The sequence below is a fragment of the Myiozetetes cayanensis genome, unplaced genomic scaffold (genome assembly GCF_022539395.1).
Source record: "Myiozetetes cayanensis isolate MyiCay16 unplaced genomic scaffold, myiCay2020 scf13, whole genome shotgun sequence".
Classification (NCBI taxonomy): Eukaryota; Metazoa; Chordata; class Aves; order Passeriformes; family Tyrannidae; genus Myiozetetes; species Myiozetetes cayanensis.
Window position 1 is genome coordinate 9101946 of NW_026086937.1, and position 222969 is coordinate 9324914.

At 43.5% G+C, this 222969-nt stretch overlaps 1 protein-coding gene across 1 annotated transcript; it reads left to right on the forward strand.

Moving 5' to 3' along the window:
- The first annotated feature begins 20885 nt into the window (after positions 1 to 20885).
- Positions 20886 to 206327, forward strand: HS6ST1 (heparan sulfate 6-O-sulfotransferase 1). The gene is made up of 2 exons (XM_050307880.1): positions 20886 to 21699; positions 199718 to 206327. Exons 1-2 carry the CDS (start codon positions 21182 to 21184, stop codon positions 200424 to 200426), a joined length of 1227 nt encoding a protein of 408 aa, XP_050163837.1. The 5' UTR covers positions 20886 to 21181; the 3' UTR covers positions 200427 to 206327.
- The last annotated feature ends 16642 nt before the right edge of the window (positions 206328 to 222969 follow it).

A 222969-nucleotide genomic window follows, 5' to 3' on the forward strand; every position in this document is an offset into this window, starting at 1 on the left:
ACTGAACTTTTTTTCTGCAAGTGACTCTCAGTACTGATCAAGACTGTTTTGGAGATGCTTGTCTTAGAAAATAAATATTAAAAGGGAAAAAAAAAAAAGCAGTGGCATACACAGGGAGATGATCTAGAATGACTGTGTTGGGAGCTTTAAGAATACATTACATGGAGGCAGAACAATAAATGGTAGTCCAAAGTGGTAAAGGGAATAAGGACCCTTGTCTATATCCCAAAAAAATAGTCTGTCTTGAAAATTGTTCAAGGTTGCAAGTGACAGTTCTGTACTTATATCACTCACAAAGTTTAGGAACGTGACAGTAAAGAAACAACCAAGGACATCACCAATCTAAGCTTCCCATGCAACAAATGCCTCTTCAGTCAGATAGGAAGACATCTTTCATCACAACATAGACATTAGTGGTACATAAAGCTCTAACAAAATAATAATTACCAAGTATTTTAAATCTATAACTACATTCATTGCCAAATGTGGAACTTGAGACCCCTCTTCCTTTATGGTGTAGGAGAATGTGTGACGTGGAGGCCACAGCCTGGCTTACTGTGCAGCTTTCTGAGGGAACCAGCTAAAGTGTCAGCTATGCAAAAACTACCACCTTCTCATAACATCTGGAAGTTATTCTTAACTTATGGAGAAAATACAGGGAATTTTTTTTCTGAAGAAAAATTCTCCTAGCATGACAAATAATTACTTTTTAAAATTCTTCTGGACAAGAAAGACAGAATTACCCACCTTATTGGGTCTCTGAAGTTGTATTTTGGACCTTGATGTCATAAGAACAATCAAGCCCTCCTTGCAAGACATCTCTAATGAAATAACATCCAAATTCTGGCTAACAAAGGAAGGGAAAGGATTGCAGGCTAGCTGCTGGTAGCTCCTTGGTGTAGCAACCTAAGGATTTCAGTTGCTTCACCTTATCCCAGTTGCAGCAGTGTAACTTGGATGTTCTTGAAGTAAAGGAAATATCAGTGCCAAACGTCCAGGCAATGGCACAGAGCATTTATGGCCTAGTGAAAAGTAGAGCTGGAGTATCATCTTGTCACAGACTAGTTGGTCTGGGTTTGCGTCTGCTTTGAGCTGTGCAGCAGAATAACCCAGCTCTGTTACGTGTGTTTCTCTAGCAGGTTTTTTAACATGAATCTGTTTCTTTTTGCTTCCATTGCTGGCCTTGCAATTTCAATTAACTTTTAGAGATGAGCAATATTTCCAAAGATATGGAGTTTCCACCTGTTTGGTGAAAAATCTTTAGGTGTATGACAAGCTCCCAGTTTCTGTGAGTTGCTGGTTGGGTTGAACTTTACCTTTTTGGTGCATGTGGATTCTTAAATAGGGTGTTAAATATTCTGATATATACAGTTATATATAGATATACACACACATATTCTTATCTATTCTGAATTATTTAGTATTAGAGATGATGAGTCATCCCTGGAATAGCTCAAATGTTGTATAACTGCAGATACAGGATGTGGGGGAGGCAGCACTGGGAGCATGGTGAAAACATGGGAGTTCTGTGGAGCAGGGGGTAAATTAAGGAACACGGTGTGCAAATCTGTCCAGACCCAGGCTTTGTTAGCTTTGCTGCTCACCAAACAAAAAAAAGTGTTATTTTTCCAGGAAAATTGTTCATGTAGCATAGGAGTACCTGCAAACTGTAAATGGAATAGCACTAAGCATTAGTTCCCAGTGATAAATTTAAAAGCAAAAGTTTTTCCAGTCTTCATCATTATTAGACTCTTTTTGAGGTCAGACAGTTACTGTGAATCCATGGCAACTTTTCCTTTAGACTGTTACATCAGCATTTAAGTGAGTGACTAAAGGGACAAACAAGAGCCTGTATCATCAGTACAGCTTCAGCAAGGCTGCACAAAGGTCACAGGTAATGGGAGTATTTTCTCAGGAAGGCATACCTAGGTTTTGTTATTCCTTTTTAAGGCCACTGGAGATGGCAGAGGTTTTCATTCTTGAGAAATAGAATGAATAAATACTTACTTTCACAGTTCATAGTGGAATCAGCAATGATAATTTATGGTCTTGTTGCCTGCTTTTCACACGTCAGTGGCACAGTTAGAGTCAAATTCACTCATGTCACATCAAGCAAACTGGCCAAGAAGAGAGAAGAGAAAAAAAATCCATTCATATAGATTTACTCCTAATTGTTTTCTAATCAGTTTAGGTTCTGTTTGTAATCAGAGAGGCCAAATCAATATGCAACCAGGCAAATGTGCTATGGAGGCAATCTCCTCTAGTGCCAAATACGGAACAGTGCCGGCTTGCAGTGCTGTGCCCTTTCTAATCTCACTCTATTAACAATGCTGAGTCTCCAATTTCAGGATTGCCAGGTTGTCACAGCGCCCCTCACTGTGAGGGTGGCTTACTCTGTGCTGACAGGACCTCACCTACCTCAGTAATTGTGACAGCATTTCTTCGTGATAACACTTGTGACGGGTTTTTGAAGCAAGCAATTCCTGTTTTCCCAATAGGAAAACTAAAAAGAAAGAGAGGTTAAGTTAGTTACTTAAAGCAAAAATGTAACCAAGGTGCAGAATTCCAATGCCTTTGCTGTACTCAGAATTACAGTATGTTCCTCCTTCTTATTACATTGATTTATTGATTGTTTCAGGGACAGTGAAAATATTTCCCAGACACTTTGTTTTTTTAATAAATCTCCTCATCTGAAGAAAAGCACTTAGAAATCTTTGTCAATAGTATGTTTTTAATCATATTTACATCTTTAATAATATGTTTTAAACCAAGATACTAATACTCACAGTACTGATATATGTGATTTGTGTTTCTTTAAAATTTATAATGTAGTAAAATATCCAAATTGTCTAAAGTTTTCCTAGTAATCCAAATAATACATAAGTGTGTCTGATGTCCCAGAATTGATGAGCTCCAGGTGCAAAAACGTGTGTTCTTCATTTGCATTTTTGATTTAACAGATTTCTGGGATGTTTTTGGGCCCAGAGTCTGTATTATTTCAGGCATTTTTGATCAGCAGCTCAATAATTGCAATTTCTAAACTTTCAAATGTACACCAGAGGCAAGTAAAACTTATGTGACACACATTTACAACTAATGCCATGGGGTATTTTGTTTGTGGTCTGAACAAACTTTCATCTTATGATTAGATACTAATTCTCTTACCCAAAGCATTCAAGGAAAAGAAATAAGACTCCGAATTCATAGCCTTAGAGGGATTTGGCGTGTTAGTGTCATCTTGTATTCTTGTAGTGTTTGAAACCCGCTGGAAACATTTTTCTGTAGAGATCAAAGTGTGAGGGAGCCAGATTTAGTGACATCACTGACCTCTGGCTGTCCTGAGGGCAGAACGTTACCTCTGGGTTCCCAGATTGGATTCACTCTTGGATGACAGCTGGGCAGCTGATTCACCCTCGCTGGTAACACTAAGGAGGATATTTTCCTGTGGCAGTTGCCACATTAATGTGGCACATTTATGCAGTACTTGCTCAGGCACATTTATTTCCACCTTCTGAGGTGGCTTTGAGCTGGACTCTCATTCAGAAGGAAGTCAAGGGCAATGCTTTTAAGGAGCAGATTTCATCATTTGCATACTGACATAATCAACAAGCGCCATTAGAACATGTATCACTCGAGCTAACACTTCATGGCATCTTTCCCTGTACAGCCAGGCACTATGGGAGGGGAAAGGCTTTTGTCTTACCTTTAGGAATTTCTGCTTTCACAAAAGAAATTACACATTTCTGCTTTTGTGAGCACAGACACCTCCTAAGCTGCAGCAGCTTCTCCATCTGCTCAGACTTGTTGTCCAGTGTCCAGGCTCTCCCATCATCAGGCTCCAGACTGGGCTGTTCTGCTGCCTTGCTCTTCCTCAGGCTCAGTCCATTTCCTGCCAGGATGGCCCTCAAGTCAAATCATTACAGGGAGTTGAGAGTGGTTTGAACATGATCAGGGAGGGAGGAATCAACAACTGCATCTGCAAACAACACACTGTGTTGTGACCTTCACACATTTCTGTGTTTTCTTTCCTTTTCCGACAAGAACATGGTAATTTTAGGAGACAGACAAGTGTTTTATTCTTCATAAACCAGTAAGCACAAGTATGTAATCATCACAATTAAGACATGAACTTTGATAAATTGAAGTGCCTTTGAATAAGGGCAGTACAGGGGCAGAGACTCTTTTCTTGAGAGAATTACAATATACACAATCCAGTGTAAACTCTGACAAATTGAGATAACCTGGCTGTCTGCTTGCTGTAAAGGTCCAGTTACAAGTCAGAAGTATTTCCTTTTTAACTGAAGGCTTTTCCATGCATTGGGAAAGACACTTCCTAAAACTGCATTCAAGATTCTCTTATTCAAGATTCATCAAATGATCATGATGAAAACTGTATTTTCCCCTCCATCATAGCAAACTATTCACATGAAAAAATCCTGTACTGGCCTTCTTTCTTGTCTTCCACCAAACTTGCAGTTCTATTTTTTAAATGGTCTTCCACTACTCATGGGGGTGACTCCCATTCCCAGGTGCTGAAGTGCAGCGTAACAAAGCACCGTGCTGTGAGCTGGTCCCAGGGATTCAAACACGAGGGCTGTTGCTGAATAGTTAGCTTGGCACTGGAGCCCAATTAAGTATTTATGCCCATGTAAAACACTTCCCAGAGCTCTGGCTTATATGTACAAAAAAGCCTTTGATTTAAACCAAAACCAAGCCCGTGAGGCAGGGCTGGGGGTTAGGAAGAAACGGTGCGTGCGAACCATGGCTTAAACATGAGGAAATTCTGTGTTTTTAAACTGCCATCGAATCAACAAAACTCCCACGAATGAAGAATTTTACCACCTCCTTTGTGGCAGAAATAGTAATATTAGAGGTTGTACCATGTGTGGAGGAGAGGTTTCTGCCTCAAAAGAAAAGGTTCTGTGTTGTGATTTTCATTTTTCATCAGGAGTGTCTTTGGGGACTTGGAAACAGGAAAAAAGCACTGGAGAAACTAGGAGGGAACCAAAAATGGGCTGATAACAGCAAGGAGCATATCTCTGTGCCTTGGTTTCTCCCTTAGAGAGTACAGGTAGCGCTTGCTTTGGGCTTTTTTTAACGTCAAGCCCACAAGGCCAGTGTGCCAGTACCTGTCCCAGGTGCCATCTGCACTGCAGCACTGCTCCGAGGCAGTACCTCGGGATGGGGCTGCTATGGCCAACACCAAGGGGGGAAAGAGTGATGCCAAACATATTCCAGAGCAACCTGAGGAACAGGGTGAGTTAGAGGAGAAGAATAGAAGAAGGGAACCACAACAAATGAAGTGAGTGTAGATTTGCTAACAAAGAAGTGTCTCGGTGTTATGTGCACTGCTCGTTAGGGGCAGAGGCAGCCCATATTGGTGGGGCTCCACAGCCAAAGAGCATCTTGTTCCGCACTACTCCTTTACCAGCTGAGATGTAATAAAATTGAAAAATAAGGATTTTCATTTTGCTTACTACTTAGTAACATCATGGACATGCCTTCAGGCCATCCCCTGAAGGGCCTTTTCCATATACCATGTCAGAGAGCTTGGCTATATCTGTACCTCAGGCAGTTACAGCAGCAGGTACAATTTTAAACTGCTGGTGTTATGATGTAGTCTAAAATTTGACTGTTTACTGTGGGACAAAGGTAGAGTCATTTCTTTATCTGCTTTAGGCTGTTGATGTATCTCAGGAGCAGCTGGCAGCTGTTCAGACACCTAAGTTTATGCTATAGTCAAAATAGAAACTGCAGAAGTTGCTGCAGCATGCCTACACTGAATGTCCAGTTAGAGAGACTAAACCTCTCCTGCTCCAGTGTATTTTAGTTGAAAACATTTTTAAAAGACAGGCAAATAAGAAAATAAATATATATATATATATCTGTCTTCATGATGGGTTTGTACTATTTTGACAATAGAATCATATAATTTAGGCTGGAAGGGACTCTAGAGGTCATCCAGTTCAGCCTTCTGTCCAAAGCAGGGCCAACCTCACAGTCACAGCTGTTTATTCAAGATCAGTCCAGTCAAGTTTTGTGTACCTCAAGGGTTGGAGATTCCACAATCACCAGCCTGTTCTAGTATTTCACTATACTTGTTTCAGTTTTTTTGCAATATACAGTTGGAATTTCCCTTGTTGCAACTTTATCATCAAGAGCCTCAGTTTCATTCACAGCTGTTGTGCTACAATGTGCCTACAGTGTGGATATATCAGAGCTTGCTTTGAATGAGCTGGTTTTGGTATCACAGCTGCTGGTCACAGCACTGTGAAGCTAAGAGGAGCCTGTAAAATCCACGTGAAAAACATGGAGTGAACAGGGAAGCAAAGGACTGCATAATCTCTTTATCAAGAAGGCATAATAGGACTAAATGGATACAATTCAATAATAAGGAATAGTGGGAGAACATTGGGTATTTCAAACACTGTGTTAATACACTGTGTTAAGTCACAGCTAATTGGCATTTTATTGCCAAGTTTTCTAGTATCTCAAACTGCTGCCTTCTAAATTTCATTAAGTGTGAAATGCAAGTCATATTCCATTCATCAAAGCACTGCTAAAAGGCCAGCCTTGAACTGATTGCCTTTCCCAGCGAGCAAGGGATGGCTGAGGCTGAACTACAGCAGTCAGATGTAAGAGTGGAGGGAATGCAACTTGGAGGATGGAGTTTGGTGAATCGACAATATCCCACCAAGGCTGAAGTGTTATCTGGGTACTGTAACCACAGAGAACAGGAATAGAAAGGATCACGTACAGATACAGCAAGTCTGCCCAGGGCAGGGATATGAGACTCACATGTTCATGGTGAAGAAGTATGATTTGATTAGCAAAAGCTCAAAAAAAGTGGGGTACAGGGAGAAGAAGGGTTTCCGGTACTGAAAGAACATTCAATGCTCATTTCCAACAGTACCCTGACTCTTCAAAGCCGGGGCACTGAGGAGCAGGAAGGAGCTGGGTGGAAATGAATTCAAGCAGTGAGTGACAAGTGGGTACACAGATTTAAATAAGTGAATGGGGTGGTATTTTGGAGCCCTCTGAAATCTTGTGTGCTCTCTTGCTTTGGTGACCATATGTTCCCAAAGAAGTCGACAGAAAACCCCAAGTGTCACAGGGTTACAGCCCCAGCAAGTGGAGTTCTGAAGCCACTTCAGGGCACTGTCTTGGCAGCAGGGTCCTGCTTCTGTGAGGGTAAGAGAAAAACTTGTGCCCAGGATGCTCAACAGAGTTTATGGAAAAGGCTTGTCACACAACATCTAGGAAATGAGGTTATCTGAGATCTGTGACAGGAAGACTTAAAACTTTTAATGAAACACAAACCACATTAAAAAATAAGCAACACGTAAAAACTTGCTATCGGTGACTTAAACTAATGTCCAAAATGAGCTTCTAAGAAAATGCTAAGAGCATTCAGATAGAAAATTAACTGATTCGTGAGATCAGCTTAATTATCAGCAGGATGCACTGTTAAAAATGAGTGCTACAAAATTTCAGATAACAAAAGAGAACTCTTCTTTTAAGATGTAGAATTGAAAAGAATTTAGAACAAGATCAAAAGATGATGAGGTTTTAAGGAGTGAAGCATCACTACTTATACAGAAAGAATAATAAAAAATAAATCCTCTGAAACTGTATGATTGACAAGCAGCTTAATATAAATATTTTTGGGGGCTGTATTCACATGATCTGTTAATTTGGGATAGCTTATTTTTCCTTTTTTAGGAAAAAAAAAAAGATGGTGGTTATGATAATCTTAGGAGCTGGAATGGGAAACAAGCTTGCTGCATCTCTATTTAGACACAGGAAAAATAAATTTATCTTCAAGAATGCCAGATCAGAGAGCATTTGCTTCTAATGATTTAGTTCACCATACTGTAAAGATCAAGGCAATTATAGAGCTCTGATCTGTCTTGCTCTAGCTTAAATTTCATGTGTGTTTGTTTAGGCTCTGGCACAGATATGACTATTTTGATCAGTTAGTTCTCTTCAAATGACTCCTGAGAACTCCTCCACTGTCTCTATCTTCAGTGAATTACATCAGTTGCCAACTCAAAAGATTGGATGAACTCAAATTAGAGTGCACTGGATTGTCTTACACTTTTTTACTACAGTAAAGAGTTGTCTGTTTGGAGGAAGCTGTTGGCAGGGAAACAATAAATACTATTTAACCTTGCCTTTATTCACTCCCATTATAGCCTCTGTAAGAAGACAAAAGTAAATTCGAGTCAAGACTGAACATTCAAGTGTCTAAAGCTAAGCCACATCTGTATATGTGTGCCTGCATTTTCCCTCCACACAGCTGCTCCAGTGCAGGGAGCAAGAGTTTATGCTTTATGCAGAACTAGGGCAAGATGGCATAAATTCTGGGACTTGGGCAGTTGTTTGGACTAAACATCATAGGTAAAGTCCATAGTGTGGAGTTTATAAAATTTACCCCTAGTTAGTAAACATGAGCAAAAGGTCCAGTGATGATCAAACATACCACAGTATGAAAAAGGCAGTCACACAGGATGTGGCAGTTCCCTCTGGTATGGATTTGGTTCAAGTATTTTTCTGGCTATGATACTTCCTCAGACCTCCCTGTCTGTTACTGTGATTATCATTCTTTAGCCAAGGTCTTAAGCCACTGATAATAGATCTCAGCTCTCTGGAACCCAGGCTTTCTGATCACTTATTAGTGGTTGCACAATCCCCTATCAACACTTTTAAAGCATTCCTATATGCACATGACTCCAGCTGTAATTTTTTAAAAAGCACATGATGAAGTTTACTGAGAACTGTTAGTGTGTGGATCTACAGCAAGATCTTTTTATGGTTTAATGTGTCGTTATCTGCCTCAGAACTACTGTGAGAAGGAAAACGTGTTGCAGAACATCAATACCCTCATCTTGGTCTGGGGTCAGAGGGAGTGCCACAGAATAGGCACGAGTTGTTCTTCTCATGCAGTCTAATCTCCAGAAACAGGACCCTGCTTCTTCTTCTCCCCAGATTATCTGAAGCGGGACGATGCTGCTCCTTTTCCTTTCCACCTCTTTTCTCCAGCATGTCGTTGTGTCTGAATTCTTTTTCCCTAGAGACAAATGACTGCCCTTTTTAGGCTTGTTTTGGGGGCTATAATTCTTAGGGGTGGCCTGCCTAGGGAGAGGTCTGATAATTTCTACTCTCAGCTTGCCCACATTATCTTTTCTACAGAGGTGCCTACTCCACCTGGTGCAGGAGGGCTCAATTATTTGAAGAGCTCCCAAATCATTGCAAATTATAGCTGACATAATAGGGAAAGCTAAAATCAATGCCAGTTTACAGTTCTGTAAGTTATTACAGTTCAATTTATGCCCCTTAAAATCTCAGAGAGCAGTGAGACAACCAGCTGAGCATGGAACCCTTAACAACTATTCCTCCTGCTAAGCTATGTGTGTTCCTTGCCCCAGACCCTTTCCCAGAATGACAGTCATTTGTAGAAAATAATCTTGAGGGACCTAAGCGGGGAGATAGCAAGAGAGAATTCTTTTTCCCATTTTGACCTTTCCTTCCACAGCATTTTGTAGTTCAGCAGTGCAAGGGCACCAGCAAACAGCACATCTTCCTGCTGTGGCTACTGCCAGCAGGTGTTGCTGGTCATTGTGCCCACGGGCTGCCCTCTGACTGCTGCTGGACCAGTCTGCAGCTCAGAACTGCCCTTCCACGGCTCTCTGCAGTGCAACTGCTGTAAATTCTGCTCTGAGCATTGATGTCAAGCCAGGCACACTCATGTTGTCAGGCTCCTCTGTGCCTCCGTGAATGCTGGTAAAGGTGGCATTTTTGTGGCATGACCAGTATAGTTAGCAAAGAGATCACATCCATTTTGCTGGTTTCCAGTTGCTGGTGTTGCTCTGCCACTGGAATATGTGCACTTTTAGCTACTTTTCTGGAGCTGAGAATCTTTGTCAGAGGTTTCATTGGCAAAAGCCATCAGGCACTGGCAGTCCAGGGCTTACAGGTGCTGTGGTAACAGAAACCATAAGAAACTATGGGAACAAAACACACTTTTGCTTCTGCACTGATCAGAATATCCAAACCAACACAGTCTGGCGACCAGCTTGATACAAATCTATTTCACATATTGTTTCTAGATTTTTGCATGTGGAATTGTTGACTCTTGAAGTTATTTAAAGGAATTCTTGCCATGCAATGGCAACAAACACTATACAGAGACTTTGCCTTATCAGCAGGCAATTGAAAAGCTCCTTGAAGCTGTGAAAAGCAAAGAGCTAACCACATTTTACTTGAGTTTCTGCAAAACCAACACAAAAACTTCTCCAGGATTTATCTCCAGGAATGATGTGGAATCCTTTCTAGTAGGTTTTGCTGGATGATCTGAAGAACAATAATGAAGTGCTCATAACCTCTTTTGGTTTCTGCTTTACTGGGGACATTATCCATTTATTCCTGCAAGGACTTGTACTACCTCCTTATAGATTTCACTTCACTACAACAGACATTTTTCCAATACCCATTTTTGTGTTATGGACAACTTTAAATACCTTCCTTCTTATTCCCTCTTAGCCTTAAGAAAATTCCCACTCTTACCCTGGCAAGCCAGAAGCAGGAGCAGAGGAAGCTCTGAACTAAAATGCTCAAATGAGTTACAATTACCCAACTTGGCTTTGCTTTTCCATAGCCCTACTCTTGTTGTTTTGCATTTCAGTGTTTAATAATGCAAGTATCTAGCTGACTGTCACATCTCTCTTCTGAACTGATGCAATAGTTTCACATTGATACAAACCCCCAAACTCTGGGCTATACTTTTTAAAACAGAAGACGTGTCACTCATAAAGAGCTTCTCCCTCCAAAGGGAGCATTTCTAGAATCTCCCACCAGCTCACAGCATGTCTTTATTAGGTAGTAAATGACCACAGTAAGAATTCCAAAACAGTTCTCTGTATGGACCCTGCTCTAGAAAAATAGCTGAGGGGGGTGGGTGTGGGTGTGGGTGTGTTATACCAAAAAAACCTACACTGCATTTGGAGCAAACTTACTCCAAAATAAATAATTTTTATTATAGAAGAGTGTCCCACCCTGGGAACTATTATAATACAATTCACTGTATTGCAAAGCACAAACTAGAAAGAATAATAGTTTTATTTTAAACAACATCCAGCCCATGTGGACTCATTTTATTTCAGGCCACTTCCATTGTAAGAACAGTATTAGACAGTTTGTTTCTGTTCAGAGATTCTTATCTTGGTGTTCTCAAAAGCTGTTTTCCAAGAGGTTACCAAAATGACAGATATGTGGATGGCTTTAATATTCTGGCTGGAAGGAGAGATTTTTCTTCTTCCACTTCCTAGACAATAGAGCTTCCCCTTGAGTTTGTTTGGTCCACAACAAAACCTAAGGCACCGCTAGGAAGTGCCTGTCCAGTTCCTATGGAAAATACAGGCACTTGTGCCCAACTCAACAAGCGTTAGGGAAAATGATCTCTCACCTCTGGCTTATTAAGTAGCCTCATCACAAACTTCTCATCAAATCTAGAAAACTAAGTTTGAAATAGTCATTTTTCTTGAAAAGAATGTTCCATATGTCCATAAATTCAGCTCTTTCCATTTTTAGCTAAGAGTATTCCTCTAACAGTTTTCTAAACAGGAAGAAAGTGCTTTATTTCATTACAAATCAATACTTTTTCAAGTAGGGGTAGCAACCTTAGAGCCAGGTTTTCATCAGAGCACGGTATAGGCACATCAGCTCCACCTGAGAAAAGGGCAGAGACAAAGATCTTGTATTCCAGCAGCGTGCAGAATCCTGTATCATCAGTACAGACCCACTGCCTGACTCTGACAAAGCCTCAGCAAGGTGCCCTCTGTTGTATTTTAATCCTCTCTGCAGTGTATGTGAGGTAGTAATCTGGTGATAAGCAAAACTTTACCAATTTGGAGAAAAAAAAGAGACATAAAACATCTAATTAAAAGAAAAGTGATATTAAACCTCTGACTGTTTTAACTGTACAATAAATGTATCAAAGAGAGAGATTAAAACTTGTGCAATTAAGGAAAAGTTGCTGTCAGTACATTCGGTTTCCCCCTTTTTCTGTGATACAAGTTTTACAGGAAATAGGTAGTTGGGCTTCCTGCAGCAGAATGCACATTCTGTGTTTTTCTGTAGAACATGCAAAAATTGGCAGGACTGACTGGTCTTGCTTAGGTCCTGTTTAACTGTCAGTGATGAAGAATTCTTGGAATTCCTCCTGTTTCCATTCAGCATAATCCAGGGGTTAGAAAACAGTACAGTGAAGAAAGTAACATTGCATCCTCTCAGGGGAAGATGTGGAATTCTCTCCAGTAATTCTGGTTGTGAAAAGTTGATGACCATAACCTCACTTCCTCCTGACGGATGAGAACGAGGCAGGATTTTTTTATGGCAGCAGGACATAAATGGAAGTAGGAGCTGGGTGAATTGTAGTGACAGAGGGAGGAATCAGTTAACTGAAATTGTCAGTGTCTAGGAATCAAATCTAGGAAAAAAATCTCCACAAGTTCAGTGTAACTCTGTTGCTTTTTTAACTGTACAGAGTTTTATGCTTATCTGGCATGTGAGACTCGGTGAAAGGGTTGTTGGGACCTCTGTGTTTAAACTAAAATTGAATAATACATTTTTATGGTGTTTAGAGTTTAATTCTCTATTTCTGCTATGTGTGGACTAGTAGGGTCAAACTGGTTTTGTTTTTTTTCTCTTACTGTTCTTACAAGTCCACCCCAGCTGTCTGTAGTACCAATGTACTGCATCTGGTACATATTAAGCTTATTGCTGGGAATTTATATGAGAATTGAAGGGGCAGACAAGTCTGTGCCACCAGCTATCACTGCTGCTCAGTGTACAAATCAAGAAAAGGAATTAAGAGATTCATACACTATGGATAATGCCTTAAGTAGATCAAGCTTGGAATACATAAGCCCTCCCAGCAGAAACTGCTGGGTCTACAGTTATTTCCCCTACGCGCCTGTATCAGCTTAACTGATGATCCCCTCTGAAGGTGGTCACTCCGTCATCTGGTGCAATTTTAAGTCACCACTATCAGGTACAATTTGGGTAGATCATTGGTCTTATCTTTCTGCTAAGCCATCCTGTGGCAAAGTTCAAAAAGGGACTGAAGTGGCACCTAGAACTGAACAGCCCAGAAAAGAACTTGAAATTCAGTCTGGGCAAGCAGCCTCTCACTGCAGCCCTGGTGCTCTACATGGGCCCCACTGTTTTCATTGTAACCAAGAACTTGTTTGCCTGGTGGCATTTCAGCCTTTTCTCCCAATTTTCATGTTTCTGTGGCCTAAAAATGCTTAACACTCAAGAGTTCCTTTTGTAGTAATTTTCCTTTAATTATAAATGTTGTGGACTTCATTTTGATCTTGCAATCTCCATGAAATTCCTTTTCCTCGTGCTCTCAAGTGTTGATTTGGTACCACTTATGAGGGCTGTTTTGATAAGATGCTGCCAATCACAATCGCTGTGATAAAACCAACTGTGGAAAATCCCTTTGGTTTGCAGCATCAACAGGTCTGTGAGTGCCTGGATCCAAAGCTGAGCACAGTGCCCGTGTGCAGGCAGCAGAGCAGGGAAATGCTTCATCTCTTGGTTCTGGGACAGGCAGCTCCTACTGCACAGAGGCAGCTGCAGCAGGAACATAGTCCACTGAGCTAATTTTACAGTGCTCCAAATACTGAAAAATGAAGTGGGGGGTTGTATTTCTGCAATTTTTTTTTCTTCACATTAAGGGATTTCTAAACCAGTGGCTTTTGTCTGGTAAGAAAGTATTCAAATTTTTATTGGTCAGCTCTAGAGCTCCTCTGCTACATTGCTTGTAGCAGCAACACCACTGAAAGAGTTGATACTGTGAACAAAAGGCAGAGGCTGTGATTATCCATGGCATGGCTTTGCCAGTCAACTTCTTTTTTAAAGAAATCCATTAGGCAGTACACTTCGAATTCCTTGCACTTTTCAGGTGGTTGACTTCTGTCTGAAGGCCCTCTAAGAACTGAGCTCTGCACATTTCTAGTTTAATTGCACATCTCTAAGCATCATTACTATATAGGTAGTTTATTTTACAGCTTTCAGCTTATTCATTTCATTACATAACTTCTGAATTTGAGGCTTAAATAGCAAAGTGATTAGTCACTTTTGTGCATGTTTCTCAGTTCTCGTGAACTTTAGCATCCCTGCTTTGTCTGTTCACCATTTATGTTACAACATCAGCAAGGAAGGATGAATGCCTGTTCTAATTAGTTGTTTTTTTTTTCTGGAGTATCCCACAGAGATCTCAAGTCAAAATCCTGTAAGCACATTTGCTTTAGAATGCAATTTCCAAACTGAGTTGTCAAGTTTTTTTACAAAGATCAAGGAAAGGATGGTATAAAACATTAAGAAACAGCACACGTGTTAACAAGACATTTGTATGTTTATATGCCACAGTCCCAGTGGCAAAGAGACAAGGATCTTCCCCATGCATTTTGGCATTTACTGAAGAGCACAAAGATAAAACAATTATATTTCCAATAATATTTATATTAATATGTATGATACAGAAAATCCAGGACAGCAAGCTTGGCTATAAGCTCATCTTAAGCTTCAAATCTCTGCAGAAAGTTACTAAGCTGTTCGTACAGAAATTATTCCAGCACCATTTGGTGACTGTCGAGATGACACGTTAGAGGTGTGGAGAGAGCCGACAACTTTGCTGGCTGCACTGCCTGCCTCCCGCTGGGACCATCGTGGGGTTTCTACACATATCACACTCATGTCCCTACCAGAGGCCAAGTATTTGTTCTGGGGGTTGAGCAAGGCTGAAAGGGTTACACTTGTTCCCTGCTAACAGGCATGTCACAGTGGACAGCTGCTGCATGAGACAGAGCCGGGGGGAAGTGAAATCTTGTAGAACCCAAGTTCCCCTTACATTTATTTAATACCCATGAACTAATGGGTAATAATGCTAATAATATGCTACCACCACATAGGCCTGTCCTTTCCATCAAGCCTAGACAGCATCATCTTGCAGCTGTTGCAGTGCAAGTAGGAAAAAAAAGGGTTGAATGGGGAACAGCTGGTCACAGCACCAAACCTGACAGAGTTCAAGAAGTGTTTGGACAATACTCGCAGACACAGGGTGTGACTCTTGGGAATGGGTGCAGGACCAGGAGTTGGACTCGGTGGTCTTTGTTGGTCCCTTCCAACTCAGCATATTCTGTGATTCTCTGTGGACCCACAACTTCTGCCTTAGAAGGATTAATACCTTAGAAACTATACGTGTTTCAGCTGCAGTCCCAGCTCTCTGCTTGAACTTGTAGGCATTTGTACGTTTGAGAGATCAGTTAAGGTGTTTCCACTGTCACACGTTCCAGTCTGGCATCTGCAGTCACTATATGGAGCATCTATTTGTGGCTGTGAGAAGTTCAACTGTGGCTTATCACAGGAGGTCTCAGAACACTGAGCACATGGAGGCTCTTGAGGTGGGTCTGCATCAACCATACGGACCAGACACAGGTGTTTGGATCCACAGCATCCACATGAGAAGAGGGACCAGGATTATAACGTAAATACATGGGGTGTGATGGTAGTTTGAAAACTCAGATTTGGTCTTTGTGGCTGTTGAAGTTAGACTTCCCTTTGTTTAGAGCAGCTGTTACTGCCTTTCACTGCTTTGGTTTCTGTCAGGGTTTCTTTGGTACCTTTCAAACAGCAGACCTTTCCAGTGGCCCCAAAAAGTAGTGCAAGAGCCTGAGATCAGAACTTGTTTTGCCAAGTCTGACAGATTTTGGCACGATTGGCACCTGCTTTCCTGACTTAAATGGAACCACACTGCACTCGGGGCAGTGATCACCTCTCTGGCCATGAGAGCTCTGTGGTGGCGTGGCAAACCTACAGCATTAGTGCTGGAGCTATAGAGCCCTTACACCAGGGCTTACAAACTGCTACAGGTCTCCAGCTAGGAGTACCAGTATCATAGGAAAATGGAGTGTGAGCGCTGCCACTCCTTGCAAATGTGCATGGCTGGCAACTGCCACGGGTGCTGCAACAGCAGCGGCTGAGCAAAACCAGTTTAGATTAGCAAAGCAAGCGTTCTACACTTCACTGTAGGTCTGAGCATTGATATTACAGGCCAAGGGCTACAGTCGGTGATTCCTGACTCCTCACTTGGTATACTGTGCACACACACACATCAGCAAAGCAAATGGATATCGTGTGCCCAGTACTCCTAAAGGAGCCGGGGGGAAAAAAACCAAAACCAACTAGATTGGGATAACGAGCAGTTTGTTTCAACCTGTGTGAGGAAACAGGGAGTTTATCCTTTGGAAACAAAGTAAATACACTCTTTTTTCCTTAATGGAGCAGTACAACTTTTAAATAAAGGTGTCTTTCTTGAGGCATTTCTTAGGTTTTCCAAGTGTTTAAAGAGGATTTTTTGTAACGCTCTGGTTAACTAAATTATACTAATTCACAGCAAAGTAGTGTAACTTCTGAGTCGAAGCCTTTAGGCTTCCCATGCCTAATAAAGCTGCTATTTATTTATTAGGCTGTAAGATAAGTATTTCATTGAGGTTTTGGTGGCACAAGTTGTACATGATTTATGTGTTTCCTACTGTTGCTTTCTCATGGGAGCTTTTCTGTGATAAGCTGCGCTCTCACCTCAGTATTAACTCAGATGTTACTCTTCATCTGACTTCTAACTGCAAATACAGAAACTTTTACCTTGGGCATGTGTTAGCAATTTACACCCAAGCTGTAGGACCCATCCCATCATACAGGTCCAAGCTCAGCCTAAGTGCTGCTTGCTTTCACTGTTGGTAACTGTGGATGCAGGCTGAGCTGTCTGAAGGCTCAGTCCTAGTGCCTGCACTCTGCCATTGCTTGGGAAGAGTAGGAAGGGGACAGACTGCCATGGTGGGGACCAAAGCAATGCCCTCAGAAGTCGCAGGTGAACACAGTCCTATGTGCTATGTGCACCACCAGGCCAAAGCCACTACTCTCAGCTTCTCTGCAAGGAAGGCATAGAGCCTCTGTGGGATAAAAAGCAGAATATTTTAGTAAACTTTAAGGTAAATATTTAGGCATCCTGTGGCCAGCAGCAAGCAATGATAAAGTCCTTTTCAACTGCATTTGCAAAATTTGTGTCTGTTCCTTGTTATTTGTAAGAAGATCTCTAATCCTTGTATCTCATTCCTAGTAATGCCTTACCGTGAATAAATCATGAGTGCTGGCTTACCTGTCTAGGTGTTTGCTGACCAGGAAAGTGGCTGATTGTAGATCAAGCTTAGGTAACTCAGCTGGCCTGACCTCAGTCTGATTTATTTTGTAGTGAGAATTCAAAGTTAATGCCTTCACAAACACGGGGAATATATTACAGACAACAGACCTTTCAAACGCACCTGAAGGGACTTAGTCATGTGAAAATCACTGAAAATCAATGGAACTTATTCTCTTAAATAACTGTATTCCTATGAAAGTGCCAAACATAATCTTTCAGTTTGCTTGTATGAGAGGAGGGTTCTCCTCAGTCTGACATAGATCAGGAGTGGAAGGTTGCAAAGGATAGACACCAAAGTGTCAGAGAACTTTTCCAGTGGGCTGGGTGGGGGGGGATCTTCTGTTTGCATTTGCCTAGAAGAATGCAGAGAGAAAATGTAAAATGCGCCTCCTCTAGGGCACAGGTTAGAGATAAATATACACACTTTTTCTTTTTTTCTTCCCTAAAATGCTTTCTACGTAAGCATTTAGATTTTTAGGCATCTTGATGATTACAGATTGTCAGTCTCACTGCTTCACAGGAAACAGAGCTTTGCTCCTGGAGCTAGGCAGACTTACTGTGATGAATCCCAGATGAGATGTAGGAAAGCCTAGGGAGGTCTGGCCTGACAGTGGAAAACTCAGCTTGGAAAGGTGGATAATGGCTAAAGGCATGGTGTAAGGGAACCCAGAGAATAAGCAGGCAGTTACAGCAGGTAACAGAAGGTAGCAGTAACAACTAGTATTTTTCAGATTTCTCACCTCTTTCCACTGTTGTTTGCAATGGAAGGGCCAGGGGAAGTGTAGATCTTGCTATTTTCACTCTACTATTTTCTTCTCTTGTGTAAGAAACACGCTGGCCTAAACTAGCACTGCTGTGGTACTTGATATTTAACTCCCCATGCAACAGAGAACTGCTCTATCATTGACTTCAGTGGAATTTTACCTTGAATATAAGTAGGGATTGATTTAAATATTTGCTTAAGTGATCATCATAGGGGAGTCACACCTGTAAGCACCTTTGAAATACCAGCATTTCAGAGCAGCATAGAGAATCATCAGGGAAGGATTCCAAAGCATTTCAGTAAAAATGAAATCATTGACCCCAAAGCTTTGGTTTTGCAGTTTTCCTAGGCAGGATGTCTGCTACTTGTGTGGGTGGGAGTAAATCAGAAGGGCATAGACCTTCCCTGTGCTTCCAGCAAGTTCCCCGTTCCCCGCTTGTAGATGGAAGGTGCTGCACTAAAGAAAACAGCACATTTTCCAGCATAACTCTGTATTTGCCTTTGTGTTCTGTTTATCTGACATATTTTAGTATGGTCCTTTACAAACTAACAGGCACTATACTTACCACAAATATAAATCAGTTACTAGGTATGTCCATCTACACAACTAATGAAAAGGGCCAAAATATTTTGTATCTTAGAGTTTAAAACAATTTATTAACAATAGCCCATGTAACTGGAAATATCTTAATGGCTGATTTCTTCATAGTTCTGGCATTTCTAAATATTTATATGTTTGTAACTGCAGGCAAACACATTGCAATCCTCAAATCTGCTCTGTGTTTTTTATGCTGCAGTGTATAGTGCAACCATGTACATATACCTCACGTATATGCCCATGTTTCCCAAATCAAAATATAAATTCCAAACCTGTAAATTAGGTTTATACTATGCTTCTGAATGTAGCTGAACTTTGTGCATAAGAATGACATCATTGTTTCTGGAGTAACTAGCCTACATGAGAAGATGAGAATCAGAAGCAGACTTTTAAGAGGAAAATAGCAAACAAAATAAATGGTTTGAACACAATATATGATGCTTTTGGGTGCTATAAACATTTTATTGTTACTTGTTTGGGAAGAGCTGCATAACTCACTGGGGCTCCATAACTTGTGAGTAATGCAGCCATCTCAAAATCTAGCAGATTTATCAGTCATGGTGTTCAAATGAAAACCTGGGATCTCATTTCCTCCTCAGCCCTTATAAATTTGACCCAGTGTTTAACAATGACCCATCTGCATGTGTTTCCATACCTTTACATAAGGCACAACTTGGATTAAAAAATGTAACTTCTATTTTAAGGAGCCCCAGAAACTTATGAAAACTTTCTCCAATAGCAGTAATTACAGGAGAATAGGGCATTTCAGTTAGAGATTTTTGGCTAGAAATCAACAATTGTTCATATTATTTATTCTGCCTAGACAGTAACTCGTGTCTCGATGAAGTGGCAGCGTGACTGCCAGTACACTGAGCCTCACTCAGTGACATGGGGCCAATATTTTATCCTCTATTTACAGGCAGCAGAGAGAGGCACCAGATGACCGTTTTCGGGGCTCGCTCGGACACCTGGTGGCACAGCCCCCACCTGCCTTTCAGCGCCGGGCTGACAGACCCGCTGCGGGACCCTTCTTGCCCCTTCCGCAGAAGGCTCCCCAGGGCAGTGGTCACAGCACCAAGGCTGACAGAGCTCAAGAAGCAGTTGGACAATCAGGTACACGGTGTGATTCTTGGGAATGGTCCTGTGAAGGGCCAGGAGCTGGACTCGACGACCCCTGTGTGTCCCTACAAACTCGGCATGTTCTGTGACTCCGCTCCCGTAAGGTGATGCCTGGCACTAAGCACGCCCGGCGTGCTCTGCGGGTCCGTATTGCACTCATCCTTGCAGCAGCATCTCCCCTGCTAAGCGCTGCCCTGCAGAGGAGATCGCTGTAAGCCGGCTGCGCGCCTGGCACTTCCTGGCACTCCCAACGCTTTGCTTCATTTGGGAGACTTGTACTGCAAGCGATCCCTGCAGCAGCCGCGCTGCTGGATGGAGCCTGCCTGGCCGAGAGCACAAAGCGTTCGCTGAGAAAGTTTGCTCTCGAATAACACCTCTGTTGTTTTTTCGCCTCAGCTTCACCCATTATTATTATTTACACATTCTGTGGCTGACGGTGTGCCCAGGCTTCTTCCTGCTTCCAGCCATCATCACCCTCATTGTGGCCAGAGCATTTTCCTGTTGCATCCAGTTGCGACATTGTAACTATAGGCTTGCGGTGGCCCATGTGGCGGCGGCAGCGGGAGCAGACACATGTGGGGAGACCCACTCCCATTCCCAGGCACGTTTGCTCGTTACTAACACTGTTGTTACAAAAGCGGAGTAGAAATCTAGCCCCCGAGGAGTGCCGAGTCCCGCTTTTCGGGATTCGTTTTACGGCGGCACATAAAAGACTGTCTGGAAGCGCTAAGAGCCGAGTGCTCCAGCGAGCCGCGGCCGCCTCGCAGCCCACCCGGGTCTGCATTGCCGGGGCTTTCGGCGAGGGCCCGAGGAGCGCCGGCAGCGGAGCGTTGGCGGCGGCCGAGCCGGGGAGCGGCGGGCGGGCTGTGCCGCGGGCGGTGTGAGCGGCCCCGCGGGCGCGGGGCGGTGCGGGGCGGTGCGGGGCGCGGCGCTGTGCATGCCGGGCGCGGGCGGCGCGGGCAGGAAGCGCTTTGCCGGCCGAGCCGAGCCGAGCCGAGCCCGGGCGCAGCCGGCGGCGGGGGCGGGCAGAGCCGCGCCGGTGCCGCGGGGGCTGGGGCACGGCGGAGGCAGCGCCGGGATGGGGGCGGCTTCCTGAAGCGCGGGGAGGGAGGGCGGGAGGGGGCTGGTTCTGCGTTTCGGTCCCTCTCCGCCCCCCTCCTGCCCCTCTCTCCCAAGTTCGCCGCTGTGCCGCGGCGCCTCCAGAGCGGCTGGCTGCGGGCTGCCCCTGCCCCGCTCCCGGCGCTGCCCGCGGCGGGGCGGGCGGGGACAGCGGCGAGCCGAGGCGACCCAGGGAGCGGCCCGCCGCCCCCGGGGAAGGCTCTGCTCCGGGGAGCAGCGGGGGGAGGCGGCTGGCACAGACGCCGGAGCTCCGCCGCCCGCCCCCCGGCACCGCCGCCGTCTGCCCAGCGCTGGCAGCCCCGGGAGATGGTGACACATGAAGCGTGCGGGAAGGACGATGGTTGAGAGGACCAGCAAGTTCTTGCTGATCGTGGCCGTCTCGGTGTGCTTCATGCTTATCCTGTACCAGTACGTGGGGCCGGGGCTGAGCCTGGGTTCCCCCAGCGGCCGCTCCTACTCGGAGGAGCTGGACCTCTTTCCCACGCCGGACCCGCACTACGTGAAGAAGTACTACTTCCCCGTGCGGGAGCTGGAGCGGGAGCTCGCCTTCGACATGAAGGGCGAGGACGTGATCGTCTTCCTGCACATCCAGAAGACCGGCGGCACCACCTTCGGCCGCCACCTGGTGCAAAACGTGCGGCTGGAGGTGCCCTGCGACTGCCGGCCCGGGCAGAAGAAGTGCACCTGCTACCGCCCCAACCGCCGGGAGACCTGGCTCTTCTCCCGCTTCTCCACGGGCTGGAGCTGCGGGCTGCACGCCGACTGGACCGAGCTCACCAACTGCGTGCCCGGAGTGCTGGACCGCCGGGAGAGCGCCGCCGCCAAGACGCCCAGGTACCGGCCGCCGTCCTCCCTTCCCCGCTGCCCTCGGGCCGCTCGCCCCAGCCCTTCCACTGCTGAGCCCTCTCCCGAGCGTTGCAGCTTCCTGCTAACGCGATGTGCCTCAACCTGCCCTGAACCTTTCCTCACCCGGTTCACCTGTCCTCCCCTCCCGGCCTCCAGGCTGTGCCCTGCACCTTCTCTCTGCATACCCAGTCAAATTTCCTGCTCCTTCCCTCCCGTGTACCTAGGACACTGCACCCTCAAGCCCATGGTCTTCTGCTCTGGCAGCCGCTGAAGACCCGTTAGCAAGACGATGTATTTGTACCATTTGCTCTCTCTTGTAAACATTTAGTCTTCACCTCAGACATCACTTGCCCCCTTTTTAAGTGCCCTTTACGCCATATCCTAGCCTCAAGCTTGTTTTTGCAATCAGCTTTGCCCTAACCTACACCCTGATCTTTCTCCTCCAGCTGAAATTGTTCTCCGGTGCAACCGAGGAGAGGCAGACCGGTCCTCCGTGGTTTAGCCCCCTAGCCTCCCTGATAGTTTTTTGCACGTTGCAGAAAACATTCCTTAAACACCCTTTCTCATGTTCCTTGCTCTTTATCTTGATGGGAGACCTGAGGCAAAGTCTTTTGGAGAAAGGAGGTACCTCCTGCATGTTCCCCGAGTCTCCTTCCTATGTGCACCAGGAGAGAGGGAGCCATCCTAAAGCACCTCTCGGTGCATTTATGTGGAGCGCCCAGTGTGTTTCTGCCCTCTTAGCCCATCATTTCTCTGCCTTGATCCCTTCATGAATCACAAGGTTCAGAGGACTTTTCTGTTTGAAGTACTCTAGTAAAGACAGTGGCTTATATTAAGATCTCCAAAAGATTGGGGTTTTGGCTCAATACTCTGTTGTATCTTTATTTCCCAAGACCTTTTTTTTTTTTTTTTTTAATTATCAGTACTCTTTAACACTATGCACACTTTCTTTGACATATTAGTGATTTAATTACAGCACTTTGTAATCTGTTTGTCTTAAAGTGTCATTCTTAAAGATGCCCAAGATATTATGCTAATATTTGCTTATGTCATATGCTTTATTTATATGCATATCGTTAATATCATATATAATCCCTTTGATGAAAAGTAGCCTTTAAAGAAGTATGTTTTGGCATCATAACCGTGTTTTCTCTGTGTTTTTTAAAAAGCACTTTTTAATGATTTTTCTTTCCTTGGAGCTGTGTGCCATTGCTGTGGTTCTTTATTGTCTCTGTCATGATTGCTGCTGTTTTCAGCCCGTTTCAGTGTTAGTCATCCAAGTATGCCTAGTCTGCTGTCATGCTGCCTGACCCAGTAGCAGCAAACCGAAGTATAAAACCAAAGAACTGACTATTCAGGCTTTCCTGTGCTCTTTTATTTTATAATAGGTTGCTTGAAAACACCTCTAAGTTAAAATATCCTCTGCCCATCTAGTTGCTGTTGTGATTTTAGCAAGGCATTGTAAGGAAAAATGCACAAAGTTCAAATCTGACTTCAAAAAGGAACAAAAATTACCCATTTTCTGAACCTTGACACTTGGCTAGCAAACCATTAACCTTATATAAAGACCTGTGTGGCTTTATGAATTGTTTCAGAGCCTTATGTGCTTCCATTGGCAGTTTTGTATTAAAATGCATTGTGTGTTCAGAATTCAACTTTCTCATCCTATTCAGAAGTTGCTTTTTTTGCATAGGTACCTGGGAATGGGGCACTTTAGGTTGTGAGGTAGCGATTAAATTCCTTACTGCAACTCGTAGGAAGTTGAGAACCAGAAGCCTATTGCCTCATCTCACATGCTTGTAAATAACATTTTCCTTGTCGTTGGTTTTGGAGCATCAGGAACTGTGTGTTTCTACATACTTCTTTGTTGCGTTGATTTTTGGATGTGCAGGAAGAATAATTAATCCTGCCCCAGTCCCTCATGTCTCACCATATCCAGAAATAGTTCTGCTTAACATGATTTCTTGACTTCCTTTAAATTTAAGTTAGAACTTCATTTCCAGGAGTGCAGGAACTGTGATGTGGAAGCTTTAGATAATCTAAGGTTTGTCACCCTGGTCTGTTGAACAAAAACCAGAATTTACTGTTCATTGTATCTTGGGGATGGGTTTGGTGCAATGAGCAGCTGCTGGTTATTTTAATAATACTGTCCTAGGATCCCACTCTTTTGTGCTGCAATCCGGTTCTCCAAACTGTGATTTATTTCATGCCTAAGAAAATGGGGAATAAGAGGCAGGCAATGCTTATTTAAAATAAAAATTTGATGGATTTTCTTTGTTAGAATACGGATAGTCTTGTACTATGTCTGTTGCAGTAAGAGCAATATCACTTTACTTGTCCACTGTGAGTGTTGGATCTCTTATGTTGATACAGGATATGTTTTTACATAAGGTATATGCTAGAAAGGCTACTGTTTTATAATGGAACTGGACTATGAAAATCTCTCTCTTTCAAAGGAAAAAAAGAAAAAGGAGTAGCAAACAACTGTTTCAGCAGAGTTCTCCCAGATTCTAATGTTATTCAGTCTGGGTTTTGGAGTACAGTCTTTAAATTCCATTTTTAAAGCCAACATACTGCCTTTTGTGTTTGCTACTTAATACAAAGTTTAAACCTTTGTTCTTCCAAATATATGTTTATTCCCAAAACAAAACAGCTGACTTGTGATTACAAATAAATCTGCCTTCTAGTGAATGTTGGAAAGCATGAAGGTCATTCAGCGTTGCCCACATGCACAAATCATGAGGCTCAAGCTGTTCCCTTTGTAAGGAATGCAGTTAGTGCCCTATTGCACTACATTCCATAACCTGGGCATGGAACATAAATTTACAATGCAATTGCTCTCTTTATTGTTCTGCTGGTCTGTGTTAGGCTTAATGATTAGGAGCACTACATTGCCAAAGACTGCATTTTTTTCTTCTTCTTTCTGTTTTTCTCCTGCATTGGTACAGTAAGAGATGGGTGCTTTAGTTCTAATGGGTCAGCACTCTTTGAAAAAACTCAAACTACTCATACTTACTCCCCTCCCACCCCCTCATGGTGACTTTCCTGTTTTGTATTCAAAACACTTCTGGACAAGCACTTCTTGAAGCAAATGTTATGTTTTATACACAGCCAGTAAAAGGAAAAGATTAATTTGTTTGGGGGTTATAAAACTTGGACTCCGAGGAACTCTGAAGCTGGTTGCATTTATCAGTTAAGTTACTCAGCTACAGTTCTCTTCATGGCTTTAGTAGAGGACAAATTCCAAGATTTTGGGAATGGAAGCCTATTTTTTCCTTATGCTGTTAGGCGTAAATATCTGCTGGAAAAGCCTTTTTTTTAAAGAGCAGCAATACAAGGATGTGTGCTTGAGTCATCATGCTGGTATTTCAGAAAGCGGAGGCTAAGCAGCTTCTCTGAACTGCTCCCTCCAATTTGTTTCACCTAAAACTTGAGAGATCAGATCTCTTCAGTTGATTCTGGAAAAAAGTCCAACTCATTTCTTTAATTTGAATTCCAGAATTAGAAAAAAATCTATGAAGTGATCCTCGAGTGACTTGTCTATGTCCTCTGTCAGAGGACTGAATGAAGGCCGTGGGAGGTGGTGGAAAGGTTCCCTTGTTGGCCCCCAGAGGAAATGGGCTCCAGGGCCCTGCTGGCTGCCTTTGCTGCCGTGCTCCCAGCACAAGAGCAGAGCTGGGAGTTCTGAAGTTGTCCTTGTAGGACACTTCACACGTGAGCCTGACTCTAATAAATTACGCTGAAGGAATTGGATGTGTTTCCTCTCCTACCTCTTCTCAAAGAGCCACAAACAAACCCCCACAACCTAGGCTTTGTTGCTGTCCTGCTGCTTTCTGCCGCCTCTTGAAAACAAGAGCATCGAAGCTGGCGCTTTGCTGGAGACGCATTATTCACGTGGAAAGGATTTGAAGGCACACAGCTCCTTTAAAACTGCCTTTCTGCCTGTTGCTGGGGAGAACCCATGACACTGGGAGAGTGTGGCTGGCTCTGTGCTCCCCCAGCTCACACACAAAGCTCTGCCTTCCGTTAGGCTGTTTCAAGTACAGGTAGATTTACTTTTTCTTATAAGCTGACCCAAGAGACCAGCTTAGCCTTGGCTTTGTGTGTGTTTCTGTGCTAGTCTGTCATAGGAGTTTGGTTTCTGAGTTCATCTGTGGACAAAAATGACAAAAGTTATGTGCATGCTTCCAATTTCAGTATTTTTTCTCAAGATTTCATATGCTTTAGAAAGAAAAAAATTGTAATCCGCCTACTTTTATGTAAGAAGTCTGTGGCAGGTTAGTAAAACCTGCTGTTAAACAGATCAGTCCAAGTTCTAGATCTCTCTGATTAGCTATTTACAGCTTATGTTTTGGTTGGGTTTTTTTAAAAGAAACAATTAACAGGGCTCAGCAGTTTGTTAATTTGATTTTTCTGAAGTGTGAACTTTCACAGCTTCCAACCACATATCTGTCCCTTTGCAGGGATCTGTTCTTGATGAGGTTTTTATTATATGTGTGCTTAGGAGCTGCAGAGACACGTTGTCAAGAGACCAACTGTTTGAGAATGAAAAGCTTTACCAAATCGTTTTTATAATATTAGCTCTTTTTAAAAGCTTGGGCTTATCACTCTTTGTGGATCTGTGTGTGTTGGGGCTTGAAAAATACCTGTCTGCAGGGAGCAGGGGCATTTTTTCCACTCACCACTTCAACTCGGACTAGTTTCTCTAAAAGATTGGTGGGGAAATATCAATATAAAGCTATTTTCAGTTGCCTGCTTCATCTCTCAAACTTTTAGCACGTGGAGTATTTTAAAGCCTAATAGTTTTGATAGGAAACTTTTTGCACCTGGTTGTGCTCACCCATAAAGCCAGGCTGATCTCTCACAGCCAAACGATTCCGAAGGGCCAGATAGTTTTGTAGTCCAAGTCTTTAAATTTGACATAGTTACTAAAAGCAACTGAAAGTTGGAACTCTTCAAGGAGCTGCCTTAGGTTTAAGGTACTGTGTTTATCTGAGCTTTTGGGTGGTGTGCCAGGTTTAATTACTCTTACTCTTTTTTTGTTGCGGTGGTTGACAAAGCGAGAGGACGTGTTCCCAGGTATGTCTCTGCTTGAGTGTGTACTTACACTGACCTGATTTTTCAAAACTATGCATTTGGCTAGTTTTCATTAATCTTTAAACACAGGTTGCATCATAACATAGTAATTTTGTTTTCCTTGCTTAGAAGTTTGCAAACACTCCTAACCTCAGATTTTGCCTTTTTGTCCTTATCATTTCCCTCTCTGCAAATAAAAATGTACTGTATTCCGAGCAAAACCTCGGGTAATCACCCTTTTTTTTTTTTTCTTTTAAACCCAACAATTCAGAAATAATTCCTTTACAAGAGCTGGTTTGAATTTTATGAATAACTGAACTGGATGCTTTGCTGTGTGCTCCCAGTGTAAGGAGAGTCATTGAGAAATGGTTCACTGTAAATGCACAGCTGATGGATTCCACCACACTAGTGCAGCTAAATTTTTTGAGGTTCACTACTTAGAGATTACACTTTGTAATATTTTGTGTGAAACATCTTGGCCAAAGCAATGCTGTGCCCAGGTTTCAAGGCTCTGCTGAAGGGTCCTGTTTTGTCACTGAAATGCCAAACAGGGCCTGTTCTCCAGTGCTCAGTGATGCATCTTCAGCAAAGCCACCTTGTCAGCTTTGTGTTACATCTTGAAAGAAATCTGTGATGGAAGGAATTTGGAGTTCGTTGGGGCTGTAGGTGACAGATAACATGACTTTGATGCTGCCCAGTAGAACAGCTGCTTTCCTACCTGGTGTGACTGAGGGGACACAGGTGGGAGTGTGTGGTGAGGCTCTTCCCTGCAGGAGACCAGTGAAAGTCTTTAGTTGGATATTAGAATATGAACTGGATGAGGTCATATTACCTCTTGAGAAAGCACTGCTAGAGAAGATTATGTTATAACTGGAGATCATTACGATACTGCCCTCCCCCTGGGCCATCTGTTCCTTCTAGGAAGGAGGAGGAGATTAGCCTCCTCTTGTGGCCTCTTCCCTCATTGACTCGAGGGGTTAGGCTTAATGGGTTTGTTCAGCAGTCGAGCAGAAGCTTTTGGCTGCCTTTGGAATTGGAGCAGCATAACCTGGGACCTGTTTTCTAGAAAGTAATTCAGGATACACAGGCCTGGAGTTACTTAAGGAAACCTCCTCTGAGAGTTCATTTCATGGTCGAAGTTGATGTGCTTCATCTGAGTCACATTTGCACACAAGGCCCACGCTTCGGGCTGTCATCAGAGCCCTTGGTCACTCCTGACAGTGTGTACCAATCCCAGATGTTGGTGACAGCAGTGACAAGCAGAGCCACAGAAGAATCACGATAGAGATTAGTTAAAACAGGTTGTGACTGTGGTGTTTTAGTTACTTTGACCTGGAAGCAAAGAGTGACCATGATGATGGAACACACCTGATTTTAAATGTGCTTAGAAATACCTGTGTTACCAGATCTGTCACACACGTTCAGTCTCTCTGCTGTACATCCTGCTGCCTTTTACAGGTTATGGCTTTTATGCATCTTGGGAAGTGGGAAAGCAGCAATTGCCTTCAGCTCAGTCATAAAACCAAAATCACTGCTTTATGTCTCTTTATTTTAAACTTCCAGTTATTTGGCAGCACATTTGTGGTAGTAATGCTCTATATAGGTAATATTTTGACAGTTAACACTTGGGCTCGTGCTTGCTTTAGAAAGCCAGAGTGGCATAGTCTAACTCCATAAAGCTTTGTTTATGCTGCTATTTCCACAAAGTATTAGAGCAGAGAGGAGTTTTCAATTATTGACTGAAATGGTGCTTTGTCAAGCAAAGATGAAGCCTGGTCTTTAATTCCTAATAATCACAACTGTGATTGCTGCCAAGTCACGATTTTTTGATGGAATCTTGCTTGATGTGGATGGAAGGGAATGATACTACACATCAGAAGCAAATATCTTTGTAAACTAAGATGTTCATGTGTTTTGAGTGTAAATGAACTCCAGGAGGAACACAGAGCTGAAGTAGTCCATTCCAGATTTGCTTGTTTCTCAAATAGTAGTTGGCCTTAAAAACAAACAAAAAAAAAACCCTTCTACTTTTTCCAAAGGAGTTGAAGTAGAATGATAAGGAAAATATACCCACTAGCACAGATGCAGGGCGACACAGTTTCTATAATCGCTGTTTGATGTAGTTTTGTTCCTCTTTCTATTTCTGTAACAGAGAACTCTGCTGGAAATCCAGACTTGAGAACCTCTTTGAAGAGTCCTTTGGAGATTATTGTCACAAAGACAGGAAGAGCCTTAAACACCTCTGTACTGTAGCATGTCAAGTTTCAGATCTGAAAAGGATGCTTCAGCTCTTCTTATGTGTTACTGCCAAAGGAGGAGCTATTTCCCAGTGCATGTCTATTGGAGCATGAAATGTCTCGTGAGTGGAAAAAGTGTTTTCAGGAAAGGTCCATGCAGACAGAGGTCATCAGACAAAAACCACATTGTGTACTTAAGCGGGTTTAGTTTATTCTGTTTTTATTAGGTGGTATATATATCCATGTCATTTCTGTGCTTAGCCTCAGAAGTACAAAACTGGCTGGGTTTCATCCCTACGAACTGATGAGTGGGATATCACTTATTCTGGGATGTCTCTGTTCCAGCGATGCGTCCAGTAAGGATTAAGGAACTCCTGTTGTCCACCTGTAATTGTAACCTGAATTTTTTAGCAGTACTAATTATATTGCTCTTTCACCGGTGTATCTCAAAGCCTCTTACAAGTTTGTAGCAAATAGCACCTGGTGATAGATTAATTTCAGACTTCAGGTCCATGACTTCATTCCAATCTCTGACTCCTAAGGGGTCTGTCTTAAAGCTGGCTTGAACCATAAATCTCTGACTTTCATGTTAGTGTACAGACCGTTCCTGCCCAGTCACTTTGTCTCTTTCAGAAGTAACTGGTTTCTTAGCATGTTATTACTGCTTTGCTCTGTTCTTCCCTTCCTTCTACCCTATTAATGTTAAATTCTACATTATAGCTCACCTATGCTTTTATAGAGGAAATATTTCACCATTTCCTGCCAATTTAAACAAGAAAACAGTTATTTGCAATTACCTTTTTATGGTCTGACTCTGTGTTTTACTTCATAACTAATCTCCAGCCTATTAAGCAGAGATTCTTTGACTACACCTCACAGCAGATTGAAATACTATCGTCACTTTTATGGAGCTCTTCTGCATGAGGGGGGGAAACCTCAGCTTCCTGAGCAGCCTCTGCATATTTGTCTTTAAAATAGACCTAATTTCCTTTTGCTTAATGTCAATCTGAAAGTACTGTAAGAAAAGATTCGAGATCTTCTATCCAAATAGCATTGCTTAGAGTTTCAAAATGCCTGGTGACTTTGCACTGTCTAACTTCAGATGTATTGAAAGGGACCTTGTTTCTGAAAAAGTGCTAAAGATATAAAAGTGCTGCTGCTTCCACGTATTGGAGTTACTCTACATGTTAGCCTTAGTTCTTGTGTTAATTAGACACGCAGATGTATAAGGTACCTGATTACAGGTACACTCAGTGACTCTTGAAAGATTTAATGAAGAGCATTGCACTGGCTATTCATTTTTTAGCTTAGCTTAAATGAAAGTCTGTCTTGTATTTTTTACTACAACTCTCTGAGAAAATTTAAACATCCAAACAAATACTGTAAAAATAGAATGGACTTTTTAATTTAAACTAACAGCTCTTGATGCCGTGACCCCCTTGCTCTCAGTAAAGATTTTAGTTGGGATACCTGTGACCCTGTATCAAAGCGTCAGGGGAAAAAATCAATGCCTCATAGCTAAGACAAACAGCAGCTGCATGCTGACTCACCAGTTCCTGACAGGTTTTGCTTTCCTGGTGGAGATAGAGAAAGTACAAGGAGCACAAGAATCGCTGAGTATGATCATAATCAGTCAACCATCCCTTCTGTTAACATACCTTAAATCACAAAAGACAGGATTACCTTCTTCTGTTCTTTGCCTCTTGCTCTTCTCTTGCTGCCTGTACCTTCCAAAGAGAAAAGACAGATGTGATGTGGGTAGTTGTGCAAGGAGGAAGATTGAACAGATTTATCCTGGCTGCTGAAGCAAGTACAGCAGGGGTCATTTAGATTAAACCTCCCATTAAGGGGAATGCTTCATCCGTGGTATGCTGCACAAGAAAGAGGTACCTGAGCATAGGAGCCCTTTCAGGTGAGGAAGTGCCTTGGCATCTTTTCTAGGGGGGCAAAACTGGAACTTCTTGTTCTGAGCATGTGAACGAAGCTTCTGTCACTGATGATACTGCTGTGGTTGGTGGCATTGTTTGTAACACTTATTGCTTGTAACTTACCATGAGCCTTTTTTTGGCCCTGAAGTTTTCCTTGGATTTATTTGGCTAGATTTCCATATATGTGTCAGAATGACAGCATCTTTCTATGTGCACATAGCCTGACCCCAGCAGAGCCTTGGACCTGGCCAGAGGCTTCACTGGTATGTAGCGAGGCCCTGTATTTTTAACAACCATATTGTGTTACACGTAACAGGACTCCAACTGTCCTTACCGGTGGCTTTGATTTTGAAATGTAATATTGCACTAAAGACTAACGAGTTAATACTGCCCTTCATTATTCAAATGATTGTTTGGGCACAGGCATTTAATTCTGCTCTTTTTCTTCTACCTTGCAAATAGGCTTTTTCTGAGTAGTGTGTTATTTCTTCACAATGTCTGAACAACCTGTTTTTCCATTTCCTGAACTAACACTTTCCTCCAGGTAGGCGTCATCTTGTACCTCAATCACATTAATACTGTCTGCCTGAACTTGATAGATTGTCTTCCTCTTTCCCTTTAGAGATCTCTTACTGCCTAACCCTTCTCACTTTCATAAGTTGGAATTTTTACTTAGGGGCTCTTTTTATTCTGATTCTTGAAGAGCCCCTTTTTTAATAAGTCAGAAAATTTTAGGCTTACGAATTGTAACTTTCCCAACATCAGAAATAACTGTTAATCTCAACAGTTAAATTCTATGCAGTCAGATATTTTAGGTGAGGTATTATTGTCTCAGGGTGAGCCTCTTAACACTACTCAGAAAGAGTTGTTTTCACGACTTTGACTAAAGTGGATGAAGCTGACACCTGTTTATTCAGCCATTCATAGCAAACACACGTTATAGAAACTCAAAACTGGTGAATTGCTATTTTCAGTGCTTACCTTTTACAGTACCCAGCTTTCAACCCTGAGTGTTCAGAAGTCAGTCAAGCTCTCAGCATACAGCGCCCAGCAGTTTATATGAGCTTCCTTTTCTGTTTTTAAGAAAATGGCAGCTCCAAATATTGAAATGATAACACAAAAACCACTGAATGATACGTGAGTTTGAATTTTTAAAAAATAACCCTGTCCTTGACTGTTCCTAGTAAGACAGGGCTGTTTATAGGTGATCTCCTATTTGTGACTTGGGTATGTCAAGAAGGGACTGAAAAACAGCTGCCACAATTGTATCAGTGTGAACTCTGGTTCAATCATATGTCATGAGGACTGATGGGACTCCCACCAAAAAGGGAGTTTCAGGAAGTTGTTTGATGACAGGAGGAACTGTATTTAACTTCTGGTTATAAAAGGAGCATCTGAGGTTGGGGATAGAAGAAAAACAAGATAATCAGTCCACAGCTGAGGATGAGGGAATAAGAAGAAGCCATAGAAGAAACCAATTTGTGTTGACTAGGATTTTCAGGTTTGTTAGTTACCAATAAAGCTTTTTGTTAAATAACCATAAAGTCTTCCACCTTAGTGAAGGCACAGCTTGAATTTCTTGCCCTTCTTTCCACCCTTCTTTCTTTACCTTGGGAGTTCTGTAGGATTTGACACCAAAACTGTGTGTAATTATTTAAAGGAATAATATTGGACTATGATATGCAAGAAAAATATGTGAAAAGTCTAGTGTGAATCAATACACTTTGGAAGACAACTAGCTTAGTCAATTTTAAAGGCATTTGTCCCTGACTTCTGAAACGTATTTAGATTTTTTAACTGCTAATTGCAAAGAATGGGTTTTTTAGTATGACTTAGGCAGCTCCCTGGAAGAATAATTTGGCAAGTTCTGTGTAACTTTTCAACTTCTTTGTCAGTGTTAGCTGCATTGAGACAACTGAAGGGGTCATGGATTTGCCTTCAGCTGGTCTGAGGGTTTTCCATGCTGTGACATGCTGCTTGTAGCAACTTCTGTGCATAGTGATGCATTAAAGAATAAAGGTGTCTTTCCCTGAAAGCCTATTTAAAGCTCAGGGGAGATCTCAAAAATCGCTATTAGTGCTTTGAAATGGATGAACTTGCAGCAGCTGTGACACAGAAGTTTTCCACAGTCCTTTCGGTTCCCTCAGTTTGGGAAACAGTTTTCTGTGTGGTGTGGTAAACAAGTGGATCAGTGTGGCCAAACATGGTGTTGCAGGTGGGGACACAATCACATATCCATGCTGCTGGTGTGTTCTGGAGCAGCAGGTTGAGGCTCTATCCCTTCCATGGGCCTGCAGGTCAGGTGTGTGTAGCTGTCAGGTCTGCCTTGAACACCCTTGTCTCAGAAACATTACTGAAGATTCCTCTGGGTTACGTTTATGCCAGTGGTTCTTATCTAGGTGTTAACCTGCCTTTGACAGCAGTTCCTGGGAAGAAATATTCTCATAGCTGGCTGCAGTGTTTCCACAGTGCTTGTAACAGTAGCTGTCAGCAGGGGTAATACACTTGTTTTGTCTGGACCTTTGAAATGGGTTGATGAAAACAGTTGTGTTTAATAGGATTTCACCAGCTGGGAAGCAAGTAGGAAATTATCCATCCCTTTCCTACCCCAGCAGAAGGCCCAGCCAGGGGTGTGGAAGTCGGGCATTACAGAAGCTGGATTGCTGCCCATATTATTGTGTGCTTCAGGGGAGCAAGCAGAGACTGTTCTGAACCCGGCTGTCTGTCCCAGCTTGCTCAGGCAAGTTTCATGTTTGTTTGACGATGCTAAGACTGGGTTATGCACACTATTTGCACAGCCAGCTTTTATGGTGCTAAACTGTAAGATGATCCCTGCGTGTGAGAGGCTGCTGGGCCTGTAACTGTTCAGCACAGGTTTTGTATTTCTCCAAGACAGCTGAGCACACGAGTGCAGGGGTTGCTCCTCTCATGACACCTGCAGGAACCAAGTGTTGCTCCCACCCTCTGACACCAGAGCTGTTCAGAGAGCTTCTCCTTTGTGACTGAGTCAGCACGGCAGCACCAGCAGACTCTTTTGGTGCATAAAAAAGGAAAGATAATTTCTATACCTGTGAGTCTGTATTTGTGGATAGCCCAGGCATCTAAAAGGCAGCAGAGAACTTTGCCTACTTTTCGTATCCAGGGAAAGTGCTCCTTGCCATCTGACCTAAAGGGTTTTAACAATAGTTACTTTTTATGTCCAGCTGTTACATGGTGTCACCTTGGAACTCTTTTGAAATAGGTTGCACAAGAAATGGGGAAATGTTTGCATCCCGTTGGTTTCCCAGCGTTGAAACCACAGGTGACAAAACCATTACCTAGCCAAGGTGTGTAAGGGCTGTTGTTCTTGAGGAGCATATCCATGGATGTGCATGTGTGCACGTTGTTTCTTCAAATTCCTCTGCAGTGTAACTGTTAACCCCCGTGCCGTGCTGACCTGAGTTATTACATATTTTCTCTATAAATGCAGAAACAGAGGCAAAGGTTCATCTGGTGACCTGTGGGATGTGCCTGGACACCAAATCTAGGGTGACAGTATGTGCCTGTTGAGTGCTCATCATGTGCTCACACCAGCAGGTTTTGCTTCGCCACAGCAGTGTTCTACAGCACAGCCTTTCCTGTCTTGGGATCTGCCCGAGGAGTGAGCTTGGATTGGACTCTGTAAACAAGGCAACTGTGAGAAGATTTCCTGTCATTCACACATCAGAAGTAAAGATCTCCTGAACTGGTTTTCTAAATATCCCAAAACAAATGCAGAAGTAAATCTTCCTGAAGACTGTCCACAGCACAACTCCTTCCCTTTGGAAATAACTTCCCCCTGAGGCTTTCTGTCAGAAGGCCTCTGATGAGAGCATTTTCTTTCTTGTGTTCTAGCTGGTGTTGGAAGGGGAAGACTTAACACATTTGAGGTGTAGTTGTGATGTAATGACAACATAAATCACAATATGAGGGGTGCAGCTGCAATTTATAAAGCGTGCTGGATGATCAATAGTTGGTCCTGATGCTGCATGGATCGTGGTTAGCCGTGATAAAGCACTGCTTGTCAGGTTGCACCCAGCTGGAAATCCTGCAGAAAGAGTGAAGGATGGATTCCTTGAACATTTGGGAGATGTGGGATGCTTGGTCTGCCAAGTCCTTCAGACAGGATGGATCCACCCCTTTCCTAATTAGGATATTTCCTGACTTCTGAAGTTATTTGGGGATGTCGTGAAAAGTCTGGTTTTTGGATTGAAGCCCAGCCAATCCTGAATCTGGAAATAACTGCTCATGAGAACAGAAAGAACAGTTATATTTGTCAACTCTACTATTGTGGGTAAGCGAGATTTTTAGAGGCTCATGCCTAGTGCAGAACAGATCTGAGAACAGCTTTCTCTTGGGGAAGTTAGCAGTATTACTTACACACCAAGGCATTTAATGGCTCTTTACTCCTCCTTTTCATGGCAATATGTGATTGTGTTGGGATGTTTGTGGACGTTTAAGCTAAATTAAAATAGATGCATGAAGCTCAAGCAGGATGTAAAGCATGATATCTTGTAATCTGTGCTAAAAAAAAAAAAAAAACAAAAAAACCCCCAACAAAACTATTATAGATTGGAACCAGAATTCCAAAGGTGTCAATCCTGAAGCTCCTGGATGCTTCAAGGCTTTAGTCTGTAGTGCACACTGCTATAATTTCCCCTTCTCCAGAAAAACTCTTTTTCATGTGAAGTGGTCTCTCTGGGGTCAGCGAGGAGAGACTACGAGGGGGAAATGAGTGGGCGTTAACAACTTCCCACAGGATAAAGCACAAACAGTCCTCCCTTCAAACAAATCCAGTTACTGGGTGTGAGCAGGAACTCTGAATCTTAGTGTATTTCTGCAATTAAGAATACAGGCCTCGTGCTCCAGAAAATAATTAAGTAAGTGTTTATAGTGGTGAGAGAGCTCAGAGTAGGAGCTGGTTACACCAATTCATCCTGGTTATTGGCCTTTCTTCCCTCTTCCTAGTTAGAACTAATTTGACTGTGACTAACACCTAAAGCTGGGACTATACTACATGGCACGTAATCTTTTTTATTTTCCACCCTGCTTGATGGTGCAAGTTGAAACAAAGGCCGAGTTGTTTAAGCTCCCTCTAAGCTCTATAAAAAAGTTCACATGCTTCCAAGCCATGCTTTTAAATCACACCTCTGAGCCTGTATGGCCAAGCTTTGAGAAATTCATTCTTCCTTCTGTTCAGCACACAGCTGATGGCATCCCAAGAGAGGGAGGAGGTGTTTGAGCATGAGAATTGTACTTCTTTAAGTGCTCTGCTTGGCTGTTAGAGTTAGAGGGGGGACCTTGAGGTCAGGTAAGGAGATATCTGGAGCTTTTTGCCCCCAGGTCACTGGATCAATGCAGAACATGCTTAATGTGCTAAAAGCTCGTATCCATCTGGTCAGTACTTTCAATGCTGCTCCTGGGTGACAGATGTCCTCTCTAAAATGCAACTGTTGGTATGGCACTAAACAGACCCCTATTTGTTTTGCAGCCTCAGCTGAGCATGTAAGATTGAATTAAATGGAGGAACTGAGCTATGGGAGTGGCAGCAGTCATTCATGATGTTATAATGCTTGCTCTGATGGATTCTGATTTCTCCAGGTAGCCTCTCTGGTGTGCCAGTGTTCCTCTGCTCTCTGTAAATAGAATAGTGATGGTAGAATGGGACAGAGGTACAGAGAATGTCACTGCTGTTGGAGGTTCACCCCTGTTTCCCTATGGAGGTCCCTCCCCATGGGAGAACAGTCCTTGATTGACTTCTCGGCATGGGTCCAGTCTGGATCCCTTACTCGGATCCCAATATCCCACCTGAGCCATTTTCTGCTCCAGCGTAGGTTCTCTCTAGCACCAGCAGCACGGATCCCACACATGGATCCCAACATCCCTACCTGAACCGCTTTGTGTTCCAGCGTAGGTTCTAATACCCGTCAGGGTCATAAATCTTCAACAGCAGCAGCATGGATCTCTCACTGAGATCCCAAGCTTATCTGAGCCGTCTCGCTCCAGCATAAGCATCGATCCCTTCGAGGGTCACAAAGTCTTTAACAGGACTCTGCCTCATCCGAGCCGCTTTTACTCCAGCATAAGGCTTTCTCTCTGTTAAAGTCACAAATCTCTGGTGCATCCACAAGCTCCTCTGTGAGCCGCATGGGGGGCTCTTCACCCCAACAAACTTCTACAGGTGGCAGGGTTTTATTTTCATATCCAGAGCAAAACTGCAGTTCTGACATCCATGAATCATCTCACTTTGGTCTGTGATTCAAGGACTATCCATGTGGTCCTTGGACACAAGGATTGAAAATGTTTAACTTCTACTTACTCAGGTTAGAAAAGTTGCCTCAAAGGCACACGAAATGGGGAGCAGGAGAAACCTGGCCTTTGAAATGAGACTTCTGGACACAGATATAGTGGGCATCACTTCAGTAGCTTGGGCAGGCACTGGGTGCTCCTGTTCTTTCTTTCCTTTGTAATGACACTATACAGCTCTGAAGGAGTTTATACAAAAACAGTGAATTATAAGCTAGCCCAGGAGACAGGAGCAGTTTTCCTGTACCTATTGGCAGGATGACAGAGAGACACTGGCTTAGTCCCAAAAGTAAACATGGATCTGGGATTTAAATATGGAGTTCAGCTTTCTCAGCACTTTGTGTAGTTTTGATTCCTCTTACAGCTCACTACAGGTCCCCTTGCTTGGGAGAACGGGGGCACCTCAAGGACGAGCTGTTCAGGCTATGACTCCATCAGCAAGTCAGTGCAAGGTGAGGGTGTGGGTTGCTGGCAGGTTGTTGCTTACCCTGCCTCTCCTGTGGTAAGGTGCAGTGTTTCAACCTCAGTGGACATGGGGAAGCCACGTCACACCTGCACTATGACAAATCTATACCCACAGGTTTCAGGATATAAGTGACATGCTATAAACTTACAAGATAACATACTTTCAAATATTACAGTGTCAAACCTGTTGTGTTTGGGTTGAGAGGTATTACAGTAGCACAGCCACTTGCCTGCCTCAGAGTGGGAGAGTGGTGAAATCTCTGCCACATTCTTGAGTCAAAAGTATTGGCTGTTTCTTTTGCTTGCTACAGCAGTCTTTACCAGAGGTGGGAACTGTGTCATCACAGTATCAGGAGGTCAGGTCCAAATGTTGTGCAGAGCCTCCATGCATTAACTCTGTTTCTCACACACTGGAGCAAATATTGTTTGACAATTTTGTTTTGGTTTGGTTTGTTTTCTTTTTACCAGTTGATGCCACCTTCCCTTCCCTTTTGTCTCTGTTCTTCTACATGAGGAAAAAAAAAATTGTGAATGCTGGCCCTCACTAACTCTCAACCGGAGAAAGAGGGAATTCGTTTATTTGGCTAAAAGCCACAGAACTAAGTGAACCTGTCATAGGATTCTTAGCCACTTCTGAGAAAAGTCTGGATTTAGTTTCAACAATTTAGCAAGGAAGTTCAAGCACGGATAACAGCTGTGGTTCAGTCTCAGGAGACGTACACTAACTAAAGGTCTTCGTTTGTATCGCTCTCCTGAGAGAGCTCTCGTGGCAGTGGGAGAGCTCAGAGCTGGAATGGGGCTCATCCAGCTGCCAGGGATAAGGTGTCTCACTGAAGAGCTGCTGCAGTATTGATCTAATCTGGAGTGCACAAAGAGGACTCGTGTCTGACAGAAATAAGGGTTGTGCTGTCCGTGCAGACCTGTCGCTCAGCACAGTTGGTTTCACTGGCAATGAGACAGAGCTCTGGTGCCATTAACCTTTGTCGTGGCCTTGGGTTTATGTGCTGCATCCAATTGCACCCTCGTAGAAAAGGAAGGCAGAAAGAACACACTGGAAGATACCTTGGTTTGAAGGCAGATGGAGATTCTTAGCCAACAGGCTTTTTTTCTGGTTTAATTTTGCATGGCTTCAATGAGGGTACACAGTTATTCAGTTAATTTGTAGGGTGCAGTCTCAGACAGGTCGTTTCCCAGGTTGGACTAGTCCACAACCAACTTCCTGTTTCCATGGACAGAGAGAAGTGGGAGGTTTAGATTGTGGGAAGCTTTGTCAGGCACCACACACGTGCCAGAGGTACTGAAAAAGGTTTGGCTCAGTGGCTCTGAGGAAAAACTTTCTTGTCAGTGGTTGATCTTTTTGTGACATGAGCAGACTGCTGCCCAATTTCTAAGCTTTTCAACTCTGTGGTTTTATGGTACACAGGCATAAGGTTTAGCTTGATCAGGTTCAGCAGCTCTTACACCTATTTACCTGTACAATCAATCCTCAGCAAGAAGCAACAAAGGTGTCGTTCAGACTTTAGGAGTTCGGTTTTCTGTTTGCTGGATTTCTGAGTAAATGTTGTAGCTGTCCACTGTATGAGTCTGTTTACCTGTGTGGACACACGTGGAATGACTCATATTGTTCTGTAGCTTTGCCATCTGCTCTCCTCTATGACCAGTTCAAACCATGTACAGAAGGTGTCACCAGCCCTGTGGTAACACTCTCGTGCTTCTGCTGAACTCTGCTGGTTGTCCTTTCAGAACCCAAGGGCACAAACTGCTTCCAAGGCACCCCAAATTAAACTGGCAGGGATCTCGTAACTGCGAGTGTGATCCTGACTACTCTCAGTTATGAGCATTTCTCTCTGTTGTTGCTGGGCCATTGACAAGAAATGCAGACCTGGGACTGAATTTGAGTAAGGGCCATTTGAACCTTACATATAAACACTACAGGTACACTTACCAGGCTAAATCACACATGGAATTCCTCCCAAGGTGCCTTGGGATCTTTTCTGCAGGTAACCTGGCAGTTGAGGATTGAAGATTGCTCCCTGTCTTTTCTTCAAGGCTGTTTCTCTCCTTACCTGTGTTACACAATTTCATTTTTCAGTGCTGCCCTCCTTTCAAACATTTCTCTTGCTACTGGTTGTAGCTTCTCTCAAAAAATGTCATTCTACAAGGCTCTTGAGGGACATTGCTCCAGCACCACGAGGGCTGATGTTACTCCTGCTTTTTCATACTATCTCAATACCTGTATTTTGATACTTGCTTTGGAGGTACTTTCTAATTAGTGCAGGCTGCCCAAGCAGCATTGATAGCTGGAGAGCTGCTTCCCTCACAAGTATTTTAACAAGATGTAGTAGAGCATGTTTGAGAGGTTTGCAAAACCATTTGACGTGGGTCCTGTGTCTGCTTAGACTCCTGAGATGTGAGTGTTTACAGTGGGTTTGACTCAGCTGCACCTCTAGCTGACCCAAACTGGGTGTGTTTTAGCTGAAGACAAAGGTGTAACCTGTCAGGAGAGAATAGAAGTTGGTATAGAAGGAGTTAACTGTTCTAGGACACCTGCTAACGCTAAGTCCCCTTGTCCCAGTGCACATTCCATGGAGTTGCCATCCTTTTCTGCCCCTCTTGTGTAGGAGGCACCAAGGAGCTGCACAGCTGGCACCTGCTCGGTTACTGATTGTTTCCAAAGCTGTGCCTAACAAAATATTTTATGGCATCCAATGATCACTGCAAGTGCACCGTAAAAATCTACTACATTTATTTTTATTTCTAAGTCATAAAGAGAAAAATAGGCACATTATATGCTATGCATAGATATAACATATAAAATTGTGTTTAAATGTGAAACAAGCAGCTTCCTCATCTTTCATGGTGTGCTGTGGTTGTTCATTCTTCACTTGCAAAAGACCAAAGGTCCTGAAACAAGCAGAGAAGGGCCAGGAGGAAAACCTTTGCTGATGGAGCCAGCAGCACTTGGTGCCTGCAGCTGTGTCTTGTTTTAAAGGTAATCTGTTCATTTGTTGTCAGTGGAACAGAATTATCATATCACCCTTGGCTAATAGTTGATAACCAAATGAGTGATTATATGCAGAGTAGGAAATGGGCTAAAACACTGACACATTCCCTCCTGGAGATAATGGAAGCAGGAAGCCTAATTCAGAGTTTTGAGCAGACTGTAGAGGAGCTGCTCTAAACCATGAGTGCTTTGGTGGGAGTCAATTGACAGTGGTAAAGCTTCTCTGTAAGACAGAATAAGTTTTCTCCTGTGGATGTTGTCACCTGTATGGTCAAGTGGGGCGTTTTTCCAACTGTTTGTAGGTAGAAGCTGCTGTTTGTCTGTCTGGAGCAAGTTTTCTCCAAGCCTATGGCAGTGACTTTTAAACAGTGCCTTTGCCTCTGACAGTTCCTTAAAAATTCTTCCTTTATCCAGCTATCAAAACAAGGCGGTGGTGACCAAAATGAAAGTAACTTTATTTCCTACCCGGTGGCTCAAAGAGTTTGTGACAAGTTATGTAGTGTTCAGTGAGTTTAAAATAAACTTTTTGTTGTGTCATACAACAAAAAAGGTATCACAGGGAACAGTCATGACAGAGGCTTAGACAGATCTTTAATCTTACAGAGATTAGGTTTGGACCTATCTCTTTTTTAAGCTTTGCAGGTAATATTTAAAATTAAAGTGTTTCATCTTGCTTTCCTAAAAAGTACACAAATCTAATATGGAAAAAGAAATTGGTAGAGCTAAAACGTACTCTTTTGTAATGGCAATAAAGTGACAATTTCTTGAAAAGAGGCATAAGAGGGACTATTGCTTGCTGGGTACTTTTTACAAGTTAATAATTGGAAACTGGGTAAAAATTCTCTGAAACTTGTCATGTTCTCACTTTTCTGTGGCATTCTGGATTAGTTACAATTTGGAAGCAGATGCATTAGTAGTGAGTTGCAAGGAACAATTTGATTTGTCTTTTTTCCCTACATTTTCCTTGCTATTCATAGAATATCATAAAATATTCTCTTTAACTTGGTGATATGTTTTTAGGCAGCAATACTACTGAGAGTAGGCTTGGACTTATGCCACCAAAATCACAGTAAGCTTGTGTTTTTTCCTGCCTTGAAAGAGCTGCCTGAATATCTCAGAGGGCCAAGCCCTTAATAATTGAAAATTCCGGATACATCGGTGGTTTCTTTTTTTTCTCTTTTCCTTGCTTTAATTTCCTTTTCCTTTTTGCTATCTGAAGTTGCCATTTCTTATTGTCTGGTATCTTTTGTCAATCAATTTTACATATGAAAGTGCAAAATACCACTTATTTTTATGTAAAATACTCAGAAGGGAACAGGACCGGTGTCTTCCCTATTCCAATCAAGCCCTGGTTAACCCCTGAGGTTTTTGACAGGTGCAGTGAGTAATGCTAATAGCAAAGATTGGGAGCTCATCTGTGAAATGACAGGATAAATAACTCACAGGTGATTCTTCCTTGCCTGCTGCATCTTCCCTACAGGCCTTTGTTCTTAAGTCATTTGATTTTCTATAGCAAGTACATCAAGGAGAAAAGTGCTTTCTAGCTTTTTCGTTTGAGTTCCCAGACTGCTGTGGGGAGGATGGGGAGAAGAGGTAGGCATTATTTCTGCTTTTTAATTAGGTCACTGATTTCACTCTTACAGAAAGTGTTTGAGCTGGAACTGAGTCACTGGCAGATCCGCAAAAGCAACTCTGTTTTAGTTTGCTTAATTTTATTGTCTGCACAGATACATGAGCTGCTAGGAGAGGGAAAAGTCCTTTAAAATGAAACTCTGCATTTTAGTGATCTTGGCCTTATATGTCCTAGGAAAGTCTTCTGTGCTTGACACTATGGAATGGGTTTTTAAAGATCTGTGTTCTGGGTGGATTGTTACAGTTCAGCAACAGTCAGTGAGAGGCAGAGAGTGCAGACTTGAACTATGAGTGTCCTCATTTTGGAATAAGAGTTTCAGGAATACAGTCTAAAAGAGTTGGGATAAGAAGTGGGAAGATGTCAAGAGCAAAGGGCTGGCAGAGCAAATGGAATCATGGGAAGGGGTGCCTTGCAGCCCATCATCAAAAGTTGGCACATCTTCATCTTTCATGGCAGCTGCTTTGGCCTGATTACCCCTCTGTGCCAGTGGGCACTGGGAACTCCTTGGGCTGAAGAGGAGTCACCCAGTAACTCCAGTACAAAACCTTGTAAAGAAATGAAGTGTGTGTGTGTACAGGTATGGTGAGAACACTGTTATCTGTGGTTATTACTATGGGAGGTGAGGAGGAACTCTGAAGTGAGAGAAGAAAAGCAAGGGAGACATTCTTTATTCCCCACTGATTCACTACCTAAAAAACCTTCAAAATGTGAGTGTGCCATACAGATGCATTGGGAAGGAAAGGCTCAGGGATTCAACGTGTGAGTTTTAGTTGAACAGTGAAAGGAAAAACAACTTATTATCTTAATACGCCAGTTCAATGTTGTATAGTAAACCCTTTACAACTGCCATCATGTTTCCTCATCCCAGAGGTACAAAACCTGTTTTTCACATCTGTGAAACATTGGCAAGGACTGTTGGATGGAATTTCAGGTTGGTATATGAAAAACCAGAAGTATTTAACAATTCTTGCAAGTATGTTTGTGGTAATATGTTGCAAATGGGATGTCTGCAGGTTTATTTGGGTTGCATTAGCAATTGTGTGTCCAAGGACTATACTCAGACATGACTGGTGTCACCTCAGATGAGTAGGGAGAAGGCAGAGAAGCAGGATGAGATGAGGTCTTTGGAGGTCTGTTTTATTTCATCAGAGCCTGGCTCACAAGCAGAAGGTAGCCAGAGCTTGTTATTTTGGTGGCTGTGTCCTTTTCTGTGTTGAATCCATGTGTAGAGGAAGTGGAAATTTCATGTTTGGTTTTTCTGACTCCTCAGTCCTCTGTTGTGTCAGCTTCCTTTCAAAGCTGCTGTTGGCATGGAAAGCTGTGGGATACAATCACTGCTGTTGGGGTGGGTGTTTTAAAGGGGTTCTACTGAAGGTTATTGCTCCACTCTTATCTGGTTCATACAGTTAAATTTTCACATTTTTCAAGTGATTTTTTTTTTAGTGGACTTTTAGATCACTCCATGTCTATGAGCAGAAATAAGTGGTAAGATATTTGGGGATAGAGCCTTGTTTTTCTCTCTGTTAGGTGTGGATTCTTTAATGGAAAAGGAGGTCTAAAATTAAACCACCTAATAAAAAGCACATAGTTGAAATAACATACAGACAACTGAAAAACACAGCATGATCTTTTCTTTCTGGCAGTTCCTTTGAAATGAAATGTAAGAGATAATATGATTTAGTGGCAAGTCAATATGGAAAATAATGTTAGTGCAATTGTCAGTACATTTCCAAAGGTGTTGGTGTTTGTCCAAAACCCTGCCTGTGAAGGCTGGATTTTTGGTAATGGTATTAAACTGCCATGAGGGCTGTTACTATTGCACAGTCACAGTAACTTGCAGTTGCTCTTGCAGCAACAGCTGTTCTATATAAAAGTTTCAGATTAAAAGTAGTGGGGGGGAAATAGAGATACAGTTCTAGAAACATACTCTGCTTCTGTTCCTACAGGACAAAGTAGCTCTAGTGCAGACTCATAAATCAAAAGAAAAGGGAGCACGCCTTGTGTACGTTAAGTCAGTTTTGTGGCCTGAGCTTGTCAGTCAAACATAATGAAATTTGTATTTCTGCTGAAATTACTGTTTTCTGCTTTGGAAAGAAACACAGAAGATTTCACAAGTTCGTGAAATGCCATGAGTTATAAATACATGGGAATTCTGTGGCTGTAGAAAAAAACCTATTGAGGCAATACAAGCTAATGATATTCTTTTAATGCAAGGGAAATAACATCATGGAACTTGGCAGATACTAACCATGTGTATGTATATGTTTTTCTAACATGTGATGTACCACCAAGTAATAATCCAGTTGTTGGAGAAAAGAAACCAGTGGTCGTGGGGGGAGATGTATCATTGTTTTGTCACGTCATGGTGTTGAAAAATGATCGTTGTCAATTTTGGTTTTAAACAAAAACCAAGTGAAAAGAAGGGGAAATTCTCTGTAGTGTCTCTGTTGTCTGGGGGGGAGGGAAATGAAAAGTAAAACTGGGTAGGATGAGAGGTTGATGAAGCACAGTTAAAATGGCTGAGACTTGTTACTCAAACACTACTTTGCAGAGTTATTAATACTGACAACTACTTTTCAAAAGAAAGGAAGACTTGTGTGATTCCAGAGATGATGAAACAGAGGATACCTTAGTTGTTTTAGCTGAACTATTAACAAAACCCTGCTGGTGTGTTGTTTTTCTTGTTACCTTCAGCAGATTAGGCTGAAGGTATTAAGCCAGTTTGTAGACATGTCTGAACAAGAAAATACAAATTTTTACCATGTTACTCAGCATTATAGAAGTTTGCCAAGACTTAGTCAGACTTACATTAGTTTTTCATTGATGGTAATTTCTTTTTGGCTGTCCAAAAACGGGTGCACTTTGTACACACACGTCTTTATAGGCTTGCAAATATTTGTAACAGTTGTTGGCACCAATCATACATGAGCTAACTTAGTCATTGTGGACCTACAAGCTACCCGTCTGGAGAGCACCCTCTGCCCCGGGGCAGTGCCTTATTCATTTGTGTATCCATGAGTTCCTGTGTGGAAACAATGGTATTTTCCATCTGTGCAGTAACAGTTGCACACCCATGGAGCTGCAGAGATCATGACAAAATGCAACCAGCCAGGAACCACTTTTCCATGTTCTTTCAGCCTCCCAGAGCTGTGCTTCGTCCTCGATAGCTGTGCCGTAGTGATTTGTGATGCTGATCTTGGTCGTACCATCTGGCTCCCTGTTTTGTGTTTTCAGAGAGCAGTGAATTCATTGTGTTGCTTACTTGTTGGGATGCCTCTGAATTTCTGCACTAGTCATGTCTCTGACATAACATGGATATTATATTTCTGATTGGACCTATCTGTTGTTGCTGTGGCTCTTCTCTTTGCAAGTATCATGGGATCTCATTACCATTAACCTGTAGTTTCTCTTCATCTACCACTGTGATATTCAGTACCTGTCTGACCAGTGAGGAGTTGCCAGCGTGACTGGGAGGCAGTGTTTGCAAAAATACCCAGCAGCTGCTTTGTCAGTCAGGCAAAACCCCTGGCGCTTTTCAGGTTGGGGTTTATAAGGACCTGAATTGAAAAATGTCTCCTCAGTTTAATCAGTATTCCTAGAAACTTCAGATTTTCAAGTGTAAACAGAGAAGAAGTTGAAACTAGCTCATTGGTAGCTACAGTAAAACCCAGTGGCTGGTGCTGAAACTGTCAGCAGGTACAGTGTGTTCTCTGGGGGATGGACGTGAGGGGAGCAGTGCTGCAGGGCACATCCTGTTCCTGGGATTGGACCCTTGGACCTGTCATCTGCAGCGTCTTGTCTGAAGGTGGAGGAAGGGCAAAAAATAATCAGCCTAAGTAGAAATGCAAACAAACCGTCATGCTTTTAATCACAGGGGCAGTGTGGGAATCATAAATCAGGCAGAGGGCTGACGGAGTGCTTACAGGAAGCACACATGATTAGGAGGGGTTACACTTTGCTTTCAAGATACTTCAGCTGCTCACTGACCCTGAATGCACTAAATTTTTGCATAGCAAATATGATGAATAGAAAACAAGATTATACAGAAAGAAATCAGCATTATGTAGATTTTCTCATGCACCCCTCTGACTGCATTTTCTGTGCTCTGAAATATGTATGTCCCTCTTAACCACACAGGGTAACAAAACACTGCACCCTTCTGATGGTGTGTACAACATACACAAACACAGAGCACTCCTCTATTCCTACTTTTTTACTCATGTGGGTTTTTTTTTTTCCCCCTAGCTGCCGCTCAGGATTGTAAAAGGTTTATAATATGATGGAGTTTTTTTTCCAGAAAAGAAACCAATGAGGTTTGAGGAGACAGAAGAACGTTGTGAAGTAGCTTTTGTGTTCATGTAGATACTGTGGAGGTACCTCTTGATTTCTTGCTGGGGCCAGCAAGGGCAAAACAGGAATGCTCATCGTTGTATTTCTAGATCTATGTTCTTAGGAACAACTGTGAGCCTGGAACCACAGCCATGAGAATTTAGTAGTCATTCCTTATCACAAAAAGTATTTAAGTTTCAGTGAACTTATGTGCTCACAAACGTATATTTTTCTAGGCTCTATTAGTTATTTTAATCAGATATTTAATCTCCTTAAAAAATTTTTTTTCTTTTCTTTGATGACCCTTTCTTAAGGCTTACAGTGATCTTTGCCTTTCCTTCTTGTACAGTAATCCAAAATTGACCTACTGCTGTAATAGCACCTGGGGATTAAAGATTTCTGGGACCTATTTTCTGTTCTATTTTAGTTTTGCAAAGCCTTAGGCTTCTGAAACAAACTTTATATCTTCAAAAATGTCCTTATTTTTAATATGTCTATCATAGGGCCCAACTTCAGACACCTTTGGCCTGATTTTGAGAAGTTCCCAAACTTCCAGCAGATGCATTCCAAGTAATACATGTCCAGAGACTTCTGTTTCTCAGTTCCATTATACTGAACTTCTTGAATGTTTTTGTTATTTTTTTCTCTCCCTTTCAGTTTTGCAAATGGTATCAGTAATGTCTCTGCTGTCCTGCACTTCAAGGTTCCCAAGCATAAGCTTTGAGAGCTTTTTTATAACTCTACACAGTGGTAGCACTTTATTTGTTATGTTCCTGATGTGTAAAAATATTGTAGCCAACTATATTTTGTTTCATTTTTTTGTAGGTAATTTGGTTATGTCACTTGTAAAACAGAACCAGAAGACTGCAGGGCTCTGCCTCCAAGTTTACATTTACCAGTTTAGGAACTGGTTTGAGATCAGTCAGTGCCACTTGATTGATTGCACATTGAGTGTCTCTCCTTTCCACAAAGAAATTCCTTCTCCACCTGTGTCTTATCCCACAGGCATTTCCATAAAATTCACTTGGAAACTTCTCCAGATCAGGCAATATCATTTGGCAGCTTCTAGCTTTGTAACACCCCGAAGTTCAAAGGGGTTTCCAGACTCAGAGAGAGAATGCCAAGCTCCTTCAGCTCCCTACAATGAGCCTTGAGCAACAGGAGATTGCAGACAGTCCGAGCTGCAGGCCCTCACCTCTCACACCCAGTTTGTGTCTCCCCTCCTTGGTCCAGCACAGCTGCAAAGCTGAGGGTGGGCAGCGTGCAGGGGAGATGTGTTTCACTCATCTATGCAGAAACAGAGTAGGAGAAGCCTGAGACAGATGTAGGTAAAAGTTATGGGCTGAATCAGCCCTGTAGGGCAAGAGTGGGGAACAGGATCTGTACAGATCCACTGGGAGCTAAAGAGTAAATTCTCCAGGTAACAGCAGTACTGGAGGATGAGATTCCAGTCCTGAAAGCCTCCCTGCATCTCCTTTAGCAGTCTGAGTTGTTCTGTGATGCAGTCACTTGGCTGCAGACTCGGGATTTGACTTCTGGGGAGCTCACTAATACTATGGCAACTTATTGGTTTAGCAGTTGCAGCACCAGGATTATACTTTGATAAAAACAGAGTTGCCATTACCAAGTTTCTTCCGGCCTCTCTTCTCCCTGTGCTTGCTGGGTTAGCAGTCTGCAACTGATACTTGGATGAAGGTGGGTTTTTTTCTTATTTTCTTTACAGCTCTTTGATTTGCTGTCTTTTTAGTTTGAGGGCTCTGCCTTATGGCTGGTAGGTGACCTGTTAATGTCCTGGAAACTGGAGTTTTTTGAAAAGGATTGATGCCTTCAACATTAAGAAAAAATTCCTTTGCATTAGTCCATTCTAACAGCCAAGGCAATTTTCCACATGGTGGCTTTATGGAAATGGGTTGCAGCTCTTGCCGACCATGACCAGAACATTACAGGAAATGTATTTTCATGGAAGATTTGCTGCAATTGCCAACTGGAGAGAGGGAGGGGGACAGGGGTTTGTTCTGTTAATGGACAACTGCGTGCCATGGTGTGAATCCCTTCTGTTAAATTAAATTGGTTTGCACTTTCCACTCTTGCTTGTTCCACACTGAAAGAAGTAGTCAGTGATGAGCCGTGTGCCTGCGTAAGGCCGGACGTGTTGGCGTAGCGTGACACCTTCTGCTGAAACGCGCTGAACAACAAACACATTTAGGTGTCTGACTGAGATCATTTAGGCGGTACAAACAGTTGGAATATTTCCATGGAGTGGCTTGGTCAGAACCAGAACTAATGGAAATTGGCTTTGCAGCCTCAGTGCTTATAGGGGGTAATATCTTACATGAGTCACTGGAGTGCCGAGTGAGAGTGAAATGTGCAGATAGCGCTGCACATGCGTGTCTTTAAACCTGGGAATAGTCTCTTTTAATTCAAACTTCAGCGTGAAAGTCTGAAGGTTTGGGTGGGTTTGGTGCAATGTGAGTGTGTTTTTTTCCATAGCTGCTACAGCTGGAAGTTTGATACTTTCCAAGCGGAAATGGGAACGATATGTGGCTGTATGTAGATGTGAAAATGTTATCTGTGCTGGGAATATATGATTGCTTGCAGGAAAAAGCACTGCATGACCGATTCCCCTGTGGTAAATATTTGAATTCCAGTAGGTCCATTATCAATTCCATATGAGAGATTTTCCAGCTCTTCCTGCACACGCAGGAGATGAGAACAAAAGAAAAACAGAAAAGAGCAGAGCATGTAGGTACATCCCCTCAGCTAAACTTGTTCCTGGCAAAGTAGTTTGGAGCTGTGGGGCAGAAATACCTCTTAAATACTCGTGTAGGGTCTTACTGGCTTATGTTCTCATTTAATATTTCTACCACTTGATTTCGGTTCTCTCTTGTAAGGAGTTTAAAGCTGAGCTCTGTGAGTTTGTGTTGACCTGAGACTGAATAGGTAAGTCTGTTGAAACAGAGTTTAGCGGAGATTTTACTTGAAATCAGCAAATGTCTTTATAAAGAAGTGTATGCCATAGGTTTTACTCTCTAAGAGTAGAGTTACATCAAACTATGGTGGGGGTGGGATGCCCATCACGTGGTAAATACAGCGTTTGTAAAATAGTTTTGGAGGGATTGAGGCTTTTATAGTGATCTGTGGAATTTTCAGTGGTTGTGTTGGTTTTCCTTTGAATTGACTCTAGAAAGTTTTAGTGCCTACTGTGTGATGTTTGTAATTATAGGAGGAGGGAAAGAGGAAATGGTGAAGTAAGACTAATTTGATAAAATTACCCTCAACATACAATAGAAGTATTTCTTGACAAACTGCCAATCTGTGTGTTAGAAAGTTTTCATTATTAGTCCTTTAATTTCCCATTCCCAGCAAGGAGGGATTTGTTCAGCTATGTTTGCCTGAAAAAAACACTGGAATGACCAATTAAAGTTCACCCTTTTGAGGAGGTACTGTTTTATGCTAAGAGCATCTACTGGATGAATATGCTAGATATGTAGTTCATGTGGCATATGCTATATTGAAAATCTGCTTTAAATTTTGATCTTCCCAGCAGCATTATAATAATGTTGCACAGCTAATTCTGCTATATTTGTCATGTTTTAACATGTCTTCCATGGCTGGAAGAAATTGGGAAGAGGGAGGTGGAAGGGCTGGGGCTTTAGAGATGACACTATCTTGCTCCCTCTTTGTGACTAAACTCAGAAAGTGGGAGGTTAGTGCTTATTGCTGTGTAAAGCTGGGTGATTGTAGCGAGAGAATGATATGGGTGGATGATCTCCAAACATTTCTTTAGTCTCTTGAACTTGAGATTTGGAAAATATGCATAAAGCTCTTGAAGCTGCAAAAGCAATTGAATTCAGAGCTGAGGTGGGGAGTCAGTCGTGCAGTGCCTTATCCTGCAAGGGAACGAGGCACCCTTTCTGTGCTGGCCCCGATTGCTGCTCATCTTCTGGACGGAGAAACGTGCAATGAAACACCTCCATCAAGAGTGGTACTTGGGTACAACAAGAAAGGGAAATGAAGGGGAGGAGGAGAGTAAAAATAAAACCTTAAGTCCTGTCTATACAGTCAATAAAAACAGGGGGTGAAGCTCTTTCTTTGCCTTTTTTAATTGTGTTGATGGGTTTCCATTCTTAGCCTGGACTTCACCTGTCATCTGTACCACTTGGTGCAAGGCCTGGAGTTCAGAAAAGCAGTCGGATGAGACGCAGTGCAAAAGTGCAATCATTACACAAATCAGCACTCCCCTCAACGACTGTTTCCACCTGACTGGAGTGGCTTCTGTGGTAGATTGAGTATGACATGCCATCTCATATCCCAAAGAGTTATTAAACCAATGTACCATGCATGACTTCTTCACACGGTATCACCAGGGGATGGTTAAATATTCACTGGGACAGGAAGAAGTGCAGGCTTTTGAAGAAAATCAAGCTCTCCCATGACAACTGACCATTAAAAACTTAATGAAAAATTATGGTTTCTCACAATCATGCCCCACTGTACACTTGGAGAGCTCTGTGTAGCCTCTTCCCTCTCTGAGTCCTGTTAGCAAAGAAGCCCCTGGAAGAGGAAGGGACTGTGCTGTGTACAGGGATGAAACAACAGAGTTCTTTGCTGATTAGCAGATGGATATGGTGCTTAGAAAAAAAGTTGCTTAATATGGTTCTGCTCAGCCTTTAGTAAGGGAGATAAATGAGTCACATGCACAGCAGAAGAAATAACATGCTCTCATCAGTCAACAGGTGATTGACTTGTGTGTTAGTAGATACTTGGTGGCATGGATGAAAATACTGCTGCTTTTTGGGGAAGGATCAATATGTTTACAATGTCTGCTTCAGGAATAAGCATTAGGTTCTTGCACTTGATGTCAATTTGTAAAACTTGAGAAATGCAGAGTTAAAGCTCAGGAGTCCTTAAGGTTTTGTTTGCTTTGGACATTCATCATCTAAAAATACAATGTTTTAACTCTGTTACTTACCTGTAAGAGTGAATGCACATAACAGAAGCTGTGCAAGTGGGAGGAAATGACAGGGTCCATCTCTGATGTCTTTGTTCATTGCAATATTTCAAATGATGGAGCAATCTGGCATTTTGCTTATATAGGAAGTTTTCTCTTTGCCAGCCGATTATCCCCACTGACCATGTTGTTTGGATTAATTTTTTTTTTAGTATGTGTGTGTAATAGTAAAGAATGGTACTGGACTCTGTGTCTTGAACTTTTCTGTGTTTTGTTATCTTGACTTTGTTGTTGCCAGTTTTCCCCCCGAGTTGGGTACCTAGCTGTGAGCACTGCATTAACACGTCTCGGTAGTTCACTGACTGCTGTAGTTCTGTGATGAATCTTCCTGGCTGGACTGGGAATGGATTTCCTTGGAAGTGAAAAATAATGGGCTGAAGTCAAAGTTTTAGAAGTTGCTTCCTGTTTTTTATCAGTGCTTTACAGAGAGACTCAAGTTTATAAGAGAGACCCTCACTGATTCAGAAAAGTCCCAACTGGCTCCCTGCCTTTTAAATAATAAGAAATAGATCCACAAGCAGATGTTTTAGTTACGAAACAACCAGCCCTTATAATCAGTGGCTATCTGTTCTGAAAGGAACTGTGACCTCAGACACACCTAAAGTGGCTGCAGGAAGGAGCAATGGCACTGGTGCCTTGAACACAGAGGCTGCCTGGCATTAATACCACGTGGGGCTGGTTTATTTGGAAAGTATCCTTTTGGTTGTGTTATGCAATTGCATTTGTTGAGTAGGTGTCTTGCTAAGTGAAGGGTGTCTCAGAAGATAAGAAAAGCTGTGATGCTGATTTTTGAGCTCAAGAGCCATAAAAGTCTATTGTCTGCATTACTGCTGTTGGTTCTTTTTACAGGTTACAGAATACCTGGAAGGAAGCAAAGTTCGTATCTTCTTGCAGTCTTAACTAAATCCTTCCCTTATCTTGGATATAGGGAAAGTCTTGTGCTGCTAGAGGTTACAGTTGGGTGGCACTGGGAAAATGCGGAGTCAGCCTCACCAGACACTGAATAGAACTGAGGGTACAAAAGAATTTATACCCTTCATTCCAGTCTGATTCATTGCTTGATCACAGATTGTCCTGTCTTTCATTAATTTAAAGAGAAGTCTGCTTTTCTGAAACAGCTGAGTGTCTTTGGAAGTTGGCTTTACACAGGTCTGTTTTACAGATGGGTTGCTTTTCTGCTTTCTCTTAAACACTTTGCTTACTGGATGTTTGTATTTGCATCTGAAGAGCTGATGCTTCAAAAGAGAAAATGGATCAGAAAAAAGAGAACACCAGCTTATTTTCTCAGCTGCTATAAATTGGTGTAGATATCCCCTTATTAACCAAAGTTCCTGTGTCTCAGTGCTGAGCTGAGGATCTACAGCTGGAGACTCGGAGTCAGTCACAGACTCAAGTGCCCCCGTGCCCAGTGCTGGCACGTTCGGTGAGGGCAGGTTTGGCACAGAGCAGCTGGCAGTGGTGATGAGCTGTTTGTGCAGCAGCAGCAGCAGTGAGAGGGTGAGCAGTGAGGCTCACTGAGTATGGGATCCTCTGGAATAACAGGGAGTAGTGACACTGCAGTGCATGGGCTGTCACCTGTCTTTTTTATTTTCCTAAACAAAGAAGAAATAAGCTTTTATGCTTATCTAACAAAATATTGTGTAACTTTACTGCTTTAGACTGTTGTGTGCTAATTGTAGAGGCCAGATGAAGCTATTTCTTTTGCCCTTAACATCAACGTTAACCTATTCAAAGGTTTTATCAGTGCAAATCCAAGACCCTTACAATCAAAATTTGACAGTAAAATTTGATGTTTAGGGTTATAAAATAACTCCACTGAAAAATGCTATCAATGTTAATGGAACAGGGCAGTTTGCAACCTGGAAAGAGTGAACTTGTGTGTTTCATGGGTAAAATCTGGGGCAGTAATGTCTACAGTAAATAGAGGAGTTTGATGGGTGTTCTACCAGAGCTTGGGCACCTCTCCTAAATGGAGTAGGAAGGCACAAATAGATCCCTCATCCTTTCTGCAAGCAGCAAGTGCAATAAAAAGCTTCATTGAGTTTTGTTTTCCTTCCTTCAGGCAGCAGCTGAATTGCAATTATACTTAGATTTTTTCCATTTATTAGAATAAGAAAAATACCTATTATTCCAGCATTACCAGTTCAGACATGAAAATGAAAATGTTTGTTTACTTATGTTACAGAAGGCTGAGTGCATGATCTCACTTGCACTGCCATCAGTGGCAAAGCTCCTACTGATTTCAATGAGAACTGGGTTGTCCTCTTGTTGGGAACAGGAGATGCTGTGACCAGCTTAATTTGTGACAGCTAAAAGAGTGTTCAGAGCCAAGGAATTGAAAAACAACCCACAAATATGTGGAAAAACATATAAGGAAAACATCCAGCTATCATATCTGTGGGCCTGGTAATAATTTTAAGGAAAATAAACAATGGCAGTGGACTGAAAACATGCAGTGATCAGTAAAAAACACCAGCTAGTTGGAAAATTCTTCCCTGAAGGAAGAGATGTCTATTTTAAAAGTAATAATTTCAAAACAAATATAGCAAATAGATACAAAATTAACATTTCTGAAGCATGAACTGAGAGGTGTGTGGATTTGGTACAGCACAGTTTAATTTGTCTCGAGATGAGCTCTGTGGGTGTCCCAGCTTGCAAGTCCAGTTGTCTGTACATGTTCCCAGGCTTGCGGCAGGATGGGGGAAGAAGGATGTTGGTGCTGTTTTCTCCAGGTCTGGAGGAGGCTCCAGTCAGAGCAAACACCCCTGTGCTGCTTTGTGCCCAGAGCTCCCTGCTTTCACTGGGTTAGCCAGATGAAGGTGTGCCTGCACAGTAGGAAACTGAGAGTAAGCAGAGCATTTTAAATTTTTCCTTGCTTCTCATGCTGGCAAGCACAAAGTGGAGCTCATTCTGTTTGAGTTTTACAGTATCTTAGCCAAAGTTTATGTAGTCCATCTCTCTTCTGTTCAGTGAATAATCACCAAAACAGAAGTAATCAGTCTGTGTCTTTTTTTTTCATATAAATCAACAAAAAATCATTATGAGCACCCTTGAAACAGAAGACATGGGAATAAGTGTTGAGAAAGGAACACAATTTTTTTTTTTTTTTGTAATTGTTAATACCTTACTGTAAATAGTAACCTTTTATATTTAAACAACATTTCTCAAGTGATGCCAAACAAGTTGAATGTGTCCTTCACTCGAAAGCTTTTGATGCATTTGCTTTCTCTTGGGGATGAACTTGAGCAGAGCAGTGATAACTCTGCAATGGACTTGCACTTATATTTACGAACCACAACCTTCAGTACTTATTCAAGGTTGGGTTAATGCATTTTGTTACTGCACTGGCACACCAGGGCAGGGAATGGGTCATGGCAAGGCTTTGAACAGGCTGCTGTGGTTGGTTGGGGAGCTCACTGCACCCAGGAGCAGCTTAATGGTCTCACAGATTGATTCCCTTTTCCGTGGGCTGGAGCCACCCTGGGACTTGCTTTTGCCTTAGATCTGAAAACTTTCTGCTCTTCTGAGAAGAATAGAGAGGGAAACAACTCTGTTAGCCACACACAGGTACTGGACTGTGAAATGGGAGTTCAGAGGAAACGAATTGATTTCAGTCGCAGTTCCACACCCTTCTTTTACTGCAGGAGTTGATATCCCCAGGCTTCAGCAGCTGCCCTTCCTTTTCCTTAGAGGCAGCCAAGGATTCGTGTTACTTGTTCCTGAAAGCAGCTTGATACTTACGTATTTGGTTTGTCTTCTTCCTGCTCATCCCATGCAGATGGAATGCAGTTACTGCCTGCTTGTTGCGTGTTTGAGGTGGTGGAAAAGAGCACGAAGATGATGTTGGCAAGAATGGGCAGAACTGGTTTGGGTTGATTTGGGGGGGGGGGGGGGTTGGTGTGTTTTGATGAGGTTTGTGTTGAGGTCCCCCCCCAACACTGTGTGCATGTTCTGAAGAAAGAGCATTTCATAAAGGGAAAAAGGCATTATTGCTGATTTCAGACTGGGTGGCTTATTTGATTGCTAACCAGATGGCACATCCCGGTCTTAAATAAATAAAGTATCCAGCTAGGTTAAACACCGTGTAATTTCAACTGTTTGGGGAGGGGAAGGGAGAAAGGGGGGATTGTTTAGCAAACACTAAAATGACTCTGTTCCTGATCTTCCTTATCTCTAGTTGCTGTGGGAATCCTAGTGCTGCAATTTCAGATTCCTGTTCAGCTTTTTGGTCTTGGCAGTTTAAGTAGATTTGTACAGCTGCAGACAACTTACAGGATTGGGCATTTGGGGTCTTAAAGACGAAGATTTGCTTCTGATACTGTGTTTCATGTTTTCAAATTAACTATTGAGCTTCTGGTCACTGAACTTCCCTTTCAGTGTTTGTGAGAGTGATCCCAGGCTCAAGAGCTCTCTCCCTGTATTTTATCAACTGTTCTTTTTATTTGGTTTTGGTTGTGGCCCTGTCTATCTCACTATGAAGTGCTGCTGTCTGCAAGGTTTGATTCTTTCCATGACCACAGATCCCTGCACACCTTTCCCCAGAGAAGGGGTGGCTATGACTACGCAGAATACAGAGTTCTCAGACTGAGAACTGGTTCAGAATGAAACACACCACAATAGGGTGGACCAAACATAGGCTGATACTGGTTTTTTCACCATCAGTTCGTGAATTTGTGGCATGGTTCTAGAAAATCTGTTTCTCTTCTCAAGTAAATCTAGGTTGAGGAATTTGGCAGCAAACTCTTTTGACAGGGAGTTTTGTTTGGAAGGCTTTTGTCTTATGGAGTTCTAAAAACGTGCGTTGCCCACTTTGCTCCACTGAAACTATTGCACTACCTGTAACCAATATTAGATTCTTTCCTTCATTCACTTTTTCTGTCTAATTATATGGTTTCACATTGCTTTCAGGTGGGATGAGTTAGGATCATGGTGTGTTAGCCTTTAGCTTGCTAACGATAAACAATATCCTCTGTGATAAAGGTGAGGTAGTAAAAGTTGCAAAATACACAAGTTCTGGGCTGGCATGTAGTATTCTTCCTCCTTTTCTATACTCCAACAGCCCTTCAGGTGAGTGGGGTGAAGTGAAATGCAGCCACAGGCTGTGGGTACATTGCACTGCAGCTGCTCTATCCAAAGCTGAGCTGCCTTTATGTAGCACCTTATTTTTGGTATCAGTAGTACCTCCTGTGGTCTGGCACAAAGTACCTGCATCTCATCTGTTTTTACATCATTACACATTTACATCTCATCTAAATTTTACAGCTCACACTGAGGTCTCTGCAGTCAGAATTATGCTGTTACCAGTAACTTTGCAATTTACAGTTCACTTTAACGGCAGACCAAGCAACACAACGTATGTTCTTCAGTTGACTTTTGTTCCTTCTTGTACTTTGTTTTTATCCCATGCCACACCACCACTGTCTTGGTTGTACTTATGCAACTGTTTGGGGACTAGACTTTAAAACAATATCCCTGAAAGAGGTGGATTTAAATGGATTTTCTCTAATCCACATCACTTTTTATTTCTGTGCAAGATCCCACAAGTGTCTGCCTCAACACAGCCAGGAGAAAGACCCAAGTATGCTGTTGAAGCAGAGATGAAATACTGATTTGGGTTTTTTCTTATCCTGTACCAAGTGTTTTCAGATGCTGTAGAGTTGATGTGTCCCGAGACCACTGACACAGCTGTTCGGTCCAAAGCAGTGTAAAGGAGTTAGGACAAGGCAGCAGGAACACTTGGCACTGCAGGAGTAGAGCCCACACAAGCCAAACATGAACTGTGCATCTCCCTGGGTCTGCTCTGTTCTGCTCTTTCCACTGCTGTCAGTCTTCACAGACCATCAGCAGCACTGCCTTTTCCACCTGCCCCCAGTCCTTTACCTTGGCAGAACTGAACCGCAGAGCCCGGTGATGTCTGTAAGGCTCTTGGCTTTGTCACTGTGGGTTATTTTGTTACCTTCCCAGCCCCTGTTCAATTTACCTGCGTGCTGGCAGGCAGTGCTAGGAGGTGAAATTCTGCAATTTTAAGATAATAAGTTGTCTTAAAATAAACCTTTTTTGGAAGAAGGCAATTTTTGTGCCGACTTCATAATCTTTTTGGTCTTCCACAGAGGTTCTGTAGCATGGCAGCCATTTGTTTGTAGTTTAGTATTTCAAGTTCTGTGAGTTTTGGCATGCAGAATTTTTCTTTCGGTGTTTTTATTTGTTTATGTTACTTCCCAGATTATCTTTGTTGGTAATGTATATATAAATAGTCTATTATAATGCCTAATCCCTTATTAAGAGAGACCTGGAAGGATCAACTGTGCTGTAAAAGAATAATTAGCTCTTTTTTTTCCTTTACCCTGAAAGTGAAAATTGAATTTTCACTCTGTGTTGTATTGACTTTGAACAGTTTATTGAGAACTAGGTTTGAGAAAGTCTGACTCCCACCCCACAGGCTAATCAGTCAATGGCTAATAGACCTCTGATGCTCCACAGCCACCAGCTAATAGATTTTCCATTGTTGTTCCTTCCTTCTTGGCTGGATAATCTGTTTCGGCAGTTGAGCTATGGAATGCACAAATGGCACTTTGCAGAGTGTGAAGACCCTAAAATTTCCTTACAGAAAGTTTCCATTCATTCTGATTTGGTAACTTGCCAGCTTCTCCCTGCTTTTTTCCCCTTTCCTCTTCCAGTTCCGTTAAAAACTGCTGCTTTTTGAATCTGGAGCTCCTGAAAGGTCGGGGCCTGGCGGTTCTGCTGTCCCATGGAAAGCAGAAGCACTGCCCTGCCATGTGTTTGCAGGGTCACAGCTGCTCCTTGCTCTTGGGACACACAGACACAGAACATGCCACTGCTTCACCTGTCAGGGTGCAGGTAATGGCAGAGCACGAGCACAACTCTTCTCTGGGAGGGAAGCTGATGTTTCGAGAGCTCCCTAAAAGCCTGTAATCTGCCGTGAAATTTACGACTATGAAAATGGACCGTCACAGATGGGCATTATTAACAAATGAGTTAATGCCAGCCAAGCGTGAAAGGAAAGTAAAAATGTAGTAGATTATATTGTTCCTCTGGAAGAATGAGACTCTAAAAATAAGCTTTTGAGTTAGTCTTGCATGCTGCTGCACCCTGTGGGTCCAAACAGGAGACCAGGCCTCTTTGCCTCTGCTAGAACTGCTCTTAAAATTGTCAGTGGGAAGGATAGAGCCAAAATATTGCATAGACAAGGAAGTCTAACTGTGAGAAGCATCTCTGGGGTCTGTAGGTCTAATACAAGCAAATGAAGGTGTTTGGAGTTCCACTGGTAATTCTGCAGTGAGCACCCAGCTCTGTTTCTGCACAGAACTCTAGAAACAGCTCTCCAAGAGCCATTTTTAACCAGCATCAGAAGTCAGCAGCTCCTCCTCTTTTATATAGGAGCTTAATAGGTCACTGGATTAAATTATTCATCTTGAGGGGAGGAGAAGAAGAGTAATTAGGAAAAAAAAAATCCATTTGTCCCTGTCCACTGTTTTGTGTCTGCACATCCCCACCCACCTCCTGTCTTGACAATTGTAATTTTCAGAAATTTTAGCTTAGTTAAGGCTAAGCTGTGGGGATGGGGATGTGGATGGACTTATGCAGCCGCTCCTACCCCCACCCACCCACCCACCCACCCACAGTCAACATGGGTTTTCATAGTAATTGGGTGATGCATCGACAAGTTACTTGCTCATACAAATAGCAAATATTTTTAAGGATAATCCCCAAGAAAGGTATTTTAAAGAGGAAAACCACCACCTTTACAGTCAATTTTCACTTCTCTGCTGCAGCTGTAGAAGTCACTTTTAAGGAAGTGTTCCGTGTTGTAGACATGGAAGTTTGGGTGCAGCGATACACGCAGCTTTGAATGCAGAAGTTAATTACTGAAAGGTGGTTGTGCTGCAAACTTGACAACTTCTAGAAACTCAGACTCCAAATATAGTTTCATGTTGCTGCCATATTTATGTGACTTTGGGCCCTGAAAGTCAGGGCCTGGTAGACCTCTTAGGCTTTGATCTGGTTTTATGGTCTCCACTGCTTAGCCTTCATTGCAGTAACATGAACTTTTTTCCCCTGACCTTGAGGGGTGAACTTTTAAAATTAAAGTAAAATGAAAATGGGGCTGATTTGGTTAAACTTTCTATTAAACATCAGCACATGAAGTGCAATAGCTCAGTTCCAAGCTCTGAGCTTCAACCACGTGGTGATATCAGGTGTGAGGGGAGAGCCACTCCATAGCCAGTGTCCAACAGGGAGAGAGAAAATAACCTGATTCCAGGAGAAAGATGGCAGATAAATGGAAAATAAATAGCAAAAGCTTCTAGGGATATTTGGGGTGAAATAAGAGTTTTCTGGTTAAGTGATACCTGAAATAAGCTCACAAATGCTTTTTTTTCCACAAGTTTTGTTTCTGCTGGCTTAAGCTCTAAGAGCATAACAAGACACACGCAGATCTTTAGCTGATAGTGTTCATCAGAGTCTGTTACACAGCCAGCCAGTTTAAATTGTTTTGAAAGATGAAGGACTGGGCAACAGAAACCAGAAACTGCCCTGAAGGAATGAGCCCGATTTCATAATTTCTTTTGTAATTTATTATCCTTTTTTAGTCAGAGTTTTCATGATATGCACTTTTAGAAGAACTCTTGGACCTAAGCTTTTCTTGACTTTTGATCATTGTTTTTGTACTTTGCTGGGAGGTTTAACTCCTCGAGCTCCTGCCCAGATAGACCACAGGTGGGAGGTGTGGTCCTTCACTTCCTTAGCCAGCAGTGTTCTCTGTGTAGTGCTTAAAGCTCTAACAGACCTTTTGGGAAAACAGGGTTTGTTCTTTTGTCCAAACATTGTCAGCATCCTTCCTGAGAAGGAACTTAGACTTATTGGACCTGGTATTAAGTGCCATTTCAAGCTGTAGTAGAGCCCAGACAACAACAAAGATATCTTTCTAAGAATTCAGGCAGGAATCAGTTTGGATCCTTGATCCTGTGGTGTTTGCTGCTAAAGGTGGGAGGTTTTCATTATTCCTAACCGCAACTAAAAATTTTTTTTTTTTTTTTAGTGTCTAATATTCCATTCAAAGCAAAAGAGGAAAAAGAAAGGCAGAGTTAAATTAGGAGTTAGTGTGTGCATCTAAGCCTGTACTTGAAGATTTTGTCCAGAGATGCAGTTGGCCACTAGGGCTGTTCAGAGCACTCCTCTTGGTGGCCACCATGAGCTGAGCCCTTCCTCTGCCTCTGAGGGGCTGAACTCCAGCACTTCCACTTGGTAGTCATTTAAAGGAAAATCAAAACCCTGATTGGATTGCAATTATCTGCACTGTGTCCTGCTGGGAAACTGGATGTATGTGTGGAATAAAAAGTGTTAGTGTCAGAGTCTGCAGAAAGAGGTCATGGAGCTAAACCCACCCAAGCTGTATGTGAGTCACTCCAAAGCTCCCCTTCCCTTTGAGGGGGGCAGGTGCAATCTGCCCTTCTGTGCTTTGAGTGGGAAACAACTGGCAGTTTGTTCTTTCTGAGAGGGTAATCCCAGGTTAAAAACAAAAGAAAAGCTGGAACAACTCCTGTATTTTCTGATAGTTTTTCCAGCAGAGCTTATACTATACCCTTGTATTTTAACCATCTTTTCCTTAGGCACTTGTCTCACCTGATTTGGTGATTTCTGAGCACCTTGGAACACTGGAATGGTGTAATTCTTAGTTCACTTTGAAAACTAAATCAAAGCATGTTATGTAGAACAGTGGTATGGATTCTGACAACACTGAATACTCTCTCTAATTAAAGAGTATTGAAGCCTGCTAAGTGACTCCCACAGTCCAGTAGTTGCCCCGATGATGAGCCGTGTTGTATGATTACTGCTCAAAATGCCAAGCTACATGTTTTTGTTTCGTTTTTCCAAGCCAGTGCCTTAGCACTCACCTGATTGTTCCTCTATACAAAAACCTAGACACTGCAAGCTGGTTGAAATTTCTGGCTTACTCTTTCGGAGCTTGATGTTTCTGAAACCACAGTGGATTTCTAAGGAATTCTCGCTGTCAAAATCTATCCATGGGAAGCTTCCGAAAGAAACAGTTGAGGTAAACTGTAGAGGGAATCTGGATCTCTTTGGAGGTCTCCAGATATAACAGTGAAATGGGAAATATTTATGTTCTCCAGACCACATACAAGCAGCTTCTGCTGAAATCATCTCTCTGCCTATCAGGCTCTTAAGAGCTTGGCCAGGCTGCTGTGAGGGCTTGGAAGGTTGGGCAGGGAGGGGCTGGGTGTTCTCGTAGTGCAGCTGAGAAGGGAGCCCTGGGTTTAGGTTTCATCTTTCAGGCTGGGAGACCAGGAAACTATTATTTCATTAATGATCTATCCAAACATGCCTGCTTATTATATGGGCTCCTTGTTTATAAAAGGAAATTATGTGTTTAATGAGTAATAGCAAAGGAAGGGGAGAGGGGAGAGAAACCCACTCTGTCATCCATTAAGACAAAGCTCCTTGCAGAGAAAAGCCTTCCCTTTCCCATAATGAATTCTGCTGCAAGTGGAAACATATGCTAAGTGCTCCTGCTGTGTTAGTGTGTATACTTTGTGTATATTACCATAATTGTGCAGTAGGTGTAGAATCTGAGGAGATGCCACTTGGACACAAATGGAAAGGCGTTGTAAAAACGTGGGGCAAGTTTGGCATGAAGTATGTTAGCTAGAATTTCCTTGTTGATTTGGTGAAAGATCCCACAATGCCTATGGAGTCCCTTAATCCCTGTGACATTGTTCCTTATGTTCCTGCTACCTGTTTCTTTAATGTAATTATTTCTGAAATGCGTTAATACAAATCTAGTTATGAAGGTGTAAGGTAGCAAAATGAGAAAAACCAAATCATTTAAAGGGTTCTGTGTTACCTTCCAAGGGAGAGAGGATGTCAGGCTGTTCATGAAAGCAGCAGTTGCTTGTAACAGTAGATTTGCTGATTATTGTAATAGGAAAGGGCAGGAGTGCTAAATGGATAGGCAGAAAGAAATCTGAGACCAGAATACAGCACTTGAGCTCTCACAGACAAATGAAGTGTAGGAAAGGGAGACCACCTTTCTTAGACACAAGGTCACTAATTCAAACAGTTGAGTGGGACCATTGCAGTGACTCCCACACATGCTTTGAAAATGTAAAGCCACAGCACCCAATTAACACACCTGACAGTTGTTGATCAAGAAAATACCCCATTTGCTTGCTGTCTGCACCCATTACAGTTCCCCTGAAAAGTCACTGGCAGCAGGATCCAAAATCCTTCTTGAAGAAGGACGGGGCAGAGGGATAAAAGATGTGAGAAAAACAAGAAAGGTAGAATTGGTGTGAGCAGCTCCTTTTATATCTGCGTGATTTGTCATCTTTCTAAAATCGTTCTGTTGCGTTTGCCTGGGCAGGTACAAACTGTTTCCTTACCAAGCCTCAGTGGGCAGAAACCAAATGTTGCCATAAACTGGCTTGAGATCTGGAAGAGCCTTCTGAGGCTTAAACTTTCTGCATGTTCACCTGGGGAGAAAAAAAGAAACCCTGAATTGGCACCTGCTGAGGAAGGGGGTGGCATTATTTGTTTTATCACCCTGAGGTACCATTTGGTGTCCCTGTGAGCTCCACAGCTGTAATAGTGTGGAAATAAGAGACTTTGACATGGTTGTGGAATACATTTTTGAGGGATTTAATCTATTTTCTGACTTTTGTACTTAGTTCCTTCAGTCCTAGATTACTGTTTCATTTCAATGACTTGGGGAAATATGATTTTCAGATGGAGTATCATTCAGTTTCTGTCCTAAAATTTGTAGGAGGGGCAGAGTAAACAGTAATTCCAAGTGCCTTCTTTGAATTTGTGTTAAAATCCAGCGTTGTGCTTGTTCCACATTAATTTGTAGGTGTTGTTGCCCTCGGCTGTAGCAATAGAGGGTAGAAAGAACAGCTCAGGGGGAGGAGGTGACCCATGTGCCTTCACAGGCACTTAGTCACTTGTGGGCCACCAGTCTTGGTTAAGATGAAACAGGTCTCAAATAAAACACTGTTACCTTTCCAACGTTTCTTTCCATTTCTACAGAAATATTTTAAATGTATTTACGGGAGTTACAAAAAGTATTGATAACATTCTTACATTGAAACTGCAAGAGTTTAACTTTTTTAACTTATGGTATAGCAAGGGAGAAATGACATTTTGAATACAAACATCACAGTGGAAATTATGTAACAAGCATTTTTCTGCCTACTTTAGCCTTTTTCTAAGCATTTATTGCACTTGCTTTCATTGCACTTAAGTCACTGTTTGCTGTCCTTACTACATATATGTTGTAACTTAACCTTGCACTTCATTACTGACCAAAAGCAATCATTGCAAGCACAACCCAAACATTCTAACTTCTAAAGGAAAATAAACACATGATGAGTTTTATAACTAATGCATGCATTTTCTGAGTAGTAGAATAACATCTGTAAATCAGCATTTGTTCCCCTTAGGACAAGGAATTGAGTCTAAATTGCCTGCATTTTTCGAAATACTTTTTAAACCCCAAATTCAGTAACACCAAAATGATTAGATGCTGCAGAAATCTGCTACAGTTGATCTGTGGTTTATTGGAAGTGTTAAAATTTTCCTTTATTGCATTTTAAACTTGTCCAGGGGAACTTTTTCTACTGTATCACCAAGGTTGTAATTAGGACTTCAATTAAGGTTGTCTGAAGTCACAGCACAAGTTTTCTGTGTTGCACATGACATCTTATTCCATCTGTCTTCTCCTGACCTGTCTCATGGTGCTGGGCAAGAAACTTCACCCTCTTCCAGTGTGTTTCTTGCAAGCATGCGTGTTCTCTCTCATTGCCTCTTTCTTTCAGGTTTTTTAGAAGTATTGTAGATGCCTTGGGCCAGGATCAACCCTTCTGCTTTGTGTGTGTCCTAGCATGGTAGAATGGCAATCTTGCTTAAAAACCTCTGGGTTCTATGCTAGTAGTAATGACAATCATAAATAGTAAATAACCCCATAAGCACTTTCTAGTCTACCACAAACAGTTTTGTTCATAATATATACCTTGCTGGGTTTTTTTTTATTATTTTTTTAATGAATTAGAACATGTGCAGTCAAGATAAAAATCCCAGAATACTCAGAAACAATTAAAAAATAAATTGGCTCTCAGGAAGAAATACTGTGCACTTGAGTCACTTAGAAGAAAAAGGAAAGTGGGTAGAAATGCTGTATTGCTGCCTAGATGGAAAACATGTCAAATATGCATGAAACTCTCGGCCCAGGGGGTGGGGAGGTTGAGAAATGGAATGCATTTTTTTTTATCAGCTAAAGGAGACCATTTGCTTTCAGCTTCACCTCTAATCCTGATAAAAGAGTTTATTGAACTCCGATGCTTTTCAAAGAGAATTGAAGGGCATGCTCCAATTTTATTTCTCCGAGAAAGTTGAAATGATAATGTCTTCATATCCTCAGTGCTGCTTCAAAGTTGAGGAAAAAGCAAGAACAAAGCAGTAAAAACCCACCCTGTCTGCCCCCTCTTCCCAGGCCTGGTGACAGGGTGTTTTATTAGCAGTGTTTGTACTTCCATGCCCTCTGGTAAAGCCACGTGGAGTTCAGCACATGGCACGAACCAGGGGGCACAGCCCGTCCTGCTCGCTCTGTGGCTTCCATGGACTCCAGAGCCCCTGAAGGAGGGAACCACACTGGGGGCTCTGCAGTGTCCCATTGCATCTACATGATAAATCTCTTAAAAACATCACCACAGCTGCTGTTTCAGCCTTTGCTTTGTCAGCTCCTGGTGACATGACCCGCTTCTGAGGTGTCTGTGAAATACCCAGGCCAGTGAGGTTGAATGTGCTGTGGAGAAGCTGCCGTATAGTTAAAAAATATAAAAAGTCCTTATGTCCATTAGCAGCTGCTTAAGGAAATAGCAGTTGTGCAAACTGGAAAAGGTGAAATACCACACCTGTTTCTTTGTGGTTTTCTAGAAACCTTCCCCATAAAACACTGGAAAATTTGAGAACACTGGATGTGCTCAGTGAAAGACATGTGGTGTGTTGGTGGTGGCTTTAAAGCAATGAGGGACACTGGATTGCATTCACACAGCAAAGACACTTCTGCACAGATTGTGATCATGTGGGGATTTTTGTCATTGTAAGTCTTTATTCATTTTACACCTCTGCAGACCATCTGTAGACAAAAGGAGTTTGGGATCTGAAGGAGGCTGTCCTTTTTTTGTAGAGAAGGAGTAGGTTTTTCTTCCCTGTTTCTCAGCTTGTGGCTGATAAAGGAAGTCATCACACCTTCACATCTGTTCTTTTTTTATATAGTTTGTAATACAGCTTCAGAGTTAGGCTGTAACGCACACTTCTACTTCTGTCATCTGCAATACCCCGTTCTGTTTGAAGTTTATAATTTTCTTATTTGCTGGGGTTAAATACAAAGGTATTGCTTGTGTACCTTCTCATTGTAAAAGGGGAATTATGCTGATAAAGACCACAGGAATGAGCAAATGGCCACTGAAAGCTGAGGAAGAGGAAAGGATGGTATGAAGACCCTCCTTTAGGCTTTTTGGCAGTCAGTGGGTCAGGTCCTGTGTCGTGCATTACTCAGGGGCAGAGAGCAATGCCTGCTTATTGATCTGTTGTGTGTAGAATGTAACACTGAAGAGCTGAGGGTTTTTCCATTGTATAAATTACTTCTGGTTACTTTTTAGTTTCTCCTAAGATCCTTGTAATTAAGAGAGAAGGGAACTTTTCAATCACCTACTGGTGGGAAAAAGTTAATTCAATAAGCTTGATCACTTATCAGCTAATAAATTGTAATATGAGGTGTCATTACTCTGTACAGTGTATGTTGGTTACTTGTTCTGGCATTTGATTCTTGTTCAGGATCCACAACTTGTGAGCCATATTTTTTGTTTGTAATGGGTTTTCTGCCTCTTAGTTCAGTTTGCCAGTGTGGTAAATTTGTCCCTTCACATGCCAAGTCCTGTCCCTGTATTATGCATGAATCTTTCTTCTTTTCAAGGCTCCCAGGTCTCCAAGTCCATAAATATTCCATGAACAGAAAGCCCCTTATGTTTCCCCTCTGGATTGGAAGTGGTTTAGAAAGAGGAGAGGTTGTAGAAGGGGAGGGGGCAAATGTTAAGCAATGATTCAGTTAATTATTTTTTAAAAAAATCAAAGCATTTTCATGACATTCTGCTTCCTTTCCCTTCTACTTACAGCATATTTGGGCTGGTTTTTACACTAGAGTGGGGCAAGAAACTATTTTCTTATTTAGTTCCTAATGTCCTTGGAATAATTTTAGTGTCAAATATCAGAGAATGGGAGGAGGAGGTATAACAATGGTTTGAAGTCAACATGTTGTTAATAGGATGTTATTTGTGTAATGAGCCGGTGAAGATGTAATGATATAGTACAGAATGTGGCTGTGGCATGCAGCATCAATAATAATAGGGCTGAAATATTTATGGTCTTCTTCTCCATGTAACAGTTGTAGTTCTAATTGTTAATTTTTATGCATCCATATGATGTTACTTTGTCTTCATGTGGTGCAGTTGTTTTTGTAACTCTTAACTTCCCTTTCCATCGCCAGAGCAGCACCTGCTGGCTAGAACTGATAGAATTATCATCTGAAATTATTTGCTAATCTCCCTTATTTTCTGGGTTTTTTCAGGTTATTTCCATAACTGTTGTTTCCATAGGTTTCTAGAGTTGTGCCAATTGACAATAGAGAGAAATCACCATCAGTACCTTAAAAAACACCTAATTTTCCCACAGGAAGTATGAAACTGGGTGTAGGGTTAACAGTACTTTTATATTCTCTTTTCCCTGGTACATCATCTTTTGCTCCTGGACATACTATTTCCATTCCTGTCACAGTTCTCGGGCCAGAATAGAGTATCTTTGAGCTCCATCTCTGTTTCTTAACATTTGTGAGCCAAGTTTCAAAATGACCCCATGATTTGAGGTTTGGACCTGTTTAGCAGATGCCATTAGCTGGAAGAACAGTGATGGAGATACTGGAATGGAAAGCCATGGCTAAGTGTGTGTAGGTAGTTTCTGGCCTTGTTGAAACACAGTCAGTGTTGTGTTACCAGGGAAATTCGAATGTGGATCCCTTAACACGTGCTAAGAGAGGGAACATGATGATGATGCACCTCCCCTGCAATCACCCCATTGCCTTTGAACAAAAAAAAGAAAGTGAAGTTCCCTTGTGCTTTTTCAGTCATACTGTGGGTTTCTGAGAAAATTGCCTTTTAACTATCAAAGTTACAGAGAAATGTGCAGAATGAAATGTGTAGTGCCAGCCAACATCCATCTGGGATTTACCTGAGGCACGAAGTGGACATCTGGTGGCAGCTGCATTTGGCATGTCTGAGGACACTTGAAATGCTGGTAAAAGATACCCTTGGAAATTGGTGCAACCTGGTACATGGCAAAGAGAGCAAATGTATCTTAGAAACATTTTTGTGAGACAATCAGGTTTATCTTTAGCAAGTGTGGTTTCACAGTACCACTGAAAGGGAGAAGGAGAGAAGGGGCCTGGGAACCCTCTCAGGCAGCCTTGGGCCCAAGAGAAAAATCCTAATGAGAGAAAAACATTCTCTCATGTTGCCCAGCAGTCCTGCAGTGCTTCCCTCCCTCAGCACTCACCGAGCTGGCTCAGGAGTTGTGTGTTTTAAGATCTTTACTGTAAGGCAGTGATTCATAAGCTGCTTTTTTGAGGAGGTTGTTCCTTGGGTTGGTGGGGAGTTGCATGTGGCAGTGGGGTCTTGGTGGGTACTGTGTAAATGGTGAGCTGCGACCCAAGCCCTACAGACTTCCCAAATGACGTGGAGACAAAGTCGTGTGGCCTGTACAGCACTGTGGAAGAAGCTGAGGGCAATCAAAGCCATGGCTTAGATCTTCATTTTCTCCACTTGCCCGTGCTGTCTGCTTAGATCATGTGAGGACAAGGTAATGCCTTAAACAGTGATGGCCACAAATGAATGATAACCAGCCATCTGAAAGCTAAATGCTGACAAGTGTAAGTGCTGTTCATAGTCTTCATTGCGGTGCCTCTTGCACTACCATGGTCTGAGAGAGAATCTTCACATTTAGAAACTCAAACTTTTCACCTTGCAGTTGGTCGCTGCTCTTCCCTGGGCTTCGGCTCTAGGTAACCACTTCCTGTTTTCTTCCTTACTCCGAAACCTCAGATTTGAAAAGTAAACTTTTCATCTCTCTACAGTGTGCATATCTCAACACAGCCACCTGCTACTCTGTTGTAGAAATGGCTTTGCCATTTCATAACAGTTGGGTGAATGCTATGTTGAACTATTTAGATATCTGAAATAAAAGGAAGCAGAGTGAACATATAATTTATTATGCTGTTTCGCACTGAGAGTAAAAAAAAAAAAAGACTCTTCACTAAAAAAGTAAAAACTTCTTCTTCTATGCACTTAAATATTTCTGTTGCTTTGTTTGCATGTGGGATGACTTAACTGTGCAGTCTGGGAACTTTACTGCAGTGTTTATGCTTATTGTGTTTTGTCACCTTATGTTCCACTTCCCAAAATAAGTAGAAAGGGCCAGAGTAGATTTTCACAGAGCAGTTCTCATCACTGTCCAACTTCTAATTATTCTGTTACCTCTACTTGTCAAATACAGAGATTTTTCAGGGTGAGTGCTGGGGGCTGGAAGGAGGAAGGGAAAGAGTATTCTTAGCCAGGAATGTGGGGTTAAACCTTTTTCTTCCCTGCATTGCCTGGTGCTGCCCTGACCTCTGATAAACTCGAGGGGAATTCAGGACTGCTCTGGAATTCACTCACATTTGAAAGCTCAGTCTTTTGAGCTGAGAATAATTTACTGAGCCACTTTTGGCCTGCTGATGAATGACTATGATGGTGAAATTTAAAGGGGAAAAAGGAGTTGGAGAGACGATTAATGAGAGAGGAGGGGGAAATTTTAAAACAGTTCTGGCAGCCCCATCTACTTGGGAAATCCTGTGTCCAGCAGCCATATACACAGCTCAGTCCTAATGTAGTTCTTGTAAAGAGAATGGGACAACCTGGCCTGAGTAACTAAACTGTTAATTAACTTGTCATAGTGGGAATGTGAGCAAAAGCCCTGGCATTACATGAGTGGTTTTAGTATAATCCTCAGTTGTTCTTTGAGCAGTTGCCCAAATAGATTTCAATTTATGGAAACACTGGAGCATGCCTGTGAGATTTCATTTATTTATTTGTATAAATATCAGTTTCCCAGCCTGCAGACCCTTTGTGTCGAAGCTGGGCAATCAGAGCAGAGAGAGCACTGGCCCCACAACACTCACACACCCAGGCAGCTCTGGCTGCCTGAGCTGCAGGAGAGTAGCTTGAATGTCCTGGTGTCTGCACAACAGCAAGGACAAAACAAAGATGTGTTCTGAGATCCCGATCCCTGGCCATTCCAGGGCAGGGAGCTGCTCCTCATACCGTGGTCTGCTTTGGGGAGAGTGGGCAGAAGCTCAGTTCAGTGTTTATTCTCCAGAGCACTGGGGAACTCCAAGATGGGCCTGAATGTTGCATGGCTGGAGGAATCCCTCAGCATTCACCCATTGGTTCCAGGTTTGGCAAAGAGTTTTTTTACTTAGATCCTGGAAAGGTGCAGCTCTGCCAGCAACAGCGTGTTCTTCTGGCTTTGGAAAGGGAGAAGTAGGAAGTGTTGGTAAGGATTTCACGGTGTCTTAAAATGTTTGGTAGGACAAGAGGACAAAGAAAAAGGAGTCTAAAGACAATACAACTTGAAGGAGATCCAGAGAGGTTACATTTTTGTTTGGGAAGGAGCAGGTTACTTTACACTGCACCATGACTGAGGTACAAACACTTCTAAGCAAAAGCTTGAACAACAAAACCCAAGCCCATGTGAACCAAAAGGCTTTTTCTTGACATACCTGCTTTTAAATGCCTTATAGCACAGTCTTCTCCTTAATTCTTTACTTAAGGTTTTATTGTGTGTTTATTCCAAAATGAACACTTGATTTTTCTGCCTAGTGTTGAATTTTGTGAGTTTATAGGTGTTGGCTTCCCTCTACTTTGGAAAAAGGTCATTTGGTTTCATGAGCTACTGTGATTCCTCATCTCACTTTTTAGGTGAGACCAAACACAGAAACTTCAAAGACAACTCAAGAATTTTTCAGGCAAACATAAATGAACAGAAACTGGATTTCAAAGTTTTACCTGTAGTATTTTCTCTACGAGTCCAAGGTTGTGCTGCAGGTGTTGTTGAAGTAAACAACAAATCTGTCAGCTAATGGTTAAATTTTAGTGTGGTTTTATGGAGAACTGATTTGAGCCAAGCTAGGTAACTGCAGGGTAACAAGCTCTTTCTGTGCCCTGTTGTATTCTTCCTGGTTGAGCTCTGCTCAGATGCTGCCAGTTGTGCCAAAAGGTGGTGTGATTCTGCAGCAACCAAGGAGCAGGATGGGACTTGCCAAATACTTGTGTGCTCGCAGCTGATGCCAGAACTAAAACCCACCAGTGGCTCTGGCTGCCTTATTGAAAATTTTGCTTTGTATTTTTCCTCCCTTTTTGTCCTGCTTTCTAACAGCATTGCACAGTTGCAATGGCAGCCTCTAGCTGTCTAAATGTCCACAGGCTTTTTTTGGATTGTGACTTATAGCAGAAGGGGAAAAAAAAACCAAACCAACTGTGCAGAAATTCTCTCCCTCTTTCAGGAAAGGCAAGCCAGGTAGAAGATTTGACAGTCTCAGTAGCTGTAATTCTTAAACTGGGAGTGGAAGGAACCTGACTATGTGGTCTCCTCTTTGTTTGCCCCCTTTCTGTGCCTGGTTTTGGTACATCCTTTCCCCTTGGATTCCTGTCATCGAGTTTCTGTCCAGTTTCATTGCCTGCAGCCAGCGCTGTGGCTCCCAACCCAGGTCAAGCGCAGTCATAAATCACACCCACTGCCCTAGCTGGGAAGAAGGATGCTTTCAGCCAGCCTGGGGCTTGTAATGCAGATGAACGGTCTCAGCCTCTCCAGGGAATGCTGGGGAGAGCAGGAGAGGGAGGGAGGCAGAGCTGCGGCTCCATTCAGGAGCCGTGAGCTGTTTGTAACTTGCCTTTGTCGAGTCCCAGTCAGGTCTCCCTTAGGTCACACATTTGCACTTGTTTTGAATAAGGCAGAAGAACCCTTGAGAGGCTGAATTGCCAAAGAGGGCTGGGGAAGAGCAGGGAATGTGCTGGGGGCTTGGGAAAACGAAGAGAGGGAGAGTTAAAGCTCCTTGAGTGCAGCAAATGAAGGTCAGAGGTCTCCTATGACCTTGCACTGCCTTCGTGACCTTTTCAAGGCTGTTGACTGTGATGATTTCCCTGCCTGAGGGATCAGTGGCGTCTGCAGGCATTCCAGCAGCAGTTAAACACCTGTGCATTTGCTGCTGACATTTCATTAGGACGAGTAATGAGCCTGGATATTAAATGTCTACCTTTCTGGCTGGGCAGGAGAAGAAAAAGGGGAGGGAGGCTCTAGCATGTCTTGGGGCTTGTGAAATCCTCCCAGGAACAGCCAAGCACTCTCCCCTCAGCTCTGCTGCTGAGCAGAGCACGGAGAGCAGACCCAGCATCTTCCTGCACCGTGGCCAGCAGCTGGAAATTGTTTTCCTGGTTTTACAGCTGTGGCATAGCCCCCTTGTGTCCATCTCAGTCCTTCCTAGAAGGATAAAGAAATTCCATCAAGATGCCTTGGGAAAAACACCCACATCTGGGGAAATGTTTATTCTGTAGCCTCCAGGTGCAGATTATTCTCTTTCATACTGGGATCCAAAGCTCTGTGTTGAGGGATTGTGTCCCACAGTGGCCTAAGGAGAGGGTGAGCAGGAATGCCTGCAACAGCCTGGGCTAGGGAGAGGGTTGCTCTCTCTGACAGCAGGCCAGGGCTGCTCTCCACCAGCAACCTGAAGGGCTGGGAAGCAAGGTCAAAACATGGGAGCTTCAATTAAATTCAGCAAGTGAAATCCCAGGGGATGCAATCCCTCTCTGCTCATTTCCGTTGTCAAAGAATTATATGTGTTTTGAAGTTTCTTATGCCACTGGTATACCTACACCACAAACACATACTTTCTCAAACCTAATAAATGTCAGGCTTAAACAAACAAAACAAAACCCCAAGAGTGGGTTAATGAAAATTTATTCTTTGCAGAAAGGTGTCTCTGCCTACAGTCTGATCTTGCAGCAAACTGCACCTCCAGATCTAATTCCTTTTATGCTTGTACAGGGGCGAGTGCTTAGACTTATCCTAACAGAACCTGAAAGGGCTGGATTCCTGGGAAGGAAGCAGGTGTTGTGTGCGCCTCCAATGCCTCAAACCATGGCAAAATCTTTCTCTTGGAGTGCTTTTTCACAACAGAGACAGCAGCTGTCATTTTGCTGTTGCTTTGAGCTCTGCTGAAATAAGATCTACTGACTTGCACCGATGTTCAGAAAAGTCGATGTCTCTTTGTTTGTGCAGTAACGTAAAGATGTGCTGCTCTTTACAGAGGGTTGGCAGGTTTCTGTACTGAGCAGCTGGGCTTGGGATGGTTTACATGTGCTGGTGGAGGTGCCTTCCTAAATTTTAGGAGGTGCTAAAAGTATACCCCAACAGACAAAGATGGGCTTCCATAACCACTCCTATCTTCTGATAAAAGCTTACTGAAATAAGTGGGCTGAGCTAGAGGTGTGGACCTTTAAATATCCTATTTGTCACTGTTGGCTGAAGGACGAGAGGTGTCCCTCAAGTTTGTACTGAGTTTAATTGGAGGCATATTATCCTTCACTCTATCAACATGAAGTGTTCAAAATGAGTTTACCACGGTACAGAGAACAGTTAGCTGAGCTTTTTTCCAGCCCTAGGGAAATTATTGTAAAATTGTTTTATTCTCTTTGTTGCTGATGCACAGGACAATACTTTCATGAGCAGCATTTTCATTTCTGACGGTAGCTGGCCTATATATCACTTTAGCATAGAAGTATTGTTTGGAATCTGCAAACTGCATGCACCTTATGTAACTGTGCTCCTGCCACCTGGGCAGGAGTGAATGCACAGAACGTCTGAGGGCTGCTTAGACTCCTTTAAATACACATGAAAGAAACAGTGGGGTTTTGTCTTGTTCCCATGTGTTGGTTTGGTTATTTGTCTGTTTTCTTGCCTTCATGCTACTGCAGGCATTGGTGTCCTTGTGGATTATTTATGAAGGGCTGTGTGTGTGTTTCCCATTTCTCCATAGCTGTGCCTCACCCTCTGAGGGCCCTGTTGTGGTTTAGCTCTAGCTGGCAGCTGAGCACTGCTCAGCCACTCCCTCACTCCCCACTGATGGGGGAGACAATCAGAAGAGTAAAAGTGAGAAACTCGTGGGTTGAGATAAAGACAGTTCAATAGGTGAAGAAAAAGCCACGTGCACAAACAAAGCAAAACAAGGGGTACATTCACCACTTATCAGCAGGCAGGTGTTCAGCCATCTCCAGGCAAGCAGGGCTTCATCACATGTAATGGTGACTTGGGAAGACAAACACCTTGACAGTGAACAAGCCTTGCATTTCTCCTGCTTCCCCATGCTTTTTATTGCTGAACATAATGCCATAGGGTATGGAAAAGCCCTTGGGTCAGCTGTCCTGGCTATGTCCCCTCCTAACTCCTTGTGCAACCCCAGCCTTCTTGCTGGTGGGGTGAGGAACAGGAAAGGCCTTGACTCTGTGCAAGCACTGCTCAGCAATAACAAACACATCCCTGTATTATCAACACTGTTTCCAGCACAAATCCAAAACACAGCCTCATACAAGCTACTACAGAAACATTATCCCAGTCAAACCCAGCAAAGACCCTCAGTGTCTTCAGCTTTGCTTGAACCCTCCTGTCCCTTCTGGCTGTCCTCCTCCCTTGGCAGAGCTGATATACACACCTAATTGGTTCAGAGCTATGCTCAGTCTGAACAAAAACTTCCTTGAGGCTGCAGTTCAGTCATTTTTACAGACAGCTCCTATGGACCATTAGATACTGACTTTGACTGAGCTGTCCTCCATGTCCTTCAGCGTGCTGTGAACATCACTTGTGCCCAGAGCTTCCCCTTGATCCTGGTTCCGCCAGCAGCCACGTCTCCTGTGGTGCCTGCAGGTCAAATGACTCCCAAGAGGAGTTTGATTTTTAACTCCTTTCTTGGTTTTTAACTCCTTTCTTGGTTTTTAACTCCTTTCCTGACATCAGAAGTGTCTCCAGTGATACAACCATGCTCATAACAGTGCACGGGATTTTAGGGCAGTGAGCTGCTTTGGCAAACTGTGTCTTGGGATGGTGGAATTGGCCACTAGACCCTTCTCTGCTGCATGATCAAGTGAACAGGATAATCATGTCACAGCAATCCCATGGATTTTTTTTTTTTTCTACTGGGAAAGTGTGTGCTGAGCAAAGGCTTCTCATATGTCAGGGTTGGAGTAATTTATTGAGGAAATGATGGAAAGAGAAGGGGGCAGAATATTTCTATTTGGTTTTAGAATGCAAGTGATGAAATTCATGGTTCTCACTCTGATGAGATGTTGTACACAGGAAGTTGTACACTGAAAATGTTAAGTCTCCTCCCCCTCTCTCTTGAAGTTTTAGACCTGTGTGCAAGTGTCATGACATGGAAGTTTACAGTTTCTTCAGATTTTCATACCTACTGATCTCTAAACCTTTAATGCTACTTTATCTCTGATTGTCTGTGTCTGAATACAGGTTTCACCACCTAAAGGCTTTGTACTGTGAAGACTGAGCCCAGGGGATGAGAACCCAGGCAGACTTTTTGAAAGTCTCTAGAAATATTTTTGTAACCGCAGAGAAAATACTCTTCAGGAGCTGACACCCCTTTGTTAATTAAGACTTTTCTTTCTGTTGGAGTTGTCAAACAGGAAAAAAAAAAAAAGGCTCTATTTTAATGGAATTCATAGGGCTGGGGGAGAAACCAAACTGGGGTTCAAGATGCCTTGCCAACCACAAGGCAAGTGAGAGCCTTGAGGAACTGTCAAGAAGCCAAGAGTGTGGGAGATGTGCTCAGCCCTGATTGCCTTGTCCTGACAGCTGTGCTAAGGTGTTATGCACGTGTACTCTGTCTGTAAGTAACTGCAAAGCCATTAGTACTGTGCAAGAGGGAAGGTCAAGTGGACTCAGATCATCTTTTCTTTAGCTGGCTCGTTGGGTTTTTTTGTTCCCCATTGGGTTTTGTTTCTGTTGTTCATTGTCAAGAACAACTCAGAGGGAAGGGCATTTGGCTGGCATTGAGCACTGGTGGTGCTGACCTTTTAAACTGGTAACGTCAGGCGGTGTGGTGGGAGCAGACAGCCCAGAGAGGGCTACTGAGCCTTTGTGGAGAGCTCAGCTTCACCCGTTCCACTGACCAGCAACAGCATCTGGGAGATAGAGAAGAGTGCATGAGACACAATTTACTTGCCCTTGAGGTAAAATTATGTTTTCATGGACAGTGACAAATTCTCTGAAAGGAGGCAGCACTTTGGCTACTGAAGTGCCTGTTCACTGCAGCTGTGCCGGAGCAGGTCTGCTGCGGTAGTCAGAGAGATTCTGAGAAGAAACGTTGAGGGAAATCTGCAAGTCACTGTAATTTGGTGGAACAAAGTGGCATAAATGAGGGTGTTTTTTCTGCTGAGCATCATATAAGCTCACGGTAACAGACAGTTCCTGCTTTCAGATGCCTGCAATCAAAGACCAGGGGCAGAACAGGCCCGGGAGTGGAATGGTGCTGCTATAGCTGTACAGCAGGACAGGGCTCTGGGAACCCTTGTGCTTCAGGACCCAGTACACTCTCAACTGCACAGGGCTGCATTTGTTTCTCTGTTACACTTCCTTTTCAGTCAAAGCAAACCTCTAGGTCCCCTTTTCTCATAACAAAACTATTTCCTTTATGCAAACATAAACCTGAAAGGAAGAAAAACACTTTACCAGAAAAGTTGGTAAAATAGTGCTCAGTATTTTTGGGGTTTGTAAATTAAACGTCTCTGTAATGAAGGAACACTTTCAGACCCATTCTCTGTCCTGCTCCTCGAGAACAGGCTGCACTGAATGCAGGTGGGATCTGAAAAAGTGAAGGATTTTGGTCTAATTCTACTGTCACCGAAGTCACAGCTACTGATTTCAGTAACAGCAGGTTTATATCTGTACCAGTTTTGTTTGAGGAAAACAAATTAAATTCCAGTGCCCCAAAACTGACTCGTGGTTTTCAGAGACCACGATGTGTCACAGAGTTGTGATGAATCTTTAAGATTTTCTTCTCAGCTCCGAAAAATCCTGTTCAGTGTTTAGTAAAACAGATATTCCAGTGCAGAGGTATCACTTTTATTGCCAGAAAAGTGAAATTTTTTTGAGACATCTGATCACTGTTTTTCAGTTCACTAAATATGGGAACTGCCAAAATGGAACACTGAATGCCATTTAAATGTGTGTAGGGGAAAAAACTGTAATTCCATCCATGTCCAACATAAAATCAGCCCGGTTCATACAGAAACAGAAAATGAAAACTCTTCAGTGGCAATTAAAAGGAATCAGTGCAGTTTCATTCCACACAAACCTTTTTATGAGTAATCTGAAAAAAAAACCCCATAGCATTTACCATATGGTTTTATTCCAGTGAAATGTCAGCTTATTCTAGAGGCGGTGAAAGTCATCAAGGCTTTTGAAATACATGTTTTGAGTGGAACTGGTCTTCGTCTTCTTTTCAGCTTGCACAAGGATTGTTGGGATAAGGTCTCAGTAGGTCCCTCTGCCAGCTGGCCTTGCACCGAGTTCTGCATCTGCATCCGATGCTGTGTGAGATCTTGCCCAGATCAGACCCTCTTCTGCTCCATTCACCCCTGCCCACAGAGGGGAGGCAATAGTGCTGTATAAGAGGGGCACTTGGCATAAGTGCTAAGGGATGATCTCATTTGAGTCAGAGCTACAAAATTATTGAGCAGTATTGCTCTGTCACTCCATACCCAAGGCTTTCAGCTAAACAAACTGCCTGCTTAAAAGCTGAAACAAGAATTCTGCTGTCTTGCCATGGCCAGCCAAGGCCCAGGTATGCAGAAAACATTGACTTTTTTTTTCTTTATTTTATTTTCCGTAGGGAATTCCTTGTAGTGGAGGACACTAACTGGGCTTTGTGCCCTCATAGTGTAGTTGGCTGATTCTGATCTGTGTGCGAGGTCTTATTTGTCCTCAGGCTGTGGGAATTCGGATTTTAAAAAGCAAGAAGAAAGGGATTTAAATGGAGTATCATATTGTGTTAGTTTTGTGCCATGCTGTAATTATTAAAGTCTGAATCTAAGCTGGGGAGAAGTTCACGCTGTAGGTATTTAATTTTGTCATCTCTCCATCTTACCAATAGCTTTGTCTCCTTTTTGCTCCCTTGCTGCTCCCACTGCATCTGTGAGCCTTGGAGAGGTTGCATGATTTCTCTGGCAGTGCCACCCACCTCTAGTCTTAATGCCTATTACTGTCTGGCTCTGGGTTCATATCTAGGTGCCTCTAATACACTGCAGAAGGTGGCCAGCAACCATCTTTCTTCTTTATACCTCTGCAGCTCTAATGCTGCAGAAGTCCTTGCTTGTAAAGATAAAGGTACATTTATCCTCCTTAATGATGCAGCAAGTCTGGAGCTGTGAATTGGTGCTGAGTTATGTCAGCAGAACTGTCCAGTGACTAAAATGTTATTGCTAATAAAGACCAAATGGTACTGAAGGAACATCTGCACCTTACCTAGCCTAGCCTGCTCTGAAGAGTTGCTTGTGTCATTTGTAAATTATGTTAAAATCCAGAAAAAAGCAAAGAGAATGCTGATTTAGCCAGCATGGAGTGTCACAGAAGGATGTGAGCTGGTAGTGAGGGGAGGAAGCCCCTCAAACCAGAGAGGAGAGGGTCATAGTTTGCTTGGTTGGTTTTGAAGCTCTGGCCCCAGAGGACCTAGTCCTTGTTATGCAAGATGGCCTGTTGGGAAGGCAATGCTCTTCCCTCGGGTTGGTTGGGGTTTTTTTAACTTTTTCTAATTAATCTCATGGAGTAAGAGGAGCTGTTCTTCTTTCCTCCTTAGTTGTTGGCTTTTTTTTCTTTTTCTCTTCCTCAGTATTTTGTCCTTATGAGCTCCTTTCCTGATTTCTTGCCATTCAGAGCCTTCCTGGAGAACAGCCAGGATGCAACCTTTGCTGTGATATGGCTATGCTGGGTCAGATGAAAAGTGCATCTTAACACAGTGTCTCCAGTGCTGGTCATAAAGCAATCTCTACAGATAACTGAAACAAGGCAGAGGTGTCTGCAGCTTTCCCTTGAGGAAACTGTCCTGGTCTCTAGCTATTTCAGAGCAAGGGATTTCCTGAATTAGATGCAGTTCCTACTGTATTTTATAATTCTCAGTGGATTTTTCTTTGAATTTGCCCAGTCTGCCATCAGTGTGGCTGTCCCTTGGCAGAGCCTGCTGTAGGTGGCTGTGCTTCTATATTGCCCACAGTACAAAGGATTTACTTGCCATTGTTTGGGATTTGGCTCACAATCCCTTCATCTGCTGCCCCTGCTCTGAGAGTGGACAAGATGGAGACCAGATGATCCTCCTCTGTCCACAGGAGGGCTGGATGAACACAATGAGAGTTGGTGGCTGTTTTTTTTCACGAGAATGATTTAGTTTGGGCTGACAGAGAGGTTATGAGGAGGTTTTGTTTAAAAGCAATGGCAAAAAATCGTAGTAAGTTCTGGCAGGAATCCAGAGGCGAAAATGAAAGACTCTGGAAAAGAAGACGTTGGGGAGCAATAGTGTGATCGTCTGGTTGTTGGAAATGTCCATCCCTGATTTAGGGATAGAAAGCAGAAAGGTAGATTTAGCTGAAGTGAAGATGTGTGTAGTTGAGGTTAATAAAAGGCATGCTTTTTACCTGTTTATGTTGTTTGCAACAGAAATGTAGGTTATTGTGATTTACTGAACTAGTGGAAGTGAGTGCTGGCTGCTCCCCTACAAACTCTTTGTTAAGAATTAAGATTTCCATCATACAATGGGATGAAAGAATAAATTTATATTGTATTAAATAAATGTCATTGTAACAGGAGCCTCAATAAGAAAAAAAAAAGCCACAGTGCAAAATAAAGATTTCTGAAGATTACTCATATTCCTGTCTTTTTTCTTTTCCTCCTAAAGCAGTTTTTTTTCCCTGATGCTTATCTGCTCTTGCAGTTTGCTCCAGGCTTAGCACAGCTAAGAATTAATGGGCTCAACAGGACTCAAGTTCCTAAAACTGCTTAACCAAAGTCAATGAGATCTGAAGGCAAAGTCAGGCCTTTGTGTGCCCCAGCCACCTGTGTGAGTCTGTGCACAAACAGCTGTAGGTGGGCAGCCTCTGAGAGCCTCGCAGGTGGAGTTGTGTCCCATCCACAGTACACTAAGGGTTTGGTTTGAATTCTCTGCTTTTTGTGTCAGCTCATCTGCATGCATCACGCTGCTGCCAAGCCAGCACACAGCAAAAGGGCAGCACTGGAGTAGAATTAATTTGGTAAACTTTGCTCACTTCAAATAAAGATTGGGTCTGATTTGTTTTGGGTGCTCTTTGCTGCTATCATCAAGCTAACTGTAATTGCAACTAATATGTTCCCTTTTTTTTTTTTTCTTTTTTTCATGTTTCCATGTCTTCTGACCTGCCCTTGTTTGCCTGTTGGATGTGGTTTAGGTAAGTGTATGTGCTCTAAAGGAGTTTTGGTTTGTTCTGGGATTTTTTTATCCCTCCCTCTCCCCTTCTGTGCATCACACAGCATTTTTGACTGTTTCTCCTGCAGTTAGGAAGCACATTTTGCCATCTGTCACATTATTGCTCCATGGGCTGAGCTGTGAGGCTGCACCCTCCGGGTCCCTTCAGCTCCAGGTTTGGGGAGGAGGGTGACTCACAGGCTCTCTGTGACACTGCCATCCTTTGGCCTCCAGATCACCCCCTTTGGTGATTCCTCCCAAATCAAAGCAAAGGGGGAGCTCCCTGCTGGGGCCAGGACATTGTCTGGGTAGAACACTGTGCTGGTTTAAAAGTCAAGAGGCAGGAGAAATGAACCCAGCTCAAGAGAGATTACAAGTCAGAGTTACAATTTACTGAAAGGGTTACAATAAATACAATGAAACAGAGAAAACTGGTTTTAACCCCCAAAGACAAAAGTATAACCCAGCACCCTGGAACAAGAACAGAACAGTTTGTTAGCCCCTGTGCTGAGCACCACGTGGCCCCCCTGGCTGCAAAGTAAGAGGAAAAGAAAAGCTATTGGTCTGGGTTATGGTCGCAGTCCTGTTGAAGTAACGATCACATTCCTGTCGAGAGTGACGGTTGCAGTCCTGGTGGAGTCCTGGTCCTCCTCCCGATCCCAGTGGGACCAGAAGTCCCAAAACTCCATGATTATATATGCTCAGGTTCAGGTGGGGATGTCCAGCACCTCCCCCAGGACAGGGAGTTTCACAATTGGTGATCTAATTCTGTGAGTCGTGGGATATTTTTGGAGCTTGTAATGGTGTAGATGTTGCAGCTGCCTATTATGCCAGTCCAGTATGGCCCATTAGGCAGAGATGCCCCCTCAGGCTGGGAGTGAAGGTGCTAATGCCACCCCGGAGGGGAGTTATCACAGCTGAGTCATGGGTGTGAAGAAAAAGAAACACTCCTCAGAGAGTTCTTTAACTCCCAGCTTGTAGCCTGAGGTGTCAGGTGTGCCCTGGGCAGCTGCTGCAAATGATCCATTATTAACAGTCCATCAGAAATGACACAGAGGGTGTAGAATACACAGTTTTGGTTATACCCACGTAGTGATAAACTGGTGCCAGCCCCTGTACCAACACTCACAGTAATGTGGAAGTGATACCACACAGGGCTGGCACACCTTACAGCTCATGAGAAAAGCCTTATGATGTTACCTAAGTGACTGCTGAGTGAAAGACACATTCTTCTACCTAGAATTCCACTTTTGTCATTTGTTCTCCACATTTTTTGGGGGGCCTACAATGCGAAGAGACAATTGTTTAGTATGGGACCTTCACATGTATTCAGACTCTACAGCACTTGCAAGCTCAGTTGGAGCCGGAGATTTCTTTTAATTCTCCAAAAACTTAACTCTTAAAAATAAATGGAAGTTCATGAAGCCTTCCCTGGAGGGCTGCTTGAAAATCTTACCATTTTAGAAAGTGTATTCATATACTTTTGAAGAGATAAATCCATATCACCATAAATGCAGACAGAAATCCTTTACCTATTGAGCAGTAGGGCTCCTATCATCTGATAATGACTCTAAAACATTATTATACATAGCTATTACTTTTTAAATTCAAAATGAGATACTTTTTGTTTTAAACCAATCTAGACATAGAGAATATGCTGGCATCTATTGAAGGTGTTAATTGATGAGACTGAGGCAAGCGAAGCACTTGCCATGATGGGGGCACTGACTTAGGTACTTTTAATCTACTGGCAAGAGCAGTTTTAATTGTGATCACTGTGTGAGTTTTTAATGGAATTTTTTTGTAAGGAAAAATACAGAATGTAGAGGCACTGGCATTCCAGGAGAGCATTTTACTCTTGCACGATGTAATAGAGTAGTTACCGCCTTCCCTGAACCACAGTGGATTTCCACTGATACAAATGAGGCACAATTTGAATTGCAGAATAAGGATGCATGAACTGACTTTGCTTCATGAGTATTTATGTGTGAGAAATATCGCTTTGCATGCAGCTATACAAAGCCTGCATGCATAATGTGGGATCCCATATGCTGAAGTATAGAGGGCAGCCTTCTTGGTAGATTTCTTACGTAGGAAACAGATACTTTGAGAATTTACCATTGCAATCTTTGTGGACAGCAGAGCTGGCCAGTCACCCTGCTGACTTCTGGGAGGTTGCAGGGTGGGGAAGGAAGAACTGAAAAGGAAAATACTCCCCAAGGCCAGGCTTCTGACTGTAAATATTGTCTCTGTGAGCAAACCAGGACAGACCAGCTTAGAATTCCTGTTGCAGAAATCCCAGCCCATCAGCAGTGGCTGCTCAGTCACAGATGGCCAGGCTGGAGCCGGCAAGGTGCTTCCTGTGCCGGCTGACTGATGTGCCCTGTGTGCCTGTGCCCACGTGGGCACAAGGCTGAGGCAGGAGGGGAGTGGAGGCTCCAGAGCCCATGACCTCTTGCAAGGGACAAATGGGATACTCTACCTCTCTGTACCACTCTGTTTCCACTGGGAAACCAAATATGAGCTGACTGCAGAGGAGCAAGTGACTCTCAGCAGCTCTCTGAGCATTGCCACGGCTCTTTTCAGAGATCGTTGTTCCAACTGAAGAGTTTCCTGCAGAAGGCGTAGCACTAACCACATCTGTCCCACTGTGCTCAGAGAAACAGCAGAAGCAGAAGGGCTTTGTCTTCATCACATCAAGTTTGCCAGCTGGGCCCCAGCACAAACACTGATGCACGGAAAAATATATCACTAACCACGTGCATTTGCACTGTGCCTCTGCAGGGGCCTTACTGGCTTCAGCAAAGCCAAGTGCTGTGTCACACACCATTGTGGCATTTTCTCCCCAGGTAGTGGCAGCAGATTCTGCTTATTTGTCTCAGCTGTCCCTCTCCCACAGTTCCCCCTTCCCCAGCTGCAGCCAGGGTGACACAGCGTGTTGAATTTGTGTTCCCACGTTTTCTTGCATCATTAAACAAACAATATTTCCTTACCTGGACTTTCTTGACAGCTCCAACTTATTACCTGTTGTTGTACACTCTTTTGGAAAGCCTCTTTGGAGCTCATCTCTCAGAAGCTGCTTTGCAGGGAGGGAGTGGGGGTGACTGTGGTTTGGCTACTTGTGAGCATGTGGAGAGAAGGGGAATCCAGCACAGCCAGCTTCTGTCATTTGAAACACTGTTCTGTGACAGCCACACTGAATATCCATGGTGTATCAACAGCTGTAGGAGTCACTGCCAGGGAGAAAGGAAAAAGATCCTGTGAATAGGGTGGTTGGGAAGAGTAGAAGATACTCTAGGTTATTAAAGAACAGATATTCCTTTTAGGAGAACTGAATCATCCTATTCCTGCCTTGTGTGAAGTGTGGTGCCAGTCTGACCAGAATAAAGAGGTCATCAGCCATGCTGCTGATGTCACAGCAGTTGTGCCTAAACCCATTGTGGGGCCTCCTAGCCCTGCTCAGAGTTGGAGTGACAAAGAGAAGGCGCATTTGGGCAGGAGACAGCTCTGAAAGGGGCTGTGCATCACTCATACTGTAGTAGGTCTGAAAAGTCTTGGTTATTTTAGCTCCTGTGTTGGGCTAGCTTCAAACCAAACCACGTGATTAATGACTGCCTCAGCTTAAACTTGTCATCTCATTCGAGGAGCAGACAAACAGGCAAGGGCTGGGATGGAGGAGGAGGGATAATGTGACAACAGCAGCAACTGCTGTCAGCTCAACCACTGCAGCCTCTGCTGGTGCTGCGAGGGGCTGGTGTTGCACGTTCTAGTGCTGGGGAAACATGACCCAAGAATGAATGGTCTGAAATTTCAGCCATGTAACTTGTGCTTGTACTGGAAAAAGCTGTGAACTTAGGCACTGGAATAGGTTCCTAGAGGGGGTGTGGGGGAATTTGCTTAGAGTTTATAGACCATCTGGGAAAATATGCTATCAGTAAAGTTTTAGGTAGACTTGAATCTGTCTTGTTAGCAGGATCTCTTCAGGGTCTTCAAGCACAGTTCTGGTGAACTTCATCAGTTATGACCTGAATCCATCTCTTTGTTTTGTTTTGTTTTGAATTTTTGCAGAGCAAGGAGAAATGTCAGACATTTGCTTAGCATAAAACACTTTTCCAGGGTCTCCAAGACTCCAGCTTACCTGACAGAATAGAAAGCAGGATTATGTTATTAGCACGTTACCTCTTCTTTAAAACCTTCTCATGTAATTTCCCCAGTGTTGCACAAGTCCTTGTGTGGATTAACATGGCACAGAGTTGATAAGTGGTGCAAAGGAAACCAAGATTTCGGGACACGTCTTTCGCTTCAAGTGCCACATATTTAGTGTGAGAGACGTTTTGCTTTGCAATTAGGCAGCATGCTTATGTACTCTAATCTGCAGCAATTTTTGCTCTATTAATAACCTATTAGTAGCCTGCAGTGAATTCTCTGTACATCACTGCTTCACAAATTGCTGAACTTCCTCTTACAAGTTTATATGAACTGAAACAAATTGTAGCAAAAAGGGTGACAAAGATTGCCGGTACAGAACAGGTAAAATCCGACCTCAAGATCACAAATTGAAAAATACAGATGCTGAATGTGTCCTATTTCAGGCTTTGGTACTTTCGACGTCCCTGTGCAGTCATGCAAAGAGCACACGCTCCAGTTTGGGTCACCAGTGCCAGCAGCAGGCAGGAAAATCACAGCCCAACGTATTGGTTGTCATTCCAGCTACACTGCAAATCTCATGGCCTTTGGAGCCCAGGTGCTGTTAAATACCTTGCTCTGGCTTTTATAAATGGTGTGCAAAGAAGAGGCAGAGATGATGATACCTCTGCTGCTGATTGCACTGTCATTGTGGGTCATTAATCTCTGCCTAGCTCTGAGCCTTCCAAAAAAGCACTCTGCCATTGCTCTGCACCTGCCACAGCTGTACCTGCACCTCTGCATCTGTGGGATCTGGGCTGGCTCTGCAGACCTGGAAGCTGGGGGAACACAGGGCTCCTGGCAGTCATTATGTGAGCAGGGTCCACAAATGTGTCTGTCCACCTGGGGACATTTAGCTGCAATTGTCCAAAGTGATGGGTTTCTACAGAGTGACTTTCCATGATGAGCTCTTGTGTTTTTCAGCTGGGGCAGTCACTGATTTTTGTGCTATAAAAGAGATTCTTAGGCTGACAGTCTGGGGCTTGCGTGTTCAGACTGGTGTCAGGTCTGGATACACAGGAAGACCTTTACTTGGAGCTGTGTGGTTCCATCAGCTCTGCCTGAGCTGCTGTGGGCAGCAGCTTGGTCCCAGCAGCCCATGGTCCCCTGGGACTGTGCTGCTGGCAGACTCTGTGGACTGGGTTGTTCCATAATTTGGAAGACAGCCCAGAGCATCTTGTAGACCTGGCACAGATCCCATGAGCTGAGGGTGTTGCTTGCAGTCAGGCTATGGGCTGTTCTTGGGCGCTCTGGCCACTGAGATTTTGGCAGCAACACTGCCAGGTTCCTGCAGAACGTGTTACCTGACCCTTGAAGGAGTGCAGGCTTGCCCTTCAGCCTGTTTTGAGTAAGTCACAGAGGCAGGTGAGTGTGCTCCCCACTTCCTCCAGGACACCTTGCCAGGCCCTGGTAGCTGTGCTGACTCTCTCACAAGGCCTGTGCTGGGAAGGGGGGAAGGATACACACAGGATGGTTTTCCCATGTCGGCTGGGTCAGGTATTCCCATGTGGAACAAGTAGGGCAGGGCTGGTGACTACATACCCACAACCCAGCTTGGAATTGACTGTGGGTGCAGAGAGTGATCAGAGGAAGGTAGTTTGTTGGAACAGTCAGCTGAAAATTTGAGCCAATGTCTCTTTTCAGTAGCTCCTTCTGTGTCTCAGCATCACTACTTTCTATTAGTTCCCCAGTATATTTTATTTTCCTATAGCTTTTTTTCTGTTTTTAGAGAAAGAGCTCGATTTATTTTGAAGTGCTGAAATACCATTTGTTCTGTTTCTGTTACTTTGAGCACCAGATTTGTCCTTCCTACACTCCCACGTAATCTTTTCTTCCTGTAGAGAGACGACCTGAGTGTTTGAGGCAGGTCCAAATGCAAAATCAATAAAAGCTCATTGCTGTACATGTCATGGTATTAGAGCTCAGCAAGTGAGACTCTGGTGGGCAGGATCTTGCCTCCAGCCCCTTATCAGCCAGTGACCACACTCTGGGCTTTGCAGCCACGGCACACAGGGAGAAGTGTTGTTCTGCTGGTGCTAAGCAGCAATGGAATTAACATTGCTCTCTAATTTAGATGTGCTACCAGCAGGTCACAATAGTGATTCCTTTCCTTCTGAAAATCAAGCAAACCAGGCTTTGGAAACCTTTTCTGCAGGGATCTTACTCACTGACTATGAGACAGGGTATCTGAAGAGATTGTCCTTTAATTATTATTGTTATTAATGAACATGTATGTTGCCTCTTGACATTCTTCAGTACTGAGTACTTGGGATTTGTGGGTTCTTTTCTCCTTTAGCCTTCCAGTTTCTTTCAGAAAAGTAATGTAAAAGAGAGAGTTGCTTGTGTTAGGATTTTTTTTTCCATTCCTTAATTCTGCAGATGTTATTCTTGAGTCATCTATCACTTCTAAGAGATGAATTTTGAAGGTTGTGAACTTTGCAGCTTACGGGGAAATCCTCTTCTGTAGCCAACAGAGTCAGGATTTATTATCTTTCCTGCAGTTCTTTCTGGAAAGGGAAAATACATACATTTGGTGGGCAAACTGGTTCTGGGCAATAAGAACAGGAAGTTTAAAAAATTAAAACAGACATAGAAGGCACTGCAGCATCAAGGCTGTATTTTAGATTAAGTAGTTTCTGTCTCTTATTTCATCTCTAATTCCTGAAATGCAAATGGAATTTTTACATCTTCAATGATGCTTTTGCATTTGGGAGTCTGGGTTTTGATGTTTGGGACGTTCTTCCCAAGAAATAGACCAGTAACACCAGCTTCCAGCACCCACACTGCCCGAGGCATTCCTCATGACCAGCATTTCAGACACTCTGCCCCAGCTCAGGATCTGTGGGGATAACGTGGTGCCTAGAAAATGGTGCATAAAGAATGAACGTCGATTGCACAACAGAAGTTGAATAAATAGGGTAGGGGGAGGTGGTTTTATGACACCATCTGCCTCTCTGATCTGGAGCCTCAGTGTAAACCCGGGGCTCAAGCTCTTTACTCTAAGTTAACAAAAGCCTTTAAATAGGGTAACTAATGGGTCAAACGTATCTTCACTTGTAAGGTTAAGACCCACAAGTCATCATTTGTAAGAAAGTGGGGGGTGGATTGGTCGCTGGAGAGGAAAGACATTAAATTAAATGTGGTGAAGCAGCCACATGGGACCCCTTAATAGTTTCTGAGTATTATTTTTTCTTAATGAAATGCAGCTTAATGCAATCCCACCCTCCTAGCCTGACAAACACCGACTCTGGCCTGCTGAAGGTTGTCATGCCACTGCTGCCTTTTAAATGATCCTGTGCTGCTTTCTTGTCACTTACAGCCCCTGGTTTTTGACGTAAACAAGGGAGTATGTCAGTGGGAAGCTGGGACTGTCAGGCCTTTCAGTTTTGCTTTTCACCTCGTTGCTTGCTTACAACAAAAAGTAAGATATATTTAAGCAGGGGTTGTACAGAGACCCAGCGATGCATTAAAACCAGGCAGCAAAAGTGGGGGGGAAAACAGCTGCAGAATATGAAATATGAATGGGCATCTGAGCCTCTGGAGGTCACACTTGAATAGGCAGTGTTGTATGAGGTGGATCCAGTGAGCCTCAGCCCTGGGTTCATCTGCTGGTCAGGACTCGGAGGATGCGTTGCTTTTTGGGAGCAGTGAGTAGAACTGGGTCAAAGGCAGGCACCTGATTCATATTAAGAGCCATTATATGAAGGCTGAAAGAACTTGGATCTTAAACATGTCTTTTTAGCAAAACCAAAGGCCACAATCTATTCTTATAATTTTTGAGTGTGGGTTTAAACACAGCCAGAGCAACACTGCTACTGACCATTACTCAGCATCATCCTCATGGATGAAATGCTGAGCTCTCCTCTAATAGCTCAGGCTTCTTAGGAAGGGAATTTAGTAGGTATTTCTGTAGCCTCCCATCCTTCACCATTCCTCGCTTTCTGTGCAGGAACTGTCATTTTTCCTGCTTTCAGTTTGGTGGGGAAGGAATGATCCTCCTCCCCAGACCTAGGGATGATTTGGACCAGAGACTCCTGCAAACAGCTCATCCCAGAAGAACCTGCCCACCATGTGGGGAACACTTACATGTCAATTATAAAGTTTCTAGGTCCCACAGATGTTGCAAAATAGATTTCTGCAAGTTGGCTCTTCCTTTGGTGCCTTCAGCATCTGCTAATTGTGTGCTTGGTGGCTGTTCCTCCTGTTGCTTGGGCTAATTGCTAAAAGATCCAAATATGTGCATCTCCTCATCTTTTCTTCCTTCAAACCAGCGAAGCACACTTGCTTCTGGAGTCTCTTTAGTATTTCTGGTCTCCAAGGCAGTGTCAGGTGGAGCCATCGCTCTGCCTCATGGCTTTCTGCAGAAAGCTGGCAGAGGAACTGCCACGTTCTTCGGGCAGAGCAGTCTGCTGTGTGGATCACGCAGAGCACCTGTTTGATAACCCAACAGGCAAGGAGAGGGGCAGAGGGTGTATTATCACCATGCTTTGCTTCTTGGTGCTGAGGCACAGAACTGAAATGGCTTGTCAAATGTCTGCAGCGTTGAGGTTTTCTGCCTTTCTTTGGTTTTTTTCGCTCAGTCTTTTATTTCACTGAGTGATTATTGTTTTGAGATAAAAAATGCTTTTAGTTCTGGCCAACAAGTTTTTAGCTTTTGTCTTCCTCTTAGAAGTATTTGGAGAGGAGACAGTATCTAATAGAGTTACTGAGATAGGAGCTGAGCTCAGTAGGAACACCGGGAAGTTGGTTGGAACTGAGGAGCGTCAGGGAAAGAAAACTAGAGGTGATAAACATAGACGGAAAGATTTCTTGTTATCACGTAAGTATGTGTGGAAGAAGGTCAAAAAATCTGTCACCTCAAAGTAAATGTGCTTGGAAGCGAATGTAACCAACGTATCCCACTACATCAGTATCCATAGTGTCCCTCCTGCTGTTGTTTTCCTGGTTGGCTTTGATGATATATTAATTCTGCATATGCAAAATAAGTGTATTTACCTAGGTGAGTTCCTTACTGTAAGTTAATGCTTGTAAGGTAAGGATAGTCCTCCAACAATAAATGTAGAGAGCACTTATAAACCTATGAGATGGATGGTGAGATCTAAAATGACTGTTGCCCTGCTGTGTGCTGCAGCTATTGCCTGGCTTTAGTGCTGGAGTGAACTGCTCGAAGTCTTCCCTTCCTTAAGGGCTTTGCTAATCAACGTAATCTGCTTTATGCAACAGGACTGGAAGTCTAATTGATGTGTCTGTATAAAAGAAGACCCTGATAGTGGAACAGAATTTCATACCCCAGTTGGGATCTCAACAAAGAGGTGTGAGAGTGACCAGTCGTGAAGTCAGAGTTACCCTTATACCCCACGATGGTGGTTCTTTCAAAACAGGACCTTGTGGTGGGGATGCTGACAGTGCCCAGCCTGCTGCTCCTGCAGGCAGCAAAGCTGGCCAAGCTGGCACTGTTGCAGCCTTAAAAACTGTCTGGGGAGACACAGAGGATGCTGCACTCCAGCACAATCCCTTTGAAAGCTTCTCAGAAAGGTAAATCCCACTTGTTGAAAGACTTGGCATCTGCTGTGATGAAAAGACGGGTGTCAGTGCCTGAGCAGTGGCAGGGTCAGCATGTGTGTAGCACTTCAGGTTTCATATGGAGCAGAATCAACGCTCTGAGGGCCTGTGCCTGGAACCCAGCAGAGAGGAGCAAAACTGGTTCAGAGCTTTTTGTAAAGGTGGTTCCCTAGGGGACAGTTCCCCTGCCACTGCCCCAAACTGCTGCTTAAGGCTTTTGTCTCTCCTCCCACCTGCAAGAGTCCTTGCAGCAGCTGCAGAATGTGGATTTCTATATCCCACCATCAGACTCAGCTGTGTCCTGGAGAGATCCATCTCCATATTTTTCCTCAGGGGAAACTGATTCTTTGATTGCACATGCTGTCCCACCCAGGGTTGGCTCTGGCTAGGGACATTAGTAATAAACAGTGTCTCTAGAGAGGCCTTTCAAGCTGGGACCACTCTGTTTGGTCCCATTTTGGCAACAGAAAGGTGAAAGGCCAGGGAATTCATCCATTTAAGGATTCTCTTAGGAAAGATAATATATTGTGTAATTAAATAACTGCCCCCACAAGGTTTTCAGGGGTAACAAGCTGTGCTCAAAATTAAACTCCGGTATGCTGCACTCACACTGCAGCCTGCTTAAGGCAGGTGAAAGTTCTTGAGGTTATGGAGAGGGAATGATTCTGTAATTCTGGCCCCTTCTTTCTGAGTGTCAGTGGAAGTTGTAGGCCCAAGTGCGGTCATAACTGTGTACGTGTGCAAACCCCATCTTAAACCTTTGAACTTGTTTTGAGCTAATCCATTTGTGCTTAATTCACAAACAGCTGGTCGATTTAAAGGGATTTTCATACTGGAGTAAACAAGAAGAACATTTACACAGGGAGTAAACTATCCCCCTGTAAATTCCCTTTGCAATTGTTATAGCTATTTGTTTGTATTAGATCTTAACTTCCTCAGTGCAAAGCTAATCCTTCTTGATCCTGTAGTGAAGTCATGATCCTGTGTTTGATGTCACCATCTGTTGCCATAGAAGCAACCGTGATGTTGCAAATTAAACTTTATGACTTCATGGCAAGATAAAAGCACATCTTCAGCTGCTTGCAAAAGGGGTTAGGAATATTTCCATGAAGCGTATGGAAAATATGCCAGTTTACATTTTGTCTAAATACAGTTCTTGGAAAGTTTGTGAACAGGGAGGGCTTGGAATTATGTATTGTATGAAAGGGAGGGAAAAGAATCTAGGACTTGTATCAAATTTGAGCTTTAAAAAAAAAAATCCACTGGCAAGTAATTGATCCTTGGCAGGAGCCCTGCTGTTAAAAGGTTAGTGTGGTTGCAAACAGGATTGAAATAGAAACAGTTTAGAGCTCAAAGCACTGTACAGATACCACCTCTTCTGTCTGTAGAGACTCTCATGGTCTCATCTGGTTGTGTGCAACAGCCATTGATAATGGTAGTTGAAGTCATTGTCACATAAATATCTAGTCAGGGGTTACAAAAACTTGAAAGAGAATATGATGTTCTCTTCTTTAAAATTGCTTAGGAAGTTAAGCCTTGATCACACTTTTCAGTGTCTGACCCAATTCGAGAAATATCTTCCTTTTCATAAATTGGAAGAGTGTTTTTTGTCTAAATGGCAAAAGAGGGAAGAAAGGTGTGAGTGATCCAGTGGTGCAGGAGGACACAGCTGCACCTCCACGAGGACCAGGCCAAGGGCCCATGTGCTGCTTGTAGCCCTCACTCTGCTCTTGTGCCAGGAGGAAGAGGCTGCAGAGCATGTGAGCCTAAATGCAGAAGTGTTTGTTTTCTTTTGTATGTATAGAAGAGAGAGAAAAGAGCAGGGTAAAGAGCTGCCAAGTCCTAAATTAGGAACTTATTTATTTATTTTTATTTGGACTTTTCTCTTTCCTACCATCAGTCATTTTCTTAAAATTTCCGAGCTGTTTCCCTGTTAGAAATTGATATCCATCTCTAGTATCTTTCAGTTCTGTATCTTTGAGTGACAAAGACTAAATCATGTTGCCAGTGCAATCCAGAGTAATATACTGATGTCAAAACTAACTTGACACAATGCAGTATCATGAGGAAGGTGAAAGTTTCCCAGTGAAATTCAGGGAGTTCTGTACCTACAGGCACCTGTTGTAGAAGCACAGCCTTGATTCTGCTCATCTGCCCTTAAACAGGAATCCTGTACCTACCAGATACCACACAGGCTTGTCTTCACCTGCTTGCCCTCGTCTGCATTTGAGGATGGTGGCTCAAAAAGGATGGTTTCCAGACCATCCCTTTTTAGTTGTTAACATTATAAAGAAGAGTCAGTTTAGAGTGGTTACAGTGAGGACTCGGGAGGTCACACGTGGGGTTTGTTTGCCTTTCTGTTGAAGGCTGAGCATCTTGGGGAGGAACCAGATTGTGCTGTCCATCCCCTTTGACTGCTGCAGCCTTGTTCCCACTGGTGTACTCCTGGTAAAGTTATTTAGAGCACTGAGTTCACTTCTCTGATAAGCACACAGCTCTCATAAGTGAATTAAGGGATTACTTGAATCATATTTTTAAGGGAAGGCATGAATTCTGGATTCTTTTGCCATGTCTTTCCTCATCTCTGAATATCTCCAAGGAACATGAAAGTAAAAAGTAACATCCAGGGACCCCCAGCAGAATTAGATTCACTTTAAACATGACACATGCGCTATATCCCTGGGGCAGGCACTTAATTTTGTAGTGTTTCAGACTTTTATGACGTGATGATTGATTTTGTAGAGGTGAAGTTGCTTTAGTCATTAGCTAAAAAGCCTGATAAAGCCGCACAAAGATATTAAGTTGTTACCAATCACTGGTGTCTCTTTGTTCTCCCCCAGCCTTTACCACCCATTTGAAAGGGAAGGAGCAAGACAGGCAGGAGGCTGTCTCACTGCCAGTCTGTCAGGCTTTTATTAGATCCTGGCTCTCATGTCAGGCCCTCTGCTGAAGCCCAGCTTTGCACCAGATGATTAATGGGGAGCAGCGAGCCCGACAGGCTCTGCAGCCGCAGCCTGAGCCCCCCGCCCAGCCAGCCCGGCCCCTGCTGAGCCCAGGACTCTGCCCCGGCCTCCCTCCCGCCTGCCCTTCGGCCTCCCTGCTCCCGCTTTCGCAGGTGTGTGGCAGCCTGCAGTTGGAAGTTGGAAGAGTTTCAGGCTTTTAGGTTCCTTTTCCCCCTCTTAGTGTTCCCCTCCCTCCGGTGGGATTTGACTGGTCTTGGAAATCTCTTCAGCATATGAATGGCAGCTCGAATCCTCCTGGGCATTGAGAGCTGCCCAATGCACACACAATTGATTTTTGCCTTGATTGCATGGGGTTCTCCAAATTTTTTTTAATTATGTATTTTCTCTGAATCACAGAGGTATTTCTCTTGCTTTCCAGTGCTTTGTCTTTTCCACCATCAGTGTCCTAGGGGTTGGATTTTTCATGCTGAATTCCCCTTTTTATCGTTGCCATTTGCACTTGCAGATTAGGGGAAATCTTTTCAGTACAAGCTTCTTATTTGATTGTGGTTGGGAGTATTGTTCAGGTTATCATAGAAAGAACAGAAATGTGTTTTTGTGGATAGGATTTTCCAGCCAGAATAAGCTTGTATCCTTATGATATGGCCGATGAAAGGATAGTGCAAGGTACGAGTGGATAATAACTTACAGAAGGTGATCATCAGGGCACACAGTTGAGAACAGTAAAACTGTGCTTAATTTATCCTCCAGGCATTACAAAGGAAAGATTCCTGTTTTTTCAGCCTGCCAAGCAAAGCTGCTAAGAGCTTCAGACACCTCATTGTGGCAATACTATTGTAATGGACTTAATTTGGACAGGAGAGATATATTTTTTTTTTATTATTTTTCCCTAGGCTGCTGTTTTGATTTTACTTTTCCATAATGTAAGAGCGTTCCTGTCATCCTGAAAGTTAGGTCCTTTCTGTATCCAAGTGTGACAGATCTATAAACATGTTGAAAGGACCTGTCATACTCACATTTTTTCTTACAGAGGCCTTTCCCTACATCAACTCCACTGAAGGGTTCTTCAGTGGGACACAGATATTGTACTAAACCCCAATTTAAATCTGTTTTGAGTAAGTTGTGTTAAGCTTGTAATGTTTTTTTAGTTATTTTAGTGAATGATGTATCATGTCAGACCACGAGTGTCTGCCTAGGCCCTATATCCAACAGCAGCTAGACTGAAAGCCTGCAAAATAGCCCCAGGACAGGGAATTATCCTAGATGTGTTGCATCCTCAAAGACATCCCGGAGTCAGAGGTGACACCTTCGGCTGTTACTTCCATTAATTTTTCCAGTTTAATTTTCTTAGCACTTCCAGCGTTTTGTGAAAATGAGTTTCACAGTCTTAACTGAAGAACTGTGTGAAGAACCACTTCCCCAGCCGCTTGTGAATTGGCCACCTGCAAGTTCCATTTGTCACCCCCATTCCAGTCCCAGGTACAGGGGACAGCTGATCTCCAGGAATCTGCTGCGTGTCACAACATTCCATAGCCCTGGTCCATGTGCCTACTCATTTATCTCTATTTCAGGCTGAAAGTGCAGGTTCAGGTGCCTCCTTTTGCAGATGGTAAGAGAACAGAATCTGTGTCTATACTTCCATCAGAGTTACTATTCCATGTTTGCTTTTCTGTTCTTAATTCCTGTAACTGTCTTTGCTTTTTGACAGTTTTGAACTGGCATTTTTATTCATTGTTAACTCTCAGGGCTGGGTTCTGAAATGACCAATTTCAGCCCATCACAGCATATGTAGAGTTAGGATTACTTTGTGTGTATTATTTAACATTTTTCTACCTGGGTTTCATCTGCCCTTTTATTCCAGTTAGGTCTTTCTGCAGCTCCTTGAAATACTCTCTTTCCTATCTTGATATTCTGGTGCTTGTGAACTTGGTGTCATTACTCATCTATTTTCATATCGACTGGGAATGTGTTGCCTGGGAGAGACCCCAGCACAGATCCATGTTTAGTTTTCTGTGTGCCTTTGTGCTCCTAAGAGAAGCCACCATTCTTACCCTGTACCTATATTTAAAGGAGATATCTCACCTCTGCACCTACTGAAGCTTCTTTTTTGAGACAGATTTGGTTCTGAATCTGCACTTTCCACTTAGAAAAACACTGAGGTGACCAATGACACAAGTGAGGGAGACTCTTGGAATTCACTGAATGGTTTGTGTTGGGAGGGGCTTAAAGCTCATCTCCCAGCTCCCCTTCCACTAGCCCAGGTTGCTCAAAGCCCCAGCCTGGCCTTGAACACTTCCAGGGATGGGACACCCACAGCTTCTCTGGGCAACCTGTGCTAGGGCCTCCCCACCCTCACAGTGGAGAAGTTATTCCTAATATCTAAATCTACCTTCTTTCAGTTTCACAATGAGCTGTAAGATTTGTTTTCCAGGCATGTAGGCAGAGCAAGGGTTAACTTTGTTGCTCAAATGCTATTCTAAAGAAGCTTTTCAAATAGGGAAGTCTTTCATTTATCAAGCATGAAAGCAAGTTTGAAGAAGTGGTGAAAAATACCTGTTTCTCCTACTGATACTTTACAGGTGTAAAGCTGCAGTTTGTACCTCACATAAATCCGTTTTCCATATAAGTAGATTGGAGAATGCCAGAATCTTGTACCAAAATACTCTACTAAATTAAATTTAAACACCCTAAGATGGATAATGTTCACTAAAGGTTCAGTAGAAAAGTAAATACTTAAAGCTAAAAGTGTCAAGATTTTCTCAAGCTCCTCAAGGAGTTTCTGATCCTCTTCCTTTTACCCCCAGTTCCCACACTCGTACTGTCTGACTGTGCAGGGCTGTTCAGAAATAAAGCTGATCAGTAGCTCATTGCTGAAAAATAATGCCAGTGTTCACTGTGGACTAACTGTTCTCCAAGTCATTTTACTCCTTCTGATTTCAACAAACATGACATTGATTCACAGAGTAGTTTGGATAAGCAGTTTTGTAGAAATAGCCTGTTTGAATTATTTTCTCGCTGGAATTGGGAGTGAGTGTCTTACAAGTCAGGTGGTGGTGGTGCTCTGTTCTGATTGCACGATTTAAATTTCTAAAGGGAGGAAATGAACAACTGAGAATAGTGACCATTAAGGTAATAATAGGGATTCTTGTTCTTGCACAAGCACCCTTTCAGCTCTGGAGAAAGCAGCCATTTCCCTAACATTTGTGGAAACAAAAAAATGGTTCAGTTGAACGTTCATGAATAATAATAAGGCATGAATATTATCTGTAACAGCTGTTGGGTGAGAACTGCCATGTAAAGCAGTGTTTTGAAGGGTTCATTTCTTTGTTCAAAAGCACGAAGTTTTTGAAAAAAATCCAACCATTGAAATCATAAATCCCTGGTGTCCAACAGCGAAGACAAAAACTCAGAGGGCGTTGGAGGGTTTTGATGTTTCCTTCATTTATGCACTGTCTGCAGCAACCCCTGGGAGCAGGCACGGCTGCACACGGGCATGGCTGATGCCAGTGGCACACAGACCCCTGCACGGATTCCTTTCAGTGAAGCCTTTAAATCAAGGAGGAAGCCTTGTAAAATATTTGTAGTTTCTGGCTGGTGGGCTTATTCTCAGAGAACAACTGCCAGCTGTTTGCACAACAGAGCAAAGGCCGTGTGAGAGAGAGCAGTAACCGGCTTGGTTGTAGTGCTGGTGAAACCACGGGGTCGAGAAATGTCTGAGCACTTCTAGATGGGATGTAAGTAATGATACAAACCTGTGAATCATCAGGGGGATTTTCCTTATCGGATTTGGGTTTAGTTTCTCACTGTATCAACTGTAGCACCGTTTGGAAGGGGTCACGAGCATAAGAAAGGGTGAACTAATGGGACTTAAAAGTGCCAGTTTTGTTTAAGAGAACCTTGTATATCGAAAGCTGTGGTGAGTAATCAGTTTGATTGCATGTCCATTTCAATCTACTCCCTTTAAATACTGTTTCCTGGATGGCCCAAGGGAGAGCCCAGAGGATGCTCAACAGCCTCTTGTTCAGAGAAGGCAGGAGAGCAAGAAGGCCCCGGATATAGCGGATATAGCGTTCTGCCTGGGATGGAGTGACTCCTGACACTCAAACCAAACCTGCTTTTGTGGTGATTGTCAAGGGCACATATCAGTAGGGTGCTGTGAAGATGAGAGAAGCTGAGAATTTGCAGATGGCTTATTTTCTTTTGGACTCAGCAAAAGAGTTTACCCCTTACCATCACCACCTTGTTTTTAGAGTAGGGGTGTAGTGATGTGTGTAGGGGTAACTTGTCTTGCTGGAAGGGTTCCTCAAAGATTGGCCAAAAGCAAATAATTTGGGAGAGAAAGGGAGGCTGATTTCTCCCCTCCACCCTGCCATTCATGATGTGGTGGTGCAGTTCAAGCTTGTTACCTCCCCATGTAATCTGCTCATTTTCCCTTGTCAGAGGCGCTCCCAACGCTGTGTTTACAGCGAGGGGATTAAGCTGGCAGCTCTCCAGTGATGCTGGAAACTGCCTCCATGAGCCCTGTTTCAGCTGAGGTTGTCAGCACTGATTGATTTTCATGGTTGACAGCTTTTGAAATGCTTTCAGATTGTGATTTCTCACTGGGCCTGATGTGGGGGAGGTACTTTTATTATCATTATTAATAGTAGAAATAGTATTATCTGAATATTTATGCACATAGAGATTAGGGGCACAGACTGGCATGAGCAGTTGGTGTCAAGCTCCATGTTGGTAAGGAATAATCTCATCAGGGCTTGCATTGCAAAATGGAGCTAGTTCATGGTTTTACCTGGGTAAATGAAAATTCACCTTAAATTGTTGTAGATTTTACTGTTTTTGCCATTGTGGCTTAATAATAAGCATGCTGGAATTTGGGTTCTCTGGGACAATCCACTAGGTTTTGTAAGTTTTAAAATTGTATACCCTTAGTTTGATGGAACAAAATCCCACTGGTTTCAAAGGTGAGTGTTTTAGTGATGTTTTGGAAGAGCTGTTTTTGAGCTGCTTCTGCTGAGCAAAGGGTTTGTAGGTAAACGAATTGCAGGGGGACCTGTTGGGAAGGTACAGCACGTGTGTGCTCATTTTCACAGGTCAGGGAATCATAGAGTGGTTTGGCTTGAAAGGGACCTTAAAGACCATCTAGTTCCCAAACCTCTGCCCTGGGCAGGGACACCTTCCACTCATCACCAATCATATCTTCAGACACACGGGTGCAGGTTTGTTATTTGCCTTGGCTTTGCTCAGTTTTCAGAACAAGCAGGTGTTTGTTACTGTCGTGTCACCTTAGGATGTCACTTCCTGGGACTTGTGTCTGTCCAGCTCCCTTTTCATAACTTGCTGATATGCTGCCCTCTCAGTAGTCCCACCTCAGGAGCAGAGCCAGATGAGCATTTCCTAGACTGCAGCAGAGGAACAACTATCTGCTGAATCCTCTAAACCTGCACCTTGGCCCAGGTTTTTCCCATGCTGTGAAAAATAAAAGGCAAAGCTCATTGAGGGCAGTACAGGAATAGCATTAAGGTTTATTTTCAGCATATGGAACATCTGTCAGTTCTGTGCTATGAAGACAACATACCCTAATGCTTTGAAATTAGCTTTGTTCCCATTGAGGATAACAAAAAAAAGGCACACGCACAAGGAACACCCAAGCAAAAGGATGTCTCTTTATAGCATTGCTCTGAAAAACGGTCTGATCTTTGTGGGAAATACATTACTCATGGAAATAGGAAATCACAGTGGCTAATGAGAGGAAGTTTCAGAGTTGGATCAGTCTGCTCATCTTTGTTTAAAGGGATACCCTTTAGCCAGAGGAAAAGGTCTTCTTAAGTTCAGGGCTAAAATATGCTGCTGTTCATGCAATATTTTTTTTTCCTACAGTGTAAACATTGAGGAAAAATAATTTCATGTGATCATTGTAGTTCAGGACTGCAGTCTTGAGGATTTACACATGATAGATGCCCTGTATCACCCCCTGAGGCACAGCTGTGGTAAATCTATGACCTTTCTTCACTTCAGGAGATGTTTCCCATAGAGCCTGTGGACCAAGAATTCCTGCTGTAAGTCACTGTGTAAATATGTCCCAAAGAGCAGTGGCCCCTTCCTCCAAGCTTTTATTGGCCTCTGGGTACCCAACTCAGCAGCAAGATCCTACCCATGGCTCTCAGGAGTGGTGCTGAAAAATCCGTGACAGGGCAAGGCAGGCAGAGACCTTGGCAGCTACTGAGTCCTTTTAAAATACAGAGAAGAGCTGTGGCCTGGAATTCCTTCCTTTTTTTGTGCTGTCATGAAGCATATTTGGCTTCATTTAGCAATGATTTGGCTGCATTTATGCAGTGATTATTTCTGTTGACATCACAGTGCATTTACTGGAGACTTCTTATGCGTAGAGAGTCACATTTGGGCTGCAAGTAGTTTCTTAATTTATAGACTTACTAATCTGAGACCAATAAATGTCGAGTGAAGTATTCCATCTTCCTGCAAGTGGTGGTTGTGCATGGCAACCCAGTGGCAGAGCAAGGTGCTGCTGTTACCAGTGCTTGCCTGTCAGGGACCAGTAATAGCTGCTGTCTCAAAACTATGTATTTCATTAAAAAAGTAGTTGTCTCTAGTGTGACATATGGTTAGAATCTGGGCAGTTCTTCCAGATGTCTGTGATAACCTTTAGGCAGTTTAAACATACAGATTCTCATCTCACACCGATTCTGGAACGCTTTCCTCATATGAGGAGGAGAAGCATTATAACCCTGCAGGACACACAGGAGAGGTGGACAGATTGCCAGAGTGAAAACACACACTGTTTACACTCTTTGTGAGCCACAGAGGATTGCTTGCAGGGAGCTGGGTTATCCTTTCTCAAAGGGTATATCAAGGGACTCTTGTTACTTGTTCCTTGTTGGACTTCACCAGCTCCCTGTGGGGCAGGTCTGATGTGGGCCTTAGTCAAGGTATCCTGGAATTCTTGCACTTGAGCAGTCAGTCCCAGCCCACTCAAGTGAGGTGGGGCAGGTTATGGTCACAGCTGTGAATGTGGCATACACTTACTGACCTGTGGTTGTATGGGGTAGGTCACTTCACCAGAAAGTTCAGAGAACACACCTGTCCGCTCTCTGATCTAGATTTTCCTCCTCTGTAGAGGTAGTACTGCTTAATTAGTCACATCCCTCCTCTGTCCTTTTATACCAAGATAGTAAATTAATTATAATTCTTTATTAATTGAAATAAATGCTTCCTTTAAAAAAATCTTTTTAGTCTATCTGATTTTTATAATAAATCCACATGTGGAATTGATCCCTTTTACCCTCCCCAATGGAGAAGAGACAGGGTTTAGGTGTGCTAAATCCTTCTTAATCTCCGTTGTTCTGTGACATTTCACGCACTTTTCCCTGAACTGTAGGATTGTACGTGGAAAGGCAAAATCTGCTCTGCTTTGTTGCTGTAGAATCCCAGAATGGTTTAAGTGGGAAAGACCTCTGGGATCATCAAGTCCAACCCTTCCCCCAGCACTGCCAAGTCCACCACTAAACCATGTCCCCAAGTGCCACATCTGTACACCTTTTGAGTCCCTTCAGGGATGGTGACTCTATCACTGCCCTGGGCAGCCTGTGCCAATCCTTCATAACCCTTTTGGGGAAAGAATTTATACTGTATTGTTGATAGCATTTGTTTATATATGTTTCAGATCTTCACTAATTGAGGTCATCTTGTGGTTTGTAGATGCCATCAGACAGCAGTAAGCATCTAGAGGTCATGCCACTGACTTACCTAGTAGAGCATTTTCAGTCTCATTGCCATCAGTTTTAGTTGTGCTCACTCCGTGTCTGCAAACCGAGCACAGTGCTGCCCATCACATTGTCCAGATCTTCCTTCTGGAAGGCTAATCCATCACAGCATAAGCCAAGAGTCACAGATCCTCGTGGGCATTTCAGTGCTTGTCTGCTTGTAATGCGTTTTTGAGAGGTCAGGGCTTGGTGAGTTTTGTTTAACCAGCTCTTTGCCTAAAGCTCCCTGTTTAATTTTTCACTTGGTTGAAGGTAAATGTGTGCTGCTGTGTTCCCTCTCACTTCCACATCTTCAGAGGCCGGGCAGAGCGCTGTTGAACCCCGTGAGAGTTCTGTCCCTCACCTGGGAGAACACAGGGGTCGAGCCCAGTATCCCTTCTGTGCTGTGGAGAGATCATTTGAGAGTTTTTCTCTTCTGTTTATGCCTTTCATTGCTTACTTGGTGACAGAATCTTCTCATTCGTAGCTCTGTGTTATTTTAATGGCCTTTTAGCAGGGACTTCACGAACCTCTCATTGAAAATATAGATAAATTATATCCTCTCATGCTTATTTGTCTGCCATACAGTTAATACTGTTTAAAGAAAAATACTGTGGTATTAAGCCCAAAGAATGAGTTGCAGCTGTATAAAAGAAGCAGATGATGATGTAAACATTTATATTTGCTTGCTATCTAAAATCTGTCCCGCAGGTCGTTTGTAAGACTGTCACAGAGATACTGCGTAAGTATCACTGGAACTTTAAGTATCACAGGAACAGAGAGCAGGAAACCAAAGAGAGAATTTTATCTTTGGACTCCACTTAAACTCCATCATGAATATAAAAATGCCAAGGTCAGTTGTCCCAATGTGAAGAATAGTGCTTGAAATGCGAGGCTTAAAATGAAAACCAAATGAAATTCAGTCTCTCTGCTTTGCCCTCATGTGGGTGGCTAATAAAGCACGTGTATGGATTTCTTTATGTAGGATAAAGGTGCATTTTTGATTCCTCCAAAGAATAGTTTTGGCAGCAATTATGCCTATCAAGAACCATTTGTGTTCCCCTGCTTGCTCAGGGGATATACTTAACAGGGAATGTGGAGAAATAAAGCTCCTGTAGTGATCTCTGCTGTCAGAGCAATTCCTGTTGGGGTGGCAATGCCAAATCTTATGTGTAAGTGTGTCTCTTCCACATTTGTATCTTATCCAGACCACACCTGAGTGGGGTTCCAGTGCTCCCCTCGAGTCAGCATGTCCTGAGCTACCCCAGCTGACTGAAAGTCTGTGCAGCAGATTCTGTGTTTTAGCAGGTTTTGTTCTGGATCTGTGCTCTGCTTGCCTTCTGTAGGTCTTTATCTTGTAATGTCTTGTATTATTCTAATTAGCTCTACCTTCTGCAAAGAAGCCTCTCTGATAAACTAGTCACACTTTAGTGGTTGCCACAGGGCAGGTTGTGATGATGGAGCTCAAATGTTCCTTCAGGTAAAGGGAATCTACCTTGTAGTGGACTCAAATTCAGCTACTGTATTTAACCATCTGTTGCACCTGCATGGTGAGGCATGTTGTAGAAAAATTTCTTTGTGCAGGTTGCTGGTTCTCCACAGGCTTTGGCTTCAGTTAGTCACTTTACATGAAGGATGTACTTTCTGGTTTGGCTCGGCTTGAGGAAGCTGGAAGACGACACTGCTCTGTTTTTGAGGGAAAGAACATGTAAAGGTGAATGTGGTGCATGCACTGCCAGGGCTTTGGTCCTAAATGAGCAGCACAACCACAAACAGTCAACAGCCAGAGTTCATGAAGAGTAACTCTTGCCAGAGAAATCCTCTTGTTTCATTTAGTAATTTAAAAATTAGTGGCTGAGAGGAATGCAGTTTCAAGGCAAACATGAGATACACAAGGAGCAGAGTGATTTATAGAGCTCTAACAGGAAAGCAAGGAAGATGGAAGCTTGAGAGGATATACCAGGAGGAAGGAAGGCAAACAGCCTGACAATGAAATCAATTAATTTCTTAATAGTTCTCCCAAAGGATGCATAAAGCTCAGCTGATACAAATAATGTTTACTGTACTGTAGGGAACAGATTTGTAATGGGGTAGATGCAGACAATATAAACTCATTTAGCCTGTTTAACATGTAACCATTGCTTTGCACAGTTTTGGGTGTATTTTCACAAGAAATTTTGCTGGCTAACTTTGAAATTGTGAAAGCCCAGCTACTGACCAAAAAATGGGAGCTGTTTTCCTCTTTCTTGATCACAGCCTGTGTGATCTGTCCTGCCAAAACAAGCACACACTTGACTTGAGGGGGTGACAATTTTCACACGTTACATTCTGCATTACTCTGTCTATCCAATGTGCAGAGGGACAGGAAAGACTCAGGATGGTTACCCTGAGTGGGAAGCACGTTTTTAACCCAAGATAATGCTCCGGTCATGGCCAGAGCATATGTCAGTCCTGAAGAAATCTTAGAAGGAATTGCTACAAAGCTTACAGAAGGAACAAAACCAGCAGCTGCCTGGCCTGGCTTTGAACTTGGCAAGGCCAGACCTTACATTCCCAACAAACTCCAGCCAGGTGCACTGCTACCCTGCCTTGAGGTGCTCCCTGTTACAACATGAGAATATGGCTGCAAGGGCTGCACTGAGAAGTGCATCCCTATTTCTTTCATTCCATGGCTGCCCTTTGAGAGGTGCATTTGCATTATGGGATAGGCAAGATGGATTTTTTTTTGCTGTAGGATTTAGCTGAACATCTAACCCTTAAGATACCACTAATGTTGTATTTTAAAAGTCTGGGGGACACTTACTAGTATGCCTTTTGTAAATGCAGATCTTCAGTTTCTAAGCAGCTAGATATGCTAAAATGCTTCACTGCCATGCTTTGTTGGGGTGGTTTTTTCTGTTTGTTTTCCTCTAGTAATAGAAACTTTTCAAGATCATAAACTTGTTATGTTAGCTTCTGTTACTTATTTTTCTAAAACTAATTAATGTCACCTGTAAGTTAATAATGAAGCGCATGTTTGACTCATGTCAGAATCATGACTATATGAAACACGAGACAATGAACTTTACATAAATTGACATACTTCTCTTAGGGTAAATGTCCATTTTGTGTGTGAGGGAGACGACAAAGAACAAGACCAGAAGCAGAGTATATTAAAGCAACATTTAAATTTAATTGTAAAAATAAAATCTCATCCAGCCAAAAGGCTGCTGTCTTGTTTTGAAAACCTAACCCAGAGGGGTTCTGTTTTGCTTTGGGTTTGTTTGTTTTTTGTGGTTTTTCTTCCAAATAATCACCCATTTCCTATATTCTAAACAGTTAAATGTTACCTCTTTTCTGAGAATTAGATGAACTTGTGTTTGCCAGGAGGTTGGAGCATGAACTCTGTTACTGCTCTTCGGTCAGGGCACAATTAACAGCCAAGCTGCAGCTTTGGTTACTCAACTTCTGAGCTGATGTTGCAGTGAATTTTTTTTACGACTGAGAAACAGACAGATGACTTGTTAGATTAGTCTGCATTCACTTGAATGCCTTTTTTTAGACAACTGAAAGACAATATATTGAAATAGCAGCAGTGATGAAAGTCTAAGGGTATAAGAGTTTCACAGACAGATGATATCTTTTGTTGCCCTGACTGATACGCATGGGAAAGTAGGACGAGCTTTTGATGACAGTTATTTAATCAGCTGAAATATCAAAGCACATTCTCTTATCTGTACATTGTGGGGATCGTGTTTTCGAAGACATTCATGATGATTCAGTAGTTCTTTAAATACTCCTTTTAAAATGTGTTTAAATCACCCAGTGGGAGTCTGCTACAGGAAGGTGAGTGTTAAGAACACTCACCAAGTCTGCTTGAGAGACAGGAAGGTTTCTTCAGCGTGTGGTTTTTGAGCACTGGCAGAACTAGTTGAAATTCAGCAGCCCCTTCCTCTGCCAGGCACTGCAGCGAGGTGCTCATTTCAAGTTGATGAATGGACTCAATGAGAGCAATTCTGGGATCATGTACAGGGGAAAGAAATTGCTCGCTCCAGGAAGAGCTCTCCTGCCTGCCCTCGGATGTTTGGCCTTCCTTTTAATGGCAAGCTGTAGGAGTCAGCTGCTAAATGCATTTCCCTGGTGTGACAACAGGATGTTTGGGGTATTCCCATCTAGAGAATTCACTTGGGCTGTATTTCTGTATTGTTATGAGAGCTTCCTACTGCTGGCTCTATGGCAGAGAAGAGGCAGGAATGTTCAGCATTTGATAAAATGACGGCACAATTAGCAGCAATTTGTGATGTGCCTTTTCTTCTTTTCAAATTCACTTACTCTTAGGAGCAACACTGAATGTTTGAGATCTCCAAAGTGTATATTTATGAAACTGTATAATATTTGAGCAGTACTATATTTCATTGCATACAATAATTTTTCTTTTAGTTTCTGTGTTTGAAGGGCATAGAAACGCTGGATGCAAGAAAGTCTTATTTAAGCTAAGAAATTGAGCTGACTTATCACTGAGATGAGAATTACAATAGGAAGATTGTTATTAGCTTGGAGCAGGACAGTCTAACTTTGCTCAAATCCCAAAGCTCCTTATCCTTCATGCAATATTTTAAAGGAACAGCAGCCACTTGGAACACATCCCTCTCAAATCTCTTGTACACCTTCTTTTTATTACTGTTTATGCACCTGTTTCCCTGGTGTATAAACTGTCTGTGCAAACAGCAAGGTGGGTAGGCTATCAAAACCACAAACTGTTCAATGCACCACACCCAGAATTAACAGGTGTGTAATGAGCCAATCTCCATGGAAGTCTCTTTTACCATCTCAGACTGGTGCTCCAGTGGGGCTTCACTGCATCTCTGCATTTTTACTTTAAAAGAAATTTGCTAAGTAGGGGAAAAATACATGAGTTCCACCCTTGGTCTTTCATTTACAATAATCCAAGCGAGTTACTGTGACTTTTTAAAAAAATAAATATACCATCATTTTCTCCAAGCTAACATGTGCTTTCATCTATGTGCTGTTTCACCGAGGGGTTGCATTGTTGTGGTATCCCTTTGTCCTGTCTCATCAATGTTATTTTATGTCCCTGCACCTCCAAAAACCATAGGATACCTGTCCAGCCCTGCTTGCTTGCATGTGGTAGAGGTAGAAAGGCTTCTTACCAGCCTGAGCCCTTATGGAAAACAGAGGCTGGTGAGAGTGCTGAGCTATTTCCAGTGGTAATAGTGGTGGTAGAAGGTAAGGTCCCTCTCACTCCTGTCAAACAAAAATGAAAATGCTCTAGTGAACGCTTTTTTTTTCATCTCACACAAAAGTCACTTCAGCCTGGTGAAGTGGATTTTTGCCAAAGGGTCTTTCTCAAGACCTTTCTCTCATGCTTCTGGCAGTTGAGGCCTTGGAGTGGACTTTATTTAAAGCCTTTGACTTTGAGGCTGGGCTGTAAGTCACAGGAGCTCTTCTAGCTCTGTGTGCATCAGACAGCTCTGAAACAGGGACCCTTTGGGGATGTCAGAAAAAATATCATCTAGACAGAGTTGCATTTTCTAAATCAAACCAGCATATGCAAAATGGACTGCATCAGATAAAATTCCTTTAGTTAGGATGCCTGAGCCAGACTTACCATAAGCTGTGTGATTTCCTGGGCAGAATCCATCTTCTCCAGCCTGGTGTCACAGTAGTTCCTCTTCGCCCTCAGTTGTCTTAAATCTTGCACAAGGAGGCTTTTATTGTCTCTTTCAAAGTAGGCTCTTTCGGTTAAATTGCCTCATTTGATTCCTGGTGTGCTGATCAGGAAGCTCCCTGCAAATACCATTTGTTTCTTAGTCTTCCAACTTGGAAAAGGAGTTTCAGAAAAGCTGGGAAGAATAAGGCACATAAAAACAGGCAAATCAAACATTCTGTGTTTTTGTTATCAGCACTAATCGTGCTTAGAGACTTTTCTAACGTTGTCACAGCAGGCAGAACTTATGTCATTGTGTTTCCATCATCCAAGCTGTAGGGAAATGGTTGGAGCAGTTGAGTGTGCTGGGTGAGAGAACCAAGAGCGGCTCTTTGCAGTCGCCCTTGTGGTCAGGTACAGCACTGTCCTGTCTGCACACTGTCTGGTCCCCTCACTGAGCTGAGGTCCATCCAGGCTAACTGGAGATCTCTGTCCTGGCTGTCCTTGTCAAGAGGTGTTCACTGCACAGGTTGTGAATGTGGTCCACAAAAGCAGAATGGTGCCTCCCAGAGTGTGCCTCAGATTTTAGGCATCCAGCTCATTTCCAAGTCAGTCGTCTCAGGTAAATGTCTAAAACTTGAGTGGGACAGTTCTGGATTCTTTTTTCTCTCTCTGTGAGAAATGCTCTTTTATATATTTGTTTTGGTTTGCTTATACAGGGCTGTAATTCCATGCTTTGTTTTCTTTTCAGTAACAAAATAAGTGTAGAAATAAGAAAGCATTAGAAGGGCATAGTTCTGATTAAACAATACTTTCAGATTTCAAAATTGTCCCAGATTCCTTTCAATTTACAAAAAGTAGACTTATCACAAGAACAACTCCCCCGTCTGCCTTCCCTTTGCCCTTCTGTTTGGTTATTCTCTTCCCAGTTGTTCAGTACTTTCCTGGAATAAGAGTAATGATTTTGATGTCAGCAACAATCATGTTATTTTCTTTTTAAATACTATATATGACCCTATCTTTCACGTTCACAGTTTCCATAAAAGAGAATATGGAGGTGGAAACAAGTCTGGGCTATAGAGTGGGAGGGAGACTTTCCCTTGGGCAAATTCTATGCTTTTTCTAAATTAAATTTAATCTTATCAAATTAATTAAGGACGGTTTCTCTTAAACATGATCTGATCCAGCTGCTTAATGGAAAGACAAGTTAGTTTTTTTAGACTAAAGGAAAGCAAACTATTCCTTTCCTCTTTCTTCCTGGTTCTCTGCCATGAAATCAACATCAGTACTGGCCTTGGCTGTAGAGACATGAACAGGAGGACGCTGGATCTTCTGTACCACAGTGCTGAGAAATTACATCTAGGAGATTTTGTAGATTTTACATGCTCACTGAACAAGATAGGCCAACCTGCTGAATCTCGCTGTATGCTGACATTTATTGCCAGGTACAGCTGCCTGGGGGGGACAGTAACTGGCAGGTGCTGTCAGAGAGCGATGGGTACCCAGTGCAGAGAGGAGAGTGTACATGAGTCTTAGTAAAAAGAAGGATCTCCACATCATGAAATGTGCCATAGCACCTGGGACAGATACATGTCCTTGAGCATTAATATGGTCAGGTTTTAGGATTGCTTTGTGGCCCACTGTTGTAAAACAAAAGCCCTGATTTAGGGCACTGCAATGCAGTGCATAGATTTTGGTGCTTCTGTGCTGTGGCATTATAGTCCTCCTGCTTATGAGGGGAGAGGAAAAGGTTTTTCCCCTTACATTCCTTACAAGGTAAGGAGAAAACCAGGAGTAGGACAGCTATCAAACTGTATTACAGAAACAACCTTTAACCTCCTGGCTATTAGCCCTTGAGGTTTAGAAGGAAGTTGTGTCTGATAGGCTATGGGCAGGATTTCAGGTGTGATTCATCCCTGCCTTTGGAATACCCTCCTGCCCAGGCCTGCCAAAAAGGCAGCATTATTATCAGCTGTATCTGAACCTGCTTGTAGTCCCCCTTGGCTGTTCAGTGTTTATCATCCTGAGCTGTAAATGATTCCCCCAACACCATTTTTAACTAAGTTTCCAAGCAAGCAGGGTTTACATGAGTTGAATCCCCCACCAAAGTATCTGGAGTGGAAAAGTCTGACAAATTCCAGCCATAGAAGAGTTGTCTTCTTAGAGAGAGGAGGGTCTACAAGGTTTATTGAAACCAGGCAACAAAGTAGAGGAGAGAAGCAATAGTCTCAGAGGGGTAATGGCTACAACTTCTTTTTATACAGTAGAGAATCAACACCATTTTTAATTAGAATTCTACTACTTCTTCTAGTTTGCCAATAAGAGGAATAACTGCTCTCTCTTTCTTCTTATGTTCAACAAAACAATGCAAGAAAGTTGAAATGTGTGGATTATTCCATTAATTTAAGAAAAATAAACTGCAGTCTTTTTGCCTGCCCCATTCTCTGCTAGCCTTACCATTGGAGTTAATGGAAATCACACACAAAGGTTGGTCCTAGACTGTTATGGTTTGCACTGTTATTTAATTCACCACTGTCCTTTTTGTTCAGTATTTATTATAGTATAGAGGAGATGGAGAATGGGCTCTCCCAGCATTGAAATGTACATGGATTTAGTTGGGGGTTTTCACAACTGTTCTCAGTTCTAGAAGCAGTATCTGAATTAGCTGTCCCTTTAAAACCATTGTCGGAGGTTTTAAAATAGGGGTGGAGTGCTTGCTGGAGAGGGGAGAAAGGAAGACACTGGCATCTGCTGCCTGTTAAGTCCATTAATTGAAAAGAAAATACTGCTGGTGCCAGAATGTAGAGCCCTGCTTCTAATTAAGCCTGGGGAAGCAGTGGGCTGGTTTTAATTGAGAACAGCATCTTCCTTAATGGTGCCAGCAGCTAAAAAACACAAATGGATTCAAAGCATGAAGTGCATGGCAGACAGTGGTGACTCTTTATTTGTGGGGTCAGTCCTTGTGCCACACTTGGAAACCTTCAGCATAGCACAGAACCTGAAGGAATAATTGGGTCCCAGTTACCAGCAAAGTCATGTAAACTTTCCTAGGTCTGAGCACGGGGTGTTTACAGTACAAATTAGCAGTAGTCATTAATAGTGTGTCCTTTCAGCAACAGTTAAGGAAGCAAGTATTTCCCGGTAGCTTTGGTGGCAGGAGGAAGAGCTACCATGCCTTACTTTGCTCGTGGCAGTGTGGTTCCAATTAGCATGGCCTTCATACTCGAAATGCTTTCTGCCCAGGTCACCCACGGGCTCAGGCGTCTGCTGCGTGCACCACCTTTCAATCCCAGATCCCTCAGTTATTCCTACCTACCCTACCAGTGTGGGAAACCATAATAAAAGTCTTCAGCCTGAAATGGTCGACCATTAGCAGTTTTGTGCTGAAAAAGGTCCTAAACCACTTTTAGCCTGGTTTCTAAAGGGAATGAGGTGTATGTGATTGTGTCATCTAATTTCATGCTTGTCACTCCTGTTGTAAAAGCTTTTGAATCCACTAGGCAATTTCAGCTGGAAAGTTCACTGAAAATAGGTGGCCAGGCAAAGCAAAGAGACACAAATTAATTCCCTGCTTGAGGGGAGGGTTAGGGGTAAGCTCAGCTACATTATTAGACATTAATGAATCCACGTGGGACACATGCCTCTGCTTCCAGAAGAGCTCTGAGTAGAGCTCCCGCTGTTGTTAGACATGGGATAATCAAACCCCAAGCCCTGGGAAATCATCCTTTATAAGCCCCACTGCTCGCTCGCTCACTTTCTTTGATAGATAAAGGTTTGCCTGGTCAACTCTGGAAAATATCTCTTCATTTTTCCAGAGCAGGAGGTTCATCCTTTGCCCAGCAATCTGTTCCCCCTTCCCCATGGAGAAACTGTAACATTGAGGCTTATCCATCATTTCAAAGCAGCTTTTTGATCCATATTCACTGCCTTCCAGCACAGACACCAGTGTCCTTTGCAGTGAATGTATTAGATGTGTCCTGGGCCCCTTCTAGGGGATGTGAGCCTGTTTTTTGCAGAGCCTGGCTCTTTATCTCCAGACAAAACCAAGGCTGATGGCTCCAGGAGCAGCTGCTTCTATCCATTCTATCAGCCAAAGTGTCCTCCATCACACCAAACTGCAGACATTTAACAGAAGCCAGAGGTGGGGACATAGAAATATCTCAGATCCATCTGTTGCCTCACAGTTGCTGGGCTAGTTACCATCTTGAGTAACACTCTGAAATCTGAGGTGCTTCTGGAACTACAGATTTGATGAGGTTATGTACCTGGAGTGATGGGTGGCTCTTACTCTGTGAAGGGCAAACACTGTCCTCACTGTCCTCCCAGTCCTCCCTGGGATAAGTGGTAGCTCACGGTGCCTGCTGCTTGTACCCGAGTGCCTGAAACCAGCCTCTGCTCATGAAACTGTTCCCAACCAACACCAAAGTACCTTTCCACAGGAGGGATTTAAAGAGGGCTTACACCTCAGTAGTTTCACAAGTGCAATTTGGAAGGGCGCTGAATCGTATCTGCCTCATCGGGAAGGTAGGAAGAAATCAGCAGGGAATTTGCTATCAGTCTAGGATTTTTATATAATATTCCTACAGCTTAAAGACTGATTTAGCTTTGGCTTTAGTCCAGGTAGTTTAGTAGCCTGGCTCATCTGACTCAGGCTATAAAAACCTGGCTATGTTTTTAAGCTGCTGCTGTGAGCTTAATTGTGGATTTAAACGTGGCTTATGTTTTCATGGTAGTGGTCACTAAGTCCTATATTCATGTTACTGTAAGCCTTTTGTCATAGTACCTGCAGGGTTTTTCTCTCAATTGTGATGCTCAATTGCATTGTTTCTACAAACTTTTTCCCGTAGAAATCCAGCCTGTGATTTGTTTTGAGATGTGTTTTCTCCCTTTGGCATCTACAGCAGGGTGAGCTTCTACATCCACATTGTTCATATGTAGATAGTGGCAAAATAGTCAGTGAACAGTAAATTGGCTGAGAAATATGATTAAGGGTGAGGGGAATCTATATTATTTACAAATGCTAGTTGCATATGCAAACAGTTTCAGCCAAAAAAAAATTAGAGATTTTTTTTTTCTATGTATATGTAGGAAAGGTCTAAGATCCGGAAAATGAAAGTGTTTTGATATGAGCAAAAATGAAACTACATGACTTTCATTACTGAGCTCTTTGGAGAAGACAGGCTGAGAGAGTCAGGATTGTTTAGCCTGAAGAACAAAAGACTCCAAGAGAGTGGAGAGGGACTTCAGACAAGCACCTGGAGTGACAGGAGAAGGGCTTTAAACTAACAGAGGGCAGGGTTAGATTAGGAAGAAATTCATCCATGTGGGGGTGGGGAGGCCCTGGCACAGGTTGCCCAGAGAAGCTGTGGCTGCCCCATCCTTGGAAGTGTCCAAGGCCAGGTTGGACAGGGCTTGGAGCAACCTGGGCTAGTGGAAGGTGTCCCTGCCCATGTTGGGGGGGAGCAGGAGGGGGGAACTGGATGAACTTTAAGGTCCTTTCCAACCTAAATCATTTGATGATTCTTTGATTTAAAAAAAAAATAAATCTTTTATGTAGCTCAAAGGTTAAGTTTTCTTTGAGTTCAGCCTATGCTCTGCAGACCAGGGATGCTCTCCAGAGCCAAGGCCTAGGATGCCTCGGGGTTTCTGCATTTCTTAAGGCTGCAATGTTCTCTTACCCTGTGACTTCTCCCACAATGTCTCTTGAGATTTTGTGGTTTATGTGGTTGTGCTGTTGCAATTTGTGCTTGGGCAATGACCTCTAAGCACAGTTCCAGTTCCTGAAGTAATGTCTTTGACCTTCCAGGCAGAACAGCAGATTGAACTTTATAAACTGACCCGTGTTCATGACTCAGTAATTCTTAACTCTTCTGGGACCACCTCCTGGCAGGCTGGTATCCAGTCTGGGACCTACTGACCTGTGTCACTCCTTCTGAAGACAGTCAGGAGGCAGACTGGCTGGCATCAAATAAACCTTGTTTGTATGTGCCAAAGGTTACAGCTCCCAAATCTGAACCCCTGCAGAGCCTGAGATGTGGAGCAGCCCTGCCTCATGCCAGCCCAGGGAGCCAGGCGCCTGCCACAGCTGGGTGGGCACTGAGCAGGGGCACAGTAAGAGATCACTGCCTTTCTCAGAGATGAGCTGCTCCCAGCAGTCACTGATGTGCCTGCCCCTGAAAGAGGGAAGCTCCAAACTGCCGCTGGAGTTTTCAGGAGTCAGGAGTGCTGCCACTCACAGAGACGATTCCCTCTGTGCAAGAGAGAAATGGAACCAGCACAGTTTGTGTTTTTCCTTCACACAATGGGAGCTGTCTGGCAGGTGACACTGGCTGGGCTGCTGACCCCTCAGCCAGTGGAAAGGCACTGGAGCTGAGGTCAGGACATCTAAGGGGTTCCACAAGTTTTGTCCTCCACCTGCTTTTGAGCCCTTGGGCAGGTGCCTTACCCTGTCACTGTTTGCCATTCATTCTTTGTCTCCCACACTTAAACAATAAGCTCTCAAAGACACTACCTCCCCCTGTGTAAGTGTGTGTGGTACCTGCCTACACCAAGCACTGTTTGTGGCCTGGCTGTTGCTGTCACACACAGTGACAAGCTGCAACTGATGAGGATCTTTTGTTCCCCTTGATTTAGGTGAGATTTGGCCCCATTCCATGTGCCTGGGACCCCCTAGCACTGTTCCTGGCTGCAGGTTCATCCTTCACATTGGCACTTCCCTGTGCTCTGTGGTTCTGGGTGAAAGAACAACCTGGTAGTTTGAAGGGTCATTCTTAAATAAAACTGCCAAAATAATTTTTTTTCGCTGCTGTGGAGAACTGGAATATTCTTAGTAAAGTGGTTGGGAGTTTCTAATGAAATTGATCTGACATCAAAAATGAAATGAGGAAAAAATCCCAGGTTTCCATAAGAAAAGGAGTAATTAGTTAAATAGTTAAGCAAATCAAAATTAAATTCATACCTCCAGTAATACTGACTTTTAATTTCCACTGTTGTTCCCTAAGCACACACACATCCAGACAGTCTTCAAAGGGAGAAAACAAGCATGGCCAGCATTTGGTAGAGAAGGTTTTACTTAGTGCTGTTCCTTTTGATGTGAAAGAAAATTGAAAGTGGGTGAATAAGTGGGCAACAGTGAGATGTCTGTGTTAGTCCTTTCCTACTTTACCTGTCAAGCTTGTTTCTAATTGATGATTTCTTCCTCCTGTTTCTGTCCTGCCAGCTTTTCTTTGTCTTTTGGGAGCCCCTCACAGTTGGTGTGGGATGCCTGGCAAGTAGCACAGTGCTTTGGAGAGCTTTTAACTTCTGCTGAAGTAAAGTTTCTAAGGTGCTGTTTAAAGCCATGGCCTGCATTTGTTTGGGGTTGTGACTGGTGGTCTAGAAAACAAGCAGGGGTAGCAGGTCTTCTGTGTTTGTTGTGTTAGACTGGACAGTTGCTTCCTATATATTTCTGGCTGACCTCAAGCAGTGCTTTCTCTTAAGATAGGCCATGGTGACAAATGGAAAATCTGCTGCAAGGCAGCACCTTCATCATCTGTTCTCATTTCCTTTGTCTTGCCCAGGACTGGACCACACCTCTGCTCCTCGGTCCCTTCCCATGCTCCCCAGTGAACACACCTGAGCCTTTGTTTGGAGCCTCCCTGATTGGAGTGACTGTTCCCCCATTAGCACAAATGCCAAATCTCCCAGCCCTCCAGTGGGGTTTTTAATGGAGCCCTCTGAAAGGGAGTGCTTTATTTTGGGGGCTCTGCTAGACAATAGGCTCTCTGGATTCTCCTCCAGGGGACAAGCTTGTCAATCAAATTGTCACAGACAATAATTACCCCCTGCTTTATTCGCTCTGTCTGTCTTCAGAACAGTCAATTAGAGCTATTGATACAGACAAGCCATTCTCACCAAGTTAGTTTTCAGCCTAATTAAAAGGAACCTGTCAGTGCCTTTCCCTGTAACCCTCGGGCTTCTAATGGCTTCCCTTTGTGTACAGTGCAGGAACTGAAACTCAGCCTCACTTCTTGGAGACAGAGGCTTAGTTAAAGTGCAGGCTTTCATCTCAGCCTTTCTCTCCGTTATGCTGGGAGGGCGGAACGGAGGGAGGGAGGCAGGGAGAGGAGGATTTTCTAGAAGACAGAGCCCTGTCTGCCTGGTTCTGTCCAGTATTTTTAAAATTCATCATGTGGAAAGGGAAAAAATCCTCTGAACTTCAGACTCCTTGAAAGCACTGTGATGTCAAATAAGTGTTAATTCTCTCTGAGCATAGAGACCTTTAAACAGAGAAGTAAGGGCCTTCTTCAGGGATGAAAAACACTGCTTTTTCCTACGAAAATATTTTGTTCTGCTTTTTTTTCCCCCTTAAAATTACTAGAACACACAAAAAGATATGCCAAAAATCCCTTAATCTTCAGGGTACTGCTGATCTGAAGTGTATTCAGGAAAGTAAATACTTTGAGTAGGCTTTCATTGTGCTGTAAGAAAGAAACTGCCACACTCTACAGTTTAAACTCATTTCAACAAATTGTGTCCTCAGCCATAAAATAAACTCTCTGTCCAAACTCGGGGGGGACATTCTACCATGAGTTTAAACCTTCTGAGATCCAGTGTATGGGATCTGGTTTGTGGGGAGGCAGTGGGCAAGATCTTCAGGCTCTGCTCCTACAGCACCAAGCTGTCTGTGTTATAGAAACCTGCTGCTGTAGCTGATTATTCCTTTTCTGAATTAATGGTGTGGTTTTTATTTTTTCTATTCCATGTTTTCGCTGCTGTTGGATCTTCTTTTCTTCTTCTCTTCATTCATGAACTGAAACATACAGGTAAGTGTAAAACCTTTTTTAACAAATATCCTTTATAAGTATTTCTTTCTTCTTTGCCTTTCCCCCAATTGTGTGTGATATTACAAGTGACTTCTGAGGAGTTTCACAGAGAGAGAAACAGCAGTGAGAAAGATATGCTATGATCCCCAGTGCTCTATAAATACATGTTCCCAAACAATGAGCCATTTCACAAAAAGAAAAGAGAATCCAAGCCCAAGTTTCCCATTTAACCTAGAAACAGTATAAAGTGAGGCAACAGAGGTCTCTTGCCAACGAAATTGCTAACTTTGTGCCAATGTTGTAATGAAAAGCACTGGAAATCAGCACTCAGTATGAAGAAACTCTGCTTTCCTTCAGTGAGGCAGACCTCCACAGAAAGTCACTAAGTAATTTCCAAGGGTAATTCAAAATGGGAGTGAGATTTTAAACATAAGAAAACCTACTTGTACATTTAATCAGTGTAAATTTGAACTCAAAACTCTCTGTACACTCCTACAAAGTGTTTGCTGACAAGTTTGCTGTAACAGGTAAGACTGTTGTAACTCAAAACCTGTCCCAAATCCTTTCCACCAACTCACCTTTAATTACCAAGTACATAAAAGGGAATAAGAAATATTTAATTTCTGGAGTCTTGGAAAACTTTTCTTCCATCTTTGAAGATGTGTGAAGAGCCAGGAGGGTCTGTGAGATCTGAAAAAGGAGCATTCAGAGAGGTGTTTGAAGCCTGCACTTGAGTGCAGGAGACATCCCAAGCTTCTCCCATCCTCTGTGTGACCTGAGCTCCATGTTTTCTCATGGAGCTTTAGAACTTGCTCTGGAGCTCCCTAGTGATGACTGCATTGTTTGGAAGGTGTTGCAGTTACCTCCCACACCACTCTTCCTTGTCAGTACTGCAATTTATTGGGATAGCAATTTGTAGGCAACTGCTGAAAATTCAGTTTTGTTCTCAAGCTTGTGTTTTCTGCCTTCTTCCTCCCTTAAATATCTGTGACTCTCCAGATGTTGCAAAGGCAGAGTAGCTGCCTTTGTGCTGTTACTCACTCACCAGTCATAATTTCGTCTGAATGGGATAAAATCTTGTTTTAAATGTGTTTGCTTTCAAACATGTAGTTAATGCAGTACTGCAAAATGATACAATAGCCAAAACACTCAGAAACTGCCATTGTTTGAGAAGCTGTTTTGCCTCCTGAGTGAAACTGCAGAGCAAAGGGTAATTACGAGTATAAAAGCACTCATGTAAACGCGTGGTTTAGAAGCTGTGTGCATGTTACAGTTTCAAAATTTGAAATGCAACAAAACCCCATCAATATTGCAAGTACCACATACTGAGCACACAAGTATCTGAGCTGTAGGTCTGAACTGTGTCTATAAAAGCAGAGTTCCAAGTGATCCAGCTCGTGTGCACACATTGCGTAGGTAATCTTGATACACTTGCACAAGTATATATTGACCTTAAATTGTGTTCATGTGGGATGTTACCCTTTTTGAAAGAAACAGAATAAGAATAAGAACAGCTGTACTGGAGCAGGAGAATAACCCATCTAATCTGATAGCCCCGGGAAGACTACAACAGGGCAAGCATATGTGATACTTCCACTGAATAGTTCTCCAGCTTCCAATTATTTTCAGTTTACTGACTTCCTGAGCATCACAGAAGTAGGACATGGAGAGTTGTCGTGGTTTTGCCCTGGCTCAATTTACTTTTACACCCCCACATACAATTACTATTAGTTGAGAGAAGGTTTATGCAGACAAAAAGAGACTGAATTGAAAAAAAAGTATAAGTATTTATTATTAACAAACTAAAACTAAAGAATTATATCTACAACAATTCTACTTGAGTAAAAGGTACTATGTATTTACAAAAGATACTTCTCCCCCCACTTCCCTTTATATCAGTCCAAGGAGGAGAAGCAGTCTTTTTCTATTCTCAGAATTCCAGCTCTCTCTCTCTCCAGTAACTCTGCAGCACTTTCGTCGCAGTTGGAACTTCTTTATCTCTCTCTTATTCTGTGTTGGCCTCCAGGGCTGGGCCTACCCCCCTCCTGGGTTAAAACCGAAGGCTGAGGGTTACCCAGGTCCTGAAGGGTCTCCTTCCATAGGCTTGCAAGGGGACACTTGCTTACTATGGATCTTCTTCCACAGGGTTACAGGGGATAATGGTTTAAGAGTTCACCCCTGTTTCCCTATGGAGGTCCCTCCCCATGGGAGAACAGTCCTTGATTGACTTCTCGGTATGGGTCTAGTCTGGATCCCTTACTCGGATCCCAATATCCCACCTGAGCCATTTTCTGCTCCAGCGTAGGTTCTCTCTAGCACCAGCAGCACGGATCCCACACATGGATCCCAACATCCCTACCTGAACCGTTTTGTGTTCCAGCGTAGGTTCTAATACCCGTCAGGGTCATAAATCTTTAACAGCAGCAGCATGGATCTCTCACTGAGATCCCAAGCTTATCTGAGCCGTCTCGCTCCAGCATAAGCATCGATCCCTTCGAGGGTCACAAAGTCTTTAACAGGACTCTGCCTCATCTGAGCCGCTTTTACTCCAGCATAAGGCTTTCTCTCTGTTAAAGTCACAAATCTCTGGTGCATCCACAAGCTCTTCTGTGAGCCGCACGGGGGGGGGTCTCTTCACCCCAACAAACTTCTACAGGTGGCAGGGATTATATTTTTCAGTCTTTACCCTGCTGAAGGGAGGGAGAGCGAAAGGGAGAAAAACAGTAGCTCTCCCCCCTTCGAACTTTTCTTCTCTCTTCTGTGACTGCAGCTTTGACCTTGGAAGTTCTCTTATCTCATGGCTGGAATTCTTCTGTAGCGGTTTCTCATCTAAGCAGTTCGTCTTTTAAACCTTTTTTTTCTTCACTCTCTCACAAGAGAGAAGGGAGGCTTCAGTGCTGCACCTGCCCCCCCTCCCCGGCCCAAGCCGGGGGAGGAGGGGGCCTTGGCCCTCCTCGGGCCCGCTACCCTTCTACATGGCTGCTGCTCCTAATTTCAACTGCGCCACCACCTTCTCTTCCGTTTTCTTAAAGATGTAATTAGCAAAGGCGTCACTGAACTTTTTGATTGGTTTTTTGTCCGGAAATCACCTGGACAAAACCATCCTCAGCCCCAGCAATGGGCTGGTGGCCAAAACCACGACAAGAGTATAAAAATTAAACTTACCAGACAAATATGGGACAGAACATGGAGTTTCTGACCTAAGTATTTAAACAGTGCTTACAACAATTATTACTTTGTTGTCCAAGTCCCACATTCTTTCAGGTTTCCAGCACTGCACTCCTTGTGCTCACCTACTGATGTTGGCTTTCTCCCAGAGGGTAAATAAATACTCTGCATGGGTTTACTGGTTCCTTTGATGTAGCTCTCCTAAAACTATTTCAGTGTAAGTGATAGTTATCAAATGAAATTGTAGTTGGTGCTGGCAAATTCAAAGCGCTGGTTCTGTACCTGGGGAAGAAGGAGGCTTTTCTCTTCCTCATCTCAAAGGCACTACACAGGGCTGACAGTGTGAGAAGTCACTGCTTTCCTTCTGCATGATTTTCTCATGTTCTCTTCCAGTCTTGCCATTTGTGAATGCTCTTTCCGGGTTTGTTTGGTTACATGGGACAGTTGGAATCTGTGTCTGTGCCAAAGTCTTTGTGACTGTCGGGGAGCTTATGTAGCATTAGAAGTAAATCTCTTAGAGAGCATCTACAAAAGATGTCCTTTCCAGTGCATGAGGGATATTATGAGCCCTGGTTTAATCTTCCAGTGCCAGTGGTGTTCTCGAGCCCACAGCCAGCACAAAGGGCTGGCCTTTCCTTTCCTTGCAGAAGAGCAACCCTTGGTCATCGCTGTGGAATGACTTACTGGAAAAGTGCTTTAGCAAAGGTGTTCACTTCGGTTAAATGTGGCATTTTGAAACGCAGCTGAAGGCAGGCAACATGCACACCTCGAGGAGTGGAGCTGGCCATATTTATGGTATTATGGAAAAACTGGGAAGGGAAACCACTGGATTTGCTCTCCTGAAGGAGGCTTCTCTCACATGCAGCTTTGCCTGCTCTGTACCAAGTCACAATGGCAATCTGAGGGCTTATATCGTAGGGGTTTTGTTGTGGGGTTTTTGTCAAATTCTTGAAAATGAGACTTTTCAATACAGTATTTGAGGAGTGTATCCTTGAAAAGACAGTGTTCACTCAAGGCTTCTTCAGAGAAACAGTAAAGGTAAGACTTACTTAAGTGCAGGAAAGAAAAAGTAGCTGAATTACTAACCATTACTCTTCCAAACTGTGTGTGTATTTGTGTGCACAGGAATTTGGAAGGTAGCACATTTGAAAAGAACACCACTCCAGTTTACTTTTGGTTGATGTCAGAGCAAGAATTCATTGCTGGGGGTTGAATGAGGTGTAAACTGTCAATTTACCAGCTGTACATGTGGAAGATTTCCAGAAATTTTGTCTACTATTTTTGGCAAACTGTGCCCTTGGGGTACTGTCAGCTGTGACTGGGAGGCTTAAATACATATGAGTTCTGTTTAGAAGGAACAGTCCCTGTTTATAACAAACTTTTCCATAAAAAAATCCTAACAGGTTTTATTTTTGCTTTACTAGAAATCCACTGACTCTCAGATAGTTTTGATGACCTTGAAATTTTCCCTGTCTTCCTTTTCTTCAGTTCCTGAACACTCCTCAGTCTCTGGTGTTTTAACACACCTTATATTGAAATACGTCAAAATGAAACGAACTTTTCCTGACTTAGAAGTTAGGAAGGAGCAACAGATCCACAATTTGTAGTTTACTAAACCTGGGTATGTCTGAAAGCTCAGCTGAACATTGTGTATGTTCTCAAGTGCAGTAAGTGTAGTCAGCTTAAGTTTCTGGAATGATGTGAGGACTGAAGAGGAAGCATATATCCATTACAGAAAACCCTGGATTTTCTTCTCTTGTATTTGCTTCAAACTGGCCTGTGAATCACTGCTTTCACTGCAGCTGTGATATGGTTGTATCAGGAGCGAGGCATCTTGGTAAAAGTTGCTTAGTAGTTGTGTTATTTTCCTTTTTTCTGTTGCTTGTAGCATCCTGAAAATATAATCTCTCAGGCTAAGGTATTCCCACTCAAAGGTGGCCTGTGTGAGAAGGAGGACTGCCATGGGCCATCAGTTTGGGTACAGGTCTGTGGTGGAAGGGAATTGACATTCTGTTGTGATAACTGAAAAACAGTTCTTGCGATTCCTTTTGATATATTATCATGTTGTTCAGCCCAGTAATACACATGCATCATGTCCAGCAGAAGATGGGTTGTAATAGGTATTTGAGAAATGCAAGCATGTAGTTAAATATTCTACCATACCACGCACTCAAGTGGGAATGTAGTTAATGTCATCCCTTAGCATAAATATTTTTCTTCTTTGGAATGTTAATTATACAACAGTAACTCTTTCTTAATATGTTTTGGTTTATAGCCTTGCACTCAAAATACTAACATAACAAAAAAGATTTACTTCTGTAAATTGAATTGCCTTATCCCTTACATGAAATTTATGAACAGAGTTACTCCTACTTTTCTTCATTTCTCATAGTATTGTTGTAAACAGATACAGAGCTATGATTTTGATCACAGTGAGGTAAGAATGGGTAAATTGGCTTCATGCTGTTGTATCACCTCTGTATTTCCTGTTCCCTGCTTTTATTCTGGCATTTAACTTGGCTGCACACTGCAGAAATAAAAGAGCACTCAGGAGGACGAGGCATGGGGGCTTTTAAAGCTTGTGATGATACAAGGTAAAGGGAAAAAGAAATGGTTTGTTAAGATGTTTAAAGGACAGAGCAGGCTTTCTTACAAACTTTGCTTCCCTGGAGGCCCCAGTGGCTCAGTGGGAAGCCAGGTGTGCCAGCAGCCTATAGAGGAACATGTCTGGTTACCAGTTTGCATTGGTCCTTTTATCCTGATGATGGTGGGAGGAAGAGGAGTTGCAAATACCTCATGAGTCTGGATACTTGAACATGTGTCTGACAAAAAACACGTTGGAGAAATGGCCTGTGTTGTGGGAGGGATTTGTTTTCCCTATTCTGCTCTGTGATGATGTGAGTGCTTTATTAGATTAAATACAAAAACCAAAAGTTAGTGCTGTGGGTCCAATTGCCTTTGCTGTTTCAGTTTGGAGACTGTGATCCCTGCAAAGAACAGCACTTGCATCCCGCTGGTGGGGAGGCTGGGGGGTGTCTGCCCAGGGGGTGGTGCAGTCACCGTCCCTGGAGGTATTTCAGAAGAGACTGGATGTGGCACTTGGTGCCGTGGTCTGGTAGACAAGGTGGTGTTGGGGCAAAGGTTGGACTCAGTGATCTCAGAGGTCTTTTCCAACCCAGTTGTTTCTGGATTTTGTGTGATTCTGTGAGCAGTGAAAGCCATTGGAACAAAACAGTGAACTCAGCATCTGTTAACCCTTTCTCACCAGGATAACTCTCTTGCCATCAGCTGAGATAACTGTACTAACTCATAGAAAATCACACCCTTTACTTAGAGTTCTCAAAGGCTTATAATGTTCTGATAGTGCATCTCCAGCCCTTGTCTTCTTCCCTTGGAGAGAGTGTTTCTGAGCAGGTGCCAAACAAGTCAGGAGATGAAAGACCCTCCTGCCCCTGAGGTGTTACAGGGCTGGAGGGTTGTCAGGAGATTGGAGAATCGCCTTGCCAAGCACTGACCCACTCTCAAAATTTGTGCACAGATCTGATTTTACCAATCTACACCTTTGTAGTCATTTATTTCCCAGTTCCCTGTAAAACCTCTCTTTCGTTTCCTATTACAACCATCATTATCAGGAAAATTGTCCCGAGCTACAGTGCTGCAATTTTCCCAGGCTTTTACAGCAAGAGGTTGACAGGAATGTGACTGGTTTGTCTTGCTCCAGCCCCAGATATCATTTTCTCTTATTTTCCTGTTACTACTGTATAGTGTCTTATGAGTATTTTCCTGCCTTGGGGTGTTGTTTCATCTTTCTAAACTAATATAAATAAGTAATTTAGTGCAGAAAGGGACTTGATTAGCACATAAAAACTAGCAAAGATTTATGTGTGTAAAGATGCTGAAACCAATCTCACTGTTGCTTCCTAGAAGCAAATGTGACTGTCAGTGCAGCTGAGTCCTTATTACTTAGTTTACTTTATTTTACAATGACTGGATCCATAGATAAGGAATGAAAATGATAAAAAACCAAAATGTGTCAAACTCACCCACTGAGTCACCTTGTTGAATTTTGCTATATTGTTGTTCTGTAAAGACTGGTAATTATACATTTCTCAGGATGAGAGAAGTAAAGATAAGCATGTCTGTGTGCTACAGAAATCTATTCTGTTCACATAATGATTTAATGGTGCCATTGACCAACATGAAAATTGATTGTTGGACTGTCTGCTCTTCAGTTTCATTTTTTTCTGAGGAGTAGCTTAACCAGTAAAAAATATGGGGGAGGTGAGTTATTGTTTTATAAAGTCTTTAGGAAAGGTGGAATTTGGTGGTCCTATTTGGCAGGGGTTTTTTTGCATAGGTATTTCTCTGATTTATGCCTAAACCTATTAGACCTGTTGTTTTCTTGTGGTATTTCACTGAATCCTCGACCTTACTGATAAGGTCAAATAGTTTGCTGTGTAGGGCCAGTTCAGTTCTTTAAGGGACGCCTGACTTAAGCCTCTTACAGAAATACTCTAACCAAGCATAAGCCACATCTGTTTCTCTCAGCAGTTACCTGCTGAAGGGCAATAATAAAAGCAGCTCATGGAATATTTAGTTGGGTTTTTGTTGCAAAGGCTAAATAAAATTACTTTCATGAAGTATCTGCAACAGAAGTTTAATTAACTCGTGTCACTTTTAGGAAAAATTGTGACATACTTGCTGACAGCAGGAGGAAGTCCTCTTGAAGGCTCTAAATCTGTATGTCCAAAAATGTCTCAAAAAATATAAAACAGAAAGTTTGTTACAAAATCAAACCAATGGCAAATAATGTGAGATATCCCACATGGTTTGTTGTGTAAGGCTGCAGTTGGAATTAACTATAGCTGTTAAACCTGAGTATGAAGCCCCACTTTCATTTCAGATTACATTTTCTGCTTTGGCATTTAAAATACTAATCATGAGGCATCAGCACTCCACAACCTTTATTGCCATTAGGATGGGACACAAATTGATGTATAGCAAGGAAATCCAAGTTTTTAGTCTCAGATTTCGGCTAGGGGGTTCAAAAGTCCCTTAGGCAGGAACACAGCATACTTGAGAGCAGCCAACACCTGGGGGTTTGTTAGCCACACCCTTAGGCTGAGCTCTGAACTGACAGGGCTCACGAATCCCCTGCACCCTCCTCAAACTGCTGAGGCTCGCTGTTCCCCCTGCTCTAAAAAGCCATCGAGGAAATGTTTCAAGTGGTTCAAATGTTGCTGCTCTGAGTTTCCAAGTAAACTCTTGTAATTTGTGGATAACAAACCCTTCTCACCAGGCTTAGGGGCATCCCTACGTGTTCTCCACCAAAATGTATGAACTGCAGTGACTGGTGCCACGTTGCACGGGAGAAGGTTAGAAACTGCTATTTATTTGTACATCAAAATACTGTTCATTTGTCACAGACTCTCCCTGGGCCTTGGCCAGTGGGATGTTGTCTGACTGACCCCGCTGCTCAGCCTTTCGATGCCGAGCATGATTTCAGTGTTGTGGAGTCTCATCTGCAGTCCCACCCAACGTGGGCACCCGCTGGTGTAGCTGTGTCAGATTGTGAGCCTCTGCTTGCAGAATTTTCATTTACCCTGAGCGGTCACCGTGGCTGTGGGATGTACCTCACAGTGCAGGCAGGGTCTTGGGAGCTTTGTCCTGTGGATTCCATATTTATTACTGGGACCAAAAAGATTAACAAACTTGGGTTGGAAAATACCACAGCACTTCTGCTGTGGCCGTCCTGAGAGAGCTGGCAACCTTGTTTTTAAGAATGTATTCTTGGATGGAGAAGAGTATACAGAATTGCCTCTGGTTCCTTGATTTATTTATTTTTTTAATCATATTGGCTTGATAGCCTTATCTCAGCAGCCGTTTCTGAGATGGGCTTTCTGCCAGCTTTGCAGCCTTGTCAGCTGCATCAATCACACAGGTCACAGCAGTCAGCGACTCAGCCAGCATTAAAATCAAGAACTTTCCTCAATAAGCACATTCACCTTTTTGTAAGAACAGATGGCAGGGACTAATCCAGTGGTCACTGATGGCAGTGAGTGTGCCGTGTCACCTTCCCGGGCTCTGTGGTGTCTGCCTCAGGTACTGCCTGCCACCACCACTGCACAGGTACAGTTATCGCTGGCCCACTCCAGCCTGCCCACAGCTCCTGGGTCCTTTGAGGGGAAACCAGAAAGTTGCAATTAGGAACTCACTCCTGTTAACGAGTGGTTTTAGTCAAGTGGGTTCTTCAGATTTTTTCCCGATTTTCCCTGCCTCTGTGACATGTCACTAAAGGTAAATGGTGCTTTAAAAGGCAGCAGATGAGCAGCATTGTGCTCTGGTGGGAGGGAAAATGGTGCATTAATCTGTTTGTAAACTGCACAGCAGAGTAAGGTTTCCGTGCTAATAATAGTAGTATTATAAGGAAGGAACTGTCTGTGAGGAAGCAAAAGGTACAGTGTGAAGAGCCCCATTGTGGAGTTGTGGCTTTAGAGGGTTTGAGGGGCATAGCCCAAAACTGTTCGGACTGTTGTGGACTCAGTGCACCTTGCTGATCTTGGGCTTGCCCAGCACAGGGATGAGAGACTGCTTGGCAGTCTCAGGCACTGTTGACAAAAAGTGAGGAGTCCAGGTTGTAGAGTTGCTGTATGTTAAACACTAGAAATCAAATTAACTTCAATAAGTCATTCAATCCTATCACCACTGCTGAGGAGCAAGTCGTGCAGAAGATGATACCTCAAAGTCCTCTGTCCTGTTACCTTGAGAAATTTTTTAATAACTGTTCATTTGTCAGCTGGTACTTAGATTACTATCTGAGAAAGATGATTGAATTTGCTCCATAATTCTACACTTTGTGCGTGGTATTCCTGCTGTTATACCAACACTAGGAATAACAACCCCAGTCCAGAAAAGAGGTGGTCCTGCCAGTTGGGTGCATGAGGAGATTGTCTGCAGAACCCACCACCAGTGCAAACCAGCAGAAAAATAGACCCGAGACCAGAGGAGAAATACAGAGCTGGAGAGTGAGGGAGTGTGCTTTGCACGTAGCAGATCAGTAAAGGGTTTGGGAAAATCAGGTCTACAGACTCCAGCTTCCAGGGAGGTAATAAAACATTAGAGCCTGCTGTTACAGCTCCTGACTGGCTGTAAGGAATTGAATCATACATCTTCATTTCAAGTTCAGCAGGCAGAGTGCTGGCTCTTTTACAGGATTTGAAGCAGAGGAGACTGCTGGAACATGCAGTTATTTGCTTAAGGTGACAGACATGCCTGGGTCCTGGAGGACAGTAGTAGTTGAAAACTGGCAACCACAGACCTGTTTGTATTATGTAGAGGCATCTGCCTGGGGTAATGAAACCAGGAAAAACTGTGTGAGACTTTGGAACAGTGCCTGTCCTCTCTGCCAACCCATCTCTCCATGATGCTGCTGATGTGGCATCTTGTGGCTGTTCCAAACAGGAACACTAACTGGTGGTCTTGAAACCGGATTACATGGAGGCAGACATGTCCTTTGGTGTCCTCTCTAGCAGTTAAAAACGTTTAGGACAGGATTGCTGAACTTTTATCCATATCTGCCTAGGCAGAAGGTCAGCAGTTCTAGTTCTCTCTGGCCAGTGACACTTTAGGAGTTGGTTTCTGAGACAGCTTTTCTCTTTACAGTATATTTTCTTTCCACATTACAGGTGGTGTGAAATAGGGAATATTCTGCAGGAGTGCAGAGTGCATATGTCAGGGAAAACACTGAATTTCTGATAACCTTACAGTCTGGTTTGACTGCTCAGTTCACCTTCAGAATAAGATCTGATTCATGGATAGGAACTGATCTAGTTTTTCCCAGAATTTTCTTGTATCTTTATGAGCCAAAACCATCTAACCTTTTTTTTGTATGAGTCTTTTTAAGTTGTCACAGAGTGCTGCAGCTGCCATTTCATTTTTCTGTTTCTCTAACCCCAAATATACTGCTCTGCTGATCTTTAAAGTTACCTAAGAGTGGTTGAAAATCAAAAATCTAACAGAACCAACTTCTTCTAAGCAGTGGAAGCCCAAGCATATTCCCCCTCCTCCCTCTTCTACCCCATCTCTCCGTCTTTCACTATGCTTTGCCCATTGTTTAGTCCTTTCCTTTTTGATTGTCAGGTAGTAAATTCAGCATGAAGAGTGTCTGGGATGTGCAGAATACACCCCTCGTGGCACGCTCGGGGGCCTAGTGGGGTAGGAAGGCAGTGAGTCAGCCTCCTCTTGACCCCCAGGCAGCTGTCAGTCTGGGCCCAGAACGGATGGCAATTATGCACACTGGAACTGCAGCACCTTCTCCTGCAGAACTTGTAGTCCCTGACTCTGCCAGGGCCCCAGGCAAAATATTTACCTTTCTTCTCTTCACAAAGATGCTTATTTCTAAATAAACACTCCTCTGCTTTCACCTCTGCTGTGCATCTTACTCCTGCCCTGGCATTTTGGTGACTGCAGGCAGGGGAAGTGATCATGGGGTGAAAGCACACTGACGTGTGGTGGGCTTTTCAGACCTGTGCTGACTAGTTCTGAATAAATGCCTCTTGTTACTAGCATTTTGTGAAAATGGGAAGGAAAAAATATAGGGAAACGTGTATGTGTAGTTTGGATTGTAAATTATTTGGCTTTAACGCTTGATTCCTTGAAACAGTCAGTTAGAACAAGGTAAAGGAGGTACCAGAGGTTTGTGAGGTCTTGCTTGATGCATTGCCACTTTGAAATGTAGCAGGCCATCTCATCAGACACTTTCTTGATGGTTACAGACATAAAGTGGCATCACTCAAAGTCTCTGAAATCACACTTTTTTTAATACGCGTGTGCTTTCCCAAGTGCAATTTATTGGGGATACTCTGTTAAACATTTTGATTTATCTTAATTTCACCTGATTTTATTGAATTGTGAAGAGCTGTTAGTCTCTCATTTAGTCTGCCACACAGCATTTAAACTCATTAATTGACAATTATCTAACAAGCAACAGGAATAGCTCTCTTGCTGGGCTGAAGCCTGAAAAGCCCATTTGAACCTTTACACACGTTAACACATTTAATGAGCTAACAATGAATTTGAGTTTCTGCAGGTTCAGTGGGAACTCTTCCTAATTGATGGCCAATTGCATTTTTCCTTTCAATCCAGGAAAGGTAATGAGACCGGGATGGTGTTCAGAGCAGTCCACAGAGACCCTGTCTTTAGCAGCTATTCCTTCTCTCTCCATCCTGAGGCTTGACTGAAGAGTGCCTCCCATTTCAAAGGGTTAGCAACTGGAATACATTATTTAGAGTTCCTGTAATTTTATTTATGAGGAAATTGGGGAGTTAGGCAGCAAAAGATTACATTTCAGTGTCAACTTGAATCCATTCTCTGGCTTAACCACCCCCTCAAAGTGCTTCTGCCAGGGTGGGGAAGTGGTGGAATGATTATAATTAGCATTGGACAAGGCAGCACAGTGGTCTGATTCAGTGCTTCCCAGATATTCTCATCTGGAAAGGAGGCTTGGTGTCTTAACAGCAGTCCATCCTTTGCCATAACTGAATCGTGTGCCTCATTGATTTGCCTTTGGTATGTGCGTGGTACAGACGCTCACGGGTTTATGGTGTGAGTTTGTCACCACGTGTGTCTGAACACTGAGTGCTAATTACATCACACAGCTGCTGAACATCAGCCAGCAGCGTAACGTGAGGGAGATACAGAGCTCAACCTGAAAGCAAAATTGGTTGAGGTGGTTTATTTTAAGGGAGCTTTTACTAAGTTTCAAAATTCAAGTTCCGAGTCCTGCATGAAAGCTGGAGTCAATGCTAAGGTTAACCTAAAAATTGCTAGGAGAGCTACACTGGAAGTGCTCTTTCAGGGAAAAATGCACCACACTGATGAAGTGCTCTTGCTATGGAATCAGCTGTACTGGCAAAAATGTTCTTTGTGCTGTTTTAGTAACAGTTCTCCCTGGAGTGCACACACATGAGAGGAGCTTTCCAGCTAAAAGCATGTTCTGCCAGTATAAACATGTCTGGCACAGCGCTGTCCTGCAGAGACCCACCTCTTCCCACCTTCACACAGGCTCTGCCAGCAGAAGCTTATGATATGTACGTGGCCTTATTCCAGGCTGAGTTTGTTTATTCATCCTCTTTTAGAAAGTCCTTGTGATGCTGAGTGTGGTGTGGCACAGTGCTGTTCACAAACCCCAGCCTCTCCATGTCAGTGCGTCTATTAATCCTTGCTAAACCTATTAAACCCTGCCTCTTAATGCACTTGCCACTTGCCTCCCTCCACAGTATGCGTTCTTAGGGACGCTGTGAGTGTATAGAGCTTGGTAGATGAAATTTTCCCAAGTGTCCGAGGGAACTTCGTGGCTTGGGCTCTGGAGAGCCTTACTGTGTGTAGTGCTCAGCCTCATTCGAGCTCTGCAGTCTTTATTTATATTGACTGATCACTTGTACAGGTCAGTATTCCTCATTACATTGCAGACAGAGTGAGCCAGATCATCGCTGATATGAATTGACATCACCCCTTAAATTTTGGTGAAACAAGCTCATTTACAGCACAGCGAGGATTTGGTGCTTTGTGACTGCGCTTATCACGGAAAATGTTTGTGTGGAGCATCTGAACCCCTAAATGCTGTTAAGAGAACCTGTCACACGGCCCCATTCTAGAAACTGCAGCCTCAGACAGCTTCCCTTCCTACAGCTTTAGTAGATGTCATATATGTACAAATATATGTGCAATACAAATGCATGTGGGTATGTGGGTAAATGAAAGGCAGTCTGATTTCATGTGTTTGAGGCAGCCATAACGCTGCTTCTAATTTGCTACTTGCTTTTCATTCAGCTCCAAAGTGGGAGACAGAAAATAGATCACTGTTATTGCATGTTCTGACAGGGAGCATACAGGCTGTCACACAGGTTCCTTCTTCACCTCCATAACAGCACAAAATAAATTTTCCCACTTCTTTCAAAGTAGTTATGGATCTTTCCACTTTCATCAGTCTTGTTCTGTGTGCGAGAAATGTTACAAATGGCTTTATTTTCAGAATAATATCCTTTTGCTCATATCTGTCTTGAATAGGAAGAGGTCTTAGGACTTAAGCATCAGGTCTGTGAACAAATCCAGTGCATTTCCAGCAGGATTTCTTCCGTGCATCAAACATCATTACCAGTCCATCCAGAGAAAGCCGTAGTGTTCAGTGCCATTGCAGAGTCATTCTCTCTGCTCTGAGTATCACATTTTTCATTTGTGTAGAGAAATATGCAGGGCTGGGGTTTCTGCAAATGTGTCTTGCCAGTGTCATGAGAACTTTGTCAAAACCGTAGCGCTGAGGAAGCAGAGAAGTCCAGTCTGGGATTTATCAGCCTTTTTATGTCAGGCAGGCAGATGGGGGCAGCAGGAGGGAAGGAGACGAAGGACTTGGTTTCTTCTCCTGCTTGGGATGACTTGTTAGTCACCCTAAAGCAAATCCTAAGGTCAGTCTTGAGCACCCTTTCTGCTCAACTGTGCTCTCCAGCTTTGGAATGGACCCAGCAATGTTTAATTAGGAAAGCTGCTGCCATCTTTAATTCCATGCTCAAGGCCACTGTCACTTGACAGGGCATGACATCAGAGGTTTAACTCCATGTGAAGGAGGGAAGATGAGGGGTGGTGGTCAGACGTTTGCTGAAGTTGGCTCTCCAGCTTTCAGAACAAAGTGGATCTGCCATCCGTGTAAGCACTGCAAGGATTGTTTTGTCATGGCTCAGAGCAAGGCCTTTTGCTTCACAGATCTCTAAGCACAGGAATAAGGCTTTCTCACATAGAGTGGAGCTTTTGCCCTTGACGGATCCAAGGCCTTTGTGCTCGAGCCCTCTCAGTCTCCCTCCATGGAAACTGAGGTCATCCTGATTGGAAGGGAAATCTTCAAAAGCAGGACTTGGACTTTAATTCTCTGCCCTACCCTTGTTCTGCCGTGACTTCCAGCAAGTCTCTACATCCTTAAGTTGCTGTTTTCCTTCCTATCCTCTTCCTGCTTTATCTGTTTATGATCCCAAGACTGAAAATTCTCTCTTCAGCTGTAGGTTCAGGCAGTCACACACTGCAGAGGAGGGAAAAGGCTGTAAAACACCTGCCTCAGATGTGCACACATCTACAGACTGCCCAGTGCTTTCCAGTTCCCCAGGGAACAGAACCCAAAACTCTGGCCATCACTGGGCCAGCAGAGGTTTGTGCAGTAAACCTGGGGTCACTGTAAAAGGGGACTGTGCAGAGCAGAACAAAGGAACAAGCCTTGTCTCAGCCATGGAGAAGCTTTGTCCCTGCCCCCATCAGGGACCAGTGGGATGGGCATTATGTATTCTGTTTGTGACAGGGTTTTTCTGTCTTGGTGCAGGCCTACTACAAATAAATGCAGAATTCAGCATTCTTTTCATGCTGCTCTTCAGAGGTGCTGAGCCCAGACAGCAGCTCTCAGTGATTTCATGTTTAAGAGAATTTTAAAAGCACTGTGTTCAGTGTTTTTAAAAATTATCAGACCTTCAATGCTTTCCAGCCAGCACTGAGGGAAAAAAAGTAAAATAAGTTAATAATCCTCAAGAAAACGTGCTTTTCACCTTTCTTACCTGATCCTTGCTCTTCTGTACAGCATGAGGTGGGAGAATAAAAGCAGAAGAATTGAATTTTGAAGATGGTCAAATGCATTGGGATCATTAAGGTGTTGGTTTTGTGAGCGTTGCCATGCTATCCCAAGGCAGCCTGACACACTGATGGCTTGGTATGAAAAGCAAGAGAGAGCTTTTAAATAAATAATGTATGAAAAGAGCTCCTCCAGCCCAGTTTTCATTCAGCAGGAGGATGGATGCAAAGGAGAGGGGGAAGGGCCTGTTTCTGAGCTCAGCAATGGTGAAAATACACTCATTCAAATGTGAAGAATTTTTCACGGGGGCAGAAGGAGGCTCAGAACAGGGGAGGGAGCAGGGAAAGGGCAGAGAGAGGGAGCGATGGAATGACAATTCTTAAAGATGCATTAAACTGCAGGGAGCCTAAAGCAGGCTTAGAGATGAGCCTAAGTAACTGGGACAAAGTCTGCTCAGAAGCCACAGATGGGCCTTGGCTTTCACTATTATCTGCTTGAACTCGCAAAGAGGAGGAGGGGTTGAGAGTAAGGTGCTTCCTTGTCTCCCTCTCTCTTGCATTTGCATGGAGAGAAAAGTATTGTTTGCTTCCACTTGTACAGGGCCGGGCAGGAGGGACAGAGGGTGGGAGAGAGCAACAGCTCCCGGTGGCTCAGGGGATCAGACAGCCCTGGATTCTTCCATCCTGCTCCTGCCAGGCAGGGTGTTAATGTGGCGTGAAAGCAGTTTAAAGCCCTGGGCCCCTCTCTCAGTCAGCAGGGTGTCCCGTGCGGGCCAAAGTCCCCAGTGGGTGGCTGTCAGTGGCAGTTCGGTCGGTTAGGCAGAAATTTATTAGTATTATATTTTCCCCCATTTTTTTGTTAGAGCAGCGGGGAGAAAGTGACAGCTGTATTAGGGGCTGAAATGCCTCCAAAGGGATCAGAAGACATCTGCAGGGAAGGCTTCTGACAAAAACCCCTTTCAGTATGTCTTAGCAGCAGCTTCCAAAGATATCACGGCAAAGAAAAGAAGGGAAGGTTTACTGCTTCTGGAGGGCTCAGGCTCCTGCCTTTTTATTTCTCAGTTTATTTCTCTGTTTCTTTATTCCTTTCCAGCCTTTCACAACAGAGGCATCCTTCCCATTAGCACCCTGTGCTTGGGAGAATAACCACTTGCTGCCCTCCGACAGCGTGCTCTGCTCCTCTCTTGCTCTTTGTCTCATTCCCAAATCACAAAAAGTGGAGGCTTTGAGGAAAAACGTTGTCTGGGAGTCACGTCCAAAGGCAGGTCCTCCAGCAAAGCAGAGCTGAGTTCCTCTGCCACTGGCACTATCAGGCTTGGCAGAAATATTTGAAGGAGTCAAAATGGCTTTGTACTTTTTAATCTCTCTGTCCCTAACCATCCTTCCTCCCCTCTTCCTGTTCAGCTGTGGAACTTGGGAGGGGGGAAAAAAAAAGAAGTAAAAAGGCAGCAATTTCTTTTATCATTAACCCATTCAGCTGCAAATCCCCCTCCCCAAAGAAAATCCACGCTGTGATTTGTGTATGCAATCAGCTCTATTCTTCATTTCTGTAGCGCCTTTCTTATTAACCACCTCTCTCAAAGGGGCTCTTCAGGAAATAAAATTACTTGGAGATTAAACAGAAGAACTCAGCCTTCCATGTCAAGATAGTGCCGGTTTTGTGAGGGAGGCAGCATTAGCTGGTCTTATCGTTCCCACTGCCCCTTTCCCACCTGCTGCCCCATGGAGATGGGCTTGGACACAGCAGAGTAGGGCTGTGCCAGGGACCTGGGGACAGCCCTTTTGTGTTAGTGGGCTCAATCCTTCATTACCTTAACAGGTTGTACTGTCTAGGATTCTGGTTTTTTTTCTTTTCCCCAGTCTTTGGCTCACTGTGCTAAATGAAAGGAATATTATTTTGAAATCAAAAAAAAAGGGGAAGGTTAATATGACTTTTTTACATGTGTGGAAGATACAGATATAATACATAAAGGAAAGTATAACATCATCTGTAGCACCTTTCTTTCTGATTGCAAAATAAGCAATTGCTGAGCATCAAAAGAAATCCAACAAAAGAGCATTTTCATGTTCATTAATCCTGTATATCATTGCTTTGGGTATGTTTCTTCATTTTCTGACAGCCTGTTTTAAATCTGTGCTTATTAAAGTGGCATTTGAAGCTGTAAGTGAAAATTTGCCATACAGGGATTCCCAGCTGGAGGCTCCTGTCTCGGTTACAGCTGGACCGGCACTGAGTGCTTTGCTGAGTACAAGCACAAAAGGCCGATTTTCCCATAAAGAGTCGGGAAAGTGGAAGAAATTACTTTTCAGATTCTATCATCTGTAAGCAGTAGTACCAAATACTGTCATTTGGAAAAAAACCTAAACAGGTAATTTTGTGTAGTCTCATTTACTGTAAGAAAGATAAGAAATTCCAAAGCGCTTGCCAGGGGGTTACTGAAAAACATCACTATTGTTTAATAATTTCACATTCAAACTCCAAAACAAAACTCAAATGGATGTCATTGTGTGCATAATCAGTATCCAGGGACATCTCATTCCTTCATGATAGTTTGTTTTCCATTGACTGTGATGACAAGAAGAAATTTTGCAGTAGCATTTGTTCACTCCTGTTTATAAATGGAGAATAAATCCACATTACAGTAACAGCAAAACTTGCTCCCCAAGGCAAATTGTTCGCACTCCAGAAGGTGCTGGAGTTTTATTGTGAATCTCGCCTGCGTGTTTCTGTGGGCCTCAATTATGCTTTAATAATTGAAAACTTGAAAGACCACAACAATTTTTGGAAAACTTACAAATACAAGGTAAAGCAGCATTAAAGATGAATGGAAAAGGCCACTGAGAGCTGGTCTACTTGGCATTTGGCCAGTTTCCTTTTAATAACACATAACTCACCTGATAGGTCTTTGTAAACCCTGTGTAAGAATTAAGTGAGGCTGCAGGTGGAGCCTGGGAAGGAGGTGCCATCATCTCATTTCTGCTGTTTACAGTGAAACTTGAAGAGTTCACAGTTTCGAGTTACTTAAGGGAAGTATCAGACTGGAAGTGTAGCCTTAAGATAAAAGCAGATGCCTGCCTGTTTTAGAGACAGTTGAAATCACTCGTTTTAAATATTTTTAAAGGGTATTGTTTGCATTTTAATTTAATGCAGAAAACCATGAAAATCCTTATGAAGTTGAAATGGTATCAGGAAAATTGAATCAGGAGCGATACATGGGTAATACAGCTATTCCCTTGTTAGTCACCATGTATTGATTCTTTAGATACCTTTAAAATCCCTCATTAACCCTTCTCACAGAGGCTTCTTCTTCTTGGGCTGCCGTCTGGCTCATCAGGATCCTGCTCCCTCACTGTGCAGGTTGCCCTGAGCTTGTGGTGCTGTTTGTGTTGCCCTGAGCTTGTGGTGCTGTTTGTGATGGCTTTTAAGGTTCCTGAATGTACTGGGAAGCAGGGAAAAGGGGGGATAGCACTCATCTGGGATAGGGTGATTGGAGGAAACAGCTAGTGTCTGAAAGAAGATGTGTAGCCACAGCTGCTTTTGTTGGAAGGCTAAAACTGGAGCTGCACCCAGCAAACTGAAAGCTCAGCAACCTGTGTGTGTCAGCAGAATCTTTGCTGGGAAGTGTAAATTCCTGGGAACATAAATAATGAGTATTCTGCTTCCACTGTTTTCTCTCCCAGCAACTCAATAACCCTTGCCTAGGGACCAGAACCACAAGAGTGGTGTCCCTGCCCTGGTTTTCTCTGTAATCCTCAAATGCAGGCAGTCCTGGCCCAGAAACTCAAGCCACATGTGGAGAGTATGACTGCAAGGAAGAATCTTTGACTTATAAAGACAGGAAACACAGAGAATCTCACTGCACACACACAGCCTCAGTCCTGGCTGATTCGTTGCTCATTAAAAAGACAGTGATCAAGAAGTGCTCCATTTTGTAACAAATGTGGGAATTGCCTGCAACTCCCCTGCCACCTGCCACGCTCCCAACTGCTGCTCTCACTCAGAGATCAAGGAATGAACACAAACCACCTTCCCTTGATGAGACACGAGCTCTAATGTTGCAGCATCAATCGCAACAGTGAGAATGTTATGGCCATAACAATCAAAAGATTTAAGAGAAAAAAGGATGGTAGGGGTAGTTAGCACGTTGTGTGGGGACTAACTGGTATAGCTGCAGAGTGGAGCTTTCATCAGGTCAGGTGAAGTTGGGGGGACAATACTGTGCTGCTGTTGTCTTTGCCGTAGCTGTTCCTGCATGGTACAGGAGCACAGGGTTTGCAGTTATCAGTCAGGGGTGTGGAATGAGTCCCTTCAAAACCTGGGCCTTAAAACGCACTTGAACACAAACACACACAGACACACGCACGAGATGATGAGCACTCGCATGAATTCTCCCTGGAGCATGATAAGCAGCCATGGGGGTGGTTCTGCTCCAGGAGGGATATCATTAAAAGAAGGCGGGGCAAAATCATGGAAATCATATGCATATGAACTGACTTGACATCAGTTAAACCTGAATGTCACTATTTTAGTACCTTTTGGTTGGCCCTTCTGTGTAATTCACACAATTTCTTAAAACTGGGAAACACAAGCTGCACCTTTGTTTCAATACCATCCAAGAAAGATAATGATTGTGATTGTTGACAAGGGGTAGGAAAGAGGAGAAGTGAGGAATTGCCATGAGGATTGTTATAAATAGAACTTTGCTACAGCAATGCTTTTAGTGGAGAGTGTTCTCGCAGACAGGCTTGTAACGAAGAGGGAGCAGATTTATTGTGCAGGACTGTCAGCCTTTCTCTGAAAGATTTGTTGATGCTGTGCCAGTATGTTCAGTTTAATTCTCTTGTGCTTCTGCCTAAGAATTCCCCCACTATGCTTTTTGCCTAAGATTTTCTTTATTTGTAATTCCTTCCTTCTACTGCAGTAAAAGGAACAGCACTGTTTATTTGAGAAAAATTCTGCAGTTTAATTTAGGGGAATGGGTCACCTTCCCTACAGGGATGCTTTCTTGCCTTTGACTTGTGAAGCTAATCTGAACTAGTCTTGGTGTGCTCCATGCTACCATGTGCTTCGTGGAAATGGAGGAACAGGGACAAAGAAACAAAGAAAATATACAATTTTTTTTAATAGTTTTGATTAATTATTTAGTGTAGCTAAGGCTAAAACAACAATGAATCCTGCATTATTGTCTGTAACTTCAGACTTCACGTGAGAGATTTCTTTTCCTTCTCCATCCCCACGAAGATTCATTTTTAATTTCTGTGGATCTGTTCTTTCTCTGGGAGGCAGCCAGACAATGCTCCTCGCTGCCAGAGTCAGCAGTAAGGTTCAGGCAAGTCAGCCCTGTTGGCTTTGGGCACTCACTCAAAAGCAGGTATCAAACAGAAGCAGAAAATTTAATTTTATTTTATAGAATTTGTTCTTTCATAAGTTGTATCTACATCAGGCCCTGAATCTTTCTGAATTTAATGAGCATATTTTAATGTTCTTTTGTCAAAAAGAATTCAAGCCTCGACATACTCGTGCTGCTGTGTCTTTCTTTTTTCCCAGTGGAAAGAAAAGACTGAAAGTCTGCTCTAGGCAGTCCAAAGGTGGGCAGAACCTGCACACTGACCTCCCTGTTAGCCTCATCCCAGCAGTCAGAGCTGAGGAGAGCCAAGAGAGCAGAATCTCACCATCCCCTGGGCATGTCATGCACCCAGCAGATTCATCCCACAATCATCCCCAAGGAAAAACTCCTTTCTCCATATTAATCATGAAATGATTCATGACTATGTCCAGTATGTTTGTGGCAATTGGTGAGGGCACTTGTGTTCAGAAGAGTTTCCTATCACAGGCTGTCTTTAGTCACCAGGCACATCAAGACAATTGCATTTAGAAAATGGGATGGATGGCAGCTGTTCCTTGAAAAGATGTTATTATATGTCTCAACTATAAATCTCACAAATATCCTAGTGCCCCTGTTACAGAGATATAAATACCCTGCACTTGTTGCTAGAGCATTATGGTTAACTGTTGCAGCCTTTCCTCTTTGGGAAAAGTACCTGATGGAATGGGCAGGTTTCTTGATGCTGATGGTTCTTCCAAAACCAGGCTCTTGTGGGTTGCTGAGTGGCAGAGCAAGGTTCCCTCTGATGGCAGCACCAAGATGTGTGAGAAGTGACATGAGAGTGTCAGATTCAGAGATGCCCACAAGTAGGAAAAGGGATGTGCTGGGCACTGCCCATTTTAAGGGAGTATTTTTGTAAGTTCAGGAGTAGCAAAATTGCTTTTCTTTTTTTTTTTTTTTTCACTCTAGCCTGTTTCTAAATGCAGAAATCTGAAGGGATGTGAGTGGCTCTAATGCTTGCTGCATAGGCTGATTGTCGTGGGTGGAGACAGCCGTGTGCTATCTCAGGGTACAGGGGAGGAAATGCAGAGTTGCCCCCAGAGCAGACACTCCTGTCAGTCATAATGCATCGCTGAGCAGGATGAACCTTCCCTCCTCCCTCCTGCTGGCGAACACCATAGAGGGTCCCATTGTGGCAAAACCTGTTATCAGAACAGACATGCTACAGTGGCATATTTAATCCACAGGAAGCTTCAGCAGCACTGTATGTATTGATCACAGCAGCTTCATCAAAGAAAGGCTGGTGAATGAACATATGGGTAACGCTTAAAAGGAGGCTGCTGCTTGGAGCTGGAAGCATTGTATTTGGATCAGGTTTGTAGGTTTGAGCTCATTAGTTTCTCAGGCCTATGTAACAAATATAATTGTGTTTGGCATCTCATCAGAAAGGACAGAAGCCACTCCTTACCCTAACATTGAGTCACCTTGACAGTCCAGTGGCCCATAACACCTGACCTGTAATCTCAGCAGAGTTGCAGCAGTAAGTGGGATCAAATCTAGTCAAACCTTCTCAAGGCTGCTCCAGGAGTGTACGGGAGTGTCTCAGGAGGGGACAGGCTGTCTGTCCTTGAGTTACCATTGCATGAAGATGCTGACAGCAGCACTGTGTGGTGCTCTGCAATTAGAACTCCTCCAGATCGAGCCATGTCTCAGCTTTGAGCACTCCTGTCTTTGAAAGACTTTGGCAAAGGGTTTCTAGCGTAGTCAGTCAAAACCAAAGAATGGGTGTATGTAGAGACAGAAGTCATGGTTGGAACCAAATTCCTACCAGGCCTGTTGGTAGCTGCAGTAGGAGGCTTTTTTAATCAAACCGTCTCCTGCCTGCAGGAAGGAGGGATGCGGTGCCTCAGTCCAGGTGTGCAGAAAGCTTCCTTTTGCAGATTGCTCTGAGGCATTTGAGGCAAAGAGCACTCCTTTTTCTCAGAGGCTTCGATGCTCTGCCAGAGACAGCATTAGTGTTGCCATCTACACTGCAGCAAGTCGATTATCACAGCTATATTTCCTCTCCCGTGTCTTTTTTTAGGAATACCATCTGTTTAGTCATTAGCCCCATCAGCTCTCATTAATTGAGTCATGTCTCATTTAGGTTGCTGTATTAGCTTCTCATTGTTCCCCAGATAAGGCTTTTTTACAGATGCCTTGCTTCCTGTTGAGCTCTGTCCAAAGTCAGGTGTCAGCTGGAGAGCAAGGATGGGATCCCAACCCAGGCTGTCTTTCAAAGCCTCATGCCAAGCTCCCAGCCTGTTCCTTCAGGGCACTAAATGCCAACTTGTCTGCACTGGCCCAGCTTTGGAGGGCCATGGGGAATATGGAATGGCCCTGACTAAAGAGAGTAAGCCTTCTGTCTTTTTCCCCCTTTGATTTCTCTGCTTTTCTTTATCTCTGCTACAGCTAATAGGGTTTTTTCCTCCCTCCCAATGGCACAGTGGGTGCATCTGAGTATCAAAACCCTGCTGCAGAACAGATATTAAGAACAAATCACCTAGAAGGAAATGATGGGTTGCATTTCAATTAGCAAACTTTGGTTATACAGAATTAGTCCTGTCACAGAACTTTATCAAGAAAGCCTTCAGAAATGCAAGGAGAAAAAAGGAGCCCTCCTGTGTAGTTGAATTTCAACACTGAAGGGCTGAGGGTTTGTTGTAAAATCTTCTGTTTAACTCAGTTATTCCAGGCTTCTGTTTTTTTACCATTAGTTTTATTGAGCTTGCTGAGTTGATTTTTATTGTTTGAAAGGTAGAAGGATTAGTTACAGCAAAGCCCTTTGAATGATTCCTTATCCTTAAAAGAGCCCAATTGGAGTGGGAGAATGTGTTAGAAACTACCCAGCTCGCTGCAGAAGGGATTATTGTTGTGACTACAGAATGTAGGTGTGAGTTTGAGAAAGCTGCCTGAGAGCAGGATTAGGAAGGTGTTGAAGTAGTCAAGGCTCCTCAGAGTGATTTACAAAGAAATGAATTAATTAGAGAAAATTGTGAGTTCACAGTTTTCTTGAATGACCTGCCTGGCTTGTATGCTCTGGGGCCTTCAGACAATATATGATCCCTAAACTTTTTAAGCACTTTGCCAAAAGAGCGAGAACAAAACCTGACGCTGCTGATGAAAAGTGTTTCTTTTCACAGATATTTAGATGAAGACCTCTTATTTGTATGTGGTTTTCCTAACTTGTTTAGCTCCCAGATAATTAAACATTAACAATATATTCTTCTCCTGCTCCTGTCATTCCTGTGTACCTTTGCTTTAATTTTCATTTTGCTGCAATGAGATGCCTACAGCTTCTTCCTGGGGCTTCTCTTGACACCTTTCAAATGGAGGGCACAGCTTCCTCCAAAGTTGTGGCTCTGTGTAGATGTCACATTTGCTGAATCTCCTAGAAACAGTGTAGTGATCACCTTGCTCAGCGGCAAAAATGGCACACAGACTCCAAATCCAGGGATGCTGAGCAACCAAATTTCTTTCCATGGAAGACCTCAGCTACCTGTGCCTTTTCACTTTACCTTCCCTCCCAGAAATGCAGTGTTTGCTTTGACCTGTTGTACCATACGTTTTAAGCCAAAGCTAGAGGAGGATTTACTGAGATGTAAGAGGACGTCTCTTGGTGCCTGGTGAGTGCTTAGCAGGCTGGGCAAGTTATTCCTTCTCCCTGCACTGAGTACTGTGGTTTCCATTGCTACCTCCTTTATACTGCTGCTCTAACTAACCCCTTCTTCATGTGAAGCAGCCACAGACTATCACAAGCTCTGTGTGTTGCATATATATTATCACCTGTCTTGTCTTCCTCCAACCCCTTTTGATTCCAAGGGAAAATGAAATACCGGAAAGCGATTTTCTTCACCCAGAAATTGTGTATATTATCTACATGTAAAAAAAAATGTATGATTTACTGGCTCCAGTCCCTGTGACAGCTTTGTATGTTGTATTATAAGTACATTAAAAAATTAAGGTTTATCACTTAAATGGTTTAAGCTCTAAATAAGAACAAAGTTTGAAGTTTGTAGGATAAAATATAATTGCCTTAAAATTAAGAATTAAAAAAAGATAAAGTTAAATTTTACCCTATTCTTTCTTAAATGCTGTGACCATGATGTTTCATGTCTTTATTCACTGCTTTTCTTATCCTGGAAAAAGATCTACAAAATACCTACGATGAACTAAGGTGTGGCATGATGAAGCTTCAAAGGTATTGATTTCTTTATAGGGAGATCTTGAGCTGGCTTCCATCAAGCCATCTAGCTTCCCACTTACTCGTAAATGCATTCTGGTTCACCGAGGTGCCAAGATGTCCATAATCTCTCTGTATCTACTTGTCGTTTTGCAAATCAAAAGAATGCATTAATAGTGATGAATGCACTGAAGTCAAATTGAACAGCACCTGTGATTGTACTGTCTGGGAGAAGAAAAGAGCTCAGGGATTACCAGGGCCTTCCTTCCTTGGCTGCTGGGTGCCTGTGGAGGCCCGACCTGCTGGGATGTGCTGCACTGATCAGGATTTGCCTGTGTAACCAGCTTGTGTTAACCCTTCCGTGGCCCCAGAAACAGGGAGTCCTTAAGGTTGGAAAAGACCTCTGAGGTGGCCTGGCTTGTTCTTTCCCAGGCTGCTTGGCTAAAGCAGAGGGATGAGCGGGGTTATCCCTGGAGCCAACAAGCTTGTGCTCCTTAGGAGGCTTAAAATCAGCTTGTCATAGTGAGCCAAATACAGACATTTTTCTGATTATCATCTGAGGGACGAGAATGAGTGGGGATAGTTGTTTGCCTGTAAGTATCGTTTCTAGGAGCTGAGAGGCTTAGAGGATTAATCTTCCTTCTGGGATGTGGATCAGGCTGAAGTGCAGGGCAGGATGATTATTAAGACTGAAATTCTCTGTCAATTTGTTGGCAGAGATAGTTTCTCTGCATCAGGACAATGGTGGCAGAAGCATCTCGTCTCAGAGGCCGTGCAGGGAAGAGCATATCTGAGCTAAGCCTGACAACAGCAGGCAGCTTTTTGCAGGGGAGGGAGGCTGGGTTTGCAACGCTGCATTTCTGCAAGGCTTTGTGCTGTAAGAATTACTTTTCTTTTTTCCTGCAGAGGTTTTCACAAGGACTGTAAGCATTGCAGAGAGCAGCACTCCTCAATGGCCTATTTCTGCTGTTCTTTTGAGGGCTGAACAGTCCTTTTTCTGTCCCTCCAAGGCTGGAGGTGTTTCTTTGTTTTCCCCTTGAAGACCAGAAGCTCTTTTTCTGTCATATTCAGAGTGGTGGTTGCACTCAAGCTGTGCTGAATGCTTCCTTGATGCCAAGCAGTTTCCCAGCAAGGAGTACAGCTCTGGAGGCTCCCTTCATTCTCAACCTTCACCAGTCCTTGCCTGCAGCTCCTCCTTCCCCTTGAGGAATAATCCTTTGGTCATTGTACATTCCTAATGTCATAAAGGCAGAGAGCACATGACATTATGTTTTTTTTTGCCATATTCTTTTCTCTGTGGGTCAGGAAGACACCAGGATATGGGCTTGTCTGAGCTGTGTGGCACTGACGTTGGCTTCAGTCCTGCTGCACCTTCCCACTGCAGCGCTGCACAGGAGCCCAGGCAGCAGAAAACTCTCACTGTGCTGGGTGCTGGACAACCACAGCAGAAAGACATCCAGCATTTTTGGTCCTTTGGAGTTTCTACCTTGAGTGTAAGATCAGCAGTTGCAGTTAGAGGCTGGCATGCAAGGACACAAGAAGGCAATAGCAGTCATTACTATATTCTTGTAGTAGTTTTTTAGTTGGAAGGCTGTTAAAAATAGAAGACAGGTAAAACTGAGACCTCTTTGTTCTGTAATATTTAAACAGTGCCCTTTTGATTTTGTTTGTTTTGTATTGAAGTGTATGTTAATTTGGTTTTGAAGTAAGTGATATGTTAACTTCTCACTTAGGAACCTGTATCTGAAATACTCATCAGAAATGTGAACTTGCACTGTACTCTACTGCAGAAAGAGTGGCCGGTTTGGGCTCTGATAGTCACAGGAGCTTGTGGGCAGGTGTGTTTGCATCCCGAGGCAGAAAATAGCTTTCTGAGTGCAAGTTTTTGTCATAATATTTGGTTTAAATGTAGCCCCAGGAAACAGTTTCTGGAAAAGTCTTCTCCAAATGTGGCTTGTCTGAGCACGCTTATCTTCTCTCTTGGGGTGTGTTTGTGCTTAGGTTTCTCCTTTGGGCCAGTCTGAGTTTAGATACTGAAGCACGTGGTCAAATGATTCCCAATGTGCAGGGACATTTTTACCCTGCTTGCATACTTTATTTTAATTTTGGTGCAAGTTTTATTTTTAAAAGCTTGGAAAGAAGGTAACGACAGCTCTCTTGGCCATTTCTCTTAATCTGCAGTTCAGTTTTTTCCATTGGGCTTTGTGGGAAAGAGATGTGTGTGCCTGACCTTGGATCAGTCCTTCCTACAAAGCTTTCCAGTCAGGAGACTTAATCCTCCTTTTCATGCCTCACCTCTGCACAATCAGGGCCAACCTTTGAGCAGAGCATAATTATGTAGTGTGGCAGGCTGGGCAGATGGCAGGGGAAATGCATGTGAGGTATTTTGGTTACTTCTGGGGAGCAGCCCCCATCAGTTAAAAGATGATTGGTATAATTTGAGCTGTGCCTTCAGAGCTTTGAAGGGGCAGTAGCTGGGGCTGTGTCCATGCCTCAAGGCTTTCCACGGTTTCAGTTGCCTTTTAAAAGGCGCTTTTGGAGAACTCGCTGGCGCCAGAGCTGAGGAATGGCCAGATGGCACTGAAAGGGTCAAGTGAGGGCCTTGCCTGCAGCTCCAGGGCATCCTGCTCAGGCTGTGGTTTGTGCTTCTGTTTGAACTGACAGGTTTTTAATCCGGGGCTACTTCTATTTTTATGTCTTATTAAATACTGGAGACGTGTGCAGAATCACCTAAATGAATAAATCCTAGAAATCCATTCCTTAGACATACCAGGAGCTCTTGGTGTCTCATTCTCCATCACCCCTCTGCTGCCTCTTCCAGTGCCTCGCACACTCCCAGCACAAGGAGACCCTTGAGAATTCCCACACTGCTTGAGGACCGACTCAACCCTGTCACAAGGCTGCAAGCAGATTAGAAAATACACCCTAATAGGGAGTATTTTCTAGGAATCTGGAGTATTTTCTGGAGTATCTGCTGGGAACAAGGGCAAGCTCACAAACAGCTGCCTGGTCAGCTGCATTAACTGTTTCCATGCAGAAAAAGCCAACTACAAGCTGGGGAAAACGATACAGCTCAAGGTGCAAGATTCATGCCTGCTCATGCCCTTGAACAGAATGCACTGCCCTGCTATAAATTTTGATTAAGCCTTCCTGAGGCAAAGAGTTGTTGAAACATATATCAGTATGCTGTAACCTGGCAAACCCCCCAGGGCAACGTGTTGGACCTGAAGCACAGCATGATTAAAATATTAGGCTGACACATATGTAATAGCTGAAAAGTTTTCTGCCACAGCCATTAAGCCCCTTAACGTTGTACTTTGGAATGTGGTCACAAGTCATAAAAACGTCTGAACAGGCAAGAGGGGTTGGTAGTGTCATAAATAATAACGGCACAGATCTCCAAACACGCGTGAGCACAGAGAGAAAAGGAGAAATAAGGAGCAGAACAGGATGACACAGTGAGATTTATTAACCTTAGCAGATGTAAGATTTAAGACTGGAACTTTCCTGACAAAAAGCAAACAGTATACTGTAAGGTCTCCTAAAATAAAAAAAGGGAAGACTCCTATTAGTGCTTGGTATGTCACTGCCTGATGTTTATTTTTAGTTGCAGCTATAGTAAAAGATACAAAAAGAATTGAGCTGTGCTAGTTTAGTTCAGTTTACTTTAGTCTGACACACCGTATTGTCACTCTGCCTGACCAACAGTGCGTGCTAGGCAAAGGAAATTTAGATTCCAGGAGCAGTGACTTCAGTGGAAGTTAATGTTTTTTCCTGTGTGGTGAAGGAGATGCAATGAAACACTGCTGTTTTCAGCAGAAGTTGCCAGTGGCAGCATTAGAGGATGTTGTATGAGAAAACAGCCTTGTCCCAGAATATTGCTTTTTGCACAGAAGCAGAACCGATGAACCCCGGTTTCTTTGAGAGTTGTGGCCTGTGGATTGGTTTTTTAGTGGGGCAAGGTTTGGAAAGATGTAACTGAAACTGGCATTGATAACAAACCCCTCTCATGCAGAAGCTTTGATGTCTACCAGAAAAATGGCTTTCCCACTGCAGTTGCTATAGTCCTCTCTGGTGTCTGCTCCTATCTGGGGGTGGCAACAGCTCTGCTATCAATGAACAGTAAATGCCCTGAGAGGAGAAGTTGGGAGCTGGTTTTGCTGTGTCTGTTGTTGCTGCCACGTTGCTGTGCACGATCCTGTTTTAATCAAGTTGTTCTTATTAGAGCCCCATATTCTTCCAAATGCTGAACAAGGTACTCTAAAGACCCAGCTGGATTGAGTGGTGCTTGGGAGAACCAGCAGTGTTGGCACACCTTTCCTTCAGCACCATTCAAAGCCAGGTTTGGGGAGTGTGCTGAAATAGGAACAAACATCGTGCTGTGGACCTGAGGAGCTGTGAGGGTGGCGTGGTTGGCAGTCCCGAGGAAGCACTTGCTGTATGTGCAGGGACACCTGCCCAAGAGCCAAGATGAAATCATCACCTTGCCTCCTTTGGGCACTCTCTGTGTTGCACTTGGGGCTGTGCCCAACTTCCCAAGTGTCAGGTGGTTCTTACGCGGCTACTTCAGTTTGCAGGGTTGTGAAGAGCCATCCACAGACAGAGAGAGGTTTATGGACTTTGTGCTTGTTCTTGTTTATTCAATGTGACCTCAATCTCTCTGTATCTTCCTGTGCTCTGTTACACATATGCATGCAGTTTGGAGACCAAGATGTCATTGATGGAGTCAGCCTGCAGTAATTTAATCCATTTATATGAAACAATGTGAAAGGATAGTCCATGAAATCCCTCGCCATGATACAGCTATTTTATATACTTGAAAATACTTTGACAGCCTTGGATGAAATGCAAAATAATGTTGACATTTGGCAATAAATTTTATGTTCTCAGCTACAGGCCAGGCCTTCTGCACACAGGGATGGACACAGAGCCATTCTGCAGAGCAAGGAAGGCCAATACAAAAGGCAGGGGTCTCATAGTAATGCTGGTAGAGGTTACAGACCTTTTAGTAGCATTTTGGATACTCTATATGGACATAAGTTTTATACTGTACAAACTGACACTTCTAGGAGAAGTAGGTCAGAGGGAGTTGGAAATGGTCACAGGAGAGATGCTTTCGAAATGTTGAACTCTTCACCTCCAAATAAACTGGTTTAACCACAGGGTACACAGTCAGGCGGGTTCACTTACCCACAGAACCACAACACCAGACTAAAGGTAGGGCTGATCCATCTGAAGACAAGGTGATAACATTAAGGATATCCCTTTGTGTACTTCATGCAGCAGTACTTTAGTCTGTGAAATGGTAAGAGAGGATGTTTCTCTGACACAGAAATCTTTTTGCAGGAAGTGGGTCTCAGCTGCACCTGTAATTAGACCCTTTCTACCTGAGCAACTTATTTTCTTAAACTTAGGTTATAATTATTTGTAACAGGCCAACCAATGGTTAATATTCCTTGAAGTCTGGTGTTTCCTTCCTTTCTGCAAAGTTTATGAATACAGTGCTGCATATATTGCTTGATGCAGAATTCCTAATACATTATTCATTATACATTTGCTGTATTTTTGCTATGTTTTCTGCAAAGATCATGTTGTCTTTCTTTGAAGTACTTGTTTTCACTGTACCTGGCTCCTTGCACTCTCCTGGTCTTGGCTCAGGTCATGGTGCAGCTCAGGAGGCTGAATAACTGGACTCTTTGCTAGTGCAGAGTGTCAGACCCCAGCAGTCCTGGGGATGCATTGCAGCACCCATCTGGAGTGTGTAGATTGGATATACCAGCAGACAAGGAAAAGTAACACTGGACTTTGGGGAGATTAGGGACTTCTTTCCGTGGCAGCACTGCTAAAAGCTGCCTCCCCACATCCCTGTTTGTGAGCTGGAGGAAACAAAGCCGAGCTTTTTAGCTCTGTCTCTGGAATAGAAATGGACATCAGAAGCCGCCTGTATAATAACCCAAGCGGTACACAATTGCAAACTCAGATAATCTCTTTAGCCTGGTTTCCTGCAGTAAGCGTCAGCTCCCTGAATCACATTGAGAGCCTCAGAAAGCACCCCCGGAGCTGTGCTGCGGGAAACTCGCTTTTCCTGACTTCCAGGCTGCATTTCTTTTTTTTTGTTTTGTTTTGTTTTATTCTTTTCTCCCCATGCCTCCCGTCTTTGCTTCTTTCTCTATTTTTGTCCGTGCAAACATTATAAAAGGCCTAGAAGTGGATAAGTGTCTGCTTCTAGTGTATGTAAAAGGGAGTGCCACGCAGAGAATCCCCCAAGACAGCTGCTTTGGTTCCAGGCCAAGCCGGCATTAGTGCTAGAGGGATTTAATTATCATATATTAATATATAAACATAGAATATATGATGCATTTATTTCCTGAAGTTCTTTAACTTTGTTTATAATTATTATACTTTGCATTTGTATACTTTCACCTGAGGATCTCGATATAGTGTGTCTGCCTTTCAGTGTTAGCAGGATGCTGTGTGAGGACAGGGACCTTTAGAAAGCCTCTGCTGTACTTGAATCCCTTGGGGACACAAGGGTTGATGTATGTACACAGGGTACAGCTGGGAACGTGGGACACAGTTCTGGGGTATTGAATTACACCACTGTGAGAGCAGCAGGGAAAGCTCTGGTGGGATTGGTGGGATGCAAAAGAAGCATCTTTTAATTTCAGAATGCAAGATAGAAGAGATACTGAGCTGTCACTGGAGAAACAGTTTATGGAATGTCCTTGTTCTTAATTGCAGATTTCCTTTTGGTTTTGCTACATTCTCTGGATGTTTTCCTAGCGTGCACTCAGAGACTTCCTGTCTCTCTCAGTTTTCTCCTTTTTGTTACCTAATTATGAAAATTGATTTCATAATGCAGCAAATAGACACTAAGTATATTTAGTGAATGTGAGTCACAGGGACAGTTTTTAGTCCTGGAACAAACTACTAGTGATGGGCCAGTTCTCTGAACTGCAAGTAACTATAAGAATCCCAGTTTTCCTGGTTTTCTACTGAGCATTTCCTGAACTTTATTCCATACAACTGGCAGAGTGTACAGACCTCGCTCAGCCCAAGGGTGTATTAAAGGCCCATGAATCTCACAGATGTTCACAGGTGGCAAGTGCTCTGCCTTCACCTACCCTGTGGCAACACATGGCTCATTCCCTGTGCTGTCAGCAGCCTTTCCCAAGTGCTGCCCTAAAGCTGTGAGGGGGAAGAAGGGGAAGGCTCCCTCGAGCACTCTCTCCTTGCTTATATACTATTTCTTTGCTGCGCCATTTCCACATTCTCTCACAGATCCATCAATAAGGATGTTTAGGAAAAAAGAGTTTCACAATCACAGGGCCAAAGACAAAATAATTTCTTCAGGCAACGTGTGGATGAGATGGGCTGCTCCCCCTCCAGCAGGGAAGCCACCTCCCTCTTATTCTGGGAAAGAGAAGCAAACTTTTAGCAGCCAGATTTCACCAGGTTCAGTGAGTTCACCAATGTCTGGCTACAGCAGCAGCCAAAAAGGAATGCAAATTGCATTATCTCCTCACTTCTTCCCAGTTCTGGCCGTAGTCAGGGTTGCAAGCCCGGCAGCAGGTCGCTCTGCTCAGGGCAGGAGCAGTGTGTCCTGGCTGCTCCACATCCTTGCTGTGCTACAAGGATGGGGAGCAGAGGGAGCCGGGGACCACCCAGGCCAGCCTTGGTCAGTTTATAAATGTATATTCTCATCTGCAGTCGCTGAGACAACATTTATGGCAGTTTTGGATGAGTCTACTGTGGTGTGTGAACTGATTGGGAACACGTACTGAGATGTTTGGTCACTAAGGAAGATCCATTGCAGTTCTTCCATGGGAAAGCAGCGCATTCAAACCCTGCCCCTGCCCCATCCCACCACCCTTCACTGCTTGGGATGCACGCTCAGAACCTGTGAGCTTTCAGCAATAGCTGACACTTCTCAAAGTTCCTAAGGTGTCAAAAATGTGTTTGCAGTAAGCTGTGCTTATATCTGAGCAAGACTGACTTTTTGGGAGGTTTTGGTGTTTGTGAAATCCAACTTCAGTGTAAGGGGAATTCCATCTCCTGAATGCTGTATTTTTTATAGTATTAGGAAAACAAAAACCAAAGTAGTTGAGAATTCAGCCCGGTGTGTTTCCCAGCTCCCACTAACTGTGTGAGGAAAACAGTTGTCCACACAGTATCTTCTAGGGGGTCATGGTTGCAAATGGATGGCATTATTATGGGAGTCTTTTCATTAAAAGCCAAAAGGACAGGATCTCCCTCCATCACCACCCCAAAGCCCTGCTTCCTCTAAAGAAAGAAAACCCAAGACCCCAGGCAAGTCAATTAAGCATTGTATGGACCTGTCAGACAGATAAGAAAGGGACTCTTTGGCCACAGTGAGGCCAGAAGAGGGGAATGAATCCCAGAAAGTCTCTTGAGCAGATAATAAATAGCCTTTATCTGGGAGGTGTGTCTGTGTGGGTTTTTTGAGGAGATGCGATGTCAGCCTCCCAGACTCGCCTTCTTTGTTGGGCAGACATTCACTTTAATTAAAAGCCTCCAAGAGAATGTTAATTGGCTTGGTTTGGGGGGGAATCATTACTTCATCCTCTCTCTCCAACCAAAGCCATGCACACAGACATGCAGGAACACACATGCTTGCTTTCACAGTGGGGAGAAGTAGCAGCAGCTGGTTCCTGGCGAGGTCTCCCTTTCCCAGTGTGCCTGTTTGCATGTCGCTCTTTGGCAAAGGAGCAAAAAATAAGTGTGGGGCTTTATTTCCTTCTTACGGAGGAGCAGCAAGGGGAAGATCTGTCAGCTCCTTCCAAGGGTTCTGCTCCCCTGGACCCACCTGAGAGCCCCACACAGCCAGACCTTTACAGGGTGGGGCAGGGCAGGGCAGCAGCTCCCCCAGGATATGGCATTATGTAAAGTGGAGCGAGACCCGCTTGGCTAATGAGCATCCTCTGGCTTTGTTCCTTTGAGCATTGTTTTCCGTTAGCTTTTCTTTTTGAATTAGATCGTTCTGTCCCACATTTCAGTGGGAAGCATCAAGTGAACTTTCACGAGAGGGTTCTCTATTCCATAAAACCTTTGCTTAGTTTTTCTTCTTTTTCTTCAGCTTGTCCAAGATGAGTAAAAACAACCTTACCCAGCTTACATGCTGGATCTGTACATTATTACAGCATTGACTAACCTCTCCCCATCCTCTGCGTTTTCTTCCCTGCTGTCACTCGGAGCAGTGAGGGCAGTTTCTCAGGAGTACCTTTGGAAGCAGTGACTGACTGTGCTGCTCTCCTGTAATGTGAAGCATGGTTCCAAAGTCCAATGCTTTTTTCTTCCCGAGTTGTGATCTGGTTAGGTACCAGTCATCCTTGTGACTATAGCTTTTCCTAAAGCTGTGTAGTTTCAAAATACTGTGATTTTTTTTCCCCTCTGTATCTCAAACATTATCTGTTTTGACAGTTTGTAGAAACAAACTCCAAAACACAGATAATAGCTGAAATGAAAAAACCCCAGTGCCTCCCAACCTCACTGTTATCTTCTTCTAATGAGAGATCTGTTTTACTTCCCTTGCTGTAAGTGTAAAGCAGAGGAGTTGAAGTGCACAGTAAACTCCTACCTTGAACTACTGCTGTTAATGGTTTTAATATTATTAGCACACTGAGGAAAGAGGAGTTTTGGGAAGGACATTTAAGCAATAATAAAAATCATTTCTGCCAGGGCTGGGACCTAGACGAGAGGCACAGGGGGAAAATCACAAGCCATCCCTGCTGGCTGCCAGCTGTTAGTAACAAACACCACTGAAAACAAAAAGGTAAGAACAAATGCAAAGCCAAATTGGAAAGGAAATGTCTGGCATCTTTCTCTGGAGCTCTATAGGCAGGTAGAGGTTCCAGCACGTTCAGTATAGTGAAGACTTCCAAACAGGCACACACACAGAGGCTGTACATGTATGTATGTGAACACAAGGTCTAAGAACATACAATTAGTAAATTATAACTCAGTTTTGTCTAACATTTTCTAAAACGTCCCTGGGTTTGAAGGTGCTTAAGCACAGTGATGTGTATTCATGCTAATTCACTCTTAATTGGCGCTAATGTGCAACTTCAGATCATCAGAACAACAGCACAGCATCAAACTTCAGGCTTTTTATATTGTTAACAGAGAGAGAGAGGCTTCTGTTTGACGAGCTTTGTGTCACCTTCCAGGGGAGTCTTTCTCTCCTTTGACTGGCTGGGAAGGCTGTACTCCCAGCACAGGCAATTAGAATAAATATCAAAATGTGGATGCTGTGCATGCAGTAAAACAGGAATACCTGTGTTCCAAGGGCTAAGGTCTTTGCAAAGCCGAGGAGAAAAATGAAGCCTGTTCATTTCCCCAGAATTATATTTAAAAGGAGTGAAAACATACCAGGCTCTTGGGGGAAGTAACACAGCTGCCCTGTATTGCGTTCTGGAATGTCTTTTAAAAGTGACCTTTTCAAAGGATGTTCTTGTGCTTGAGGCTTGTACCCATTTTTGCTCCTAGGTATTCAAGCATGAGTGTGATTCTACTTGATAATTGAAAGAGTAGAGCTTTTGAATTCCTAACGAGGACATCCCTTCTGAAAAATGCTTGTTAACTGTTGGAATTTCAAACTAAATATTAGAGTTTTTAAGGAACCTAAATTGAAAGGTCTTCTCTGTTACGCAGCTCTCATTCTCTTGATTCTCATGCTGTCGTAATTTTTGGCATGACCTTTCAGAGTAAGCAAGACATAAATCTGTATTATACATACAAAAAAGGGGAAAAACTTAGCAAACCCACAAAATCTCAGAACCCCCCTATCATTTAAGCTTTGTTTATTCATCCTACAAAGTACAAGTCCCGTGTGGTTTCTTTGGAACTTCTCAAGGTAAGGCAGAGAACTCTCTTGTAAATCATCCAAGATCCCCTCATGCTATTGACTGATCATACAAGAAATCCATGGATGACAGGACTGAAAGTCTTGTCAGTCTCTAGAAGAGCTGCAGGTTTGAGCCTTCAGTAGTGCAACAGATTGCACAGATCTGGTCCCCAGCTGATTAATGCTGTCTTGCTGCCAAATCTCCTCTTCACGGGCCAGCTTTTATCCCATCCCTTATTTTAGCTGTAGTTCAGTCCCTATCAGTACCTGATATAAACCATTGAACAAGGAGGTAGCATCAGCATACAGTTAATTTTCACAAAACACTGGAATTAAGCTGCCACATGGCTATGGCTAACGCTCCTCTCGACAAATACATTTTGTCTCACCCAGGTTTTTCTGCAGTTCTCCTTTAGTGCCTGTATGAGCTACAATAAGCAGTGCAGTGATAATGCATCAGAGACAGCTGAGTGAAATCTAGAGGAGGTAACATCTTAAAATGCTGTGTAACCTGTTTGCAGAAGAACTTTAAAATTTGTGGTGGCTTTCACTCTGATCCGGACATTTGAAACAGTCACATTCTTTTACAAAATTTGGACCCCCTGTAAGTGGGCATAACAATAATTTAAACCATTTTCCAGACTGACAAACAGATTAAGGGAAAGCAAAAACAGTGTAAGTAACTAGATTTCAGCCCACTTTTCTGGAATAAGCAGTAACCCAGTCACACACAGCCCCATACGTGCAAGAAGGCAGCTCAAAATAAGTTTTTACAAGATCAGACACTTTGAGTTCAGGCTATTTCTCAAGTTCCATTTGTCAGTATTCCAGTGCAGAAGCGGCACTGAAGACAAATTAAAGGACCTTTTCAAATTATTAGATGTAGGAGGTCTGCGTAAATGTAATTTTGAAAACTAATTTCCTGAAGACCACAAATTACTGCTTTGTCTACTTTCAGTATGGTTTTTTGTGTTGTAAAACTGTCTTAGAGATTTCGGGTTTTCTTCTTTTCTTTTTGGTCAACATAAGCATTTATTTCCAAAAACCTTGCAAATCGCATCACTTTGGCTGTTTAACAACAAGGGTCTGCTGATGCACAGCTAATGAAGTGCATTAGGTTGCTAATCTCTTGCCCAGTAAAACCTGAGATTAAGTCCTAATTTGTAAGTCAAGTCGGCTGGAATGTTTGGAGTTCTTTCCTAGAAGCATCCCAAAACAAGGTTGCATGTGGGACAGGCAGCATCATCCGAGCAAGGCATGTCTGGGGTAAGAAGAACAGGAAAGAGTTGCTGATTGCTTTGGAGCTGCACTGACAGATGCTGCACAAGGAAGGTTTGCAGGCAGCCAGGAGAGCTGTCCTGCACCCGGCCTGAAGTCAGCCCATTTACATCATTAAAAAGAAGAAGGGAGGCAGCTCAGTGGCCTAGAATAGCTGATTTGCTGTTATGGTGGAGCTGTTGGGTATTCCTGGCAGGACAAAACAAAGCAGTCTGTAAAATGAATCTTTGAGCCTGCGGGATGTGTCAGTGTGGGTAGGGAGGAACGCTTGCAGAGTGCCGGTGGATTGCCTGGAAGCGTGCTTATGGAGGGTGGGAATGTCCAGGAATTGAGCTAGGAGATAGGCAATTTGTCATCTATTTATGCTTTTAAAAGTATATTTTTGTAAAATACGAGAGTTAACACAAGATGATCCTAATGACTCCAGTCTGCCATTTTCTCCCTCTGTTCCTTTTAGGAGAGCCCATCAAACACCAATAATTCTAATCTTTTACGAGTACCTAATGGCTTCCTGCCAAGAAAGGTTTTAAGAAATAAATAGGAGCTCTTAATGCAGTGAATTTCAGTTTTGCCTAATCTGTGCAAATTGATGAATTAAATCCCTTTGCATCTCAAACCCACTTTGGTGATTTGCATGGTGATTATTTCAGTTTTCATAAATTTTCCCCAGTCATTTCCTGTCATTTCTGGAGAACAGACATCTAATCTCTGCAGAAATGGGCCTGTGAAATCGTTATGTGGTGTTTGAAACTTGTCTGTGTACATTCAGCTGTTGCACAGCCATAGATAATGTGTGTAGATACAAGCAGGGCACCAGAAAGCTCAGCTGCCCCTGATGAATGCGCCTGTAGTTCTGGGTGTGCATCCTCTGCAGAGAGCAGAGGCAGATTTTGAGCTGCAGTGAGCATGATTCAACAAGCAGCCATTAGATTTGGCTGCCCTGCATTTGTACAGACCAAAGTGGAGGCTGGTTGTTATGTGTGAATCCTGTATTTTGTACTGTAAAATGTATTTTAGTAACCTACGTTTTATATGTAAGATGCAAGACCATGTATTATATGGTCCATGCTGCTGGCATGGAACACATTGAAGCAACAGCTGAACAGGTGAGCGAAGAAAGATTCTTCTGTGTTCTGTTCCATTTTCCTTGGAGTGCTTTTAAGTGAAGTTTAAATTCCTGCTTTGCTCAGGCATTAGTTGAAAAGCACCCACTAAAATGCAGCTTTTCTGCCTTCTGGGGCCTTCAAACAGAAGTTTTGTCGTGTAACTCTGTCCTTCTCATACAGCCTCTCTCAGTATAGCATGAGCTGGAGAATATTCCTTAATCTCAGAGTTTGTGTTGTGCTCGGTTTGGCACAGATTGGCACAAAAGATGTATTCCTAATACATCTGATCTTTTGGAATACGATGCTTACAGCGTCCTGTGACAGTAGATTATTTGTTCTGGCCTCAGGAGTTACAACCATTCACTTGTATTGTCAGAAAAGTTTGACTAGTCTAAGATGGAGACTCACTTCTGCAAAAATAGCTGTCAGAAGCATCAGCTATGGAATTATTTTTATGGTATCCTTAGCCTTAATGCTTTTCTTTTCCATTTTCTTTCTCATCTATTGTTTTCGTGCTTATCTGGAATGACTTTTGTTTATATATGTGTGTTTTGCAGATAAATGGTTATAGATACAAATACAGCTGTAGGTGTACCTCATCTCTGTATTTCTGTCTGTGTGTATATGCACTTTACATGTTTATATGAATTAGGAAATGTTTTAATCCTGGTTTTCTGGCAAGTAGAGCATTCCAAGAAGCTAATGGTAGTTGCAAGGATGAATGAAAACTCAGTGTCAGAGGCAGGGTTGGAATCAGGTTTCCACACTCTCTCTGCTTTCATCAGAATTGCAGGAGATCAACCTAGAAAGGACAGGAGGTCATCTACTCCACTCTGCTACCCCCAGGCAGGACCTATTCAAAATAAACTGCTCCTCACAGATCTTTAGCTAACTTCTTCTTAAAACCTCAGACAGTGGAGGTTTCCAAGGTCCTACCAGTGGTCAATTTGGCTGTGCAGGGCAAGGCAGCACCCAGCGACAGGACAGACTGTTGTGGACAAATCCACAGCTAGCAGCCAAAGTGGGAGCGTAGGTTGGGTGGATGACTGGCTTTGGTATGTAGCCCTGGAGATTTAATAGAGTTTCTGTGTTGAGATGCACTGTGATACTCTGTGTTGTGGTATTTCCAAGTCTTCTCTGCTTAACAGAGTCTCTTGGGTATTTGTTTAAGAATTCTGAGGCTGCTTTTTTTAATCTGGAAAAGGAGATGTGTAGTATAATGCTACACTATGGCAGGTCGAGAGTGGCGTTTGCTGGAAATTCTGCCCATGTTCAGGGGAAGTACAGCTGAACTGCAAGGAGGAGAGACACAGTTCTTCTGACTGGGAAAATCCCAAAACATTGTGAAAAAGCAGAGGCTGCAGTTTCTGTGATATTTTTGGAGTTACCTTCTTTAGGTTAGTAAGCTGGAGCTACACAAGGTGTATTTTATGTATATATGTCTATAATTCCCTTGCTGGTCCCTTGTCGGGGCAGGAGCCTGGCTGACCCTACCCCATGGCACTGCACACCCCAGGAGTGCAGTAGAGGCAGTGTCACTCTGTCAGCTCCCAACTCTCCAGTTATGCAGGCTGGGATATTTCACTCATTCTTTTCTTAATATATAAAATGAGGGGGAAAATAGCACTATTCCACGAGGTTGGAGGATGTGAGGATCAAATTAGGGCACGGTTTGTAAATCTGATTATTTGGTGGCTTCGCTGGCTAACAGTTCCTTTCCTGCCCTCTCCTTTCTCCCTGTCTCCCAGAGCTGCTGGCTTCAGGGTCGCATGCTGAACCGGATCAGGAGAGCAGTCAGGGCTCCCTTCTCTGCCGGGTTATTTTTAACTTAGCTCAGTTGCTTGATCGAGCCCAGCATTCAGCTCCATGAAGCAGTTGTTCTGACACTGCTGGAGTGAGTGCTTTGGGGGTGGAAAAGAGCCGTGCAGGGCAAGGCGGGATGGCAGGAGCTACTTCAGTTGACCTTGCTGCCAGAAGAAATGTAGATCATCCTTCCACCTGAATGCAGCGCAGCCGAGACGCGCTGCCCGGAAAACGCCGGTGCACAGGCTCCCTCTTCACCATTTACACTCATTACAGAGAGAAGGAGAATAGTTTTCCCTGTAGTCCCCTAGCAGAGCATTTCCTCTTCGGCAGGAAGAAAGCCTTTTAAGAACATCAGCTGAGCTATTACAGTGATGAGAATGCATGTAGGTCAAAGTGGTCATTAATTTGCATGTCCTCATTCCTCTGCGTCTCTCCTGCCTTCACCAGTTACTGTCCACCAAGTTGTGTCAGGGTTTGTTTTTTAATATAGATATTTGTTGCCTAGGGACTGGATTAGGAGTGCCCCAGTTTATGTTGGGTTCTGATCAGTCTCTAGGTAGAAACATCTATTAAGGCTGGACGCGAGGCTGTGACCTTGGAAGGAGAGCGTGGCTGTTCATTATCTTTCCCCTGAGCTGAGTCTCCCTTCCCACATGTCTAATCCTAGAGTTTGCGTAGCTTCCATAGAAGAGATTCCATTTGGCCTTTGAAGTCACCTCAAAAATATTCATAGAGGACAAGTCAACTCTTTCATACAGTGGGTGTTGCATGTGTTCAGAATCAAAGTGTAAATTATATCTTTCTAAATGTGTGCGCCTACCCTTGAGTGTCAGAGCTGCTCTAGAAATACATGCCGGTCGTGAAGCTTTTTATTACCATTATGAAGGAGCTAAATGTCAATTTAGAGTAAGATCTTTGTAAGCCTTATATATGAGGAGGCTTTTTCCACCTGTGATGTCTTTGCCAATGTTTATAATACCACAGTATCCAGCAATTATACTGAAAGATTGGAGTCTACCCATAAGTAATATGCAGCACTGAGTGCAGTTACACCAGTCAATAGAAGTATCCTGAATATTGCTAAGGAGGAGAATGTTGTGTACAGAGGCATTTTGAACTGGGCTTCTCAATTTGCAAGAAAGAAATGCAAGTTAATGATACATCCCCACTGCAAATCTTTGCCGTATTTTAAATCTCACCCTTCCCTACGGTTGCTACCTATCAGTCCAAGACAAAGAGGAAACAGGTTACAAAAACGTGACTTTGGCTACCTTGGAAAAGGATATTATGTCTCTGTATATGAGATCCATCAGAGTGTTATGCAGTCTATTCCCAGCAAAGCACGAAACTTGCAGTCTGAACATGAGGACTATTTTATCTTTCATAGGCAATCACATAAAAGTGGCTCTTCAGAGGGGGCTTTTATTGGCACAGCCTGAATTTCCACTCTCATCGTGGTTTGGTGATGAAAGCTGTACCCCTGAAGTGTGATTTGAGAGAGTACAAGTTAGGGGTGAGCGAGACCCCAGTGAAGCACTCAGCCCTGAGCTGGGAATTGGCTGTTGGGATGCAGGCCCTTGTTCCTAGAGAGCTGCAGGAGGAGTTCTGTGCAGGATAAATGCAGCTTGTAGGGAACATTCTCTCATACTTCCTCTCACAATTATTATCCAGATTCATAATTAGCTTAGTGCAGCTTCTAACTTGATAGCAGAGTGGATTTTCTTGTGGTTGAAACTGCTCTGTCCTTTTGTCAGTGCATCTGACTGCGAGCTATTGCTTAGTGTCATTTGAGCCATTTCCCCAGTGTAGCTGCTTAAAAGCACTTCTTTAGGAGGCTGCAGGATTTCACAGGGCCATTTGTCTGGCATTTCTCAAACAGTTTGCTTCCTGTTGATAGTAAACCGATGTAAAAATGCCAGAGTTGTAATAAACTATGTCCACTCGTGCACTGCAGATTGGCTTTAGATTTGTCTAAAAGTCACTGAGGCTGTGCACCAAGTACATATTTTTTCTACTCTTTTTATTATTTTATAGAGCAAAGGGCAAAGCCAGACTGAAGGTCAGTTTATTTCTTCCAGCAGAAAGGTGGCGTGTCCTTTTTGTGTTTGCCAGTGTTTAGTTAGGGGATAAATAGACAAGAGGACTGGCTTGCCCAAAAGGCAGTTGGATCCTGCAAAGATATTTTGGTGAGCAGTCGGCAGGCAGGGGCTGAGGCAGAAGTATGCTGCTCCTGCCTGCTGGCATTTGCCTAGGTCATAAACATGGGAAGTAATAAACTTGTCTCAAGGGTCCATCATTAAATGCCAAATGCTGGAAAATGCAAAAATTATACATATGAGTGTAGATTAGAGCTGTTCTCGACTTCTTTGGCCACATGGTTTTGTAAGGCTAACAAGACAACTACGGGAAAAACTGGCCTGAGAGAACAAACAGCAGAGCCCTTTGTGCTGTGCCTGGAGCTGGTCCTGGAGGTGAGCAAGGGAGTGATGCTCCTCATACGAAAGTTTGACTCCACCCTTTAGAGTTTACTTTGAAGTTCACAGATAGGGATGCAAATGAGCAAGAGAATATAGACTTGAAACAGGGTTGTACTGAGGGTGTATAATCATAGGTCACCCAGTCAGTTTTTCTCTCAGGAGAACAGAGTGAAATACCTACGGTAAATATGCAGGTGAATAACTAGACCCTACTGGTGAATCCCTGGGCACTAGAACTGTGCACTTTGAGTACACACAGGAGCTGTGAGGCAGAAGCCACCCATAAAATCAGACAGCAGAATAACCCAAACTGATGGAGGGCTTCGTGGAGGCAGAGCCTGTATCAGCTGGTCTGGGGCCGCAGGCAGAAATTTCTTTCTGACGTGTTCGGAAATGCTTTTGCTGTGCTGTGTTGGATGTGCAGGTGAGATGGTCCCCAAGCAAGGCTCTGCCTTCGCTGTGTGTTTGTGCTGTGCATCCCAGCTGAAGCACCTGGGCATGGAGGAAGCCATGCAGTAATTACCAAGGAGCAAATGTTCCCCAAGGAGGTGGTTACACTGCTGCATTCCCTTTTTCCTGGGGGAATAAATATATTGTGGCGGTGGAAGATAAATATAGTCCTCAGTCCCAGACTTGGCGAGCGTCCCTGTGTGTGGTAAGCATTCGATGTTGAGGATAAATAATGAAACCATTTATGCTCCTTTCTTGGTAACAGTTTAATACCAGAAGGCTCTGCCGACGTTGCAGTCTGGCAGTGAAGGCCAGAGCCAAAGCTAAGTCCCAAATGTTTTCCATGGATGTTTCTTAGCGCAGCGGGGCCGCTGTGTTAGTGAGTTCTCAGGTTCTCCATAGCTCCTCCGGGAAAGCAACCATGAAGGAGACTTGGTCCTTCACAATGCCAAGGCAGAGCTTCCTGAGACAGAACACTGGAAAAAGGGGAGTTCTGGAGAAGGTGTGGGACAGCCTCACAGGGTCAAGCAACATCCAGCTTTTCCTGGTGGTAGTTAGACATGCTGCTCAGGGATGGCCTGGAGTGCATCAGGCATGTAAGGATACCTGCTCCCAAAATCCTCCCAGCCTCCAAGAGTAGTTTAGTTCTTCTTTTTACTCCTTCTGTTTTCAGGGGGAAGATGACTTTTTGTAGATTCTTGTGCAGTCCTCCCTTATTTACAAAGAAAATATTGAAGCCTTATCAATATTTCATGGAAACAAGACAGGAAGGCTTTGAATTTTGCATACTGGTTGGGCTAAAAGGGCAACATTATGATGCATTTTAATACGTGCATTTTGAGTTTCTTTTAACGAAAAATATCAAGTAAGCAAGTTAAAAGGGTGCCAGGGCTACTTCTGAAGCTTGCAAGATAGATAAAAGCAAATAATTTAAAACATTTCATTAAAAATGAACTCAGAAGTTTTTTGAAGCTCAACATTTTGTTCTGCAAGCTCAGCATATTCATTAACCTCCCACAGAAGATTGCTGAACAGCTGGATCCAATTTCTGAAAAGATAATCATAAAGAAATTAGATTAATAGTTTTCAAGTGGAGCAGTTGGAGATCAGCTCTTTTATATGTAGCATGTTGTTAGCTGTTTTCCATGTGAAGATGGTTACTACAGTCCCAAAATGAATGAGGCCATATCTCAGTGATACAGATATCAGTTCTCCTGGACTGTGAACACAGCAAGGCACAGATAAGCAAGATTGCTGCTGGCTCCTTTTTCTCCTTTTCTATCTCCCTATTCTGAACACGTCACCTCCATGACATATACGTGTATTTGCTGCAAGGGAATCACTGCCCTTTCAAAATCAAAGGTAGGACGCTTCTGACATATCAATCAGTGCAAAAAGGCTCCTGCTGGCCCACATGAAGATTAAGTGCCTTTGTCTGATGCTTTATTGTAATACAGAGAGGTAAATGTAAAGGATGTCCCTCCAAAGGCACAGCCACAAATGCAGTACCATTTGGTACTGGCTTTGCTCTCCCTGATTCACCTGATAAAACTCTGTTGGAGTTCAGCAGTAGCTGAACTGGGCCAGGGCACATCCGAGTCCCCCTCAGGCTGTCCTGTCCCCATCCTCATTTTTCCCTTGTTTCGAGCAAGTCTCCCAAGAAAAGCTGCACATTTTCTCATGTTCTACTGTCAGTATCAACCACCTTTGTGGAAACCCAAAAACCTCTCTGACCCCGGCTCCCACGGCACATCTTTCCAACAAACAGCTCCTGTACGGAAATCCCTGCACAGCCCACTGCTGCTCTCACATCCCTGTACTCAGTCTAAACAAGTGGAAGACAGCTGTGCCTCATGCTCTCAGCCTTTCCCTGGCAGTCTGCAAATAATGCATCCTCACTGAAGAAGTGCCATAGTTTCACTTGCATCCAGCAAATTCATTCAAAGGAAGCAAATACAGGGCCCATATCAGTGATGTCCCCACTCTGTTCATGGTCTAGTAGCTTTCTCTCGGGGACAAGCCAACTAAATTGTAATTGTAAGGCAGGAATTGAAGCGCATTCATTTTTGCACAGGGACTGGCACGTCGTGCAGCCACCTGCTTGCTCTCTGCTTTGCTTCTTAGTTTGCTCATTCCCTGACCTATGTGTTTATTCCCATTCCTGCAAATAGATGAAGAATAACCTGGCAAACCTTGGGGTTTGATTTTCCTGACTAGGTGACCAGAAACAACTTGCAGTTGTTTGCAGTGTGATTCCCAGGCAGTTTACCAGCAGTCTTTTTTTATAAAGTCCATCATCATCAGCTTTCACTCATCTTTCTGTGCTCTACAATTAGCAAATGATACACTCGTTCTTACCCACCCACATTCAGTCATTCCCTGGGCAAATGTATATCCTTACATGACTGCACAGGTTTTAGGGATGAACTGCTACATTACACCTTTAGGGGACATCCTGTTGATGTCTTGGCTGCCAGATGCTCCCAGCTCTCAGCTGAGTGGCTGGGTTTGATAGAGGACACCCCGGAGTGCCCACCAGTGTTGGTGTGTGCCAGTCCTTGGGCCAGGGCTGTGGAACACCAGCTCCAGCACTGCCCACTACCTGTGCACATGCACAGGCACATTCTCCCCGTTCAGTACTCCATCCCTGGGCAGCAAATGGCTTCAGCACATGCCTGAAGTTAAAGATCTGCTTAAAGTCTTCCTACCCCAAGTGGGAAATGGTCTGGGCTCAGCTCAAGTGCTTCTCTGAGTCAGGGTTAAGAGAATTCACTTTTTAGTGTGTCCCCTACTGGTCCCATGCCAGAAGATCCCTCATTTTGAGGAAAATGTGGAGCAGAATAGGCCCTGCCTGACTTTTGTCAGTGCTGGCAGCCAGCCAGATCTCTAAAAGTGTTAGTCTTTTTCTTTGCAGCCTGAAAGGAGTGTTTGAATAGACTGACAGAGCTAGGTAAAGAGGCAGAAGAGTTGTTTGTTTTCCTTTTTACTCAAACTTCCAGTATCTGCTTAAAAGGTGACATTCTTGTCTGGTATTTTCAGTTTAGACAGAAAGTGGTTGTTTCTTGGGTTGAAAAACTGAATTCCAGAAAGAAATAATGCTTCTGGCAGAGCAGCCTGCATTCCAGGGCATGATTTCATCTAGTAACTAGTCCAAGAGAGTCAATATTGGCTGATATGACCATGACTGCATGTATTTCTCATTAATTTTCATCAAAACTTGCCAGAAAATCTATGTTTTGGTGCCAGCAGATCACTCTTCCTTTCCATATATTTTTACTGTCATCATTCACTAACCCCAAACGTCTCTCTAAGGAAAAGAAAGAACTGTAATGCAGCACGTTCATCTCCTCTTAGTGCCTGCTGCAGGGGGACAGAAAAAGGCAGATGGAAACCCTTTAGCAAAAAATGGGAAGTTCTTCAGGAAAGTAGCTTTGGGAGTCCTTTGCAGACCAGTATTTGCTGGTGCATAAGAAAACATGATTCTAACTGAGGCATCTCCCACTGGCTTCTGAAACACGCCGGGCTGTGAGAGCTGGACAGCAGATCTGGGCAGCAGATTGCTGACCTTTGTTAAACACTGAGCTGCATACAGCAGCCAGGTTAGGTGCCACACTTGGAAGAGCTGTGCTTCAGTCACCCTGACTGACAGAGCTGATATTGCTTTCCCACTCTGCAAAGACATTTCCTCTTGTACAGGACCTGCAGTGCATGCCAGAGTCTGCACACCAGGCGTTGGAGGTGAAAACCTCTGTGGAGTTATTTCAGCAAAGGTGGATGCCTCTCCTCCCTCTCCAAAATCCTCAGCACAGAGATTTTTCATTCTGAGGGTACTTTTCCTGCCTTTTTTATGGAAAGAAGAGGCCCTGGAAGTGTAGGTTGAGGCTGGGCTGGAGCTCTGGAGGTGGGCAGGTGTTTCAGCATTGGCAGCTGCATTGACTAAAGACCCAGCTCAGAGAAACTGTTACTGCAGGTTACAGCTCAGCTTTGAACAGTCACCTTGTCCTGCCAGGGTAGTTCTTCTGTCTTCTTTTGTGAAGGAAACAGCTGAGAGTGATCCATAGATCACAATTATATTCACAAGCATTTTACAAAGGGGTGGATGGGAGATAAATATGTATATGCTTGTTTAATTATTGACTACACTGAGTTCACCTGTAAAAAATAGACCTTTTTTACATATATATTACAGAGGGGAGTCATGTCCAGTAAACAGAGCTGGAATGGTTCAAATATGCACAAGAATTAGAAACTAGTATGTGTAATCATAGCATTATTTCTGATTAGAGGCTTTTTAAATAGTACCACTGTAGAGTTTTTCCTTATATCTCAGCTGCTAAAATTGCATTCTCACCTTGGACACCCCCTGTAGTGAGGAAGGAATGTTTTTAAAACTTGAGACTTATTGTACCATAAAAGCTGTGACTGTGCAGACGTGGCTGTAGGTGGAGGGTCCATGCTTGGCCTGGCACTGTTGCACATGGGTGTGCAAAGAGGAGACAGTGGGAAATGGATCTGCCTAAATTCTCACTGAAATCTGTATGGTAGAGTAACAGGAGGGAAAAACCTCCAGTCACTGCTCATGCACCCCTGTCTCCAGGGGTGTGGGTAGGCCTGTTATCCAGCTGATCAGATTTTATCTGTTCCCCGCTCTGTTAAATTAAGAGGTTTTGAGAGCTAAAATGGCAAAGCTCCTTAATGCTGAATCTGTTATCAGCAGCGTTGCTGTCATCACCTGTACTGCAAACTCAGCTCCACAGGTACCCTCTGTGAGGCCAGTGGGCAGCAGAGGCAGGAGCAGCAGGGCAGGCAAGCTTTGGGGGATGCTCTTCTGCCCCTCTCCCCTCCAGCTGCTCGCTTTGCTCTGTCTTTGGGTAGGTGTCTGTCCTTTAACTGGGATTTCAAAGGCAAGGACATAGAAGAAGGCTAAAGCATTTGTGAATCGTGCAGCTACAAGTGTTGAAGAAAGACTCCCCAAAGAGAAAGTTCCATGGCATCCTGCAGACCCAGGCAATTTGGATGGTGTTAATAAAAGCAGCCCTCATTCCCCCCATTTTCTCCCTGACATTTCCACTTAGCAACAGAAGACAAAGTTGCATCAAATGAAGGGATTGTTGTGATTTATATGGCACCTGGATGGACTTTGCAAGACATGTAAAGTACCGGCTTCAACTGCTTCCAGCCTAATGAGATGCATGAGATGTGACAAGCTCTGTAGCCTGGAGGATGTGCTGCAGGGACGTTCCAGGTGGGGAAAGAGGGGTAGCTGGAAAGTAATTCAGTGCTGTCAGGAATTCCTGTCTGCCAGAAATGAATCCCTGGAGAGGGGGCTCACTGCAGCTGTCTGCAGCAGCCTAAGCCTGCAGGTGGGAAGAACAAAAGTAGGTGAAAGCCAACTTCTTTTTGTCTCACTCAGGTGTGATGCAGAGTGGCTTGACCTGACTCCCAGTGATGATGCTGAACCTGGAGCAGCATTGCATGGCTCTCAAACCCCTGTCTGTTTTCTGAAAATACAGTTTCTTATTCTGCTACACATTGGCAGAGCCACATCAGTCCCACTGTGCTGGCTCCGGCCCCGAATTCCTGTCAGTGCTTTCCTACTCACTCATTTTAGCTTTTCTCGAAAGTGTATTTATTGTAAGGCAGAACTCCCTGTGATGGTGGCTTTTGTCAGAGCTCTGGTGAGCAAAGGTCAGGCATTGCAGTAGGTCAGGTTTGTGTTTGATCTTTGCTGCACCAGTGCTACCTTGGGCTGAAACCTTCAGAGTCTTCTAGAAGACAATGTCTGTCTTTCTCAAAATAGAAGGGGTTTGTAGGACCAGCTTTGCTATTTGTAGATCGCTTCAGCATTCATTTAGCTTGTATAATGATGGGCTCTACTGAAATACCAAAACTGGAGGAGATCTCAAGTGAACAGTCTCAGGAAAGGGCCAGAATATGTGTGGAAGACTCGCCAAATCAGTGAACATGAAGCTCAAACTGAGCATTAGCCCTGTTGGCTCCATATCCCTGGTAGTGCTTTTTTTCCCATTTATTTGTGATCATTCTGAAACTAATTTGGAAGGTAATGATTTAATACTGTCAGAAAGCACACAGAAGGGGAGGAAAGGCCGCCCTAATTGTGTTTTGACATTTTTTGACATCAGCAATTCTTTTGAAGGAAAGAGAAAAAAAGAAACAAAACAAAATCTGTTCAGTCAAGATTTTTGTGCTTTTTGTTCTCTTTGGCTAAGAAAAATCAGGTTGCAGAGGAGCTGGTACTGCAGAACCAAAGCTTGCCTCCTGAGCAGCAGTTTTTGTGAACTGCATTTCCATCTAAAAGCAGTTTCACAGAATTTGCTCTCCTGTAAAATGAGTGTTTGCTTTGTAAGTGATACAGCACTTCAGCTTTCCCAGCACCTCAGAGCTTTGGAGCTTTGCAGCGTCTCAGTGACTTCACAGACCTGAAGGCTTGCTTAACACCTGGGCCTGTCTGAACGCTCTGTGCCCAGGGTTTGCATCACTGGGTAAATAACTTGGTGACTGGAATAGCACGGCTGTGGTTTGTAGGGATAAAAACCCTGGCTGAAAGAGGCTGCTGGATCGGCTCTTGAGGGCAGCTGCAGCAACACTGAGACAGCTTCTTCACCACAGAAGGCTGGCTACATAGCTGTTTCTCTTAGTAGCATTTAAGATCCTTTCATTGATATTTTCTGAATATCAAACCCAAGCTGTGCCAGTGAGATCCCCAGCAGGTGAATGAATTTACCAAGTGTGTAGTCTCCCACGCTTGGAAAGCATTCTCTGGAGTTTAACAGTGACTTCACACAGCAGACACGTAAGGCCAATAGCAGGTCTAACACCTAAAGCAAGATTCATTTTTAAATCCCATTTTGCTAGGCTTTCTGTTGTTTCTTCTTTAATTTTGAAAGAAAAATAGAGCATTTCCAACCTTTTCTTAGAGTTACCTACTAAACCTTTGGACCAATGTTATATTCCTGCTCTGTAACAGAGGAAATCCTGCATGAGGCACTGCAAAAAGTGACAGAAGTTGTCAAATCCCAAATCTTTGTGGAGAGCACGGTTTGTACTCCCTCCTGCTGCCCTGCTGGAGTTGGTGGTCCAATGTCAGTATCTTTAGGGAAGGATCCAAAGGCACAATCTCTCTTCCCTGTATATCAGTGGATACCTCTGGGCTCCTTACAGGGAAGCATTACAGAGGCCTCTGAGTCAGCCACAGGGACATCTTGGTAGATGCCACCACAGAGTCAGTTTTCTCATCCTCCTCCAGCATGCCTAAAGGGCTCTCAGCACAGATTTCTTTCCTGTAGCTATTCAGGATATTTTTTTTCTGCTGCCTGGTAAGCTTTAACACTACTTCTTTTTTGGATTTGGCAGGTAAATGAGAGCACAAGCTTCCAAAGCTTTTTTTATGAATTACATTAAAATGTCTAAATTTCCAAATGACTAATAAAACCTGAAATCTCCTGGGAGACCTAGGGGTTTTCCCTAGGATTAGCCCCAAATGAAAGGGACATTACTGTTTGAATATTTCCTGAGTACATTCTAGATACCTTTTAAAATTTGATTGAAAGTTAAGTGTACAAGTTGTTTTGAAGGGCCTTTCTGTTTAGTTGTCAAGAAAGTAAGTTGAAAGGAATGAGTGATTGAATTCAAGCAACAGACTTTGCTAATTAGCTGTGAGTAATTTTCTGAACCCCAGGAACTACAGTCACACCCTATTTCCCCCCATGTCTATGGCAAAGCATCCCAATCCTGCCAGTCAAAATCAATGAGCATATTTTGCACGTTAACTTGCCAGTGAAACAGATCATGTGAATGAAGTTGTTCAGCCACATGGCTGTTTGCAGAGCAGTGTCTGCATCAGTGTATCACCCCTGAGTTTCCAAATGTGCATAAATTATGTAAATGGCTTGAGTTTGTCCATTCCTTGAGTTTGTCTCTGAATGTACCACAGAGTTAAGAATCCACCATCTGAAAAACTGGATTATTATGCAGCATGACACAATTTCTTAATAATTTTGTGGTTCCTTAAAAACAAAAGCTTAAAGTGCAGACAATGCACTCTCAAGTCATTGCTTTGCTCTGATTAAGGCAGAACTTTAAAGCTGTGTCCTGTCTTACTGTCATGAAGCGTAGTGAGAACTCTGTCACTCACAGGAGAACTTCCTTCTGAATTTTGAATGTCTTTGTTGTTTGTTTTTTGGAGGTTGTTTTCTCGTTGCTGGTCTTTAGTGGTAGTCCTTTAATTTCTTTCATGTTTAAGCATTTGTACATCCCCATTGCTTTGCTGACAGTCCCACTGGTGTGTGAGGAGCTCAGTGAGGAGCTCACTTCAGCAATGCACAGCTTTCTCTTTGTTGAATACAAACAAACAGTGCTTCCGTGCACTGATGGTGGAGGGATATTCCAGGAAAAGGGGCTGGGCTAGACTTCTTGTGTGATTATCGAGCAGGGAACTTCTCTTACTCTCCTGTTCAGACCTTAAGAACAATTTGCCATTTGTAAGATTCCAGAAATTATTGTCCTGGGAGAGACAAAACTCTCACTTGTACAGCTGGCGTGCCAGGGCACATCAAGCACTTTTCTCCTGCAGGCACATTCTTAAGCATTCCCCTTTCCCTGCCCAAAGCCAGAAACCAGGATCCATCCTGCTGTAATTTCCCAGACTGCTCTTTCGTGCTTCCAGCCCTGAATGAGATGTCTCATGGAGCAATCCAGCCTTTGAAGGATGGCACGCAGAAGCTTAGGAAGAAGTCCAGTTCTGCTTCCTTGCATCTCTTCACAAAATGAGGGACTGCAAAAGGCGTTGTGATTCAGAGCTGTATTAACAGCCAGATGTAGGAACTTTAAAGAAAGACATTTTGCAGATTGATCACACCGATGCTATTACTATCAGTGGTGTGTAAAGTGTCAGCTGCAGCTGTGTTGAATTATTCATTGTTTCATAAATACAGTGAGGTTTCTAAGGGCAAGGTTTTTAAGATGCATTTGAAAAGTGAAATGAAAGCCCCTGTAATTAAAAATCATTATTAAACTTCATTTATTTAACTTCATTTCAACTTTTGCCTATGTGATTATTATTAAAGTTATTATATTTATTGATTTTCCTACTCCCTTCCCTTTCTCTGCCAGCTAATGAGAAAAAAGTGGTTTTGAATTAAGCAAATAATCTTGCTCTCTGTAGACAATTGTTCTGTGCTCTCATGTTGACCCCTGGAAAGAGATTTACTGGGTGATGCTCTTATTTTTGCTGATAGGAGACACTGTGCCTGTTAGCACAGGGTAAAAGGAAATAAATTAAAAGGAAATCTGAGTTTTGATGTGCTTGCATCTTAGACCCTTAAAACGGTCTCTGGCTTTGGAATGACTGGAATCTGCCCTAGGCTCAGCAGGGAGTGAAGTGCAGCAGACAGAGAGCAGGGCTTTCTTGTTTAAGAGCAAACACTGGAGACAGAGTGCATGTCCAATTCCGTACAAACCACATTATCTTCAGCTCATCTCTAGTAACAGTATTTCCATCAGTACCGTGCCATTTGAGAGAAAAAAAAGTTCCAAATCCCTTTGATACCTCAGCTCTCTTTGTGGCCACGCTGCAGTCCTCTGGGGATCAAGGCTGTGGTATAAATACTAGCGCTGGCTTGGGTGGCAGGACCAGAGGAATGCAGTGATGATGTTTAAAATAGCCTCAACTGACCTCCATCGTGGCAAGTAGGGGATGATCCACACAGCAGCAAGAGTGCTCTGAGAGCAGTATGCCTGTCCCAAGGGCTCCTGGCTCCCTGGACTCTCCAGCCCCTGCCAGCCATCATCACAAGGGTGGCAGCAACCAGGGAAAGCTGTGGGTGGTGGGGACACAGGCAGCGGGGTGGTCACAGCATCAGGTCTCAGCTGCCACCGTGTCTTACCCTTCTCTCCTTCCCGAGCCCCTTTCCACACCCCGACTGCCCCCTCCCTGCCCGGCACATGGCATCAACACTGACTGGCAGCAGGAGCCTGACCATGGCTGGGTAAGGGCTTTGCTGCTGACAGTATAGCTGTGTGCACCCACCCTGTGCATCTTGAATTATGGCTCTCTTAAACTTCAGTTTCCTGCCTGCCTTTTGTAAGTACAAGTCTTCTCCAGTTTCTCAAGAATGCTGCAGGACTGTCTTGATGGATGTTACTGAAGTTCCCCTGACCCTGCAGTAGGAGAAGCTCTCAAGCGTCCAGACATTGTCACATATGTGGTTGCCTTTGTAAGCAAATGTGTTCGTGCAGCTCATTTAGTGTTTGGCCTGGGAATAAAGACTAGTCATTCCATTTTGCCTTTGTGTGTAATCTTCCAGCAGTGCAGTTCAGCAGAAGCCAAACTGGAGAGACACAAAGCATTGTGTGTTCACCTGGAAAGCTGTATCTTTTTCTGGAGTTAGTTGTGTAGAACTCTTCTTCTGCTGATTCTGTAGTGCAGCTTTAATATTGTACCTTCAGGCGTAAGGGTATCTTAGAAATACAGAGAGTAAATTTCCCTGATTCCTGTGCCATGTTCCAGGCCCTGCAGCAGAGGACATGCTCCTAGTTCATTCCAGCTCCCTGTGGGGATGTGGAGCTCCAGGGCCCTGCTGAGACAGAAGAAAAGATAAAGGATCTTGTGAAAGAAGTTCTTACAAAACTTCCTGTCCCTTTCAAACATCAACTGAACCAGCAGTTTTCACCCCAACCCAGAGACAAGAAACCACCTGGGGGGAGGGAAGAGCCCTCAGACCAACTCTGCCCAAACTCCAGACCTTTTGGGTCTACCTTGCGGAGCTCGCTCTTCCACTTACCATTGTGGGGGGTTTTAACTGCTCTCCTTCATTCTCATTGCTTTCTTGTCAAAGAGTGAATTCACTGAATGAATTCAGTACATGGATGAGTGTCAAGGCAATAACAGACAGCCTGTGAAGGTTTTGGGGTGAAAGTCAGACACAGTTCATGTTCCCACTTAATTCTGTGACCGTATGAAATGTATGTCTCGTTACTCGTGCCCTTGCTCATTTCTCATTCATCTTTGCTCAGTAGTTACTGAGGGGTGAGATCATAACTGGAATTCATTTAGAGCTGTGTTCTCTCCGCCCTGTTGGGTCCTTCAGCACAGTGACTTTATCCAAGATTTCATTTCCTCCCTGTCTTTTTTCATAAACAGAAAAAAGGTGGATGGAAGAATACTCTGGCAGAAATGCTCTGGCAGAAGGCTCTGCTTTTGCTCACAGCCTCTCGACGAGTGAGAGCGAGCATCATCACTGAAACTCATCTGCTGCCTGTCCCCACATGTGTTCCGTGGCTGGAGGGCCAGTCTCCCAGCACCCAGCTGGGGCCTGGGGGAGGAGAGGAGAATCACTGCTAGCACAGAGTATTCCTGCCCTGTGAACTGGAGCCAGCACAGAGGTGCCCAGGCAGCAGCATGTTGGGATAATTAGTTCTGGGGCAGCAGTGAGGAATCAGGGCCTCGACCCAGCTGAACCAGCTGTCTCCTTAACATGTTCCTGCTGGGATGAACAGTCTTCCTCCAGCCACCATGGTAGACACAATAGCTGTACTTCCCCAACACATTACAGTTGCTTTCTGTATCCATCTGTGGTCCTTTTCCTTACACTATGATCTTTATTTGTGTGCCATTAAGGGTCAAGCATTGCAGCTCAAGTAGAAAAAACAGAAATACTTAAAGACACCATTTTGGTCAAGTTTTTTTAATATTCAAGCAAACTTGATTTCACAACTCCCAGAAAAGGTACTTCTTAGTACTAAAAAAAAAAAAAAACAAACAACTAAACACTAGATACTTTTAATTTTTATCATCACTGACAGGGGAAAACATTATAAAAATAATTCAAACATGCTACACCAAATGTTCCTTATGTTTATATGCAGGCATTGGGGGGGACATAGGTGATGGGAGAAAGAATTTCCCATTTGCTTTGATTTTTTCCTTTATTCCCAGACACTCATGTCACACCTTTTGCCACAGTGTTGGAGCACTTATTACAAGGCACTTGAAGGACTTGAGCTTGCTTCCTGCTTGCTTCCATCAGTAGTACTGGAAACCTTTCAGTCTCACTGATAAATTCCCCAGGAAACTCCCAGAATTTCTAGCATTAGAACAGCCTTTGTTTCCTTTCTTGCAACTAATTATTCCCCTCTCCTTTTTATATCTCCTTTGCACCAAACTTGTGTTAGTTTATGGATTTTCGTTTTAGCATTAACAGGTCTCCAAAGCCTTTTCCGTGGTTTATGCTAAGAGAAGAAAGGGCTGGATGATAGAACCGTGCCTGGGGCTCTGGGATAACATGGCAGATGCAGAGGGCTGGGCTGGTACCACCAGGGACTGGAGCTCTGCCAAGGGGTTAATGCTGCTGAGTGTGTGCAGACAGATGTATTGATACACACCCTGCCTTTGCTCTCTATCTGCACCCAGTACTTCTGCAGGAATAGTGTGTGTCTGTGTTAAATTCCATAGTACATAAAAGATCTTCCTATTATTCCTTTGTTGACAGCAAATCAGTGTCATGAAGGAACGCTGGATTTATTTGCATAAATCTCTGAAATCTTTATCCACTGACAAAAGCACTTTGTGTCACTCTATTTCATTTGTCCCATTGTTTTTACTTTATCATTTGCTTGGAGAAAGCAAACTAAATTTAATTAAATTGTCTTCTTTTTTTTTTCCTGTTTAGCTCATCGTGAAATACAAATCTAACTGTGTTTTTTCTCTCTTTTTCTTTCCTTTTCCCTTTTGACCTGGATTTGTCTTCTGGTGGCTTTGATATCACTGTGTGATCCTGTCTGCTTCACTACTTTAAAGGTAAGATTATTATTTCCTCAGTGACTATTATACATGTTACAGAAGGTACAGAAATATAACTTGAAAGCCATCTGGGGAAGAGGCTGGTAAGGAGGCAAAATAATTAGTGAGCATTCAGAGTGCAAGAAGTCTACTTAAGAAGCACATTTTATATTTTGTCTTCCCTAACCATTGGCTGTTAGGGATTCTCCCAACAGAGGAGGTTGGGTTTTCCTGGGCAGCCCCCCAGCAGTGTATTGGACACAGTGCTGCTGTGCCAGCAGGGCTTTTTCTCCTCCTGCTTCCCAGCTCTTCCGGCACTCCCATGAATACAACTTAGAGGGGGCATTGGAACTTGGAGCAGGAAATCTGTCCAGGACTGCAAGGAGCAGGACATGATCACTCGATGTTTCCCTTCTGGAACAGGAGTTCCAGAGAATTTCGACTGTCAGAGGAGGCTCAGTAATTTAAAGATCATTTATATTGGCCTGTTTAAATGATAATAGAGAGAGGGGATGCCAGTCAAGATCAGAATATACAGAGATAGGTGTACCCAGACAGGCAGGGACATTGTCTCTCCCTGAAAGCTGGCACTGTTTTCTTCCTGTTGCTGTTACAAGCATGTCTTTGGTTTGCACTGCATTGTCTGCCACTTGTGAGTCTGCCAAGTCTGAGGTGAAATATCTCCAAACCAGTCCTTCCCAGAGCTTGCGACCTTTTCGTGCCTTTTCAGTACCTTCTGCTCCTCAGGAACCAGGACACTTAGGGAAAAGAACATTTTTCAGGAGGAATCCAGAAATGTGCAGATGTTGGGAGGCAGGGCTGGGTATGCATTTTCTGGCCATTTCCAAGCACAGAATTTCGCTGAAGACAAGTAACAGAAACTAAAGCAGGAAATTTTAGTTTAATGAGCACTTTTGTATGTAACCAGCAATTGGCAAATAGCAAAGTCCTGATGCTTCCCAGCCTACTCAGAGACAGTCCTGGTCTCTGACAAACCTGGAAGAGAATATTATTTTTCCAAACTTTATACTTTCCCCCTCTCAGAGGTCCAGAAGTACATGCTGTAGTGTCTAGGTCATCTCTGCAGCCCTGCAAAGGCCTGGCTGTGTTCCAAAGAGTGATTGACAGAGGGTTGGACCTGGTAGCCTTGCGCCTCTCTCAACAATGCTAGGTTGCCTCCATTTACATAGTGGCAGTGGAGTCACAGAAGACTCAATGAATTTAATTAGTAGGAACCGAAAAATATGTGTAGTCATTATGTAAAACATGTAAATTTAACCCTTGAAATGGAATTGTCAATGACTCACCACTGTGGCTGGCTACCAGCGCCAGAGGCAAAATGACAGAAACTGCAAGTGTGTCACAAGAAATTAAATCAACTCTGTGAGGGTTCCTGGGAATTGTTGAGGAGATGGTTGTTCATGCCCAGGATAGACTAAAAACTTGTTAGGAATATTGGGTTTTCCCCATTCAAATGGGCTTTGAGGTGGGACATGTATTTATAAGAAAGTTAATTGACAGAAGACCAGGAAAGCATAGCAGGAGTAGGAGGAATCATATACTGGACTTCTACCAAAGTGTGTGCACAGAGTCAAAGCCCATAACAAATATTACACAATGTGTGGCCACTCTAGGAATGCTCAAGGCTCTGATAGGTGTTGCAGTGCCAAAAAATGGACATGAGGAAAGTTTTTACCTACCCAGTCACTGCAAATGTTAATTCACAGACCCTCAGGCAAGTTACATGCAGCTGGATTATCACTGTGGGATTCCCTGGGGTCTCATTCGGCCTCATTGTAGAGGATATGGAACAAAGAGTTTCATGGGGAGCTTTAGACTATTGTTGTCAGTAAGAAGGGAAGGGATTTAACCCTGGGGCTGTTGCTGACACTTCTGGATCCCATCCAGGAGCGGGTGTGTATAGTTGCAGCTCTTAGGACTGTGCACAAAAAAGAATTTTTAAGGGTCTTTTTGAACTGCTGCCACTGTTGAAAAGCAGAAGAAAGGTCTCTTAACGACTCTGAATATTACACCTGTCATGTGGTAAATGAACCTCAAAGGCTCTAATTTTTCCATCCTTTGCTGGCGGTTGACACAGCGCTGTGCTGTGATCGGCAGGAGCCGGGAGCAGGACCGGAGCCCAGCGGGATGTCCTGGAGTCACCCTCTGAGGGTCCCAGGGTCCAGTGGGTGCCGTGCGTCTGGTCCAGGCTGGCTCTGCAGCTCACCGAGTCCCTGTCTGACAGGGAGGCAGATCCTAACCCAGGCTGGCAGGTCTGGGAGTGGCTGTCAAAGCCTTAATCCATTGATAAGGCATTTTAAAGAGGAAGAATGTGGTCCAGGAAACATGGGCACAACCAGTGGGGTATATGGCCAGTTGTCATGAATACTTTTGCCTCCTTGAGTGGGTCCTCATTTTTTTTAATCATTTACTACAGATTTCTCATTTTCTATTATTTATTCCAGAGCTGCTGCTCTTAAGTTTTCCTGTGCTTTCTAGGGACCACCTGATGTGTGACATCATTCTGCTTGTAGGCTCTTGCTTATCCTGCAGTTCTCTTCACAAACATGCTGGCAGCATGCAGCTTCCAGGAGGGCTGTGTGCTCCCAGGCCTGCAGAGAACAGCCTTTCCTGACTCCATTTCCAAATGTCACCGTCCAGGGATTTGTACTCCAGAAAAAAATCATCTAAATTTTTCTCAGGTGAGCAAGGATCTGAAGCCTGGCAGACCCCCCAGCAAAGCTCACCCCGCTGAGCAGAGGAGCACACCTTACAGAGCAGGTGTCACAGACTGAAAAAAAAGGTGCTGAGAGCATTGGAAGGGTTATTGTTTTCATTCAGAGACAAACTACAGCCTAAATTCTCTATTCCTGCCTGGCCATCCATACCCCCAGCTCTTCCTACCTGCCTGTTTGACCTGGCAGCTCAAGGTGAGCGGGTTCTTAGCCAGGAATGACAGGAGTAAGATTTTTTTTCTGTATTGTGATGCTGCCTTTATTTTCCAGGGTTTGCAGCCTGAGGCAGTTATTAGACAAGGATGTTTAACTAGATCAGAGTCCAAGATTATTCTGGTCTGGGGTCACCATGTCAAGTGTTGCTGTTCGCAACAGTAGTTTGAAGGATTTAACTTCTTAATATCCTGGTTGCCCAGAGAGTGAGTTGGACTCGCTGTGGGGAAATGCTTGCTCGTGCAGAACGGCACGTGATTTTATGTCTGTGATTTACACCACACCTCAGAAGGATTGGGGAAGGTCATCAAGTAAAGTTTAACTAAGGAGAATAGAGAAAAGGTTATGAGAAGATTCTTACAACATTTTTAATAACTAGAAAAAGTGCTGCTTCCCTTCCCAAGCCTGTCCTAGTGCTCCAGTGGAGTTATACAGAGCATGTATGCACTCCCTCCGGTTACCATCCTCTGCTGCAAATTCTGCAACAGGATCCTTCTGCCCAGGAATTCTTCTGGCTTTCTTTCTCTTGGTGTATCGTTGCTGCCAACAGCCAGCCGTGGCAAAGCAGTGAAATGCATGGTTGAATTCTGTCTGCAAACCAAGCAAAGTTTCTCCTTAGCAGCAGGTCTGCTCTGAGGTGTAAGGATTTAAGGTGTCTGGGTGTGATTCTCAGGCCAAAGAGCCTGCCTCAGTCAAGATGACACGTTTGAAAGTGAGTTCAAACTGTGTGAAAAGCACCATAACTGACAGCAATGGAGGTCAGGGACAAGGAAAATCGTTTCATCAGCGTTTTCGCTGACTCGAACACTGTAGGTCTGACAGTTGTCATCTTCTTGAATATTACTGGGCTTGCGTTTCATGTAGGAAAGAAAAGGTACCCAAAGAGGATGTTTAGGAAAGAAGGGTGAAAACCTCTCAGGCAGTCAAACAGTGAGGGCAGAGCACACAGAGGGATAGGGTGGGGACTTGCTCTGTGTCACAGCACTGTCAGAGCAATCCACGCTTGGAGGGAGAATGGGCACACTCATTTGTGCCACAGATCCTTGAAAAGGACATTTGTTTATGGAGTGAAAGTCCTCTTTAAAAGTGAGAATGCAATTATCTTTATGAGACTGTAGCTTGGAGAACAGCTGCATACTGACCTCCCCTCCTCCCTGCCAGCCAAATTAAAATCATCAAAGCTGATGGTTGCTAAGGCCTATGGGCTTCTGGACTTCCCGCCCTGGAGCGGCGCCAGCAGCTGTGCCAGAGAGTTCCTCAGAAAATACCTCTGCTGCCCCTCCCTGCTGGCTTAGTGTGGGCAGTTGGGCACAAATACCCCTCCACTGCTTTTGGAGAAACTGGCAACAACCCCGTGTGTTTACCCTCTGGACACGAGCAGTAAATGACTGACTTACACACAGGTGACTAAATATTAACTACTTCCCCTTACTGTTTTTCCAGACTGGTTATAAGCACATGACCTAAAAGTAAAGTCTCTTCCCCTAACTTGCCATCTTGCAAGAATTTTGTATCTGAGAATTACTTGGTTTCAGAATTTTGGCACATTTTTCCAGACCTTCTTACAAAGACAGCTCTTGCTAAAATAGGAGCTGCCACTGCTAGTCAGCAAAGTCCTGTATTCATCTAGTTCCTGACACTCATTAGTGGCTGCTAGATGATAATGAGGTTTTGTTCATTACCCTCCTCCATCTGATTTGAACTCCTGATCCAGAAGCCAAATGCTGTAACATCTCATTTTCCATCCTGAGCAATTTTGGGTCCTTGTTCTGCTGTGTAGCACAATGTGAAATTTGCCCAGAATATCCTTGTCTATATTTCCATCGCTATAGTTACTTCATTTATGCTCTTTTTGAGAATGTCAATCTGTTTGATAAGATGGGATCCATTTATGGACACTATCCCAAGCATAGCAGCATGGGGCTCATTCTAACAACGTCTGAAGGGGTTCAGGGGATATTAGTGGGGTCTGCTGCCAGGATCCTCCTCTGTGAGCTGTGCTATAGGGACACAACAAGTATCCACCCAGGAGTTGTGACTACATCTCCTGCAGCTTTGAGTGTAACATTCACTCACCCTCCTCAGTTCCAGTGCCCACAGTTGGAGAAGGCAGAAAATAAATAGAGGAGGATTCACTGGAAAATTATGTGAAAGAAAAAGATTGGGAACCAGGCCTCCAGAAGAAGCTTGGAGAGCACAATTTGTTGGGTTTGGTCTAAAGTGCAAAAGGCCATTTATATGCAGTCTCTAAGGAGAACAGCAGGCTGGCAGTAGACTAATAGACTTAAGACTGATGAAGCTGGACAAACTTAGACTGAAGACTGTAGAAAATTCACTGGATTGTACTGGGTTGAGCATTGCTGACAACTGTTCAATTGAAATAAGGTTATTTCAAGAATACATGCTGAATTGAAGGAAAAATGAAGTCATAGGAGCCCAATGACCCCTGTAATTCAGAAGTCAAAAATGCAGTAGTCTTTTGTGGTTTTACTTTCTATGAATGGCAGTGAGATGAACAGCTTCCTGGTTTCACTGTGATTTGGTCAGGAAATGAGAATCAGTGTGTATCCTGTCACTTCATACTGTGCCATCAACTTGAAGAGATTTTCCACGTTTTCCAGGGCAGAAAGACCTTTCCCTTTGATTTGGGAGTCTTTGTTCCTGCCACACAAACTGTACGAAAATATAAAACCAAAGTTCTCATTACAGCCACGTCCAGGCTGTTGGTGTTTGTTTTAGCAGTCAGGAGGATATGAGAGTTTGGAGGTACATTTACTGATCTAATGTCAGTGGGCTCTCAAAGAGAACAGTAAACTAGTTGACATAGTAGACGTTAGTGTTGAAACATAAGTAGATTACTTAACATGAGAAAATTGTCTAAATCTTGATTGCTCCTCATTTACCTGACGAAAAAAGTGATGGGACAGCTGATCATCTCAGCAGGGCAGGTCTTGGCAAGGAAAGCAAGGAGATGAAAGTGCAGACCAATGATTCACTGCTTGGGAACCCCAGAGAGGCATGAACTTTAGCAGAGGTTTGAGTCATCCTGATTCACCATCACTGCAGGTGTTCACTGTTGCAACCAGGGAAAAGTGCTTCTGAAATCCCAGCGTGGAGGTGAAAGGGCATAGTCTGGAAAGGGAAACAGAATCTAGGAATTACACAGTGCCAGTATTTTTGGAAGCAGACGAGTAATTTGGGAGTCTAAGCTCACATGAATAGCATTTTTTGCATAGATGATTTTACAGTGTTGCCATCCTTCTCTTCAAAACTTTGGCTTTTGTTCAACGTGGGTGCTCTCAGACAGCCCACCGTAACATCCACCTCCTTCACCTGGAAAATTTAGCATAAAGAAGATCTACAGGGTTTTGAAACTCAAGTAGGCTTCCAGTTTATCAGTAGAAAAGGTGGGAGATACTGCTGCATTATCTGAGCCAAAAAATACACAGTGGAGCGTTACACCAGTAGTCTCAGGCTGTTCTTAATGTTCACCATAGCAAGGGTTAAATGAACTGGAAAGCTCAATAGAAAAAAGCTCATACAGTGCAGTTTTTGTTTATACTGAAATGTTCCCATATGTTTCAGTTAATGCAGAACATAATTGGGTCTGCCTTGGGATGGAGACATTTTTCTTACACAATTTCTCCATTAATCATATGTGTGGGAGAGTCCACTTCACCAGAAATAGATTCCTTTCCATTTTAGCCAAAAACCCACAGTGCAAATTCTTCTCCTTTCTCTCTTCTCCTTAGCGTGCTCATTCTCCTCTCCAAAATGTTCTGCCCTTGCTGCAGAGAAATAACCTGGTGGAACAGTTTCAAACATGAGGTAAAATAGTTTTGCCCTACATTAGCTTTCAGTTAATGTATTTCCTGGCTCAATTTGCTGAGCAGCTCACATTGCACATGGACATTCCTAAATTAGAAAATCGTACATATAAAAGTTTTCTTATGTTGTTTCAAAGTCAGGATTTCTGGTTTTGATTTTAGTACCTCAAAGTAACAGGAATGAATTGTGCTTGACATTAATTACATCCTTCTGCCTGCTTTATTATTATTAGGATAAACAAGCTACCGATTTGAGGGAAAGAAAAGTCTACAAGGTGTTTGAGGTCTTATTTCCTTTTCCTTTGGTAAACTTCCAGTAATTTAGCTTGTCTAATTTGCTGCTGGAAACCTGCTGCTGGGAGTGCTCATACCTGAAAGAGAATAAAATCAGTGAACTTCAAGGAAAATTTCAATAATGAGATGAGAAGAAGAAAGGAAAATTTGGCTTCATCTGTTTGCTTTTTGTGTGTGAATGTGCAAAAAAAGCAGAAGGAATATTGACTGTTTGAGAGCAAAACAGGGAGCTGTGCATGGAGTGGGAGGCTCAGGGGTGTTTGTGGTGTGAGCAGTGTGTGTTTGCCGTGGTTCAGCACCAGGGGGAGTGTGGAGTGTGGACCCTCCACTGCCCTTCCAGACGGAGACAGGAGTCTTGTGGTGCTCCCTTTGATCCACATTGGTACTAGGGCAGGGATTTCCAGCAGTGCAATTGATCCCTGAATTATCCTCTCAGCAGAGGGGAACCCTGTTGCATCCTGGAATTTATATTGTGGCTCCCCAGCAGTAATTTAAGGGAGTCAGAGTGTGTTTGTCTGCACGTTACCACTGAACCCCCGGTACTTTATTGGCCCACAGGAGCCCCTGGCAGCCTGTAAACTTCAGCCAACTTTTGTGCTACTGCCATTCACTATTAGGCATAAGGCAGATCTGTGATCAGAGACATTCAGCAGCTACCTCTGGCCCTTTCTTGACCTGTACTACACATTTCTTGGCTGTAGCCATGGCTGTGCCATAGTGCTTGGAGGCAGAGCAGGATGGTGATCGGTTGTGTTTCATGGCATACAAATGCTTTATACCAAGTGACAGCACCATGAGCAATTGTGTCCCATGACTTTTTGAACCAGTGGGTTGTCAGTGTATGAAGACTGGCACCACTTGTGAGATAAAACCCCTGTTGGATTTGGAGGGAGATTCACTTACTTCACTGGACTCCAACCTGAGAAAGCAGCTGCCCTGGAAGAGGCTCTCTGAGTTCCTCCTTGTGCCTAAGCACACAGGTAAACAGGTATTTTAGTGCAAAGTTTAGAGCTGTTCATATGGGAAGAGCTCAGTAACTGTAGTTGACATTTAGAAAGAATGTAGCCTGATTAGTCCAGTGGTTTTCAAAAGCTTCCTTTCTTCCTGTACTAACTCCCTTTCCAGGTGCCTACTCTTGGTTCCACATCTAATTTGTAGTTAGCATTCGCTTGTCTTTCAAAATGCTTACGAGATGGGCAGGGATATGTGGGTGCACTGAGAGTGCAGGTAGAACTTCTTATGTCAGCCCAACAAATGCAGCCTGCTGTTTGATCACCAAGCTGTCTTAAGTGTCACTCCTTAATGTGCAGATTCTGTAAGCCAAAATATTTCCCTTATTTCTTAGTTGCTAACTCTCTACATGCACTGTTTTTGTCCTTGCACCACCCTGTGGATCACTAAGTGCCATTTGGGACACAACTTGGTCATCAATCTTTATTAGCAATTGTTTTATTAATGAGTTGAATTCAACTGGCATGCTTGTAATTAATGGTGACTGTAGCGCAAACAGTTGTAAAAATGTACCAAAAATACTGCAAGTGAGCAGACCTGACACTGAACACACCCGGAGAGTGAATTTTCTGTTGCTAAATTGGTGCATTTCGTAGCCCTGTTTCAGAGGGTCACAGACCACAGGGAGCTCCGCTACTGCTGTGGGGCTTCTGCTTGAGGATCTGTGCATTTTTGTCTCTGGCTATTTACTGTTCCTTTTCCTTCTAATTAGCACAATTCCCCCCTGCCTGGCAGTCCCAGTTGCTTACGTCTTCCCCTGTCACTGGTCCACTGCACCCATGTGCTTGCAGTCCCTTAGGGTCGTCCAAAATTTATACCGTGGGAGAGAAAGTGCCAGTGCAGAGAGAGAGAAGTGTAACTGTGCAGGAGTCAGTGATAAATTAGGTTCTAGGGGGAGGGAGTGAGAGGATATTAGTTTTTAACAGCTTCTAGAAATCCTAAAATAGAGCAGAACTGGGCCACAACTAACAGAAATCATGACTGCTCGCTCATGAACAGAGGCATCGCTGCTGGGAGGGAAGGAGCTTTGGCAGAGGACACCTCCCACAGCTTTCCTGTAGTTACTAGAGCGAATTACTTGGAGCTAGAAGGATCCTGGGCTCCCTTGCCAGAGTACTTGGAGTTAAGCAGAATGAGGTCAGCTTAATGTGGTGGAATTTTTCAGATGGTCCAGTGGTTTTCCAGGGGCCTGAGTCAAATTTTCTGAATGCATGAATTTGGCAATTCATAAATCCTTTGGCTTTTATAGCTACCAGCCACAAACAGTATAAAACCCACTTTTGCATGTACATGTGGACAGATGGGAATTTAGGGTCAGTAAATGCCACATGAAGGGACTGACAGACTGATGTTTTCATGGCAGAGTACTGACTGAACTGAGAGGCCTCAGCTTTCTACTGAGGGTTTTATTTTCTACCTTTTCACTTCTTAGTGAATTAGCAAGGGAGAAGTATTTGGTTTTCTTGGTGCTGTTGAACTGTTGGGAGTGCACAGTGCTCCTGGAGAAGGCAATGAGATCACCAGAGTCCCAGTGACAAACTGGGCAGAGAAGGTTGACATTGTGATGATGGCAAATAAGACATAATTCTGGGGAGAAAACAGTGTTTGTCTCCCTGAACAAAGCTTGACAATCAATTTTTTTCTCAAATTGTGCTTCCAAAGGATGTTTAACACTCTGGTTGTGTCTAAAGTATGGGATATGTGTGTTTTATACCCTAATCCCTCTGTCAAGCTAACAAGGTACCTGCCTGGAGCAGCCCACAGCTCTCCTCCAGCACACTGAAACACAGCATGGGGTGGCTGGGGCACTTCTGGACCTCTAGACAAACTGGTTATCCCACCTAGATAAGAGTTCCTGGATCCAAGGCTGCAGACACAGACTAAGGGAACTGGTGAGAACACAGAAAGCAAAGTAGCTCCAGGTGATTTTCAAAGATTTCTTTGAACGTGGATTGGGAAGCATCCACACATCCTCAGTTAAACATATCTGTCCCTTTTGCAGGAAGGTGAGAGCACCGTTGGGGTCCTGGTTGTCTCCTGAGAAAGGGCCAGCATTGAAACAATGTGGAGATACAAGTTCCTGCTTTACCTAGAGATTATTTTTCTAAATTAGGGTTTGGGCCCAAATGGCAGGATCGAGTGTGATTGTTGCCAGGTGTAGTGGTACAACTGTTTCTGTCAGTCCCTGTCCCACAGTTTTTGCTGGTTTTCTCTTCTGCTCTGCTCTTGTCACTGCTGCTGCCTGGCATGGATCACCAGCAGGCTGCATTCCCTCAGGAGAGCCCTGTCCTGTGAGTCCTCCATGGGCCACAGTCCCTCAGGGGTGTCCCTCCTTCCAAAAGCGTGTCCACAGCCCCACGTACCCTCAGCAGTCTGGCCCTCCCTGTGGCTCCTCAGGGAACACATGATTCCTCACATGTCCTGCCTTAGCAGTTGTCACTCTTTCATGAGGGTTACACAGCGTTTGCTTTGCCTTCAAGGAAGGCATTTGGCAGGATACAGGTGAAATATGTTCCAAAATCTCCAGGAGCCAGTGCAAATCTTTCCTTTGAGTTCAATGAGCTTTGGATTGTGCCCTTACGGAATGAAAATTTGGCAGAAGTGTGTGATAGCTGTGATGTAAAGAGTCAGGCAAAAAGATTTCAGCAAACCAACAGTGGCTGGAGCAGCTTGAGCTGAGTGCAAGAGGCCAAGCACAGGAAGGAATGGAGAGGTCAGCACTGGCGCCCAGAAAAACACTGGTAACAACAGCAGTTCTCTGTCAGAGTTACTGATTCTCAGTCAGTTTAAAGTGACAATCAAACTCTGAGGTGTTCCACTTTCAGCCTGCAATAAGGCCAGATGTGTTTGTAGCTCACCTGTATTAACAGTAATCATTTGAAAAAAATCATCATGAGTTTCTCACTTTGGAATCAGTGCAGTTTTTAAGACCTGTGAAAACCTTATCCACAAAAGGAAAAAGGAAAGCTCAGATTACAGTAATTACAGTTCTGAAAATAAAGCTTTTGGATGATAACATATTCAGCTAACCCCACCCCAAATATTCACCCAAAAGAGAGCCAGTCATGCCATTTGCAGCCAGAACATCCTCTCCTGCACAAACCAGTTTTAAAAGAGAAAATGTCTAATATTTTTTGTTTCACCTCTTCAAAAGGGAAGCCCTTTGTTTTATAACCAGATTGACCTGATGATGAACTCAAGGCTGATCTGCTCAATACTCGAAGTAATTTTGCAAATTTAATCTAACAAATTTAATCAAATTTAAACTTAACAAATGTAATCACCACTCATCTCAAGCTCGTCTTTTCTTGTCTTCCTTCCTTGTCTTCCCTACCTCGTCATCTGGATCATTCTGAGATTTTCTCCCAGCGTATTTTGATACTCCTAAAGGCTTAGATAGATGAAAGTCTGTGGTTAGAGAAAATCCATGTATTCACTGGGGATGAATAAAAGCACAGATGGAGCTATCAGTCTTCAAAGATAACTGGTAACGTTCTCGTGAAGGGAAAGGGTAGTAAAAGGTATTGAAGCTTCTTTGGGTTAAAAAAATTGGAATATGATTAATAAATCTACCATCCACCATCTTCAGTTCCTAATCTTAAGACTCACAGCAGCCTTCACAGGCTCCTCAAGGATCAGAACAAGGCACATCTCTGTACGTGGGACTTCAGCACCCAATTTCAGTAAGTGCCATCAGAAGTCTCATCCATAAACTTTTGTGTGTTCATGCTGATAATGGGCATTTTGTCCTTATATGCAAATAATCTCCAGTTTCTCTGAGACTGAGTACTCCAGAAAGAGGAGAAAACATTAATGATTTCACGTAAATTCCTCACAAAGTATAATCCCATTGTTTTCAAGTTTACATGCACCACACAGGTATTGCATCAAATATGTGTGAGTTTTGCTGTAAGTAACTTCAGCTCAGGTTGAATTCCATGTCCCACTCAGGAAAGTGATCTCATATTGTAATGGACTTGAGCATGTACTTTTTTGACTTTTGGAGCAATATGAAGGATTGTCCCAAAATTATGGCACTAAGGGGGATCTTCCTATGCATTTGAAACACAATATAAGGTGTATGATGCATGTTCCCATATATAACAAGAAAAAATGTAGTTCCTACTCATCAGAATGAGGATGTGAGACTGTGTTTAAATCTGATCATGAGATAGAAACATGTCCAGAATCACATGTCTGGAGTTGAATTACTAGAAACAGTTGTAGGATTTAAGGTTGAGTTTGAATGTTTGCAATTTCCTGTCCTTTTCCCTATGTTTTTCCTCTATTTTCTTCTTGCTTTTGGTTACAGTTACAGGGTTTTTTGACAAATCCTGTCACAATGTCCTTGTTCACCAGAGGGATGGTGATGAGTCATGGCAGAGTGTCTTTCTCAGGAGCTCTCCCTTCCATACCCTCAGCTGTCAGGTATTCCCAGACTAGCATTCAAACAGGGAACATTCTGAAGCTGTGATTTTGATACCTGAAACTATTTTTGGGTTTCAGACTTTTGTCAAGGCGCGTCAGCTGCCTTGTGTTGGCTTTTAAAGCAAAATGAAACAGATCTCTCCAGTCCTGCAGTGAGAAATGAGGACTAAAGTTGAGTGGGACATCACATTGCCAGTGCAGTCACATCTCCACTGACTTCATTGGAACAGGGAGACACAGAGAACAGGGAACTGCTCCTGCTCCTGTGCAGCCACCAGGGCTGCCTTGGCCATGTGGGAAGATGCCGGGCACTTGAGGCACATTTGCAGACAGTGAGGAACTGACCTTCACGTGGCACCAAAGGCTGGACTCTCTATCTGCTGGTTTCAAGCTGAATTACAGCTCTTCAGGAACAGTGCAACTTCCCAGAGGCACTCCCTGCTTCCCAGAGGAGGGAGAGCAGATGCTTCCGTACTTCAGAACTCTCTGCCGTAGATCATAACTAACTCACAAGAGGAAAATCCTGAACTGGGTCCTGAAAATGTTCTGCCCAACAGTTCAGACACAGGTGTAGCTGTCTGTCTGAAAGAGCAATTCAGTCCTTTGATGTTTCTTGTGCTTGATTACAGGGAACTGTGCAGGAAGGATAGGAGAGACTCCAACTGTCAGAATTATTAAAAGATCTCTTGAGAAGGAAAGTCGTTATCCAGAGGAAGTGAGCTTTGCTATGCAGGGTGGAGGAGACCAGAGCCAGGCACAGCACACAGAGAAGGACAGATACCTGACAGATGCAACAATAAACAGAGATTCTCAGTGATCTTTAATTAAGCCTCTTCCTGTCCCATCAGAGGGAGATAGGTCCCATGGCAGTAACAGAAATAAGTCAGTGCCTCTGCTGTTAATTTAATGTTCTCCTGGGACAGACGGAGAATATCACTGTGCTTTGTCCCTGCTAACAGGCTTCATCCCACAGGGAGGTTCTGTCTCTTCACAGCAGCTCTGAAAATGCCCTGAAGCCTCACCCAGAGGTCCTGGATGATAGGGTCCCCTAAACAGAGAGACCAGGAGGCCAAAGTGGCCCAGGGACCTTGCTTAGGAAGACAGAAACTGGGAGAAGTACCTGCTCAGCCCCAGCTGCTATCTACTACCAAACATCTGTCAAGCAGTGATGGAAAAAGCACGCAGTGTTTGTCTTCCAGAGGAGAGCCGTGCCCGTGAGCCGCAGTGCGCAAGGGCTGGAGTCTCTTGGTTAAAACATATGTTGCAAGAAATGAGCCAAACCTAAAGTAAACAGTTTGCACAGAGGTGAGCATCTGCTGATTGCTGCCATACACAGGCAAAATGAGGCTCTGTTTGAAAATGGTCTCATTTTGCCCTTGCCTGCCTTTTTTATCCAGTGCAATAACTGACTCCTCAGGAAGGCAGAAGGCTCCATTACTTATGCTTCCACGGTGCATTTTCTCTCCCAAACAATGTTTTCCTCCCCCAAGAGCCTAATTATCACCTAAGAGATGTTAACAGCCAGATCATTGGAACTCTGAAAAGGTTTTGATCAAATACAAGCAAGATGTAGTTTATATTTTGCTGCCCTGTATTCCAGGAGCAGCTGGTCTCCTGAGGTAGGGAAGTGTGGACTAAGTTAATGAATTTAAATACGCTGCTGTTAGATCTTTTAATCATGAATGTAATTGCATCTGGTAGTCTTTTTAGTTTTTAAATACAGAGATACAGAGTATGTGATTGGGGTTTTTTTAATTTTTTTTTTTTTAATTTCATGTTCATTTTTGAATCTATTGCTACTATTCCTCCCTTCAGGGAATTCTCCAGAAGGAACACCGTGTCTTCCCAGAGTGAACACTGTGAATCTTTACTGTACTGATTTTTTCACTATTAATTTTCTGTGTTATCCATCCCCTTTCTATCCCTCTCTACAGCTGTTCTGCCTTGGCTATGTCTGGCATAAGGAGGATACACATGTAGTAACAGGTACACTGAGCCCAAGGATGGAGTGGGAGGAATTTACCTTTGGTTTTCTCTGTCTCTGATACATACCTTTTTTGTCAGCTCTGGCACTTGTCTCTAGGCTGACTGGAATAACAGGATGCATCACAAGCACCAGCCCAACCTCTCAGAGAGACCAACAAGGGGAATTTGAAGCTCAGGTGTCCTGCAGGTGACTGAGAGATTTTTGTGTTAGAGCTAATTGATAATAAAAAACGTCCTCAGGTTAGATGGAGCAGACAAAGGAAGCAGTGCTGGCAGTTCTGTGATGGTAAAAGCTTTCCTAATCTTTTGCTTTTGTATCCACCCTCTCTTTGGGGTGAAAAAATGCAATAGAGATCCCACAGAGTATCCAAACAAATGGATTGCAGCGGCCCTGCCAAGCTCCAGCTCCCATTGGCAAAATATACAAAAAAAGACAAATTCTTGTATGAAGAAACAAGCAGGGGAGTGTATAACTCAGGGCTGGGAGATATGGAGCCCCGTATGACAGGATCACCAGCTCTCATCCCTCCCAGGCTGGTGGTGCCCAAAAGCCTCTCGAAGCTCAGCAGCTGCCAGTGTGTCTGAAAGAGCCAACGGCCCCAGCCCAGCAGATCCCAGTGGGCAGAGACTTAGCACAGCATGCTCTAGGGATGTGGATTGCCACATTCTTATTTCAAAATTTACCAAACACAGGAAACTTTTTTTCTCTGTCATAATTGTTTTGACAGAGATTAAGCACATGCCTGCAGTCAAAATGTGGTTATTTCAGTAGAGCTGTGCTGATAAACCCCTTTTGGGAGAGAACTTACACTGGCAAGGTTCCTCTGCTCCATAACTTAACCCATTTCCCTGTATAGGATAAACCATTCCCACAACCACATATATAGCTACCCCCAGCTTTTTTTGCTAGCATTGCTATTGGGCTGGCAATATTCTTTTATTATTTACTTCTCACAGTACAGCTATGCCAGCAAAACTCTTCCATGTAACCTAAACTTAGGAGGAGAAAACGCCTGTGTAAATTTTTCAGAGGTGGTGTCTTGTAGTCCAGCCTGAGGCAGAAACTTAAGCAAAAGGCTGTGTAGATAAAGAACTGTAATGCCCCAACCCAAAGCCCAGTGCTGTGTGGGGGTGTGTGCAACATCACCCCCAGGCCAGCGGGCAGTGTGGGGGCAGCACCGGTGTAAGCAGGGAATAGCTGTTGAATTGGAAATGTAAATACCCCTGGGCAGGTGCTGTCAGGAGCTCTGGGAAGAAAGCTGTGTGAGCAGAGAATTGCCTTGGGAGGAGGCTCGTCCTTGGTGGTGGGACCCAGCTGGGTGACATGGGCGAGGCTCCCGAGTGGCACATGGGCACTGGTGCCTCCAGCACTGGGATGGAGAGGGAAACAGGCACAGTTACCAGTTCCCGGCAATCAAATGAGATTGCACTTGTGGCCTTACTGTGGAAGACAGGACAAATCCCATGAGAAGGGAGGGAAAATGTTGGTGTAAGGAGCGGTCCTTCCCTGCCAGAGCCATTCCATAGCAGGCAGGTGCCATCTAGTGGGAGCAGGGCCGGGCTGAGGCTGGGCACAGCAGGGGATTCCCTTGGCATGTCAGGGGATTCCCAGGCTGCAACCTAAGCAGTAGTCCTGCTGTGTACTTCCTTTGGAGAGATGCAGAAGTTGAAAGCAGTGTTTTATGGTAATGTACGCTTTTAAGCACGTAATTAGACTTATTATAATTGTTACTATAATTATTAGTCTATTTATTGTGTTATGTTATTTATTATTTATTTGTATTACTTTATTGTATATTATTATATTATATTTATTGTTATAATTAGACTTATTAATTAGCGGCAGAAGAGCTTGGCTTCCTTTTGGCCAGTTGGGGCACCTCCCATGGAAGACGAGAGAATAACGTTTGCCTGTATTGAAAGTCTTTCAAGGATTTATTAATCAAAAAGCAGCTTTTCAAAATCATATTCAACACATTGCTGCTTTTCTGGGAGTCATAAGAATTCCTGCTAGCCACTGGGCAAGGAACCCCATTAACCACCCTTAGAGGCAGAAGAACCCAAGATTTGTGAGGATGTGATATCCCTTCTTCACAGTGCAGGGGAGCTGCCCCTGTGAAATATCTACTTGGTGTTTCATAACTCTCTCAATGCATAGGTCTGAGGAATCACCCAGCAGAGAAATCCTGCAGTTGTTGAAGTTTTGAAGACTCAAATGTCTCTCTGAACACTCGAACCACAAGTCTGATTTGTGCTTCCTGCAAGTGATGCTGAGAGGAAACAGGAGGATTCCTGTAATTAGAAATAGCTTTGCACCTCTCTCGGCAGTGCCGGGGACAGGTCACTCCCAGAGACAGGATGCTGGCTGGCCAGGACAGATCAGTGATGGATTTGGAGCAGCCCTTTCCAGCACTGCTCAGCTAATGAATTTTGCAGTCTTTGTTAGCTTCCTCAGCACGGTGATTCACTTAGGAGAGAAATTGTTTCTGTGAGCTAGACCATCACTTTGGCAATTCCTGTTGGATATGTCTGTATGTCTGCTTTAAATGAACAGTGGCTGCTGAGGCTGGCAGGGAGTACTCGTGCTGTTTGGAATAAAATATCCACCCCTCGTACTGTGCATGTTGCACATTCTCCTTCTTTTTAGGAAACAGTTTTAACCAAAGTGTTAATTGCAGGCAGCTCATGCTGGGATGTTTTCAGGCTCAAGCAGAAGAAGTTGAAACTGAAAATAAACCAACTGTTTTCAGATCAATAATTTGTGGGAAAAAAATGAACAGTGATGCCCATGAAGTCTCCTCTTGTGCTGTGGGGAGGGGCTGGTGTTGGTTACAGAGACAGCATAATGAGCAGCCCCCTCTTCACTGGGCTGCAGCCCCTTCTGCTCAGCCCAGCTCCAGTGGTGGTTTTAAGAGCAAATTCCCAGCAAACTTCCTTCCTTAGGGCTGACCCGGGCTGCGGTGGAGTTCTTGATGGCCTGAGATCAGTTGCTCTGTTCACTGCATACCCTTTGATGGATTTGTTGCATACAGCTTTTAGTAATGCCTTCATTTCCCAGAAAATGATGTGTTTTAGGCAGAAGCCACGCATCTTGTTACTCCTGCCAGCTGGCAGGGGGGTGTGCACGTGCATCCAGGTATTGGGTGTGTAATGATTGAACCTGGATGTGTCAAGGTTAGCACCGTGTCTTTTGGCTTTAAAGACAGAGCACTGTTAGAGGAAAATGGGATGTTTTCCTGTGCTGAAAACAAATTTTTCTTCCCCAGCTAATCCTGGTGTCTGCAGCTGCTGTGTCAATATCTCCTCCTAAAAGGCAGGGAATGAACTTCTGAACATCTGTAACAGCTACATTAAGTGGCGTGGTTTATTGTAGAATTATGGATGATGATGGCTGGATTACTAAATTGTAAATCAATCAAAGCGTTTTGATGATATTCTAGACCGTGAAAGAGAGACTCATACAGGAAGAGACAGTGATTTATTGCACCAACTGGTAACACATTCATCCCCAGTCATTTTTATTTATCATTATTTTGAAAAGATTTCAACCCTTCATAAAAGCAAATTAAAAAAATCTGTGAAGATGATAAAATTTTACTGTACTGAAAATTGACATTCCTGAACTATGATTTCTGGGGATAAAAAAGTGAAGAATAAGGAACTTCAGATACACAAACTTCACAGTAAATTAGTTGAACAGTTGCCTTTGTTTAATTGTCTTACAAGCAAATGAAGGGAGCTTTTTCCTTTTCATTCTTAAATCTGTTCCTTTGAAAGCATCTCACAGTATCTGGAGTTTTAAACCATGGTACTCAGGATTTTGAAGGCTTAGGAAGTCATCCATTTCCAAGGCATTAGCAACACAGACAGGATTTATTTCAATCTCTGCAGATGATTCTTTGATCTGGGGCTTGCTTAAGTGCATTCCAGTGCAATTAATTAGAAAAACAGTATAAGGCAGTGGCAACTCCAAGTGATCTTAAATGTAGAAGTGACTGATTAGTAGCTCTGCTTTCGTGAGGATTATCTTTTGCTGCTTGACAGCATCTGCTATTCCTGAGCAAGGGAGACTCAGTTAATTGAGGAGAGGGAGTTTTGGTACTCTTTGTAAGCCACTAATATGACTATTTGCAAGAAAAGCAGCAGTGTGGGAACCTCTTCTGAGTCTGATTTTAAGAAGGAACTGGAAAAATGGAATTAGGGCCGGTCCCCTCCCTGATGCCGTGGTGTGTGTGGCAGTGTGCAGCTCACACTGATTGCTTTGCTGGGCTGTCGCTGTTCCTTTTTGCTGACAGCCCTGTGTGGCTTGCAGAGCTCTTTGGAAACCAGTCCTTGCACTGTACCTGCTTCCAGGAATGGGTCAAGCTGCTGCCCATGTTTTTCTTCCCTGGAATGTCTTGGTTCTTGATGTTCACTGGCTGACTGAAAGTTGTAGTGTTTGTCCATTGTACATCCAGGACATGTCAATCCAGTTTAAAAATTCTGTGCATCTCAATCCTGTTTGCAGAGTCTTCCCACTCAGATCAATAAAAGTAGCCATCCATCAGTTTTTGATTGGAACAAGATTGATCAGTGAGCAGCTCAGGGGTGCAGTGTTGCAGGTGCAGCTGTCTGACACAAATATTGCCTCCCTTTGCGGAGGAATTCAATTGTCCTGCATAAGCGATCAATACCTGCTCCTCTGACTGTTCCTGCTTCCTTAATCTTCCTGTATGGTTTCTTTATAATTTAATCTTCTTCTAGGAGCCATATCTCCTGTCCATCATGCTGTTACATTTTCCTTGAATCTTTTTTTGAATCTCACAACCAGAGGAGCTTCTGTGATTCGCAAAGAGAAGCTGACTTACAGTTCAAAAGAAAATGCAAATTCCAGCCTATCTGTTTTATTTACAGTTGTTTCAAATAAATATCTTTACATATTGCCCAGTTATTTCTGCACTGTCTTTGCACTATGTCAACTTGCTTCTGGTTTTCTTTTTTCTATGTGTCAATATTCCGATCATTCTTTCTTCTGTATCCTGAAGTGTGCAGGGAGGAGACGCAGAAATCCTGCTTTATTAGTCTAAATATTCACTTGTTTTATTAATTGCATCCATCTTGACACCTGGGCAGGCTAAATGCCTGGCAAGCTCTCTCTTCTCAGGGCAGAGACGCAGGAAGCTGTGCAGATTTCTGTGCAGAACCAGTGCAGCTCAGCCCCAGTGCCGTGGGGGAAGGCTCCGTGACACGGCAGCCTGCACTGCTAGTGTATTAGGGGACACCACTTACAGTGGAGCTGGAATGAGATCCCCAATGCTTTCCACTTGCCTAGTGGTAGGGTGAAAACTGATATCCTATACTGCATGTCCAGTGGGACACTCTGACACAGGGATGAAAAGTTCAGTGTCTCATTGCAAATGTCTCATTACGCTTGAGGGGTTGGTTGTAATGTGGCCACATACAGGGAGAAACTGAAAAAAAAAAAAAAAAAGGGATACAGTATCCTTCTAGCAAATATTTTAGAGTAAATATGAGTGTAATGTGTTACTGAAATCTGTATTTTGTGTAATGCCAAAATCAATACAAGTGAAAGTCTCTGTGATAGAACCAATACGTGAAGAGAGTGAAAATTTTTCTTTTGGAGAACAGCCGTATTTTTCCTTCCTGAAATTTCCTACCTCAGTGACAGCAGGGGCAATAATAAAAGCAAGAGAAGGCAAAGAACAGGCAGGAGTTGCAGTCCACCTCTCTACTGTGTGTCCTCTGCCAGCACTGATGTAATCCTTCTGGCACCGAAACTTTCCATTGCCGTCTGTCAGCGTTCCGATGTGCTATTGATTAGGCAGTTTACCGAGGTCACTTAGGAATCACAACAAACCTCCTGTAACTTGGGAAAGGTAATAAATCAAAGGCATTTGATTTGTAACTTGCCATCATTTTTGGTGCCTTGCTTCAGTAGAGGACAGCAGTCAACACTTCCTAAGCTCTTGATACAAGGAAGGTTATGATGGCAAAAGAAAGCGCTTGTTTATAAATGGTGCAAGTAACATAAGCTTTTAATGGGTCCTAGAGGAGCCCAAGGCTCCAGAGGGCTTTGGAATGCCTTCCTCTCCGCCCGCATCTGCTCCCCTCACCCTGACCCCCACTTTTTTTTTCCAAGCCTTTGGCCAATTTTCATCACATCTGTCATTTTGAAAAATGAACGGGCGGTTCACTCCTAAGGTTCAGAGCATGCCATGTATCTTTTTTTAGATTAACTTGTTTGCAAGGAGACAGTTCAACAGGAAATTCTTGTGCTTACACAGCAGTGCAATTTTTATGAAAAGCAGAGATGCTGTGAAAACTCATAGTCTGTTTCTATTCTGTTAATTGGATATAAAAGAGGATGCACGAGACACGAGGGTGATAGGACCACATTTGTTTCCTGGGTAAAAGCCTATTAGTAGTACATTGCTAACAAGTCTGAACTGGGACTGAGTGTGTAACAGTGTGGGATGAACACAGTGAGTATCAGCACTGCACAACATTGGCATCTGAGATAAAAGTGCACCCTCATTTCATTCATGGAAATAGTGCTCCTGAAAGAGCCCATTTCTGATGGCTTCAAGGGAATGAGCCACACCTACCTTGATGCATTTGAATCCAGACATAAAACATTCACTGGTATTACCATATATATCCAGTCCGTGTGGAATAATAATAATAATGGCCAGTCTTCGCGAGCGAAGATCCGGGGAAGGTCTTTACACCTTCCAGCCTGCGCATTGGATTTTTTAGGTGAGACACAGTGTGCGCGGAACTGAGCTCACCCTGTAATCCTAAGGTTCATCTGCCGGGGCCAAGCGAGCTTGGATGGTGGCAGCGAGGTCCTCAGGACGTAGGTGGGTTGCCTTTAAGGGCTAACGAGCTCCATTTGACCGGGAGTGGCCCTGACGGGGAATCGAACCCGGGCCTCAGCGGTGACAGCGCCGTGCCCTTACCACTAGACCACCAGGGGCTCCATACTGCCATTCCCACGGTGGGCACCAAGGCTCCCTGTCCCCTCCCAGCTTTCTGACAAACCACGTTTCACCCATCTGCCCTTGTGGCTGAGTTACATCCTTTGTGCCTCCACTCCAGCTCTGCTACCTTTGCCAGTATAATTCAGAAGGAATATCTGTGTAGCAGGAATATATATGCAATACAATTCTAACTATTGCTTTGCAGACCTACCTTTCTTTGTAGGTCAGCTTTAAATAGAGACACCTCACACTGCGCTGCAGCCACCGTGTGTGCAGACACACAGCGTTAACACTCCTACAGATTCCAAAACCAAGGCTGGGTTGCTGTGGGGTGACTGGATCAAGGACACAGATTGACCTCTTCCTTGGTTTCACATCTGCAGGTCTCTTCACCACCAGGCTGGAAAAGGCCCTTGCAGTTTTTTTGACTCTCTCTGGTGTTTTTAAGCTGTGACTCAGCTCGTGTGTGTCTTGTGAACACCAAAAGGGAGCTTTTGTTTAAAATTGTTTTAAATGGATAGGAAGGTGGGTGTTTCTTTTGTGAAATGCCTGAGCTGCTGGTTGGTCTTTTGTCTCCTCCTTCACTGTCAGCCTCTGTTATGGTTCCTCGTGCCCTTGCACACAGATGTGGCATTTGGTGCACACAGATACACCCACACAGGAGCTCCACACTTGCAGTGTGATCATCGTGGTGTGATGAAAAGCTGCCTCACCAGGATTGCAAACCACTCAAAATCCTCCACGTTTTATGAAACACATGGGGGAAAAGAGAGGTGTGGCTCTTCTCCTCTGCCTCTGACTCCTGGAGCAGCCTGAGGGTTGTTCAGGGCTGGCTCTCAGTGGGCTGAGAGCAGCATAGCCCAGGCACCACTGCACCAGGAATGGCCCACGGGAAATCAGACCCTGGGACAAGTCCCTGAGTGAGAATCTGGAGGGTGAGCAGAGCCTATGTAAGGGTTGGTTGTTCCCTTTCCAAACATCCTATCTTTTAATACAGTCCCAAGTGCAGAAACCATCAGGCAAAACAAACACAACTATGCAAAACAAAACCAGTCCCCAGGGCAAGCACTGACACCCCCTCCTTTCCTGGCAAAGAAAATCGTGGATGGAGGGGCTTACCCAGTCTGAGAGCTGGAGGATTGGGTTTGCTGTTCAGTTTCTTGGCTTTGGGGGCTTTTTGTTGCAAGCTTTATTTTAAACAAAGGGGACAGAAGAGATGTGTTTATTTTGTTTATTTGTTTGTTTGGCATTTTCTTTCTGTTTCTATGACTTTTAAAGGACTGAAGAGTTTATTGTGTGTGAAATGCAGGAAGAGTCTAAATGAACACCAGATGAGAGGAAATAGACTGAGGAAAATTAGGGCTATTTGCTACCAAAGGAAGTAATCATTGTACATATATTAAATTCCAATCTCTAACGGAGAATGTGTTTGTTATGCAAGAAATCTTACTGTAGAGGAAAAAGGGAAGTATGTGGAATCTTCCCAAAGTTGGGCTTTAAAAATGGTAAGGATGGCTTTGGTGCACTGGTGGTAAATAAGCCAGGAGGCAACTTTTACTGAACCAGGTTGGCTGGAGGGGGTTCTGCATCCCAGAGTTTCCCACTGCTGCAGAGGGGGAAAACAGTTTTTCATACATCTGTTATTTGTAGGTAACATTTAGTATGACTTTATAATGAGAATATAAATTCTTTTATAATCTTTCATCTGCCACATTCTCAGCTTGTCTACCATTAGAGACACTTGACTTACCTGTAAGTCCTTGCTGGGCCTGTTCCTTAAGGATCCACTGTCTATTTTCAGCGGAGATAACCCTTACCTGGCAGTCTCCTTCAGTGTCCCTGTCAGGTGAGGGTTTAGGTGGTCACAGGGGGGATGCCGAGTGCTGTGGTTCTTCCTCCCTCAGTCCCTGCAGACTGAGGGCAGGGCAGGTGCACATCTGAATTTCACTGGTGGGAGGCAAAATCACTGGTTGTCTCAGTGATAAACTATTTACAGTGAGAGCCAGTAGGAATGGAATAAGGACCCTCTCGAATGATTTGAGGAGTGTGTAATACATGGGCTTGGCTTACAAGGATGCCTTAAATCAGCCACAAATTTGCTGCTACTACTTCTTTTAAACAAAACAGTGTTTCTCATTCCTGCAAGCTGGTGAACACCCTGTTCAGTTAATTCAGCAAGGATTTAGAAAGACTTTTAAATTTTTTTTAATTTCTTTATCAGGAGAAAAACTATAGCCTGGGGGCACATTGCTTTGACAGATTGGGATTACATGGTTGAAGTTGACCTATGCAGCTTCCTTACCCTTCCCCCTCCTGGCAGGTAGATGAAGCATTTATGATTGGAAGTGGCTATTCATATTTTTTCTTTATCTGATGAAAGGCCATCACAGTAGTCAAGAAGGACTTGTTATAGATTTTGCTTTTCCTGTGAAAGATGCTTGAAAGCTCAGTGAAGAACCTGTAGAAATAAAATAAAATAAGATATTTTGGCTGTGTGGGAGGGAAGCATTTAAGCATAGCAAAGAATAGGGGATTACACAGTCAAATAAGCAGTTCTTGGCAGATTTTAGAGACCAGCAGTGAGAAGTAAGAAAAGTGTATCAGAGTGTAGGAAAGCATGGAAATAAAGAGAGATAATAGCATCATATTTTAGAATCTGTCACTTTAGCAGAATTATGTTGACTGGTTGTTAACAAAAGAGAAGGAATTGCTTTTTTAGAGGAAGAAGAGTTGCATTTCCCCTTCGTTAGCTGAGGAACCTGCTTACAGGAATTAAGGCAGAATATTATTAAAGGGGGCTTCAGCCACACAAGAAAGGGTTATTTTTAACCCAGGGCTGCTCAGTGGCTGCATTTGCAGCGCGGCCCTGCAAAAAAACCTCTGCTGGCAATACTGAGGCTGCTTTGTGCTGCTCTGTGAGAGTGGGAAGGAGAAGTCCGGATGGGAATCCTGTGGGGCAGCAGTGCCTCTGATGCCTGTGTCATGAAAATATGCCTTCAGTTAACTATTGTCCTCTGACCTCGATCCGTGCTGAAACAGGGGCTTTGCATAATCATGGAAGGAGACGGCTCCGGCTCCAAAAGATGTTATGTTTTGAATTTCCAAAACAGACAAAGGAAACATTGTCAGCCCTTCACACATGGGAAACAGGGGCAGAGAGATTTGTCTGGGACACGAAGGCTAGTTTGGACAGAAGGGGCACTTAAACTGAAGTTTCCTGAATTCATTTGTGCACTACAGCCACAAGATTGCCCTTCCTTTGTAATATTGGATTTTGTTCTTCCTGAAACTTCAGTTCTAATACAGGGTTGTTTATCAAAAACATTCTTTAATTCTATTCTATTTAATAGATACACTAGGGATTCTTTCCTTGGACAAAACTGTGCTGCTTGCATGCAGGTCTGAGCTGCAACTCTGAAAGTGCCTCAGGGAGCTTCAGGTGGATTTTCATGTTGGAATTGTCAGGAACAGAAATGCAAGAAAAGGCAGAGGTGTGACTTTGGCTTCTGCTTGTCTTTGTCCCCATGGGGATCACAACCCCATGGAAGGTAGAAGGGGAGCCTGCAAGAGTATTAATGGGGTTCTACCCCACTGAATGTCCATTTTTCTTGCTCAGGCTTGTTTAGTCCAGAAGGGCCAGTGAGACTTGGCATTGCATGGCCAAACTGGCGTGTGGTTCCTCATAAATTTGAAGCCCCTGCTGACAAGTGGCACTGCCCCTGTTCTCAGCCACACTGGCACAGAGTTCCCCTGACCGTCTGGCTCTTGATTCTAACAACACTGCTAATAGATGATGCTTTAGAGTCACCTACCTTTTCTCCAAACTTAAAAGCAACCCCCAGGTATTGCACTTTGGGAACGGAAACGTCAGCCTCTTAAGTGCCCTGGGTGAATACTTGCATGGTCATCCATCTGACATCCAAGTGGCACATCTCTGGCTCCTGAGGTCCCAGTCTTCCTGAAGGTGTGCTGTTCACTTGCCTGAGAGCTGAGGGAATCTGCACCTTGAAAACTGATATCTTTCCAGAAAGCTAAATACACATTTGGTAGCGAAGCTTTCACTATGTCCGTGGTGCATCTCAACTTATGCAGTTTAAACTATTCTTTTGCTTTAAAATCTGTTTGGGTTTGTTTGTTGGTGTTTTTTAAGTTTTATTTATATCCCAGTGGAGCAGCTTCCTGAAGTACCTCCAGGGGCCTGGTTCCACTGCCTGTATTCCAGTTTCGAAAGATAAATTTGATTTCTGTGTTAGGAGGCAAGCTCCTTCCTTCAAGCACTTTTCTGTGTGACAGAGCTGGAAAGAGATCAGTAAAATTTCAAAAAAATGTAACCTATTTTCCTGTGTTTTCTGAGATGAATCTTTGAGAGAGTTCACTCGTGGTAAAATATTTACTAGTGTATCACCTCAACTAAGGTAGTAACTCTTACAGTGCAGGTGTGAAGAAAGAAATACTTGCTCCTTAAGCTTTTCTCAATCCATGTCCTGTTCAAGCTGTCTCTATTTCTACTCCAGAAGCTCTGTGTGATATTTATTAACCTGATTTACTAATGAACTCCTAGAATTTAAACAGAGACAGAGAGAACATGAGCTGGAGTCAGGCTTACAGAAATCAGTTTTGTGCCAGCTCTACCACAAACACACATCTGAATTTATTATATTTATAATAATATATTTATTATTGTATATTTGACTTAATATTTGTGGTTCCCCTGTCTACCAAATGCAGATGCTAATTCTTCCTTTTTTCACTATCCATACTTGTATAGACAGCAGGTTTGGACAGGAATCAGCTCCTCCTGTGTCTTTGGATACCTCACAAATGAGTCCCTAATCTTAGGTGAACCTTGTAGTTACTTCTGTAAGCCACAAAATAATGATGGGCTTCAACCTGCTCAGGGATAAATGCAACCTTTGGATTATGTTGGTGTAAATAAAAAGTCCACTGCAGTTCACAAGTCAAAAACTGCTGGTAGTGTTTAGCATCAATGTCTGTCACTTGAACATCTGGCGTTCATCACTGCCTTCCTTTTCCTTCCACTGTCATATTTTATCCCCATCTGTTAGAGGTTTCTTAGCTCAGTCAGTGTAAATCACGGCTGCCTCTCAGTCAGGGTAGTGGAGTCGTTACAGGCTGCAAGGCAAAGGAATGAAAAAGAGGTAGATGTAAGGAAAGTGTTTCCCTTTTGTACTCTGCTCCTCCTTCTTCCTCCCCTCTCCCTGTACACAGACAGTACTGGACAGTATTACTAGACAGCCTGAAGAGAGAGGGAAAAGTTTCCAAAAATAGCAAATGTTTTACCAGCCCTGGTTCTGAAGGAGGAGGAGGAACTGGAGCCAGAGTGGACATCCATTGCCATTGTTGGAAAGAGAAAAATTGACTGCTTTGGAACAACCCTTCAGCAAGTTAGTCATAAATTGGGAAAGCAAGCATTTGTTAATATCAGACTTCCTGGGCAATGACTTTGTTGTATTTTTTTTTTAATTAAATTGCTCTTATTGCAATAATTTAGGTTACTACTAGGAAGAATAATACTGAATGTGCTAGGAAAACATGGGTGGTTTAAAACTAGCCAAAGCAGGATACTTTTCTTTACCTCAAAAAACTGTGCAGTGCCCTCACAATGGCCAGCCCATTCAGTGTTCCCAAGCCATGCTGTCAGGGCAGTGAGCTGGAGCAGCATTCCAAAGATGCCCTTCTGATGGGGAGGTAGATCCTCCACCAGCCCTATATGAAACATTTCCAGTAGCATGTGGTGTTAGCTACCAAAGCAAGGTGTCACACAGCCCCCTGCACCCACAGGTGGGTTTAATTCCCTGCCAGCTTTAGCAGGAAGAGGTATTTCCTCATTCTGGAAATGCACAGAGACTCCTTAGTCCCAAGTTACTGGTAATTAAGGAAGAAAAGACCCATTTCCCTGTGCCTGGAGAGGGCTGTTGCAGACTGCCACCACTATCAATCCCAGAACTTTATCCAGGCTCAAGGTAGGCTGAAGCTGGAGGGTCTCTGTACAACTGTCATGTTTTCAGTTCTAGGACAGTTGGGGATTTCATTACACTTGGAACAGCAAGAATGCCCCATGTCACTATGTGTGTTCTTCCTGATTGTCTTGCCTTTTCTTTCTTTTTGGTCACATGTGTCAAAGGTGTATCCAAAGTTTGTTTGATGTGATATCAGTTTGGCTGAAGTGGGAATAAATTATTGCTGCTATTGCTCATTGTCAGCTTAGCCTTCTCTTTCTGCAAAGCATATTGCATTCCTGATTTCCTATTGTTTTTCACTTATTTTCCTGTGGTGTTATCCTGCTACTCACTGCAGACTCCCAGATTCCAGCTCGGCAGCAGATCAATCAAGCAGTAGGTGTCCTGGTCAGCATCTGCATGAAGTGAAAGTGATAGGCCCAGCTCATAAACAGATGGGCTGCTGGGCTGTACTGTGGAGCAAGTCCTGGCTGATGCAGAGGGCGTGTGGTGGTTGGTGTGAAAGACCAGGCAGTCCCTGGAGTCACAGTTGTTCTCTGAAGTTGGTAGATTGGTTCACTCCTGATGATTTGTTCTGACACTGAAGTCTGTTGCTGGAAGTGGATGTCCTGGTGAAAGTGTTATTACTTGGCAAGGCTAAAACGTGGGGCTGTGAGAAAGGGAAACATGGGTCTAATGTTGCACAAACTCCTTCGCCTAAGATATTGCAAGGAATTAATCCAAGAATACAGTGGAGAAGATGTTGGGATGTTGATTTACTCGCCTTTTTTTGCTGCCCACACCAGATTTCTGCTTGCCAAGCATCTTTCTTATTCCTAGCAGAATATTTATTCTGTTTTCTCTTCTCCTTGTAGAAAATTCTACTACATCACACTGCTGAGAGACCCTGTATCTCGTTACCTCAGCGAATGGCGTCACGTCCAACGAGGAGCCACTTGGAAGACCTCCTTGCACATGTGTGATGGCAGGACACCAACTCCTGAAGAGCTGCCCTCGTGCTATGAAGGCACAGACTGGTCGGGCTGCACGCTGCAGGAGTTCATGGATTGCCCGTATAACCTGGCCAACAACCGCCAGGTGAGGATGTTGGCTGACTTGAGCTTAGTGGGCTGCTACAACATGTCCTTCATCCCAGAGAACAAGCGAGCACAGATCCTGCTGGAGAGTGCAAAAAAAAACCTCAAAGACATGGCCTTCTTCGGCCTGACTGAGTTCCAGAGGAAGACTCAGTACCTGTTTGAGAGAACTTTCAACCTGAAATTCATCCGGCCCTTTATGCAGTACAACAGCACCAGGGCAGGAGGGGTGGAGGTGGACAATGACACCATCCGGAGGATCGAAGAGCTCAATGACTTGGACATGCAGCTCTATGACTATGCAAAGGACCTCTTCCAACAGCGCTACCAGTACAAACGGCAGCTGGAGAGGATGGAGCAGAGGATAAAGAATCGGGAAGAGAGGCTTCTTCACCGGTCCAATGAAGCGCTTCCCAAGGAAGAGACCGAAGAGCAAGGACGTTTGCCCACCGAGGACTACATGAGCCATATTATAGAGAAGTGGTAGCCTAGGCAGACTTTTATATTAATGATATTCTAGGGTTTCCATATAAGAGATCATGGAAGTAAAATTACAAAAACAACAAAAAAAATATTTTATTTAAAAGCAAGTCTGTAAAACAGAAGATAGATTGCTTCCTTAAGCATAGGGTCTTTTTACTGTTTCTTACAAGACCGATGAGATTCTTAAAAAAAACAATAAATACATAAAAATAAAAAACGGGGTCAACATTCTAATGCAGAGGTAAAAAATGCACAAATGCAGTTACCCACTTGTAAGGCCAAATACAGAAGAATGTTTCTTATCCTCACAATTCAAACACAAATGGCAGAAGTAGGATTTTTTAAAAACTTATTTATCCCCTGAGCATTAACGATATAAAGACACATAATTTAAAAACAAGGAAACTGAGGTTTTCTTTTGTGTGGGAGGCAGGATAGGAATTGCATTGTTTGTGACTGATAATGGTGACTAAGTTGAGGATGTGCTCTCCTGTCAGGCTGATCTGAGCACACAGCAGTCACAGTGTTTCAGCTGGCAGGCACTGCCAGAAAGTTGAGCACCATGAAAACAGAGGGAAAAGAAAAATAGCTAGAGGATGAGAAACATTAAAGCAAATTGACTGTGGCCTGGGATATGTACTTAGCACAGTGGTTTTGATACATTGCACTGGTATCACATATACAGATGGAACTTCATCCCAAATGTAATAGGGAATCCATGCACAGAGCTCCCACATTTGTTTCCCAGATGGGTCCCAAAACAACGTAAAAGTCAACCAAATTCCTCATAGGCTCAAACATGCACTCACATACATCCTGTCACCCTACACCAGTGCTGCTCATGCCGTCATCAGTATTATGTGTTAACAGCACATGAAAACCCCATCCTACATACTAAGGAAAAGGAAGATGAATTTAAACACTCCCTCATAAATCTGCACAACAAGGTTCCAGGAATACCTTGCAAATGATCAGTCATTAATGGGAACGTGACGAGGGTGTGATTTTGTTTTGTTTGTTGCTATGTGAAATACTGACCCAGAATAAGCATACAGATGTACCCTATCTGTATTTTTACAGTTATTTTTACTTGCTTTTATCAAGAGATAATGGGCATCAGCTTGCTTCCAGTGAAGTCAGTAGAACTGATTTAAGTGGGAACAGGATGGAGCTCTCTTCCAGAGCTGTGAAAATTTCTGACTATGGGTCTGAATTAATTATGACACGGTGCACATTGTCTTTTGGCAGGGTGCCTGTTCTGCAGCTCTTACTTTAAATGAACAAGCTGTGTTCATAAAACTGGAAAGGAGAATCATGGATAATGTTTTTTTAGTCTCAGACCACTCTCAAAGCAGAACTCTTTCTCTTTCAATGCTGTTTTTTAGAGGCTCATGTAAATTTAATCCTCCAGTGTGGGGACAGTCTAACCAGGTTCTGCTTACTGACTTTTGAGTCATAGAACAACAATGACTTCTCTAATTCCTCTTCCCACTCACCAAATTAAAGTATGGCTTATTTTTTTGCTGTTGCAAGCACTTCTCTGTTTGGCTGAAAGCATGGAAATGAAGTAGTTTTTGCCTGGTTCGTGTCTCACCCCGTTTTTGCTCAGCCTGTAAGACCTGAACCAGCTATTGTTTAGGGCAAACCCTGAACCAAATGGAATATGATTTGATTTTCAAAGGCCATGTTAACTGCAAATCAAATATGGCATTGAAATCACTGGAGGAGAGGCAGAGAGCTGATGCATTCAACTTTAACATGTCATTTTTACAGCGTCCCTTCCCCATCACACAAATCCACTGATGTGCTGCTTGGTTTGTATTTTAATTCTCTCTCTGCCTCTGTGTACACTGTTTCCAACAGTTTCAAATTCAGACTAAGTTTTGCAAAAGAGGGGCTTTGTTCTGTGCACACCCTGGGGGATATACCTTATTTTTGGAGATGTTCTTCTCCAGAAGAGTAAAGACGACTGAAAACTTGAGAACAGAAAATACAAACAGCACTTTGGGCTCAATTACAACCCTGTTAAAGCCCTGAGCCAAAGTCTACCAAAGTCAAAGGATGTCTTTCCTATTGATTTCAGATGGATTTTGGTCAGGTCTGCATCCTGCTGCTGCAAAGTGCTCACGCACATGCTCCCCTGTCTGCAGGCACAGTGGGACATTGTTACTCACGCCTTCAGCTGGTACCAGAATGTGCTGGTGGTGTCGATGTCTTTAAGGTTGTGTCAGTGCTTCTGCCACAAAATGGCCCCTGTTTCCTCCCAGATGAAAATTGGGAAGCAAAATGAAGTAGTATTTGGTGGTTGGCTTGGGGGCGGAACGTATTACAACTTCATTTGCTCATCTCTTAATTCCAAGACTGGGAGAAGCTGTGTCTGCTCGTTCCCAGCGCTTTTATGTGTTGCTGTAACTAAAGAAAACATTTGTATTTAAAAAATGCAGCTTTACAGGCTGTTTACCCACAAACCCAATACACAAGGTATAAAAAGCAACTGTTTATGTGCAGAGTTTCCAGCTTCCCCCCAAGGCGTTTCACTGTGCGTCCTGCGTTACGGATCCTTAACGCACAAGTGGTTACTGCAGCTGATCCCTGTTCACGTTGCACTGTCAGGACTGTGTCGTGATTAGGCCGTGTCTGCCTGAGCTGTTTCTGTGTTACAGGCTCTGAGTAACCAGCTGGATGTTAATGGATCTGTCTGCAGCGTTGTCTAAATCAGAGGCAGCCTCTGACCTTAAAAGCATGTCAGTAGAAGACCTTGTTCCAACATTTTCTTTGTAATATATTGCGGTAACAAGCAAAAGTAATGAAACTATATTGAAAACTGTCTTGTTAACAGTTTTACTTCAACCCACAAAAGGAGGGCTAACCTCACTTAAGCACTGAGGCAGAAGTTTCTAGATTTAAATCCTGCACCCAACAAATGCCTCAGTTTCTCCACCTGTACGTTGGGAATAACAAATTTACAGACTCTAAAAAGGTGCTCCAAAGTATGAAAAGTATAGGGCATTTTGAAACAGATCCTAAATAATGGAAAGGAAGAGAATAACCCAAAAGCCATCCCTCACCCTGGCTGTTGTGCTGATGTGGTGATGGCTGTAGGCCATGCATTAATTTATTCCAAGTACTGTGTGCCAGGGCACAGTTGCAGGATGTACCTGGCACTATCTTCCTCCTTTAGTGGGTTCAAGGGAACTTTTTTAACATAATGTGAATGTAGTTTTTTGTGGTTTATATGTACCACAGTTTGAAGTGGTACTATTTCTTTTATTTTAGGATTGATAATTTGATGCTACAATAACATGGAAAATGTGTGTGTAGTTTTAAAATTAATGGAGACCAACAGCTTTAAGGCACTCCAGCAGAAGTAGTGGCCAGATCGTACATTCTTGTTCAATATCTGCCCCTTTCTTCCAAAGTATTTTTCCTGTGACTTACGGACACACCAAGATCATCTTCACTACAAGAAGTGTTTCCCTGGGGGGTTTGTCAGTGCACTGTGATCCAGGTCAGGTTAGGTGAGTGCTGGGAGTGCTGAGGGAGTCGGTGAGGCAGCTCCCCCTCAATTCAGATTTTACCTAGTTGGATGCTTGTCCATCCCACAGTGTTTCTGCCTTGGTTCCAGGGATACCCCCTGGAAAGCCTCCACAGAAGCTGGGGCTGTCTAAGATGTTTCTGAGCAGTGTTAGTGTGAGCAGTTTGGGCAGGCAGTTCTCAGGCACCAGCCCACAGATGGGCCCTGGGCTCTGCCATCTTGCACTGTGCTGACCCTGTACATCCACAGAAGGGGATGGGGCTCTGAGTGGGCATTTCCGAGCAGACTCCGTTCCTGCTCCGGCAGGTGGAAAGGCCAAGGTACGCTGCGGTGCTAAGAACATCTTCTTTGCTTTTAGTCACCTAAACGGTGTAAACGTCACTGCTTCGTGGGTGTTGTTGCTGAAGAAAACTTTTGTTGCTGATTTGCCTCATCCCAGCTAGTTCTGTTGAAGGAGTTTGCCTCCTCCAAAGTTTTCCAGTCAATCAGGTGCCATCTTGTACCCTACCTGGGTCACAAAATGCAGGGCTGACTGGTAAGGTTGCCGACCCAGACTATCACAGCGTTCAAAGTCGTAAACAAAAAAAATACTTCAGCAAAGGATCAGTGTGAATTTCTGGCTTGTCTGAATTTCCTTTCATGCCCAGCATTTTGGAATAAATGCAAAGCACTTCGGGTTGATGTTTTTGCACTCCATAGTCCCTTACTTACAAAAGTGGGATGGCAATGGAAGCAGCATAAGGAAGATCCCAACAAGCTTTCGCATCCTCTCTCCCAGGACTGCCCTGTTGGAGCACAAAAGAGCAGTGCAGTTGCTGAGTATGAGGGAGGGAGGAGGACACCACAGTGGCAGTACAGACAATTTGGAAGTTTTCATTCTGAACCCATCAAGTCACTTCACAGAGATCACTGGACAGCTACAGGAGGTAATAATTAACATTACAGCACAGGGCCTGGCCCAGATTCATATCTGGGATTAAATCATCTCCAGCTTCTTGCTGGTGGTGTCACTCAGAACCCCTCCTGTCCCACAGAATTTTCCAAACGTCACAAAAAAGGGTAATGCTACAGGAATTCACCACCCAAACTATGCTAAATGTTGTATTCCCAGGGCTATAGCTTGGAATGCAACTGACACTACCTGCTGGATTCAAATCACAGGACTGGCTGCGTCCTCTTTTTGTTCTTTTTTTCACTAATGTTAGCAGATCACGTTCCAGAGGCAGAAGTGAACACGGGATTCTCTGCCTGATCAGGAGTAGAGCCGAGCCTTTAGAGCACAGGTCAGTGAGCAGCAGCTGGGGTAAAGCAGGATGCAGCAGAGCTCATGCCTGTGCACACAGTCCCAGCTCTCCGTGGCTGTTTGTCTTGCCCCAGCCACAGGAGTTCTGCCAAGGTGAGTGCAGCCCGGATAAGCACGTGGGTGTTAAAGCCTCTGTCATCCCAGCTGCAGGCACTTTTCTCTGTTAATTCTTAGCCATGCAAGCTGAAAAAAACAAGATTTGCAAATGAATCTGTCTCCTCAAAGCCCCACAACTCCCCCTCCCTCTTTTCCCCCAGGTGTCAGTTCTGCAGACTGGATGGAGAGAGTTGTACTATAATGAATAATTTTATATTCAAATGGTTTACTGAGCATGATTTGTTTTGTACATATTGGAATATGATTTAACTTATTTTTATTGCCCCTTTTAATTTTTTTTTCATAAGAACAAGACAAAAATCCCCACCCTCTCTCAACGTGAACTTCCTCTGTGTTTATGTGTAGTCTGCCAGGCAAACACACAATAGCCACAGGATTTTTCTCCATCTCTACTGGTATCTGATTTTATTTTCCATTGTAATTTCTTTTCATCTGAGGCTTTGCTTATATTGTCTCTTCTTTCCTCTCTGCTGCACAATCTGCACAGAGCAGGGAAGGGGCAATGCAGGCAGGATTTTCTTTTCTTCCTCTCCCCTTTTTTGTGTGCTTTACCTACCAAGGAACTCAGTTCTTCTAGGAGTTGTGTGACTGAGGGTAAAAAAAATACAACTGTTCCCCACCTACCTTCCATCCTCCATACTGTAAATCAAACAGATTCAGCTTCTCTGAAAGTGATTGTGGCTGGAGTCATTCCCTTGAGCTGAATGTGTATGGTTTGCACTTTTTCCCCCTACTTCAGGAACTTAAAAACAACAAAAAAATAAAAGGCAAATTTTAACTTGAGCCAAGTAACACTTAAAGCTTTATATATTTATTTATGACATCTTACAAAAAGTGTTAAAATGTTTTTTTCTTTTCTTCCACAAGAAAAATTGAATTAAAAATCATCAGAATTGTTTTGTCTAGATCAAGAATGAATGTTAGCAGATGAAATAAACCCTAAAATTGAGCATCTGGTGTGTGTGTTATCCTTGAATTGGCCTTTGGATGTTGTTTCAGTGTAATATGTCTTGCCTGTGTATTACAGAGAGATAAAGCTGCCAGTGAAGTTGATGGAGAATATTTGTTTTCTGCTACAAAAACAGACTCCTAGCAAGAAACATTCAAACAGAAACTGCAGTCTATTCATTCCTATTGTTATATTTGAGCCAACATTTCAAAAAGCCCTTCAACTCCCTAAAACTTATCATCTTTTGAAAATTAATTACCTCTGATACTGTACAGTCCTTTTAGTTTTCTTTTTCAGAGTCACTGCAATGAACATATGTACAGGTAATAAATGGGGGTTATTATACCAAATATTACAGAATAATTAGCAGAAAATTTTTTTGTTGTTTCATTTTCAGAATTGCTTTCAGCAAGTGTGCTGTGTGTAAATGTTCTGCAGTTACTGAACTGAGCCTTGTACCTGGTTGGTACAGTGAAAGTAAGTTTAGGGGTAGGAGAGTGATGGCACAAGGGTTTCACAGTATCCTGAGAACAGCAAGATATTTATATTTAAAGTATAGCAAGTAACGACACTGTGATTTTACCAAAGCACTATTACAGCTCACACCTTCCACTGCCCATGTCTGAGGGGCGGTGCAGGTACTGGTAGAGGGCTCAGGTGAGTGACAGTGTGAGAGGAATAGCTGTGATCCTGAGGGGTTCGCCTGTGATCCCGAGGGAGTTCAGCCGTGATCCTGAGGGGTTCACCTGTGATCCTGAGGGGTTCAGCTGTGATCCAGAGGGGGTTCAGCTGTGATCCTGAGGGGTTCGCCTGTGAGGAGGGGCAGGTACAGTCCTGCGGTCAGTCCCTCCCAGCTGTGCTGTTCCCTCTGCTCAGGATCCCTCCTGTCCCGCTCTCCGGGGCTTCCTCTCGCCGTGACCGGCACGGTCCCTCTGCTGAGCAGCCAGAGGAACTTCCCGGCTCCATTCCCTCCCTCCTGACAGCGCGGCTGCCGAGGTACTGGCACTGTCCTGCTGTGTGGGGCCCTGTGCTGTTCCTGTTTTAAACTGCTGTTTGTCTCCTCCTTTGCCTTCCCAAAAGCCTGGAGGATACTCTGGCGCAAGAAGTCTGTGCTGGCGAATTGCTTTCCTTTGTACATGGTCTTTTTGTGCCATCTTTAATATATTTCTTCCTCTCAATGGAAACCTCCGGGAAAAGGAGAGGAGGAAGGATAGCTGGCAAGCTATTGCAAAAAGGGAAAGGAGCAGAAAGGATGTTTGAAGGAGGGTTAAAATAAGTAAAGAAATTAGTTACTGAGGGGATGACCTCCAGAGTTTGTTTTTTTCCTTGGTCACACTGATGATTATTCAGTTGCTTTATGCTTGTGTCCAGGATGTCCCTGTTTCTATTATATCTGGTCATTTTACACTATCCAGCTCTGCTTCTGGGGGATGTGCTGCCTCAGGTTAATTGGTAAGTGCCCTCCTTTACATCCTGCTGTTCCCCGAACAAAAAGCAGCCCCTGGCTGTTCTGCTGCCCCAGGTGACAGCCTGCTCTTCCTGAATAGGAAAGCTGATCTCGACTGTACCGTGTCAGAGGAGGTGCTACTGAGCTTTTGTTAGAGGTCGTGTTTTGTTTCTCTGCCTTACGATCTCACACAGAGTTACTTTAACTCTTTAATAACCTCTTTCTTACCACTATTTGCTGGAGGAGGAAAAGCAGAGCAAATCTTTAACACTGAAATGCCAACGATTTTCTACATTGATTGATCACAAACAAGAGGAGCTCAAAGCTTTGGCCCAGTCCCAGAGGTTTGACATCACTGGCACAAGAGAAACCTGGTGGGATGAGCCCTGTGACTGGAGTGCCCTGTTGGATGGTTGCAGGCTCTTCAGGAGGGATGGGCAGGGCAGAAGAGGTTGGGGGCTGGCTCTGTATGCAAGGGAAGGGCTGGAATGTCTGGAGCTCACAGTTGGCAGTGGCACAGTTGGGAGCCCCTGGGGCAAACAAATAATGTGGATGTCATTGTGGGAGTCTGCTCTAGACCTCCCAGCCAGGGTGATGACACCAGCGAGTTATTCTGAGGAACTAAGGGACACTTCCAAGTCGACTGCCCTTGTCCTTATGGGGGACTTCAACTTGCCAGAAATTAACTGGGAGGATCACACGGCTGGTACAACCCAGCACATCAGCTTAGACCTTCTCTGCTCAGAGTGAAACTAAACACATTCATACACAAACTCACAAAAAGATATTGTGGGCTTAATGGTAACACAGTTTGAGTTTTACTATAGTAGCTATTTCATAAACTTCAAATTCAAAGGGGTGTAACCATCAAATATTCATGAATTGAACAGTATTTAATAGACCATTGCTATGTGTTAGAGCAATCAGAGATTCTAGTGAGGAAGAGTTCTCTAGCAAGGCCCTGTGTGCTTTAATTGATCTGGGAAGTATGAGGCTTGGAAAAGAAATCACGCCTTCATATTTTGCAAACATCATCTGTAAGCCTAAAATTAATAAGATTATCAATATCTATTTATTAATCAGACTATACTTTAGCATCTTCAGGAGCTTTGGGGTGTGATGCTGTTTCTTAGGGCTTAGAATTTCTTTGTCTGACATGAATTTACTCTTTTGTCTCTCTGGTGATGCTCTTATCTGCTTTTCTACTCGTGAGTGATTTCCTGTCCCTGCCTTACTCTTGCCCACCCCATAGTCCTGCTCTGCAGGTCTGTCCCCAGGGATGGAGGCCATGCAGTATCCCAGCCAGGGATCTCGTGACCTTTGCACAGGGAGCTGCAGAACTGAGATGATTTTTAATCAATATCCAGCCAACAACACAAGGGAAAAGTTTGAATACCTGTCCTCCTTGAGCTGGGAATGGATGAGGGATAACAGTGCTTTGCAAATGTTTAATGAACGAGATGTTATTTTTATATTTATTTTGCCCTCCCCACTAATACACTGTATCAGATTATGGTTACAGAGTCCAGATGTTTGTGCAATAAATGAGTAATAGTGATAAATAATAAACATTTAATTCATGTGGCTTTTACATATTCTAGTTCTTGCTGGATTCCGTTTAGAAGCTCCTTCTTTCTTATTGATTTAAACCAAATGTTATACTCAGTTGTGCTGTAAATGGTACAGAAATTCCATGCGGCCTAATCTAGTTAATTCAGTCTGGATACCTGATCATGCAGTGAATGTGTGGTAATCAGTCATCAGCTTTCTGGCACAGGCAATGACAACACGTATAAATCACATGGCCTTTGAGAGGGTAAATAACTTCCCTGTAGAGCCCTTACTTTGGGATCAGATAATTATTGCCAGACATTGTTTTCTGAACGAGAGCTGGCAGCCAAACTGGTGAATGCTCAGATGTTTTACATATTACAACAGCCCCCATCAGTATTGATTTCTACTGATCATATGGTCTTTTCTTAGTATCAAGTATTTGGATGCTCAGTGATGATTCATAAACAGATGCCAGTTAGCCACAGCTTTGTGTAGGCTTCTAAATTTTACCAGGTTAAAGCATGACCAAACCTTGTGTCTTACTGGAAATACTAAAGCCATGCTGCTACTGCAGCTGGTTAATGGAGGCTTTGCTCCAAGACTGGACAACCTGGCTCTTGGAAAACTGTGCCACGGGGAGAGATGCACAACCTTGTGGACTGAGAGATCTGCTGGTTGTTAGGTTTTGCTCAAGATCAAGTGTGAATTGATTGCAAAAATCCAAGACTCTTCTGTTTTGAGGGTAGTCTGGCTTCCTGAAACAGCTAAAATGACCAACATTTTGTTGTTTCAGGGGTGAAAATGGAGACAGTGGTCCTGTTGGAAGAGAGACTCTTGACAGGATCCTCCCTGTTGTTATCACAGGAGCCTTTATTGCAACCGTTCTGCACAGTTTTCCACTCATTTATTTCTAAACACTGTTGTGAGGGAAATTATTTTGCTCTTTCACTTGGAAAGCTTTTCAAAGGAAAGTATGTAAAACAGGGGGGCAGAGTGCTGGCTGAAGTCCTGGCCTTGATGGGCATGGCCTGGTCTCTAGTTCTTTGGTGTTACCCTTAGAGAGAGACATCCATAATCTTTTGGGAACAGTGTTTAACCTGAGCACATCCAGGCTTTTTTGTTTCTTCTTTGCAGTGTCTTAATAATTTAGAGGTTGTTTTTAGCATCTCTGCCTGTCTGCCTCTGTTCTGGCGAGTGCTGTGTGCCATGGGCAGTGAAAGTTCCTTCCAGTGAGGAACAAATCCAGGATAGCTCTGCCAAGGCAGTGCATGGAGACAGGGACAGGCCTTGGTGGGCTAAAACTCTGGCCAAGCTGAGCTTTGTGGCATGGGCTGTGTGTGGTAGTGCAGTGTCCTCCAGCAGGGATGGCTGCTGGCCTGCCAGCTAAGCTCTGCAGATGTGTTTGTGTTGTCTGGACTTCTTATATGTACATTTAAGGACTTTCACAAGAAAATCAAACCATTCATCCACAAGGACAGAGTTTGGGAGGAACAGTTACAGCATTAAATAAAGGTTTCTGTTTACATGCCAACACAACAGGCTTTACTGTCTCCTCATCAAGTGATCTGCCATTTGTTAGCAGTTGCTTGTTAGGGATTTTCTGCTCTAGGCCCATTCTTGCTTTTGTGTATATTTTAGTCATCTTGACAAGGGAAAATAACTCTATTAAGTAGAAGCCCTTAACAATTCACAGTGCCTGTAACATCTGTGGCAGGACTAGAATTACAAACCACATCAGCATATTTCATTTTTTTTGTTTTCTCTGTGTTATTTTGCCCCCACCCCATGGCTTCTTTGTGAAAACAAATTGTTTCGTCTTTCTTCCTTGCTCTTTGTAAAGGTGGCCTTTAGCCAAAACCCAAAGAAACTGGCAGTGAGAGTATGCGAGGCAGTTGTCTTCTCGGACAGGGAGGTGGGATGGGAAGGTGGTAGGTGGGAAGTGGTGTGTTCCTCATAGCAGCCCTGGCCTCTATCCTTCACTTCTTAGGTAGTCCAGAGCTGCCTTTTGTGTGTTAAAAGTACTCAAGTGTGTTTATCCCTCTCCAAAATCTGTTTTCTAGTTGTCCATGATGTTTTCTCCTCAGTCCTTCTTCTCATACTGATATTCTATTCGGGGGTTTTTTTTGAGCACGGATGTCTTATGGGAAGAACTTTACCTGTAAAGTGTCTGATGCTTTTGGCACTTCCATAGATTCAGTCATATACTACCTTTGGTATTTAAGGCAAAAGTTTCTGTGACTGAAATGATGCTGAAATGGTTGGAAAGCTGGAGGGCAGGGGTTGGAGAGGATGAGCATAAGGGAATAAAGACAGACAAGCTGCTGGTTGCCAAACCATGACAGGCTTTTTAAGGGTAGGATGGGATCCAAAGCTCTTGTGCTCTTTTGTGGTGGCAGGAAAAACTCCATCACTGAAACCCAGGGACTGTTATGCAGGAACTTCAGTGATTGTAGAGAGATTGTGACCTTCCTTTCCTTCAAGGCCTGAAAGAGGAATACATAGACTCTTCCATGCTCTGAAACACATCCAAAAGGTGTCTGTCACCTTCTGGAGACAGTGGCTGGGATAAGCGTGGGCTCTTCCCTAAGTGTCCATCACAATTCCTTCACTTGGTACAGGGTGGGAGGTGACAGAAAGGCAGCACATCCAGACGTTGTTACAAAGGACCGTTTCTCCCACATGAATCCTGGATTACATGAAGGTAACCCAGTGCAGGTTTCCGTGTGGGATAGTAGAGAAGAGCCAGGAGGTACCTGTAGTTGCTGTTCTCCAGACGTGCTGTGTTATCCTTTAGCTAAATGAGGAAGATTTTTTTGTTGCTTATTGTTTTCATATCATCATTCAATTTCGGAAGCACGAGAGACCACCCCGCACCCCACTGGGCTGTGCCGGGAGTGGGAAGGGGATCCCTGAACTGAAACACCGCAGGGACTCAGGGAGGAGAGGACAGGACCCTCCAGCGTTTCTGGTGCTCTCTGTCTCTTGTTCTGGGAGCGGGTACCGAGGCAGGATCGCTGCCAGCGCTTCCCGCCGCGCCTCCCGCTCGGGGCGCTCCCAGGAGCTCCCGGCACCGCCGTTTCCTTTGGCCGCAGTTTTCCTGCCGGGCAGGAGTCCCTGTCGCCGGGGCTCCCACGCCGGGCACTGTGAGGAGTTCCCGGTGCCGCTCTGGTTCCATCGCTGCCGCGTCGCGGGGTGTCCGTCGGGATCAGCACCGCTGTCTCGGTGGCACCGCGACTTCTTTTCTTTGAACGAAATACTGTTCCAGGTTCTTCCCGTTTCAACCAAAGGGGACGGGGGACGTGTCTATGTGACATTTGTTCTGTTATTGTTTCGTTTTGTTAGTTCTATTTTGTTCTCCGGTTTTCTTTTTTAGTAAAGTTGTCATCGTTTTTTCCTCCTCCATCCAGACTCCGTCTAACTGCAAAATACTGGTCAATATTTTGGAGGGAGGGAAATAGGCAGAAGAGAAGGGGGATTTTACCTCAGCAGAGGTCCCACTTCCTGAACAGATTGTCATTAAATCAGGACACTCTGCAATGCTGTTTATAAACAGGTGACACAGGGCAGTGTTGGCTGCAGTTGATGGGAAATATGCCCAAGCTGGCTGATGCACAGGCTGCTGGCAGAGACGATGCTCTGTGACAAAATTAATGGAAAGGTGCTCTTGATTAATTGCCCACCTCTTCTCTCTTGCTCTGCCTTGATCTCCCTGCCATCCTGATTGCTGCAGGTACACCTGATTTGTCAGCCATAGCAGGGAGTTTCCATTTAAATGTTGAGCATGGACCAAATTATTCTGCCTATCATCTTTAAGGTTTTATTGTTAAGTGGTGGGGTGTGGTACTAAAGAATTGCATGGAAACTTGCTTAAAACAGTGACCTAGGAGGTCGGTGTGCCTTTCTCATCTGTTTAAGAACTCAGTTGTTTCCTCTCTCTGCAGAGCTTCTGACTTAAATAATTTTAAACAAAAAAGAAAAAAAGGACCTGCCCTCTCTTGGGTTTTGATACCAATAAATGCTGCAGGTTTTCATGCATCATGTTATTTTGAAGTGCTGCAGAATTTGTGTCCTTGTTCATCAAATATGCCCTTGTTGTGCCATAAAAACACAGAACACAACGAGCCCCTGCCATGGAACGCTGTAAAGTAGATGATGGGAAAGGAAAATGGGGATTGCCTCACCCCTGGCCGCTGCCATAATTGGTGATTTTAACAGTAAGGTGCGACAGGAGCTACTCATTGTTAATGATGTGAGGACCTGCAAACTTGTCTCGTTAAGAATAAATAAAAGCTGGCTCTTATCAGATCTACGTTTAGTCTCCCAAAAAGTGAATGTTACTAACTTTAGAAGATTGTCCTCAAAGCATTTTAGAAAATGGCCTATTGGGGCATGTAAAAAACACAGAATTGCTCTTTAAAATTATTGTCACCCTGTTTAAATACCAAGTTATTCCATCCTACTTTCCTGATCTACAGAGCAGGCAAGGAGCCATGATTTTGAGGGGACAATGATTTGATGACACTGATGGAGCAGTCTGAACTCTCAAACTCCATTAGGGTGCATAAATCACAAGGTAATTAGTCATTTTTCCTAATATAATGAAGTTCTGTCTTTGATCCTAGAATTTCTGTCCCTTGTCAGATTTTATCACCTCTGGATGGACTGTTCTTTCTCCTCCCTCAAAACTTTCTCATGTTATGAGGTGAGGTTTTTTAAGTGTACAAAATATTAGCTCCTTTTCTTTGAGTAAAAACTTTTCAAGTTTATACTTTTTTTCACACAAGTGGAGCTTTGAAGCTACACCTTGGAGTTTCAGAGGCAATCATACACAGAAAATTACGAGTTCTGATTGTCTCTCTAGACAGAGGATATTAGAACCTGACTGAATCCCAGGGACTGACTTGGAAGATAATTTTGAGCACCGCTAATCACTGCTCTCTGAGTGGAGCTGCCAAACGAGTGCTGCAGTGCAAGGTCTGGGGAGGGTTAGGAACGCACATTATCCTGAGCTTCCAGGTGAGGAGCACAGGGCTTAGCACAGAAGGGAGGGAATTTGGGTATTTAGGGGAGAGCCCCAGTGCTCACTCTCTCTCGGGGCCACTGCCCGCACTTGGCACTGCTGGGAGTGATGTCAGGTGTCTGTTCTCCAGGCACAGAGCCTCCCTGTCCACATATCTGGTAGCTTCCCCTTGGGAAAGCTCCCTGTGCTATGAACACACCCTGAGCTCATGCACAGGGGGACAGGTCATGCTTCCTGACTGTGCTGTGAGATCCCAGGATCTCCCATCTGCTGAAGCATCCGAAGACACATCCAACACCAGCAGATGCTCTGCTTGGACAGATCCAAGGCTTCTGTCTGTGGGGACATCCACTGGTTGCTTTGGTAGGATTGGAGGGGAATTCTTATTATATAGATGGAGTCTTTTTTAAGAGGTGAGGGAACTGTAAATTAACTTCTTTTAAACTTCTTTTAAACTTCTTTTAAACTTCTTTTAAACTTCTTTTAAACTTCTTTTAAACTTCTTTTAAACTTCTTTTAAACTTCTTTTAAACTTCTTTTAAACTTCTTTTAAACTTCTTTTAAACTTCTTTTAAACTTCTTTTAAACTTCTTTTAAACTTCTTTTAAACTTCTTTTAAACTTCTTTTAAACTTCTTTTAAACTTCTTTTAAACTTCTTTTAAACTTCTTTTAAACTTCTTTTAAACTTCTTTTTTAAACTTCTTTTAAACTTCTTCCTTGCCAGTCTGCAGAGGCTCACTGCTGCCCTGCACGCAGCTGAGAAAGACTGACCCACTATAACAACCAAAAGTATTCCTTGGTTTGCATCTCCAGACCCCTTAACAGTGCTAGATCAAGCTCAGTTTGAGGAATGAGCACAGGTAAGGTGTAAAAACTTAATGAGAGCTCGGAGGGAGCTGTGCCTCTCATGAATTGCACTGCCAGCAACAATTTGGCAGGAGGTTTTGTAATTGTTTTTGTTTAGTTTTGGGTTATTTTGGGAGGGGGTGTTGGGTTTTTGTTTATTTGTTTGTTTGTGTTTTGATTGGGTTTTTTTAGATCCTAAGGATGCAAATATTATGAGGCAGGTGAAGAACGTGGGAATTAAAATTTTTATTGTTGCATAATTTTAGAATCCTGGGATTGAAGGTACCAGCGACAGCATAGTTAGACCATTACTGCAAATCCATCTGTCTGCTTTATAAGCATGATGGTGTTATTTTAGGAAGCTGTTAGGAAGAAACTTGTAGACCAGCTCTTGTGCATCTGGATCGCTTTTTGCAAGTCAGGAGGAGGCCCTGGGTGAATTCAAGGAAGGCACATGTTGTGAGCGGGGCAGAGGACAGGATGTGACAGGGGACAGTTTGAGGGAAGCAACAAGTCTGAGTACCATGAATACAGGAGAAAGAGTTGAGGAGAGAGGAAGGAGGAGAAGTGGTGTGGTGAGAGCCTGAGGAAGCTGCAGGCAGCAGCTGTCACATGGATGTGGATGTGGATAGGAGAGGACAGCAGGGGTGAGGGAGAGCCTGGAGAGGGGAGGCTCTAGTGATCGAACTAAGTCCTGACAGCCCCAGCTGCCCCAGCAGCAAGAGTTTTAGTTGTGAAGCTGCAGAAAACAGAATGCTTCCATGGTTTTGTTCGAGAGGTAAAGTCCATGTGTAGGTGTGGACTGTTCTCAGTAGTCCTGTTCATTTGTGGCTGCTGATGGAAGGTGTGGGGAGACAAACCTGGTTTATTTTTGAATTGCAAATGAAGAAGTGATAGATTAGACACGAATCTGTCCTGTTACACACACGTTCCCTGCGAGGAGCACAAAGCCCTTGCAGCTCTCAGCAGGCCTGCCATAGTAACCAGTGTATTCAACAGCACGTTATCCTGGATGCAAGCTACCTGCTAATTTTGAGTTTCTTATCACAGCAGAGCTTCTTACAAATGAATCCTTCCCTGCTCCTTTCAGAGCTCAGGTTTCATTGCCTTTCAGTCAAAATTATCTGCTCCTTTTAATTATCCTGTGCCCTACTGAATGAGACTTGGCACAGCGTGCAGTATTGAAGGAATTTCCAGTCCAGGTTGACTCTCCTGGACAAAACCCATACAGAAGTCAGGGAAATGAGTGAATTTTCTGAAAGGTTGAATGAGCCTGCACCCTGTGGGAGGGGAAGGGAGCTGGGGTTTAAGTAAGGATTAGACAGTACCTGCTCTCAGAGGTGGCAGTTGAGTAGGGACTTCCACACACAGCAGTGAGCACAGGCTCATGCACTTCGTGTTTTGTGGAATATAGAATTATGGTTCATTGCCTGCACTGTAGATCAGGTAAGCCATAATGTGGAATATATTTGAGAGCATTTCCCCTGGCTCCATGTGAGGCTGTTCCTGCTGCAGCTCACAAAGGTAACCAGTATTTCAGGGCTTCTCCCTGGGAGCCCCAAGGAAATATCAGTGCCAGACTTGAAAACAGAGGCTTGTGTTCAGCCCTCAAAGCATTTTGCCCAACTGGGATGGTAGTAAGTATATTTAAAAAGGAAAAGATAGCCAAGAAACTACTCATTCTTCCCTGTTGAGAAATGTGCTGGTGAGAAGGAAAGTGATCTGCTTTAGTCAGAACTCCAAGGAATAATCTCCTTTCCAGGTCAGGGAATTTCCCACAATAACACTAAGGAGGAGATTGTTAGAATGCTGCTCTGGTGCAGCTGGTGAGAGGGTCATGTGTTTTCTGAGGCCAGAGAGAGCTGATGCACTTTGCTACAGGACTTGAAATTTTTTTCAGAAATCTTCAGTAATGAATCTTTCTGGTGTGTGAATTTTGAAGGGGCTCAGTACAGGTGTAAGAACCTTTCCTGGAGTGACATCTCGTAAATATAAACGCCAAGGTCCTGACAGGGCTGCCAGAGGGAATCAAGCACAGTTAGCTGCTAATCTGTGTATGCATGGCTGCCTCCCTGCCGTTCAGCCTGAGAGGCAGAAAAACAACTCTGCTCTGAAAGAGAAGGGAGAAGGAAGAAGGGAAAGAGTATTTAAGACTAGCTTGAGTGAGTGACCTGTCTGGAAGCCTGTCTGCCCATCCATAAGCTGCTGAGTGACTGTGACACTGCTCTTGAAGTGCTCAAGTGCACAGAGCCATGTGAGCCTGGCCCATCAGTAAGGGAGGAGAGAGCAGGTCAGAACCAAAAATGAGATCCTAAATCCATCTGTATGTTGAGGGTGTCTGAAAAACTTTGTCAGCGTAGTCTGCTGCTTATGTACAGAGCAGAGCACCTGGCAGGAGGCCTGAGTAACCCTTTGGATTTCATGATCTGCATAGGAGGATGCAGTTCAGCTTTGAGGCAGCTACACAAGGGGGCTTTAGATACGTGCACAGGGCAGTGCAGAATTGGGTGGTTTTCTCTGTAGCTCTGTTGGAAAAGTTACTGTGTCTGTACACCATGTGAGCTTTTTCAGGTCTCCCAGACAAGGTTTTAGGAAGCTCTTCTCGCCCATTTATTTAATTCTGAGTTCTGCTCTCCTGACTAGTCTGAGACGAGTGTTTAAGTTTCCTGGAAATTACGGTTCTAATCCAAAAGGTGTTTAAATTTTCAGGAATGATTTCACTTTGTGCAAAACCTGCCTCTTCATACTTCTAGAAGTAGTCCCAAGCAGCAGGATTCAATTTTTATTTTTGCAAGCTAATAATTCTTGTTTTCTGAGGTAGTTGTGTACCACTGTACATCATGATTTAACTGTGCAAAGAACAGGACTTGTGTTGTGTTGGTTAATTTTGTGAATCTTGGATTCTGTGGAATCTTCCTGTAGCACAGGCTGTCAGATCAGAATAACCAGGGTAGGGTGTTTTGGTGTCAGCTGCTCATGAGGTGGCACCTCCTGGGTGGTTTCACTGTGACTGAGCCACAGCACACAGTTCTTGCAGGATTTTTGCAATATGTAGATTTTATTGCAGCAGCTCATTTACCCATTAAAGTGACAACCTCACCCATGGTCAGTTTAAAAGTGACTGGTTTAGATTCAAAAATAATTAAAAGGTCTCTACTGCTGAGAGCTGTAGGGATCAGGGAGGTGCAGTGAACTTATTGAAGGCTGTGGCTAAACTGGCCATTCTCATATCATGCCATAATTCCCTGTGCTGTTTGCCAAGGGAGTGATTGCAGGAGCTGGGATCCCTACAGTGGTTTGCACGGAGTTTCCCTAACCTGCCTCTCCCTTAACGAAGGGATTCAAACCTCCCTGCCAGGCAGGCTTTGCCTGGAGTGTTTTATGTGGGCACTTTATGTTGGTTGAAGTGTAGGACAAATCATTGCAGGATGGGCAGGTTTCAGGGAGCCCAGCTGTTGGCAAGGTGTCCCTGTGCCTGCAGGGGGAGGTCCAGGCTGCCAGAGCTAACCTGGGCTTTTTATTTGCTGTGATACAATGAACACATGCTCCTTTTACTGTGCATAGGCCATTTATATGGCCTGTGTCAAGATCATACACCCACAGGCTGTTATATATGATGATGTGTATTGGCATCTCTCAGAGCACTGATGAGCAAAAGTGAGAATTCGTGGTCTCTGGTCAGTGAGTGCTGAGCTCTGTGATGAAATCTCCTCCTGTGCACAGCCTCTACATTAGACAGGCCCCCAGTAAAACCTGATGACAGGGGGTTTGATGGTATCTTCACTAGGGGAAAAGAAACTAATTTAGGACAAAAATGATTTTTCCACTTGCTACCTGATGAGCTGTGAAGTTCTGCCTCAGCCGAGTGGGGTGAAATTATTACCTTGAAGCTGCTGATTAGACCGAGCTCTGTTTTTTGCTACAGGCTCTGTGATAACAGAGAAAACCAACACCTCTTCTGGGTCTGGTCTCAGGAAACGCTTGGAAGCTGATGCCTGGTGATGTAGCACTCATCTCCTTGCAGGTAAATAACACTTAGGTCAGTCACAAATTGTTTTTCTATTGACCTCAAAGCAGCGTCAGGACCCTGGATCTCTGTTAAGTTACTTTGCTTTGCTTTTAAACTGTCCACATAAATATTGCTTCTGCACAGTCATGCAGCTGTGTCATAAGTGCTAAGTTTGAAATTTGTTGGCAGTCTCACGGATGATGTTACCATTTGCTCCTCTCCTCGTTAATTAACTCACAGTTCAGTGACAGCTCAGGATTCTTTCTGCATTTCCTAGCAAGGAGTTGATGCAGTTCTGGGTTGTGATCATACCTTGCTGTGCTATATTCGAATGTGTTTAAATAACAGGTGGGGACTGCTCAGCAAATACTTGGAATGTGAATATGTGCACCAGAGGAATACATACAGAGGGAGTTTTTCTGTGCTGCTTATTTACAGCTTTAATGGAAGTAAGAGTTGTCAATTCAGTGACTTGGCTCAGGCATCAAGAACTTCATTTGTATTCTCAATAACAACTGCAGGATTGCTTCATTTAGTTCCTTGCTGTTACTTTAGAAGTTTGTTTCTGCATTGCATTTAATTTTATGTAATTTTCAGCAGCTGTGAAAAATGAAGTTAGTCCCATCCCGCTGCCCCCTCTCTGCTCTTCCACTATAGATAGAATTTTTATTTTTTTTAATTCATGTGCTCCCACTGTTCCTTCTGTTGCACATAGGGAGTTAATTCTGTGGGTGGAAGAAATGGGGCTGGGCCTGGGCCCCACTCTGGGACTACACTTGAACTAGATACAGGTTGGACTTGGACCTGCCTTACTCCATCCTGCAGTTTACTCCAGTGAGATGTTCAGAAGGGATTGATTTACACTTTGCTAATAAAAATAAAAAGCATTAGTAAAATGCTAGGTTGGCAGGTTTTGGTTTGTTTTTTAAATCCAAATTTCCCCTTCTAAAGCTTGGATGTCTCTCTTTCGTGTTCCTGTTTTATGCTGAACTTCTGTCTGGGCTCCAGACACGTAAGTGTGGTCACTTCCTGCTTTTACATGAATGAATATGGTATTGTCATTATTGGCTTTATTTTTGCCTACCCAAATGCTCAGGACTCCTGAGCTGCTCAGGAGTTCCCTGTGTGCTGTGAGGGGCCATTCCCTGACCAAACCTTAGGCTGTGGTTTAGGGGGTTCCTTTTCCACCCAGGCTTCACAGTGAAGCTGGAGGGAGTTGTGTGGAACAAGGCTTTGAATGAATGGCACTTCCTGCATTCCAGAGGACCTCTTTTGCTCCATGAGACTCCATCTCCAGTGCAGGAGAAGACAGGAGTTGGTGGATTGTGTGGTTTGTGTGGGTGTGCCTTTTTTTTGCGATAAATTCAAACAGTTGAAAATGTTCATTTGCAAATTGTGGCTCCAAAAGGCTGTTTGAAGGACAGAGGAGGTATTTGGTGTGGGGCTATGTAATCAAAGCTCTGGTGCCTTGGTTCTTGCCCCCTGGCAGCTGTCAACTGAGCACTTCTGTGTTTGCTATTTCTCCAGAAACCAACTTCCAAATATTGTTGTTTGATGTGTTTGAACTCGTCCATGTATGCAGGTCTTAGCCCCCATTCAGAAAAAGCCCCAAGTATAATAAGTTTAAGAGGCTCACAGGGCCATAGTAACAAACAAAATTCAGCTGGTGTGACTATGGATATATTTATTATTCATTCCTTGTGTTATTAATAACCTAATATGCCAGTGAAAGCAAACCAGAGCCAAAAGGCAATAAAAAAGGACATAAATAGTTGAAATTAATAATGTATCTGCTTTCAGGTCATGAGTCCATCATTTCTGCAATAGTGGGTTTCTTTGCACTGTTTTTTTATCTTTGCTGTTCAGTACTGCTTGTTTTTATTTGAACACTTTGCCTCCTGCCAGTAGCTTAGTTAGAGAAGGTTGTGAGTTGTTTTCTAATTAGATGATGAATTAATTCTTTTCCTTCCCTTCTGATTCTGCTTTGGATTCCTGCTATTGGAGTAACCTGGCTACTGATTTCAGTAAGTCTTTAATTACTTACTTGTAGTTCTCCTGTGACACACAAACTGTGAGCAGGCAGAGCACTTGTTTTGGAGCAAGGCTGTCACCTCTGAACTCTTGCTGGAGAAAGCAGGGGAGATAATTCGTGAAACTTCTCCCTCTTCACCTGGATGAGCACGGGTGGGCTGAGCAAGCAGTGTCTTGGAAAGACACTTGGAGCTGTAGGTTCCTGCTGTAGGTTGTAGGTCCCAGGCTGTAGCTGTAGGTCCCATGCACATGACTCCTTGTCCCCTCCCTCCCTGTCTCGGGAAGCTGTAGGGAGTTTGGGTCTGAGTTTGGGATGTGATGTCACACTGGGATTACGTGAAAAGGTTGTATCTCAGGTTCATCTCTGTATTGTGCTCAAATATGAAGAAATCAAGAAAATGAAAGGAAGAAAGACAAGCACTTAATTTTAAGTCCTGACTTTCTCTGGCTGCTGTAGGGTAGTGACTATTTTTTTGCTCTTCAATTTTTGTGGGAAATTCTGTCATCTTTTGAGATGTGTGCTCATAATTACTGCATTAATTAACAGTCCTGGGTGCAATTTTTCTGAAGGTGGCCCTCCCTGTTCCCATCCCAAGGGCCTGTAGGTGCACAGCCAGTGTCAGTCAGGCTGAATCGGTTGCAGGGCTGTGTTTGGATTTGTTCATCTGCAGCAATTCTCCAGTCCTGCAGCCAAGTGTCACCTCCTCTTATTGTCCTGGTTCTGTAGGAGAACTGTGTGCCTTTTCCTGACATCTGGCATGTTGGCAGGCAGCGTGGATCCTCTCTGGCTTTAGTGGCCTGCATTTTCTGTACTTTTCATTTCTGTGCTGGCTTCAGGGTACTGAGACCCTTCTGCACATAGATCCTGCAGTGGTTGAGCTCTCCATGTTAGGGTTTACCAATTAAGGAAAACAGATGTAAGATTTGATGAGTTATTTTAGGAGAACTGTCTGTCTGAAGGACATATTTTAATGTTAAAGGGGCTGGAAGATTTTGAAATGGCCTTTTCTCTGTCATATCAGTTCTGTTTCAATACCAGAAGCTGATGAGCCCTGCCTATTTTGGGGCTGGTTCGTGGAGAGGAGGACTTTTAGACCAGTTAGTGATAGTTTAGGATATTGAGATGTATCTAAAACAATGGCTTCATTTCTTCCTCAGTGTCTGTGCTATTTGCTGGCAGCAGATGAATTTCTCAGAGCACTTCTGATCCACACGCACTGATCAGTGCTTTGGTTAATGCTGACTTACAGGAGCTGCTTCTCTCTTGTTTTCTGCTACACAGACATGAAACTTTACAGCCTTAAGTAAATGAACAAATGAGCAAATAAGCTGGACAGCATTTAGGTGTTTGCAAGGTTGGATCCCAGTAGTGAGAGCTTTCTAATATCTCATTCCTTGACACGTTCATCTACAAAATTCCTGGGCTTTGCTGAAGAGCTTTTAAAATCAACTTCCAGATGTTAAAATATTCAGTTGATACTTGCTGGGGCTGACTGTCTCCTGATTTCTGCTTTTAGAATGCAGTTCTTGCTTTGATCAGCAACAAAGAGTGATCAGGTACATTTATTATTCCACGGATATGAGCTGGTGAGAGGTTTCTCATGCATCAGCTGTCTGGGGGAGAGAAAACAGGCAAGGCAGGAACTCTGACAATGGGGAAGAGAAGGACTGCATCTTGTTCCCCAGTGGGTTTGTCCAGCAGAAGTAAGCAGAAAGGCACTTGGAAACATAGACA

Coding starts and splice junctions, on each gene's coding strand:
- HS6ST1 (XM_050307880.1), top strand. CDS start 21,182: ATGAAGCGTGCGGGAAGGACGATGGTTGAGAGGACCAGCAAGTTCTTG. Junction 21,700..199,717: donor GCCGCCGCCAAGACGCCCAG/GTACCGGCCGCC, acceptor TTCTCCTTGTAG/AAAATTCTACTACATCACAC.